This window comes from Acipenser ruthenus, chromosome 9 (assembly GCF_902713425.1).
Source record: "Acipenser ruthenus chromosome 9, fAciRut3.2 maternal haplotype, whole genome shotgun sequence".
Taxonomy (NCBI): domain Eukaryota; kingdom Metazoa; phylum Chordata; class Actinopteri; order Acipenseriformes; family Acipenseridae; genus Acipenser; species Acipenser ruthenus.
The window spans coordinates 14490623-14730494 of NC_081197.1; the positions used below are offsets into that span (position 1 = coordinate 14490623).

The following is a 239872-nucleotide window of genomic DNA, read 5'->3' on the forward strand; positions in this document are numbered from 1 at the left end:
AAAAGATACCACATTGGCAAGAACCCTTACCTTGCACTTTAAGGTCGGTCAACCTTCCATCAAACAATTTGATGGTCATGTCTGCAACACCGCATGTAGTTGCTGAAGCCAGGGTGATTGGCTCTCCTGTGCTATGGGGAGGAGGATTTTCTGGGGTAATAGGTAGCTTAAATACACCATAGAGCCCTACAGAGGCATCATAGATACTGCTTGGCAACCCGTGACCTTCAGAGAGATCAGGAGAGTTGCTTGCACTGGCAATTTTAAAAGCGCTTTCTCCAGCTCTATGCAACTCCAGATTTATATCAGTAAGTACAGAGCGGTCAAAAGAAGAAACATGCATTCCATTAAGGTCACCAGTAACTAGGTCCTTACGATGATAGGCATGTACATCAAGATGCAAAGCATCAGTGCCTTCCTTTTCAAGATCTGAAAAGGTAGCAGAATCATAGCCTAGGGTTTCAGAATAGGTACCAGATTTATAGTTGTCAGAAGAATCAAACTCTTTGCCAAGTTCACCTATACCCACTTCTGCTGCAAGATTAATAACCGAATCATTGAGGGTAGCAGTATTAGATACATTTTCTTTATCTGAAGTAGCTAAATCAGCATATTTAAAGACTTGAGGGAAGTCAGCATCATTACTCCAATCAGTAAAGAGTGCATGTTCCACATCGCCTTCAGATTCTGAAGCCATAAGGTACTCATCAGCAACAAAAGGGACAGGTTTCTTGGTCAAATCGGAATTGAAGTCATCACTATCCAAATTGGAAGAGACAGGCTGTTCAAGTGCATCCTCATCATACCTATAATGCTGGCTGAAATCAAAAAGCCCATCGTTTGTAGCATCAGACTCAGAAAACACATGAGCAAGAGACTGCCTCTGTTGATCTGCAGAATAACCAGAAACCTCAAAAAGTTCACCTTTTCCATTTGGTGAAAAGCTATCTGTTTTAGAAAAAACATCTGCAGCATAAGGAATGGCTAAATCAGTAGCTAAGCTCAAGGTCCCTCCACGATCCAAGTTTCCTGTCCCCGACATGGAATTTGCAGCTGCTTCGTCCTGCAGGGGATCATGAGCTGAAGCAAGAGCTTGTGTAAGCCTCAAGACCCAGGTCAATAAGAAGAAAGGCAGCATAGCCTGCCCTCTCCGAAACATCGTTATTGTAAATAAATTGCAACCAAAAAATAACACAAAAAAAAGCAGTCAATATGTCTGTGTTCTACGGGTGCGGGTATTTAAACTGTGAGGCTTCACGTGTTTTAATTGAATTTGTAATTGGCAAGCCAATTGCTGCCGTTGAATTATCAGCATTCTTAGATCATTATTAAATCACTGCTAGGCTATTTCTGCACGAGAGAAAATCACCTGATTTAATTTTCAAAAAACGTCAGTATGTGTATACTGAGAAACGTGTGTAAACGTGCCCTATACTTAAAAGATGAAAATAGCATTACATTAGATATAGGGATGAATGTAATGAAAGAAACAATAAAAATGAAGAAGCAATGGATCTTGTAAACGATAATCACCAGTGCTTAATGTGTAAACAAAGAGGTGCCGGGGCGCAAGCAATGACAATAATATCGATCGACCGCACATTCAAAATCATAACAAGTTTATTTGAAAGAACCTTAACAAGTATTAGATTTTATAATCGCATATTCTACATCATATACAAAGTAGTAGTATATGCAGAAAAATAAATTAATGGGACGGGGGACAGTGGGGGGCGCCAACTATGTATTTTGCCCGTCCACTTTTTTTGTTCTGTTATTGTGTTTGTTATGGTTTGGTATTTTAACGGTTTAAAATGAAATAAAAATTGGAAAGGCATTCAAGTGACTCCAGAAGGCAGACACTGATTAAAAAAAAAAAGATACACCGCACCCTACTGGTTTGACCCACGGTCCGCGCTGTCAGGTATGCAGGAAAGCGTTTAATTTCAACATCCTTAAGTAACATGTTCCTGTTATTAAGCAGTAATAATCGGAAGCAGTGGTATTTAATTCCTTTCGATTATGAGGTAATCGCCAGCGCTGAACCTCACTCAAGCAAACAAGCAAAGCAGACACATAACTTTGTATGCTTTTGTAATATATATAAAATCTTAAAGGCAAGGGCAGAATGAATGGCTGCAAGGGCAGTCGTTCACTGCGATGTACAGACAATTGTGCGGGAGAATTGATTGCAAACATTTAAAATACGCGCCAGAAACTCGGAGTGTACCATCAAAGCTGGTATGTAGGGAATCGGACACTGATTTTTTTTTTCCTAGTGCGTATTCAATGGAAAGAGTAATTCCCGACGGAAAATAGACCGCTTCAGGCACTGTATAAGCATTTTCATAACAAATCTGTAAATGTTCTTAAATTAATTCTTAAGCCAAGGTTCTGCCTATAGAAAACAGTACTGGAACAGCGTTCTGGTACACCTCTGGTGAAAACATGGTAAAGCGCAGGTAATAATTATAAAGAATAGTGATTTATGTATGGCAGGGCAGCTGTCCTGGAGGTGCTGGAGGTGCATCCCTTGTGCCTTTTTCTTTAGTAAATGTGTGCTTTGTGCTTTAGACTGCAGCTTATGTCTCTGAGTGTCCTATTCCTGCCGGTTACAGCTTGGGCTGTGAGCTATTCTGTCACAGTATGGTAAAGCAAAAAGATAAACATGACATAGTATGGTAAATGCATCGTATAACCATGGAAAAAGCATGGGAAAACTGCAACAATACTGTGGTAACCTTTATAAGGGAATGTAGCGTTTACTGTGCCACCGCCCCAGCTTGGCAACCTGGCACGACCATGGCCCATATTTGAATGTTCAAATGCAGATCCTACATACAAATGGATAGACGCGAGAATGATTAATCAGGATCAAAATTTGTGCATGCCACAATCTTGTGTGTATGCACAAATAAAGTCAGTAATATATGCACAATTGATAAATATGATTTATGGACTTCAACCAGCCAGATTTTATGAGATTTTAGCAAATATGATGATTTCTTACCTGGACAATTTATGTCATAAAGTAGTGTTGTCTGTTTTGTTACATTTGATCTAAGAATCAATTTAGTTAATGCGTTTGACCAGAACTATTTACTACAGTTGGAGGATGAGGTCATGTGAAGATCCTAGTGGCATATTTAGAAGAATAGGTTGTAATGTTTTTCATTATTATATTTTACGTCCTTCTCTGGAATTCAACTTCTGACCCTCAGCTCTAAAGGCAGACACAGTTTCGCTAAAGAGGAATCCCCCCTAGTGGTAGTTTGTATTCACTGTCTTTATGCACACATACAATGTGCCTATTCGGCCAGTAGGGGTCATTCATTACAAGGTGAAAACCCTGAGAGGTAAATATTCCAATCAATACCTATGGCAATTCTCCAATAACAAGTCTCCATTCATTCCCTTTCCTGTTCCAAGATTAACACTGTAAATGAGAACCTGCTCTGGGTTATTCTGACCTGGTAAATAAAGAAGGTGTACAATTGTTAAAGTGACTCCTGAGCCTCAGATAGAGAGACATGCTGCTCCCACCTGCCCGGTTAATCCTACACACTCTGGAGGTTATTTTGGTGTGCGGATTTTGAGTACATTTTTAATTGACAAAACTTTTACATTATTTGCAGGTTGTTTGGTTTCTTTCTGTTTGATGAATTAAATACAGTTTGTTTAGTGTTCATAAAACTACTCTAAACGTTATTCAATTTATCAAAACAGACATTTAGATAACTTGTGACGTAATGCTGTACGGCCAGAGCCCAATACGTGCGGATATAATAGTTATAGAACTTGGACATACGTATCAAAAAGCGACTGCTTCTTAGGTGCTAATGTGAGTGGATTTATTTGTAGCACAGGTGTAATACAACACTTAAACATAAACATGCAATATTGCTCACTAAAAATGAACATTAATACAATGCAAACTTTGAAAAGGTAAGTTACTTATGTACATCTTACAGCACTATCTGGTACCCACTTCGGATGGGCGTGTACAGAAGCAGTAGGCAGACTTACAGTTTCGGATAGAGACCTTTCCTGCAATCAGCTTCATTTGCTTCGTTGCTAGGGGTGGGACTTGACTCCATCAGGCTTGGTGGAAGAAGCAAGCAGTGTGTCAAAAAGAACGAAGTGATGATCGTTCATTCAGCAAGTGCAAATTTAAACAGATAGAAAGAAATCAATTGAAGACGAGATGGATGCATAAAACGCAACCCAGTGAAAACAAACGGTAAAATGCACACTTTATTTTGGGGAGGGATGGATGGATGGAGGGTGGCGGGGCGGATTTCGCCTGTTTTGTATTAATGATATTGTGTTATCAATCTGTAAAATGGTTCTCAATAAAATATTCATGAAGAAATGAACAAAAACCATGAATGCCCACTTTGAACAGTAAAGGTGATTTAAATGCATTTGTGTCGGTGCATTCCACGGACTTGTGTTTTTTGTGACAGTATTAGATGAAAATACCTTACAGACAATTACTAGTAGTGCATGCTTTAATTCCTGGTACTGCATTCAACGAAACAAAAACGACGAGTGATAATGCTTCATTTGACTATGTCGGCTGGCCACAGCTTACTCATTCAATGAAAAACATAACACTAATTTTAGCTTTATATTTCAATCTACAGTTTGCAAAAACGAACAGAAAATCGTAAACGTGTCAGGTAATTTTTGCCTGTGGCTCTATTGTGCGCTGGTAACCCAGTGGCACAAAACAGTCATGCAGTGGAGGGCACACACACCCATAGCAGCAGTAACGCGGACTGGTGAATGTGAGACAACCTGGGTTTGACTGAGTTCATCTGAGTAATTATGTTCTTCACTCAATGCTTTCTGAGGGCTAGCGATTTAACTTTGAAGCAAGAAACAATCGGAACAACTTGATATTCATATGAAGGCAACTAAATTATGTGTTTTAGTACTGTCAAAAATACTATATCATAATATATATATATATATATATATATATATATATATATATATATATATATATAGTATACTGTATTTATTGTTCTGCGTCTTTGACAGTTTAAATGAGTCTAGATAAAAATGAAATAAGAACCCTTATCATTCAGTAGTCACTATCGATGCTCTAAGTATGGCTTGCTCTTATCCTACACAACACAAACTAATTGACCACCACCAGTGTACCTATGGGAGGAATGGGCATATAACAAAAAAAGTAAATTGTTTTGCGTAAAAGAAAAAAAGACAACAGCCTCATATTTACAGCTCTGGCTAGTGTTGAAAGTGAAAGCTATCTTTAGAGATGATGATTCTTCAGTATACTTTGTCGAATTGTGTGAAATAATTGAGTCACGCAAAACAGACAGGTGAACTGTAAACTGTTTGTGTACACTTTCAAACTTTCTACAATTTTGGTACTAACTCGATTTGACAGAGTTGCAAGGTGTTTAAATTCTTTTGAAGATAGATGTGACAAGTCCTCAGTGATTACCAGCTAATCCCTGTATTATTATTATTATTATTATTATTATTATTATTATTATTATTTATTTCTTAGCAGACGCCCTTATCCAGGGCGACTTACAATCGTAAGCAAATACATTTCAAGTGTTACAATACAAGTAATACAATGAGAACAAGAAATACAATAACTTTTGTTCAAGTGTGACAAACCACAATTCAATAATACAGCAGATAATAGTGATAGTTACATCAGGATATGATTAAATATTGATAGTTACATCAGGATGTGATTAAATACAAAATACTACAGGTTAAACACTTGGCAGATTACAGTTTTCTGAAGTACAGGATTAAATGCAGTAAAATAGGGGGCAGATAAGAGCAAAATAAAGCACATTTACATGAAGGGTGATAGTGTCCCAGGATACAAACAGAGGAGTTCTACAGGTGCTGTTTGAAGAGGTGAGTCTTAAGGAGGCGCCGGAATGTGGTCAGGGACTGGGCAGTCCTGACATCTGTAGGAAGGTCATTCCACCACTGCGGAGCAAGGGTGGAGAAGGAGCGGGCTCTGGAGGCAGGGGAGCGTAGCGGAGGTAGAGCTAGTCTTCTAGTGCAGGCGGAGCGGAGAGGTCGAGTGGGGGTGTAGGGAGAGATGAGGGTCTGGAGGTAGCTGGGTGCAGTCTGGTCAAGGCATCTGTAGGCTAGTACAAGAGTCTTGAACTGGATGCGAGCGGTGATCGGGAGCCAGTGGAGCGAGCGGAGTAGTGGAGTAGCGTGGGCGAAGCGAGGCAGAGAGAACACCAGGCGGGCAGCAGAGTTCTGGATGAGCTGGAGCGGACGGGTGGCGGACGCAGGGAGGCCAGCCAGGAGGGAGTTGCAGTAGTCTAGGCAGTGAGGGGTTGAAATCTGAGGCAAGTCCACTTCCTGAAGGACCAACAGCCAGTGATCTCTAACATGTATTAAATGTGGAATTCGACCCTGCATTTGGTCTTCATCAGTACTAAAATCTGTATTTTAAGTATTTATAAGTATTGTATTGTTTTTTAATAATACAAACTTGTTATAGTGCTCCTTAGAGAAAGTTGGTGAAAGCATTACAAAATGTAATAATGCAGAGTGAAAGCATGTTAAAGCAAGTAAGCATTGTAAATGGTATATGCTAAAGCATCTTCAAAAACAAAACAAAAAAAAGGGGTTAACTATGGTGAATGCATAGATAACCGAGGGAAAAGCATGGGAAAACAGCAAAATACAGTGCAAATTTACTCTGGTAAACTTTTACAAGGGACAGTAAATATAAAGTTGATCAATTTCCTCGATAAGCAGTACTATACAGAGTGATCATTTCAATGTAGTTTCTGGAAGCATCAGCTTGTCTCTCTTGTGTCATCAGCAATTTATGAGGGTCAGACTTAAATATTTTATGATACGGAGCTACAGTATATCTGGTAACATGACTGTTTTCAACTGCAGAGTAAAAGGTATTTGCAGTGGGTATAGCTGGTTTGATTGGTTTTTTTGTTCTATTTTTTTCACAAAAGTTACAATTTTACAACATAGTAAGAGACCCTTCAGATCAAAAACACTGAAATTGTCTCACACATAAAGCTCTTCCGCTTGCAGGCTGCAGGATTGTGGAAATGGTGCATAGTAATTTGCTTTAATTTGTCTCAGTATGCTATATTTAAGTAAATATCAAAGCTTGCATATTAACAGAAAGAATCAGCATGGTGATATTGTAGGCTTCCCTTCCATCTCCTGTAATTAATTTTTCTTTGGTCCCTGTTATGGTGACAAGCCCCTTAAAAGTATTACTAACCCTATAAAGCATGGTAATATTCACTTACAGCACATTTTGGTTACACTGAATTGTCTTTTTAAAAACAAAAAGTACTTTGACATTTTGGCCATCATACAGTAATTAATATATTATTATTATTATTATTATTATTATTATTATTATTATTATTATTATTATTATTATAATAATATAACTCTTCTGAAATGCAGTGTGCGTTAGGAAACAAAGAAACTGCAAATACTGCACCTTTAGAGTCCTGATATTTCAAGCTCAGTACTCTGGGAAAGGTATCTTCAAAGCAGATATACAGTAAAGTATTGTTCTGTTAAACAGTATGTGTCAGTGGATCTTTGACTTTTGGTACCACTTTGTATTGAGAGAAATGTGCTGTTTCAGTACAGCACTGTAGATGTACTGTAGGGAACTTATGGCTTGTTATTATTATCAACTGACTTTGGCCCTGGACTGTCAGAAAAACAGTGTTAATGATATGGGTGTGATTTATGTATTGTTAACAAGCCATGTCACTTTATCTCGAAATCTGTGTGTTGTTTTGGTAATTTTATTCCACAATGTTTCAGGACACTTTGATTCACAAATGACTATACAGTACTGTAACCTACATGATTACATTCACGAAAACTGTAACCTGCACGTTATGTTTTGATGCTGCAAAGAATCATTGTATTGAAGAAATGACACCCCTCTGAATCCAGCTTTTTGTGTCCTGAGTAAGGTCACATCACTGGCCGACTGAACAGATGGCTCAGCGGGAAAGCTGAAGTGTACAGTCCATATGGTAACTTTCTTCTTGCAGCTCAGCTGTTCAGCAGCTGGTCATTTTGTAAACTGGTAAAAATGAACGTATGTCTACAGTGAACCGTAAAGAGTGGTGTTTACCGCTGTTTTGCACGATCCAAGTATAATACATTAACAATGCAAAATTATTATGAGTGGTGAGTTAGAATAATCGAATATGCATGTACTGTGCTTGAAATAAAGTCCTTATTCAAATTAATAGGTTTTTTTTTGTTCTTATTAGTTTAGTTTTCCCTCAGGTTCAGGTCTTACTGAACTATGGTCATGCTTTTGAGAATCAGCTTTTATACAGTGAAAACCACAAGTATTTATACAGCTTTTATACAGTGAAAACCACAAGTACTTATACAGCTTTTTGATGATGTTTTTCTACGGAATTATTTAAAACCTCAATTTCTTGAAGAATCAGGCTACTAACTGAAAATTGGTGGCGTCTCTTGATTTGTTACAAAAAGGCTCTTTTCATAAAACTACTTCAGTAAAGTTTTTTGTAAGATGTGTAAAAATAACAACAGATTCTATAGAAACTGATATGACAGTTGGAGTTTATGAAAATCTATTTTTTTTATCCCACAAAACAGGAAAACAGAAACTGTATTTAAATCATACAAGAACACATGGAGAACAAGAGAGCCTCTTACATTCTTCTTCTTCTTCTTCTTCTTCTTCTTCTTCTTCTTCTTCTTCTTCTTCTTCTTCTTCTTCTTCTTATTATTATTATTTTGCTTCCTCTTGAGATTTAGTCTTTTCTGTAGTATCAGTAGGTCAGGAGTCAAGAATCTAGTTGTTTATGTTTTCTTCTCCATTGCAAATCAAGTGAATGAACTTCACCATGGCAACAGCTGTGTGAATTATTTCGGAAATACTGTAGCAGTGGTCCTAAACTAGGGGTTGTCCAATCACAGTCCGGAAGGGCCACTGCAGGTTTAACAGGTACAATGCTGTAATGAAGTACTTCAGGGCCGGGATGGAGTTTTAATTGGCTAAATTAAACAATTTAGAGCAGGTTTGGAACAAAGACCAGGAGTGGAAGGGCCAACTTTGACCACTCCTGTCCTAAACAGTGTTTTGTTAAATTTCCTGTGGGTCTCTTGACCCATTAGATCCCTTGAACGTCTGCCAGAAACTGTACAGTATTATATTTTTATGATAGAAATGTCTTTAATAACCTTTAAATTGCGGTATTCTAAACAGGAGTTCACAGACACTGGTTAAACAGTGATAAAATAGAATCCCAGCGCTGGAAAACTCACACTAGCATAGGTTTCAGTTAAGTAGGTTATATTATTTAAATTAGGTACTAATTAAATATACATCGTGTTAATTACTGTAATTACAAAAAAACACGATTTAATCAAAAACAATCTGAAAATGTGATTTAGTACATAAACTGAAGTGATCAAACTAACTAAAATCACTCATATTGTATCTGGGATTATTTACTGACCTTTTATCCTTTTGATATAAAATCATTTTGATATTAGTTTGCTTGTTTCCTTAGAAATGTGTCATCTCTGCAGTGAATTGTTGGTATGTCATATGACTATACAGCTGATCTTATTAAAAGATAGCACCAAACAAACTTTGTTGGACTTTTTAAAGAGTTAAGAGTTTAAATGTGTTTTCACTGACTTTTTGTAATTTTCTTTTGGTGGGAAAAATCTGATAGTCCTATACAAAAGACGGAATGAAAATATTTTTGGTTCTCCCCAAGCAAAACTTCAAAAGAGCAGTGAAAGGGTAAACATATTGCTTCAATGACCATATTGTTTTTTCAGATTACACCAGTATTTTTATATTTTAATTCGAATAACAGTTAATATTTCATTAAAAACTAAATGTAGAATGAGCTGCTTTGATGTTGTGCAATTCTTATTGATTCGCCCTTTCCTGAGGAAGTTCATTTAAATATTGTGTTCAGGTTTGTTTTTAAACAGTAGAACTACTTTATTATTATTTTTTTATTTAGCAGACGCCTTTATCCAAGGCGACTTACAGAGACTAGGGTGTGTGAACTATGCATCTGCTGCAGAGTCACTTACAACAACGGCTCACCCGAAAGACAGAGCACAAGGAGGTTAAGTGACTTGCTCAGGATCACACAATGAGTCACTGGCTGAGGTGGGATTTGAACTGGGGACCTCCTGGTTATAAGCCCTTTTCTTTAATCACTGGACCACACAGCCTCTCTACTTTTCTCACATGCAATCCCAGTAACATTTTCTGTTTACTTAAGCATTTCCTTTTTGGATGTAAGAATTAACAAATACAACTATTATAAATCACACTGTCTAGAAATAATAAGAAAAAAAAACTTGTAGATAAAGCTAGCATTAGCAAACATGAAAAAAAAAAAACATCTGTTATATTTATTGTGATATTTATTTGTATCTTCAAAATAAATCGTTTTAGGAATGTAAGGAAACAATGTAAAAGCAAAGAATTACACTTCTGAAAGTGCTGTATTATTTACTTGAAGGACAGAGCATACTGTTAGAAAAAAGTAATGAAAATGTAAATTACCATAAAAACCGGTTTATAAGTCCCACCGATGTACAAGTGCCCCCCCCCCCCTTTTTTTTTAAACAACATTTTCAGGAAAAAAAGCCTATAGGTGTATAAGTTGCTCCCCGTTTTTAGGACCCCCTAAAAATACCTAGAAAATAGACTTATACAAAGGTTTTTACAGTAGGTGGCTGAGGCGTTCACAAGGTCAGATAGAAAAGTCACTGCAAGCAAAGAGGATATTATAAATATTCTATTGCAAAAAAAGTGCAGGACATCCCCTGCCATGGATGTACATTCTAAATAATCATATCAGTATGAGGGAATACTGTAGCTGATGACCAATACATATCAACAGTGTACAAAAGAATACAGCTCTACATATCAACAGTGTACAAAAGAATACAGCTCTACATATCAACAGTGTACAAAAGAATACAGTAGAATGAATGTTGTTTTGTCATCTAGTGTACTACCTCATAAGGGTAGGGTGGCAAGGTCCTACGTTTGGAGCAGAACAGTCTTTAGTACTGTAATTGTCCATATTGATTCTATTTTATAATGGCTAAAAGTAGAAGGAGCCTGACTAAACATCCCTTTGATGGATACAATCTGTAAATATTGATCTGCTCATATCAGATAGCATTTCCTGAGATCTGTGTATGCTGTAAAGTCTACAGTGCTGCTGACTATGAGCGCTCAAGACAGTCTTTTCTTAGCAACATTCAGGGCTGCTTCAGGTCAATGGCAGGTTACTTGTCATTCACGGACTCAAGCACAGATCAGACTTTTTTTGGTCTGATTGCTGGGTGCCACATATGATTCCTGGGGAAAAATATATATATATTTATAGGCTTACTTGCTGCTGTATACCACAAAGTACAGCATTTTGTTGTGTTGAGTTTTTTTTATTTTTTCTAGTTTTAACCTTTACCAGGAATAGAACCTTTGAAAACAATGGATCCTACATAGGTAAAGCATTGTGCACAGAAGCCTGTGCCACACTAATATGATTCTATATCTCTCATCTCCTCATTCATCCCATTAAACACACTAGGGCTGATGTAAGGATAAGTGCAAAGTGATTTGCGGCTGCAAAACACCCCTATTGCGTCCGAAATCAATGTTTTAGCGTCCATAAAAAATGCAGTGCATGTAAAGAATGGTTTGCACCTGCCGTTCTGCACCCGCTATCAAATTAGCACTTTGCCATCATTAATCCATTTAAAAGATATTGAAATTTATTCAATGAAGAAAAGAGTATGGAATTGGCCAGGGATCTGGAATACTAGTGGGTGCAAACATTATAATGAGATGTAAGGATTTTGCCTTGTACTTGGGTAATTGCTGACCCTCCAAAAACTCTTGACAAGGTGTTAACCATAATAGAAGCGAGTAATTACGAGCTGTATAAAACCACACACCTTCAGAGACCTGTCGTTGGCCTCAGGATGGCTGCTGTGGTTCACTTCCTGATGCGGTGACGTTGGGCTCTTGTTGAGGACAGACAGGAAAAACTTCGGAGGAGAAGGGCAAGACGGAGAAGATCCTGCATATTCAAACCCAGGGTCACTTTGTCTGGGATGGGTTGTCATCTCCGCTTGCCTCTCCAGGGGTGTGAGCTGTGATGTGGATGACAGCCCTCCTGCTCCTGCTGCAGGCCTGTGCTGCGTTGTGAGTTTCACTTTTCCTTGCTGCCACAGGTCCTGCCACCTTTTCATCCTGGTTGTCCTCTATGTCCTCTTTGGTAGCATAACTGATGTTGGCTGAGGCCTTTCCAAATAACTACATTTCATGCTGAGTGACCTGAGCTGTAAGGACTCTCAGCTCCTCCTTTCCGTACGCCAAGATGACTTTGCTGCCCTTCCTCCAACATATTTTTTAGTTTGGTTTAATTTTTGTGCTCCCCAAATCTCATCTAGCGCCTACTGGTGTCTGTACTCCCAACTCACCTCACCTCTGAGCTGTAAGTATAGCTGCTAAATACCCCGGTGCACAGGCAGAGCTCACTGCGACCCTCATTATCATGATTGCAGCTCATTATTTGTGCGTGTTGAGTAATTTGCATTGCTCTTAAGCTTACATACACCACAGTGCAAAATAATTGCCAATTTGGATTTTGCAGCTGCAATTGTTTGTACTACGCCTATCCTTACATCAGCCCCTTAATGTATTAAAATGGTTCTATATGCTATGGCATCAGCAAAAGCAATATCCACATAGTGTAGCAGGGTTTGAAAACAGATTGAATTTGCATGAATGGTTTTCAATTGCGTTTATTTTCCTGTGTCATGCCTGGGCCACTGCTGTTGTACAAGGTCATTACAAATACAGTAGACAGGGCACTTCCTTATAATTATGCATTAGCACTGATTTCATGTTAGATCTATCACTGTATATTCCTTCCTTGAAATTCAATATTGAGGGTTTAATGAGGGGCATCTTTCTCAAAGAACCATTCTGGATCCTGTAATACCTTAGCAACTGTTGCTAGGAGTTCATCCAGTATTTATCCCTGCTAGTGTATTTTTTTTTTCCAAAAGGTACAGGATGTGCAGAGTCTTAATATTCATAATATGCTATTCATTAAAAACAAGAAAAAAACAAAGCAAGGACAAAAAGACAGCTGAGTTTTTATCGTTATTGTTTTATTTAAATGTCATCTTCATTTGTGTCTTCATTGATATGATGGTACAGTATGATTGTTTGGTTATTACTCACACCCATAACCAGGGGTCATTGTAATTCAAGTTGTATGTACCGTACTGTATGTACAGTAGGTGAACACAATGTGTTTTTATTTGAGCTTCCATAGGGTAATTTCCTCATTAGGACCACTAGAGGGAGCAAATGTGCTGTGAACTCAACTGCAACGTATCTTCTAGCATATTTTCTGAACACTATACAAATGTGATTTATATAGAGATGTTCCATTATCAAACACAGTTACAAGGTGCAGAAATTATAGATGTACACTCCTAGTGATCTTTTCAGCTTTTAGAAGTGGTCAGAAAAGGATATTGGAGCTGGAATAGGTATTATGCATGCGTTGATGTAAGCAGAAACAAGACTTGTGAGTAAATTAGAACACACATAACAGAATGCAGGTTCTAAATTAAATATTATGAAAAAAACTAGATACTGTAGGTGTATACCTTTAAACTACTGCAGCAAATTATAGTATGAAACATGAAACACAATTCAGATTTTATCATCTACAGTAAGCGTCTTAACAATAGAGGATGAAGTGGCTTTTTTGATATCGGTGTAAGTGTTATAGTTTGTGTAGTGAAGCTTGTTGTTCAACGGAATAGGCAAAGCATCTGTGCCTAAGACTGTGCCAGCTGAAGGCACTGTGACTGGGCTCCCCTTTGACTGATTAAAGCTGCCATCCTCCTCAGGGCCAGAGCAAGTGGAATAATACAGAACGGCTCTGATTGGCTGTTGCTTTAAAGAGCTCCTGGAGACAAATTTGAAGCCGTGAATCAAGTAGAAGGTAGGTGGATTGTTTATCTAGGTCCTTAACAAAAGCATGCATTCAAGTTTGAGTGTGACATATAAGGGAATGTATTCAGACAACTAATGTGTGAATCGCTATTTTCGTATTCAATTGACACATCACTTCAGATGCAACAGTCCAATGCCTTACAATAAGTATCGCATCAATAAATGCAACTGGTGTGACGACTTAAATATCTTGGCACCCCATAATAGATAAATTGCCTTTTTTTAAAAAGAAATATGTTGTTGTTCCTTGATTTATAATCACCCAATATTCAAATAATGTAAATTTAAAAGATTTTAATGTGCCATTTGTTCACGAGTGCAGTGGTTCACAAAATGTGAATAGTTTGCAATGTATGCACAAGTATTCAATGTTAAGTCCAGTTATTGTATGACATTTTTATTTTCTGGGTGATTTTTTTTTTTAACATGAATTTTTTTTTTAACAGATAAAAAAACATCAGATATTTTTTTTTTCGTCGACCAGCTTTGTCCCTGATTACATAACGCCTATTTTTTTTTAAAAAAAGAAAGCATACTGTAAGAGGGTAATGGAATAACAAGAGATATATTTAAATACGCATCTGTCACCTGATTGTTTTCTGCCTGGGTGAGTCTGGGTAGCAGATGGGAAGCTTCCCTAACCAATATGAAGAGAAACACTGTAGTGTGTGTGTGCTGTATATCTGTATCGGAGAATGACAAATGTAGATACTTCCTAGTATTTCATTTCTTACCTGTTTAGTAACCAGTTGATGTCCTCTGCCATTCACGATAGCTGTTTCTGCTTAGATCATTAGTTAGCAGGCTGATTAACTACAGTGATGTCATTTTTCAACCACTGAAAAAACTGCATTTCTGAAGTGAGGTGGTTTTAAAAATAACCATCGGGTGTGCAACTGCAATTGTGGCAACTGTGAGTTAAAGGGAAGATCTCTGCCATTTCAGAGGAGAAAGAAATAATAGCTTGTGGCTATTGCAAAGTGGTTAACAGTGTGCAGGTGCAGGTGATCAATGAACAGACAGAGAATTATAATCCAGGTGAAATGCTGTTTTATGTTTTTTTAAATCCAATGGCCTGATGGCAAAACAACAGTAAATAATAACAATGGTAATGAAGCAATACAGCGGCGTGTATTGCTTATTTGTAATCTGCAGGTTGGCCCCCGAAATAATAACAGTCCTGATTCAGTTCACCCACACGTAACACATACACAAACACAAACACTCGTCCACAGTGCATGCTCTAGTACTCGTGGTGAATACAGTCCTTAATGTTAAACAAAAGTGCAGTGTTGTTGATCCGGGTTTAGTGCTGGCCTTTGGCGACAGCTCCAGATCATGTTAGCCGTCCAAATAATTACAAACAGTATTATTAACGACAAACAAAAACAAACAAAACACTCACGTTTTACAATACAGGTTCTCCTTCTGGTCCTTTAATATAACCATTCACAAAGGAACAGATCACATCACGACGTCCCCTTGTTATAACATCACCCATGACCCCTTGGTCAACGAGCGCATCCGCTCCTCCAATCCGCGGATGCCACGTCGTTTCCCGTCCGGGTCATTGATTTTGTGTACCGTAGCTTTGCCCCCTTTCTAGATGGCCAACTTCCACCTAACCCTGGGAATAAACTGTCGTGCCATTTAGTCTGGGGTATTCTGTTCCCTTTATGCAGCTGCCTCGCAGGTCAGGAGGGAGATCTAACACCAAGAATCATTCGATCTCTGTCACATAGCTGCACACCCCTAGTGGTCCTATTTCAGAAGTCCATCTTTTTCAGTGGTTGAAAATGGACATTAAGAATAAATTGGTAGTACAGTAAACCTTTTAAACATTCCTAATAAAACGTAAAATAATGCATTATTTTAAGTTATAATTATACTTAAAATAATGGTTAACCCATTTATTAAAAGTAATTTGTTTGCTCTTTTTGTTTTTGTTATTCGCAGCTTTCAGTTGAATTGTACAATTTGCAGCTATTTAAAAAAAGCCATGACAGGTCTGGCATTTTATTTATCAAAACCACATGCCCCGAAATGTCGAATACATTTTTATTAATATGCACTCAGTTACATATTTAAATAACTCAATTTAATACATTTTAATACTTTTAATACAATTTTCCCATAAATCACATTCACACAGAACATGTCATTTTTCAGTAATAAACATAGTTCCTGATAATCTATAACAAGACAAAGTCCTGAGAACAGAACCACTCCCCCCTGCAATGACACGTTGCTAGATTCTTAGATCTGAACTACATTTTTTTGTAGAAACTGGTAAAACAGTTGAGTTGTAGGATACATTGTTTTCAAAGGTTCTATTCCTGGGAAAGTAAAGGTTAAAACTAAAAAACAAAACAAAAAAAAACTCTACCTAATGCAAACACTGGTTTCTAGGTTAAGGCTGACTCATACCTCAATTGCATGACTGTCACTCGGGTGGATTTCTAGTCTCTCTAGTCACTTGACTGTCTCGCAATCCAGCGGAGAAGGATGTTGTGCTGAGGCAGGTCTAGTGGACACCATCTGGATAATGATTCTGTTTACTTTACAAATGAAAACCATCATGGTTGTTATACTCCTCTCCAGATGACTGGTTGGCTTATTGGCTTGGCGCTGGGATATAAGGCCTTTTGCTTTTATGTCCTGGACTGAAGTTATTTCTTTTGAGTAACACCTTAAATCTAACCAATGGTCTGGGGCTTGTAGATTTGAGTGTAACTTTCTGCAACACAGTAATACCTTTATAAAGTAGAAAGGTTAAGTATTTAGTGTCTTGACTTCAGGCACTGGAATGTGTTCAATAGGTCAGATAACAAAAGACATTTTTTGGTCAAACTTCAAAATTACTGGCTGCTTGTGACACATTATAGACAGTGTATGATTTAGTTTTGGTATCGTGGATGTAGCAGGATATCATATCAATATTTTCAGAACTCTATCAGTAGTTAAAATATTTAAATATTTAAATCATGTTTTAAAGATAATAGAAATCAGATACAACCCCAAATTAATTTGGTAATGTGACAGGATAGCCGAGTAGTGATGATGAAGTTCCCAGACCAGACAGCTGACAGAGACACACAAGTCGGTACTACGGGTGAAAAGCGCTTGTGTGGTTTTTATTCAAAAATAAATAAAATAGTTGTACACAGAAACACTGCTCACAGAGCAAAATAAAAGGTTTAAACAAAAACAAATCACCAACACAAACTGATTCCATAAAGTACCATGCTGATGCTTCCCAGCACGAGTAGCAATTGTTTTCTTTTTACTTTCGTTGTAGATTCTCACTCGCTCACGTTCCTCCTTCCAAACACCCACCCAACCAGCAAAAGCTACACAAGTTTTGGTTTGCGTGGCTGACAGTCAATAATCACCGACTGCTGACCATGCATTCGCACGATCTGTCTGGCAGTGATGAGCTGCTAACACCGCCTCTGCCAGACCACATTCAAACCGAAAATAACAAAGAAAAACATTGTATTTTAAATCAACACAAAATAAATAAAAAAATCATACAACACACAAAACAATACATTCAATCACGCGTTCTTAAACCCCAAAACAATACAGTATTTACAATACATTCACCCGTGCTGAATAAACACACTACATTTATTTACATGCAGGGCTTTGCCCTGCCCCCTCTCATTATGTGCAGGACTTTCCTTCTGCCCTGCCACAGGTAACTATTCTGAAACATCGTCTTTTCCAAGAAGATCAGTATGAATATTTTAAATCCCGGTTAAGATATCTTGTTTACACAAATAATTACAGTATAATTATAGGTGCTATTATACAAATAACCTAATTGAGATTTTTTTTTTTCAAGCATTAGCAGTTTTAAATAAAAACAAGAGACATCCTGACAATATCTTAATTCATATGTGTGGTGAATAAACTAAATATAACAGTATGCATTAAACTAATATTGGTTGAAAGAGAATTCAAGCCACTTAAGGGTGTTAACCTTGCCACAGGGCAGCAGTGTGGAGTAGTGGTTAGGGCTCTGGACTCTTGACCAGAGGGTCATGGGTTCAATCCCCGGTGGGGACACTGCTGCTGTACCCTTGAGCAAGGTACTTTACCTAGATTGCTCCAGTAAAAACCCAACTGTATAAATGGGTAATTGTATGTAAAAATAATGTGATGTCTTATAACAATTGTAAGTCGCCCTGGATAAGGGCATCAGCTAAGAAATAAATAATAAAAATAATAACTTAAGCTACATCCACTCTTGACGCGAGCGAATCATTTAGAAGTCACTGCAGTCAAATGGGAGTATCCACACCAGCAGCGAGCAACGTTGCTTTGAGAAAACTTTGCGTCGATAAAATAGAACCTGTTTCTATTTTCTTTTTTTCAGAAGCAAGGTTAACACCCTTAACACACATCAAACGCAAGCCTCAGAACTCGTCATGCCTCAAAACAAGTTAATCATGGACTTTGCAGACAAAAAATCCACACAGTATGGTAATAGATGGTAACAGTATGGTAGTAGATTGACTATTTTTAGCCTATTGAATGGAATTGGAACTGCATGGACAGACCCTATTTCAAGAGTTGCTGCCAACAAACCTTTACACAACATCTGTTGTGTAAAGGTTTTTTATAAAAGGGACTTTTTCATAGTCATTAAGGAAGAAAGAGGACAAAGCAGCTTTCTGTAAATGTGTATTTTTGTGATCAGTTGAGCAACCAGATGGAACACATAATCTCTGTGTTGAAAGGTGTTAATAGGTGCAAGGAATGGAAATTGGTTTCTTCGAATGTAATAGATTTATAAGTAAATAGAGGAAAGGCAAGGTAGGCAGCAGAAAATAAGGATTTTAGAGAAAGAAACATAGTAAATATTAATACTAATATTAATTATTTCAGGTGTAAGTGGCTAATAAACATATTGTAGGTAATACAGTAGTCTCTGGCTAAGAAAACATGCCTCAGGAAGCAAGCAAAGTGTTCTTTAAGACAGCGTTGACCACTGGACATAATATGCCAAGGCCGATCATGATATGAATCAATAAATACTAATGTATTTATTACTTATGTCGTGACACACGTGCATCAACATATGAAATGAACAGAATAAGAGAAAAGCAATAGGCAAGCGCATGTTAATAAACTATAATAACAAACTAACGTTAATTAAAAAAAAATGCAGCAGCAGCTCTAGATTACTCTGGCAATGACAAGTCAGTTTTGAAAAGACTGAATAAACCACTTCAGTTTTATGATGAGTTATCAGGTTATAAAACAATACTGTATCGATGTCGGTGCCAAAAAAAAGTGTTCTTTTAAGCGAAGTTCCTGTTCCTTTACAATGGAATAATTCTGTTTCACCACAAGGTTGTTGCCTAAGCCGAAGTGTTCTCTTAGGAGGTGTTCCTATACGCGGAGACGACTGCAGTATTTAAAAAACGAAGATATCTGTATAAGTAGCCCCTTTTCAAGGAACAATACTTATTTGTTTCTGATACAAGCTTTGTATAAGCTCTGAATCTGTGACCCATTTCAAACAACAAATAACAATGTCAGCATACAAGAAAAACAACACACTTGCTGTTTGTTTGTTGCAACCAATAACAATGGTAACTGCCAGCTAATGCAGTACAGTGCGTTCCTTTGATAGCAATCAGTAGCACACTTTAGAACATCAACGCATTTCCATTGCTGTCTGCTGTAGCTAAGTCTGTGTGTTAGCTTGTGGTATAAGGGTATGTTTAATGGGGTGTCATTTGTGTAACCCATGCATTTTTAATCTGCTTTTTTTCCTATTTTTTGCCACTGTAATATTCCCTTGAGCAACATGGTGTGAATATCAAGATTTTTGGTTCATGGTTCACTCTCCAGCTCTGCAGTTGAGAATTGCAGGTTTGATTTGAGGAGGGTGTTGAAAAGAAGACAGTCTTCAAGTGTTGAGCATTTGAAACTGATCCTTTTAGAAAGTTGGCAAAAGGTACCATAAAAAATACATGCTTGGACAAGACACCTAGAAGTTGTGATGAATCTACAGTGGCATTTATACAGCGCCATGACTGTAAATTCAGTATTAGATCCAGTAGCATGAAAGCGTGGATGATCTTCGGAGACAGCTGTCTTCATGCAATCCCTGCTTCGATGCTCAGTAACTTATTGATAAAGTATGTCCAGCCAGTGTTACAGTATATAGGAACCTGTTCACATTTTCCTGTTTTATTACTGTAGTGTAAGTTTGCAGAGAAAGAAACAGTTACAGTAGTAAACATAAAATAAACAATTTCAAGAAATACTTAAGAGTTGATAGACAGTTACAACACTGTTCCTGCCAAGTTGAGCTAGAGCTGGGCTTATTCTAAGCATATCTGTACACAGTGGAACTATGCTTTGGGAAATGCATTGCACGCATGTTTCAAGCTTTAAGACAGTGCTACTCAATTACATTCTCTGGCGGGCCAGATAAGGCAATGTCCAAACCTTGGGGGCCACAGGGCGATCAAGATGTGCGTAGTGGTGCGGGGGTGTTTAAATGGTCATGAAAATCTGACTATCCAAATCACACTTTACATACAGTAACAGAATATTGCAACACTGCACTTGCACCAATCAACGAATACATCTCAGAAATAACTACTTAATATGATACAATGTTTGATCACCATATATAAAAAAACATTAAGCAAATATTTCCTGACCAGTATTCAAATGACAAATAAGTATACAAATCTCACTGTAATGCTGTTAAAACAGCATGTTATTAATTTTAATTTTTATTAAAACTAGAAAATGTTCTGACAATTACTGCGCAGCCAGCATTCAAGTTAACTAACAAAAGCACTTATGTTGTATAAGCATCTTATTAAGTGTCTGATTAAAAGTGTAGCATGGTGTCTAAATATGCATGTTCTAGCTCCAGTGTGTTTAAATGTACATTAAATGTTTCTAAATTAAATACATGGCATGACAGTAAACAGAGGGGACAATAAACTCAAGTGCATATCCACTGTGCCATCTTTGAGAGGTGTGCCGCAGGTGCATTTCTTACTGTTGCCAAACAGGTTTTTTTAAGCCCAAATAAAAGATCTTTGACAGGCTCGGTTTCTTCGGCCAATTTCCTGTGACTGAACACTTACTGGTGGCCGCATTGCTAATTTTCCTAACAACACTTAGTTTATCATATGAAAAATAACCGAAATATAGACATATGCTCTTAAGTTTTTTCTTAACCTAGCAGAAGTGAAATCAGCTTTTGCCTGCACCCCTAATGCTATTATTTATTTTGCAGTTAGGCTCATTGTATTAAACTTTTTTCATCGTTTCTTGTTTGCTGTTACAAGACTAAAGCATGAAAATAAAAAAATAAACATTTATGGGGAGATGACAACCTTTTACCCACTTAAAATTGCCTGAGGTCAGTGCTTGACAAAATGTATCCTTTGGCTGCAATAGAGGCTCTGGAAAGCAGAATACTCCACCCCCTCTTCTAACTGGAGACTCCCTTACAGTACATATTTTTAGTCTGTCTACATCAGAAAACAGTTACGGAAATTCACAAAGCTTTTTTATTTTATAGAAAGCATGCTGAATACATTTTGAAGTGTGAATATCTGCCATGCAGTAGCTTTCAGTTCGGTAGCATAAATGAGTGTGAGGTTAGGCTTGAAAACTGAATTATATTCTCTCTCTCTCTCTCTCTCTCTCTCTCTCTCTCTCTCTCTCTCTCTCTCTCTCTCTCTATCTATAAAAAAAAACATTATTCTTTAGGTGATGTCCTGACTAAAAATAACAAGAATGGGTATTATTATTACTTAATGGGGTACCTTTATATGGGACTGAACATTTTGAAGCTCAGTGAGACTTATGACAGATTCATACTGTATCTGGAAATGTTTTAGATTTTTTTAAATGTTTTTTTTTAATTTTACCAAAGACTAATTAATAAGAGCAACAAAAAAAAGAACATTATGTGAGTATTACATTACCTGGATACCTTCTGTAGTATATTGGGTTTTTTTCTTTAGCTACTGGGTAAACCATAATATTTTGTCATTTTTTTTGGGCCCCTCCCGTTTTTTAATTATTCAGTTTGCTGGAAAGAGGATGGGCCGCTGAGTAACCCTACACCTGCTCAATGCACGTCTATTAACTTGCAGAACTGCCCTGACAAGTGCGGGGGTTAAACACACAAACACCAGCCTTGGGAAGTTGGATTGCTAATCCTGCAAGTGTCTTGAGAACGTTTGCTGAAGAAATGCTGTCAATGTTGTAACACAATTAGGTTTAAGTTTAATAACTTATTGGCACTTAAAATGTCATTCGATGAGGCATGTGTAAAATGTTCTGGGGCTGAAGGTGATCCAAATGGAATACAGGATGATATCTCCTTGGTGCGGGCATGCAGCCTACCTGTGGACATCCTCACAGGGAATGAGAACAATATTAAAGGAAGAGTTCTCAGGCGTCCTAAGAAAAGGCCTTCCATTTTTGACGGTAGGAAATGTTGCTGTTGTTTACCGAGACATAAGTCACTTTATTTCTTGAATTTAGTGAAACCAGAAAAAAGCTTGCTATATAAGTATGTATCAGCCATATGAAACATGTGACCACTTTAATGAAGTTCTAGCACTTTAGGTATTAATATAGCTTCAATTTTAGCAACATCAATTATTTTGACAATTGTTTCAGAAAAAAAAGTTAACTTCAAAAGCTCTAAGAAAATGCAAACTACATACCATCTGTCATAATAAAACACTAACATACAAAAAACGATATTACCTTCTTAATGAATTGGTGTCTCTGACTTAGGTTTAAATGCTCAGAGAATGTCTAAATGATTAGTAGGGAAAACAAACCCGTTAACAGTGTAATCCTACAGTACAGATAGTTGGTTCAGAAAGAGTTGCTTTATCTGCTTCTGTACTTGTACTTGTCTGCAATATTTTCGCTGATTTATGTGAAGCCACCCAGCAGCTTACTAAGTATTTGCAACCTTAGCTTAATCAGTGCCAAGGCCAGGTGCTGTATATCAGAAGGCACCACAAGCTGGTTTTACCAATGCATCCAAGAGTTTTAAAGTTGTCATTTTGTATCTTTATGGCTGATCCGCAGACTACAGACTGAGAGACTCAGGGTTCATAAATGTATTTTGCAGTATCATAGAATACCTGAGGCATGCTTTGAATGTTTTTAAAAAGCAGAATGTAACCATTAAAATCTGCAAGCACTCCTGTCCATTTTTAGTATTGTGCACGGTTTGCTCACCTGTCAGTATTTGTTGCATTATGTAAAGAGGTCCTCTGCTGGGAGTGCAGGTTTCTGGTATTGCTGTGTGTTATATAGTACAGGGATGTTATTCCAGTGTTTGTTATACCAATATTATTGGGCTATATATTGTTTACTGTAGCACACAGACTGACAGTGGCAATCAGATTTCAAAGGGAGGCCCCTGTTGCTAAGCTTCCCTTTGGGGAATATAAACAAACAGCACTTGTCAACAATTTCTGTGAAACAAGGTATTTTTTAAATTTCATTTTTTGTTCCTAAACTGATCATGACATGGGATCAGGCAGATCTTTAAGGGTGACTTTTACTGCATGGTAACATAAACAAATAACATGATGACAAGAGGAATGCTCAGCAGATCACCTGAACAATTTTAAAACAATAAAGTGGTCCTCAGTCCAGGTATTTTTTGTTATTGCTAAACACAGTGGTATGAGTAATGTCATTGTGTTGGTTCAAAAGCAGGGTATACTAATATTGTGTAGCATAGTTAGTGATACACATTAATAGGCTATCTTCTATTAAAATGTATCAATAGAATCCCTATGATGTACAATAATAGTGAGAGTGTAACTGAAATACACCCTCTGGAACTGTTCCCCTTACAGGGAAGTCTGGAAAATAATAAGTATTCCCCATGAGGTAGCACCAGGTATGGTACCGTGCTACTGAAATAATGAATGTGTTTACATTTTATTACCACTGCAGTACCATTCTGCCAGCTTGTACTATTAAACCTGGTCTTGTGCTACTGTACCATTGCATGATCAGTTCTGTTGACATTGAGGCACCTCCTGCATTGCAATTGAAGATCATTTGGTAAAGGATTACAGTGCAAAAATACTGTTTTGCAATCAAGGGTAAAATGTTCAATGTGTTTTCACTTTCTATTTCTTCTCACTGACCACATCAGATCAGCAAACTTGTTTGTAATTTGTACTGTCCTTTCAACCAGCTTTTAACAGCTGGCATCTACACTCCTTTAACAGAATGTGTGGAATTCTAGAAGGCTCTCGTAAAGATTATTCATGCATAGCTGGTGAGAATAGGAATAGACATTTAAGATAGACTGATAGTTAGTGTCAGGTTATTTTTACCATTGAGATTCTTCTTGACACTTTCTAATAGTAAAATCCATAACTCAAATAGGTAGGCCATTTTTAGTTATTCACTGACATTTTAAATTCCATTTTTTCAGACTCAAGCTGGTCACTAAAAAGCAGTTTAAATAGTTATCCGTAAAAGATAAAACTGTAGCAGATGGGAGGATTGGAATAGCATAGTAATCAAATGTAAGTGATCTGCCCTTTTTTTTCTTAAATGAATATTGTGGTGATTACTTTGCACATGTATTTTGCTTTCGGGACATTTAGACCTATGGAAACAAATCAAACTCATCTCAGTGGGCTTTACCATGTTATTTTTTAAATATTGGTAAAGAATATTCAATAGTGTAAGATTGGAGATTACCACAAATTAAAAATCATATTAACTAATATTATTTAAATAAATAATCTATGTGTAGTTTTAAAAAACAAATGCTAGAGTTACACTGTATGAATACTAATAAAAAAAGTAAATATTCACAAACCTTTAACTCGGTGTGCTATTGGCTGTACACATTAAGAACTATTAAATTAGGCATCATTGCATTGTAAATGTTTGCATGCTATTTTTCTGTGTTCTTCTAGCAGGTTTCATTGATTTATGTGTACGAACAAACTGCTGATTCAAACTTGGTGCTGTAGATATATATATATATATATATATATATATATATATATATATATATATATATATATATATATATATTTGGTTAAAAGAGAAATAATATTAAATAGAGCTGGAACAATATTCCTATAGTCTGATCTCCAGTTAAAAATGGGTTCTTTTTTTTCAACACTGTACAGAAAAATGTTACATTGTTTTTTTCACACTTGAAATGATGCCACGTGATATGGGCTCTCATTAGCACAAGTTCTTGAAGGTGTCAGGGCATGGTGAACTGTTTTCTGGTTTTTGACTGGTGGGGCTGTTGAAAGCTATATCCCCATACTCACCTCATTATTTGATGAACATGGTACTGTATCTGCCTTCAATTTTTAAGAATATTCACCAAACATTTATCATAGACTGTCACAAAGACGGCCGGAGTGGGTGGCGTCAGACCAGAAGCAGGGAGTAAACAGACGACAGAGAGATGGGGTTTTGGTGAGGCTGAACGCGTGATCGCGTTCAGCATTTAATAAACAGAACAGAAAATAAAAGGTTGGAACAGACAAAAACACTGGACACGGCACTACACGCCAAAATAAATAGACATACAAAACGACTAAACGCTAAACAGACGGTGCAGGACAGACAGACGAACAAACACGGTGAGTGAAAACACGTTAACTATTACTTTTACTATTACTATTATTATTATTTTACTTCACCTCCGTCTCCAATCCCGTTCTCCACTCACCGAACACCAACATTTACACACGCAACATACAACACATAACACAAATGCACACAGGGGCGGGGCGCTTTGCCACATATACCCCCCCTTGTGCGCAGCACACATGGCCTCAACGGCCACCTCCCCCCTTAGTCCAGGACAAAGTCTCGGGCTGGGAAGGGAGGCTTCAGTGGGCCCATGGCTGGCCATGCTGTCAGCACCCCTGCCGGTAGTGGCACGGCTGACAGCCTGTTGGTCCCGTCCTGCAGCGAAAAAGCTGCGGGGGCAGGTGGTCCCCCGACCTCCCCCTTCTTCGTAGCCGGCAGCTCCCTCCTGTGGGGCTCCGGCCACAAGAACTCCTGCAGCGAAACTGCTGCTGGGGAAAGTGGTCTCCAGACCTCGTCCCCCTTCTTTGTAGCCGGTAGCTCCCTTTGGTGGGGCTCCGACCACAGTACTGCCGGCAGCGAAGAAGCTGCAGTGGGAGCAGGTCTCCAGACCTCCCCCACGATCTCCGGCAGCGAAACTGCTGCAGTGGGAGCAGGTCTCCAGACCTCCCCCACGATCTCCGGCAGCGAAACTGCTGCAGTGGGAGCAGGTCTCCTGACCTCCCCCACGATCTCCGGCAGCGAAACTGCTGCTGGGGTTGGTGGTCTCCAGACCTCCTCCCCCTTCTTTGTGGCCGACAGCTCCCCTTTCTGGGGCTCCGGCCACCGTACTCCCTGCGGAGGTACGGGCAGCAGAGGCAGCTCCTGCTCCTCTGCTCCGGGCGGTGGCGGAGGCAGAGGCAGCTCCAGCTCCTCTGCTCCTGGTGGTGGTGGAGACAGAGGTAGCTCCAGCCCCTCTGCTCCTGGCGGTGGTGGAGGCAGAGGCAGCTCCAGCTCCTCTGCTCCTGGCGGTGGTGGAGGCAGAGGCAGCTCCAGCTCCTCTGCTCCTGGTGGTGGTGGAGGCAGAGGCAGCTCCAGCTCCTCTGCTCCTGGCGGTGGTGGAACCAGCAGGTATTCACCCTCTGCTGGTGGAGGTGGGAGGGGCCAGCAGTCCTCCCACTGCGGTGAAGGTGGAACCAGCAGGTATTCACCCTCTGCTGGTGGAGGTGGGAGGGGCAAGCAGTCCTCCCACTGCGGTGGAGGTGGAACCAGCAGGCATTCACCCTCTGCTGGTGGAGGTGGGACCAGCAGGTATTCACCCTCTGCTGGCAGCTTGGGTCCTAGGGCTGTGGAAGCCCCGACTTCCCTCTCTTCGGGCTGTGGACGCACCGACTCCTCCCTTTTGGGCTGTGGACGTTCGGGCTCCCCCCACTCAGGCGTAGGACGTTCGGGCTCCCCCCACTCAGGCGTAGGACGTTCGGGCTCCTCCCACTCAGGCGTAGGACGTTCGGGCTCCTCCCACTCAGGCGTAGGACGTTCGGGCTCCTCCCACTCAGGCATAGGACGTTCGGGCTCCTCCCGCTTGGGCTGTGGACGCTCGGGCTCCTCCCGCTTGGGCTGTGGAGGCAAAACCAGCAGGCATTCTTCCTCTGCTGGTGGAGACGGGGACAGCAGGCATTCTTCCTCTGCTGGTGGACCTGCTACCTGGGCTGCTGTTCCACTTATAATTGCCTCCAGGTAGCTGAGGACCAACCCCACACCTTCCTCCCAGGTGCTTACAGTCTGTTCCCTTGCATATGCCTCCCATCGCTCTCTGTCCATAAACTCCAGGAACTGGACGACTACTGGGATAGACTGGGCCTCCAGCCCAGCATTTTCCAGCATCCAGTCCCGCACTTTGATGGCGTCTTCTGCCATTTTTTTTTTATTTTATTTTTTTTTTAAATCCAAAACTGCGGTTCCTGCTCTGGCCTGAGTCCTGGAGGCGCTGTCGATCCCACGCAGGACACCACGTGTCACAAAGACGGCCGGAGTGGGTGGCGTCAGACCAGAAGCAGGGAGTAAACAGACGACAGAGAGATGGGGTTTTGGTGAGGCTGAACGCGTGATCGCGTTCAGCATTTAATAAACAGAACAGAAAATAAAAGGTTGGAACAGACAAAAACACTGGACACGGCACTACACGCCAAAATAAATAGACATACAAAACGACTAAACGCTAAACAGACGGTGCAGGACAGACAGACGAACAAACACGGTGAGTGAAAACACGTTAACTATTACTTTTACTATTACTATTATTATTATTTTACTTCACCTCCGTCTCCAATCCCGTTCTCCACTCACCGAACACCAACATTTACACACGCAACATACAACACATAACACAAATGCACACAGGGGCGGGGCGCTTTGCCACATAGACCTAGACCTTTCACATTGCATTTGGGTGTAATTTGATGTACTTATTTGATGCATTTAACCCTACAGTGCATTTCTTTACAAATGCTTATGTAGATTGATGTAGAAATGATCTGTGTGTGTACTGGTTTTGATATGCTGTTTTACTTGAGATATACAGTAAGTCATAGAGACCTACTTTCTCAGATGGTGGCACAAATGTGAAAAATTCTACATGGTTAAGATTTCAGTGATACTTTGTAATCCTAGTGGGACCAGGGCAGCAATTAGTGTAGTGTGTAAACTCCGGGCCCTTACCAATCTCAGCCCTAGTCGTACCCCATTTTGGAATGTTTTGTTGACTTCCAAAGATTGTGAAAACATTTGAAATGCAGTTTGTTGCAGCTGCACTTCACTTTGGAAACAGATGTACAGTTTCACACAGAACTGTTGACAAGCCAAGGCAGCTGTATTATTTCTTAACTCTTAAGCCGAGCAGACACTAGTCTACATGTTGCTAGAAGAATGTAGAAAGGTTGTACTTTTATTGTAGAAAGTGATGTGCAAGCTACAGGTTTCAGGCAACTTTGTTGCAAGCAACTGTATCAAAGGACTTTTGATTTTGTATAAGCAACATTACTTCATTGACTAAATCAGCCAATGAAAGTGTTGTAAAATGTGGTATAGGCAAGTAAGTAAGTGTTAATCAGTCCATTCCTGGTAGTTAATGATCAATTTGTCAGTTAATGCCACGAGATATAGTGGAGTTGCATTAAAGTCGACAAAATTATTATTATATTCCTTGAAAAAAATGATTTACTATTATGAACCGTTTAAAACATAGTGTTGTGTTGGCATTATAGTCTAATATTAGAAATTACAAAGTAAAAAAAAAAAAAAAAGCTGGTTTGGTGCCGATGCTGAAGCATTAGAGGGTTCCTGTTAAACTGCAGCGGTGTGTTAGCAGTGTGTTAACGGTGTGTTACACTTAAGTTCCCAAGTTGTGTTTTCAATGGTCATTTTGTTCTCAAATAAAGGCTTTTACTTGTTACAACTTAATAATAATGGATAAAGTGAGTTCTGCTTTTTGTTTAAAGCCGTTTGAACATTGCAGTTCAGCAGACGCAACTTGCAAATATTGTTACACAGTTACTGATATCTGATTTGTAAAAGAAAACAATCCTCACCTGGCATAATTAGGACTTCTGTTCAAAATAATACAATAAAAAAACTATAACAATAATCACATTTCAACTTCCCTCTATTTACAATTAGTTTTATTTATACGTTTATTTACACAAATAAAACAGAATAACATTCAAGCCAAAAATAACACTGTGGCAGGGCAGAAAAGCCATGCTTGTGATAATACAGTCCTATATATACATATTTAAGAATAAAGTTTATTTTATTGTATTAAAAAAAATGCTGGTAAATTATTTGAACACTAAAAAACACCAATACACTTTTTGATAGGAAATATCTATGTATTGTCTTCTGTGTGTTGTCCATCAACATTCTATCTACAATTTCTACATACTGTAGAATAATCTCCCCTGAAATTTGAAGCAACAATGTAGAAGCAACAGATTTAATTCTACATTTTCTAGCAACATGTTGACTAGTGTCCCCTTGGCTTTACATGTTTTCTGGAGATCTAATATCTGTATTCATGCAAGCAGAGTCATACTGCATAAATAGATTTGCTACCCTACTAATTTTAGTTTTTCAGTATAATGTCATAGTTAGGTAGCATGTTTCCATCTACACCAACAAAACAGTTTGTTAAACTCAATCTCAACTCATTCCAATATCACACTTTATTGAAATTTCAAAATAAAATATCAAAACAATATTAAAGTTTTAATAACCAAGACTTTCAAAATACAGTTTCTTATATCACAACATTAAAGGGGCCAAAAATGATCAGTAGATCAGTTTCATGAATATTCAATCATGTTTATTCATAATAACGACTTGAGTTAAAGCGCTGTGAAATGATCCCGCCATAGCACTATACATTTGATAGAAGTACTTGGTTTTCTTTCCTCCATTCACTTTCTACAGCATGTTACAATTAATATCCCACTTACAGTTTCCTTCGTGCAGCATAGAAGGTGAGTGTGAGAATAATATGGGGTCCAATTTCCTGTAACACAGGAAATGAACTAATAGTGTTGTAGCAGGAAAAAGTGTCTTCACTGAAAGTCTGGGTCCGTGTAACAGTAAAGGCTTCTGCATCAGAAATGCATTGTAGAGAATAGCAGGTGACATTTAAACCACTGTCAGTGTTTATTCAGCAAGTTAGCAAAAGTAGAACAGTTTTTCAGTAAGCAAATCCAGACTGTCTAACAGGGGTCTTGCAAAATAAAATGCCCTGTAGTCTGGATAAAATGTAGCTCCAGAGGGCCGGGAGATCGAGTCGGGATTCGATACGAGTCACCTGTCAGAATCGGATCATTTGCTGTGCCACATTCTGTCTGCACATGGAATGCTTCGAAACCAACTAGCAGCAAAGACATTCCCATTAAACAGATACAAAAAAACAAAACAGAGACCTGCTTGCTTTGTAACAATGGAAAGCAAAAAGAACAACAACAAAATAATAATGCATTTCATTTCTTATGTATATTACAAAGCGAAAAGACTTCTGTAACAGTGGTAGATGTACATTAGGTGATATTCACAAAGAATGTACACTAGCGCTGTTTTATTGTAAGAGGAAAAATGAACTTAAAGTTACGCATTGTTATGGACAATGTTTTGTAAATATGGCCTATTATCATGTTTCAAAGAGAAACCTGCAGTACAGTAACACTGCAAATTCTATACCAAAGCGTACCATGGTACAAATTACCTCATTTCTGAATGACATGAGTTAATTTGTTTCCAATGATATTTTCAGTTTTCTGGAGAATGATGAATGAAAAGCTTTAGATAAATCTATTTTTGTGTTATTCATAAAGTATTATGTTTCGGGCTATCATACAGCACCATTAGGGCAGACTGTTTACATTCATTACAGCATAGCTTGGCTTTTTATATACAATAGAAGGTGGTTTTCATTTACGGTATGGTATGAGATCATTCCCTTTGCTTAAGGCTTTTCAGGTAGATGGATGTCTTTTTTTGTTCATTTAAATCTGCACAAATAATCCCTATAAATCAGTGTTCCTTAGTGCTGTACCAGTGGGTAACGTTGTGCCCTCAAAGGTAACTGATAATATGTAATAATGCAAAACTGATTTTGAGGCATTCGAGTCATTACAATCTACTCCTCTGTGCTCTCAGCCTCGGCTCCTGTGCCATTTTATAAATCAACATTATGAAGGCCCTTCCAGACAATCAAACCGCATGATTTACAGACATTGCAAAACATTTTATTTTGCAATAGAAAGGGTGAGAGGAACATTCTTATAAAATAATATCTAGGTTATATTCTTATTTTAAAGCTTATGTGAAGACAGTCATATATTAGTAGAAACATAGACTGCACAGATTACATTGTAACTAAAACCATGATCACATACATTGCTGCAAAAGCTGTAATGTTAAATGGTTGGGGGGGAAAGGTTATAGTAATTATACCCTGTGTCCCAAACAGTTTTGTAGTTACTAAAGTGGCCATCCACAAATTACTAGTGAGGACCCCTGCTTCATTATTCATCTATTTGCATCTGGGTTGGGAGGTCAGGAATATATAAACTGCCTTCACTCAGTGGTGCTGCTCTGCTGTTACCCAGCTGAGGAGTGTCAGCGTGGTGGAATGCACAGTGCCCCCTGCAGAGTCTGGAATTCCAGTACTTTGTCACATTGGAGGCTCCTCACCTTCCTGACCCACTGGGCTGCCCATGTGTGTCTCAGATATAGTCATGCCTCTAATGTCTAGCTGTGATGCGGATGGAACTCTGCCACTGTTCCCTAAAAAAGCAATAAAAAAAATCACACTGGAGGTCAAGCGCCGCTGAAACTGGGTATCTTACCAGTTGTTATTTTAATAAGCAGAATGTCTTGATAGTGAAATAAAATGCAGCCTATTTTTATCTAGTCACAAACACTAGATGGAATTATTTTCCTGTAAATCACTGAAGCCCATCTATTTTATATATATATATATATATATATATATATATATATATATATATATACACACACACACACACAGTGCCTTACATAAGTATTCACCCCCCTTGGACTTTTCCAAATTTTGTAGTGTTACAATGTGGAATTAAAATGGATTTAATTGGGATTTTTACTTCTGGCAATTGGTTGCACCAGAGCTTATTTAGGGGTGACACAGCAAAGGAGGTGAATACTTATGCAATCAAGACTTTTCAGTTTTTTATTTGTAAATAATTTTCCTCACTTGGACATTATGGACTCTTTTGTGTAGATCAGTGACAAAACATCCTAATTAAATCCATTTTAATTCCAGGTTGAAACACTACAAAATGTGGAAAAGTCCAAGGGGGGTGAATACTTATGCAAGGCACTGTGTATATATATATATATATATATATATATATATATATATATATATATATATATAGTGCCTCCACATGGCCTTAGCCTTGCCACACAAACCAACACATTTATTTCTGTAAAAGGTCTATGGTGACAATTTGCCCCACTAATGTGCTTTAGCACTGTGGGTAACAAAGTCTGGTATTAAAGTTTAGCTTTGTGCCCCTTCCATACACCACTTAACAGCAGTAGCCATCAAGAATGGCATCTGTGACATTTCCACCAATTACCGGGTCAAGACCACAAGATAAAGTACTGATCCATAGGACTGAGAGATGGGTGTAAGGATTCCACAGGTGCTGAACTTCAGAGGTATGAGATTCCATTATGAACGAATGAAACAAGCAAAGACTTTTAAAATACTGAACATGTTTAAATATAAAAATGTGCTTTATACTTGGAGGGATGGTTATTTCAAGTGTAGAGGGCTTGACTGCACATGTTTAAAATAGGGATAATCTGGAAAAGAAGGCAAGTTATTTTTAGTCAGTTCTGTAAGCTGGCAAGTGACCTGTAATGTTTCTGTAAGCAATAAGTGAAAAAAAGTCCTAATTGCCTGTGAGTAGTGAGACCACTCCCAAGACATTATACAATGAACAATCATGGGTACTTTGCTCATGTCCCAGAAAAAACAAACAAAAAAATGCTCCTGGTAGACTAGATGCAGTCAGATACAACATGCCAGCTATTCTCATGAAGGGTCAGAAAGTTACATTCATTCAAATAAATGTTTCACCTAAAATAGCTCCATTTTCCTGAAAACAAAACAACTGTGGATTATTTCAACAGTGTTTTCTATGTTTAAGGTTAGCATCCTGGATTTAGCAAGGTGTCTTAATTCAGCATTTCCACAACTCCTGGCTCTTCAGATATTTGTAGCTGGGACACATTGTCACGTGTCATTGTAGTTATTCAGACTTCAAAGGAAATATTTTTGCTATGCTACCAATGTGCCTTCCATCTGCCCCACCCACCCCAAAAAATGAAGTTTTTGGGTATTTCATTTACGCCATCCACGCTATAGATAGTTTTCAGACTGTTCAAGTGTTGCCAAAGGTGTATTGTGGGCAGTATACAAATATGGTTCTAGTAGTGATATATGCGATGCACAGAAACTTGAATAAGTTGATTTTTTTAAATCCAAGATATTAAACATAAAAAGTAAGCACAGCGTAACAATGTAACTTCTTATTTACTAGTTATAAATGCCCTTTAATTAGTAATAATAATGAGAAAAATGTATTACATGTGAAGGATCTATTCTTTTTATTATGTGCCATTCTAATAATTGAAAAGGAAATGAATACATGTGGTACTTGAAGATATCTAGGAGATTGCCCCATACATTTCTGTGTTCTTTCAATTAACTGCACGATAGAATATCATCAGTTCAAATGACCCTATTTGATGTGAAAATTGAATAGAATAAAATGAAATATGTTGATTTGTAGTTATTTTTGTCAATGTAATCTTTGTATTCTTAGTGAACAGTTTGCTAACAATTTGCATGCCAGCAAATATGAATTATAACATAATTTAGAAGGTCACTCTTACTCATATTCTTATATTCATTCTTATAAGGCAGCAGTGTGGAGTAGAGGTTAGAGCTCTGGATTCTTGATTGGAGGGTCGTGGGTTCAATCCCAGGTGGGGGGGACACTGCTGCTGTACCCTTGAGCAAGGTACTTTACCTATATTGCTCCAGTATAAACCCAACTGTATAAAATCTTGTAACAATTGTAAGTCGCCCTGGATAAGGGCGTCTGCTAATAAATAAATAATAATAATAATATGCATTGACTAATTTTCTTAGAACGTTTTAAAAACAAAGCATTCGTTGCACTGCACAATACAACAAACATCCCCCAGCTATAATCTGAACCCTTTATATGACACTATAAAAAATGCCATGCTGTACTATGCTGTGATGTAAAGAAGATATTGTTGCATTGACCAGAGATCAGGATAGGGAATACAGTCTCTGCAAACACTGCTTAGTAATGAGCAGTCGGTGGTGCAATGCTTTACACTTCTGTGTGCTGCTACGAGGATCAGGCTGTTGCGTTGTGTTTTCCTTGTGAGCTGAACGCAGAAGAGGCCGAGCTGCTGTCTGAGTGCAATAGAGACATATGTATTGTTTGTATCACAGATGGCCAAAGCAAGGTTTAGCAAACTGTCTCCCAGTCACCCTCGTCACACATTATAAAAGATTGTTCTATTGAATGTAACTGTTACAGAGATATCTTTGAAACAATAGACGCAGTCTACTGTAAAATATACAGAAGTGTTTCTCCTTACGTTTTGAAAACATTCAACACCCGAAGGAACGCCATTGCCTGATGTTGCTGTCATCTTGCTGATTAATAGTGTCATACCTATCTTTGCGTGGATGAACATGAAGCGAAATGACTTTGCCACCTTGTTAGGAACTGTAGCACTGCTGCAGGTCTATAAATCAGCTACTATGTTGCCGTGAAATAAAAAATGTAATTACTGTGTTCTCATCAGAAACATACAGTATCCATTATAATGTTTCTTAATACCCCTTTAATACTATAGTGTGGTAATCCCAATACAGTATGTATCATTTATCCAAGCATCCGAGTCAACAAAGCAGATAGGAAAAGGTTGTCAACAAGGTGCTATCATCAGCTACCCTTACAGCACTGGCTTTATGCAGCTTGCCTTTGAATTTCATGCTTGACTACATTGGATTTTTATTGAGACTGTGATATTTACAATACCACCAGAATAACAGAGCTTAATAGCTTGTTGTTGCTGTTATGCAAGTGCTCTCTCTCTCTCTCTCTCTCTCTCTCTCTCTCTCTCTCTCTCTCTCTCTCTCTCTCTCTCTCTCTCTCTCTCTCTCTCTCTCTCTCTCTCTCACTGCCTCTCCCGAGACTGGGCTGACTGATGGTTTTTTTAACGTCACTGCAACCAGATCTATGGGTGCAGCTTTGCTTTACTGCAGCATGATGCGATTGTGTATAATTCAGAGTGTTGTGCTTGGAGACAGGCGGAAGGGAAGGAGCAGACCACAGTGCACACGCTGGGTATTCATTTGAGGTTGTTTTTTTATCCATGCAGTACAGGAACACAGAACCTGTGAAATTCCTGTAGCTGTGGGAAAAAATAAAACACTCACCGCCCTTCTTCAGTGTGGCTCCAAGTCAGTGCTCTGCCTCAGCATTTGATAGAGAAGGTTCATTAAATCACCCCCATCAGCTCAGCTGCTTCTATTTTTTTTTTTTCTGGACTGTCTACATGAAGTGAACATCCTCTTCAAGGAGCAATTCTAGCACTGTTTATTCAGCAGTTGCCTGAGTAAATTAATGAAAGAAAGCATGTTTAAAGATGGAAGACCACCAGACCATCTCAGGCCACAGACAAATAGCAGTTATTATTGACAGCCTGCAGTAAGAGGATTGGACTCTGTCAGAGTCGGGCGCGTGTTATTTAAGGGGAGCCTATTACAGCTGCATCAGGCTTTTATTTTTAAAGAAGACTGTCTGCCAAGGACAGAAGTGGCTTGCAGAGACTGCATTTCCCATCCTGACCTCTGGTATGCATCAGTAAGTGGGGACACACTCGCAGATACGTACTGTACACACAAAAACTACCTGCCTCTTCTGCTGCTTGGGATTACAGAAGTCTCTTTGTATGCTGCAGACATGGCCAGCCAGCAAGATTCAGGCTTCTTTGAAATCAGCATCAAATCCCTGCTAAAATCCTGGAGCAACAGTGAGTAACAAGCAATGGGTCCTGTGCTATTCAGTAGCTTAACAATAGCGAATATAATAACATTTGGGTGTGTGTTTGTGTTGCATGTTATCGTTGAGCTGTTTGATTTTTTGCTCCCAGCTGCTTCTCTCTGATCAGAATGTCATAGATTTAAATAGCTCTCGCTACGTGCAAGGGCTCAAGTAATGGGATTTGGCTTGATTAAATGCCCCTATCCAGTGGTTCTCTGGTCCCGACTGTAATAGCCTGTTTCACATCTGCGTTTCCTGCCTACATGTTTATTTGATCTGTTCTAATCTAATACGCGCTGGCAGCTATATAACAGAGATGTTTAATGGCTTCATGGAGAATGTTTACTAATTGTATCCTGTATTTTTATTTTTTTATGTGTTTAGTTTTTCAGTGTTAATACCAAGTGACCATCATTAAACTTGTTGTATTGGTATTAAAATGGGTGAGATTTTCATAATTACTGCCATCAAACTTCAAAGGTATAAAAATCATATAATTAGACTATGGCTGTTTTAAATGTCTTGTTTATTCGGTTACTTAAGTATGCCATTCACTCGAACTTGAGCCTAACACCTGCCGGAAGTCATGAGTTTTGCAAAATTAAAAATAATTAGTTTAATTAAAATGCAGAATAATTGTATTCATGAGAGAAACAGGTACAGGTATCAATGTTAAAACTGGCTGCTTAAAAAGACAAGTAGCTGTGGTTGGTTAATAATACTGGGATATGTTAGTGTGGTTGGTATTTCAAGCGTACAGTAATTTCACATTGCGTTTATGTGGTTTGTTAAACTCTGGTCCTCTTGTGAAGGATTGAATGCATCTGTTATTTACATTCTGAGGGATTTTTTAATGCTGCTTTAATATTGACCTTGAAATAAAATAGAAATAAAATGCCTATGTGAGGCAGTTACAAGTTACAGAACATACACATACACTATTTCCAGTGCAGGTATTTGTAATGTGTTTTTCTTTATTTCTTATCTGCTGAATTGGTTGGCTGGAATACAAGTTCATTATTGAGATACATTAGAAAGTGATTGCAGAATTATTGTGTAACAAGCAAATAGACTGCTTAACAATTACAAATAAAGGTTGTGGATAACATCACTTCAGGTTGTGGCTAACATCACTTTAAGATAATACTATTTACCTTTCTTATGGTCATTTTTACATAGTACTAGGAGACAGTCAAGTATTCTAGTTTGCTCTTTTTGTTTTCGAAAGGATTTTCTCCTGAAGGCAAAGTCGAATCTGCATTTTCTGCACTTTCACTCTGTTTGCACACATATTAGCTCTGAAGAAACAGTACCAGGGTTCTTGCACAGTCACCTCTGGTTGTTAATCTGGTAAGGTCCCTTTCAGAACATTTTCCTTGCTTAGAATGCACTGATGGATCATTGTATTCCAAGTAACCTTGCTGAGGTGAACCTGACACCTGGTCAGCATCATCAGCAGCGTGCAATTCAGAACTAAAACTAGATCTCTCAGCACTCTCCTTCTTCTTTATCCCCAATAGTCCTTTTATCTCTACTTGTATTTTATCATCATTTCTAATCTCCATTTTCTGGTCCCCAGCAACTTTTTTACTGCCTGTGCTTCTTACGACTGAAAACCACAGTTTAGGTCTGGTCTGTTGAAGGTGTTAATGATTTTGTAAGTAATGGAAACTGGGCAAGCTAAGTTCAGTCTTCCGTACACTTTATCAAACACGTTACAGTGCTAACATCATCGGGTGATATGCAGTGGTTATAATTAAACCCTTTTTTATTAGGCAGTCTTGTAAATATGTGGCTGAAACTGAACAGCCAGAAATGAGATAAAACAATTTGAATTGCACTCTGTAATCCAATTATTGAGTCTTTGCTCTGTAACCAGAAACGTTTTTCACAGAGAAATATCTTGGTTGGTCAAGGGATATTTTTTGTTAATCTGCATTTCCTAATATTTATTATCTTTCCTGTTTAATATCCTATGGCTAGGTCTTTTTTGTGCCTATGCTTCATATTTATTCCAGCACAAAGACTCCTCAAGTCGATTTGTGGAAGTTTGAGCTCATAGGTGAGGCATTGTGCAGTGAAGCCTGTGCAACACTAATGTGCTTCCCCACAATCAGTCTTCAGTCTTTTATGAAACATATTTGTGATGTAATAGCCATACAGCATGGCTATATATATATATATATATATATATATATATATATATATATATATATATATATATATATATATATATATATATAATGTTACCAGAAACAACAATATGGAATCACACAGAAAATATATCTTTAAGCAGTAGATGTTTGCTAATAAATAAATAATAATAATAATGTTAACTTTATTTTAGTTCTGCTGTTACTGGTTCTTATAAAGGTTGGAATGGACCTGTACAAATAAATAAATAAATAGATGAGACAGGAATTCAGTACCCCAGCTGTCACACATCCCAATAAAGAGAGCCTCCTTGAGTGTGTATTACAGTGTGTGCTCATCTAAACCCTAACAAGAAAAGGAGACAGTGTCAATAATACATTGTGCAAGAGGGCATGCAAGCCCATGCTGGATACAGACCCGTCTCTTCCATAATCAGCCTGTTCCATATACCCAGACAGAGGAAGGCAATGCACTTGCAGTTTTCATCTGTGACCCCCACAGCGATGTCAACCCTGCCTCAGTCATGATCACACTTAGGGATACCATGGCAGGAAACTAAGCAACCACATTCAAGTTTCAGCTGATCCCCAAGGACTGATTTCCCCAAGGACTGGCTCATTAGTGTGTGTGTATAGGGTATTATTTGTACTGTGTTCTCCTTTCGGTAGCTGCACTGAATCTAGGCTTTCATCAGGCTGATGATGTCATGTTTATGTTGCCTGAGCAAACATCTTGTTTACTTGAGTCACATGTGGCATTTCAGTTTCATCCAGTGCCTGTCGCTTCTGGCAAAACTTGCTACCACTGCCAGTATTTTGTTAGCTAACACCAGGATCTACATCTAACTCACCCTTTTCACTGTGGTTAGTGGCTCGGGATATTTCAGAGCAAAAGTATGATTGCAGGTCCTAATTCAGCTGGTTGTCTCTGGGATTTTCAGTTTAATATGCACATGTGAACGTGTAGTTGGTAGTACACAGGTGTAGTTGGTGCAGTGCAATAATAACACACATAGACAGTTATAGTTCAATAAAACAGCTCCTTTATTCGGCTGGGTTGCATGTCAGCAACACTTTAAGCACGGGCGCTACACAGCCATGTGTATCGCTCTCTGTGCAAAACCAGAGTTTACAGTCCCGAAAACAATAAGACACTTTAATTAACACACAACACAGACACGGTCAATTCTCCCGACAGTGAGTGCTCTTGTGCAGGTGTGGTGAAAGACACACAGTTCGTGAATAAGCGACAGCTCCCGATTAGTGCTTAGCTGTCTGACAACACAAATGACAAACAGTTAGCAGAACAAACAAATACAATACGAAACACTTGCGACACTAATAGATTGTTTCATTTTTCAGTCCTAGCGGTAACCACATCAAAAGGAACACTGGGGCCACTTCCCCTAAATACCCTCCGTCGCGCCCTCTTTTGGTGGCGTGGCCAATCACGTCTCTTCCAATCCGTGACTGACATATCGCCTATCGCATTAAGGCGCTGATTTCTGGTATCGTGGCCCCGCCCCCTTCCTGGATGTCCGGCTTCCGACTGACCCTGGAATGAAATGCTAAACCATCCATTACGGGGCACTCTGCTCCAGTTATACAGTGTCCCCACAGGTCGGGAGGGAGATTGAATGAATCCTAGTCAACATTCTCTGTCACAGCATATCAGTCTCCCTCGTCTCCAGAAACGGGGAGTAGCAGGCTATACTAGAGATCTTAACTCTCATTTCGGCCTTAGGGAAGACAATCATGTTGATATGGAGGGCTGTGAAATGTTTGATCAGCCTCAACAAGAGGATTACATAATTAGTTTCAGCTCCATTTAGTAAGTTGTCCTTTTTCTGAAACATACATGTTATGCAATTCTAAAAACACAGGAATAGTAAAGAAGTTCCATCCTGTGTTATGATTTTATATTCTGTGATATTTTTCTTGCTGCTCAGGGTACAACATTGTGATTTGGTAATGGGTCCAATGTCAAATTGCATTATGTACTCAGTTTGACTGAAGTAAACAAATGATTTTCTGTGTGTCATAGTTGAATTGCAAATTATTCAAAGTATTACATTTGCATAGCTGACCATTCTTAGATGTTAGAATGTGAAATTAACTTTATATTTCAAAGTACACAGACTGGGATGGAGGTCAAAGTTTACAATGGAGAATTTATTTAATGATCTAAAAGTATTTTCAAACTACGCTTGACCTAATATGGCTACAATATTGTGGTCGTGACTTTTTGGTTTCAAGATGAAAAAGACCAAAGGCATTGAGATATCCACTTCATATTCAGTAAATACATTATGCATTCTATGGCGAGGTTCCTATGCTGTTTAGAAACTCCAAATGTTCTCTCCATTGTTGTGAGAATGTGAGCATGCACATTCCTCACGCTACAGGACGTGTGCAACTAAAACATGGTAAGACTTAAAATGCTGGGTAAATCACCTTCTCACGCTAAAAGGCTGTGCAAATTGACCAAAAGTTAGTTTTTTCTTTTTTTCTTTTTTGCATGGAAACATGTCCGAAAGCCACACCCGTTCACGAGGCTTCACAGTGAAGAACCCGTTTGTGACGTAACCTCACACAACTTTCTACTATAACTAATGGCCCTTTGCAAAGCACAGAAAGATATTTTTTGTATCCTTTACACTTTTGTTATCGTAGTGTCTGGTCATCGGATAGCTGATTGCTTTAAGTCTAGACTTTTCTGTCCCTTAGCAATAAGATGAAATTCATTGTACACTAGCCTAAAGTAGCATCTATCATGGGTACCTACCAAGAACAAAAAAGTATGACATTTATTAAATTAGCATAGCACCAGGATTGAGCGACCACCTGTAGCGTGGAAGTAAAATCTCTTAAGCCTAATTCATTGAGCATCTTTTAAAAGAATGAAAACATGAAAAAGAAAAGGACCAATACAGGGCTTAACTTCAGCTTGCTGCAAGAACAAAGTTACAAAAAGTTACAAAAATGGCAGAGAAAAATGTTGCACTCATATGGACTACCGGTATACTGGATCCCCAAGATAGATATGACAACATTCTACTGGCGAAAGCCTTGCACTGATCAAGGGGAATTCAGTCAGGTATTTATTATTATTATTATTATCATTATTATTATTATTATACAAATATTATGTAGTGTGACATGTGGGTGAGTATGGTACCTATTGTATATTTTGAAACACTACCAGTATTTTAAAAATGTACTGAGAGTACTAAACATTTTGTGTGTATGTCTAGTGTGCATTATATTGTATCTTATGGTTTAGTGGTTTGGCTGGAGATCAGGGCAGCACACTGTACCAATCTAAAGCATAAATCTTAGTAACTGAATATTAATCCTGTTTCAACTTGGCTGTTTTAATCCAAATTAAACACTGCACGTCAGGGTACCCTGGGCACCTGGGACGTGTGCCAGCAAATTTAAAATGAAGACGCCTTTTCAACGAAGAGATAAAATAGACTAGTTAAGCTTAGTAAATACTGAGATGCTGTATACTGAGCTAGAAGGCCATTTTAAGTGTATCCTAATGCATTGGGACACATGCATCATGTGGTATTTATTAGATGAGCCCATCAGCAACTGTCTCATTGTATTTGATTTACAAAAATACAGTACATTACAAAATATCACTAGTTAGACTCATTAGAATGAGTGAAATGAGGATTATGTAACACTGCTGGTATGGATAGATCATATTTTCTCCTTGTCACTTAGCGTAGGTCATATAGAAATGTAATTGCTGTTGCACATCCTAGGCTCAGTCATTGTGTTTACTGTGTTTGCCCCACATGTCGACCCAAAATGGAAAATTACCTCTATGGTAACAGTATCCTGGGAGACAGTCAGCATGGTTTTAGGAAAAGGGAGATTGTGTCAAACTAACCTGCTTGATTTTTTGAGGATGCAACATCGACAATGGATAATTGCAAACCATATGACATGGTTTATTTAGATTTCCAGAAAGCTTTTGACAAAGTCCTGCATAAAAGATTAATCCTCAAACTGAACACAGTAGGGATTCAAGGAAATTCATGCACATGGATTAGGGAGTGGTTAACATGTAGAAAACAGAAAGTACTGATTAGAGGAGAAACCTCAAAATGGAGGGAGGTAACCAGTGGTGTACCACAAGGATTAGTATTAGGTCCTCTGCTATTCCTAATCTACATTAATGATTTAGATTCTGGTATAGTAAGCAAACTTGTTAAATTTGCAGATGACACAAAAATAGGAGGAGTGGCAAACGCTGTTGCAGCAGCAGAGGTCATTCAAAATAATCTAGATAGCATTCAGAACTGGGCAGACACATGGAAAATGACATTTAATAGAGAAAAGTGTAAGGTACTGCACGCAGGCAATAAAAATGTGCATTATAAATATCATATGGGAGATACTGAAATTGAAGAAGGAATCTATGAAAAAGACCTAGGAGTTTATGTTGACTCAGAAATGCCTTCATCTAGACAATGTGGGGAAGCTATAAAAAAGGCCAACAAGATGCTTGGATATATTTTGAAAAGTGTTGAATTTAAATCAAGGGAAGTAATGTTAAAACTTTACAATGCATTAGTAAGACCTCATCTAGAATATTGTGTTCAGTTCTAGTCACCTTGTTACAAAAAGGATATTGCTGCTCTAGAAAGAGTGCAAAGAAGAGCTACCAGAATTATCCCGGGTTTAAAAGGCATGTCGTATGCAGACAGGCTAAAATAATGTAATCTATTCAGTCTTGAACAAAGAAGACTACGCGGTGATCAGATTCAAGCATTCAAAATTCTAAAAGGTATTGACAATGTCGACCCAGGGGACTTTTTCAACCTGAAAAAAGAAACAAGGACCAGGGGTCACAAATGGAGATTAGAATTTTTTAGGAAATTGGAATTTTCTGCCTTGTCCAGAAGTTAGACAGTATGTATACATCCCCAACATATTCAGGATATTTCTGTATTCCCAATACAAGTATTCCAAATAAGTATTCTGGATAATCTGTTTACAAGCAGGTTTAATATTCCACTACTAGTCCTTGTTTACATTTTCTCAATCGTAGTGTAATAATAAAATACAACGTAGTTAATTGTGCAGCAAAATACATTTCAATGAGGAAAAAATGCATATAATAATTCTAAAAATAACAATATAATGCATCTAAATTGAAAGTGTTACATGGATAGAATCATTCTATAAATTACAGGATCTAGTAGGAATTATGCTAGGTATTACTATAATTTGACTGTCTGTCACACACTACATTGTGAACATGATAACTGCCTTCATTTTGTATCAATCTGCAAACTTGTTTTTATTTATTTATGGTAATTTATCCAATTAATGATTAGGTACAATACAGCAGAGGCAAACTACAATGTTCATGTGATTATTATGGGTCAGGTTATGATACCATAACACATGGAAGTTAAAATAATAACATTTTTCCTTTACGTCAGTCAAGTAAAGTTGTAAAACACAAACCCTCTAAATAGTTTTTCTGCACATGTTGTTTTACATATTTGTAGAGAGTTTATATAACAAGAAACTTCACCAAACTTGTATTTTATTATTCAACCCTAGCCTCCTGTATAGGGTTAGGGTTACATTTCACTATAATCTTTCACTTGCTATGCACTTATCACACGATTTTGAGGATCCTCTGTATGTGCCTGCACTGGTTTTCATATATATTAAGGGCTGCAAATACTGGAATACATTATTCTAGTTTCATCTAGTTCCCTTATAAAAATGTACTGCAGCATACAGGTACCATGGTAAAATAAAATGTAAAGACAGCAATCATAAATCCCAGATATGAATGGCTAAGCATAGTTAGCTCCATGCAGGCATGGAAGAATCATGGGGTACTGAAAAACCACCACCTCGATGACTCCCAAAAGTTGATAGCTAGTAACATTAAGTGTAACTTATTTAAAGGAATTTTTATTTTATTTTTTTATTTCGTGTCTGTTTAACGTCACATTATTGTGTTTATGGTCATTCCCTTTCTGTTTGTCACTTAATTTGGAAATGACAGTCTGCCTGTTTTGTTCATTTGAGACAGCACAGACTGCAGCAGCTGTTTGAATTGGTGGTGAGACAGGACAGGGACAGGTGTGTATATTAATCCCCCCACTCCCACCCCTCTGCTACTTGAAGTTGTACAGAGAAGTGCTTATATACAGCCAAAAATCCCACTTTAATGGAACCAGTTATTTCTAAAAGCAAATATTCAAAAACATGCCAAGACTGTGCTGTGACAATTATCTAAACATGGCAAGAAATCAACGCTGGCTTGCAGAACATTCACATTTGGAGTCAAGAACATTTGTACAGTAGATGTAGGGTAACTGTATATGTTCACACATTTCAGGAAGTGTCATATTCAGAAATATGTTGTTGCTAAGGTTTTTATAAACTGTCCTTATATACAACATATAATAGACCCTTTTTTCATTAAAAAAAGGCACATTTTCAGAGAGGAATTAGCAAGAAACTATTAACTGGTCCTTTCTGCAGCTGCTGTATGCTGTTCTGCCCTTAGTTCTTCCCCCCTAGTTTTATTGGTTAATTGTTTTATCACTCTCATAAAATATACATGTTGTGTCTTTACAACCCAGAGTGTTAAATTGATCCCATGTACTGTGTAATGCAAATTCTTATTTGATTTGGTAAAGAAGGCTTATTTTATCTTTTCTATGCAAGTAATTCACAAAGATTTAGTAGTTTAGGATAAGCATAATCATCAAAATTAATTATGAAGACATTATGGGTGTTGCCATGAAAGAGGAAATATCTAGTGAAGTCATGTCCTGAATAAAAGCCACTTTCTCATTAAGCTATAAATAAATGCAGTGTTTCCTTAATTTTCCTATTAGTAATACATAAAGACAAAAGGAAAAACCATGGGAGATCCCTTTTAATCTTAAGACACTAAGTCAAAACATTATTTATTTCTCTTTTGATTGTACTGAAACATACATTTGTTCCAAACCGGTAAAATGTTTATAAATGCATTTAAAGTGTTTCTGGTTCAGGGTGTAAGTATAGTTAAAATAACACATTAATTTGTAATACTATAAAGGGCATTTATATTTCAGTCTCTATATTCTAGCAAGACAGTTAACCTGGAACTAGAGCAATTTGGCATTTATTTGCAAACCAGGAGAATGTTGTCATAGAAGTTAAAATATTTAAGGAATGGTGGATAGTTTTAATAATAGTTTACTGTTGTTATTGTGTCAGCTTACAACACGATACACTACAGCACAACATACATGTCAATAGAAGTCAAGCATTTCATTGCAATCTGGGTTCATTCATTTTTATGTTTTTGGACAGCTAGTTATGGTAGTTTCTACCAAATGACTGCAGGTTACTTCCTGTGAAACACCTACCTTAATTACAGTCTTCGCACAGAGACAGGAATGCTATTTGGGTATTGCTCATCTTTTGAATTGCTCTAGTTTTAACAAGGTACTGTATGCTTTTGGCGGGACAGCAGAGTTTTGTCTATGGACGGGCAACTGTATACTTTAAACAGAACAGTAGATTACCTGCAGACACTCCACAGGATGATTTCGTTTTCCCCCATTTGAATGTACTGCGTTACTTGAGCATCAGTTGATTTATAAATTGCCACTAAAATCAAATACCTTTGAGAATTTAACTAAGTCAATGCATCTGATTGATTTTCTTGTTTGAGTTGCAAACACAGTAGTACTGTATTTGAATGCAATATAAACAACATGTTTTAATATTTGAAATGCTCTCCAGGTGCACTGGTACCCCAAAATGTATTGGTTTTCTGGGAATGATGAACATGGTTTTCTGGGAATGATGGGGGTGGGCATTTTATTACCCATTTAACCCCAACCAAAGCACTCAGTATATTATTATCTCTGGTGAGAGGATCACAAAATATTTTGGTAATCAAGAGGTCACAGAAGGATATTGGTAATAAAAGATGCATTTACTACCAATGGGAGTTCAATTAGCTTTTGCAATGTCACTGGTGTGACATTTAAGTCAGTACCAGAGCTGAAATATTTTTATTCAGCGATACCAAAATCCAGCCCCCAGCACCACAAACTACCATTTTGTTTATTGTGATTCCTGCTTTCTGCCATTATTGCATGCTGACAGACTGTCTGTTCAACTTCCATGCATCGTGCTCATGCAAATCTGTTGCAATTTGCATGGATGTTTACACTGAAGTGGCATGCCTCATGCTTGGGGTGCTTCAAGTAGTTGAACTAATCTGTCAGTATACTGTGTGCATGTGGATAAATATAGGACCGTAACTATGCCACTGTGCATGTTGTACCTCGTCACACTGTGGTGCCTCAGCTAAAAATGATTTGCTGACCTTGACTCTTGGAAAGCTCAGAAGGTTCAGAAGGCACAGGAACTACTATAGTACTACTGGGCTGTAATATCACAGAGGTTTACACCAGCTATCTTGATACTACCTTAGCTGTCAGCTCACCATGGATACAACACTACAGAAGCAAAGGATTATGAGTAATAATCTCATGGAATTCTAGTACTTGGAACTCATTGGATAGATACAGTACCCTAATCCAATGGAGGTTACTGCAGCCTGTTGGAGTAGAGCCAGTGTGATCGGCTTCATAAAGGGGCTAGGTATGTACTGAGTTAAAGATTGCTTGTTTGCACATGCTGGAGATCTAGTTAAGGACAGATCCTGGTGTACAACGTACTGATCACAAACAGTGCAGTAAGCAAAGCATGTTTATGTACTCTGTCTTAAAGGGACCATGCTTCAGTTTGGCTGTATTCAGTACACTGGATAAGTCGATTTTTTATTTTTTTTTAAGTGTATTGTATTTTGTTTTCATAACTTAAGTTTACTCACACAATTGCAAAGTCACCTTTGACCTTTTAAATAAAAGAATACGACTTAAACATGTTATTAATGTCACTGGATTGATTTAAGAACTTATAATACAGTAAAGAGCTTTCAGACCTTTCAAACAAACTAAATCACACGCACTAAAATAAACCACTGCAGAATTCTGTTGAGAAATCTAAAGTGCAGTAATTCCAAACCAGGGTGTTTTCGTCCTTTTTTAACTATTATAATTTGATTAGCTTTATGTAGAGTCAATCACAGAGTATTCAGCCACCCCTGGTTGGCAGTGTTTGGGGGTGGGACAATTCGTGCCTGTGTTGCCCCACTCAGAACGCTTCCTTAACAAATATAGTGCTATACCTGAATAGGTAATCATACCCGTTGTAGTTTACCCCACTGAGACCTCTTACTATAAATATCAGTATCCCTGACTTACGCCATCTTCAAAACTTTAATAAGCAGGATGTGCAGAAGCACCCCAAATGATATCCATTTACCAACCAATGCAGAATGACTATAATTATATAATATATTATAGACTATAATTATATAATATATTATAGAATGCAATAATTATTTCATTTTACCCCAAAAATGGGTTTCTGCAGTGGTGACTGCCTAGACAGGTATCACATTTTCAGGCAGGTTTTAACAGTGTGCTAGAATAAGAAAGCTCGAACTGTGAGTTGTATTATTAAAGTAAATGATACAAGATCCTTGAACTGGGTGAAATAGTATCATCCACAGTGTTTTGCAGAAGTATTCACCCCCTGCAATGTTTTCACATTTTGTTGAATTACAAATAATGTATGCACAGCTTTTCAAACAAACTTTTTTTATGCAAAGCTGTAGTGGTTAAACTGAACACTGTTATATGAGGAGGAGGTTAAATGTCAGCAAAACATGCAAAGAAAATATTCAAAATGAAATTTACTGGTTGCATAAGTATTCAGCCCCTTAAGTCAGTACTTGGTAGAAGCACCTTTTGCAGCAATTAATGCTATGAGTTTTTCTGGATAAGTCTCTATTGCCCATTCTTCACGGGAGAATTGCTCCAGTTCTGATAAGTTTGTTGGGAATCGTCGATGGACTGCAATATTCAAGCCATAGATTTTCGATTGGATTCAAGTCAGGACTTTGACTGTGCCACACAAGAACATGAATTCTCTTCTTGTTCAACCACTCCAGTGTGGCTTTGGCTTTGTGCTTCGGGTCATTTTCCTGCTGAAATGTGAATTTCCTCCTCAGTTTTGGCTGACTCAAACAGGTTTTCCTCAAGGATTCGCCTGTACTTTACACCATCCACTCTCCCCTCTATCCTGACAAGCTTCCCAGTCCCTGCTGAGGAGAAGCATCCCCATAACATGATGCTGCTACCACCATGCTTGACAGTTGGGATGGTGCTGACTGGGTGATGTGCAGTGTTGGGCTTGCGCCAGACGTAACACTTGGAATTTAGACCGAAAAGGTCAATTTCTGTCTTGTCTGACCACAAACCCTTTTTCCACATGTCTGCAGTATCATCTACATGCTTTTTCGCAAACTCCATACGTGATTTAAGATGAGGCTTTTTGAGTAATGGCTTCTTTCTAGCCACCCGTCCATACAGGCCAGCTTTGTGTAGGGACAGGCTTATTGTAAATGTGTGAATACTGACTCCCATCTCAGACACAGAACTTTGCAGGTCATTGCTGGCTTCAGAGTGGCATCCCAAACCAGTTTCCTGCTTGCCCGGCTGCTCAGTTTGGGAGGGCAACCTGATCTGGGTAGTGTCTTAGTGGTATGATGCATCTTCCACTTCTTAATGATGGACTTCACTGTGCTGAGAGGGATAATCAGCATCTTTGAAATGGTCTTGTACCCTTCTCCTGCTCTGTGCCTCTCTACCACTTTATCCCTGACTTGTTTCGAAAGCTCCTTGGTCTTCATGGTTGCTTTGTTGGATCACTATGTGAGTTGCAGCTAGACAGTCTTTACCTGAGGGCAATTATCTACAAGTTAAACCACTTTGAGTACACACAGGCTGAAACCATTTCACTAATTTTGTAACCTTTCAAACAAATTATTTGCACCTGAGCAGATTTAGGGCTGCAGTAGCAATGGGGTTGAATACTTATGCAACTGAGATTAATCTGTTTTTCTCTGTAAATCTTACTTATTTATATTCTATATGCATTTTTTAACTTTATCAATGTGGAGTAGTTTGTGTAGATTCTACATGTCAAGTCTAATTTGAAAGCGTCGTGGAGTCCGCTCAGGTGCCAACAAAATGTAAAAACTTTGCAGGGGGGGTGAATACTTCTGCAAACCACTGTATATCCAGTTACTCAATAAGAATACAATTTATTCTGTTATTCAAACATTTCCAAAGGGTTGTGCTTTCATTGATTTGTAAGCATCGCCAGGCATTTTTAAAAAGACTACTTTCAATTCTAGAGGTTATATTTTCATTAAAAGAAAGAAGACAAAGCTTTTGTTTTTAATTGTAATTGGACGAATAATGATCCATAATTATTTCTGCAGAAAGTAAACAAGTGGACAAACCAAATTTATCATTTATTTGTTATATCAACTACCGTGTTTGTCAAATCAGAGACTAAATGTGTTTTACTTTTACCCCATTAGCATCCCCGGTAGGTAACGGATATATCAAGCCCCCGACTCTTCCAGACTCCAGCACACAGGGTGAGAAGGGACCTCCAGCCATGATGCCCATCAACATTGACCCGGACAGCAAGCCGGGGGAGTACGTCCTCAAGAGTCTGTTTGCAAACTTCACTACGCTGTCAGAAAGGAAGATCCGTATCATCATGGCTGAGCCTCTGGTGAGTTTAAAAAACACATTGAAACAAAACAGATTGGAGGTTGAGTTTTACTAGATTTGGTTGTATTTGATGCTTTATATCATCACACATTTTTTAACATTTCTTACCAGTTTCTTATCCTATTATATGTGTACTGCATGGTTATCTATTGTGATTTTTGTGAAGGTCATTATGTGCTATGCTTACTGACTATTAAAAGCCTCTGAAAAGTCAAGACTGATAGTTTGGAAATGAGGTAGGGAAGCATGAGGTAGGGAAATGAGGTAGGGAAATGAGGTAACGTCACTGTGCACTGAAGCCTAGTCTTTACAGAAGCAATGGCATATTTAGTAAGCATGGCAAATAATGATCCTAGCAGAAAGCAAAATAGAGAATGTTAGAGAACTCACATAGTAGGACACTAACAGGTAAGAATAAAAAAATTCAGAAAACAGTATACAATTGACTAGTCATGTTGTGCCTCAGTATTTGTTTGAGTCTGATCAGAGAGCTCCTAATCCCCCTAACATTCACAATGTATTCAAAGGACACCAAGGAATTATATTTTGGTATCAAGTAAAGTTGCCTTTTGTTACAGAGTGAATATATAACATATGCTATACAAGGCAGTCACTAAAGTCTTAGGCCTCCAAGGGGTGTATGCTTGTGATGGCCAACATTGTCACCACTACTAAATGAGCCCTTGTTGTGTTCTTTATTAATACAGAACTCTTTTTAATGTTCTGTCTTGTGCCCAACCACTATGGGAAATGAAAATGGGTTAGTACAGTGGTTTGAGTAATTTGAAGCAGCAGTTTGGCTTTAAAGTTGCGTGGTTGAAAAAGTAAACAAATGTTTGTTTGTCAAAAGGCTGTTTCTTCTTGTTCATTGAGGCTGTTGCGCTTAAAATAACAATTACAGTGAAGCTTGAGCATTATGTAATTGAACATGAAAAAACATGAAATAAGCCCAATTTGGATGGACTACAAGCATACAACTGATCAGAGAGTCGGCTACAACATTTAAGGATACTGTTAACAAGGAGTGTTTGCAGGCTGTTGTTACATAAACAGAGATAGTTAATACCATTAAGAGGGATTTTAGCTTTGAGTGATTTGCAAAGAACATTGACTGCCTTTAACTTAATTAGTTCAAGCCAACGTCTTCATTGGTTAAACAGTTATTACTTTTAGTGTGTTTAATGTTCTACATCGTTTGTTTACTTGCACTAGTTTAATTAAATTAAATTAGTAATTTAAATCTATGTTAAGTAAAATATTGCTATTTTGACACTATATTTAACCTCTATATCCCAGAAACCCTTACATGATGCCTCCACACATGTTTTGCCTAACAGGACCCCCTTGTAAATGAGGTTTCAGTCTCATTGGTACTCTCCAGTTTAAATACCAAGCAAAATACTGACTATCTTTGATGGCTGAGGCATTTTAGTATATTACCGGGGCGACTCACAGCCTTGGAAAAAGGAGACATTGGGGTTGTTAATCTTTGCTGTCCAGAGAGATAGATGATTTCATTAATATTTCAGTTATCTGGGAGTTAATTAGCTAAGTGACTGGATCTTGCAATATCTATTCACCATAACCTAGATTTTACTGGGTTATACAGACTGCAGTGTAAGCCATGTATTTTACCGGTTAACTTTCTATCTTACAAATAAAATGTGGTTTGCTTTCAGCATTTAAGGGTTGATTTGACCAACATATACCCATCAAAGGAATCAACCTGGATTGCATCGACCACTTTAGGGGTAATCCACGGATAACTATGGATAGGGGATTCATGTTTTTCAGGCTTTGATATACTACTAGTGCACTATTATAAATGTACAGTGCATTGTTTCTTGTTTAATAATTAACCAGTGTTGCTTTAAAGTTAAGAGTTAATAATACCTGTCCTGTCATGGAAAATACATTTTCTAGTCTCCTAGTAATATCAGGCATTAAGCTAAACATTTCCTAATTAGTATACCAAAGGCTAAAAGTGACAGCAAAACCAATACATTAGCGTTTTAACCTGAATTACCTAAACAACAGATATATTACCCTAGCTGAACTTTGTTAACATAAATACTAAAGTTGCTTTTTAAAATGTTTTTGAATATCAAATTGTGGACTGTACTGTACAGCAACTACCTTTGGGTGATTTCATGTGGAATGGCTCGAACAGGATAGGATAGACCTTTTAATTTGTTTTAGTCAGACTTTTTCAACAATTTAGGCCAAGTAGCTATATGAAGATATAGTGGACTGTTCAGTAACAAACTTTTTGCCTGTCGGAATGACCCACGTACAGTAAGTGCCCTTGTTGTTTTTTTTAAAGCTTGTTTAGTGTTCCATGCTGCTCAGACTGCCTGGGGCTTTTCAAACAAGTTCCACCCTGGTACAGTGCCTTTACTCTGTGGAAAACAGGAATATTAGGTTTTATTTCACTGTATTAATGTAGGAAAGCATTCATCAATTGCAGCTTTAAGATTAGATGGGAGAGTGCAATCTATTGGTGGTATCATTTTACAAAGGAGGAGACAAAATGTGGTCTGTTACCCAGAAGCGTTAGTGTTTATTTTGTGTTTTTCATTCCGGTCTGTTGCAAGTCACAGTACTGAGCTGGTTAAAGCTAGCTTGACTTAGGTGCAAATATCTGCCAGCTGAATCGATTTATTTTATTTTTAAGTTCTGAGTTGCTGCCCTGCAGGTTTTAAAAACATCTTGATGAAATTCTGTTTTTGTTTTTTTTTTGTTTTTTTATCAGATTTAAAACATATCATAAAAAACAATAGCAAGGAATGGCAGTTTTATGATTTCAGAGTCACGCGGTCTGCACAAGACTGACCTTGAACATGCTGTCTGTGGTAGCATATCATATATCATATCGGAACTTGAGTGACTCTGCAAATTCGGTATATGATTTTTTTAAACTTGTGATTGTCGCATTAAAAAGAAAGCTTTCATCAAATATCGATCAACTGAATTGAGGGCATTTGTTTCCCAGTATTTTTTGTTACATCACATTTTAGGGAGTCAGGGGGCAACCTTAGCACTGTGCTTGTGTTTTGTAAATGCAGGTGGAGGGACAGCTACTGTAGCTGAATTTTTATTTCTGAGTGTAATGTGTAAAATGTCCACAATTCTAAGTTGTTATGCTGGCACCCCTAATGAAAAACACTGTCCGGGAGCTGCATCTCTGAAATGTCTATTGTGTACGTATCCCGGGAGGGAACATGAGAGAAATCTAGATCTCATGCACACGTCTTACTATCTCGTGTCCACGAGGTCATCTCTCGTGCGCACGACGTAGACATCTTGTGGCCATGAGATAGTAAGTTGTGCACATGCAATATTATCTCGTGGCCACGAGATAGTAACTCATGTGCACAAGATATATATTTTTTCTCCATAGTTGTGTCCAATGGAGTAAATTTTAAAAAGAGTGCAGAGGGAATAACCAAGATTCGTCAGATGTAACCATGCATGTAGTCGGCTGCCAAAGGTACTTTATACATTAAAAAGGTGACAAGCTAAGGTAAAATATGGCTCAACGGCATAGAAAATTATAGTAGGTGATGAATTAATACGTGTATACTGCATCAGACCAAATTGTTAATCTGTTTTGTACATGCTCTCATTTGAATGATAATCTCTGCTGCCTGCATTCATATAGTAAAGTGTTATGGCTATAATCATGGCCATATCGATGATACAGACCATAAATAATGTAGATGATCAAGGGATTTTCACCTGATGTATTGTGTAGGTGATCAGCTTCGTTTTATCCAAATATTATTGAAGATACTTTTTCAGTACATTTTATCAAAGCAATAAAACATTTATTTATTTCTTGTTAATGTTAATATGGGTTTTGCAGGCTACAAAGGATAATGACGGTCAGCTTTGGGCAGGCAAAGCTCAGTAGTTTTTGCGCCTTGCTGGTTTGAGGGTGTGGGTCAGTGGGACAGAATATCAGCTTACCAGACTGCTTACATCCCCATTAGTCGGGGTACTTGTCATTGTACTGTAGTTCACTTTGAATTAACTGTAGTAGCATTACATGTTAACTTTTTCATTTAATGTCAACCCCTCCAAAGAAGTGATATATCTGTTTTTGTGAAAACAACAAAATATGCCCTTGACAGTGGCTCTAAATGTCACTGCCCTTAGAATCTTAACCCTCCAACACAGGTCTAATACCACTCTATTTTTATCAAATTTAGGAAAGGTAATAAGGCTGGCAATACAGTAACTCCTGAGAAGAAAAGTGGGATAACACAAAAAAAAAAAAACTTGAGGGCTTTTGTTGCACCATTGTTTTTCGTTTAATTGTTTTCTTACAAATGCAATTTGTGATAAACTCAAACAGCCCTATATATATATATATATATATATATATATATATATATATATATATATATATATATATATATAAAGAACGAAATCTCACCTTCATGCTTACAGTATGAATAGGAGCAATGTAAGGTGTGCAATGTTAGCTGTTTTCTTTGGAACAAAAGCATTTGAAATGTCCAAACAAAATGAAGAAAGACAGTTTACATATAAAAAATAGCAATTCGTTGTACAAAGACAAGTCACAATTTGAAAGTGGTGAACAGTGCAGTAGGGTTGCATAATGTGCTCACCTCATGATAGACTTAATTTAATTATGAATGAAGTGTTTGGGAAACAGAAAGCGAATAACTGAGTGAGAATATGGTGGTGAGGGGGAGACACATTTCATTTTGAGGTAGTTTTCATAAGCACGGTTCATCTTCACCACAAAGGAGAGCAAAAAAATGACAGTGATTAAAACAGTAAACTACTTCACCAAAAGTAGACAGTTTCTTCATCTACAGTGCTATGTTGTAATTATAAATACAAACTCTTTCCAGTTTTGCCAAATGAAATGTTCAAGGAGAGTGGACAAGCAAAGGATATTCCACTGAGAGTGAGGTGTACCATTTGAAATAGATTAAGACATTTCTCCTAGGGCCAGCTCAACTGTTTCTTTTGTTCATTAGCTAATGTACCTGGATGCAGTACAATACTGTGTATTATTTATCTGTCATGAATAATTTAAAACATAAATGAAACACCCTTCTAAGCAGAAAGAATGCCAAAGGCTGTAAGCAGTCTTGTGCAGTGTGGTTTTCAAAGGATGAGTGTCAGTAAGGTCTTTTTCTTGGCCCACGACTGGATTCTCCAATTTAGGAACAAAAAAAAAAAACAGAATGAAATGATTACTGTTTTGAAATGAAACCCTAGAGTACCGAATGCCCACGTAGTAAAATAGTAAAAGACAGCTAATATGTATTTCTCCAAGATGATTTTGTCAGTTTGTCCTGTTCATAGAGCTTCTGTGATTCCATGGAGGGTGTCTTCAAATCTCAGTTCAGATGTATACAGTTTCAGGTTGCCTTGACACATTTCAAGGGAACAGGAAATGAGAATCATTTTTTTAAGAAGGGCATTTTGTCAACTAAAAAATTTGATTTTTAATTTTTACACTTATTGACACTTATTATGTACTGTTATCAGAACTGGCTACACCCATCCAATTGTGCCTGCTGTGGGGTGACAACACTTGCTTATTCCTGAGGGAGAAATGATCAATGCTCTGTAGGCATAGATTGTGGGTCACCTTTGCAGATTTTGTAGTAGTCGTTGTTTAGATGTAATGCAATAAAAAATCTGAATAATCTGAAGTGTATGGCTGCCAGTGATCCAATAAGGCTTTGAATATGAAGAATAATGTTGGTAAACTTTGAGGCAATACCATTGTACTGCATGAGAAATTACTAAAAGCCTGAGGTCTCTCATTTACTTTCAAATGCATCCAGCACCTGCCAACATGTGAGACTCAAAAAAGAATGTGGTACAGTACTGTAGTTAAATAAATAGTGCAGAAACAGTGGCAAATGACCCTATATCTTGGGCAGGGAGTGACCAATAATTCCAGTCAATCACAATGCATTAACCAAGACTTGGTCAGATGCATTACTTGTTGGCTCCTCAGAGCTGAATTACTGTATGTTGTCAAGTAATACCCACAGAGGTGGATAGTTTTTTTGCTGGGCAACCTATTTCAATAAGAACTTTACTGAAAGTGCCAGAACCTAAATCATGAAAGCAACAAACACAGCTGTCTGATATGCTGTACACTAACTGGTCTGTCATAAAGGTACACTACAATCTTATACAACGTAATAATGACACTTAAAATGTGTAAAACGTTGGTAAATATTAAAGGTTTGAAGGGCTCTCTTTGGCTTCATACCAAATGGTTTGGGTCACTTTGCTTCAAGTTGTTTGTAATCAATCTTTCAATTGTATTTTCGCAGGAAAAACCATTATCCAAATCTCTACAGAGGGGAGAAGATTTACAGTTCGATCAGGTAAGTGACCTCAGTTCACAACATTGTTTCATAAAGCTGGTAGATATGGCAGTTACTCATTAAACAAGTGCACACATGCATCATTTGATATATATTACATATATAAGCAAAGTTATCACTGGACGTTGATGTGATTCAAATATTTCAAATACAGCTCTATAGATTAAAGATGGCTGTTAAACCTGTCCATGGATTGATTAGGTACTAGCATCAGATTCATTTTTTAATCTGTTTAAAAATCTGTCTTGCCCAAATAAAGTAAAAAAGTAAAAAAAAAAAAAGACATTTAAAGGAAGATCTTATGCTAATTGAATAGAAGGCAAAGAAGCCTTGGTTATAACACAATTAAAGCACAGGTAAAAAGTTATTGCATGAAGGCCACTTTATTGAAAATGTATATTTACAGGGTGACATGCTTGTTAAATAACTGAAGACACGTCACTGTCTCCCAAATGTTATAATGCTGACTGAGCCCTTTGGTCTGTATCTTTTACTTTGATGTTAAACAGGATGTTTATGTTTACTCGTATCCGCATGGTTTAGCTGCAAACATGTTTAATGACGCCCTGCTGCTGAGCAGACACACGTATGATCTATTATTTTTGTTTCAAACATTCTTTTCGATTTTTGTCAAGGAGACACATCTTGTAACTCACAGAGCTTTGCTTTACTGACAGGTTCGATAAGAACCTTTTGGTGAATTATCTTTTGATCTTGCGTTTGACATACCGGTACAGTAATGATCCCTATCTGTATTCCTTAACCTTATGATTCATGCAGTATCCCTGTACGGTACACATGTCACATTTATCCAGAGAACTACGCATCTTATTAAAAGTAGATAGGTCTTATTTATATAATACATGTGCATATATTATATAGATGTAGAGGAACCTCTCCATTTGACTATCTGTCCATACATATCTTTAGTACTGAGGAGCTTCTTAATCAAAATGTAGTGATGAAAAACCCAAAACAAAATACCTGCTCAGGTTTATAATCTCTGGCAGTTTATGTATGTCATTTCTGCAACATAAATAACGGCATTCACAAAGTTCTTGTGTTGACACAGCAGGGTAAAAATAATATACATCCATTAAGAATTATAAAAATAAATAAATACATGCGATTCCAAAGCCAATATGAAGGCCTTATTCACATAGAAAAGACCTTTTGAGACAAGGTCAGAACAACCAGATATTTGCTTATTGAGATCCGATATGCTCTAGGTGTATGGAGCTCATTTATGACGGAAGAAAACGGTCATTCAGGGCAACAAGAACGTATTTGTGCATCGGCCTACTACCATTCAGCAGCAGAACAGAGCCAAGATTCATCACTACCCTGCTGCTGCCTGTACAAAATGAAGGGGCTTCTGTATAAACCACAGGCTGGCTAGACTTCACTCCCATCCTGTTCGGAGAGTTAGACCTTTTTTAAACCCACCCTTCCTTCCTGACTTAAAGAGTACTGAATGGATCCATCATTTCGTATCCATACATTGATCACTTCTGTTAGACTTACTGTATGGGACGTAAATATGAATGCAAAATATCTTCATATCTAAATACATACTAGATACAGTATAGAAAATAGGCATGGAATTAAATTTGACTGTGTAAAATATTCACAAAATATAAATTCATGCCTTATTTAAAGAATGTTTTTTTTTTATTATTTTCAGAGTCTGTGTTTATGAATGGTGAGACACACAGTTTTACTATAGGGCCATACTCATGAGTTTAAAAATGTATGTGTGTCTGTTTTCAGGAGCTAAATCTGGGTTGGTATACATGAAACAGTTCTACACGTTTTGAACAGCATAGAACAGTTTTGTGAATGTGAAATTGTATTTAATTAATAAGAGCGTTATTTAATAACCTCATGAGCTAAAGCCCTTTGAATAGAGCCTACAAGAGTTTCATTAATATGTTTGTTTTATTTTAAGTTGCATTATAATATTTATAATATTTCTGTGTTCTTTTTAGCTAATCAGCTCAATGAGCTCCCTTGCAGAATACTGCCTGCCTTCTATTCTGCGCACCCTATTCGACTGGTATAAAAGACAAAATGGAATAGAAGATGAATCCCATGAGTACAGACCAAGAGCCAACACCAAGTCAAAAAAGTGAGCTGTTTAATGTCCCTGTGCTAGCTGGATCTGATGCAGGGGGTTTAAAAGCTTTAGGGTTAGCTTTGCAAAGCTCTTTAGTCCAAATCGTCACCAAATCAGAAATAAACATGTCAGATGTCTGGTACAGGTTTTTTTCATTTTATGTTTTTTTGTCCTTCACAATTTAGAGTAAAAATGTTATCTACGATTGAATTTGGAGGTGAAAGTACTGTATACATTATCAGAATGGTTTATATATTTTGTATTTACAACTATGGCAGGCAGGCAATTTATGTTACTAACATATTTGTTGTATTATTTCTCACTCATAGATCTGTTTAGTTCCCACAGAGCTGATGTTGTATACTTGCTCATTATATGGAAAATTTTACAATCCAAGCTCATACCAAATCTTAGGTCTTAGCACAACTTTTGCCTAAAGGGGTGTAAAGTCCCTTTTCATTGTGGAAAATGAGTACAGTATATTCATTGTGAGAGGTTTTCAGTTCCTTGTTACTGTAGTATCATCTAAGTACGGTGTATTTGTTTCTGAATCGAGTTACATGAGAATGAAATGACATTCTTTTCTACTTTCTTTTTGCAGTGATGAACAGCAAAAGGATTACCTGCTCGAAAGAAGGGATCTGGCAATCGATTTTATTTTTTCTTTGGTACTAATAGAAGTTTTAAAGCAGGTAGGTTTAGTAATGTAGGTTTGCCATGTTAAGAGATCTTGAAACATTGTGCCATGTTCACAAAACTTATAAGAACATATTTTAAAGAGCATTTTGTTTTGTTAAATACCATTTAGATTCATAAAAAACAAACAGCTTAAAAAAATATAGGGCCCACTTGAGAATAAAAAGGTGATTTTGAGGTGAAATGAAGGTAAAACAAAAAAAAGATGGCTAAAAAGCTCATGTAAGCTTATATAAGGGACAATACTACGCAACACTTTGTAAAAAAGCAGCACAACTAATACAATTTTAAAAAATGCCTGTTGTATTCTCTTGTCTTTTTTGCAGATTCCTCTTCATCCGGTCCCAGACAGTTTGATCCATGAAGTTATAAACTTGTCATTTAGGCACTTTAAATACAAGGAAGGGTAATTTACCATTTAATTGAGTTCAAGGCTTCATTTCAGTTAGGCCTGTCACAGATTGGTTTGAACTTATAATGAATTCTCTCTTTCCCTAGGTACCTTGGTCCTAACACTGGAAATATGCACATTGTAGCCGATCTGTATGCTGAAGTAGTTGGTGTTTTAGCACAGTCCAAGTAAGTCCAAAAGTTATAAAAACTAATAATAATAATTTTAATTAACATTTGTGAAGCTCTCCTGCACCATACATAATAAACACCCGATAATGTTACCAACTCTGTAGGCAGCTGGTAAAGGATTTTAGGAGTCAAAAAGAACTTGTTAACTTTTTTTTTTTTTTTTACAAGAGATTCCTGTCAAATTACAACTTTTAAAATGAATGTGGAACTGATCAGGTATGGGTTGGATAACATCAAATGCAAACTGGAACATCTTGTGTAATTCATTAAAAGGCAGTGTGTCTCCTTAATTTGCCTGATATTAGGGAGACAAAATAGAATTAATCAATTCTTAAGCAATACCATGATGGACTTGAGACGCTGTTGGAAACTGATTTTGAACTTAATTTGGGTCTGAAAAGGTACAATCTTAGAATACTCTTTGGAATTGAACTGTAGTTCTTAGTGAAGTACATTCTGAGAAGTGTGTTTTGGACAAGAGTCTTAGACGTGTCTTTTTCCTCCCATAATAGGAATGGAAATTGGTTTCTGTTTATGTGAAGTTGATAAATTCCCCAACATGGTGTAAGTCCTTAAGATAGTACCCTGGTTGGTTAGGCAAATACGTCTCTGGCATACCTATGTTCTTAGCCATTTGTGTTTTCCTTAGCAAATAATGTCCCAGCATCACATGTCATTATTTTGAAGCAGCAAAGACAAGCCAGTTTACAAACAGAAGCTGCGACAGATGGTTAACCACATAGTCTTAGATAGACACACAGCTTTAACTCCTTATAGCCCCCAGTAATGAAAAATGTAACAGTTGTTTATAATCCCTTTAATCTATAGGAATTCTGCAGTGGCATGTATCAGAAGCTGATTTGTAGGTTATATTGACTTGAATGAGATTTCATTCCTACTTAAACTTTTATTTTCCACATGCGTATTCTAAAAAAAAAAAAAAAACTGGCTTGATATAAAGAAAGATATGCAGAACTATGCAGAAAATAAAAGCAAATCTGTCCACGCGTGTGAAAAATCCAAAACAATGAGCCACCCTTGACCTTCTTTCCAATGCTCTTCAAAAAAATGCAACATTCAAAATATCAAATAGTATGAGAAAAATCCTAATAAAGATATCATACACAGCCGAACCTCCCACCGCCCCCTCTTCTGCCTGACCCTAAACGCCACTCAACCCCCCTCATGCGTGAGACTGGTAAAGTTACCAAGAAAAGTCTTTCTATAGCCTGGGTACACAAATAGAACAAACAACCAGCAATAAATAGGCAGCGTTCTATCTGTAATCCCAGATAGAACAAAATCTAAATATAAACCGCTATCCTTGCAAGGATCCCTGACGCAGCATTCCGTATAGAGCATTTCAATAAGCCCCAGCCTTATTGATAAGCCAAATAAACCCTTTGTAATAATCACAAACCGAGCCATCAGATTCAAACCTTAACCTTGGCTGTGAAAGCTGTGAAATTTGCCTGTATCTCTTCCTCACAATTACGCACCATTGGGGTTTCTTAGAAGTAATTTTTTTTCTTCTTTATAGATAAATGTAGCTATTAAAATTGTATCCTTTGTAACGCAGTAGTCAGGAGTATTAGAAAAATACCCTGTTCTGTGTGTTCTACGTGAGAACATTGTTTTCAGGTCAAATGCTTATGCGAAAAATAAGTGCCAGAACAATAAAGAACTGTGCTAAAATGGGGTAGGGTGTCATTCAGGTTTGTGGATGAGCAATATTTTGTGAAAACTCACACAATTACCAGCTCTCATGAGCTTAATACTGTAGCTTGAGTTTCTTACACGGGATAGGTAGCAAACAGTATTACTTAGAAAGGAGGAGATTCTAAATACGTATGAAACAGTTACTTGTAACTATTTGGAGCCCATAAAAATACAACTTCAGTCTGTGCAATTTTATTGTTTTTCAGTATGATTCATGTCCCGATTTCTGTCTAAATCAGGAGCATACAGTTGGTGTTTAAAGGAAAAAGTTCCCTCCATGAGAAGCTCATGGAAACCCATGGAAACATATATTTAAACATCTATCACAATGCCAGCTAAATAAAGAAAAATGAAAACCGATAATTCTTTCTTATAATTACAAAGAATATGTTTGGATTTTTGCAGAGTGTTCGCAGAGGGTACACTTACTGCTGTTTAAATCTGATAACAGCCTATTGTTCACTAATTGTGCTTTGTGATTTTCCTTAGGTTCCCTGCTGTGAAGAAGAAATTCACAGCTGAGTTGAAAGAGCTCCGTCATAAAGAACAGAGTCCTTATGTAGTTCAAAGCAGTATTAGTCTCATAATGGGCTTCAAATTGTTCCGCATTAAGATGTACCCTGTTGAGGACTTTGAAGCTTCATTTCAGTTTATGCAGGTAATGCCCACTGAGAGGGCTTGTTTATAGCACAAGTCTTTAGCTTCAGAATCACATGGGAGGTATTGGGCAATTTCAAGTTTTATGTGTGTAATCATTGTAAAACTTTATTCTAATTATGTCAAAGATCAGGCTTTGCACTTTTAGTGCATATTGAGATACAGAAAAGCAAAGTTTCTTTTTTTATCCCCTGTTAAAAAAAAATGAAGTACTTAGATAATATAATAACATATTTTACAGAACTTACAACATTTGATGGGATGGGAATGATTTCCTGTTGTTGTCTGCATTTATCTGTTGTCCAGCCAGGTTCAATCAAATGCCTTTTAGGCTTAAGGAAATAAAGTCCTGAAATGAAGATATTTCTTTTCTGTTCACTACCTGATAAAGTTGTGATCATGGATAATAAAATGGTTGTTTTTACAGGAATGTGCTCAGTATTTCCTTGAAGTAAAAGACAAGGATATTAAGCATGCACTAGCTGGACTATTTGTGGAAATTCTTGTTCCAGTAGCTGCGGTAAGCTGTTGGTTTTTAACACTGTGCTTTTGGTGCACACATACCACTGAAATAGGCAGAAATCAAAAGATATATTTACCAAGACCACTGTTTACATTTTTTAAGCTGTAGTTTTAAACACTAAGGTATTTAAACAAAAATAAAAAAATACAAAAAGACAGAAAATTAAAAATATATATACTTATATTGTTCTTCATTTTAGGCTGTTAAAAATGAAGTAAATGTTCCTTGCCTTCGCAACTTTGTTGAGAGCCTGTATGATACAACACTGGAGCTGTCTTCAAGAAAGAAACATTCTCTGGTGAGTAATCTGCACAAGCTGCGGTTGTTGTATATAAAAATGAACAAAAAGAACCAAACCAACATGCACTAAACAAAATAATCAATTTCAGGGGAAAAGAGTTAACTGGGTAAACTCACTAGAAAGATTCTGCTTATGCAAGTGGAAAGGGTGAGGATTAACTTGCACTCATCAAGGACACACACTGAGTGCTAAAATGCCACGCCACTGTGTTATATGTGTACACTTGAAGACTACACATTACCTAATGACAAATTATTATTATTCCAGATATCTCTGAAACATTTATGAAGTCCTTACGTTGCCTTACACTCCTTCACATGTCAAAATGTAATAGCTTTGTTGTGAAGCGTGTTAGAAAAATGCCAACACTTCAGTTAACATCTTGAATCTGTGATCTGTATCCTGTTGCTCTGTTCTATGCAGGTCTTTAATCATTTAAAATGTTTGCTGAGACATTATGCTTAAAAAGGGCCTGGCTGGAATGCTACAAACCAGTGAGCTCCAGATCTACTGACGAACTTGAACTCTGTTATTTCTTCTTTTGACTGCAGGCTCTGTACCCTTTGGTTACATGTCTTCTGTGTGTCAGCCAGAAGCAGTTCTTCCTAAACAGATGGCACATCTTTCTTAACAACTGCCTGTCTAATCTCAAAGTAAGTATTGAGCAACTACAAATTCCAATTCCTTTGAAATGCGTTGAAAGGAAAGTCTGGCACCAGATACCCCATAAAGATTGAATGTTCCCATCTGATTCTCAGTTCATCGAATTTTAAGCCAGGTTTGTTAGCTCTGTGGCACTTACATTTTGCTTGTTGCTCAGTTGATGTAACTTGACCCTACTTTAAAACTGTAAATATAAGTTCAGTGTACATTAGCACCTTAATCTATGCTCATTTAGCACTAAATAGGGTGAAATACTTCAGACTGCTTACTGCCAATACCCTAAAGCCCTTAATTGTCAGGTGAAATACTTAGTTTAGAATTCTATTTGTTGTTTCAGCAGGTTGGCATTCATTTCTTAGGCAGTAACAGTAGAACAAATCCAGTCCAACCAGAGTGTCTAACCTCTGTCAACTTTAATATTGTTGCATACCATTTACTGGCAAAATACGGTGCACATCAATAAATATCAAACTGTTAAAATGGGCGGTAGGCTTTGAGTTCATTTCAGATGTTTATTGGCTGCACAGTGATTTACCCTAGCCTTAGGATATAACCGACTCCTTTATCAAAATATAAGTGGTGGGGCAGGTCCTTTCAGTGCCTTTTTAGCTACATTTACATTCCCCCTGCTTGTTCCCTGTGTGTATTATTAGCACTGTTTATCATGTACAGTATGCTGTCTACTTTCACAGCATTCCTCTGAATACATGTGCAATCTACACTACACACACACGTGTTTATTTGTATATAGCTGTATTTTTGTTGATTTAATTAAGCTGTGACTGTCATCATTCTCCCAAGAAAACTTAAGAAAATAATTGTTTAGACTTCTGTGGCTGTAGCAGCTATCAGACCAGTTCTTAAGGGTTCTATTGACTTTACTGTGAGTTTGGGGCATCTTGTGAGACAGTCAGCATTGCACATGCTTATTATGTATTCTATTTTATCATCCCAATATATTCTGAATTGACATCTTCTGCGTTACTTAAGGTCTGAATTTAATCTAAAGTATATAGTAGTTTTATAGTCCATTAAAATACATGTCTCTTTAGTTACAGTATATGATGCCAATATAGACTTGCTGTTAGACTTGTGGTAAAAGGGGGAAAAAAGGTCTTTTAAGATTTAGTGATCTCAATGTGTTCAGTGCTTGTTAAGTAACTATTGATTATGTTTTATTTTATTTACAGAATAAAGATCCCAAAATGGCCCGTGTTGCACTGGAATCACTGTATAGGCTGCTTTGGGTTTACATGCTAAGAATTAAATGTGAAAGCAATACTGCAACCCAGAGGTATTATCACGTATATATAAAACATATTTGCACGTCATATTTCAATTGGAACATTCTCCTTGTGTGTTGAAAAGCAGCTACTTTTCTTTGGTTGGTTTCTGTTTGATTGCCACACTGTCATGTCTATAACGAAAACCATACTTCTGTATAATCATTTCAGTCAAGCTCCCAGTTTTCACTTCTCTGCTAAGCTTGTTTACATGTGCCCCTCATGAAAGAAAGCATTTATAGTTTAAAAACTCTCGCCCCTAGTAACATTCCAATCCCAGTTGATGCTTCATTAATTTGAAGTTGTCATAATGACATTCCTTAGTTCCTAATTAGTTAAAGTCACTAGATTTGAAAATACTATACATGGATTGTTCTAGAAATAAGCTTCTCTTCTCTCCATTTCTAATTGCTGATAATTTAATGGGAAAATCACAAGAAAATTACTTAGCCAACAGCACCGTGTACCCCCACGAGGAAAACATATTTCAGAGGCAAAGTGTTCTCCCTGGAAATAAAAGAACAATTACTGTATTGCGTGGTGAAATAGTGGGAATGTTGATCTTTGGTCACAATCTCAAGTTAAACCCTTAATTCAGATTTACGTCATCACATTTTCCCCAAGGAACCCTCATTATTTCTAAATGGTTAATGGTCTTAAAGAGTTAGTAGCAGGATTCTGAACACTGTAGCGTTCCATGTCCACAGGTGTTGCTACAACTGTTTAAATAACACATTTCTTTTCATATTTAACATCCTGACAACTTTTTACACTTATAACTTTAAAGTCTCTTTTCAAAATGTCTGCTCTAGTGCACTGACAGTGTAAGGATTATTGCCCACATTGTCAAACAGGTAACACAGCAATAACGATCCATGATGTGGTATGGAAATGAAAAGCCAGAGAACTTGTTATTATGTGTTTGTTTTTGTTTTTTTTTAATCGCTCTTCCTGCAGTGATTTAGAGGACAGATCTCAAACCCCAGTGCACTAGAGCGGACATTTTGAAAAGAGACTTTAACGTTTTAAGTGTAAAAAGTTGTCAGGATGTTAAATATGAAAAGAAAAATTACGGGTACGCTATTTAAATAGTTGTAGCAACATTTGAGGGCACATAATGCTATATTTTTTTGAACCCTGCTACTTACTCTTTAAATCAATGCGCTACAAATGGGAAATGGTTGCACAGAGGCAACTTCAGTGTACAATGAAATGAGCCATATCTAGAATGGTAACATTTTCATATTTTGACACACCAGTTGTGTCGCAATAATATTAATCAAAATACATTGGTAATTCATTTCAGCACTAGTACTAGTGTGCCACTGTGAAGCAAACTTTCCAAGGTTTTCATTGCTGGTAATGATGTGGTCTTTTAAGGTTCGTTTGAAGCACTAATTGACTGCCTCCCGACTACAGTATGTAGTATGGAGGTTGAAAACTCTGTTTGTCATTATTTACTACCTGCTGTTTTCTCTAAGGAATAGGGAACCCTGTTGATGTTTTGTTTTTTCATTCCAGCCGGCTCACTACTATCATCACCACGCTTTTCCCCAAAGGATCCCGCAGTGTGGTGCCCAGAGATATGCCTCTAAATATCTTTGTAAAAATAATACAGTTCATCGCACAGGTACAAAGCTACCATTGTATGTGGTGTTCTTTTTTAAGGCAAAAGTGACAAAACCTGTTAAATTTGGCTATGTTATCTCTCTCAGGCAGTATTTTCCTTATATATATATATTGCCAATAGCATCAAAATATTGTACACCATATTGTACAAAAACCTGCTATGATTAAGTGTCCTGTACAGTAGTGGTGATGTAAAGGATGGTAAAACTACCACGTTGTTATAAATACTTTGTAAATATTTACATGTTTTTCTCTACAGGAAAGACTTGATTTTGCTATGAAAGAAATCATCTTTGACCTTTTATGCGTGGGGAAAGCAGCAAAAGCTTTTAGTCTTAACCCTGAGGTATTTATTCCACACGTGTTATTTTACAAATGCTTTTCTTTATTTTTGTCTTTTAAATAGAGAAGATTATTTGTTTTGTTTTTTTATTACGTTTATTTGTGGAACTACCAGAGAACAAACATGAATAAATATATAAATACATCAATTGCCATGATAAAAGTGGGTTAATGATTTTAATTACTTTAATATTTATATTTATTGATTGTTTTCCCTCAACCTCTAACTTACACTTGGGTTCTGCTGTCCGTTTTGCAGAGAATGAATATAGGCCTGAGGGCTTTCCTTGTGATAGCTGATAACCTGCAACAGAAGGATGGTGAGCCACCCATGCCCAACACTGGAGCTGTTCTTCCCTCAGGAAACACCCTCAGAGTCAAGAAAACTTACCTGAGCAAAACGCTGACAGAGGAGGAAGCTAAACTCATCGGTAAGTCTGAAATACTTTCAGTTTAGTTGCAGTGTACAGATCACATTTCTGCATAAGAGTTCCATTCTTTTTTTCATCGTGTCATTTTTCATCCGTAAGAACACTGAATAAACTATATTTTATGTTTTCAGGTATGGCCTTGTATTATTCGCAAGTACGAAAAGCCATTGACCACATCCTCAGGCACCTAGATAAAGAAGTTGGCCGATGCATGATGATGACAAATGTGCAGATGCTGAACAAAGAACCTGAAGATATGATAACGTATGTGTGAGATCCCATGTTAATAAAGCCCACAGCAAATCAAACCTATGGCAGATACCACTGATGTTGATCTCAGTGAAAATTGCATTTTAAAGTGGCCAAATCTATGGCAGGGGTCCTGGTTCACAGAACAAATTTAAAACAACTGACAGGTTGGATTTTTTATACAGTATCATCAACAACGTTTTAGAACATGACAGAGAGTGGCTTTTGTACCACTTTGTTAGCTAATTAAAAAAGAGAATCTGATAGAGGACGGATAGCTGAACTATCCCCATGTGTCAAATGATTTCAAAGGTTTGATGCAGTGGAGTAAGGAACTAGAGAGGATAAAGATGGTGCCCATACTGAATCTCAAAGAACTAATAGAAAGGTGTAAATGAAAAACACTCTTATGGTAGGAAAAGCTGATGAGGTTAAAATGGTTACTTTCCTTCTTGTTCCAGCTCCAGTATTATGTAAGACAAAGGTAAACCATTGAAAAACAATTCCAAAAGAAAATCATCTGACAAAACAGTAAATATTGTGTAAAAACATTTACCGGAGCAACAGGCAACAATGTATGATTTACAAGGTGACCCACGTCTTTGGATATATGTAAACAGCTGGTGCTTCCAACAAATTGGTTGTGCTTTTCTATGATATGCAAGAAAGGTCAGATCAAAATCTAAATAGGTTTTATTAAAAATGTACAGTTCATATTTCTTTTAAATATTTTAAAGTGTTAACACATTGACTTTGAAAACAGAACCTTTGAGAGAACCATTTAAAAAAAAAAAACATAAAAAGCATTTTAAGACATTTAATATTTTAAGAAATATTAAAATGGAATGGGCTTTCTAATCCTGTTATTGAGGCAGAATCACTTGGGCCCTTAAAGACCCAACTTGACAAAGTTCTGCAAGCATTCAGCCACTATGAAACGAACAAGATTAGATGGGCCGAATGGCCTCCTCTTATCCGTACATTTGAGAGAGAAATCATGAAATACACCAAATAATCTTTAAGAAATGTATCACTCTTGTTCCAGGGGTGAAAGAAAGCCAAAGATTGACCTCTTCAGGACCTGTGTAGCAGCTATTCCTCGAGTACTGCCTGATGGGATGTCAAAGCTGGAGCTGATTGACTTACTGGCACGGTATGTTTCAGTGGGCAATCGAAGCTGAAGAAGCCACATTACCTCAGGTTCCTTGAGAAACCTATAGCCTGATATGTTCCGAACTTTACGGTCTATTGAGTGCAACCTGACCAGGGGAAATCACATGGGTTAGATGTAAACTATGGGCCCTATGTACTAATATTACTTCTGTGTTTGTAAATACTGCAAAATTGTAGCCTCTGTCCTTTGTAGAATTTTTGTGTGTAATGTACTAAACAACCGTTTACACAAGTACCGTAATATCACCGCAAGTTTACGAACAGCATAAATTACTGCACATTATACAGAAGAGAATTTGCATATCATTATAAATAGATTCGCAACGCCGAAAGTTAAAATTTAGAACTTCCGTCTGGCAAAGATAAATGAGTGGTACAGTGAACAGAAAGTAATAAGGAGATATAATAGGATCGAGTTCTGGCTTCTGCAGACTCCGACCTTGATGCAACTATGACACCGGCCAAAAAGAGAAGGAAAACAAATTTCCACAAAGATGAAATTGACCTGATAGTGAAATGGAAAAAAAACAAGAACTATTATTTAACACTGCGTAGGGCCAGAAAACATTAAGAAAAGAAACATGGAAAGAAATAACTAACAAAATAAATTCACTGGGACACTGTAAGTGACAGACACTTGACATTAAAAAATGGTGCTTTATTTTGAAGTAACTAAAAACCTGTAAACATTTAAACAGGAAGTTTCACATACGAACAGCTAGTTGAATCTACACCAGTGAGAGGCATGTGTAAAATAACAGGCACAAACTGAAGTGAAAAAGCGAAACTTCGATTTTATAGTGAGATTCATACATTTTCATACGAAAGTAGTTTGAAACGAACATTCGTAACTAAACTACCGCAGCAGGGATGAAATGAAGTTACTGGAGTGAAAATTACTTTAATACATCGCCAGTAGGTCTACGAAGTCACAAAAACCTAATAAAAGTCAAGATACGAAAGAAAAATCAATGATACATTGATACATCTGCTTGTGAAGAGAGGTTTTTTTTTTTTTGTAAATTAACATAGCTTCCAGAAAACCCTGGTTGTAAATGTGTGGCATAACTGTGATTTGAAGGCACAGCATGTTTGGCTAAGACAGTAAGAAAGACTATCACATTGGGTGTTATTTTGATTATAATTTAAGTGTTTTTTGGAATTCATTTTTAAAGAGGATGGTGGAAAAGCCCACTAACAGATCGCTTAAATGATTAGAACCAAGTTGGAACAATGTCCTTGATTGGAATGGAATGGTAAATTAACACTGTGTTAATAAAAGGAAACTTGTTCAGTACCATACTGCACATGTAAACCACAAGTATCCTTGGCTGGAGCATAATATACATATATGTGCATCCACCTGTACGTCCATCCGATGACATGCTTCAGAATTCAGAGTTTATGTACTGTATCTGGAGACCTGCTTATCAAATTGTGCTGAAACTTAATGAATACATTCTTTACAGCAGTAATAGTGAGTCCAGGCACTCCATCTGTCATTACGTATATATAGAGAACATATGATATACAGTATTCACAGAACTGCAGCCATGGAGGTCTACATTTTCATAATACAGATATGTCATTTTTAACAGATCGTTTTGTAATTTTGTGTTTTACATGAATCATTTCTCTTCATCTTAATCCAGGCTTACAATCCATATGGATGATGAACTTCGACTCATTGCTCAGAACTCTCTGCAGAGTCTATTGGTGGATTTTGCTGACTGGAGGGAGGACGTGCTGTTTGGTTTCACTAACTTCCTCTTGCGTGAAGTGCACGACACCCACCAGGGTCTTCTGGATATCTCTTTGAAGCTGCTGCTTCAGCTGCTAACTCAATGGAAGCTTGCAATACAAACTCAAGGGAGAGGCCATGACCAAACTAAAATAAGGACCTCGGAGGTATGGAATCAGCATATTAAATACACACAGCTGCTTAGAACAACTCCCCAAATTGCTGATGTTGCCAGCCATGTTGTCCCCTTTATATACAGGTGAATGATATCACTTGGACGTTCTTTAGAGTTTCTGTAATACCATCCAGTGTTGGGCTACTTCACAGTTTGAATCAGGCATTCACCATGTCCTAGGCTACTGTTTGGTATCGCTGTCTAAATCACTCAGTTCAAGCCTAATGTTCCCTTTTCGTACTACATTATTTCCTATCATCCTTACAAATAATTTTATATATTTGCTTTCATCATTTCCTGACTTTAAAACAATAGTAAAGAACCAAGAATAGTAAAGAATGAAATGTCACTGGAGTAACAACGTCTGACTATATTAAAATGTTTGTTATTCAATGGTGGAGTAGTGGTTAGGGCTCTGGCCTGGAGGGTTGTGGGTTCAATCCCAGGTGGGGGACACTGCTGCTGTACCCTTGAGCAAGGTACTTTACCTAGATTGCTCCAGTAAAAACCCAACTGTGTAAATGGGTAATTGTATGTAAAAATAATGTGATATCTTGTAACAATTGTAAGTCACCCTGGATAAGGGTGTTTGCTAAGAAATAAATAAATAATAATAATAATAATAATAATAATAATAATAATAATAATGGTCACACATTATTAATTGGATTTCAGTGAAATCGTGTAGGAATGCCGTCTGCTCTGTTGGTTTGAGTCCATGATTTAAAGTTCTATCAGTGTTTCAGCTTGATGATTCCTCTTTTGCAGTTAATACAGAATGGATCCAACCACAGACTGCAGCCCGAGAGGAGCCCACATTCCAATGTGCTGCACGCTGTGGAAGGATTCGCACTGGTGCTTCTCTGTAGCTGCCAGGTGGCCACGCGCAAGCTGGCGGTTTCAATCCTGAAGGAGATCCGTGCCTTGTTTACTTCCATAGGACAAACTGAGGTACGAAACACAAACCAAATACTTGGTTCAGTTAATGCTATATCACAAATCAGCACTTTATAAGCATTCTTAGAACAGAATGAAATGCGACACTAATAATCTCTGATGTACTATGTACTTACTGTAGTATGTGATAAGGTGAGTGGTCGCTTGTCCCATGTTAGGATGCCACTGGCATGCAGTGGTGGTGGCAAATCTACTGTGGGGCTGCACTGGTTGTGTGTGGCATGTTGACAAATAGGCATTAGTTACAGCAGCTATTCAAGCTCTGCTACAAGAGGGCTGACAAAAAAGGCTGTGTGTTAAAATGAGATATCGGTTATGCAGGTAGAGAGCTTGTATCTGTGTCTGCATGAGGGAAAGCTGCTCTCCTTTGAAGAGCCTGGAAACCGCTTCTGTTTGTTTTCGGTCAGCAAACAATAAAAAAAAAAAAAACACTTGAATTTGACTCCCTTCCCTTTTCACATGCTGTAATAAATCCTTTTATGACCGCATACGAGAAACCACAACACATGACTGTAGTTACACTGTAATTATCAGAACAATAATTTGTGATGATATGATATTCTGCATGGTGCAGTGTGGGTTTTCTAACCCCGTGGGGGACATGTATCTTAGCTGCTTATGTCAGTGAAAGTACGCTGAGGCACAAAACAGTTTAAATACAATAGTCTTATGAATAAATGAAATAATAAAACATTTGTTGACCTAAACTTTAGTATAACTTTAGTGATTGAATCGTTATGGATGATACAGCTATTGCGATACCTTGTTTGAATTGCTTTGATATCAAAATGTCATTTTAGTTTAGACATAATACAAGGAGCCTAAAGATCAAATCTTGTTTGGAAGATATTACAAAATAATCTGAACAATTGTTTTAATGGCACCATTAATTGCTTTGTATATTTCAGCGTGTCTGCATTACACGCATTGAGCATTGAATGTGGTGCTTGATGTTTTCACTTAAAATAAGGCTTGTCGTTCTTACAGGATGATGATAAGCCAATGATTGAAGTCATGGATCAATTAAGTTCAGCCGTCCTAGAAAGCTTCCTCCATGTAGCTGTTTCTGATTCAGTAAGTATGATAGGAATATATACTGTCTGTGGTTTTGTTAATCAGTTACTCTTACTTAATAAATGTATGTTTCTTATCAATATAAGGACATTCAGATGGCAGCTTACTGTTGATAGTATAAAACACAATGAAAACTATTGTATGAATGAACAATAATCTCCTCAAGTGGATAGATTGCTTTAAAATTGAACACAATGTATTTCATACTGGAGTATTCAAAGAACCTAGCAATGTCAGAATGCCATTCTCTATTTAATATTGGAGTATTCTAAGAACCTAGCAATGTCAGTGTGGCATTCTCTATTTAATATTGGAGTATTCTAAGAACCTAGCAATGTCAGTGTGGCATTCTCTATTTAATATTGGAGTATTCTAAGAACCTAGCAATGTCAGTGTGGCATTCTCTATTTAATATTGGAGTATTCTAAGAACCTAGCAATGTCAGTGTGGCATTCTCTATTAATATGGTTCTAGCATTTTAAAGGGTTTTTGTTTTGTTTTGTCATTTGGTAATTTTCTTTCCCTCTTTATCGAACACCAGTTTACAAAAGTGTTCACTTTAATGCTTTGTATTCATTAGTGATTCTAATACTTAGATAAAGTGATAATTACATTTAAAAGGATCTCAAACCCAATTGGTAGTGTACCTTTAAATTGTGCTTCTAAGTGCGTCTAAGTGAGTCCCTTGAAAAAATCAGAAAGGAGTGTGTTGCTAAAGGAATGGTTGAGCCTTTTATGCTAAGATTAATGATGTAATGAAGTGGTCGTGATTGCTGTATATCATTTTGTTCCCGATACCAGCTGCAAACTACGGCACTCAGTAAAAATAACCTTTAATTAGATAGTGTAACAGTAGTGTCTTATATCAATATGCAGGTTGCAAATTGACCCTGTGGTCCATCAGTGATTACTTCAGCTATCTGTACTGAATTCTCATCAGTGCCAATTTACAGCACATTTTTAAAAGCAGAAAAATAAGCATGGTAATGAATAGATGCTTCTTTCTGGAGTGATGCATTTTACTTTATCAATGTCCCTGCAAATAACAAGCCAACTACAGAAACGCTACGCTTAGAAAAAAACACATCTAAAATTCTTTGTTCCAGTGCAGTGGGGGGAAAAAATGTAGCTCAATGTAGCAGATATATTAATAATTTTACCTTTTTTAATTATTATTACTTCAAGAAAAGTAGTGAAAAAAGCTGCCGATGGAGCAGAAGCTTACAAAACATGTCCCTTTTTTTAAATCTACGTATTCAATATAATTGATACTATGACATTTAAATACATGTCAATGTATTTCAACAGGCTACCTTACCTTTTGCACACCACGTGGACCTGCAGTGGCTGGTAGAGTGGAACGCGGTCCTTGTTAACAGCCATTATGATGTGAGGAGCCCCTCTCACGTTTGGATATTTGCACAGTCGGTGAAAGACCCCTGGGTACTTTGCCTGTACAGTTTCCTAAGACAGGAGAATCTGCCCAAGCACTGTCCCACTGCTTTGAGCTATGCCTGGCCTTACGCATTCACCAGACTTCAGCTGCTGATGCCCTTGGTGGATCCTAAGTAAGTGTTATTGAAGCTCTTTTATATGGCTGTTATAAGACTAAATACAGATGAAGGCACTAGCCAAAATGTTTGTTTATTCAAGTGGACTTTGTAATACATTTAATTTTGCTCCAAGAAGAATGTACACTATCTTCTACAGTTAATATACAGTTTTCCCCTCGTTATGTTTATTTTTAAAACATGAATATCGTAAAATAATATTGACAGTAAATTAGTGACGGACCTTGTAAGTATCATGTGTATATGTTGTTAATATTTATCATTTTACAGCAGCCCTATTTACGCCAAGAAGATGAGCACATCTGGCAGTGGAGACAACCATGTCACTCTCTGGAGAAACTATCTCATTCTGTGCTTTGGAGTAGCAAAACCCAGCATCATGAGCCCTGGGCACTTACGAGCATCCACTCCTGAAATTATGGCAACTACTCCTGATGGCAGCATCAGCTACGACAACAAGGTGAAATTCTGGAACACAGTTTGTATCAATTCATTTGAGTATTTAATGGCTTACTTTGCAATTTAGATCTTGCAGGATTTTTAAAATGATGAGGATATAAAGCCATGAAAAAGAGGCGTAAATTAAACCTGTAAAAAACGCAAACTGAATTTGCTAATTAAGTGTATCTAGCTATTTGTGCCTTTCTACCAAAACCATTGTATTTCTACACTGAAATGGAAAGAATTTTTTTTTTCCAACACGTATTTATAGTATGTGGGGTTTCTTTTGAAAAAAGAAAACGACGCAGCTGTTGTTACTTATCCCTGTTGAAATGGTTTTGATTGTCAGGTGATCGGAACTCCGTCTGTGGCTGTGCTTCTGAAGCAGCTGGTTCCACTGATGAGGGTGGAGAGCATCGAAATAACTGAGTCTCTTGTTCTGGGGTTTGGGAGGACAAACTCTCTGGTGTTCAGGTACAGCACAGTCGTTATTTCACACCACTGCATTCAAAAAAATAAAATACAATTGAAATGGTAGTGAATGAGATATAACAAGGCTTAACTCAGTATGTTTGCTGTATGTGTAACTTAAATACATAAGCAGAGGGGACATTCGCAATGGAAAGGTAGAGTAGAGACAAGAGGTCTATTTTATCTAAACTGTGGCAGATCTAAATGTTGTGCCTCTAAACATATATATATATATATATATATATATATATATATATATATATATATATATATATATATATATATATATATATATAATATTAATCTGTTGGTGTTTCCTCCTGGGAGTGATTCATTAACCCACTTAATTACATGAATACATACAGTGTGTACAGTAGATCATTAAAATAGACCCCAATGTAAGTGACAAAAGCAATGTCCCTTACAAAAAGTATTTTTGCATGGTACTTTTTCCCATGGTTATACTATGCATTTATTATTATTATTTATTTCTTAGCAGACGCCCTTATCCAGGGCAACTTACAATTGTTACAAGATATCACATTATTTTTACATACAATTACATTATTTTTTACACATTATTTTTACATACAATTACCCATTTATACAGTTGGGTTTTTACTGGAGCAATCTAGGTAAAGTACCTTGCTCAAGGGTACAGCAACAGTGTCCCCCACCTGGGATTGAACCCATGACCCTCCGCTCAAGAGTCCAGAGCCCTAACCACTACTCCACACTGCTGCCCTGGTTTGCCATGTTTATTAATATTCTTTACCATACCTTGCTGGTCTTTACAGTGCTAACCAAGGCTTTACCACACATCCGCTATGTTTTATTACACTTTACCATGGGAAACTTTTATAAGGGGTCTCTTAATCATTAATCTATTTCCCCCTAAGCTTGAAAAGTGGCATCTAAGATAAAGCAGGAATTGAACTAAAGTAATCTGTGTGAGAGAGTTGTTTTTGCCAGAAGAAAGATAAAGTAAATGGCAGGCTCCTCTCGAAGAGATGCCAGTTTGCCTTCCATTTCTACTTTGACGTGAGGGAGTCATTTTTTTCTACTGGGTCCAAAACCTACATTTCTTGCAATGGTAGTTCAGAAAGGAGACATCTACTTAGATTTGAAATGAACAATTCTTTATTGCATTTGACAAATGCCCGTAATGAAATGTAATATAATTTGGCCCATGGCATTGTCCATTGGAGCTCGATAGCCGCCCCTATATGCTGGCCGAACTATGATGTAATGTATATTGATTGAACTAATGTGCGGGCAGGACAAGTGGCACCCTGGGCCACCTTCCCTCTAGACAAGGCGCGCTGCAAGGTGGAGGCAGAGGAGGAGGGGGACCAAACAAAGAAACGACAAGGAGGCGTAGACTAGAGGGCTATTCAAAGAAACAGTTTGATTACATATGTGATTAGTGGGTGGATTCCCCTTTCAGAAACACAGCATAGTTTCCAATAAATGGCATGCAGTTAAAATACCACAGGGTGTTTTTGTGACATTTGTAATGTTGTTTTAACACAGCATTGTATTTCAATGTTCCATCTGTCATGAACTTGGTGGTAGTGGTTGCTGATGGAGCTTCATCATTATGAAGGTTAATAATAAATGGCTGGCTCACAGTGCAAGCAGTAAAATACCTCCTTCATTGTACTGAACAGCTGCAGGTGTGTTCTCCAGTCCACTACAATAGAGGCAAACAATCACAATCACCAACACAAATAAAGCAAAAATCAGAGCAAGGGAAGTTGGCTTCTGTGTGTTTTTGCACATCCCTGCAACACTGATATATACATAAAAGTAGAAATATGCTTTGTTTTTAAATGATGAAATTATACATCTGAATTCACTATTGTATACCTCAGAACTTTTTTGTACAGCATTTATCAAATGGCCAATTCCAGGTCTATTGTCACAGACAGGCACTCAATTCCATTTAAACTATCAAGATAAGGGTTCCAATAGCAAAGCCTATACTTTAGACACTTATTAACAGCTGTTTTTGTCTTCGTCCATATCGATATGTAATTGGTCGTGGCATATTTGACCTCAGGCTCCATTGACATCAGTGCAGCTGTCCTTTAGTCTGCCTATTGTAAATAATTCCTTTATAAAAATATTATTATTATTATTCCTTTATTTCTTTGTAAAAAATATTGTATTTCTCCTGCACCCCTGTAAAGGAAATGACTGTTATACCTTATTAAACGTCACATATTCTGTTCCTAAAGGGAACTGGTGGAAGAGCTTCATCCCTTAATGAAAGAAGCTTTGGAAAGGAGACCAGAGGTAAGTGTTTTTTTATTTCTTTTTTTAAGTTGACTCACTCGTTGTAAGGTGGCCCTTTACCACGGAAAAATATATTCTATGTTTAAAAATATTTGATGATAATCTTATGAAGTGTTTGTCTATCTTGTAAATCTTCTTCTCTTCCTTAAACAGAACAAGAAACGACGTGAGCGAAGAGATTTGCTTAGACTACAGCTGCTGAGGATTTTTGAACTACTTGCTGATGCTGGAGTTATAAGTGACAAGTAGGCTGATTGACTTTTTTTACATTAAACTTCCATTTGACGAAAAGTAGATAGCATGAAGGTAATTCATGTGTTTCTTTTTGTTTTTTCGTTGCTTTTAGTACCAATGGGGCTCTGGAGCGTGATACCCTTGCCCTGGGCGCTCTGTTTCTGGAGTATGTGGACCTCACTCGGATGCTGCTCGAAGCAGAAAATGACAAAGATGTTGAAATTCTGAAGGATATCCGGGCACATTTTAGTGCTATGGTGGCCAATCTGATACAGTGTGTTCCAGGTAGAAAAAAATCACAATTACTTCAAGCATCGTACCTTTGTACACAATACAGAAATCAAATTGATAACTATTTGCAGATATTTTGGTTTGCTGTGAGGTACTACAGCTGCAGGATACTGAACTGGTCCAGGCTGATATGGTATGATTCAGTTTGCAATAAGGACCGTATAAATAATTTAGTTCTTTCTCAGTTTAATGAGTGGGTTGGTATACGCTGACAATCATATATACTGTACATTGAGACAGTGACATTAGAGAGAGACTGTATTCAAAATTAAATAGGGTGAAAATGAAATCCAATACATGATTCATGACAAAGGCTTATAGCATATCTATTTTCAGACATCCTGTACCTGGTGATGAATGTGTAATGATTCATGGAGTTGACTGATTAATTCCCCTCATAAAACATGTTCCTTGCTGATCACAGTACAGTGTTTCCCCTCAAGCTATTTTTCTTGGCTGTTGGATCTTTCTTCTCATTAGTAAGACAGTGACTGATACCTCACTGTCTTTCTCTCCGCAGTCCATCATCGGAGGTTCCTTTTCCCGCAACAGAGCCTCAGGCACCACCTGTTCATCTTATTCAGCCAGTGGGCCGGCCCATTCAGTGTTATGTTTACACCTCTGGATCGTTACAGTGACAGAAACCATCAGATCACCAGATACCAGTACTGTGCCCTAAAGGTAAATCATTATTCCCCTGCACTTCGCCTGCCTGTGGCTGCATCACCCCGAGTTATGAAGTTTTGCAAGTGTATACAAATGACACATTTTTCTTTGTTTTACCTCTAAACAGGAAAGACCACTTTTTACATCCAAGAGGGGAACTCAGTATCTTATTTTCAAGATGTGGCTTAGTGCAATAAAATAACAATGAATAACTGTCTGGTACTTATCTGGCACAGGTGTTTTTAGAGGAAGTAAGCTACTAAAGAACACTGTGGAAAATGACTGTTATTATTATCATCCCCTGTTCCCCTGTGTCCAGTCAGCCATCAAATATTGGCAAATCCCATTAATGTGTATTGAAGAGCAGTCACACACAATATAACTTAAGGCTGTATTTTTTTTGACGGTTATCACGTATTTCATGCTTTCCGTGAAATGTCCCCATTGCTGTCTAATATATAGTTTCCATTTCTGAAAGAAGTGTAAGTATACATATTTTGTATCACTTAAAAATAAATACAGCAAACGCTTGCTTTATTGACACACTACCTGTTTACACTGGCACCTGGCAGCCGGTTAACGTTGCAGTTCCAGGAAATGATTGAACACACTGCTTAAAGAAAGATGCACAATGACTTTAAAATGTCTTCAACGAAAAACACACCATCTGCATCGGAAATATTGCTGCTAAAGATCGCTCTGTCCAGAATAAAAATGTATTACATGTGTTTATGTTTTTATTTTGTTTGATAATTTACTGATGGTGAAAATAGAATGTCTTTAAAAGGTGGACATAAAAAAACGAAATATTCTGCAATTTAGCATTTACTGTTTTTCAAGTAAGCATTTAAATATTTAGGAACATTTGTTGTATAATAACTCTAGAGAAAATAATCAATTTGGAATGTGACAAAGCTTTTTTTCTGATTTTAATAAATGTTTGTTTGTGAAATATCTTAAGATACTTATTTTTAGACTGTGAAATAAGCAATTAAAAAAAAAAAACAGTCCTAAATATAACTGGTAACCTGTATCATTCTTACAGCAACACTGGATTCGCACATAATTATGACAAGGCTGATAAAAAAAGAAATGTGTGGTGCTGTTCTCCTTTATTGAACTGATTCCAGTTTTGGCCGTTGCACACATGTCATCTATGTCACTTTTCCATGAACACTAGATGCATGCTGACAGTAGTTTGAGGCTGTGCTTATTTTAATACTTGAAGCATCTGTTACTGTCTTTAAAGTTAACAGTATTGAAATGTATATGTATATAAAAACAGGAACAGTGCAGTCATTGTTTCTGTCTTTTGTCTTTTAGTTTTATGGCACATAAAGTATTGACTTTACTTATTTATTTGATTGATATTTATTTAACTGAGTTGTCATTGAATTGTCATTGAAGCATTTTTCCTTTTATTTTCTCTTGTTTAGCTTTTTGCAGTTCATAGTTTCTGTTTATTTCCAGGCCATGTCGGCAGTTCTGTGCTGTGGACCTGTGTTTGACAACGTTGGCCTCTCCCCGGATGGCTATCTGTACAAGTGGCTGGATAATATTTTAGCATGTCAGGATTTACGGGTATGCATGATTTATTACTAGATATAAATTACCAAATATTTGTTCTGTATTATTATTTTTTTGTTATACACAACTTTGGTTTAACAACTTTTACCAATGGCAAAAATATATTTGTTTTACCAAATGTTTACCTATTTATTTAGTATATCACTGTAGTTAATGTAAAGGCTTGTTCACATGTACCACAACTCAGCAAGACAAGCTATCCTTAATAATAACAACTGTCTCTGCACTCCTAGCTATGCTGGGCTCAAGGCCATAAATAATCAATAATTACATGAATTACCTCACTGAACTAATTTGACAAGTCTTAATTCTAGCTGCAGTGTCATGTATCAGCTCTGTAGTCTATTTAGTGAAATATCTGAAAGGCCTACAAACAATGAGTTTCACTAATCATGTGAGCAGAAGCATGAATCAGTGTTTCAACATCGTGACAGCATTGGCTTCAAAAGGACACTTTAGAACCTCTCATTCCAATATCAGGTAAACTCTTGGTAAACATTCTTTTAACTAGTTTTGATTTCTAGTGCTTGTTTTTTATTCCTCAGGGAAAGTGTAATTGTGAGTGACTGTGTTTGGGGTTGGGTTTGTTACTGAAAAAAACAAAACTTAATTAATTTTCCATACTATGTGAACTATAGATGTAGTGACACCAGTAGGTAGGTATTGTTTGAGTATCATGCACTGACAAAGGTGATTATTTTCCATTTTTTTCTGCATATTTAAATGTTCCTATCTAGGTTCATCAGCTCGGATGTGAAGTAGTCATCCTCCTGTTAGAGTTAAACCCGGATCAGGTGAACCTTTTCAATTGGGCTGTGGATCGGTGCTTCACTGGGTCCTACCAACTAGCGTCTGGCTGTTTCAAAGCTATCGCCACAGTCTGTGGAAGCAGGTAATGACTTGAACAGTCTAGATCAGGGGTGGCCAAACTTCCGGACCCTACGAGCCGCATACCAAAATTTCCATATGGTCGAGAGCAAGACATTTTAAATACTAACATTGTTGTGCAGTATAGTAGTTGTTATGGCAGCAAAATACACAAGAACAAGGGATAGAACATTGCAGAGCCTACAGTTTCTGTGTAATTTGTATTGTACTTTAAATCTACAGTGTATTAAACTTTAAATGTAACACTATGGTGTTTTTCCATTTCTCTTTATACTGTATGTGTTACACACATTAAATAAAGTATATGACAAGCTCTACCCTTGAAGATCAAAATGCTAGGTTTAAATATATATATATATATATATATTTATTTTTTGTTTTTGACTGCTGCGTGTATTAAATACTTTTGAGAGCTTTGTGGATGACAAATGCACTGTATTTATTTTGAAAGGGATTACAGTATGCTCATGACGAGGCTTAAGAAATGTAAATATAATAATTTTAGACCTGCAATATAACATTTAAACATGCATTCTCTTATCTAGTAACAACACTCCAATTTTATAAAAAGATTCATTCATTCTGAATAAGGGCATTTGGCACGAGCGATATTCCATGCCATACAAAACTCGCTTGAGTCGTTACATCAGCTGCTTTACTGAACTCCGAAAGGAGCATCTGCCTGATCCAGAAGGATATTCAGATTAAAATGTTTGTGATTTGTTTCATAATGACGTTTGAGGTTGCTCGTCTTGTACAGACTAGAGTGTGTACGATTTGTTGCAGATGAGACACAGGTTTACCACAGTTTTCAGTGAAAGCAAACTCTTTCTCCCAGTCTGGTTTAAAGCCTCATACATTCATTTATTACTCATGGATGGTTTGCTCAATGCCATTGTCTCCGCGAAATGAACGAGCATTTAATTCAAAAATATGAAAATAACTTTCAACTGCACATCCGGCTTTCACTCGGTGATCGAAATACGCATGCGCCAGCAAGTGGTGTCGCAAGTCAACGTGACGAATGTCCTTGGGGTGAACATGCAGGCTCAAAGAAACGAGAGAGAACGAGAGAGAAGAAAGAATAATTAACACAAATTTTTGTTTATTATTCTTTCTTCAGTTCATTTGAGCTTTAAAGTGTGTGTCACCCAGCATTTCACCAGGAGCCGCACTTGAACTGCCCGGGAGACGCATGCGGCTCGCGAGCTGCGGTTTGGCCACCTCTGGTCTAGGTGTTGCCTGTGGTACTGGGAACATTTCTGCACTCTCATCTCTGGTGCCTGTCATATTTTCAGCTTCTGTCATTTCTCAGAATTTCTGAACATTTACTTCAATAATGGTGCATGCACTACCCATTATAACTTGAATGTTACTCAAACACAGTTTGCACATTTATACCTTAAATATATAAAACCTTTCTTGGAAAAAAAAGCTGTGGGGCAGAATTTAATTACAATACTGGATATTATTCACTGAACTGTTTTGGACAGTTGGCTACATTTATATAATATCAAACTAATTTACTCATTTACTTAAAATATGTCCCATTATATTGAATACAGGTGAATAGCTATTTTAAAATGTGAATAGACTTTAATGCTTACTGTTGTCATGTGCCACAAAAAAACAAAAGCATATATTATAAAATATTATGCAAATAAGAAAACTGTCTTCAAACCAGTATTTAAATTAACTGGAACATATTTTCAAAGAGTTTATTCCAGTGTTTAATGAATGCCTTTTTTTGAAAGAGTTAAAATACCTGTTCATTTTACAAAATTAAAACCAAACAACTTAGTTATATAATTAAAGTTCTCTTAAGCACTCACAAGTGTTTGCATTTAATTTTGTAACTTAAAAAATGTGTTTTTCCTCTTTCCAAAAATAGGAATTAACTAAATAATGGAGGAAATGATTTGAAAATAAGGCCCACTATCTTTTAATTGATTTGGATTTTTGTTGTTCATATCTGAAGACTGTTACAAAGACTTCAGAGCATTTTTCCTACATTAATCAGCTTATAGTGACAAGAAGGAATGGGTTATTCTTTAGAGTCTATATTTGAAATCATTGCTCATACTTGTTCACTGATATACACAAGTTTCTCTTCAACTATAGTCATTGGTATACAGCCAATACTTAAAAATATATATTACTCTAATCCCCCAAAGCTTTGAAAAATACTGTGTATCTTGGTCATAAAAATAGCTGCCTGATTTAAAAATGGATAGTTGTCTATTTTAATAATGAGAATTGTGTTTTGTTTTGTTTTCTTTGTCTTTTTTTCAGGAACTATCCATGTGATATAGTTACCTTGCTAAACTTAGTGCTGTTCAAATCATCTGACACCAACAGAGAAATTTATGAAATTGCAATGCAGCTTATGCAGGTATGTTAAAGTGAATTACTTCCCCCACAATACCTTGATACCTTGACAAAATATAATTCTCTGCCTACCGTTTAGACCACTTATATTTAGTCAGGATTAATGCACTGATTGCTAATATGATAGTATTTAAATCAACCTTCAATAATAACCATTGACAACTTTCTAAAGAAGGTGCAAATGCTATCGTGATATCTGATTTTGCTTATATAACACAGTTGTCATTTTAACATATTGAATTAATTGACTATTTAATTTTCCATCTAATAAAGAGTAGTACATGTTCACAAATACATGCTGTCCCTTTTTGTTTTATTTCAATAGATTCTTGAAGCAAAGCTCTTTGTATATTCTAAGAAGCTTGCGGAGCAGAAGCCTGGCAGTATACTGTATGGCACTCATGGCCCACTGCCACCTTTGTACAATGTGTCCCTGTCACAGCTTTCGAATGAGCTCGCCAGGATGTATCCTGAGCTCACCCTGCCACTCTTCTCAGGTACATATTTATACCACACTGAAGTGGATTAGCCAGCCTCATTCACAAAACCTCAGACAGTTAAGCCATCATTAATGAAAATGAATATCCCCTTGCATTCATCCCTGCAGCAATGCTTGCCAGTCTCTATTAATCATGCATGTATGTTCTCAATGCACAAACACACCTCCCACTAGAATGAGAAGGCTTGTTTCATTTATTCATTAATGGAGAACTGAAGAAAAATAAAACACCTTGCAAGAAACCTCCAAATCACCTACTGCCATTTTAGTACAACAACCTTTATCCTCTGCATTGAGGGGAATGTACAACATAAGAATCTGTTCATACACTTCTATACACATACATGTGTTCTGGTGTTGAGCATATAAACAGCCTTTTATTTACAAGCATAACAATTTGCATGAGAAATTGTGATCTAAGATTTTGATATTTATAATTTGAAACCCCTTCCTGTTTACCGTATCTGTCACTTGCACTGATTTGTCAAATCCGCTCTTTTTCTGTGAATTTGACAAATCAGTCAACTGGCCTCCCTCTCTGAGTCTGTAACATATACCTGTATAACTTGTACTGTAATCCTGTGTGCTTTCTCCCTATGTATACAAGCAGCCAATTGCTCACTGGGAGCTCAATGCAGCTCACCAGCTCTGCTGCTTGTTACCATGGTAATATCAAGGTCTAAATCAAGCCCCCAATTTCAGTATTTTATTGTGTTATATGTTCTCATGTGTTGCTACAACTGTTTATGTAAGGTGTGTGTATTGTTTTATTTTTTACATTTTGACCACTTTTTTAAACTTTTAAATTGCATTCCCTGCCTCAAGATGGCTTCCCATATACCTGCATGGACCTCTCAGAACTACATTTCCCATCATTCTCTTGCTCACTGGTAAATCCTCACTGGTACATTTTTTTTTGCTAAGAAATAAAAAAAAATCCATCTCAGTTACATATGTGAGTAGGAGGATGCAACACATGGGAACATGTAACACAATAAAATAAAAAAGGTCCTTATGTACCCTTTAAACATCAATGTCTGACACAGCGGCCATTACCTGCTAGATAATTGACCACTGCCAGTCAAAGGTGAGAGCACTTAATGAAACATCAAGGTAATGACTGCTGCGAAAGGTATTTTAGCTATTTATTGTGTAATATTTTTTTTAAATGGGCCCTTGGGTTATGTTTTGGACTGGCTCCTTGTTACATCAAGCACCACTGTAAACTCTTGTAAGCTTATTAACTTCTCATTATGTTTGTTTAAATTCAGAGGTCAGCCAGAGATTTCCCACCACCCACCCAAATGGGCGTCAGGTCATGCTCACCTACCTGTTACCATGGCTACACAACATTGAGCTGGTAGACAACGGCCTGCTCCCTCCTGTCTCCAGTCCCAGCACCCCTGAGGATGAAGCAAGAGATAAATGGGATAGCCTGGGCTGCACTCACCGGCTGAAGGGGAGTGGCTGGGGGTCACTGCAGGCCACATCGCTGGTCCTCAACAACCTCATGTTTATGACTGCCAAGGTACTTGATGGATTGTTTCAGACAAAGTACATTTTGTTATTGTAAATGTGGCTATTGTTATTTACACACTGCTTAAGGTCATTTCAGGCAACCAGAGCATGAAATGCCAGTGACTTATCACACTAAACCGCTGTGGATCATTTACCAACCTTGTAAATATTAAACTACAAAACAGTAAATGCGCAAAATAATTATACTGATAGACCTGTAATTATATCCATGTACAGTATATATGTTTTCAGCAAACAGAAGACAGTTCATCCAAATGTAAACAAAGGAATCACAGAAAGCAGCTTCTTGTTGTCTCACTCTTTTAGGCAAAATTATCCCCATGGCAACCAAGCAATAAATCCATGCAGCAGTGCAGTTTGTGAAAGTTCAGATATTTCAAATATTCACAACTGGTTGCTTCTTTGAAATATGATAAGGGACTTTGGACCCATACTTTCAAAGATTTATCTCCAGTCTTAAATTAACTCCTATTTCTTTGAAAGGATAAAAATCATGTAAATGTTACAAAATGAGAAACAAACAATGTGAGAGAGCTTAAAATAACATGGATTATATTACTTATTTGTTTGATTCTAGTTTAAAAAAAAAGCAGACATTTGACCTCTTTCAAAAAATATGAGTTAAATAAAGACCTATAGGCTTAGAAAATATGTCCCTTTGTCAGTTAATGTCTGTCTTTTTATATTGTTGTTAATCACAAAGTGTATTCTAAAATGTAAAATGTAAACTAAACGAAATGATTGAAGCACTCTGTAGGTGTCATTTGGTGTTGTTTTGTTGAGTTACAGTAAGTGTGCATATATTTCAGCACGGAGATGAGATGCCCGGGCCAGAGATGGAGAATGCTTGGAATGCCCTTGTAAGCAATGACAAGTGGAGCAACAACCTAAGAACTACACTGCAGTTCCTCATCAGTCTGTGCGGAGTGAGCAGTGACACCACCCTTCTGCCATATGTAAGTACTGGAAGAAAATCTTTATGCTCAGTGGCACACCAAAATACCATTACAGAAGAAGCATTCTCTGATAAAAACCCTTATACATGTTTACTGCAATATTATGTGGTAAAAGTGTAGAACATCAGGGTAAAAGCATTGTGATACAAAGCATGGTAAATCACAGATATGCTTTGTAAATTATTATACACACCATGGTTACTCATGGTTAACCATAGTAAATGCAAAGTATAAGCATGGGGAAAAGTTTGGAATATTACAGTGCAAATTTAAAGTGCATGAAACGTTCCTTTTGATTTGAACATGCAAGGTGCATTTAATTATTATTATTATTTTTTTTTTTTTAAACTGGCATCACATTTTTTTTGAACTGGCATCACTGATATTCTAATAGGACTGACAAAATCCATAAACTATAGAGAACTGGCACAGTCTACTGTTTATCTAAATAATTTTTACCCCCTCCTTCACAGATTGGGTTACGATAGGCCCAATTTGAAACCAAACACAAACCAATTTTTTAATTGAAAACAAAATCAATATAAAACTAGCAACAAACAAACTTTGCACCTGCTTGAAAATCAGTGTTTTCTGTGAATGTTCTGAACACTAACACAGTTTTTTTAGCATGTTAGTTCTACACCAAAAACACCAGTGATTTGATAGGAATAGTCCCATTTGTATTAGCCCTCTTTGAGTTGTTGTTGTTTTGACTTTTTTCCTTTCCAGTACCCAACCAACCTAGAATTGTTTTGATTTCAGATTAAAAAGGTTGTGATCTACCTGTGCCGTAATAACACCATTCAAACAATGGAGGAGCTGCTGTTTGAGCTGCAGCAGACAGACCCTGTGAACCCTGTGGTCCTGCACTGCGATAATCCACCTTTCTACAGATTTGCTGCAAGCAACAAGGCTTCAGCAGCTGCCTCTGGTAGGACAACTGCTCTCTGTTTATAGAATAATTGTATTTAGTCAACCAGGACTGTGAGACTACTGGCTTTGTGTAAAGGGAATATGGGCAAGACAACACAAATAGCATAAAGCGAACTACGATATCTGGGCATTATACATTATGTAAAATTGTATTTAAATCAGGTAAAGAAAAACACCTTAAAGAACCCGGTATTCAAGCCTGCAGATTTGATCTGGAGACACAGAGAGCTGGGAGTCAGATTTTTCTTTTTTTTTGTACAGGGACAACGTCCAGCAGTAACACTGTAGTAGCTGGCCAAGAAAGTTTCCCAGACACGGATGAAAGCAGATTAATGAGAGATTCTGATGAAAGGTTTGTATTATCTGTGAAGATAACCCCTTGATAGTCATTTTCAAAATCAGGATAGAAGCTTAAGATGTTTTCAAAGCACAGTGAACAAACTGGGTATCAAATAGACACTGGTCTAAAGAGTCGTTCGTGTCTTTAATGTAGCAGTGCGAGGAGCGTTACTACAGTATCCTCGAAAAACATTATATATCTCACACACTTCTTTCATCTATCTACAATGACATTTGTTTAAATTTACACTTTAAAAATACCCTGCTAGTTGACAGTTTCTGGCTGACAGTGTAGGACACTTGAACCAAATTATATTAGGTGAATAACTACTCGCATAGCATAGATGATTCCAGTCTCTTACAGTAATGTACATACAATATTTATCTGACTATTTCCGCCATCACCAGCATCTGTGATTTGCATGTCGTAGGGTATTTGCACTGATGTCACTGATTAGATATTGTGTAGAATTGCCTGGAATCGGCGGCCCTTCACTTGGAACACCTGCTCTCCCGTTTCCTATCTTGGAGCTTGTGCTTGCCCTGCTCAGGCTGATTGTAAGAGGTTCAATACATCACTGTTTGTTTATTTGTGTAATGTTAGGATCAGCAATGTGATCAGAGCGCACACCAGACTAGACTCAAGATACAGCAACAGCTCCGGTGGGTCTTACGACGATGACAAAAGTAAGATTTAAGTTTGGATGGTAAATATTTGATGTTTTACTTGTTCTTTTTGGACCTCAGTAGTGTCTATATACTTTTGCAGTATTTGTACAGCTAAGGAAGGGGAAATCAAACTCTTGTTTTGCAGTAGCAGCCACGCTCAAAGGTTAGCAATGCAAGGAATGTAACTAGCATAATGTTACATCTAGGTGGTGCCTTGACTGTTTGATAAAGCTTTCTGTTCTTGGCTATCGATGAATGAATGTGACTTATTTTAGGTATGTATGAGGTTATTAAGGTATTCAAGCTTTTTACTTTCTTAGATTGAACATTAAAGCTTGACACATCATTGAATAACCCACTTTTTACTGGTCCACATGCATCCTTTTATATTAATCAAATCTACATTGCAAGCTTATACTTAACTAAAAAGCCTGTCTCAGATTACATTCTGCAAACCTACATTTTTAACTGTGTAGGAAGAATCCACTAACTATTAGATACAGGTCTTTGTACATGGAGCTGTTTTCTTTCAAACATGCTTCATACCAATGGTATTCATTCTGGGACGGCTTGAATATTTCTTTTCAGACAAAATATGAATGTTGTTCAAAAATAGACAGCTGGCGATTTAAAAGGAGATGAAATATGGAGGTGCCTTCATTCAAGGAATGTTTCAAGCCTTAAACGGTTGATTAAACTTGTGCAATGATGTGCCTCACCTCCAGATGACCCTGCGCCTCCCTATAGTGGCTGGCTGATGAATGTTATGGAGACCAATCAGCCGCAGCCCCTGCCAATGCCTGTGAACGGAGGATGCTGGGCACCCCTAGTAGACTACCTCCCTGAGACCATCACTCCAAGGGGACCACTGCACAGGTTAGAGGAAATCCCAACATCTTACTGTATGTCTTGAAGTTTGTAAACTATTGAAACTTTACACCTGCACCCAACACCATGTTATTTTTCTGACTTGTTGCCAGCTTTGAATTGGGTAAAATGTGGACACCACTTTTCATTTCTGGTTTCATTTGGTGAATTCTGAGCTACTTTTGCATTGAAATAGTGGTCCCTATTTACAAAGCTCATGAGTTAAAGTTGCTAATTTTAACAACAAAGTTAAATGAATGTCAAACGTTTGTATGCATAAAAGCAGACTTTGAATAAGGCCCATTGTGTAAAATTAGATAAGCTAAACATATTAAAGAAAAGATGTGTTCCTCAGCCAACCAGATACAGTGAAATAGCCACTTTATCCATACTGGATACAGTGAAAGACAAAAAGCTGAATTCCATGACTGTCCAGTAAAAACCTTGACAGGTGGCAACCAGAGCGTATTCCAATACATCCAAAACCATTAAGCAAATTGTGCAAACAATCAGACCTTTTCAGTCACGTGAGTGCCAGGTAATATTTGAATGGTTTCTTATTTCTGACGAATAGGCATTAATAAAGACTCCTTTGTCTCATCCACCAAAATTGGAATACATTCCTTATTGTGCTGATTTTTTCTTAATTATTTGTAAAACATTTCTGTATGTTTACGTATTTATAGATTCCCATTTACAGCTCTAAAATATTTGCAATGCTTCTTGGATCCACATCATATCCTGACCATACCCGATCTCGCATATCTTTCTCCAAGTGCCTGAGGGTAAACTCCCTGGTAAACTGAATTAATCTAAAAAAGTTTATCTGACATTCCTGAGCTCTCTAGTTGAATAGTGTATATGTTTTTCTTTCAAAAGCCTGATTTTGCAAAGACAACTATGCAAGCATGATAATTTACAAAGGAATATGTCAAAGCATTGTCAATTTCATTTGTAAACACAGCATTACAATTAAAATTGTTCAAATTTAACATGGTAAACTTTTATAAGGACAACTTATCCTTCACAGTAGACCACATATCAAAAAAATAAGATGCTATTTAATAAAATACACTATATTATTGTCAGTCTCTGGTAGGGGTGGTTATTCAGGTCAGGGTTATTATGGTGTATTGATGGAGCTTTACTGGGGCATAGTTACATTTATATTTGCTAAACATGTTCATTTTATATAGACAGGATCCTGCATGTCTCTAAACAGAATTAAACTAAATCAAGCTTGTCTTTTCCAGGTGTAATATAGCCGTCATCTTCATGACCGAGTTGGTCGTTGATCACAGTGTCCGAGAAGACTGGGCTTTGCATCTGCCTTTGTTACTCCAAGCTCTGTTTTTGGGTATGTTCTGGTGCGTTTATTCATAAAACTGAGATAGTCCGAAAGACAAATCTGTAAAGGAATGATTAATTATTCTGGTAAGCATGCAATGTGTCCACTAACTCAGTACTGACTCCATCACAGGACATTTTTCAACTCAGTCTGCTTCTACATTAGATTGTGTTTCATTTTCCTTTTTTAAATCCCTTTTTCCCATAGGTCTTGATCATTACCGTCCAGAAGTGTTTGAGCACAGTAAACGACTGCTTCTTCATCTATTGATTGCGCTGTGCTGCAACAACAACTTCCAGGTCATAGCATCAGTGCTTCTTCTTACCAGAGAGATGAGTGAAAGCAAGACTCTGACAGTGAAGTCCAGCTACCAGCCAGAATACCTCTACACAGGTAACACTCTCTCTGCCACGCAACCCAGGGATTGACCATTAGGAAAGATGAATAAATGTGCATTGACTGATGCTCTTACATATATTGCCCATTGTACCCCATCCCTTGCATATTAAATAGCTTGGTATCCCTGAAAACAATTGTCTTGATGAACATTCAAAATAAAGTGTGGTGGTGCCAAAAATAGAATTAATTTACGAAGAAAGATATTCTTCATTTGGTTTTGGTAAAGGGGGCTGCCAAGACAGAATGACATTCAATTAGGGCTGCAGTGAAGGGTACATTTTGACCTTCGAAGGTTCGGAACACATTACCGAAGGAAGGTTTGAACCTTCAATGGTACTCATTTGCATAATTTATTGGTGACGTCATCATAGCTACTTCTTTATATTTCATTGAAAATCCTATTATTTTACAGGTAATCCATATAAATGGAATAAAACATTCACATGTAGTTTAAAAATACGTTATATAGAACAGTAATCATGTTTTTATAATTTAAATAAAAATTAAAATACATGTTGTTTATTTACACGTAATTGATGCTGCTTGCGATATATACAGTAAACTTGGATTGCAGCAGCACCAACTGCAGTGGACAAAGCTTTATTTAACTGTCACCGTTCCAAGCAGCTTATCAGTCACATTTTATTACTATTAAAAATATTAATAATATTGTCAAGTGACCCCAGAGATTGGTTATGCCGCCATGATACGAGTCACTTGCACAGTTTGCATTCAACTTTTTTTGGCCGTCTGGGCATTTAACAAAAAAATCCCAAACAGCAGAGGGGTTTCGAGACATTTCTGTCAATACAGATTACGCTATACAGTGCTTTGCTGTCGAGATGGCGAATGAAGAAATTTGCTTCTGGTTAACACGAGCTGGAGGGGCTTTTTCAAAATTAAAATTATTAGTGTTAGCGTATATTTTGTATTTTGTACTTTTGTTTACGTAATATGCATTATACACATCAAAAGATCGAATTCTGCATGTGAGTGACATTTAATGTGTTATTTATAGTATTCACACATTGTCAAACAGTTTCTGTTAACAGGAAGAAGAAGAAAAAAAACATACAGTGCGTGAATCCGTCTGACGAACCTTTGAAGGTTTAAAATAATCTTTGAATCCCTGGCTAGGGAACGAACTTTCGAACCTTCGGACACAGCCCTACATTCAATGTTATATCATTAAAGAAATTGACAAAAACCTCTTGTGAAATCATTACTTTGTTTTTATAACTTCACAATAGTGCAGGTGCTACTGAATATGTTAGACTATGTGTTTAGATCGTTATCTATTTCTCACATGTTGTTTTTTTTGTTTTGTTTTTTAGCTTGCTTGACTATGGTTTATCATTATTCTTTAATGCTTTTAGTGCATTCTGGTATTTGTCAGCTGTCAAATTGACGTTTAGGAGTAATTATAGAGAAAGACATTAGAATTAAGTATTAGCTTAACCTGTGCTGACAGAATGACTTTGTATGTGTGGAAAATAAATGAGCGCAGTTCACTGTATCTTCCTCCGCACTGCCAGGTGGTTTTGACTTCTTAAGGGAGTATCAGACGTCTCCAGTGCCAGACTCGGGATTAAGCTCCAGCTCCACCTCCTCCAACATCAGCCTGGGAGGCAGCAGCGGGAACCTGCCTCAGATCTCCCAGGAGATGGAGGACATGGAAACATCCACCGAGTCTGATGAGAAAGCTAACAAGCTAATAGAGTTTCTAACCACCAGGTGAAAAGACTGTCATCTACATAGCTATATACAGTCCCAATCAGAGACATATAGGTTCCAAAATATAACAGATATATATACTTTTTTGTATACATAGGGTAATAATATGAAAAATTATGTACAGGTACTAAGAACTTGACAAAGGCACAGTTTGGAATGATTTACAACCATACAAAACTGGCACAGTGTGAAATGTTCTCCTTTAGTGCAATATAATTCCCAGTTCATTTCAAGTCTGGTCTCTGTTTCTGCTGTTACTTCTATCCTCAGCACCATCTAGTATTTAAAATCATCTTCCTTTTTATTTTTAGGGCGTTTGGACCCCTTTGGTGCCACGAGGACATCACTCCCAAAAACCAGAATTCCAAGAGTGCCGATCAACTGGCTAACTTCCTTCGCCACGTGGTGTCTGTTTTCAAAGAGTCAAAGTCAGGTAGGCTGGTCACACTTCGGCTGTTATTGAATGAACTGGAGCGGCATTTGCATCAGCCACACAATCAATCTCCTACTGGTAGATAAAAAATAGTGCCACTTAATCCAGACAGCGTAAAGACCTTATTAAATTAAAACAAAAAAATCAATTTTTGAATAATTTTCTTCCAGCTCACTTTGTGGTCATTTATTTTCCTGTAGATTTATTTATAAGGTCATTGGTTTATATGCAGTTTCCGCAAAACATTAAATGTGTGTTCTCCACGGACTGCAGATTTCCATTTGGAGCAGCAGCTGAGTGATGTGGCGTTACAAACCGGGCTGTCAAGCTCCTCCCGGCACTATGCGGGCCGCTCTTTCCAAATCTTCAGAGCCTTGAAACAGCCTCTGTCTGCCCACGCAGTGTCCGACCTGATCTCTCGTCTGGTGGAAGTCATAGGAGAACATGGAGATGAAGTTCAGGTACTTTCGTTTCACTGCTTTTCACTATTCTGTCAGGTTTCACACCTCAGGGACGCATCACCATTGAAATGAAATCCTGATTACAATTCACTTGGCTGTGAATAAGCAGGTGCAAGTAGAGCAAAGTGTTGTGAAGCATAGTGAAAGCAAGACAAAGCATGGTAAAGCATAGAAATGTAAACTATGATTCATGTGTAGTATAAGCATGATATGCTGTAAGCAATTTGAAAAGATATAAGTGAAGCCATTGGTGCATTTTTTTTATAGAACTAACTGAACATGTTGAAGCCTAAACAACATACCCACGTATTTTTAAAACGCGGTCAAATTTTAGTGTGCTGAAACCCTGTACCAGGTCATGTGTGATTGGAGTATTATTGTATCCACAGCAATATGCTTCTCCATACCTCGTGCATTACAGGTAGATTTCTGTGTCTTTCACATCTTTGCTTAATTCAGGGCTATGTGATGGAAGCCCTGCTTACTTTGGAATCAGTTGTGGATAATTTGGCCGACTGTTTGAAGAATGCAGATTTAATGGCTATTTTGTCAAGGTAAGTCAGTGTTTTTTTTCAAGCACAAGTATGTTAGTTTTTTTTTCTTTTTTTGTACTGCATCTGTTTTTAGTCTCGTTGCTGTTGTGCACAGCATGGTACTGCATTGCAATCGCATTACATTACCCTGCTCAACAGCCATTCAGAATCAAGCTTATCCTTAAAGGGATCACTGTGCAGAATCCTGACAATGCTATGCTTTCATAAACATAACATAACATATGATTCAATTATATAAATAAAGGCATACCCATGTATGTACAGTGTATTGTTGAACTTCTAAGTAGGGACAAGCATACTGGTTCTATCTTCCTATCAAGTGACTGGTTTTTGTGAAGTTTTTGAAACACAATTTACTGCACATTGCTGTTTTGTAAGCTTGTTTATAACAAAATAGACATATCAAATGCAAATGTGTCTTGTGCAGATAGCAATGAAAGTTGAGTTGTATTAGCCATCCATAACACTTTTTCCTAAAACAGAACAATCGCTTGTTTTCAAAGCTGAATCTACACAAACTGTATAACTAAATAGACAAACAGAGCTGGTTTCACAGACCCTGATTAGTCTTGGACTACCTTACCTAAATTAACATTGGGTAGTCCAAGAGTGACACTAATCTGGGTCTGTGAAACCAACCATTAAGGTGGCAACACTTGGTTGGTGAACACAGGGAGGGAATAATAATAATAATAATAATAATAATAATAATAATAATAATAATAATAATAATCATCATCATCATCATGGGCTAGATTTTCTAAGGTTTTTATTCAAAATTATTATGACCACAGTTTTTTCAAAAAGTTACCAAACCCAAAATAATCAAATCAGGCATTTAAGTTGATGGCTTGTAAGAAGTCTTAAGTTGTTTGTGATAGATTTTAGAATTGTAATTTCTGCTACGATAATAATGATTTAGTAAAAAAGAGAGTGTCTTCTACAGTACAACCCCTAGTTTGCTTCTACTTTCTTCCTGAAAAAAAGTTATATTACTTGGATGTTAATTGTATTTTCTTTTTGGGGGGGTGGTGGTAAAATTAGGTCATCGTCCCCTGATTTCCTGACCAACGCCAAGCTGGCGTCCAGCAGTAAGAGCACCGGCCAGTTGAATCTGAGCGCAGGGGTCGGAGCCAGTGGCATGGGCACAGCCGAGCGCAGCAGGCACCAAAGGAGCTTCTCCGTGCCCAAGAAGTTTGGTGTGGTTGATCAGTGCTTAGACCCTCCCAGGAGTGCTACACTGGACAAAATCCAGGCCTGCACACAGCAGGGCATTTTATCCAAGACCCGGAGCTCATCCTCTTCAAAAGACAACATCACAGACCCAGCAAACGTGAACAATCCCACAAACCTCCTGGCTACCATCTTCTGGGTGGCTGTCTCGCTGATGGAGTCAGACTTTGAGTTTGAGTACCAGATGTCACTGAGGCTGCTTCACAAGTTGCTGGTGCAGATCCCCCTAGATAAAGCAGAAAACAGGGAGAAGCTGGAGAAACTCCAAGGGCAGCTGAAGTGGGCCAACTTTTCAGGGTTACAGCAGCTGTTGCTAAAAGGGTTTACCTCCCTCTCGACCACTGACCTGACCCTCCAGCTCTTCAGCCAGCTGACTCCTGTTTCTCGGGTGTCAGTGGTGGACTCCTCTCAAGCCATAGGTAATTAAAGTCAATTCACATTCAGTTCCATACAATGTTCATAGCTGCATGGTACAGCCTGATAAAGCCTCACTTGTTTTATTTGCTGCAGCATTGCCTTGTGAGTTGTGACCCATTATTGCACAAGATGAGTAATACATGAGTTTGCTACATGGATCAAGCCTATAACATTAAATACATGTGTTGTTGAAGTCTTGTAGAGTCTTATACCAGAAATGAAAAAAGGTCAACCTCTCTAATTCTTCGTGTAAGTCTGTTTGCAGTTAAATGGGTATTTTTAATAACCTGCTTCTGCATCCATGGTTCACGCTGAACAGATGAGGTGTAGTGACTTTTTTTTTTAAATACATAAAATAATAATTGCACATGCATTCCAACTCTGTAACTAATAAGATTCCAAAACTGCTATGATCGGCCTGTATTGTTTTACTATGAAGTAACACACACACACCACACAGACACACACATATATATATATATGTGTGTGTGTGTATACTTGTCAGGAGCTACTTTTAAACCACGGGGCAAGCTACCAGTAGCTCGAGATCAACGTGTTGACGACAATGTTTTACACTTTAGTAATACAATATGCTGGGTGGAAATCATTTATGAAGTATTACTAACTTAAGCCTTTATACATGTTTTTCTTTAAAGTTTTAAGTTGTCTGTTTGTGGTTTTTTTTTTTTTTTTTTTTTAACATTTATGTTGGCAAAATAATTTTGCACTAACCATGAACTGTTCTTAGTAAGATCTGAAAGTTTCCACCAGACATGCAGTATTTCATTCTAAATGTGTGAGCAACATGACTACAGTGTACAAACTATGATAAGATGAACACTCACAGTATTATTAACAAGTTGGATTCCTCATTAACAAATGTCAACCTCCTAATCTCGGGTCGTGTAAGTTATAAATGGAACATTTGCACTTTTAATGCTTGTAATATCTCCCGTTTATGTCAAAAATCTACTTTTCATCATTCCTCTGTTTTAGGTTTCCCATTGAATGTATCGTGTCTGCTTCCCCATCTAATTCAGCACTTTGACAGCCCAACTCCTTTCTGTAAGGATATTGCTGAAAGGATAGCCCAGGTTTGTAGTAGTGCTCATTCTTAAACCTCAATTATAATATAATAAAATAGTCTTTAAGGATATAAATATGATATGATATTTTCAGATTCCTAGATTGTTTTCTATAGTTGTTGTTTTGTGGTTCCCATTTTCTAGGTGTGCATAGAAGAGAAGAATACCAAGCTCTCAAACCTTGCTCATGTCATGACGCTGTACAAGACCCACGCGTACACAAGGGACTGTGCCACCTGGGTTAATGTTGTTTGCCGATACCTTCATGAAGCATTTGCTGATATCACATTGAATATAGTTACTTATATGACAGAGGTTTGTGTTATGATTCCCATGCTTTCAAGGGGTGATGATGGTGTTGTTATGCAGTTGTAGTGAAACGTGATTAGCACCACAGTTTCATTTCTGTTTCGCTGCTTGAGTTTTAGTAGAACTAGAAGATGTTGCATGTAACATCCTACTGCTGCAAGTTTATTTGTGATAAAACTTTGTCAGGACATTCTTGAGCACAAGGGGAATATATGTTGCTAATAACTTAGTTTAGACATGTTTATTTTAAGTGACTGTAATAATGTAGTGTTAAACGTATTTTTAAAGCTCTTCACGAATATGCAATTAACATTTCACTTTCAATGCAGCTGTTAGAAAAGGGCCTTCCCAGCATGCAACAGTCTCTTCTTCAGATCATCTACAGTCTCCTCAGTCACATGGATCTCACTGGCATTCCTGTCAAACAGTTCAACATGGAGGTGCTGAAGACCATTGAAAAATTTGTCCAGGTAAAACACAAAGATTTTAATGACCTTAATTGGAATGAATGTAGCTTTTGTAACCCTCACTAAAGTCAGGTCAATGAATCTTTAAGTGATAATAAAAGCATGTACTGTAGATTCCAGTTGAATGCACAAAATTATACAAGAATAAAACTCCCAAAGGCACCCCAAAAATAGTAATTATAAATTAGATATTTTAGAATCAAATTGCACCAGATAAGTACAGTCACAATGGGAGAAATCAGTATATTAATATTCTGCAAATTGTATTTCAAAAGATGATTAATTTGAATTCCGCAGAGGAAAAACTATAGGAAGACCTCCTTTGCAGTCTGCCCTGCTTGATGATAAATGTATAAGAAAAGGGAGCCTGGAGAGGTAACCTTCCTGATGAGTGGTCATGTAATGTTTTGTGGCGGTTAGTGTAAGAGGCTGTGTTAACATAAGCACTGTAACAGGTACATTATATCAGGTTAATAAAGCTTTATTTAAAATTCAAAGTACTTTGTTGGAGACTGGAAAACTAATTGCATCATGCTGACAGTAAATTGGCCAAGTTCATTTCTTAAATAGAGGAATTAAGGAGAAAATTGATTAAAAAAAACTAACCAATACCAGTATTTTATATAAGAAATGTAACCCAGAACATCACCTTATTGTTCACATTGTACTTGAAGACTACTGCATCGTTCTGCTGTACAATATGCCTAACTATATTGGAACAAATTTAAGTACAATAACATAGCAAGAAAAAAATCACATTATCCTTGTCTAATTATCAGCTAAATAAGTACCAGCAACAATGGAGTTCATTTTAATGAACTAAACAGCAGCAGAAAAAGGTTACTAACATTTAAAAACCTTCTTTTTCATGTACTGAGTAATGTAGTACTGGGTATTGTAGCTCTGTTTAGGCTATTAAAATAGACCTCTTGTATGTAAAGCTATAAACCGGACAACGCTACTCAGCACTGTTTGATAAGGGACAAATATATCCAGGACACACCCAGCACAGAGGCAGCTACTTTGGCGCATTGCCTTACGCTAAAGTGCTTTCGAATGTTAACATTAGAAATATAAAGGATGTTGTGTGTATATTATACCACAAAATGCATTCCATACTGTTTATCAGTGTAGAATTGGTGTGCATTGTCCAGTTTAGGTATAAAATGAAAAGCGATTCCTGCCCTTTCTTTCAGAGTGTTCACTGGAAGGAAGCCCTGAACATTCTCAAGTTGGTGGTCTCTCGTTCTGCCAGCCTAGTGTTGCCCTCGTACCCGCACAGTGACCTGACGCACGTACACATGAGCCGGGTGTGGGACAGCTCTTCAAAGGAGCTGCCAGGGAAGACTTTGGATTTTCACTTTGATATTTCTGAGGTACAAACCATCTCCCGGTTTCACTCTCAGTGAATTCTGTTGTACATTATTAATAAGTCTCAAGTGGTTCAGTTTTAACCGTTTTTCTATTAATAAAATCAAGTGAGAGAGGAGGAGAGCAAATCTGTACACATGTTGTAGGCTTGTATTGTTAAGAGCTTTAAACAAAAAAAAAAAAAAAAAAAAGATATTGGTAAAAGTAAATAACATTGCATTTTTTATATAGTTTTTAAGCTTACTGAATTAAAACCAACCTTTAGTTAGTGGGAATAAAATTACATTAATGATTTAAAAATGTAAAAAATTGTTTGTCTGTATGAAACAGTACGTCTTTTCCCAAATGCGGACAAAATGAACAACCACAATTTTTGTTAAGGCTAAGAAAAACAAAACCTCTATCTTAGTAACGGATCTATCTGATCAGAACTTACTAATGTGTGGGAACTCAGATTAAGCAAAAGGGCTATTTATGTGGTTTTTTGAATTGCAGGAAATGATGTCAGTCTTTCAACAACCCATTGTATCAGACATAGCTAGAGTCTGGAAAATGTTAAACATTACTGGAGGACAAACTAGCAGAACAGCAGTTACGGTGTTTAACTGATGTTTTTTACATAAATATATTTATAACCTTTTAGCTTGTTTTGTTAAAAACAAAACGAAATACTGTACAGTGTAATTAGTTTTACTGCAGATGCTGCCAAGTAAATGAGTAAGTACCATACATTACCATAAAGTAAAGCTTTTGGGGATTTGAAGTTGTCTTTATTGCTGTCGATGAGCTAATCTGGTAACTACTGAAACAACTGGAATGCTTTAATTGGCTCGTGTTCTATTGCTATTTGTCATGAGAACAGTTATGTGTATTTTAGTGAAGTGTTGCAACCACCCAGAGCAGTCAATAAGATACTGGTGAGAACTAAAGCAAGTATTAAAAATGAATGAACCGCTCAGTAATTAGCTCTACAAGCAACATTCGCTAGCGAAAGCTCTTTGAAGGAAATGTTAAAGAATTTAAAAATCTAAACGGACTTAGAGTGTCACACCAAATAGTCATGTTATCGTCGTGATTTCATCTTGTGTTGCTATATGTTGCTAAGTCATTGGTGTACAGTAGGGATTTTGGAAAGTGAAGCCGTTCTCCCTGTCTGTAGACTCCAGTCATTGGGAGGAGATATGATGACCTGCAGGGGCCAGCAGGGCGAGATGGTAAAAGCAGAGCTATAGCTGTCACCCGGAGCACCTCCTCAACATCATCAGGCTCAAACTCCAATGTCCTGGTGCCTGTGAGCTGGAAAAGACCACAGTCCTCACAGGTAAGAGGAAAGGGGCAAATATGATATGGCTGTGCTGCACTAAACAATATAATACCGGTTCAAAAACGTATATATGAATATAATTCGGAAGTTTGAATGTTGGTAAATTAATGTTAAACTGGTCTTACTCCTTAAGAAGCACTTTACAGCGGAATTTGTCATACAATTTTTATTTCCATTTTACAGAAACGAACCAGGGAAAAGCTGGTTAATGTGCTCTCTCTATGTGGGCAAGAAGTGGGGCTAACCAAAAACCCTTCAGTAAGTCTTCGGTACCCTTTCCAGTGTTCATTTTAGCATTAAAGCAAAATCCCTTCCTAAATCTCATTTTTGAAGTGTACTAAACAGTGTACCGTGAATTGAATAGAATGAAGTATTTTGTTTTTTTACAGAGCTGTATTATTACTATCAATTGTTTTGCATTACATAGAAACAGAGAAGCAGAGTTTCAGAACTGGTGTGTAAAAGTATTACTAATATAAAGAAGGAGGGTTTGAATATCTGTATTAGAACTGACAGTGGAAGAGTTAATGCTCTGCCTATTGTTATATTAGCAGGCCGCAATTTGATATCTGTGCTCTATATTAAAAATAGAACAGCGGTATAAAAATAGCCAGTGCATGATGTGATGGCAGTTCATGCATTTTTGTTTTACTAACACCAAAGGGAGCCGGTCAGTGTTAAAGAGGAGAGTTTGTTGCAGGTGATTTTCTCCTCCTGTGGGGATCTTGATCTGATTGAGCACCAGGCTAGCTTGGTGTCCTCGGAGGACGGTGCGAGGGAGCAGGAGAACATGGACGACACCACCAGCGAGCAGCAGTTCAGAGTCTTCAGAGACTTCGACTTCCTGGACGTGGAGTTGGAGGATGGAGAGGTATGTTAACCTGGCAGCTACAGATATTTACTACTGAGTAAGGATTCTTTTTTTATCTATGACTTTAAATTTAAGATCAAGCTGACAAACGTTTCGGCCCATGCTTTTATCGGTGGAAAGAAAGTTTTGTCATATTTTTTAAGTGTCATTTGCACAAATTTTTGAAACAGAAAACAAACTATTAGCAAGCAAATCAGAAGGTTATTTGTATATACTTATCATGCTGGTGAGCACATGCATTCACTGTACTTGGATCATATAAGACCTCTGTTGCTAAGTCATTATATTTGCATTATTTTAAATGCCATTGTTTTTTAAGTTAGTCATGAAAAGGAGGTATTAGGGATGCTAGTGTTATTGTTATTGTTTTAACAACCAATGTTAACTATTCCATAGTTTGCAAATCAATGCTGAGATTTCCAAAACAGATTATACTTGATTAAACTGGATAGCTTGTCTTGATTATGTGTAATTTCATTTCTTTTTTTGTTTTTGTCTGTGCGACCCAGGAGCTTCAGGTAAGAATCAGTTATGTGTCAAATGAAGATGGTTTTCTGAAGTGGCGAAATGTTGAAATGTTTACAGTACTTTTTGTATCTCATCGTCACTTTTGATCAGTTTGCTATTTTTGCACAGTGCCTATATCTGTGTCATTATCTCATACATGTAATTATTCTGTGCATGCTTAAATCAGGAATGCTTTCAGCAAATGCCTTGCTATTTTGATTTGGCTATTACGGGATAAACATTGATGTTATAAAGACCAAGCTAATTGTCACATGCAAGAGTGCATGTCAACACAAGGCCTGTTTATAACATGTAATTCTACAGTTGCCATTCAGTAGCTCTAGGCTGGAGTGCATGCTTTATTTCAATGAAGAGCTATGGGTGGACTGTCTGGCAAATTGGTGGTATACACAAAATGTGACCCCTAAGATCCACTCAATCTTAAATAGGTCCATTCTGCTGTACCTTTGTAAAAAGATCTGCCTGGTGGCAAGCATGCATCATTTATGTTGCTTGTTTACATTGACCTTCGCTTTTTCTAGATTAAAGCAGTTTTTACAGAACATTGTGTACATTATTCTGTATAGTCATTCTACTGTCAATTCATGATTTAAAGGCAAATGAAGGAAAGTAAAAATGGGAATATTACCAAAATAGCGAGAAATAACCAAGTTTCATTAAGGAATAATGCCTCATTGTTTATAACTAGCTCGGTACCATTACTGATGTGTTTTCACATAAATGGTGCAAATAGCACCAGAAATAAAAAAAATTAAAAAAAAACATTGATGTGTTGTTGATCCTGAAAAAAAGGTTCAATATAAATGCGGGCCTGTGTTCTGACATACTTTAAGTTTACTATAAGTTTTTACTTGGATATTCAGGAAACAAACTTTTACAAGCCATGTCCTTGTAATAGGTCATCACCTGTGTCAGAACAACAGGCTGTACAGCAGATGGACTCTTGGGATTAAGGAATATAAATATTTAATTAGCAAGACGTGCCCTTAATGGAACAGCGATAAACAGCAAGCTAACATCAGCCTTTTGGCTTCTTTTTTTTTATGTGGTTCTTTACCTGCATTAGCTCATTTTGAAAATCTCTTTTCTTTTGCACAGTACATTCAGCAAGATGCTGGAGTGGAGTGTGTGATTTGAAGTTTTATTAATTTCTTATCCAAGCCTGCAAATACAAGCTCTGCTGTTTCCCAGCGCTATGTAATTGAAGGGTTTGGTCTCTTGCAGGGCGAGAGCATGGATAACTTTAACTGGGGAGTTCGCCGCCGTTCTCTAGACAGCCTGGACAAGAGTGACATGCAGCTGCTTGAAGAGAGCCAGCTCTCAGGAAGCACACCCAGCCTGAGCAAAATCAACCATGAGGATTCCGATGAGTCATCAGAGGAGGAGGCCCTCACAGCCAGTCAAATACTGGCACATTCCCACCACCTGGTAAGTGTTTTTTTTTTTTTTAAATCTTCATTTCATTTGTGAAATGTACAGAATCTGGAATTTATAGATGTATGGTGGAAATTCAGGTTTGACTTTCCATTCTTTAACATTGCTATGCAACATTGAGTTACTTGGTGGCGCTGTGCCTTTGTTGTTAAATTAAAGAAGGTATTGAAATATAAAGTTAAAGGGAAAGTAGTTTTTTAACATCCCTGTGTGTAAGTAACACCCTTGCTGGTATAAATGAAGACTATTATTGGTTTGCACTTAACTGGAACTTTATACATTTTTGTTTCTGGAATTGTATTTTATTTTTTTCAATTTTAGTACAGAGGCAAAAACAACCTACAAAGCAGAGACAGGATGTTTACAATCTGATAACAGATTGGGCCACTTTTAATGCTGTATTTGTTTTATTTGTTTTGCTATAGCGTTTGCTAGCTTCTCTGGAGTAATTTAGTTGCATTTATTGTACTGGAGTCTGACTGTACTGCTTTTTTCAATTGTTTTTACTTCAGATCTTAGAATTGAAACATCCACTCATCCTTATTTCACAGGCTTACTTGCAGAGTTTGTAATAATTGTACTGTAGCTAACAAAATAGTTCCATAAAGTATCTTCGCCATAAAACATGATATCTGATACTGCTCTAGTTTGCAAGCCATGCTTTTAGATTGTCTTGCCTTCCTGGGTCATTTCACCTGGAGAGTGGAATTGTCCCCACCCCTTCAGCAGCTGTCAATAACCAATCAGCTGCTTCCCCTATTGACTGACATGCTTTCAGCCAATAACATGCTTTGACCCAGAAGACACTGCTGAGGTAAAATGTAAATACAGGTACACTAAAATATGTGTTTCTTTCAAAACTACACATTTGAGACCTATGTAGCTAATGGAAGTGTAATCTGGTTTCTCTCATTGGTGATTTACAAAAAAAGACTAAATCAACTAAGCACAATGCCTTTATCAAGGTAAAACTGAACAGCTTAGATTGCACTCCTTCCAAACAGCTCTATCATCTAACGGTCGGTCAATTTGTTTTATTTCAGATTATAAATCTCTCCCCTTCTGAGGAGACGAATCACACGGATTCCCTCTCCACCTCTGCAGACCCACACTCCTTAAACACAAGGACTCCTAGTTTCGAAGTCTCTCTTCCTGATGACACTAATCAGCGGGTGAATAAGGGGTTAAATGCGACAGAGCTGTGGGAGCATGCTAATCCTTATCCATATCACTCCCCTATACTGGCATACCTTGCTAATGCTAGAAGAAAATTTTGGGAATAGGGAGCTCTGTGGTGGGAAAAGGGAGGTGGGGTGGGGTGGGGTGGGGTGGGGTGTAGACATCTTATCTTGTGGACAGGCCACATACCATTCCTTTCTAGGGTATGGGATAACTGCATGCATGTACAGTGGAAATAATGCTTTAGCACTTGCAAAACGTTTTGCACTTTCTCAGTTTTGGCTTTTTGATTCCTTTTTTCTATTTCTTTAGCTACTCTCTGGTTTATGAGGTTGTTGCTGATTGTGGTGTTAGGGTCCTACTAACTCTTTTAATAGGCAATGTGCACAACTATGCTGTGGGCAGCTGAGTATAAAATATGCTATGGGGATGTGAGAAAACACAAAGGAGTTGTACACATTGCCCTTAACCCACGCCTTTGGGTACATGACCAGAATATTAAGCTCTGGTTTTAAAGTTTGCTGAATTGGCATCATTTAAGCACAGCTGGGTGCATCAAAAAACTACCACACGGATTGTTTCTGTCCTTTGGAAAAGGTCAGTGAAACCATTATTATTTCAGTTATATATATATTTTTTAACTAGAAAACAATAGTGTTTTATTATCACGTAGATCTATGGAAGTCTTGATTGTATAGCATTGTTTACCGTTTCTTTAAACTTTGTTCATTTAGTTCTTTTTGAAAGGTTCAGATCTAAAAGATTCACTTTAGAACAACCATTTCAATTATTTACATTACCTGCCTCAGTATATCTGTCGAGATTGCTGATTGCTGCCGTCAGGTTAGTTAGATAGCCGTTGTTTTTGCTGAATCGTTTGAGGTTGTGCTTCTTTATACCTTACTCAGTGGTTTTTTTTTCATGCAGGCTGAAGTTTCAGCTGAAGAGGAGGACACAAATGTTCATGAGGATGACCTTTCATTGTCTGTCAGTGAACTACCTGCAGCTTTTGAGTGCAGCGACAGCTTCACTTTAGAAATGGCAGAAACTGAAGACCACGCAGGACTGCCAAGGTAGGAATTTACCCTTCCCATAATAAAAAAAATAGCAGTTGTGGTCTCTTTAGTGTTGTTTTAATTTAGATTTGCCACATTTTAGCTTAGTTACCAAGGATAATCATGTTCACCCTATGTGTGAAATCAAATAAGAACAATAGAGGTCAGTGGGAATGCTCATAAATTACAAATTAACTGCTTCAAAGTAACTGCTCTCATAGTTTGTTATGGAAGCTTTATACCTACATAACAGTGTGGGTGAAAAGATTCATGATCAAGGTTAATAACCAAAAGAAACCTACTAGAAGTGGTCCTAAAATGACAATTAAACATGATTTTTTTTATATATATTTTTTTATATATATATACTATAAATACAGTACCACAAAATACAGGTTTTTCTCTTTCATTTTTTTTTATGGTTGAGAGTTTATGGCTTTATTTTCATATATTTTATCGTGACTTCTGTGTGTAACATATTGTAAATTGTGGTTCTCTGTCGCTTGTATGTTCAGCTTTGGAGAAGAAGAGAGGGCTGGGTTGCAGGAGGCCCGTGCTTCCCCCCCTCCATCCCCATTCTTCTCTGCCATCCTGGCTGCCTTTCAGCCCGCAGTCTGTGATGACGCAGAAGAAGCCTGGCACAACCACATCAATCAGCTGGTGTCAGACTCCGACGGCTCCTGCGCAGTCTATACCTTTCACGTGTTCTCTTCCCTGTTTCAGGTAAATGCTTTTACATGAATGTGGTACTGTTCATGAATCCTTTGCAAAATAAGTATTTGCTGCAATTCTTTGCAATCTCAGCCTTTTGCATTTAATTAATTCTGAAATGCCTGTAAGATGTAAAAGTTATTGTTGTTTAGTATCTGGAAAAATGCTCATTTATTTATTAAGTACTCAGAGCCGCAGAGTATTAGAGCTAAATTAATATACAGTCAACTCTCATTAATACTAATTTCAAAGGACCAGCAAAAAAAAAAAGGTTTTATCAGTAATTCATAGTATCAGGAGTCTAAGCCAAATGCATACTGTCAGTTTTTATTGAAGTTACAGTAACACTGAAATCAAATTTTAACTAGAGTGAAAAGCATCAAATGTAAAGTACTGTGCATTTTGTTAAAAACACGGTTTTAAGTGAAATTATACATTGCTAATGAACTGCACTTTAAACCAGCATGTCCCATTCTGATCACAGGCCTTTTTAAAACTCAAAAGCAAAACCTCTGGTAGCAAGTTAATACATTTCCCAATATCCTTTACACTCAGCTGTTTGGACGAGGGCAATTATTTTTTATTTAAATGTTTCTTCGCTGGAGGGGCTCTAAAATAATTCACACAAACAGGAAGTCATTTACAATAAGTATCTGTTCAATTTGGCTGGGACTGTAGAAAATGAGAATGAGAATTTACTGTAATTTGTACCTCTACAAATATACCTTGAAATCAAAAAATTGTTCAAATATTTTGCATCATAGAACATTCAAAACAAATTCTGCTCCTTAACCTGTGATGCTGCTGGTTACCTTGGAGATGGCCTTCGAGGAATAGGAAGCAAGTTTGTCCGGTCCTCACAGATGCTGACATCATGTTCGGAGTGCCCGACTCTGTTTGTAGACGCTGAAACAGTAAGTATAAAGTTTGCTACTAAAAGATATTTTCTTTCAGTATATATTTCAGTTAGTTTATTGACCAAATACCTTTAATTCTACGACCAGGTGATTCAAATATAAATGTAATCTACAAGAAAACAGTACCCAATACTTGTAACATACATTAAATAATAATATACAATTGCTTAAATGTTATATAGAGTATTAACTATAGGTAAGTGTGTTTAATAAGCCTGTTTAGGACTTCGAGGGGTTATGGGACATCATGGCCACGAGACCGTATGTCAAGTCCCTAACCCAGAACCCGAGAAGCCCTTAACAGGCTTGATCTTACAGTAGTTATGGATAATATTACAAATTATGTGCTATAAATTAATGTGGATAACTAAGTTAGTTTTCTAAAAACAGTTACAATAGAAAAGCCATAATGAACAATATGGAATTTGATTTAATTATGTATTATGCTTATGTTGCAATATTATTCTTTCAGCTCATCTCTTATGGGCTTTTGGAGAAAATGAAGTTTAGTGTTCTGGAACTTCAAGAATATTTGGATACCTACAACAACAGGAAAGTGGCTGCCATTTCAGTGAGTACATGCTCTTGATTAAAGGGTTGTATTCGGTATTTGGAAATGCATTGCATTGGAATTCATTATTGAGAATATTATTACAATAATGAATACTTTTTCTGGATTCGGATTGTTTTTTATTCCACAGTAACATACAGTACTTTCTGGTGGTATTGGACCCTGTAATGTTGTATGTATATCTTTTATATAGAATAATTGCGTAACTGTATGTTACACATATAACTAGTTTGATACAGTACATGTTCTCAGGTGAAATTCACAAACTTCTCCCAGTTATCATCTGATCATGTAATGCTTGAATCACTTGTATCATACCTTTACAAGTTGTTCAGAAGTTTTCACTGCTTCTGGTGTGGCAGGTCCACCAATCGCACACCATCACAACTCGCTCTAGTATAGTCACATTCATTTCTAGCCCATACTTCTCCATGAGTAACCCATGTGACTGTGACGGGGATACACAGTTTATTGGGACTGTTCTGGAACCCTCCTGTGTTTCAGATGAAAACAAGCCAATAAATCTATGCCAAAGCAAAATGGTTTATGAGGCAGGTGTAGACGTGAACCAACAGTGGCACAGCACTTGAATGAGGCCTTGCTTTCAAGCCCTAGAGCATTGTTTCAGGGGATTCGTTCTGCCAGGACCTTGTCGGCTTAAATACAGCTGCGTGAAGTAGCTGTGACCTTCAGTTATAATATTCTTTTCTTTCTTGTGAAACAGTGGCTTACAAACTGTAAGGCGACATTTCCAAGAGGTCCCAGAGACGGAGTGATTACCTGTCAGCCGGGGGACTTGGAGGAGAAGGTAAGCAGTAAATGACCCTGTCATGAGAACAAAACAAACAAACAAAAAAAACACTTAGAAGTGAAAACTGCACACTTTAAAAAATGCAGCTCACTCTGAAAGTATTACAGTGCTTTAGCTAAGAGGAATCATTTGTTGGCTTTTTATTGAAAAATGTGATTCAATACACTTAAAAGAAGTGTGTCTGTATACGATTCATTGTATAGAGTGGATTATGAAATGATGGGCCCTGTCAACAACATTTTTAATCATTACTTATTGAAATGCCTGGTATGTTTTAATGGAATAAATAAACTAGGAAACATCTTTAGAAAAAGCTATTTCATGAAAATCCAATTTTATTTAATCCTTTAAACCAGACTTTAAATAACTGAGAGTTAAAGCTTTGCCAAGATGATTTATAAACAAGCAGTGGTATAAATCACAGAACCAATCTGAGACAGAATCTTAAATATTGCATGATTACTGTGGAAGATGATCATACTGAATTCATTTCATATACTGTTGTCATAATTAATAACCTCTTTAATATTTCTGCATCCAGAAAATGCTGTTCCTCATTTCATTATCATTTACATCACAGGGGTCAGCTGGCTATAATGCAGAAATAGTACAAATGTTTCCCTACAGTGTTTCTTTTACTTCATTGCAAATCATTGAAATGTGTAGACATGTAACTAAATTAAACATTAAAAAATAAAACCACAGCAACAATTTTAAACAGACACAAATCTATATTAAGGAAGTTCATTGCACCATCTTATTTAAAATCCTATTTGTGGTGTTTTTAGTATGTATTTAGTGAATTTGATTGACTTCACCATGCCAGGAAGCCAAAGCGCAAGGGAATGGAAGACAGAAGCTGACCCCTGCCCACGACAAAGGGACCACAGATTGCTTAATTACAAAACCCTTTTATAAATATTAGATTAATTGGATATAACAAAATAAGTTTCATTCATTAGCACAATCTGAAGCATTCTTCATAATATCGCTTTTGTAATCCCCATGCTCTGGAAAGTCCTTGGAATTCTTAAGCATTTATCATTCAAATTCTAAAGACTAACTTGAAGTGCTTAATTCTTAAAAAAGCTGAAGGCATGAATGGCTACATAGTGGGTGAATGCACTAGCCTTTCATCTCTGGGTTCAGTCTGGGCTCAATGGCTTACAAAGTGAATTGTTTGCTAGTTTGGTGGGCTTAACTTTTTAATCTAGTTCAGGGTGATTTGGCACAATTATTAGCTTTTTTTATTTCCAAGCGGTCACAACTAAGTAACAGGGTTTAATGGACATTTACACAGCACCAGACAGCACTGTACTTCTCTGCAAACAGTGATATTAGTCCATCCATTTCTTGAATACTTAATTCACACAATACATCTTAAGTAATAGAAATTCTGCAGAAGTCAAAACTCTTGAAAGTATTGCCTTCATATATCATTCACAACTCTGAATAGCTTTTTGCTCCAATACATGCATGTAACCTTCATTAGTTCAGTGGCATATTTTCTTTTTATATTCTGTGCTACTTTTTTTTTTGGGTGGACGGTGGACAGTGATGCAGGATGAGAGCTTTCCCTCACAGCTCTGTGAGCGCACCTCAGTTGTGACCTGAACATCCCCTGCATTGTCAAGCCATGGTTGTGCCAAGATTGTGTGCTGGTTTTATAATGTGGACTCTAATGTCTGCTGCCTTTGGGCTTGGTTGATACCGCCAAACTTATTCCACTTGTGACAAGAGCAGGATTAAAACCAGGGCACCCCGAGAAGAAAGGCGAGAGAAGTTAGCAAATTAGTCTTCTGTGACACCTAATCCCCCCATTCCACTTTTTTAAAGGGTAATTCTGGTTTGTCAAACCAAACCGTACTGGTTATATATTTGTTAAGGAAAATTCCTTTTAAGATTCTCAAAGTATTCCTTGAAGAGCTCATCCACTAGGAACCCCCAACATATTTTCTCATTTGTGTCCACCCAGAAAAGAAAAATACAAACTTTTCTTTTCTGCAATGTGTCTCAAAGCTGGGGCTTTGTTGCTTTCTGGTTTTGCTACAGAAGGGCCTGTGTGAGGGTTACTGTCCTTGCACACCTGTTTTACACAGCTGTATGACAAAGCCTGTTATACAGCAGCCTGTCTTTCTTTGCATGCTCTATAAAATGAAAGCATTTTATGACAACCACACTGTTTTTGCTCTGAATGGGACTGTGCTATAAAGTGCATGCTTTTCATTGATCTTCTATATTTTCTTCCTTTCACTTTTTTATCCTGTGACATGCTTGCTGTGTAGCAAATGGAATCGCTGGCAGTAAGTTAAAAAGTTTTTCAATATTTCCTGTCGATTGGCAGATGGAAAAAATAAAGTTTGAAATGTAACTTTTCCCTTTATTGCAGAGCACAGTGTTACAGTTAAAAAAGGTTGTACAGTTTTGTTAACTGTATTTGCTCTAGCGCAAAATGTGTACGCTTTAGGAAGTGCTACCACGTGGTGTACATTTTGAATTAGAGCAAAATATGTGTTGAGAATCAACCTGATAACATATTGTACTAACAGAAGCTTTAAATAGTTTCTGTCCCCCTAATTAACAAACAAATTAAACGATTATGGAGGCTTAGGGGCGCAAGCGGGGTCCAATGTCGTCCTTATGCTTTTGTATCTAATCCTGCTACCCTTTGCTGGGAGTTGAAATTAAAATATTAGGTTTGAACGGCAAACGCAATGTTCCAAGAATGTTTTTGAGATTGAAACAATTACAGAATATTCATCTTATTAAAAAGTCCATCAGATCCTACAACATTTTCTACTGTCTGATCTGGCAACACAGTGCCTACAAACTCACTGTTTCCTTTGTATTGGTGTTCTAATAACTTGGTTGTTAGATTGGGTTGTGGTCAAAATTTGCTAGTCAACCACTCCACAGAGAAGAGACAGCTTGTTTCAGGTGTCTGCCTGTCATTTCTGATTCCTTGTCTTTCAGATCTCAGTGCCCTCATTCAACACTGTCTGCTGTGGGACCCTTATTGAATAGATGGGGGTTCAATAGTATCATATCTACTATTGCTCTCTCATCTGTTCAACAGAGAACCCTTTCTGTTGATGTATGGTTATACATTCACCCTCCACCAGGGTCCCCCAGGGTTCAGTTTTGTGCCCACTGTTATTAAATATATGCTTTCTGTGTTGTCTTCTTCACCAGCATGGAATGGGTTTCCATTTCTACATTGACAATACTCAAAATACCCAGATCATGCTTCTTGACAAGGATTACTACCTCCTTTTGGCATGGTTCTTGAACCCATAATTAAAACTATGCGGGGATCCACTAAAAGTCTTATTTAATGCCCTGCTCTCTTGTCTCTGTCTTAAAAAAAAACACATATACGTAGCCTTTAAAAAAACAGTATGTTACATCCTGTTGATTAAATCTGAGCCCATTCTGTCTTGTGTATTTCCTTCAGCTCAGACAGATTGGATACACAATGCTTGGATTGAGATCTGGTAATTGGGAAGGCGAAAAGAACGACCCAAATCAAACTCTGGAATTCTTGAAGAAAACGAAGATAAAAATCTCAATCCAATAGAAATGCTTTGGACTGATCTGAAAAAACTGTAGCCAGTCATTGTGTATCCAGCTTGAAGGAAATATGCAAGGCAGAATGGGCTCAGATTTCACCAAAAGATGTAATGTACTGGTTAAGAATAATCATAAATGTCTGAAAGCTGTAATAAAATCTAAAGGAGGACACACTAAACACAAGTAAAGAGGTTTCACATATATAATAATACACAGCTTAAGTAACCAGTGAAATGCAGAGTATGTTCCCTGTTTCGCAGAATTTTGTAAAATATTTTTTTTTGTTTTAAATTATTTTGTTAAAAAAACAAAAGTATAGATATAATAATATTTCTGCTTCCAATTGTTCCGTGCAATTTTTAGGATATACATTTACCTCAGGTATCTAGACTTTATGCATGTAGTTTATTTTGAAATGGCAGATGTTAAGGTTGAATAGGGTGTAATCAGTTCTATACAATGTAACTTGGGACTTCAACATACATACATTTTATAATTGTATCTTTCATACATTGAATTTAGTACCAGTTTGTAAATCATTTTCCTTTTACACTTAAATTTAATCTCTTTATTTTTGTTTTTTGTTCGATTAGCAACTGGAGCTGTGTCAGCGGTTGTACAAACTCCACTTTCAGTTGCTGCTGCTTTTTCAGTCCTACTGCAAACTCATAGGACAGGTACATGCAATAAGCTCTGTGCCAGAGGTATGTATTTTTAGCTATTTACCTTTTCAAACATTTGCTTCCTGATGTCTACAGTAGGTTCCACAGAGAGATCAAGCGTACAGTGTTGGGTCCAGTGTTTGTTCATCAATTCTGACTGAAGCAGGGTCAGTTTTTATTTTTTTTATAACAGCTCAAAAGTTAAGAATCCAAATAATGAGATGTTATAATATGACTTTAATAATGAAAGCCTGGGACTTTTTTGTTATTGCTTTTCAATATAAAAAGACTATATATGTAAATATGCTGTTTCATTGACAGCCAAGTGACAAATAGACTCCCCCACCCCACCCATATCAGCCTAAAAATGTAACATACTTGCCAACATTTGCAAACTGTTCAGCGGGACAGTCGTCCCTGGGGGGTGGGGGGCCTTACGCATCATACACATGGGAGGAGTCATACGCAAAAAACACTCATTATCATATAATAGACGTACCCCCCCAACTCAACATGACATGACCATCATCACAGTAATAATAAACATAATGAAGCGTTCTTACCTTTGTATAAGTTAGTGATCAGCAGATGTGTCAGCCGCACGAAGAGCACAGCATGTGGTTTTCACTAACTCTACTGTGCAGAATAAATGAATTTTTTTCTATGGGTAAATATCGGGACTTTCTTCCTATGCATCGGGACGTGGGGCATTTACTAGGAAATCAGGGCTGTCCCGACCATATAGGGACTGTTGGCATGTATGTATGTAATCTGGTGTATAGTAATAGTTATCTGGCTTACCTCACTTTTTCTCCTGAAAATTAGCTCCTGAACATGTCCAGGGAACTGAGTGATTTGAAGAGCAGCCTGAAGGCTGCATCTGTTTCTGTCGCGAATGAACAGCCCAGTTCCTCCACAGAGCCTGCATTCAGCTCCTCCGAGGCGGCCGTTCAGTCTGTGCTCGAATGCCTTCGTAACAAACAGTTCTCAACAGCTATACGCCACATCCGGGATTGCAGGTAAGGGAGAACAAATGTTCACTTAAATACAGAAAATATTTTGGCTTCTACATTTATTCGTTCAAAGGGAGTTGTGTTGGTACCAACTGCACGATTGTCAATAGCTTTTGAACAAAATTAAACAATTAAATACTCACCCTGGAATGTAGTAACCCAAACCTGATTAATAAAAAAAAAGAATTCCTTTAAAACTGTAATGCAGGTAACCTACAAAGAAATAGCAGAACAGTCCAAATTTTAGATGAACTGAGGTTTGCATTAACCAGCTTCGTATATCGCTGATATTTTTTAAATTGTATGTTTCTGTAATGCTGGTTACTGAATGTTATGTCTTTTAAACACTTCAGAAGTGTGTGGCCCAATGACATCTTTGGAAGCAGCGCCGAGGACGAGGTCCAGACTCTGCTGAACATGTACTTTAGACACCAAACCCTGGGGCAGACGGGTACCTTTGCACTGGTGGGCTCCAAACAGGACCTGTCTGAGATCTGCATGAAGCTGATGGAGCTGAATGGAGAGATTCGGGATATGATCCGCAGAGCTCAGGGTTACCGGGTGCTCACAACCTTCCTCCCAGACTCCAGCGTTTCCGGCATTAGTCTCTGACAGGAGGAGTTGCCTGTCTGTCTTTTGTTCCTGCCTGCAAGTGCTGCAATGCTGGAGTGAAGTCCTTCAATGTCTTCTCATTTCTAGGAAAGCTCGGACAAGCTGTTTTCACTCTTGCTACCTTTGAGAGTTTCATTACGTTTTCAGGTCTTCAGATGTGCAGCAACACTGTTAGAGCAAAAGCAACCTGAAGCAACCGACATAAAGTAACTCTGATTTTATTGCACTAATACTAATTTACGACTACCACTGGCTACTGAGTTAATGACTTCCACACCTGACAAAGATATACCAAAGTTATATTAACTTATTATTCTTCAGATATTTACTATTGTAATTGTTAGGGGGGAAAAGTGCAATGGTTCTTTCAATTTAAAAAAAATACTATTTTAGAATCGAAGATTTTGAATTTCTGGAACTTTTGGCTACTTGATATTGATGAACTGAGTACAGGCAGAATGAAGCTGAATTTTAAGATATGACTTGATGGTTTGGTTAAAGCTGAGGGCCTGTTACCATACCATAACCTGACTACCATTTATTATACTGTACACACTAACATGCTAATAGTATCTTCTCACACTAAGCACACTTACAATGTTACTAGGCTACTGTTTCAGAAACAACATAACCACATTGTGTGGGTATCTTATTCTGAATTAAATATAATTGGTCCTCAGCATTTTAAATGTGTTGGCTGCTTTCTACTTGATAGTTGCTCTTCTGGTTTTTTATTTGTATTACAAAAGAAAGCAAGCGTAACTTAAGTTGTTTTTTTTTAGGATGTGAATTAAATGTCCTGTCTATTAAAACTGCCAAGCATGCATATTTTATATACTATGAACTGGGTTATAGAATAGCATTGAAAAAGATGATTCATATTTTAACTCACAAGATGCGTCTGTATATAATACGAGGGGAGCTTTGCTCATGCTGGTAAGATTTTATTTTTTAATCTGTGTTGTCAAAAAGTACAAAAATGTGTGCATGTAAAAAAAAAAAAAAGATGCACATTTTTCAACTTCCATTAGGAAGAGTATCTATGTAAGTTTTTCAGCTTGTAAATACTTTTACAGCTTTTGTGAAGTAACTTGGGTTGGTGTTCTGTACACTCATGTAACAAAAAATGAAATATATATGTACACACTATTACAAAATAAAGTTGAATGAATTAAAATAAATATATCTTAATTCAAGTTGCAATACTCAACTGACCTCTTTTGTCAAGAAACTATTTATTTGGAGCAAAACTTAAACCAGTAGAATACAGCAAGTATTATTTAACTCGATACAAATGTTAAATGGGAATTGTGCTGTTTAAATTCTCTGTGAGTGAATTGTTAGAATATAGCTGTAACGTTCAAATACTGATGTGATACAGAGTTTATAAATAAGACTCAACCCTCACAGTCTATTACAGCATCAAAATACAGGCTGTGTTTGCTCCCTCAGACAACAGTTCATGGGTGATGGTGCTCTCACACGCAATGTCACCCAGTGGAATGAGGAGGGAGGTCAGTCCATTCCCATGAAAACAAAACAACTGGTATTTGACAGATACAGATCTCAGACAGCAATGTCCCAAGCTTTGAACTGTTGCTGAACTTCAGACAGTTTTAGAAGATTACACATAGCTACTGTAAAGTCACATGCTCTTAAAGTAATTATACGCTGGAAGGAATTACACTTGCCACCTTTTGTAGAGATTAGACTGGGGGACTTTAGTTTTTATTAATAAAAAATAATAAATGATGTGGTTCTCAAGTGCAGTTCCTTGTGGCCAGTTCAGGTTTCTAATAAACAATAAGGACTGCTGTATTTACATTGATCTGATTCGAGTTTAGCAGCAGGCAGAAAAATCTTAGAATACAGAATAAAGACACTACAAAGTGTGTAGCCTTTATCACTGAAACACCACATATTTATATATTTTTAAAAAATTCAGTGGCAACACATATTTGAGCGACTGGTTTCTTTGTCCATGTTTAGCACCAATCTTAGACTATTTTAGGGCTAATCCAGGGCTGTGAATCCAACTAAAAAAAAAATGTACAGTCCCTACAAAGCAGAAACTTTACCTCAAAATAGCAGCCATCAGAACACATTTGACATGCAGGGTTTTTATATTCCTGAAAATAGGAAATCACCATCTCAAATGGTTCGAGACAAGGTTTTTGACACTGCTGTAGTCATAGGTCAAAGGGTGCAGTTAGATTTACTGTAAGAGTTTCCACAAGACATCTAAAAGTTATTCATACCAGAACAGCATTGGCAGTAGCAGCAGTAAATTACCAAACTCAAGCAAATGCTCCAAGGCTACGCTTTGAATGTCTCCCTATTCACACACTTCAGCTCAATAAAGAGGGCTTTAAATGAAATACACAATTTTAGAAAACAACCATATTTAAATACAGTAGTTTGCAACAATTTAGGGTCTGGCCAGTTTAGCAAAGCAGGCCAGTTTACTCATACCATTGATCTGGCAATGACTTTGAAATGAGGCTTGGGTCACACGCTGCTTGTACTATGGCATTGGTCCATAAGACAAACATGCAGCACTTCTCCCAAAGGAAGTAGAAAATGATTCTCAGAACACAAGTCATACCACTTGCACAAAATGTATCTTTGTCATTCACTAGATGGCAGCAAACCAGTACTTTGGCCACAGAGGTTTCAGGTTTTTGTTTGTCACAGTAAAATGAAACCACAAAATATTTGCATCAATAATTTATTTATTTAACATTTACAAAACTTTATTTCAATATACAAATAGTGCAAAAAACTTTTAGCCATTATCCAGTCAGTCAAAAAAACCGAAAGCATTCTAGGAAAAAAAACTGTACATAGTGCATCAGCGCCCCGCTGGGCTCAAACGATGTATTTGAAGCTATAGGTGCTTTCACAGGAGAGTCTCTTGCCCTTGCAGCGTCCACACAGCTCTTGACGGTGGGGTCTCTTAATGTCAATGTGCCGCTTCTTCATGGGACAATTGCAGCGGCTCTTAGAACAAGTCTGAAGGAGGAAGGGACCTTGCATTAAAAGCAACTACGGATACGCATTAATCTGGGGGAGAAACGGTTCATCACTTAGCATTGCTATTGGCTGTCTATTACATGAGCTACACTAGTGCAAGTAGAGGGAAGACAAGTGTCCAAGTAATATTCCAAGTGTCTGAATGATGTGTTAAACCATAACTTGGAATTATAAAAATTAATTATAAAAATACAAGCAGCAGAGGTCAATATACAGAAATGGAGAAAGATGTGCTATACACCCCTACAATTGTATTACTCCTTGCACCAATTAACATCTTTCCAGTATACTGGATCACTTGGGCTGTACACCCTACACCAAAACAAGCCTCAGTTTGTCACAGAATTCAATATGCTGGCAAAGCTTACCTGGCACTGGATTGACTCCACCTTGTATGGATTGTATCCCTCCTGGCATTTGCGACAAAGTTGCTTGAAGTACACCTACAGAAGAGGTGGCCATTTCCAGAAATGTGTTAGAAAAAAAAAAAATATCTATCTATGCAATCCTTCATAGCCACTGTAGCATACTGCCACATTCGCTTGAACATTGAAGATCTATCCTACCGACAGCGACCTCACAGGTATCCGGTAATACATCAGATAGCCCTGCTGTAACTGCTTGGCTCACCGGACTCCCCACTCCCACCCTGGTCTAGTTTGAAAGCCAGAATCAAGCACGGAGGAAAGAAGCTAAACTAATGCTGTACCAACTAATAGTACAGAAAGCCAACGGAGCGCACTGCAAAACTACTGTAGCGGCTACAGGGTAGTCTATAGAATCTGAATGTAATACTTAAGTCAAACCCACCTTATTAGTTCCTGAAATGCACCACACATAAGCACTTTCCCATCGGATATTGCAATCACTGCAATGGAAAAAGCCATACTTCTGTTCCAGAAACTGAAACAGACAATCATAATGTCAACAGATTCAATTATAGTGCAGATATATAGATGTGAATAGTGTTGCAAGTATTGTTATACCCAGTTAGGCAAACTAAACTCGATCAACTTAAGCGACTGTAAACGAATACGGTACACGGATTAATTTTAACGGGTAGAATATATTGCACCTGGAATCTGAATTTCTTCTCCTGTGCGCTTTCATGTTCCCCCATTGCTGTCTTTCCGTCGCGCTTTATTTCCACGTCGCTTTTAATATCCTCAACATTTTTTTGCTCCCCTTTGCTTAACGTTTCTTCCTCAGAGTCTGAATAGTTATCTTTTTCAGTGGGTTTCGCCTTATCGGTAAGGGTTAAAAACCTACGATCAAACATCGGGGAATAGACTGCAATGGGTCGAGAAAACCGAGTATTGTTGACCGGAATACTTGGCATAAATGTGTTTTTAAACGAGCAAAGGCTCTTAATAGGGGGTCTGAGGGCCAGCCCCTTTGTCTGGCGGTAAACTAGGGTTCTCGGCCCCAGAGAACACTGAACGACGGCATCTACCTTAGGGTTGACCTGGACCCCGATTTCCCTAGTGTTCGCTTTTCTGAGCCGAGGCGTGAGATTTGGATTTACTTGTGAGAGTATTGCCTTCAGCTGAGCTCTTTTGCAGAGATCAAAATAATCCACTGACTCGGGCGCAACATAGGGGCTGATGCCTTTTTTGATCCAGTTCGGTTGCTTTGGTTTTTGGTTCGGGTTACCATAGGGCCCATAGCCGGAATAAAAGTTGTACGGTGAAAATATAAACCCCTCCATCGCAATCAGATAATTAAGTTATCCGTGGTCCCATTTATATATGTCATTCAATTAGCAAATCATCCAAGTGCTAATTAGAAGTAATTAACTGTCCAAATTCGCAAAACGTCTAGTTATTAACCCGTTAGCTACCCGAATAATTATACAGCACTATTGTTTAAAAATGAGTGTTTTTAATAAAACAAGTTTTATAAACGAATAACATTGTACTTGCTTTTTACCATGTGTCCCAGAAGAACCGCTTGATTACAATCCCTAGAGGACAATTCATTTCTCGTCTCTTTTACTTCTGTCAGTATTTCATTGCTCCGAGTTAATGTTTTGAAGATCTATGTGGCTCTTTTTTTAAACTAAATTTAAAAACATGTATATTATTTTTTAACATATCTCTGGTTTGTTCTGTAAAATATTATCAATGTAACAAAAACATACATACATGGAAATAAAAAAGACAATTTATTTTTGCTTTTCTACCTTGCATCTAAATTAACTTTTTTCACCTTTAACTGCTGTGTGTAAGTGGTAGCAGTAGCGTGCATATATTATTACATTGGAATAATACAATTATCATAAGAACATAAGAACAAGAACGTTTACATTCGGCCCATCTTGCTTGTTTGGTTGTTAGTAGCTTATTGATCCCAGAATCTCATCAAGCAGCTTCTTGAAGGATCCCAGGGTGTCAGCCTCAACAACATTACTGGGGAGTTGGTTCCAGACCCTCACAATTCTATGTGTGAAAAAGTGCCTCCTATTTTCTGTTCTGAATGCCCCTTTATCTAATCTCCATTTGTGACCCCTGGTCCTTGTTTCTTTTTTCGTGTTGAAAAAGTCCCCTGGGTCGACATTGTCAATACCTTTTAGAATTTTGAATGTTGAATCAGATCACCACGTAGTATTCTTTCTTCAAGACTGAACAGATTCAATTATTGTAGCCTGTCATACGACATGCCTTTTAAACCCGGGATAATTCTGATTCCTTTTCTTTGCACTCTTTCTAGAGCAGCAATATCCCTTTTGTAACCAGAACTGAACACAATATTCTAGATTAGGTCTTACTAATGCATTGTAAAGTTTTAACATTATTTCCCTTGATTTAAATTCAACACTTTTCACAATATATCCGAGCATCTTGTTGGCCTTTTTTATAGCTTCTCCACATTGTCTAGATGAAGACATTTCCGAGTCAACATAAACTCCTAGGTCTTTTACATAGATTCCTTGTTCAATGTCAGTATCTCCCATATGATTTATAATGTACATTTTTATTGTTTGCGTGCAATGTGTCTGCCTCCCTTAAAATATCCACTAAAAACTACATCTCCCAGAATACCATGTCGTTAAATTCATCGGCGTTTTGCATCGCTGAGTCGGAAGTGACATCACTTGGTGCTCATCGGTGGGGAAATTTAAGAATAGTTTGGTGAATCAACATGTATACATGCCAACAGTCCCTATATGGTCGGGACAGTCCCGATTTCCTAGCAAATGTCCCGCGTCCCGATGCAGAGGGAGAAAGACCCCATATTTACACATAGAAAATAAAGCATTTATTCTGCACATTAGAGTTAGTGAAAACCGGTTAGGGTTATAAAAAAAATATATAAAAAAAACAACTCCGCCCCCCCAAGGCCATCTGTCTTGCCAACCCTTCGTCTCCCCTCTTCCAGAATCCTGGAGTCGCCACTGGTGTAATGTAAACAAACGTGACAGTAAATAAATGCTGCTAAGTGTACAGAAGGCTACACTTATACCATTTGTCATGTTAACACGCTGATCCTGGGATCTATCCTAATGATCTAGGTAAAATTAAGATCTTCCACCGTTAACTTTAGGTCACTGAAATAGACCAATCAGTTTTACTCGGAACATTTTCCTCTTTCGCCCTGTCAGTCACTGGGAATGCGCGGCGCACACTACACTACAGAGTCACACGCATAGCTTTGGTACTGGCAGCAGGACAGCTCCTGATTGGCTCGTCAACAGACCTTCCGCCTGTAACGTTGCACGACTGGCGCGAGAGGTTGAATGTTTTGTAGGTTACGAAAGGCCTCCAGGATCAGAAAACAAATAATTTATTTGGAAACTTACAGATGAAAGTATTTACGAAATGTCGAGGTACCGGTATGTTACACTCTTCATCTATTGTTCACATTCTCCAAAAAAAAAAAAAAGCTAATTTATTAGTTATTCTGTATAGTTTTGTTTTGTAAAAGCTTTTTTTGTTTACACTCCATTTCTATAAGCACATAGTATGTTTATTTATTTATTTTTAAGCGTAACTTATAATCAGACGTAATATTATTTGCTGAGTCTGTCGGGAACCCATCTAGTGTGTGATTAGTTGATTGCATACGCGTTAGTACTGTAAATATACATTTTGTAAACAAAATAATGACAGCACTGTTGCCTGTGTATGTACTACAGTGCCATTGTTTTAGTTTTAAAACATCGTGTACATTGCTCATTTTCACGAAGTTAATGCAAAATAAAAACAGCCCAAACCCTCAGATCAAAAGTAGTGTTAGAATAATACATCAAGTAAAAGTAATGGCACTTATGACAATGAATACAGCATATACTGTGAGATAGGTACCATGCGCCCACACTTTATAGTTTTATAGGTCTAAGAACCTCTAATACAAATAATTACATTTTGATTACATTTTCAGTTACAACGTTGCTTAGTAAGAGCCTGTTTAGCACAAATTGTATTTACAGCTGGTGGCATGTAATTTTAAAATAATAACAATAATGTATTTGCTGAATTACAATGTGTCCTCTGTACTGTAATGTTTTTCTTTCGACTTTTTTTTATGGTAAATCAGAGCCTGATGGATATCATAAATACGTTCTTAATGCTTAAATGGCTGGAAATCCTGCAAGAAGAGGCCTATTTGAATGTTTCAATGCTCCTAGTAGTTTAGGTAATGTCAATTTAGGGTTCTTTCTGAAATTCATCTTAAATGCTTAAGCAACACAAAATCTGTGGTAAGATACAGAATGTGTAAGGGTGTATGTTTGTGTAGTGTTCAAAAGTTTGGAAACAACAAGTGCTTTGAAGACTTGGGATGGGGATTGTATTTGAGTTTTCCTCACTCAGACCCTTTACTTACTAAATATCTTGGTATCCCTGAATGGGTAATTGTCTCCTCTTTAATTGTATGCCAAGGATTTTAATGAGCAATCTGTCTCACAAATCCAGTGGTGCCCTAAATATGATCAATTTACTAACAATGCTGAATGACTGGCTGGGGCATTTGTTCTCTATTTTATTCAAAAAATGATTTTACTGAGCGGTTACTGCCAAGACTGGTGCACTATTCAATGCAGTGTTATCCTTGACAGTCTGGAGCCAGAAACCAATTTTTTAGGGTAAATTGAAAAGAAAATGTCTTACCGTCATTCTGCATTGCTAGTAAGTAGATCAAATTTGGGGTACCAAGGCACTTGTGGGACAATCTGTTCATTAAAATCTCTTGTGTATTTTTGAAGAAGAGACCATTTTCTATTCAGCGATACCAAGATGTTTAGTGAGAAGATGTCCGGGAACAAACCCCCCACCCCCAGTTGTACTGCTTTCCTAGAAAAAGGAGAACATTTTGGGGTACCTTTCTACTTCTGAGATGTCTTGCTCATTACAATATTGTGCATGTTTTTAAAGAGATGATTATTTAGAGATACCATGGTATTTACTGTAGTAAGTAAGAGGTCTGAGTAAGGAAAATGGGCAATGCAATCCCCACCCCTTGTCTTTCTGTAAATTATATGTTGTTCGCAAGCTTTTGATCATGACTGTATAAGTCACATCTACCAATTCTGAAGTATTACTATATTATCACCTTGTTTTTTAAAGATATGATGAGCATAATGGGATTTTAAAATACATTTGAGCACAAAAGCATTGAACATGTAATGTTGTTAATTGGAAGTATGTCAATTGAACCTATGAGTTTCAAGGACAGGCAAGGGCAAAATGTTAAGTTCCTCCTCTTGTATGTCTACAGTGATTGTGCAAGGCATAGTCGGTACTATATTTCAGTATTTGGTATGAACAGCTCAATAAGAGTCCGTACTAGTTTACTGTATGGGAGGATGAAGTTGGCAGAGAAATAAATGTGTGTTAAATTTAAGACTTTAAAAAATTTAAAAGGTTAGTTACTTAGTTAATACTCAAAGTGTGCTTTTGTTCTTTCTCTTGAAAGATTTGGGACCACTTGGTTCAAACTGGTTTGAAAAACTGACAGCGGAGGCTTCTGCACGTTGTGAACAGGAAAGCGACGCAGACCCTAAAAACTATAAAGCCCATTGTGACAAAGGAGATTATTTCAGTACACCATGCCAGAAACCGACTTTAGACAGCCAGATGGCATCTACACCAAAAATATTCAAAGGACAAGGCATTTTGTCACCTGAAACCTTTACTTCAGAACAAGAGCTGGTCACATTGGAAAGAGGTAAACCAAAGAATGTTCAGTATACTGTGTGGTACTGAGTTACACTGTACTGTATGAAATTACCATTATATTTATTTTGTTTTACACCAAGTAGACGTTTCAAGCTTTTGATAGCCATCCATTTTCAATGTGTTTGTAACTACTGTAAATACTACCAGTACTTATTCATGCAGAGTATATTTTGTTGAAATATGTTGTTGTCTTGCAGGAGCTCTTACAAAATCACGTAGAAAACAGTTTAATGATGACACAAGCCCTTGTTTAAATGCATCGTCAAAAGAAAGGTAATTTAATTATATTCTATTAGGTCTGTGTACAATTTTTTTTTTCTTGGTAAGGCATATATTATATATGATTGAAAGTGAAATTGAAAACTTTTTTTTTTTTTCGAAATGAGTAAGGTAAATTATCCATGCAAAAGAAAAGACAAGACAACGATCTCCTTCAAGTTGTTTTACCTGTCCCACAACTCTTTCTGTGCTAAATAATAAAATAATTTTTATTCTCCTCCCTTTTCCATCACTCATCTGTATTTTGTGGTCTCATTTATAAAAGGATTAGCCATGTCAAGTCTCAGATTTATTGTACTTTACAATACATAGCAAATCTCATTTTCTTTTTTATCTGCAGCCCGGCATTTTTAAGAGATATTTGTAAAACGCCTCGTCGTGCTAATAACTATGGTAAGTGGTGCTTTTTTACCAGACAGTAAACTACCTGATCACAGTATTTCATTATTTCCATACAATAATAGAACAGTGTAATAGGATCTGAATCTGCACAGTATAGTAGCATCGTAATAATTAAATTCTTGCAGAATATATCATACATCCACTTCCAATGGGATTCCATGTCCTGCAATAACATGGCATAGTTTTTGTATTTTAAACTGGTTTGGCTGTCGTGGGGAATGTGTGATAATTGTGCCAGGGCCTTTTTGGAAACAATACCTGGTTCTTGCACAACCTGGAGCTAATTCCAGTAAATCTTACTTGGCATGTAACAGTTGTGTATTTTAATGGCATTTTTTCATAGCAATTATTGCCTAATTAAATTAAATCATCTTTTCAGATGCTGTTGGATGCCTATTGGACACACCAAAAATCTTTTTGGTAAGTACCATTGTCATCCCTACAAATCGTTAAGACAAGGAATCATTTTAAATACATATTAAATACATATTACACTTTATTCCAAACACTTCTTTGACAGTTGTCTAAAATACAATGCAGTTATGCTAGCTAGTTTATTGAAATCTAGTGATTTCAGATTTAGGCTCTGCATGTTGCAAAACATACAAGCATGTACGCACTGATAATCCATGAACGCTGTACTGAAAATGAAATATTTTTCATTGATAAGAAGGTCACTGTTGAGCATGTGATGTTGTTTCAGGTTGATGATGCAAAACGGATTTCTGAAAGTCTAGGAGTAACTGTGGATCCAGACGTGTCATGGAGTAGTTCCTTAAACACACCTACGACTGGGACACCTACACTTATACAGTGTAAGATTACACACTATAACTGTTTATCTTGTATTTATAACAATATTGAAAAGAAGTGTTCCTTAAATAGAGAAAGACAAATATTTCTTCTTTTTTTCAGCTAAGGCAAAAGAGGATGTTTGTCAAAAAAGGATTTCTGAGGAGGAATCTAGTATTGTAAGTAATTTTTGGGGGATATTGTTTAATTATTTTATGACTGAAATGGATTTTCATGATAAAGGCATTGATTTTGACCCTGAAACATCTCTCAACTGAGACTTCTGGTACTGACCAAATAAAAAAAAATGTTAAGGTCTAGACTTGTGAAAAAAAAAATTAAGAATACTGTACACCTGGGTTAGGTGGTATTTGCCATTAATCTCCTAGATTAAGATTTTCCATTAACAAACAGATCTTCCAAAATTGCAAGTTTTTTTTTTCAACTTGAGTCCAGGTGCTTACTTTTTTCTATGTAAATTGTTTAATTTTAAAAGTTATTCGGGAAAATGAGTTGAAAAATATTACAGTTGCATTTGGAAAGAAAAATGCCCACATTTTCAGAAGGCTCCAGCTTAAACTCCTCGGTCTGAAGAACAGCTTGTGCATACTGTAGGTGCCAAAGTTCTGCTTTTCATTGTTTTCTTATAAATGTATTTCAGTTTGTGCGCAAACTCTTCCCCTGCCAAGCCAGTACAGCTGATTCTGGGTCCAATGTAATCCCTGTCGCATGTGAAGATGAACAAAAAATCAGCACTTTTGTCAAAAGCTATGGTGAGTCACTATTGTTTTGATGTTTGTTTAATGATAATTAAAAAAGTAAGCTGTGAATAATGTTCTTTAAAACCAGTTATTTGCTATCTGTGTTTGGGAAGGAGAATGAATGTGCAGCAGTGTGGAGTAGTGGTTAGAGCTCTGGACTCTTGACCGGAGGGTCGTGGGTTCAATCCCGGGGGGGGGACGGGACACTGCTGCTGTACCCTTGAGCAAGGTACTTTACCTAGATTGCTCCAGTAAAAACCCAACTGTATAAATGGGTAATTGTATATAAAAATAATGTGTACAAAATAATGTAACAATTGTAAGTCGTCCTGGGTAAGGGCGTCTGCTAAGAAATAAATAATAATAATAATAATAATAATAATGAATGCTGAGTCTGAGGTCATATTTTGCATAAAAAGATGATTCTATATTCAGCAATGCAAATATATGTTGTTCGCAAGAGGTTCGAGTGGAGAAAACGAGCAACAAATGAATAATTCAATGTCATTCTGTATTTATTCATCTGACAAAATACTTGTTGGAGGACAGTGCATAGAGTAGAATATTAATACACAGGCAAATAAAATCCTTTTCATTCTCTGTCTTGGTAGACTTGAATGAGGAATCGGACTGTTTGAAGAACACAAGTGGAAACTTTGAAGGTAAAGGACAAGGCGCTGCAAGTACACCTTGGAAACAGACACTACCGGATGCCCTGCAGGATGGGGAAGTACGCAAGACTGTTGCTAGTGTTCTTCACGGAGCCGAGGATGTTTTGTCAATATTTTTTAGAAACAGTACTAATTCAGGACTAAGGCGGGTGACATCCAAAAATAGCAGGAAGAGGGAATCGGACTGTTCACCTAAAAATGCTCAGTTGAAATTGCCTTCAACTGCAGTGACACAATCCTGGGAAGAGGCTGGCTTGTCTGGAGCACTTCAGAAAGAAGGACCACATTTAACAAAAGTGACAGATTGCTCTGATTTTGTTAAACAAAGTTGGTCTGAAGTCAGAATCTCTGAAAACATAGAATGGTCGCAGCTAAGCATTTCAGAATTAAATGTTACTCATCTTGAGAAAACATGCTACAATGTACCTTGCTCATCAAAAACTGTTGCATCATCAGAAACTAATGAACCCAGTGAAAAAGAAGTAAACACAAACTCCCCTACAAGATCTATAGAAAATGACTGTAGGCCCGTACAAATTGAAGTTTTATCTAAAAATGAAACAATTTTGAACAGCTCAGATGTAATCTGTGGTAAATACATTAAGACAAATGAAACCGATATTGTGTTTCATAATGAAGCGAACACTTCAGATTGTACAATCGCAGTGCTGTTAAAGCAACTCCCTGAATACTCCCCAACAGATCTGCTACTGTTAAATATCCAGATGCCTGAAGAACAAACTGAAAAGAAAAATGAAGATGTGGAAACAAAAGAACATGATTTGCAGCAAAATGTTCAAAAGTTTACAGATGTTCCTTCAGATAATGTTGATCCTTTAAAACAAGAACAGCTGCTGTTGTGTAATAATTCAGCAATGTCAACAACAAAGAAACCCCCGAGGAAATTTCTTTACTCCCTTCAGGACCCTCTCAACTCTGAAGAGCCCAAACTTACTGCAGGCCAGAGCGATTCATGCAAATTGTCAGCTGCTGCAGGTATGTTATTGTAGTTTTGAATGTTAATTGCTTGAAATGGTAAGTTTCTAGGAATATATATTTTTTTGTGTACGTTAATTTCTGTGTGGATAAATCACACAGAAACAGGGTGGGGTTAAAATTTGGCTAAAATGTGATGATTCCTCAACACTGATGACTTATGTGCTTAACGAGTCATCCATTGTTCTTACACGTACACAAAGATAAGCACAACAAAAGTCAACTTTTTATACCTATCAATATTCCCTTTAAAGCATATTCATGATGACATATTTCAATGCTCTTGGATCACATACAGAAAAACTCATGTAACTTATTCCGTACATCTTCAGCTGATTTTGAATCTCTTTAGCTTTTCTGCTGCTTTTGCGCTGTGATGGAAAAATCCAACAATGGCACTACATTTCTGCAGAAGGGAATCCAAGCTAGGGTCAGCCTTTAGTGAGTCTTTAACTAAGTTCAATGTCTGCGCAAAACATGGACTATGTTTCCATCCTGCTTTGCGAACTGCAGCCACCATGTTTGCCCCATTAGCTGTAATCACAGCTTGGACTTTGTAGTAAGTGTCCCATTCTACTGTGATTCTTATCCGATTCTCAGCAATGTTATCTCCAGTGTGCTGTCCAGGGATGTGTGATGTTTTCAAAATGTAGGACTGTATGTGCTTGTTCATATATCTATGTAATGATATGAGACAGTTAGTTAGATATGCCCCTGTTGCCCTTGATGTCCACGTATCTGAAATTAGAACGTCACTTGCAGCTTCCAGTGATCTCTTCACTTCCATCTTAACTTTATTATATAGTTGAGGGAGTTCAGTGCGCATCAGAGATCTCCTATTCGGAATCTTATACCGAGGTTCAAGCACCTTTACAAAGGGGTGTAATCGATACTTTTGATACCAAAAAAATTGATACCAGATATTAAAAAGTGGTATTGAAAGTATAGATTACTTTGGTATCAATCCGCCCACCCCAATTCTGAGGCTGAATGTGTTTACTTTGCAAGAGCAGGGTGATATATTATCGTTTTAATGTTCATACTGCTTCCAAAAAGCATTGCAATGCTTCAGAGTAAGGGTAAACTATTAGTCCTATAAATATTCCATTTAATTCTGGATTTTTCAACTGTAAATGTAACAAAATTATGATAACGGAAATTGTAGTTTACACATAAAATAGGCTGGGGAAATTCGTTTTAGGGCCATAATTATAAATGTTAATGTGTTTTAACATTTATTTTGTAACTGAGAATGTCTAACAAAAAGATCTGCTATATTTTAATAGTAAATAAAATAGATATGATTTTCATATATATATATATAATTGTACCTGTCTTTAATTAATACTTTGTAACTACACACATTTCTTAACTCTTTTTTTTCTCCAGATTCTTCCTCTAAAGAAACACCTGCAGTTATTGTACCCATTTCGGCTGAAACCAAAAGCAAAGCCAAAATCAATGGGTGTCTTAATAACCAAGCAAACCCAGAAGTTTCCGCTGATGAAGTTACTGCAATAGTTCCGCTAACAGCTAAATACTGTGAGGTTTCTCACCCTTCAGTTAATGTACAACGTAAAGTGTCAGCGACTGCATGCCGTTCAGCAGCTGAATGTTTAAGGAATAAATCTGTGACCAATCAGTTGCAGGGTTCAAAATCTGATCAAGAAAGTGGAATGATAAAAACTAATTTTAAACATGATCATCCTGTGGTGCTGCCATCTGATATTTCTGGGAATGACCTCATTGATGATATCCATAACAGTGTGAAAGGCTCTCAATCAGCTGAACTGAACCAGTGTGGGACTAAATCTAATACAGTGAAAAGGACAGCAAGAGAAAAGCAGGAAGGAACTACATTTACTAATTTATCAGCTAGTGTTCAGAGTTGTGAGTTATCAAACGTCACACATAGTTCCAGTAAAAAAGATGAGAGTTTTGTACACATGGGTTTTAATACCGCTAGCAATAAAATAATGGTGGAGTCTAACAGAGCAATTGAAAATGTTAAACTGGATGAGTTTTCTGCAGATACTGTAATGGATATGTCCAAACCTAAAGAATCAACATCTTTCAAAACACAACACCAAGCTCCACGTAAGAACTCTTTCAGTGAATGCATTGATTTGTCAGGAAATGACATTGTGAGAAACACAAGGACAGATCCTTTGTCAGTATCTTTGGATAGATCCAGTGATCTTTCTTCAATAAGCCATGGCTCTTCCAGTTTCTCAGGTTTTAAAACAGCCTCTAACAGCACTATACACGTGTCTTCAACAAACCTTGAGAAAGTCAAGTTATTGTTTAAGGAAATTGATGATATATGCCTTACAGATGATTCTTCAGATAATAGGAGCTTCGAGAAGAAAGAAGTGAAATATCTTTGCAGTAAAGCTGAAGTAACAATAACATCAGAATTCCCAATGCAAACTGATCAGATCAGAAGCCCTTGTGAGCAACTTGCAAATAAACAAAAAATACCTGAAGCAAGTGCTATTTTAACAGCTAGTCAAAAAGCAGAAGTTGTGGAACTATGCCGTTTTTTGGAAGACGCCGATAGCCAGATTGAGTTTACACAGTTTAGGAAAGCAAAAAAGGCTGCACATGATACTGGTGAAGACCCAGAGCTTGCTTGTTCTCATGCAGATATTTCTGATATATTAAAAGGTGTTGATTTTGACGATAGTTTTAACACAGACTATGAAGAACATTTTATTCTAAATCCAGTGTTGGACAAAAAGACAACAAACAATTATTTCCCTGAGGAAGTCTCTGTTTCAACCTTTTCCTCAGATGGACATTTTGACTTGCCACATTTTGAAGGATTTTCCACAGCTAATGGAATGAAGATAAATACCTCAAAGGAGTTTCTTAAAAGAGGAGAAAGTTTCTTTGATGATATTGATGTTGGCTGTGTGCCGTTGAAGAACCCTGCACTTGATTCTGATACGAAAGTTACAGACCTTTCAGGTGGTTTACCTGTCAATAAGATGGTGGATGATGATAGTACTTCCAAAGTAATACAGCAAACTGTTTCAAAATATCACCATAGTGAACAATTGGAAGTTGAGACTATAAATAAAGAAGGTCTATTAGAAGGTTTTCACACTGCTAGTGGTAGGAAGTTCAGCCTTTCAAAAAAAGCTATGGATAAAGCAAATGCTTATTTTGAAGAATGTTTTACTGAAAATGGAAATAAATATGGTCCCGAAATGCTAGAAAAGAAACATACCAAAGAATATTATGGTACAGGAGTTGCCACAGGATCAAACCAAACTACCCAGGGAGTATCACCTGATTCTCCTTATAATAATGTAATTTTAAGAGATGATTTGCAGAACGTGAAAGGCAAAATACACATTACTTGTACCAGTGAACAAAGTTTAGCTTTTGTAAATCAGGACTTGATAGGGGCACAAATGAGTGATGGTGGAATTGATGGCTTTACAACTCTTAGTGGTAAGAGAGTTCTAGTCCAACAAGATTCTGAGGCCAAAGCTGTAGCTTTGTTTTCTGATGAATACCTACTTATCAAGCCTGATCATGGAAACTGTTTCAATAACCCTCAAGGATCTATAACTGAGGATGCTATGATCACTCCCAAGAGCACTAGATCAATGATTGCCAGTACTTGTAAAAGACCAGGCTGTCACACTGTCAAAGACAAAAGAGATGGTGTCACATATTCTGAGGCAAAGAAAACTGATCAGGGAAGTGAATTGGTTTCAAAAGTGAATACAGTCACTTCAAGCTATATGCATTCATGTGGATTTCAAACTGCTGGAGGAAAATTTGTCTCGGTTACTACAGAAGCAACAAATGCTAAAGATATGTTTAAAGATAATGACCTGGACAGTAAACTAACCAAAATCATTGCAGAATCAGCAGCAATTTCAGATGTTCTTAATGGGTCTGAATTTAAAACACTGCAATTATATAGGCCAGATTCTAAATTGCAAGATGATCTCAATTCTAAAATTGATTTTTCAAGAAAGGTGAAGCCTATGTTGTCTGAACAAAACAGAACTATGCATATAGAAGAAAGAAACAGTCCAGGCTATAACTCCCCTCCTAATCAGCCTACACATTCTTCTGACAACTCGCTGGTCTCTTCCATCAATATAAGACCTTCAAATACAGACCAACAAGAACATTGCCTGTTTAACACAAGTATGGCTTTAAGCAGTTGTCAAGATGCCTCCTTTGAAAACACTACTGGCCATAAAGATTCAACTTTGGAAGCAGGGACAATTAAACGCTCACACAGAGATCTTGATGCTGGTGGCATTTTAACAAGTCAACCCTGTGGATTTTCAACTGCCAGTGGAAAAGTTGCAGTTAGTTTGCAGGCTCTAAAAAATGCAAGAGAAAATGTGTCTGACTTAGAGTTGGGGAGTGAAGAATTAATGGCACTTGTGGGCATAGGAGATGTGAATTCATGCAATGAACAGAAATGTTTACTTGAACTGAAGCATCCAAATTATAAGCTTCCCACACTACCTACTGCAACTTTTAAAACTGCACGGGGGCATGCTCTAAATATTTCAGAAGAGTCATTAAATAAAGCAAGGGGTATGTTTTCTAAATTAGAAGAGGATTATGGAAGTGAAATTGGGAAAGTTCAGAGGAGCAGCATATGTAGAAAACATAATGATGCTTTGCTGACTGGGGACAAAACCAGTGAAACCCAAAAGTTTACAAAAAGTTCAGAAACTCTGCAAACAACCAATATTTCTGTTCAAAATCAAACCAAAAAAAATTGTGCTGAGTTCAGTACCGCTAGTGGGAAGAAGGTGTCTGTTTCTGAAAAGGCACTTCAGGATGCCAAAACAGTGCTAAAAGACTGTGATGAAACTGCAACGAGTAATCTCAGTACCAACTTAAAGGAAGAAACTCCAAAAGCAACAAGTTCTGGTCAAAACACAAAAATCTGTTCTAGGTTTAGTATAGCTAGTGGAAAGGGGGTTTCTCTTTCCGAAAACGCATTTAGGGACGCTACACCCATGTTAGGAGAATTTGATGAATCTTTTACCAGTAATCTCGGTACCAACTTCCTAGAAGAAACTGCAAAAGCAACAAGTTCTGGAAAAAACACAAAAGGCTGTTCTGTGTTCAGTACTGCTAGTGGGAAGAGGGTGTCCGTCTCTGAAAAGGCACTTCAGGATGCCAAAACAGTGCTAAAAGACTGTGATGGAACTGCAACGAGTAATCTCAGTACCAACTTAAAGGAAGAAACTCCAAAAGCAACAAGTTCTGGACAAAACACAAAAGGCTGTTCTGGGTTCAGTACAGCAAGAGGGAAGAAGGTGTTTGTTTCTGAAAAGGCACTTTGGGAAGCTAAAACAATGCTAAAAGACTGTGATGAAACTGTAACTAATGATCTCAGTATCAACTTCACAGAACAAACTGTAAAAGCAACAAGATCTGGACAAAACGCAAAAGACTGTTATGGGTTTAGTACAGCTGGTGGAAAGATTGTGTCTGTTTCTATAAAAGCATTTCAGGAAGCTAAAGCCATGCTAGAAGAATTTGATGGAAACGTTACCAGTGATTCAAGTACCAGCTTCAAAGAAGAAATTGCGCTAGCAACCAGCCATTCTTCTGGGTTCAGTACAGCTAGCGGAAAGAGGGTGTCTGTTTCTGAAAAAGCATTTCAAGAAGCCAAAACTGTGTTAAAAGAATTTGAAGAAAGTAGTAGTGACTCTAAATCACATGGTTCAGAACAGCTTATCAGTAATATAAGTAAGACACCGGGGGAACTAGATGCTGAAAGCAAGCACCTGAACACTAAGTATAAGGAACTTCAAAACAGCCAACAAACACCAAAAGGATTTGGCTATTTAAGGTCATCAAAACAAGCAAATAAAACATTATCTGATGCTAAGGTTCTGTCATCAGTACTGCAATTGAACAAAGAAAAAAAAAATAATATGGTGACAACAGCAACGGGTGTTAAAAGTAAGAGTATGGAAGCTGCTGTTTCAGACCATCAATCCAGCCTCACCAAAGATGGGTCATCATCACTGCTTAATTTACACACTGATTGTCTTAATGAATGTACTGAAACCCAGCAGAGATACTTAGAGCAGGAAGCCATGGAGTGCACCAAGGCTTTGATGGATGATGTGGACCTAACTGATGAAAAACTTCTTCGCAGCCAAAGGAATCAAACTGACAGAACCGCTGGTGTCAGTAATACAAGCTGCCTGTCATCTTTGGTGAAAAGTTTTAGAAATGGAAAGAGAATCAGATCTGTAGGACAAGATTTAAAAGGTTAGTCCTATGTTAAAGTATATCTCTCCATTCCATTGGTCTCTAAACATAATTCCTGTAAAGTGACAGTGAATTGAGAGAAATATTGTTGTTGAGAAGGTGTAATCTGAAGAATATTTGTTTCTTAGGTTATGGAATAGGTTATGGTTAGTAATTAATACTTCTAGAACATCATGATCATAATCTTTGTCATTACAGTGTGTGTATATATATATATATATATATATATATATATATATATATATTACCATGTTATGTAGTTTATTATATAAATGACGATTTACACAGAGAACCTTAGTATTGTTTATAACAAAGACAGACAAAGAACACTTTCACATCATTTCTGTGAACAATTTTAATGTTATTTTGGGTTTTTATATTTGTCTTACTCCAGAAGAACCACCACTTAAAAGACAACTGTTGGCAGAATTTAATAGTAGCATTGAACAAGGAAAACATTCTATGAAAAAAGCATTTGTAAGCAGTCCAGGTAAGAAAGACCCTATAAAAGAAAAGTGATGATTTGGAACCCCTTTAAAAACACAATTTAAAATATAAAATAAATCCAGGATTATAAAGACTTTATGTCCTTTGGTAATGGTTTATGTGCCCAATTCTATACATTATCCATTATCACTACAATTAATTTGACTGAAATCAAACAAACAATATTTCTATTCAAAATCAAAACAAAAAAGACCATCCTGGGTTCAGTACTGCTAGTGGGAAGAGGGTGTCTTTTCCTGGAAAGACACTTCAGGATGCCAAAACAATGCTAAAAGACGAAGCTGTTATCAACGATCTGGTTATTAACTTCAAAATGACCATTTGTTGATTTGTTTAAACTTCCCAAATGAAGTCTGCTTTGAAACAAATACATTTACTAATATCAGTACAAAGTTGATGAATATTGCATGGAAAGCATAGCATAGTTACTATTTTTCAGCTCTTCACACAATTTTTTTTAGGTGCACTAAATGACCGAAGAACATTCACATATAATGTCCCTCTCAAGCCAATAGTCACCCATCCCTTCAGGTAAGTTTTATATTTTATTATTGTATAATTTATGTTTTTGGCTTTAAATGACAGGACGTTTCTAACATTTTTACACGTTGGCTTAGTATATGCTGAGCTAGAGGACATCCATCTCTAGCATTATTGAACATATGGAAAATAAACTGCCTTAAATATAGTTTATCATTAGGATAATCTGAAATTGTCAGCAGATCCTATTCCTAAACCAAAAACCTATATCTTGTTGTCCTTGTCAAAAGTGTCAATGGGTTGTAATTAAATTATCATTGTACTGCCATAACCTTTAATATCATTGCCCCTGTTTTTTCATGTATCTTGATTAGAATTTGTTACTGAGAAAAAAATCTAATATTAATTAACTTTGCAAAGCTTACGAGGCATTGTGTTAAAGAGCATGTTTATACATTTATTTTTACCGTAGTTATGGAGAAAGCACTGGACATAATGGACAGAAGTCAAAGATGTTTGAACCACAGAGTGTTGTTCCTGATAAGCCGTTCCACGAAGCAAAAACTGTCAGAACTGCTGTGTTTGTACCTCCATTTCGCACACATTCAAATTCCGAAATTCCCAGGAGCAGCACTTCACAGGAAGCCAATGGAGCGACAAGCACTTTTGTCCCTCCCTTTAAAACAAAACAAGCTTCACAGGTGTTGAAACAGAGTTCTCTGCACATTAACCAAGCCAATGATAATGAGCACAGAAACACTACCTTCCAGGAAGCTGATGAAGTGCCCAGGACATTTGTCCCCCCCTTTAAAACAAGACAAGGCTCTTTAAAAGATTGTGAACATACTGCAAATACATTTCTTGACATACCTCAGACAACTAATGAGCAGGAGACTGTCACGGACAAGACAAATGCACTTGATAAAACGGAAAATGGTATGCCTGTGAGCATCCACTCTAAACAACCGTCAACCTCAGAAGAACCTGAAACAGGTAATATCAGGTTTAATTTGTTTCTCTAAACTTTTTGTCTGTCAAGTTTTCTGTAACCAAAATGTATACAGTACAGAACACGACAATACCCAATGTTTTTATATCGCTCTCGATTCTAATGTTGATGTTTTGTTGACAGATGACGAACAAATGGTTCAGAATCTTCACTGTGCAAGGGATATGCAAGAAATGAGGTTGAGGAAGAAAAAGCGGCAAAACATTAGGCCGTGGCCAGGAAGCCTTTTCATGGCAAAAACTTCTGGAGTTGCAAGGATATCCCTGCATACAGCTGTAGATGCCAAACCCCCTGCTTCTTATTCAGCTGAACAGGTATAGGATGCACCATCACTGCAGTACACTTTCATCTAACATTAGCAGTTGGTAAGCTAAAAACTGCACAACTAATCTTTGTTTTTCTTTTTAGAAAGGAATTGTTACCTTTTTTCATTTTTAGTATGTTTACCAACAGGCTGTCTTTTTAACCAATCAGTTGCTAAGATGTATTTTGGATTCTCTGTTGCTTGGGGAGGGGGGGATATCTATCCAGTTTGGAAGGATGCTTCCAGCTTTTACTATACAAAGATTTCCTGGGTGGTGAATGATTTTTCAACAGTTGATTAGTAAAGAGGCTTTGTAATCACTCTGTTGGGTTGGTGTGGCAACATTTCATTTTCATAGCCCCATTACAGAAATGCACATTGTCAGAATTATTTTTTGTTTTTGTTTTTATATATACAGTTGTACAGATTTGGAGTTAGTCGACATATGTTACAAATATGTAGTGAGAATGCAGAATCCTTCAGATTTGACTTGAGAGATTACTTTAGCAGAGATCTCATTAAAGCTGGTGATGGAGTGCAACTTGCCGATGGAGGACGGCTAATACCTGATGACAAAGGAACAGCAGGCAAAGAAGAATTCTACAGGTATTACTACATAACTATACATTGTGTTTAATAGGGCAGATAAGCAATGTTTAATTTATACTCCTGTAGTGTATATTCATAGTTATATATCACCCGGTAAAGGCATGACAGGGCGTTGCACAGAGTGAGTCCTACAGCCAGGGGAGAACTGGCTGTGCGGTTGGCAGTAATTACCTGGAATTCCATGGGGAGCAATGCATTGGCCTCAATTTGATAACATTTGATAATGATAGAAAGTTTAATCAAACTCAAGCCCTATACATTTCTAACACAATTAGCTTTTTTTTTTCAGGGCCTTGTGTGATACTCCTACAGTTGATTCAAAGCTTATTAGTGAAAGTTGGGGCTATAACCACTTCAGATGGATTGTGTGGAAACTGGCAGCCATGGAAAAAGCCTTCCCCAAGGTGTTTGGAAGCAAGTGCCTGACACCTGAACGACTACTTCTTCAGCTTAAGTACAGGTATGTTACAAGTTTCAGATTGAATTCTATTTAAATTCAGTCAATGTATTATAAGTTCAGTAATCAAGTGAGTATTTATTTTATTAATTTTATTTTATTTTCCTGAGCTTGCAGGTATGATGTGGAAATTGATAAGAGCCAGAGATCTGCAATAAAAAAGATAACTGAAAGGGATGATACAGCTGCAAAGACACTGGTGCTCTGTGTTAGTAAAATACTATCAACAGGCTCAAAACCCATTCCACATACGAACAGAAAGTCTGATAACGGTGCCACCCCGAACAAAGACCTCAAGAAGGAAGTGCCGGTTGGTATAATAGAAGTGACAGATGGATGGTATGGCATTAATGTTCTTTTAGATCCTCCACTCGTAGCGCTGTTGCAGAAAGGAAAGCTGGCTGTTGGTAATAAGATTGTGACACATGGAGCCGAGTTGGTTGGTTCTCAGGATGCCTGCACACCCCTAGAAGCTCCTGAATCTCTTATGCTTAAGGTGAGCATTAAAGTAATAATAACCCGACCTATAGATTTTGTAATATTGTTACATTTATATTTTATTACTAATAGTAGTACCTTTCTTGTATTTCTTGTGTTTAGTGTGGTCTTGAATGGAAAGTACAATATTATATTGGAAAACTGGAAAAGCACTCAGGGTACAAAGGATATTGGACCTTTTAAGTACTTCTATATATTCAAGCATAGCAATATATCATTTTTTTAACTTGAAAAATAAGTAGAGTATGTTTGCAATTGTTGATGTTGTTTTTTTGTTTTTTCTTCTATTTATTTAAGTTTGCTTGGCCTTTGTTCAGAAGCTGTTCTTCATTTCTAGCTGCCAGCCATAGGTATTCGTTCTTATTGAAATTATTAAAATACTGAGTTTTAAGGGCTTAAAAGTGAGTTAAGATGCTGTAAAATATCTTCAGGTTAGTAAACGCCAACACCATCTAATAAATAGTGTATCAAGTTTCTTTTTGTATTGCTGGCTTAAAGACATGATTGCAAACAGTATTAAATGGCAAAAATAAAATATGACTTGACACTACTTTCTGACTTCAGATTTCAGCAAACAGTACTCGGCCTGCTCGCTGGTATGCCAAGCTTGGCTTTCACCGTGACCCTCGGCCTTTCCGGCTACCATTATCATCGCTTTACAGTGATGGTGGGACGGTTGGATGTGTTGATGTAATCATCCTTAGAAGTTATCCTATACAGGTACATTGTTTCAAATGATCACAATGCATGGTATGTGCCTCTACCCCTATTAAAATCTTGTAGAGCAGTATATTCTAATATCAGCACTGTATTTATGTAGTGCACCTTCCCAAGGTTGAAGCATTTATTCCGTAATACCTATTTTGTGTTTACAGTGGATGGAAAAGAAGCCGAATGGAGTATATTTGTTCCGCAATGACCGAGCAGAAGAAAGAGAGGCACAACGACAAGCTGAAAGTCAACAGAACAAAATGGAAGCCCTTTTTACAAAACTACAAGCTGAATTTGAAAATGAACATGAAGGTATATAAAAAATGTTGTGTGTAGGTTTAAAGTGTTTACTTTGACAGACTCATAGTTTTAATGTGACAGCTAATTAATGTTGACTTCTGAATTTCTGACTCATAACCCATGTAACAAATGTACTATTTTCATTGAATAGCCCTATAGCTTCTCTGATCAGATGTTCCTGTTAATTTTATCTAGCTAGATTCTTTTTTTTTTATTTAAAGGTCTAAGAATATTGTTTTAAACCTTGAAAAGAATGTCTATATATTTAGACTAGATTATGCATATTTTTTTCTTTTTTTTTCTTAAAACAGCAAAATGCAAAAGCAAAGACAAGAAAAGGCAGAGGTTTAGCAGGCAGCAAATCCAGTCTTTACAAGATGGTGCAGAACTGTATGAGGCAATCGAGAGCTCAAGCGATCCTGGCTACCTTGAGGTAAAGAATAAGGCAGTAAAAATGACATCTTGTAAACAGCTTTGCAACAACCCCTTCCAATTTTGTATGTTTTTTTTAAGGCCTGCTTAACTGACCAGCAGCTCAAAGCTTTGAGCAATCATAGACAAGTAATAAATGAACAAAAACAAGCCAAACTTCAGGAAGAGTTCAGGAAAGCTTTAGAATCTGCAAAGGAGGATGAAAACGGTTGCTCCAAAAGAGATGTTACTCCTGTTTGGAAATTACAGGTTGTGGATTGCAGAGATCATCAAAGTGACACAGGTAACCACCTGGATTTATACTAGTTACTGGTGTTAAAATGACCCCTTTTATTTCTAGCTGGACTGGAATGAGTTACCAATGCTTCAGACTTAAACCCCTAATTGTCATGCATTGGTGTTTGGTAGTTTGTTCGGTAACCTTCCTTACAGAGTCAACTCAGTTAGGCCCTGTAATCAGAGTTTTATTGCTGTGATTCGATACTGTAATTCTTTAGTGCAATGTATGTCCCAATTGATGTATTGTTGTATACTGAGTTTTTATATAATTTTGATAAAATTCTGTGTAACCTTCCTCTGCAGCCTACATGTTAAATATCTGGCGCCCAATGCTGGAGCTACGTTCTTTAATAAAAGAAGGCTGTAGATATAGAATTTACCAGCTTTCAACATCACAGTCCAAGGGACTATCTGGCAGCGGTGTTGTACAGTTAACAGCCACCAAGAAAACACAGTTTCAGCAGCTGCAGGTAAAATTCTTATTTATTAGATTACTTCTATTGAAATGCATAGTGATATCCTGTCCCCATTTTTAGTGGAGAGGGGTTTGTAAGATTGGATTCTGAGCAATAAAATGTTACTATGCATTTTGGTAGGGAATTGGACATAGCATGGGATGTTTAATGGCCACCTAATAGATCACACAACAGGGCATTGGCTTAGTTCAGGTTGAGCAGCCTCTTTCCTTCAATCTCCCAATGTCTGCCTTCATCTACTGATGTAGCTCTACTTGACTTTTAACATTTTAATAAGATTTGATTCCAATGTACAATGGATGGGTATGATTTCCCCTATTAAATTGTAATATGTGTTTTGATTGTTTCCTTAGGCATCACCAGAAAGCCTGTCCCAGCTCTACCATCCTAGGCAGGCTGTGAACTTCAGGTTGCTTTCAGACCCGTTGTTCCAACCACCCTGTGCAGAGGTGGACTTGGTGGGTTATGTGATCTCTATTGAAGAAAAACAAGGTATGTGGATTAGTTACCTGAACATGCAGTTATCCAATGGGCAACAAGCATTTAGCTAAGCATACCTGAAAATCTTTATCACACATTTTTACCTTTATCTTGATAGAATCCCATCTGATTGCCATGTTTTTTTGTTTTTTTTTAAATAATGTATCTTTAGCATAAGTTATCAGGGTATCTAGGGTTTATTGAGTTTTTTACACTACGAACACCTGGTTAACTGGCTGTATGAAAGGCTATATCTATGAACTATCTGACACTTTCCATGTATATTGGAAAGGTTGTATTACTATGAATGTAGGTTGTCATGATGATGATTTTGGTTGCAGTGACACCTGATTGGTTGCATCATTGCAGGCTATATCTTAGAAAAAGCTTCTCAGAATTTTAAATAAGACATTTTAAAATAGTTTTGAAAAATATCTTCACATCTTTATATTGTTTTGTACTGCTGTCCTAACTACATAATAACCAACATGTGACTTTTCATCTAAGCTTGTGTATTTCACTGAAGGTTAGATTGCTAGTCGACTACATTAGGCACTGCAAGTTTGCTAGTGGTCTTAAAAGCCAAGTTGGCTCTATGAGATCACACAGTGAAATGTACTCTGTTGTGACACAAATTTCTACTACATTTTTTAAAAATAGATCCAACATCTTTGCATAACTTGATATTTAATTACCAGGCATACCAACTAAATCTCTTTTTGAACCACCTGCATTTTTTAAGGTGGTGTGAAAAATGACTAGGTAAGCAGAAGGTTGTGTAGCTGTAATTTCTGCCCTCACTGAAACTGTGATTTTGTATAGTAGGGATTTTCCATTTACTAACAAGTGGGCAGAATCACCTTTATGGTTATTTCTAAAATAACCTCATTTTAGTTTTGTGATTAAAAGGAGAGTAGCCAGTAAAACTGAAAAATAATGATCACAGCAGAAAAGGATAGAGAACACACATTATATTAACCAGGTAGAAAAGAAAAACATATATACATTTAAACATCCATTGAACTAGTTTCATTCTGTGCAGGTGGTGCCCAAGTGATATATTTAGCTGATGAAAATCAGAATCTTGTGGCACTGAAGACATGGACAAGTCTTAAGCAACTAGCAGCTGAGGATATTGTGAAGCCATTGACCTTACTGGCGGCAAGCAATCTACAGTGGAGACACAGTAGAGCAGCAGATATTCCGACAGTATATGCCGGAGATCTTTCTGTTTTTTCTGCAAGTCCTAAAGAAGTTCATCTACAAGATGCTTGCTTACGACTGAAGAACACTGTGCAGGTAAACTATATCAACCCATTCTGTGTTTTGAAGATTTTTTACAGCTCCCTTTGGATTTATCAAAGCTCTAAAATGACGCGTTATTGCATTTGTTAATCTACTGTATGTGTTCAAGTCGGGGGATTTTCTTGGCCGATCACTTTCAACTGCTCAACACTTTTATCCGCCCAACACTTTTGTCCGCCACAGCCGTGCTGGGGAGATATATATGTGTAATACAATAACTACTGCTTTTTTCAGGATATTCAGCATTTCTGTAAAGAATGTGAGGAGGAACTCAAAAGCATAAAAACAGATGGTGCAAGTTCATTGCATTCCCCAGGGGAATTTTGCACCAATCCAAAAAGGCCTAATTGGAAATCAGAGAACAGAAATCTGGTAAGTGATTGCGCCGCATGATATTTAATAAAAAAATAATATTATTTATATGTATTAAAACCTCATCATATAGAACATCTATTTTAATGATCTGCGCCAGTGCTACAAAATAGCCATGCCAACATTCTGGTTGAGACATTCTGATGGTAGAGGCAATATTGAAAAATGCACTCTAATTCTGCCATGTTTCCACTACCTTTCACCAGGTGTAGCTCATTAATAAGACTCCTTACAACTGTGTAAAGACCAAAATTTAAAACATCCACAAATGTTTGTTCAACTTCATCCATCTTCGCTTGTTTGCTTATATTCAATCAATCCCACAATCCAATGTAACCTTTTACTACCGCACTATGACCATTACTGTGGCACTACTACTTCCTGGGTCAGCTATACGCAGACAGCCATCTTTATCTACACCTCGCCCAGACCGTGCATCAATACCTGGGAAAGGGCAGGGAAACGAAGCATTACATTAGTTTTTACTTTTATTACGGCATGTACCAATCTGGATTAGGCATAGCCACTGTTTGCCACCTTTGCGCACAGGCATTTGCGGGATTTTTCTTTTTATCTCTGATCTAAACAGCAGCAGAATCTTAACCCTACGAGTTTATTGTTAACAGAATTTACAAACAAACCATGGTCTTGTGGTTCGAAATATAACGTGTTAGTTTTGTTTAAGTTTAAAAAAAAAAAAAAAGCCTAACACTGTGAATGTCCATATTAATGAGATGTGTTACTTTTTAAGCTTCTTAATTACCCTAAAACAAGTAACATCTTACCTTTTCAGAAAACCTACTCTCATGTTATGTACTACTGACACCATCAGTGTAGATGCTATTAGTTTTGCTGTGCATGGCATTAAACAAATATTTTTTCTCATAGGTGCCGCCTTGTTTGGACAACAAGACTCCGCAGCCATCCATTTACGTGTTTAATTCACCAGCCTGCATGAAATCAACACAGTGTGTTGGAGTTGCTGAAAATCAGGACCCTAAAAGCCTAAAGAGGAGAAGAGGATTGGACGTTCTGTCTTGCATCCCATTACCCCCTCCAGTCACCCCTGTGAGGAATTTTGTCTCTCCAGCCATTAATAAAGCTTTTCGGCCTCCAAGGAGATGTGAAACACCAGTGACTACTACAAATCCAGGAGTTACTCTTAACAACAGTGAAACTACACCTTGTAAGACACTGGCTATTCCCAACCCGTTTGCAGAGGATCAGTGGGTGGATGATGAGGAACTTGCAATGATTAATACACAGGCACTGCTGAATGGTTCAGGGGAGGACATCAAAGGGGAAAGTAATTTCAAAGCGGCTACGACTTCAAGAAGCACTTTGATACAAAGTGTCTGTTCTCAGAACAACTTCTCAGTAGACAAACCAGCCCCAGAAAGAGGGCTTGAAAGTAGACAAAGTGTACTTGGCGCTCAAGAAAATGGTAACCAAGATGAAGCACTGCAAAACGGTGAACAAAATAAAAGTGTTGACCCTTTGCTCTGTCAGCAAAAACTCCAAACAAGAAGAAAAAGAAAACGTTGACACTTTTTTTTGTACAAATAGACAATCTGCAGTTATACATTTTGTGTCTTTTTGTATATACATTTCACTGTAAATATACATTTTTTATAGACGATTCTGTATTTGTTTGTATTTCAAGTATATATGTAATTGTTGTAAATATGGTTGTTACTTAACTGTTATTTATGAACAGAAAATGCTTCATACATAGAAAATATAGTCTGGGATACAGCACTACAAGCTTGTAATGCACATCGTGAACTTTCTCCAAGATCCAGGCTTTCTATAGCCAATACTGTCCTTTTGGTCCTCTCCAGCAAGTACTGGGATACAGCATGGCTTGTATTTAAGCAGTGACAAGGTGCTATGAGGGCTCTTGCACATATGCATTTTGTCATTTTGAAATAAGTATTTGTTATAAAGTGCTATTTACAATTATACGTTTGTTTATGGTATTTTTTTATTGTTATTTGAGATTTAAGATTAGTAGTTGTAGTGGTATTGTTTGAAACCTTAAGCATCAGTAAACAAAGCCATTTAACTACACTAGCATATACTAAAGAGCTGCAGTAAATCCTTTTCCCCTGGTGGCTATACTGGGGAATAATAAATATTTAAATTAAAATAAATACTATACTCTTGACTTGTGTTTTTTTAAGTATATTAATTTACTACTCAAATCCATATATGCATGCACAATTTCACCAAAATCCAAAAACAAATAAATGTTTTGATTATGAAAGATCAGCATGTGTTCCCAATTTGCATATAATATGATAGGTCTGTACACAATATATATATCAATTGGTTCTGTGTGTAGTACCTCAATAGAATTTTCTGCATCAGATAATTCTAACTACACAAGGTCCCTGGTTCCTTTACGATCCTATTAATATACCACAATACAATAGTAGAACACCATGCCATGACCCACTATCACGTGTAGACACCCTGACATACGTATGGATGAACTGACATATTTCTGTACTGTTTATCCCCATATTCCGAGATTCTCATTAACTTATGGTAAAGAATGTTGAAACTAAGTTTGATTAAGGATAATAATATACATATAATTTAAGTTGAGGATTTTGTTACTCGTAAAACCTTTTGAAAAATGATGTTACATCCCAATTGGATAAATAATTAACTTTTAACGTACATGTGTCAAAAAGGAATACTCCTATTTTATATGTCATATGCTGTTTAGAATGTACGTCATTGTAATCACGTGATAAGGAAAAACACATAATTATATACCCTATAAGACAAAAAACGATGCTGAACAAAAAAAAAGCACCTAAGTGACAGTAAAGAAAAGTTGCTGACAATGAAACCTGCTATTGAAACGTCACCTTTAACATAGAAAACTACAACACCCAGACTCCCTGTAATAGCTAGGACATACGCTAGGACGTTTCCGGGATGTTTTTGTTATGGAAGATGGCTGCAGAGTAAACTGGGACTGAATTATAAATCATGTGCAAGGGTGTCCGCCTTTCTTCGTGAAAAATAAGGTAGGTATTGAATGCTGTCGATGGCGTCATTTATGAAAATATATCACATGCAAACAGTACATATCGACAGACCCGAAATAGTAAAAGCGAAAGTTAGGCCAGGATTCAGTGGTAACTTACACTGGAACGAGTACGTCGTAATGCTTTACAAACGTACTACATATGACATATAAAATGGTTTTATTTTAACCCGCTTGTAATTTGTATTTGGGTGATGCTGTAATTTAGAAGACAAATTGTGTGTGGCCTAGTCATTTTTGTAATAATAGGTTCGTGTGAATATCGTTATAAATACGTCACAATATTTGTGTCGGCACTTCTGAAAGCTGCCTTGACTGGTGTGCTAATCTAGAAATTGCTGGAACGCGCTGTATTGGATTGGATACTTTTGAAATGTAGAGTTATTCTGTGTGATCTTGTGATCTATCGAATCTATAAACGACATAATATTGATTATATTACTACTAGAAATAGACTACATTGTGTGGTTAATTTTACAGTAATTTGTCCTTTTTAACTGAATTTTTGAATAATAATAAAAAAACGTGTAGTTTGTAACAGCTGTGGGGAAATGACAGAATATGTTTACTTTAATATTGTATTTTTTTAATGGTCATTTAAACAAATTGTAAACAATATGCCTGTTCTACAGTGAAACTCAAAGTATGCACTCTATTGCATTAGTTGCAACAGTGATCATTACTAACATTTCTTTTCGATATACAGCCTAATACACTGCTGCCAGCGTCGTAACCAGAGCTGACATTCGACCTAGGTCAAACATAGGTTTCAAGCTCGGTGTCCTCATAGCTATAACACATATATATATACACATACACACACACACACATACATACATATATGCACATTACAATGTTCTGTATGCTTTACTGTACTTTATATGTCGAACATTTAAATTATGTAAAAACAACTTGCATGTATACCTTCAAATCATGCTTTTTAAATATTGTGCAGAGAGGAAATCAAAAAGACTGATAAATGTGCTATAAACCCAGGATGTGACAATAACAAAAATGGAATTATCAGTGGCCAAATCCCATTGTATTCTTACCCGGACATTTAAATGTGAAAATAAGCTGTGAATGACATTAAAAGAGTCATTGCGTGATACTAAATAACTTGACTACTTAAATTAATAAAAAATTAAAAAAGAAAGGCCTTGAGTTGCATAATATGGTCCATCTTAGACACGGTATTGAAAGTACCAGTCTATGGGTACTACTGTTCTGATGTTTTAACTTTTTTTGTTTTTCTGCTAAACAGATGCCTAATTCTGACAGCAAGACAGTCCCTTCAGATGAAGATGTGAACATAATAGAACCATGCTTTAAAAAACTGAAATCCACAGAAGAGACTGCTGGTGAACTGATCTGCAGGCCTTTTGAGGGGAAAAGTGACAGCTTGCCTACATCAGAACCCTTCAAAGAGAAATGTGATTCAGTGGACTCATTACCCATTGTAGATGAGTGTGTTGAAAAGCCAGAAGAGACCTCTAATACAAATACTTGCAATGAAATACATGAACGTGTTGAAACAGATATCAAATGTGACGCATCTGAAAAGAAACAGAACAATGGTAACTTAATTGATCCAGTATCTGAGGTTTGCGTGACACGTGAATCTACACAGACAGCAATGAGTAGCGATGAACCAGAATCTGTCAAACACGATTCTGTCAGCAGCATCTCATTGGGTGAATGGGCGATCAAAAGCACCTCCTTTATAGGACCTAGCTGCAAACCTGCCTGTGAAGGTGAAGAGAAAGAGATTGAAGACAAGTTGAGCCAGTTTTACAAAGAACTTGAACAGATTGAGCCCAGTGACACTGGAGAGTCAGGAGGGGAAAGTTCACAGACCAGGCCAACGAAGACAAATGGCCGAAATAACACACAGGGGAGGGTAGAAGGCAGGCCTAACTCTTACAGCAGAAATACACCAAAAGCGTACTATGGTGCTGAACCACACCAGAATAAAAGGACAAATAGATGGCATAACGGGAGGCGTAGACCAAATTATAATGATCATGTAGAGTATCCAAATTGGAACAATTCCGAGCCCTTTTATGGGCATCAGTGGCAGCCACACCAATCTTTCATTGTGCCTCGGGGTCCCCCATACCCAAGATTTAACACCCCACCTTTTAATGCACCACCACAGGATCATTTTTATCCTCAAGATGGCCAGCCGTTCTTTAACAACAACTATGATTGTAATTGGGACGGATCACAGATGTATGATAATTCTTATTACTCCCATTATGACGGTCAAGGTGCGTGTTATGGAGTCATGCAGGGTTGCAGCGATGGTGCCTATTCACCTGATGGCTATGAAGATCACCACAACAGAAATGACAGTGACTTCTGTGACTATGGAGAAGGACCTTGGCCCCAACCCTTTGAACCCAGAGATGGTAATGGTTTCCCATATGAACAACACCAGCAAAGGCTACCATATGAGGAAGAGCAGGTGAACTCCCAACCAGTTCTAATACTTCTGAGGGGAGTGCCAGGATCGGGAAAGTCCACACTAGCGAAGTGAGTAGACTACTGTTTATTAGTGTTGCTGTCAAAAGTGAAAACCGGTCGAAATATTTAGTGATTGAAGGTGGTGCTCATGAAAGGTTCTGGAATGGCTTTGAGGTGTTGTTTGTAGAAGGTAATGCATCTCTTATTGTATGAGTTGTCATTTCGTGCAGTTTGGACTGCACAATACACAAAATGTATTTACTTTACAAAAAAGTAAGAGTGTACTCAGGAACTACTATTAAACATACAACAACAAAATAATAACTTTAGAATAGGTGACATCTATACACAAAACAATTTTGTCACATTATGAACAGTGATTGGTTGATATCTCATTTGTGATTGATAACATTTTTTCACAGAGCAGGAATTGCAAATGTTGTGAGCTACCCCCAGAGGTGGTCTTTTGTAGAGGGTTAACTGTACTAAAAAGTGTCTGGTACTTTACTGTATTTGTACAGCAGACCCTCAACTAGCCAATCATTGCTTTTATATTAACAACGGTTCTTTTGTTGTATCTACAGAGAACTTCTTTCCTCTAGTCCAGATGCTGTTGTGTTAAGCACTGATGATTATTTCAGCCAAGAAGAGGGATACTCCTATGACCCTTCCCTGCTTGGAGATGCTCATGAATGGAATAAAAAGAAAGGTAAGTTAAACAAACTGCTTTGTTGATGTACTACTTCATCTGCTGTATTTAAAGGTGCAAATCATTTAAGAAGGTTGTCAACTTACAAGCAACTTAAAAATATTGACATGATAGGAGTTTCTTGTAAAATGAATACTCTTACCAAATCTAGGTTTAGTTTTCACAAAAATGTTGCTAGAGGAATTCAGGGCAGGTGTATAATATTGTGCTTTCCGCAAACTGAACTTGCTTTTGCAGTCATCTTGTATAGAATGTTTAATGGTTGGTTTTAGCAAGATTGACCAGCTACATATGAGTATTTAACTATTTTATTAAAATAAGAAAATTCATACTGTCACATTTTCAGGCATGTTTATAAAACTGGTACAAAGTTGTTGCATCATCTGGAATTTTGCTTTCTCATTGCAGCTGGAGAAGCTATGGATCAAGGCAAGTCTCCTGTAATAATTGACAACACTAACACACAGGCTTGGGAAATGAAACCATATGTGGAATTGGTGAGCTTCAACAAAAACGACCTTGGTTCACAGACAGGATGGCAATAGCCAGAACGTTTGTTTGTTTCACTTCTTTCTGACGATCAATTGAGGTTTCTGGCAATTCCAAACAGTCATTAGACATAATATAATGTAATATATATACATATATACATATACATATATATAATGTATTTAAGTGTTATTGCAGGGCTAGAAACTAACACATTTGTGGTACTAGTCCAAGTAGTACTAGTACCTTTTGGAACTTGCTAGTCCTTATGTGGTCACGCTTTACTTTAAAGGGCCGTTTTTTTAGTTTATTAACTTTTAACAAACATTGTTAATTTTTAGCTAAATGTTAGGGTTAGGGTTAATAAAAACCTGGTTTAATTTGCTAAACATTACTACAGTAACAATTTGAACCGATTTCAAGCATATGATTGACTAGGTATTGATCATCCATAGGGCTCTGGTGTTAATAGTTTTACCTGGCCTATTATATATTATTAACTAATAGTTAACAGAAAATAAATAATGTATATTAACATGTTTATTAGCTGTTTGTTAACAGTTAATAAACAAAAAAACGGCCCTTAAAATAAAGTGTTACCCCTTATGTAAACTTACTAGTCCTCATGTGAAGTTCCTCAGTTGGAATCAACAACAGCTGTTGGGGACCCTGAAATATTAGGCTTACATTCTATTTTCCTAAAAAAATTAACACTTATAAATTGAGATTGTTTTTTATTGTATTTAAAAAAAAAAAAAGATACAATAAACATTAACGCTCATTCCCAGATACATTGATTGGGTTTCTGCATCTGCCTTCCCCATATTCCAAACCCCAATAAAGTCTGTGTGGACAACACCGTTGACAGCACAGTTCACGTAGCATATCACTGCTTCAGTAATGGAACTATCTGTAGAACCGTCCGAGATAACCCACAAATATTTCGCCGTTGCCATTCTGGTTAAATGGGCTGAACGCTGGGTCCTCGCAATAGCATGTAAACACTCCTGTGCCGGTTTAGAATTGCTATAGGTTTACCCTACATTTAATCCTTTTGCCTCATCCAAGTCGTGCATGCTTCGCAAGGGCGTGAGCTGTTCTAAAAAGCACTTTTAGCTTTGAAATCATTGAAGTGTTTATCGTGTGTAGTAATTGTTACACTTGTGATGTGCCTTGTTTGGCAGTCTTTGCCTTTATCAGTTTTGCACAGTTATGATTACTTGATTTTTCTTGTGCTTTCAAATTCACTCCTGCCTCTGGCAGTACATCTTATTTTCTGAAGGTGTAGACTTAGTGCAGCCAGTCAAATTGTGAAAGCCAAAAAGTGCGCTGCCTCTTTTCTCTCGTGTTCCTTGTAGTGTTTGCGAATCATTGTCTTATTTTTTCTTTTGGGGGGGGGGGGGGGTCGCAACCCGGTATACATCTCCACATTTTTGTAAAATTACTTTACACTTACTTCAGAGATGCAATACGCTATTAATGTTTTCATCGCTCTGGTTTAAATGTAAACTTATATATTATATTATAAACTAAATCTGCTTTTTAGACAGTATCAAAACACTTGTTTTAAATCTCCATGAACCAATGCAACAATAACCGTTCCTTTTTAAATACATCGGTCTTCATTAAACCAACACAAACCCTTACTTTTTACATGAATAAACACAATCCATTATACACGTATTAACAAGCAGGGCATTGCCCTGCCCCACTAATTGTGTGCAGGGCTCTGTTCTACCCTGCCAGAAGCGTAATCACACAGACAAAATCCTCAAAGTAATGCAAAGTTCGGCATGACAAGGCGAGATGAAGGGAGGTTTCAGTTTTAACTAACTGTTTTGTAATCATTGCTACACCCCGTTAGAAAATTGACATTTCCTGCATTTTTAAAATGCAAGCCTGTGAACGTGACTGTATATCTCTACAGTGGTCAGTGTTTTAAATTGAAATTATTAGTGTTAGCGTATATTTTGCATGTTTCAAACATATTCTACCATAGCACTTCTCTTACACTGTCTTGTACACTAGGTATTCAGTACATATTTTACTGAAGCACTACGACCGCTATAGGTACCCCCTCAGTGCTTTGGATACTATACTCTGCTCCATACACGGCAGCGGCGCCATATAGAGTTGCTATGTATAACGATTTGGTAGTGGATTTTAATACAACAACTTTTTTTAAGTAAATATGCATTATACAAATCAAAAGATCGCATTTTAGATGTGAGTGACGTTTAATTATTATTATTATTATTATTATTATTATTATTATTATTATTATTATTTATTTCTTAGCAGACACCCTTATCCAGGGCGACTTACAATTGTTACAAGATATCACATTATTTTTACATACAATTACCCATTTATACAGTTGGGTTTTTACTGGAGCAATCTAGGTAAAGTACCTTGCTCAAGGGTACAGCAGCAGTGTCCCCCACCTGGGATTGAACCCACAACACTCCGGTCAAGAGTCCAGAGCCCTAACCACTCCTCCACACTGCTACCCTTGACTGATAGTATTCACACATTTTCAAACGATTTCTGTTAAGAGGGGTGAAAAAAACAAAAAAAACAACATAGTGCGTGAATGGTGCCTGACGTACCTTCGAAGGTTTAAAACAGTCTTCGAATTCCTGGCTAGCAAACGAACCTTCGAACCTTCGAACACAGCCCTACTTACTATAGGACCTCGGTTTTACGTCTCATCCGAAGGATGGATCACAATGTTAAGTGACTTGCTCAGAGTCACACACAGTGAATCAGTGGCTGAGCCAGGGTTTCTTTAACCACCGGACCACCAAGCCTGATTAATAAGTGATTAATGTCATAGAAGAGGAATACATTATGTGTTTGATCACCACATCGGTATAGGTTAAATCACCATGTTGATGCCACAGTTGTAAAAGTGAAACTACAATAATGTATTAACTGCTGTGGTTGTTTCCAAGCTGTTTTTATATAGAGGTGTATGTTCTGTTATGTAGGCATTGGAAAGAGGTTACAGAGTTGAGTTCCATGAACCTGATACCAGCTGGAAGTTTGATCCTGTGGAGCTGGAGAAGTAAGAATCTTAAGGACTGATAATTTTATATTAAATAACAACAGAGTTTTGTGTAATTTAATTGCAGCCGTAATATTGTGTGTGTATGTGTGTATAAATAGATGGGCTTCAGTGAGTTACAGGAAAATAATTTAATCCAGGGTTTCTGTGACGTCATAAATTATGAGACGAGTAATTTATAAATTGTCACAGAAACTCGAGATGGAATTGTTTTCCTGTGACTCACTGAAGAGGCCTGTCTATTATTTTTTTATAATACATGGATACCCTTGTGATGCTAATATTAAAGAAGACGAGGTTCAGCAGTACAGTTCAGGTTTTATTTATTTATTTATTTATCAATAGTGTTTTTCAATGCTGTACAGATGTTCTATGTCGTTATCCGTTTAGTTTCTCTGAGAAACGAATGTACCAGCTTTACATCCTTTTTTTTTTTAAACGTATTCTCATTTTGTTGATCATTGATGAACTTTTCTATACTGTGGGTTTTGTCGAGTGATTGAAAACGAGACATTTTGTGTAGAAAGTGATGGTCTCGGAGTTGAATGTTCAAAATCCAGGTATATTCTCTAGAGGAATTATTACTTTGACGTTACTACTGTGGTATTATGCCTTTTTTATTTTTAGAATGGCTCAGGTTGTAAATATAGCCTTAATCCATGTGTGTGTGTGTGTGTGTGTGTATATATATATATATATATATATATATATATATATATATATATATATATATAATGAAAGAAAGTTTTTTAAAAGATGTACACAAAAAGTTTAAATATTTTTTTCTTTTTAAACAGCTGAAGGGCTTTTGCCTGAAACGTCCTGAAAATAAAATATTTTAAATTTTTACGTACATCTTTTAAAAAACTTTCTTTCATATGCCTTCAATTTTGTATACTGCAGTTTTATTTATATATATATATATATATATATATATATATATATATATATATATATATATATATATATATATATATATAATAAATGACATTACATAAACTTTTGAAGTAATAGTAAAGGTGCACAAGTACAACATAAATACAGAAGTATTTGGGACTCTATACACACACACCCCTTACACACACACACCTTTCTAAACAATATTTACAAATTCTGTGTCAAAACAGTAATGAAGACATTAGGTGTCATGCTGTTGTACTTTTTATTTTTTCAGGAGGAACAAGCATGGAGTCCCACAGGAGAAGATCGCTCAGATGTTGGAGCGATTTGAACACCCGATGTCTATAGATATTGTTTTGAATTCACAGGAACCCTCCTTTAAAAATTCGCCAAGGCCCCCATCACGACACAAACAGAGGTGGGGTGGAAAAGCAGACACTGAGAAATCTTAAAAAAGCTATTTTAACCCTTTTCCATCCATGCAATAAATCACAGATCCGTTATCTATCTATTTAGGATATTGTCCATCAGAATATTGATGATAAAGGGTTAAAGCATAGTTAGTTACTTGCTGTTTTGTTTTTGTTTTTTTATGTTTTATATGTAGTTAGTGTCGTGATTACAAACTGGTTAAACAGCATTGTATACATATAAAACCACAGTAGTCCAAGGCTACAACCAAGTTGTTTTTTTATGACCTTTGTTTCTTATGTAATTAATATGCCAGTTTTTATGCAGTACTAATCAAATTGTGAGAGGTGAACATTTATTACTTTGGTGGAAAAAGTTATGTTTTGTAACGTTGTATTGATTTTAAAATTAGTATTTGTGCAGGTAAGAGCGTCCCGTGTGTATTTGTATAAATACACATTTTATAAAGATCTTTTTTTTTTAATTTATTTATATATAGTATTTTTTTTTTTTTTTTAAATATAGTTTTATAGTGTTGATATAACTTGGTGCCTAACTGGCCAGCTATTTTAAATTGAATATTTATAACTGCAATAGTCCTGGTGACTTTATTATTTATGTACTTTAAGGATGTTTTTTTCTTACCTCAAAACAGCTATTTACCTATCTGTATGTTTTTAGGCTTTCAATGATCTTACTGTTGGAAGATATTCCAAACTGCTGAAAGTGAACAGTACATAAACATAAAGCCTTCAGGTTCAATTATCGTTGATTTTGTCCAGGTTCCTGCTTTCTGCTTATATCATTAGGCTCATTGATTCAGTTGTAGCCAAACTAAAATGTAATTATGCATTTATTACCTTTTTGCATGAAATAATTTAGTACACAATATTTGCTCCTAGTATTTTATTCTTTGCTTTGTTTTTTAACATGCTAGATGTGTGAACATTTTGTCTTGATCCACTTTTTATTCTCTGCATGATTTTAAAAGAGAATAAGGGTTTGATTTGATCAACCTATGCCCTTTCGGGATAAGCCACAGCTAGGAAACAGATAGGTGGTTGATGCAATCCAGGGAATTCCCTCGTGCTGTGAAACAAAACAGTCCAGCTTGGTATAAGATGATCAAACCAACACCTAAGTTTAATATCGTAAATCTTTCTTCATAACTTTGATCATTTCTGACATCCTGCTGTGCTCTACTCCCGGGGCATATTCAGACTGAAGGTATGCATGTTCACCCTGACCTACACTTGTATTCCATATGTTTAAGTACCATGATCACAGCTCCCCTTTTTCATATCCAGGTGAACTTTTCCTTTTTTGAAAACAGCTACCATAACACTAAAAACACACTTTCAGACTGTGTTCTAGTGTTTAAATATCTGTCACCTAAATTAGAAATGTATGAAGGACTAAAAAATACTTTAAAACACAAAAGTTCACCTGATCAGGGGAACAGTGATGGTGGTATTGAAGCTACTGAGACGTAGGAAATTGATTTAAAAGATACTTTTAGGCAGACCACATGGAATAAAATAACCAAATATTCTAGGCTGAGAAACAGATGGTGGTATGATGTAAAATACATGCTGGAGACTGCACACATTCAGATTTAATGTAGAAACTAATTTTACACATAACATTTATTAATTTTGTATATAATTACATTATTTTTAGGAAATGTTGAATTTTAAACTTTTTTTTTGTAATGCAAACTAAATTAAATCAGTTTCAATTTTAAGTTGTAATGTGTATTATGGTTTTATTATTTTTATTTTTTATATAATGTATTTTTGAACAATTTGGACTACATGCATTCATCACTAGACATTGCCCACAGCAAGCTACAGTAACTACACTGTTTAAACTCTGAAGATGTATTAAAGATAACTTCTGGGATCAGTGGGTCAAGACAATTGGCGGTCCTATGATATATTTTGTGTAAGATAAAGATTGTGACATGTTTGTTTCCTGCATGCGCCTATGTGTTATGCACACTTGCACAGAAAAAAAAGACTAAATCTGGCATCCTTCCACAAATACAAATTCATGTGTTTCAACAGGCAAGTTTGGCCTCACTCCAATGCAGTGGTTATAACTTAACCAATGAAATGATTGTCTTTAACTGCCCAGTTTTTTAATTTCCAATTGGAATAACTGTAAATATTATTTATTTATTTTTTACATTGCCATTATTTCAGTGTAACCTGTATCCATTTGTTCAGTGCATAAAGACACAAGATGTAGAAAACCTATTGATGCAGGGGTGGCACTAAGACTCCCATTGCATAGCAGTTTAATCCAGTCCTCATTTTACAATGAGTTTAATAAGATACACCAGAGCTTGTTGCCTATACACTGGTTAATCAAGATCATAGTTAAACCTGGAGTGGGTGAAACTGCTGTGCAATAATAATCTTTTTCCCATCTTCCAAAATTGCATATTTTGGGATATACTTTTCCTTTCTTCAGGAGGTAAGAGTCACTGTTTTAAGCAAACTTACTTTGTTTGTGGTGATTTTTTTTTTTTAAATTCAGTATCATTTATGTATTTTTATTGTTTATGGAGCTGCGTATGAAATGCCTTGCTGAAGACACCCTATGCTAACTGACGCTGATCATCTTACCCAGAAGTAACATGATTTTAGCTTTTTGTTTCTTTAAAGAGCCTCTAGTTTTTATTTAATTATATGTTTTATTATGTGATTAAATGAACAACCCAATGGCTGCTTAGGCCTCAAGAAAAACAAACCTAAATGCATGCCAGCCCAAGATTCTGAATTGTACTCGGATACTTGCCTTGGTGATGTCCCTGCCTAAGTATTAGTATTTTAAAGGTTTGTATTTTTATTTTATTTTTCATGACATTATTAAACATCTGCATCAGGGGAGCTTGTATGAGTTTGTAATCCCGCCGTTAACGCATTTTATCTCAGAAACCATATGAGACGTGGCTTCATATTTTCATGGTATAAACTCTTCATTCTAAATGTATTGCTGACCAAAAAATTCACCTCTGACCTATTAAGGCTGCCATATTGAGGTGTGTGACTTTTGAAGTTACAACTGCTTAGAGACTGTACACCGAGTTATCTTAATGTTTGGTACATGGATGCATTTTCTTATTTTCATACTTAAGTTCCATTACCAGTAAAAAGAAACCTTTCACTGCCGCATTGATTTAATGATGCAGACCACGTGCTTTGGCATAAGATCTTTATAGTTGGTACACAGGTGGTGTCCAGTGAATGTAAACTGCTGTAGTATTTTTAACCTCTGGATAACAATAAGACTATTTTCCACATTTCCATTTTACTTCATCGTTTCAAACCATTTGATCTGATATGACATACAGTACCCCTTAGATTTTGCATCTGGGGATACTTAGTTTTTCACAAAAACTCAAATTTCTAGTTATAGTTTGGTGTTGGAGATGGATTGAAGGATAGAAAAGCTGTGGTTTCCACAAAGTTCAGGCTTCCAACAGTTTACCGTGGATAGTTGAGACAAAATGGTGGCAGTCTATTCATTAAACACAAGGGGGAGGGGTAATTTGTGCTGTACATAAAGCTGAGGGGACACTCAGCCACTTTGTGGCTTGGAGCCAGATTTCAGGCCACTGTTACTGAAAAAGTGACTTTGTGTTCCTTCAGCTTAAGTGAATTCCAAACTTTTATTCAGATTTTAATACAGTATTCATCTTGGCTGCTGCAACAGGATATGCTATAATTCACTAAACTAGTGAACGTTAGATTTTCCTGTCGTGTCAATGCTACTATTAAATTATTAGATGTTTTGTTTTCTAAGAGTGGCATTGACAATGTGAAGTGTGGTACAATTTCTTGTTCTTGGTAGATCACATTGTGAATTAATTTCTAAACATGTTGTACCAGGTCAGTGAAGAAAAGTTTTGTGAATAGGGCCGACCATCTTGTATATTATTATTCCCTGTTGGGGGTGTAGTAGAGGTCCTAGTAGATATATACTGTGTCATTTTTAATTCTAATGAAACACATATCTAATTGGGATACAACTTTTAACAGCATTCTTTAAGAATGGATCTGGCACATACAGTATGGGTGAACCAGTCAGAGTGTCATCGTTATATGGAGTGGATGTAGGACATGGTGATCATTTTTGTTATGTACTATATTCAAAAATATTTTCTTATATTTGTGATTAACTGAGGTATGTATCTGAGGAAGCAAAACATTACTTGTTATTTTTCTAGAATGAAAATGCCTGAAAAGGGGCTAATATTTTATTTCTAGTTTGTGCCATGTGATCATATTACTGTCATCCCCACTCACAGGACTAAACTCAACAGGTAATGTTGAAATGTGGGTCACTTCAAATGTTATTTGTAAATGTACATAGCAAAGTCAATGTAAAAAAAAAAAAACCTGGTACTGAGTGTTGAAAAAGTGGTCATTCTTTGTTGCAGAGTGTTGTTCCACATACTTGTGTACATAGTTAGTGGTCTGGAGGACCGCTTATCCAGTTGTGATGAAACTTGCTAATTTAAGTATTTTATATTATTCAAATCTTGGTGCCCTGTCTGTCAATCCGTAAATGTCGCACTTATATTTTTTCATATATTTAGGGAATATCTTAAAGACAGTTAGGCCATTCTTTAGTATAATTTAATAAGGGGTATATGAAGGTGTCTGTCTGTATGTTACACTTACATTTTTACATGTAGTGGATATAAGTTGTGGTGATTTACTTTAGGAAACAGATGGCTCTAATTGTATGTTTAGAACCAGGGCAGGGGATATATGTAGACTTGCTCCTTTTCAACATATTTTTCAGGGGCTCACAAAATACTACTCAGCATTTAGAGTGAAAATTATTTTTGAGCCATCTCAAGTTATTTATTGAAACACCATAAAACCTGTTAATTGTGCAACAGGTTACAGGGGCTTTGCTACTTAATACAATCATTTTTAATGTATTCTTTGCTTCTGACCAGTAGCTGACCAAATGCAGAGATTTCCAAGCTAAGGAAAATCACAGTAAATCAAATGTGTGTCAGCCATGCTGTAGCTGAGGTGTTCCTATTGTTGACATTGGATACTAGTATCTCTACGCCGTGTTGTAAACTCCGCTGGACAGAATTGACTCGTATATGTAAACTGTCAGTGATTTAATTCAGTCCTTTGTTCTTACTTTTAGAGATGAATTGAAGCAGAAATCCAAGAGCAAAGGGAGGCACAATAGAAAACGCAAAAGAAACCGGAGATCCAAACCAAGCCTGAATAAAGAATCTGAGATGATAACAGAAAAGACCCAAAGTCCTTCAGAATCTGAGGTTGAAAATTCTGAAGAAGAGAGTTTGAACAATGGTAAAGAAGGTACACCAACTGGGGGTCCTATATGCAAAGACGTAGGTTCTAAAGACAGCTCTGGAAGTGACAACAAACGGGAAAACTGTAACAATGCAGAAGTTTTGTACTTTTCAAAAGACACACTCATTGGTTCTTTGTCTAAAGTAGAGACCAAAGAAAGTACTGTAGACAGTATTTTTACAAGAAATGGTGGCCAAATCTTTGAAAAATTGGATAACTACATTGAGAAGACTGTAACCCAAAGTTCAGGAAAATTAAAACCAAAGAATCTTGTTTGCATTTGCAAGAAAACAGTCGATCACAGTCAAAATAGTTTGGGGAGCCAATGTAGCATCTCTAAATTCACACAAACAGAAGTCCTTGCAGGGTCAACAGGTGGTAACTTGACTGTTAGCAGTGGGCTAGGTCAGATTTGGGTTGATAAGGAATTGTCTGGTGCAGCATATGGATTTCTACAATATGATGCAATGAAAGAAGCTTGCATTACAAAACAGAAAATAACTATTGCCTCAAAAGAGGTTTCTTCTAAAGCAAATGTCAGAGGGTGCTACAGCCATGTGAAGCCAAAGGAAAAGGACATCTTAAAAAAAACAAAAACAGAAGAGCAGGACATTGGAGGTGTGTTTCATGCACTGGCTACTTGGAAGCCCAATGAATTAAGGACCAAAGACCCTGCTAAGAAACCAATGCCATGTAAATCTAAAATAGAAGATGTTATAGAGTGTCCAATATCATTACATGTAGAAGAACAAAGTCCTGCAGAAATGCAGAATCATGAACCACGCCTGTCGCATTCAGATCATGTAGATACAGAAACATCGTGCAGCATTGCCTATTCATATGAGAAGCATATGATCCGAGCACTAACTCCAAAGAGATTGAAACGGCTTTGCAGTCTAGCACCTACGTTTCAACTTCCACGAGAGATGGAAGCATGTGGCGAGAGTGGTAAACAAATAAAAGAAGAAACTGAAGAGGAAGTACTAAACAAATCCCAAGTATCTGAAGACATTCCCTCAAGTCTGCTTCAAGACATGCTTGAATGGAGTTCTATTACCTTTGAATATGGAGCGCAGGGAACAGCCATGACTGGTGAGACCCAAGACACTGGGAATCTAATAGACTTGGGGGAGGACCACACATGGTGGTCAACTGAAGAACAATTACTTCATCAGTCCATTAGAGAAAATGTGACTGCAGCTTCTGAATGGGCACAAGGTGACATGCGTCTTTGGTTTTATGAGTTCAGTGACATTTTGAAAACTGATGAGAGTAAGGCGGACAAGGAGACTTTATCCTGTCAGCCAGATATTGTGTCCTCTGTTACAGATGCGTCTGTTAAAACCTTTTTGGAGTTTAAGGATAATGATGATCAGCTTAATACAGTAACAGAAGGGAAACAGGAGAGATGTGGTTCAGACCAAGATCAGAGTGAAGATCAGGAAGCCTACATCCCTCCTGGGAGATTCCCTTTCCTTCATTTGAGGTTGTCCAAGGAGCTGGCTTTACAACTTGTGGAATTGTTTGGACCCCCAGCCCCTGGTGTTGGTAAGCTGTACTGCAGAAACTAAGAATCTGCACTAGAAACCTATCTATGAAGATCACTTTAAGATAATGCCTTGAGTGACCGTTTTCACCAGGTTTGACTGTAGCATTAGCTGTTAAAAAGTCGCTAAAAAGTTAACTGCAGTATTCAGTGTTTACATAATATATGTTACCCATACTCAAATTATTACTTATTGTACAATAAACCTTCGTAATGACACAACTTAACATGCTAATAGTGAATAGTAAAGTCAGGTTTATTGTTATTAAACATAATCTCAAGTTATTGCAGCAGTAAGTTGGCTAAAAAGCAAAAACAAATACATACAACTAAAACTCCACACTTGTAGTAGCAATACATCAGCTTAATATACAGATTATATATAGAAGCAGCATAAATAGGTTCGAATAACCAAGTTCTAGCAAGTGTTAAGCATATGTTAGGATTTATAGCAGCAAAGCAGTCTAGTTTAGACCACTCTTTACATTCGGTAATAGATACATCCTGAAACTCTTCAGAACTGCAACCATTTTTTTTAGCCAAATAATATTTTATAGCTTGAATCTGAATGTTGCTAGATACTTTATGAATGTCTTACATTATGTTTTCATAGATTCATTTTTACCAGAAGATTATGACGTTTCCTTGGACTGGGAATTATCCGAAGCAATCCATTCGCAATGGAAGAAGTCATTGGAGGTATTTCTGCCTTTAAGAAATATATAGGTGATTTATAAAGACAGCAGGCAACTTTGTGCTGTTGCTGTAGAAAAGCCCAACTGAATTGGTAAAATCCATTGGAGGTATGGTGACAATGGTACATTCACTGGTTGTACTGTGGTCTCAAGGTTAAAACCCTACCGTAGGCAGATAATGCAGTAACACCTGTAGGCATCAATACCTTCTATACAGCTTACAGTATACACTATCTCAAGACCTAATATGTGGTACCACTAAAAGAAATAAAGAGAGTTCATGAGTGGAACAAAACATGCAGGTCCTTAAAGTGCATAAGATGTCAACCTAAACCTAGTAAACCTAAGCTGTATTACCACCACTTTGTAGTGGTAATACAGAGAGTTATAATCCAGTTTGAAACAGTTTTTGATTGTATCCAGGTCTGGTGACCAAATAATAATCTCCAGCAATACACAACAATATGTAGTGCACGGAGTAAATAACAACAGGGTTACAGTCCCAAATAATAAACACAAATATCCATCCCACAATATACTAACATGGTCACCAGTCCTGGGTGCGTGCAGTAGTGCTCGTGGTGGGTGATGCATTTTATTTCGTGACGGGTGAAGTGCTGTTCTGGCTTTGTGCTGGCCCAAGGCGACAGCTCCGGAATCTAGTTAGCTGTCTGGTGATTCACAAACAAGACAATTTCTAACAGACAGAACAAACAAACAAAAAACACTCACGATACTGGTCACAATCCTTTTGGGGTCTCTCACCGTCCTTCTAGGTTTAAAAACCACAAACCAAGCAAAGGAACCGATTACGATTCTCCGTCCCCTTTATATGCTGTCACGCATGACCCCTTGGTAAACGAATGCAGCTGCCTTTACAATCTGCGGCTGCTACATAGTTTTCCTTCTGGGTCAATACATTCTTGCAACAGAGTCTCGCCTTCTTCCAGACTGACCGACTTCCCGACCTGGGGAAAGAACTGTCAGGCCAGCCCGTCCAAAGAACTCTACCCTCGCTGCTTAGCGCCCTCACAGGTCTGGAGGGAGATTTACAACCAAGATTCATTATATTCCTGTCACAGTCTCGTATTTCTAAAAGGTGCTCACATTTATGGATTTGTAGTTAGCAATTAGTGAAAACAAAAATGTACCAAGCACTTCTTTCGCATATTTGCAATGGCTTCTGAGAGCTTATGTAAAACGATACAGAAAGTACAGAATAATGGACTTTTCTTAAGGGGCCATTTATTTTCTTTAATGAATCCAGAATCAATTTATAGCTCCTACAGGATTTGGCTTTGCTTAGTAATCTCTGCTTTTCCTATGATTTGCTTATTGTAAGGTTTGTCATCTTTACAATCAAATAGTCTGGCAAAGATTGTCACAATTAACAAAGTCTTTATTGTGGAAACAGCAGAGAACAAAATAGTTTGAATACAAACACGAAGAGCATCTTCCTCAGGTCTCATTTGGTGTTAATCTGAGCTGCAACTGGCTTCGGCAGATGTTGTCTGAGCCCCGAATCACAATTGCACTATATATATATATATATATATATATATATATATATATATATATATGAGCATTGCCTGACTACCCTCTCCATGTCTCCTGCCCCAATCAAAAATGCAGATAAGAGCCCCCTTCTACATCCTTTAGTTTACAGGCTGAGTCTCACATAAAAAGCCATCCACCCCCCTCCAGCATTGAATACCAGATAGTTACAGCCAAGACCAGATTCTGTTTCAGAGGACAGGCAGAAATAAGGGTGTGTTGCTAATATAGTAGCACAAACAGTTTCAATGATCTATCATTTCTTACCATTTAAAGGGCACATTTAAATGTCAAAAATGTATATAAAACCTTACATAATGTCAAAAATGTATATAAAACCTTACATTATTTTCAATCTCCAGTTCCTTTATGAAGAGTAGAAATGTAGGAACAAGCAAGTCTTTAGGAAGTGTAGAAATGTGTCATTTAATATACATTTACCATAATATGTTGGTTTTTCATACAGAAAAATAGGAAACCTAAGAAATGATGGTAATTTCTTGTAGGCAAGATTTACCAGTATTTCTTTGACAGCTCTGTCCTTTAAGTGAATAGTTGCTATCAAGGTCCACTTGTTAGTAATGAATTATGTGCAGCATTCTTTATTAAGTTAATGCAAATACCATTACGGAATACTGTTGTTTTGTAAATTGATTTTATTTGTTTAATTAGAAATTCCCTTATTGTGTCATTCTTGAATGTTCATCGTTTCCAAACTTTTATTTTAGACTCCAAGCCTCCTCTGTACCTTTCTGATTGCATTTGAGTATAATTCGATAAACTGTTTTTTTTTTTTTAGGAAAGACAGAACCATTCTGCTACAACAACTGAAAACTACCTAGAAGGTATGTTGTGTTTTATTTTTTTTTTCTTTAGTATCCACATTCTTACCGTGTGTAATGTCTCCTTTGAAAACCTTGTCAATAATTGGAGGTAATAAGGAAAGTTTTTTTTTTTGTTTGTTTGTTTTCTTGTTGCTGTGATTTAGCAAAATGTTAGCTACACATTAGTACATGTATCTGTTTGTGGAAGGGTGTGGGAAAACACAAGGCAGACACAAAGTTCAAATATGAAACACAGACACCCAGGTTTATTATTCCTCGCTCAGTTGGCAGGTGCTTCTGTGACAGTTCGGTGGCACTCTACCAGCAATGCTATCGTGCCCCATCTTCATAAATCACACACGCAGGTGTGTAAACCAAAAGGAAAAGGCAAAAGGAAAAAGGAAAACAAAACACTTTAAGGAAAAACTACAAAACAAAGTGTGCAGGTTTTTAGCCGCGGCTCGTTGCTCCCTCTAGCGGTGGAAGCTCTGAGAAACAGGCACTGCTCAATATCCTCTTATACACTGTGGGACGGCTCAGTCCCGCTAAGCTAACTATCTGAGATAGTGAAAAGAAAATAACCGGTGCGTGGCTTGCTTGCACCACCGTGTACACGCTGGAGTTCCCGCACTGTCTCTCCCCAACTCGCTGCTCCAGAGTTTCCAGTTTCCCTTCAGAGTATCAGGATTCTGCTGTGAAGTCACACTCCACTATACTTCCTGTATGAGCCAGAGAGGATACAAAACAGTGCCTTTTTATTTAGCCATTCACCCCGTATAGTCCCACCCCAATGACAGAGCGTCAACCGATTCCTTCACAGCCGACTCCTGTAAATAAGACATTGCCTGAAAGTGTGGGAATACACTGGGTGTCTGAACCCCCGACAAGCTCACGCATGCGCCTGATGGCCAGTCCAGATCCCTCCCCTCTCACACTGTTGTTATATTGAAACGTGTGTGTCCTTATAGATTTTGTGAATTACAATCTTACACTTCTTTCTTTCTTCATGTATGTCCAAACTTGAGTTTAGAGAGGGTTTTAAAAGTGCTGGAATAATAAATAGCTCATTACGAAATCATATTTCTCTGTAATGTATTTGCAGTACACAAGGCAGGATTAACCTATATGCAAATTACGCTATAGCGTAGGGCCCCCAGCAGAATTGGGGCCCACGCGAGGTCAACGTTTGTTTGGGACTGTGACAGGGCAGGGCCCTGTCTGTAAATAATAAAATTGTGTGGTGATTTGGTGGTGGTTGGATGGGATGGGGTTAATTTCCTATCCCTGCCAAAATACTTGTGAGAATGTGGCTGGAGCTATTTGAATAATTGATAATTAGGCTCCAGCCACATGCTATAAAAAAAGGGAAATTCCTTTGTTTGGTGAAGGTGTTTTGGGGTGAGTGAACAGTGTGTTACTACATTTGTTTGGTGTGACAAAGTTCAGTGAACGCTCTGCCCAGCCTGAACAGTTTTGTTTAAACTTTTGTTTTGGCCCTTGTGCCAGTTATTTTGTAAGTGTTTATTGTGTGTGAGATTTGTTTTTGTTTGACCTTTTATTTTTGCTCTGTGAGCAGAGTTTTGTTCCAGTTTTTGATTTACTTTTGTTTATTAAACTGCGCAGAAGCGCTTAAACTACAGTTTCCTTGCCTCTGAGTCTCTTTGCCTGCCAATAACATCTGGGCCCACGACACTACCCTGTCACAGGGTCATTTTACAAAAACTGCATGTGGGCGGCCGGGCCCACACACACAGGAAGAGAGGCGCACAGAAACTTGCTTTCGGTTCATTTTTTTCTTTTATGACGGTTAGGCATTCATTCTCGATTACAGCATACCTGGTCTCTGAGTCTCTCACTCAAGCAGCTCTGTGTTAATGAATGTACAATACCAAATGCTCCACGCCCTCTAGAGATCCGTCCCTAGTACTATGTCAGAGGCATCAGTCTACGGGATAAAATGTATGATTCAGGCTCAATTTACGCATTCATTTATTTCAGTTTTAGAGCCAATTTAAAAACCTGTCCTGTCTCAAATGTGCACAGTATGCCTCTTTACATTTTAGAAACATTCCTTTTTAATTAGGGGGTTGAAATTGTCACTTGCATGTGATTTCTGTCTTATGGTATAAAGCAATAAAGGCATAAATAATTTAACAAGCTCACCTTGAGTACCCTGGTTGTTGCGGAAGAGTGAGTGTGTAGTTGGCCCCCAAAATATCGCTTGTTATAGGTCCCCAACGCAGGGCCCGATTAACCAATATGCCAGTAACACCATTCGCCATAATATGCATAGGGCCCCCACATCCTTTAATCCAGCCCTGGCAGTACAGTTTAAATAAAGTCTCATTATACTATTTTAGCTTTTTGGGCTTTCCAGTGTTTTTTTTTTTTTTTTTTTTAGTTTCATTTTCATAAACCATACGTAACAAGTTGCATTCTTCTTGTAATACGTGTTCTTGTTTGTTGTTGCCACTCCTTTCACTTGAATGATAACAGATGGAATAGCCTGGGTCTGGATGACTGTGGAGCTCTACATTATGTTGTCAGTCTCCTGATGAGTGTTGATCTTGACAACCTTATTTAATTGATTCAATCAGAGAAGTCTCTTGTGATATGGAATTTTAGCAACAGTTGTGAAAGAATGTGCCAATTGCTTTTATTTCTAGCTTCTCCTTTGATTGTTTTTGTATCAGTATATTTTTGTAAAATAGTGCCCATTTATATTTTGTCATTTTAGCATCTTAAATGTTATGTGATTGGATGGAACTCTGTTGCTGCGCCCAATAAGAGAGCTGCATAATATTTTTTTTTTTTTTCAGGGAGTGCTGTATCAGAGCAGAGAGTTGAAGTTGAAGAGAAGGAAACTTCCCATGTAGGTTTTGAGAAGAGTGGAGGAATGGATACTGACAAACTGTGAAAAGAAGGGACCTGAAGGCATTCATGCAACCTTGATTCACCTGTTTTGTACTCCGTGATGACTTGAAGGTCTCTACATTTAACACACTTTTTGCAGACTTTCAAGGGCACAAAAGTTGTTACTTATTAATTTTGTAACTAAAATTAGTTTAAAAAAACTGTAGGTGCCAACATCTTTAAATATTGAGCTGCAACATTGAGTGTTCATGTGTTCACAGTACAGCATTGTTAATTTAGGGAGCCTGGTTATTGAATAAATATGTGTGGTTTCAAAAGGAGTACAGTGTCATTCAGTGATTTCCTTATTGAAACATACATTCCAGGACAGTCTTGTTTTCAAGTGGGTCCTTGAGGGAAGCATCTTGCATACAAATAAATTAAGCTTTATATACTGCGGCAGTAGTCATCAAGATACAAAATAAAAGGTGTGGATAGGTGGTCATATATATTGGTCTTAAACTCCTGTTAATTGTGATCATTCCTGGAATGTGTGCATGGTTACTAGGAAAGGAAAAGACTTCTAACCTACTGCATACATGTTCTGCTGTGTACTAAGGAAACTGAGCAGGATCGGGTGGTGTGGTCCTGTAACAAAGGAAGCGAATGGGGAGAGTGCTTCCATAAACCTTGCAATGCTCAGGCAAGCAAATGGGCTTCAACTGAGTCAAAGTGAAACCAAAGCACAACAGCAAAAGACCAAGGCACATGTGAGAGTGGTATACTTATGAGATAAGGAAGTTGAGTGATTACACCATTTACTGTCATACTAAATGAATGTTAATAAAATCATTATTCGTTTGGAACAATTAGCAGCCTATTCATTCACATAACGACTGAAATCATGATCAACTATATATAACTTCTTAGAACAACACGTTTGTAAAGTTGGTTGGACAACCGTTTATTCTTTTTAAATGCCACAGCACAAAATGTACAATTCATTTACTTTGTAACAGGGTCAAGAATGCCCTGTTCAAATTTTATTTTACACTGACAATAAGTATTGGGATGATGGTTTGCCGGTGTGGAATAATGAGTGCGAACGGCCCGAGCGCTGCTGCAGAGATAGTAGTTGCTCCAAATGAGGCGCTACCGTTAGAAGGCTAAATGCGTATACCTTGGCTTCCAGCAGAAGAGGGGCAGCCCTCAACTCGCAACAATTGCATAAAAAAAAATCCCGGTACTTTACCACTTCAATGCATGTACAACCACAAGGATCGGGTGGCTGGTTTCTCTCTCGCTCTCTCTCTCTCTGTGTGTTCCCTCCCCTGCACAGACATTGTGTGTGTGTGTGTGTGGTGTGATTTGTACTTTTATACCGTGGTATTGTTTTTATTATGACAATTTTACTGTGTCTTTGAATGTGTATCTCCACTTTATTGCTGCATAGCAGCGTTGTTGCATTTGCAGTTTAATACATGATCTAATTAATGTGAACCTTGTTTAACTGCTTGAAATCTTGCTACCTGTTAATAGGTGAATGGAATTGTTTTATTATATCATTACCGTTTGAAACTAGGCGTTGCTATTGGAAGTTTACAATAAACAAACGCTTGTTAAAATGTATCTGATTTTCTTGGTGACCTTGTTCCTACATTTTTAGATCTGTTATCTGAGTAAAAAGAATCTAAAGGATCTTCTGTAATTTTTTCGGTGTCTTATCGCACTGAACTGGCGTAGTCAGGCTACCTTAGTATTTTTACAATCAACACTTGCTACATCCTGCGATATTTTGGAATTAAAGGCAGGTTTGTGGTGCGTTTGTACGCTTCCGTGTCCTTGCAGGTGTTACAACTTAACAAACCCAAATGTACCTGAGCTTGAAAGGAGCATGTGTAGTGGGTGCCCTGTGTCTCCAGCTGAGACTGGCACATGCATTATCAGTGTTATGTGTCTTTAAGTAACGGTACACTTCCTTGAAGACTTGGGTTCCGTTGTTCTAGATTGGCATGTTCAGGATCGTGACATTTGAAAGGATTCAATAATTAACCTAGGTTTGACTGGATCGGCCATTTAGACATGTAGATGATTCGGTTTTGCAGGGTTATGTGCATGACCTAATCCACATTGACCAAATATGGCTACCACATTGACTTTTTTGACAAAGTGTGCTGACTGTGTGTTCATACTGGGTCCACACTCAGGATCGGTACGTTTGGTGTGAAGTGTGAACAGAAAAGTCCGCTTGGGAAACGAGCCGTACAGATGAAGAGGTGGTCTCGGTCCGTTTCGCAAACGCACGAGTCTGGTTCGCTTGATAAAGGTCACTGTGAACAACTGCTGCCCTCGGTCCACACACAGGGGGAGGGCAGGCACAAACCTGGGACCTCTCGCACCAAAGCATAGCGCCGATACCGCTGTACAAATACCATAGAAACTAACTTAAACTGCATTGTGAACACAAACTGGCTTAGTATTGAACAGAAAAAAAAAAAAAAAACTTTAATTCGCATCCAAACGAACTCGGTCCTTTTCCTTGGAGATATGTGTGAACAACAAGCATATTGGTACATTGTTTCAAACGGAGCGAACAAGACCGAATCCCTTTCAAACGGACCTAGTGTGAATGTTAAAGATGAAAAAGCCCACGCATTGTACGTTTTGATGTAATTGATGATCATTTTGGAAAACCCCTAACTGAAGAACAAAAAACACTGTTTTTCTCGTCATTTTCTTGAAGTGAAATTGAAAGTTAGAGAGGTGTATATATATACTAAACAATCAGTGTTATTGTTTTCACAAACAGAGCTACCACCTATCCGGGCAACAACCCTATTCCACATCAAAAATACTAACAGCCTAAAAGCAACAACATAAAGCAATGGGGGACGATTTTGTTGAAGCATTTTCAAATATGAATTTGCAACAGAATCGCAGACGCAGACGCAGACACGGTCGCCGGCGAGAAAGACCCAATAAGCTCTTTATTCTAAGAGGTCTTCCCGGATCTGGAAAATCCCATTTAGCAAGGTAAAAGGGTTTTTAAATCTCTATTTTTATTAATTGAGTGTAACTATTTTTGCACATTCATTTATGTTCTTTGGTGCAACAGTTTTTCTTGCTTTAAAAAAACTTGGCTTTCAATCTGGTTTAGCATTGAAAAAAATATTATACAGTCGTTAGTGTCTTACTGTACTGTGACAATGCTGGACATTAAGGAAACAACAGGTGGTTCAAATAGTGATGCATCTAATTAATCAGTAACTATTAATGAATCTATGAACTGCTGGATTATGTCTCGAAGTAATTTAATTATGCTAATGTTTTATTGGGAGGTGCTAAACCCTTTCCCATTATTATCTCTGACCCAGATATATATTAACTGCTCAAGTGCCCAGCCAGTGAATATTGAACAATGTAATTTAGACCCTACATTGAGGAAGATTAACATATAAAGTATATAAAATAAGAGGCAGATTGCTCTTGGTTGGAACTAAGACCTGTCGTGTAATTCAAGCAAGTGAGGAAACTAACCGGCTTTACTGACCTCAGGTTTGTTCTACATAAGTTTACAAAAGATTCCACGTCTCATCTTCTGTGTGTCTTTAAGGAATCTTGAGATTATATATATATATATATATATATATATATATATATATATATATATATATATATATATATATATAATAATTTATATTTCACCCTGAATGTCTTCTGTCTCAATAAATTTGTTATTTTGAATCTGTTTTAGGGAAATAAAAAATCAGTTTGGCTCTGCAGAAATATTAAGTACAGATGACTATTTCATAAATGAAGATGGAGAGTATATATTCCAAGGATATTTACTGAAACAAGCACATGCATGGAACATAAACAGAGGTAATACTGTGGTTGTCACAACAATGTCCTAATAACCTAATAAAGTTGTGTTGTAATACAAAACATTGAGGCCATTTTGATGTAAATCTGTATTTACAGCAAGAAGTGCAATGGAAGAAGGACTGTCTCCGGTTATCATTGACAATACCAACATCCACGCGTGGGAAATGAAACCATACGTATCCATGGTAAGGTAAACTAAGAGGTCATTGCATAGCTAAATGGAATGGGTAATTCTTCCTGTTTATTTCATTAACGTTTTAAATCTGAAGCAGACTTGTCCTGCTGCAGTGCTACAAATTTGATGGGAATATTCTCCTCATTCACTTCCATCTATATTGTTATTATTATTTATTTCTTAGCAGACACCCTTATCCAGGGCGACTTACAGTTGTTACAAAACATCACATTGCAGATAAGAGCAGCTATGAAATACAATAAGTCAGTGGTAAATAGGAGCACATTGAACTAAGAAGAAAAATACAGTAAATAATTACGTTAGGAGTGATTTCGACTAAGAGCAGTTAAACTTACAGTAAACATGGTTTCTTACAAGAGTAAATGGATAAGAACAATTTCAATTAAGAGCAATTACAAAAAATGTGACTACGACTACCTTTAAGAGTAAAAATGGCTGCTTGTTTGGCATGTACTTAGAAAAGGGCGAGTCACTTATTGAGGCATAATACTGTATCTGACACTAGTTAACAGATATACAATCAGAATTTACTGAGCACATGTTGAATGTTTCTATATAATTAAAACATACTAAATGTATGTATGTTAACCACTTGTATATATAAAATAAGTGGTTATGGATTATGTTGCAACTTACTTATCATTTACATAATTTCCCTTGTCATATATTTAATATTTTGAAGACATTCACAACCAATAAGAAATATTTCTGAATACAGCTGTGAGAAATCTTGCAGACTGGATCAATTACTGTAGGCACACGCTGTTCTAAAGCAGGCTTGCAGGATGTCTATTCTGTTTTTATGAAAGCTGTTGCTATGAATACATACCTTTTCAAGGCTGCAGTGCAAATTGTCACATGATGGTGTTTTAACGAATCAAGAGATTAAAAAAAAAACAAAAAACAAAAAAAACACTTAGTCAACACAAATCAACTTGCCACAGGCCTAGCGATTGTTAAGTAAGGGTAAGATTCATCAATTAACCTATAATGTTTCTGTCTGACAGGCTCTTGAATATGACTATCAAGTTATTTTCAGAGAACCAGAAACAAGCTGGAAATGGAATGTTCATAAATTGCACAGGTACCTGTTTTATTGAAAGAATTTCTAGTGTTCCTTCACCTTGTGTAGTACAGAGCAGAGTAAACATGGATAGTTATGCTGAAAGCCAAGGTCAATACAGGCAAAGCACAATAAATACACAGTGTAAACACAGTGCTAGTACACTGCAAGTTTACTTTTATAAGGGTCTTGCCAACATGTAAGCCAATGCTGACATACAGTGGATTGCAGAGTATGTAGAACTAAGGGCCAGCTTTATCAAGGACTGATCCAAAGTGCAGTTTGGTCTACTGTTTGTAACAAACAACACCGTGGGTTCATTTAAGGACTAAGTACTGTGATGTAGTTTAATATTATTGGCCTAGTGTTATGGAAGTTGCTTTAAAAAAAAAAAAATCTTGTAATTTTGGTGAGTGGTTTAGATATGATGCAATTTAATGTCTCTGGAAAGTCCAGTGATAAATTGTAAAGGGTAATTCCTGATCTTTTCCTACTTCAAATGTAAAACATACTTTATATGTAGTATAAGTACTGGCTCTTTAGATATTGTTGTAGACACAGTAGTGTTGCAGATTACTGCATTGGGTGTGTAGAAATGGGTAAAGGAAATTACTTAATTTGGGGAATTTTCAAATATTAAGAATTTTATTTATATTTTTTTAAACAGAAAAACTGGAAATGGGGTCCCGAAAGTTACAATCCAGAGAATGCTGGATGATTTTAAAGATGTGTCAAATATACACGACGTGTTAAATTCCGAAATGCCTCGGAGATATTACCCAGGAGAAGACTACTGGGGGTAGAATCGCAGAAGTGGATATCGACCAATCAAGCTTTTATAATCGATGATAATAGAAACAATTTTTCCTGTATGTGGGTTTTTTTCTAAAATGTTATTTTTTATGAAACGTTTTTAAAAGGGTTTTTTAAGAACTTGAAACTCCAGTTCCAAATAATTCCAACTGAACACAATAAATGAATTCAATAAACTTGCAAGAAAACTCAGACATTAAAAAGGAACTCTATTAAACTGGATTGCTATAGAAGAAAGAAAAGTTAACAATGAATTGTAACATCTAACTAATTAGAATTCACTGAATTTATATTCCAATATTTACTGACTGGTATTTACTCAGACAGCTGTCCTGCTTGCCTATTCATATTGTTTGCTTGCTGATTTAAGAGCATTATTGTTTCTATAGAAAGAAATTATTGCACAATTGATGAATGCATTTTTTCCCATTCAATCGATATTTACACTGAAGCTGAGATATTATCTAAATATTATTGATTGCTGAAAGTAGTGTACTGATTTATGCTATGTTGATGCTAATCTTCTTTTCTACTTTTGTATCCTGTCTATTTTCAAATATTCTGATAAAATTAAAACATATTGCAATGTTGTGTGATTTATTGTTCAATTGTATAATTGAGTGTGCTAATTAAATTAAACTATTACACATATCAATTAATTGTATTGTCACGGGTGACACAGAACCAGTTATTATGTGTAGTAAGACATTGGATCCCTTTGCATGGAGGATTTCAGTGGCTCATCGATTTCATTCAGATTCAGTTATATTAAGTTTGTCCACTGATGATGTAGAGCAAAATAGATGTTAGGTGCCCGCTGATATGAAAAACAGTGAGTTTTGGCCTCCTACTGTGTTCTGGATGGATGGCATACCTCGTAAAGTGTCTCTATGTGAACAGCAGGAAATGCATGAAAGAAACATGTACAGATCCAGAATGATTGTGAGAGGTACAGAGTTAACCCTGATTCACGAAATGAGAAATAATCCTCTTGTCATGTGTGAATGTGACAAGTGCAGAGGTGAATCACCCCTGACTGGGCCCAAGCCATGTCCAGCCTGCAGTCATTTAGTAAGACACTGTCGGATCTTGCTTGAATGTGATGATTCTGAGGGACTCTCTTTCTCTCATTTGAATGTAAATCCAAGGGATGTAAAAAGAGTTGAATGCATGGATTGTGAAGGAAGAGGTCACCTAGTGAAATGGGCACATCTGGGCAAATTGGAATGTGAGGAAGGTGTCCCTGTTAAGCGTGTACAAGTGTCTTGTAGGTATGAAGTTAAGGCCATGGCGACACACACCTGTGATGCGAAACGCTGGATTAAAGGGCCTGTGGTCGTATTTGCTGAACCAACTCGAGATGAACCAAGAACAGAAGTGGAGTCCTGCTGGGAACGAGCTGAACCATTGGACATGGACTGGATGATTACAATATATGAAATATATTAATGAAAACAACACTCTTTTCTTTGTAATGCACATATAAAAAGTAGTAAGGTAGCAAGGATCTTGTGAACTCTGCTTCTCCTAACTTTTCAGATAAAGGAGGGGGTCGTGGTCAAGTGTTTTGGTGGGCTATTTGCCAAAAAAGAACTGTCTAAAGCAAATTAATGATTGGATTTGATTAAGTCTTCCCATGTATTCCAATGGAGAGAGAATTCTATAAAAACCTAGATCTCTCATAATGTGGTACCACAATCAAGACTCAGCTTGGCAGAATGACGTGGTCCATCATTTGCAGATCTCAACACATAGCTGATCGAACTCAGAATTATCTACTATTTGAAGACAGTTCTGTTCTTTTGTTCACGCTCCTTTTCCTTGTAATAGGAGGTTAGCATATTATTAAAATCATTGTATCTTATATTATAGTTTGGAGAAAATGCTACGCTTTGATGTAAAAAAAAATTGTAATCAGTTTTACAGCTGGTGTTGACAAATTTGCCAAGATGAAGAGGAGATGCTATCCTTTGTTATGTGAGTTTATTCGTGATTATCCGCGTAAACGTGTAATTTAAAACTTTACTACATATTTCTACTTTCGACAGTCATGTGGTGTTTATTTAGCAGTTTGTGTTCATGCGTTTATATTTGATACAAAGTGTAATTCTTTGTGGAAAGCAGGTGAAATGTATCAAACTTAACTCGAGGTTGTAAGCATGTACCAAATCTGGTGAGATGTGTTCGGATGGACGCTCTAAAATAAATAGTTAAACTGTATTCTTACCCCTGGCTCTTTTTCTAAAGCCCATGGACATTTTCTTTTCTTTTTTTTTTTATCTGAAATAAAAGTATTTTAATGTGCCTAGCTGCTACTGCAAAATTATTTTATTTAAAACTGATAATGTACCGCTATTTGTTTAATGTATTACTTGTATTGTAACACTTGAAGTGTATTTGCTTACGATTGTAAGTCGCCCTGGATAAGGGCGTCTGCCAAGAAATAAATAATAATAATAATATGTAACTGTGAAATATTTACTTAACTGGGATATGGCAACTGAGCAATTGAAAGCTTGCAGTAGAGCAATTCGATTAGCGTTAAAATCTTTACACACTTTTAAAACAGAAATGTTTCAGTGGAAACGACGACATACAAACTTTATTACTATAAAATACGACTTAGTGGAACGACATTTTCGAGTTTGTTCTAAACCAGTGCTTTAAAAATACTGGACATTTTTTTTACAATTTATTTTAAGAATAAGAACAATGTCGATAAAGCGCAGCACGCTATCTCGTTGGAAACTGGCCCAGTTACTGCCTTTTCTTTTTCTCATTCATGATGGTATTTGGGACAGAGAATGTTCAATGTTGACGTAACATGCCCCCCACCAGATTCTTTTCTGAAATGACGCCCCTGCCACAAGCCAAATTACAGATGAAAAAGAAGAGCACGTTGTGTACGCTAGATGTAATAGATGATTATTTTGGACAATCCCTAACTGGAGACGAGAAAACACAGTTGTGCCCGTCACTTCCTTAAACGAAATCGAAAGTTAAAGGAGTATATATTAAACGATCAATGTTATTGTATTCACAAACAGAGCTACTACCTATGCGGGCAACAACCATATTCCTCATCAAAATACTAACAGCCTAAAAAAGCAACAACATAAAGCAATGGGGGACGATTTTGTTGAAGCATTTTCAAATATGAATTTGCAACAGAATCGCAGACGCAGACGCGGTCGCCGGCGAGAAAGACCCAATAAGCTCTTTATTCTAAGAGGTCTTCCCGGATCAGGAAAATCCCATTTAGCAAGGTAAAAGGTTTTTAAATCTCTGTGTTTAGTAATTGAGTGTAACTATTTCTGCAAATTAATTTATGTTCTTTGGTGCAACTGTTAACAATATAACAACAACTGTTCTTGCTCTAAAAAACTGGGCTTGCAATCTGGTTTAGCATTGAAAAAAAATATTATACAGTCGTTAGTGTCTTACTGTACTGTGACAATGCTGGACAGTAAGGAAACAACAGGTGGTTCAAATAGTGATCCATCTAATTAATCAGTAACTATTAATTAATCTATAAACTGCTGGATTATGTCTCGAAGTAATTTCATTATGCTAATGTTTTATTGGGAGGTGCTAAACCCTTTCCCATTATTATCTCTGAGACAAATATTAACTGCTCGAGTGCCCAGCCAGTGAATGTTGAACAATGTAATTTAGACCCTACATTGAGGAAGATTAACATGTACAGTATATGAAATAAGTAGCAGATTGCTCTTGGCTGGAACTGAGACCTGTCGTGTAGTTCAAGCAAGTGAGGAAACTAACCAGGCTTTACTGACCTCAGTTTTGTTCTACATAAGTTTACCAATCAGCAATATTGTTTAAAACATCTTAGCATCACTGCACAGTATAACATAACATGAAACAAATACAAGAATACAACAATCAGATTAACAAACTTGTGACTGGCTTCAAAGCTATCCTTAATAACATGGTTTAGATCGCATGACCTGAAGCTGGAAGTAATACTCAAACGCAGCAAAAGGAGAACACACACACACACACACACACACACACACACACACACACACACACAAAGTCGTTTTTTCAGGAGTTACTATCTTTGTGGGGACATTTTCTCAAATTTTGTCCCCACTTTGACAGTAATACCTGCCCTGCCCTCCCCCATGGCATTAAAAATGACAACTGAAATACATCAATAATAGCAGCAGTTATTGCGCTTATCAAGATCCAGTAGGGATATTGGAGGCACCAGTGTCATTTTTGCATGGACAGTAAGGTCATGAGCAGTGATAAACTTTTTCTAATAATGGTAGCCATAACTTTGTATTTACAGCTGTGGCAGGACATATGTTTTACTTGTGAAGTCAAGGACTTCGATTTTCTTACTCGCTTTGCAACATTGCTGGTGTTTGTTGCTTAAACAGAAAAATGCGAAATTAATTGAATGAATAAAGATAGATGGGATGATTCTACTGACTGGGATATCTAACTTTTTGGTTACAGCAGATTCCACGTCTCATCTTCTATGTGTCCTTAAGGAATCTTGAGTTATATATATTCACCCTGAATGCTTGTGCACTTCTGTCTTAATACAATGTTACTTTGAATCTGTTTTAGGGAAATAAAAAATCAGTTTGGCTCTGCAGAAATATTAAGTACAGATGACTATTTCCGAAATGAAGATGGAGATTATATATTCCAAGGATATTTACTGAAACAAGCACATGAATGGAACAGAGACAGAGGTAATACTGTAGTTATCACAACAATGTCCTAATAACCTAATAAAGTTGTGTTGTAATACAAAACATTGAGGCCATTTTGATGTAAATCTGTATTTACAGCAAGAAGTGCAATGGAAGAAGGACTGTCTCCGGTTATCATTGACAATACCAACATCCACGCGTGGGAAATGAAACCATACGTATCCATGGTAAGGTAAACTAAGAGGTCATTGCATAGCTAAATGGAATGGGTAATTCTTCCTGTTTATTTCATTAACGTTTTAAATCTGAAGCAGACTTGTCCTGCTGCAGTGCTACAAATTTGATGGGAATATTCTCCTCATTCACTTCCATCTATATTGTTATTATTATTTATTTCTTAGCAGACACCCTTATCCAGGGCGACTTACAGTTGTTACAAAACATCACATTGCAGATAAGAGCAGCTATGAAATACAATAAGTCAGTGGTAAATAGGAGCACATTGAACTAAGAAGAAAAATACAGTAAATAATTACGTTAGGAGTGATTTCGACTAAGAGCAGTTAAACTTACAGTAAACATGGTTTCTTACAAGAGTAAATGGATAAGAACAATTTCAATTAAGAGCAATTACAAAAAATGTGACTCTGACTACCTTTAAGAGTAAAAATGACTGCTTGTTTGGCATGTACTTAGAAAAGGGCGAGTCACTTATTGAGGCATAATACTGTATCTGACACTAGTTAACAGATCTACAATCAGAATTTACTGAGCACATGTTGAATGTTTCTATATAATTAAAACATACTAAATGTATGTATGTTAACCACTTGTATATATAAAATAAGTGGTTATGGATTATGTTGCAACTTACTTATCATTTACATAATTTCCCTAGTCATAGATTTAATATTTTGAAGGCATTCACAACCAATAAGAAATATTTCTGAATACAGCTGTGAGAAATCTTGCAGACTTTTATTACTGTAGGCACACGCTGTTCTAAAGCAGGCTTGCAGGATGTCTATTCTGTTTTTATGAAAGCCGTTGCTATGAATACATACCGTTGTCAAGGCTGCAGTGCAAATTGTCACATGATGGTGTTTTAACGAATCAAGAGATTAAAAAACAAACAAAAAAAAAAACACTTAGTCAACACAAATCAACTTGCCACAGGCCTAGTGATAGTTAAGTAAGGGTAAGATTCATCAATTAACCTATAATGTTTCTGTCTGACAGGCTCTTGAATATGACTATCAAGTTATTTTCAGAGAACCAGAAACAAGCTGGAAATGGAATGTTCATAAATTGCACAGGTACCTGTTTTTTTGAAAGAATTACAGAGCAGAGTAAACATGGATAGTCATGCTGAAAGCCAAGGTCAATACAGGCAAAGCACAATAAATACACAGTGTAAACATAGTGCTAGTACACTGCAAGTTTACTTTTATAAGGGTCTTGCCAACATGTAAGCCAATGCTGACACACAGTGGATTGCGGAGTATGTAGAACTAAGGGCCAGCTTTATCAAGGACTTTGATCCAAAGTGCAGTTTGGTCTACTGTTTGTAACAAACAACACTGTGGGTTCATTTAAGGACTAATAAGTGTGTTTCCACGAACTGTATTGTAAATGTAGGTCTTAGTACTGTGATGTGTTTTAATATTATTGGCCTGGGGTTATAGAATTTAGCCTGTTACAAGTTTTTAGCATTATTTATTTATTTATTTATTTATTTATTTATTTATTTATGTATGTATTTTTTAAACAATCTTGTAGTTTTAGTGAGTGGTTTAGATATGATGCAATTTAACGTCTCTGGAAAGTCCAGTGATAAATTGTAAAGGGTAATTCCTGATCTTTTCCTACTTCAAATGTAAAACATACATATATGTAGTATAAGTACTGGCTCTTTAGATATTGTTGTAGACACAGTAGTGTTGCAGATTACTGCTTTGGGTGTGTGGAAATGGGTAAAGGAAATTACTTAATTTGGGGAATTTTCAAATATTGAGAATTATATTTATATTTTGAATTATATTTATATTTTTTTAACAGAAAAACAAAAAATGGGGTCCCTTATAAGACAATCGAAAGAATGCTGGATGATTTTGAAGAGGTGTCAAATATACACGACGTGATAAATTCATGAATGCCTCGGAGATATTACCCAGGAGAAGACTACTGTGGAATCGCAGAAGTGGATATCGACCAATCAATATTTAGGAACTGGGTGAGCTACAAGCTACAAAACTTAGACCATGCAGAAATGGCAGCTTTTATAATCAATGATAATAGAAATTTTCAGGTATGTGGGTTTTTTTCCTAAAATGTTTATTTTTTATGAAAAGTTTTTAAAAAGGTTTTTTAAGAACTTGAAACTCCAGCTCCAAATAATTCCAACTGAACACAACAAATTAATTCAATAAACTTGCAAGAAAACTCAGATATTGTTTAAAGGACTTTAAAAAAGGAACTCTTAAACTGGATCGCTATAGAAGAAAGTTAACAATGAATTGTAACATCTTACTAATTAGAATTCACTGAATTTATATTCTAATATTTACTGACTGGTATTTACTCAGACAGCTGTCCTGCTTGCCTATTCATATTGTTTGCTTGCTGATTTAAGAGCATTACTGTTTCTATATAAATATATTATTGCACAATTGATGAATGCATTATTTTCCATTCAATCAATATTTACACTGAAGCTGAGATATTATCTGAATATTATTGATTGCTGAAAGTAGTGTACTGATTTATGCTATTTTGACACTAATCTGCTTTTCTACTTTTGTACCCTGTATATTTTCAAATATTCTGATAAAATTCTTAAAACATATAGCAGTGTTGTGTGATTTATTGTTCAATTGTATAATTGAGTGTGCTAATTAAATTAAACCATTACACATATGAATTAATTGTATAAAATTGGTATTTTAAATAGCAGTTTTCCCTACAACATATAGCAGCAAATAACAACTTGGTAGTTAAAGTTTTTTTCTTATGTTTGTGTTAGTAATGTGTACCAGATTCTTTTTTTGTCATAAAAGTCATAAATGCATGTACATGCAAAATAATACATAGTTTGATCTATTTTAAGAATTTGAGGCACATTTGAGAATTTTGTCACATTATTCATTCCACAGACACCCTCTTAAACATTCCACAGAAACCCTGAAAGTATGTGAGGCAGAAATGAAGTGCTTTAAATCTTAAAAACCATGAGTTTCTTATCTTTAAAAATATGACAAATGTAGTATTTCCATGCAATTCTTTTTGTAAGTAAAGATTTCTTATTTCCCTTTGTTACAGTGAATATACATTCTTATTTCTTGATATAATAGAATCGTTAGAATATTAGAGTACACAAAGAAACATTACAGAAAGAGAGAGCTAAACAAACATTGATAATTTAAATACCGACAACCTACGAGAATACAAAAATCAAGCAAAAAAGATTGCCATAGTAATGATGTACTAGGTTCTTACCAAATACTCCTAAATTAATTTTGACACATTTAAGCATTTTTTTACAATTCAGAAACATTAAAGAAAGTATTTCCAACAGCTCCCATAGCTTTTAAGAGACATGTAAACTGAATGTCTTGCATGCACTCTGATACATACAGTAAAAGCTGCATTTTGATAGTCAGGCTTCCAAAGGCTCCACAAATATTGTTTCAGGAGCAGTGTTTAGGAGCAACACATTGCATGCAATCCATTCCTGTAATCTGATTTCTTTTGTAACTGTAATGGTTCGTTTTTCAGACAGGTAGTGAAGTGTGGGAACACATTACATTTTATGTGAAAAAAGAACATAGTTATGTTTAGTTGCATTTAAAAAAGGACTGTCTTATACATAACATGGAAATCAGAAACCGTTTCAACAGTGCAAGTCAAACCTTACATGTGACATGAACACACTTTTTATATGATCTTGCTAGAAAATAGTGTCAGATGAGGGAACCAGTGGGATCTATAACTGGATCTTCAAAGAATATTTTTATTATTTGTTTATTTAGCAGACACCTTTATCCAAGGTGACTTACAGAGACTAGGGTGTGTGAAATACGCATCAGCTGCAGAGTCACTTACAATTACGTCTCAACCAAAAGAGAGAGCACAAGGAGATTAAGTGACTTGCTCAGGGTCACACAATGAGTCAGTGGCTGAGGTGGGATTTGAACCGGGGCCTCCTGGTTACAAGCCATTTTCTTTAACCACTGGACCACACAGCCTCCTTTTGAGCTAGTCTGACCAAATTGGAAAAAAAAAACATATCTAAAATGTACCTGAGAAGTAACTATTTGTAATTGTAACTAATTATTATATATATTTTTTTAAGTAATGTTACTTGTAACTTGTTGCAATTATGTTCAAGTAACTTGTAACTGCATCTGATTACTTTATAGACGTAACTTCCCCAACACTGTTTACAAGCAACAGCATACACAGTGATGACTCTTACTTTAGACAATGGGGAAGAAATGTGCACATTAAGCAGTATAGCTGGGCGGTCACCTCTGTGGCATAGTTGAAATCTGGCACATACAGTAATCAGAATTCAAAGAAGTTTGGTGGTCTCAGCTTGTTGTAGACAACATTTCATTACAGATACAGGACTGGATGAGAAACCTGCTCTCTCACTGAGGGTGGTTCCTCCAGAGCAGACCTGAGGCAAACTGCAGGGTCCGGCTGAAACATCTCAACAGGAGTAGGAGAGAACCCAAATAAAGGCATTGTCCAACACGTCTGTCCACTTCTCTCTTATAATTTTAACTCAGATCATATGATTGTGTTTGAAGATATGGATTTATGCAACCTGTTCTATTGTATTTTATGTGTAATATCTTGCTAGAAAATATTCTTATTTTTAATCACAAATGTATGCCACATATTTGTACAACTGTATATTTTATTAAAACAGGATTGCATGTCACTTGATGCAATACTTCACTGGGATCATATAACAGGTTTATTTTTTATTTTTGGTACATTTAGAAAATATTTGCTGGTCATTTTCGCGCTGACTTCAATTAAACTACTACTGTATTTACAGTTAACCGGAAGTTTCTCTGGAACCACAACACTGCCGCATGCGCAGTGCCTTTTGTTTATGTTGTCATGCAGAAAAGGTCTTGCTCCCCCTTTGACCGGCCACACTCCTCCCCGTGATTAGTACGCGACACGCTCTCTCCAATCGCCGTGCGCATCACAGTTTGTCACCATGGAGTTGTTTATGGTCCTACAGCAACGCCCTTAACCCAAGATGGCCACTTTCCGGTTCTGTCCTACCATCGTACCACCAACCTTAGCGCCCTTCATGGTCGGTGGGTAGATTTGTAGCTCACAGTAATGTTTACCAGATTTATTCGGTTGTATTTTATATATAATAACTTGCTACAAAACCTATCGCACTGTTTGTGAGTTGAAAAAAATATATATTCTCGATATTAAAAAAAAAGCCATTATTCTTATTTTAAATCACAGACACATATTTGTAAAATCGTATATTTTATTAAAACAGGACTGCATGTCACTTGATGCAATACCAATGGGATCGACATTTCACTACTAAAAGTATGCATTAAAAATAATAAATGATAATTATATAATTTATATTTATATTCGCACTAAGTACTGTGTTTGTTGACAGTTTCCTAGATGCTAACAAGCAGCAATGTGACATTTTCCCGTAGGGGGCGCCAACGCCCTACCTGTGATTTGACATTAATGCAGGGTCCCGCTAGCCCTCTAGATGGCACTGTGGCTCCGTTCCTAGATGCTCGCGGCGGTTCGATTGGCGCAGCCGAAGACAAATTGGCGCCATTTTGAAGCTAAGAGGAGGATCAGAGCTGCAGAAGAGGTGACGATTGGCTGTTATTCATCAATAAAGGTAGGATTAATTAACATCAAAGGTTACCAATGTACAATTAAAAAGTGTATGATAATGGCTTTTAGTCAACATTCTGTACCTGTGTTAAAATACTCGATAAAAACCCGATAGAAGGAAGTGTATTTTCCTCACTGGAGCTGCAACGCTTTTTCTGCCTGAGACTCAGGCTGAGTATTGGCGCTGCAGCGGGGGGAGAGACAGACAGAGAGAGCGGGTTCAGTTTTTCTTTTGCAAAAATAATTGCAATATCTAATTTTCAATCTGTTTTTATTTTTCTCCGGTTAACACAGTCTACATACATACTTCCTTTACGAGGTATCGAATCTATTTTTTCATTGGTATTCTGCGTGCAGTGTTTTCTTTGCATGTCAATGTGGCCTTGCATGCATACTATATACACTGTCCGCACAACAACACTGTGATGATAACTGCATGTGTTACTGGTTTTATATTGTTTTCAAAATATGTGTTTTAAACTTTGTTATATTTTGTGGAATAGTGTCGAGAGATATTTGTTGATACAGTTGGTCTTTTGTTTTGTGGAATAAGTCTGTATTTAACTTTCTTTCGCTAAACATTCAAGCTTTGTTTAAACCAACATCGAATGTAGTTTTTTTTTCTAGATATTAAATAATCCTAAAGCCGTTAAGTAATTTTGCTCATTTATTCTGATCTTAATAATAGTCTTTGTCGTATTTCAAGGTTGAAATATACAATGCGGTATATACAAAGGCATTCACAGTATTTGTGTCTGTAAAACTGAAAGATAGGATCAGCTTGCCTCGTTAAATTCAATTAACATTTGTAAAGCTGATATAATTTAAACAAATACTGACTGTTTAAAGATGTCTACATTATTTTTTTTAATATATGTGACGGAAATGAAGACTTGTCGGTGTCTGTCTTTGGCTTTGGATACATTGAGCGGGTTTTCTTTCTTTTGAGGACGCCTTATACCTCTTTTGTTAACTGCACAATATTTTACACTACGATACATGGATAGAGCAGTTACGTAGCTTAACACTACATTGATATGCATTTCATACTGTACAGGATTGCAAACGTGACTTTGAGATCACATCTTCAATTCGTGTTATCTCAACACCTGCTATTTTAATTGAAGATGAAGGGTATGGAATTCTGTTTATGTATGTAGGAAGTGTATAGACTAGCAGTTTGGAACGACTCTGTGGACACGATCTGCAAGCATGTAAGAATATAGACCTTTATTCTTTCAATAAGATACAGCGTAGTAATTTATTTTAAAATCTTTTTCGTCAACAGTTCATACCAAGTAAGTCCCTATGGGCTCAGCAGGGCTAAGTTGATAGGTTAAAGTTAAAATTGACCTTGGAGTTGACCAGGGACCAGGAATAACTTCAACAGTCTCTTGACCAGATACCTACAGTACACTGTGTGAGTGTGTGTGTGAAGAGGCTGAAAATATAAGCCTGTGTGTCATTTTTATTAAATTTATATATATATATATATATATATATATATATATATATATATATATATATATATATATATATAAACTAGATAAGATATCGATAATTGCCATATTGGGGGGATTAAGAAAATAAAAAAAATCATGTAGTCTTGCAGAGACATGCTTTTTATTGCTAGTACTGCTAAAAATACAAACACAGTATAATCCCGTTTATTTTTTATTAAGATACAACAAACCCTCTTTATACCAATCACTGTCAGTCTCATAGGTAAACACCACAAGTATTATTTAACCATTTTATTCCATTGATTGGCGTTTAGGTACTGTTGGCATTATTTTGAGATATGTACATGCATCAGCGGTTCATTACTTACGCTATTTTTAAAATGTGAACTTTTGTTATTATAAATGAGATGTACTTTTAAAACATCAAAGTAATGCAAAATTCAGCATGACACCATGCTTAATACTTTTAGAGGTGTCCTAGAGTCAACATTCACAGCAGTTGAAGAGTCAATTACTTCTGGATTGGCTGGAAAATGAACAGCGGTGAAGTCTGCGCAGTGAAGTATAGAAATATTTAGGTTTTGAGGTGGCTGATGATGGAATAGTAAAACAATATAACAAGACCTTGTTTTTCTCCATGGATATTGTGAAGCAAAGCACCTCTTAAGCCCCTTTCACACTGGCATGCACTACCTGTGTCAGAACCTCCCTGGGTCAGGACCCGGGGTCATGTTGGTCGGGTATGCGATTTCACACTGCTTTTGTTAAAGCAGGGTTGACCTGGGTGACAGACACAAGTACACAATACGTGTAACAATGCCCTGGAAGCAGCTTGTTACTGACGCATCCATCCAAGCTTCTCTGGATCGAACTGTCAGCCCAAATGTTGATTAGAGCAAATGTTTAAACGTCCTTGCTGCGATCTGGCTTGTGCTGTGTCTCGGTCAACAAAAATATGGCTACAGAAATGTTCTTTGCGGAAATGAAACCTTTCATGCAGGTGTGGCTGTTTTGTTATTGTGTCGGCTTGTGAATGGCCATCAAGCATTTTGTCCCACTCAACCCAGGTCAAAGCGTGTCAACCCACATCCTGAGGTGGGTCGCTGGGACCCGGGTTAACCTGGGTATGACCCAGGCATGTTGTTTCACACTGCACGGGATTGTGACCCAGGTAGCCAGAACCTGGGTCTGGACCTGGGTAGAAGTGCCAATGTGAAAGGGGCTTAAGTTAAAGTAATTTTATTGCTTTTCATATGTAAATATCTATTGACGTCTATATGTTTCTTATTATATTATTTTTCTGTGTTTTGGAACACTTCGATATTATCTGTGCACGATATCGTACTACAATTTTTATATCATTGCCCACTCCTAAAATATAATATGCACAATTGTTTTAAATGTTTTATTGCATTATATGGTTAGATTTAATACTGCTAGTGAGGAGGAATTAGAGATGGCGCTGCATATACCTTGCTATTCGAGTACTTGTGTAGTTTGGAATAACACCTGGCATCTGAGTCCTGCATTTGAAAATGCTGGTTCTTTTAATGGTGTATTTCCATTTCACCTTAATCAATGTTTATTTATATAGTGCACTTCAAATCAATAAAGGCGTCTCAGAGTGCTTCACATAGGATGTATGTGTGTGTATATATATATATATATATATATATATATATATATATATATATATATATAAAGAAAATACATTCATGTTTAAATGAAATATAAGACATTTGGTCTAAAGTATAAACAAAATAATGTACCCTAGGCGATCTCTAATTTAAAATTTATAAAAATGTGTATTATAATAATTAAGACCACTACTAAAATCAAGAAATGGCACTGTAAAAACAGATACCCAGTTCACCTCATAAAGCTGAAAACTATTTTTCAACTACACTAAATAGATGGGTTTTTAGGCGTATGGTTTTCAGTGCCTTGACTGAACAGATAGCTTGTGACCAAGGGTACCACTTGCTGCATATAACCAACTGGGATTTAATACTCAACCCTAGGGGGGTCATGCCTGTGGCAGTGCTTGTTATGCTTCATGGTCCAAAATGTTTTTTGGGTTGTAAGATTTTCAACTGTAGATGTAAAAATGAAACCCCTTCCCAGGTACCATATTTTGAAAATAATAATGTTTTCAAACCTGTAATTGCTATAAAATGTTAACATGGTGAATATAAAACACAAATAAATGACAAACTGTGTTTTTCATTAACCCTTATGCTCCTGTGTACTACATATTTAATATAGAGATAAAAAACACTTTTTTTTTGGAACAATAAAAACAAAAACGCTGCTAATAACACTAATAACAATAATAATGAGTAAACAGTAATTATCAAATAAAAATCAAATATCAAAACATGTGCCATTATCGACTTGCTCTGTGCCATTTATTGAAATGTTCAATACAACAGAACCCGGGGTTGCCTTCCCAACCACTGCACATTTTTCTTGTGTCTTTTCTTTTGTTTTCATTTTCGTAGCAGACCCTGTCTCTGCTTCCCTTGTGTCAGAGGGATAGTCACAAATGCGTGTACACAGCTATTTTGCACAGGCATTGTGATGGATCTGGCTGACGCATTGCCTGTACCCAGTGCTGTGTTTTGATAGTATTTCGTCACAGCACTATAATTTCAAACCAAACAGCTTCCAGTTTGCAGCTGGCTTACCTGTAAAGTAGCTGCATGCCCTTTTGTTTGTGCTGTTTGTATTGTACTTGGCTCTATATCATCATCATCATCATCATCATCATCATCATTATCGCTGAGTGATAGATAAGTGCATCACTGTGACTGGTATCGAAGTCCTCTGAACCAACTTCACTCCCGTTGCTCATTATAGAAAGACCACATACGTTGCAATGTTTAGCTTTCGCTAAAAACAATGTAATCTACAAGTAAAACTAGTAATAAAACAAAAAATATATATTTGTCTTCTAAACACCCACAGGTAGATTAGAATCGCTACATGACACGCAATTGGATACAAATGTCACCTGACCCTCCCCCTACTTTCATTGCACATTCCACAGTACTAGCACTGCCTTAGAGAATGAAACCTGAAATGCTAGACTGAGAAACCGATCATAGAATAGAATGGGAAACTTGACGTGAGGTATGGCATGGTACTGAAAGTGGGTTTTCATTTGACGTATGTGCGTACTTCATGGTGTTGAAGTGGTTAAGGTAAGGCAAGTTTATTTTTCCGTTAAAAGTGCTACCGGTTATAATGTTCTGCTGCCCGGCTGTACAGAATTCCTGTGGAGAACCCTGGGTACGCTGGTGTCTTATATAACCAGAACTGAGTCTGCATTTTTTTTTGTATTGGTCCGCATACATACCTGCGTACCAGTTATGTCAACCACTTATTATGGATTAAAAGGATACAAGGCGTTGGAAAGCCATATTCTCTGCAGAAAACATAATAAATACTCGTCGCAGTAACTACAGCCTGTCGTCTGCTTTTTCTTTGTGACCTGATGTTGGAGACAAACATGGTGATCCAGCAAATTCTAAAATACACCCCATGTTAAACAAGCATCTTTTGAAAAACAAGAAGTTTCATAGAAGACAGTGAAAAGTCAAGGTCATTTTAAACTTTTTATTAACAAAACGTTAAGATTTTTCTCACAGACCCTTTTTAAGTTTAAACATTTTTTTATTACTTGCATGACATAAACAATTTGTGTTTGTTTTGTTTTTATTAGCACTGTATGTTACATGTTTTCCTTGGTAACATAAAATGAAGCAGAACATGTCGACTTTGTGCTTAAAATGAAACAGTTACAATATTCAATGCTTAGTATTGCAAAGAGGCCCAAATTAGTGGATGCTAAGCTCAAGTTCAAGAGCTCTTGCCTTGTGTGCTGCACTGAAAGTATTTTGTGTGGCTTCTTTTGTAGGTTCAGCGTTTAGGTATTATTATTATTATTATTATTATTATTATTATTATTATTATTTTTAAAGCTCAAAAACGGAGGAAAGGAAGGTGACACAAAAATAGAAATTAACAAGAAAAATTGAAAGTGTACATAGTTCATTTTTGACCTTTAACAATTAAAAGGTAGTGACTTTCTGGTATAAACAAGTTGCATTTGAGACCCAAAGGAACAAGAACATTAAAATAAGACCTGCTGTACAACATTTTTCAGCCCTTGTGCACAGGTAAGAAAAAATAGATTTCACTTGAAACTAAATATATGTTTTACTTCCACTTTATTTCACTGGATACTTGCATCAAGTTTCACAGACTCTATTTTACCATCCTGACATGTATTTAAAAAAAAAAAAAAAAAAAAAAAAAAAAAAAAAATTCTGCTTGGCGCTGGTGCTGTTTTGTTCACTCAAGTATTGGCATCTCTGGGTTTGTGAAACCAGCAGTTAAAGTTCACTTATTTGGGATACATTCTAATTTCAGGTATAATCTGAATCTTCCTTCAATTTGGGTTCCTGAGCAACAAATCCAACATGGCAGTGGATCCCAGATTCCTGCTAGTTTTCAGCTTTTTTTTTTTTTTTTACTTCTCATTTCATCTCTGCATGTTATTTGTCCCATCCAATAATTTATTTTATTAGTACCGAGTCAAAACAAAGAAAACATGCCTATTCGGGTCTAGAATTATAACTGTTTAAAAAGTAAGCAGCAGGTTGTTTGAAGCGAGGTGACTGTACTAGATCGTACCTGTAGTACTGATTTAACTTGGCTACAGCCAACAAGATTACTTTTTTGTCTGTGCTGACTTTCCAGTTTGATTTCTGAAAGCCGTTTATTTTCAGTTCTGTTCAGCCTTTATAGTAGCCTTTCGTTTAATGTGTGATTCTGAAGCTAAGTAGCGATCGATCGTATTTTCTCCAAAGACACATTAAAAGATGTGGAATAAATTACCTCCATCTCCATCTCCATCTTTTGGGAAATATCTTGACACGATCATCAGCCAAAATATACTTTGCTTTTTTTGCTTTGTCGCCCATTTCTGTTATTTTACCTCCAATGCTAAAAACTAGATTTTAGCACTGACTTTGTCCCACCTCGTACTGTACAGTACAGGTCACAGAACAGACGCATAAATAGACTGATTTAAAACATCATTGTCATTTGAACAGCAAACAAGAATGTTAACCGCTTTGGAGTATTTTTTTGTAAATGTTATTTGTCTACGGAGGTGTGTTTTTTTTTTTTTTGCACTCAAGACAGCGAAAGAAAAAAAGCTTATCTACAGTAGTAAGATATGTAGTTTGCGTTGCTTCCATTGTGCAGTAGTCTCCGTACTTGTCCGCTATGCATTGGCCCCTAAAAGAGGTGAGCGCCTTCTCTGTTCACAACATCGCATTTCATTTTGAATATACCGATTTTTTTTTTTTTCTTTTGATAAAAACAAATCCACGCCTGGGTTAGTAGACGTCCTCTACTTTGAGCTAACTCTGAGGACACTTGCTTTTTAGTTGTGTGCGAATCATGCGGTTCATGGGGTGAAGGTTTTTCCACCTGCCAGCGAGTCCTTATCTGCTAGAAAAGAATGCTTAATATCCATCCCCCAATACCCACTGACATTATATTACAAAACATTTGAATAAATGCAATTATAAGATTTGAATAAATACCAAATTTAAATAAATTGAATACTGACTAAATCAATATTAATGTATATTTTTAATTTTGGCACAGTTTGAGGTATTGTTTGAGTGCTTACATTCCTTATTGGCTTCTATATCCAATACCATGGAGAAATCTATTTTGCATATTATTTTAAAGCTGTAAAAAAGCCTGTATGACAAGATGAAAATGTGTTGAAATATTCTATGAGAATCAAATAATTATCTGAGCTAATGATCAAAACTGGCAATAAATGTACCGTCGCCTCAAAACAGCACAGATTTGAATCTTTTGCTCGGTTGGTTTATTTCTTATGCTTAATTTTGCATCCTACTGCTACTATGTATCGTATAGAGTAAGAAACCATTATTATTATTATTCTTATTATTATTATTATTATTATTATTTATTTTTTAGCAGACGCCCTTATCCAGGGCGACTTACAATCGCAAGCAAATACAAATACATTCAAGTGTTACAATACAAGTCATACATGCACACCTAATTGAAAATAAATGCATTTGATTGTTTGCTGTCTATCAAGTTATTAGACTGCGAGAAGTTTGAGCTCTCAATTCTGCTAATAACATGAAGACTGAACTGCCAATAGTGGTAGTATTTTGCTTTTGTTTCATTTAGTTTGAGATGTAGTTACATACAGTAAATGTATTGCATGGATAGAAATTCCCTGTTTCCTCACATTTTCCACATAAAACTGTGGTCGAACACCAGACCTGCAATTTGTAAAGTGTCCCACTGGTCTAATTTCCCAGGAAGCCTTCTGTAATTGTAGCCCTGAAAAAGTGTTGCATGTTGGTTATTCCCCTGGCTTAAAACCAGCCAGGGCTCTGCAGGTTGAGGCCCCAACTTGTCTGTCGGACAGTCTTTGGTTGGAAGGAGAGATTTGTCCTACTTGTCCTCTTGGGTTGTTTGCAGTGAATCCAATGGCTGGTTTCCCGTAGCAACTAAAACCCTGTCAGCAAACATCTCTCATTACGTTTTTAATCCACTGCCGTGCTGTAAGTGTTGGTACATGTGCCACAGTAGCGTAGGTTTCTCTGTATGAAGTTGGAAACCTTGGTTTCAGCTGAACAGGAAACCAACAGAACTAATGTAGCATGTTGTTGCTGACAGTTGATTGGCAAAAGTGCAGAGATTAAGGAGCTGTCCAGAAGTGTCACAAATGTTATTTGCTTTCTTTAACATGAACCAGTGCTGGAAGTGCTCTGTAATGTATAACCAAGGATAGCAGAATGTCCAGAATGTCTTCTGGAAATTAAAAAATGGGGGGGGGGGGGGTTGTCCTAAATATTGTCATCAATGTAGTTAAAATGTGCAAGCTTAATACTACCAATTTTAATTTGAATACCCCTACATGCAAAAGGCTGGTATTGCAGCTGCTGTTTCACAAAACATGCAAAATAACCCAGTACCACAAAAAAATCATATCTGTGTAATTGATCCTTTCACTGACGCAATCCAGTACACTTTAAAAAAATATATTAAAACAATGCAGCTCTGTCCTCAATCTCCTCATGTTGGTCGTGCCCATTTCCAAAATACTCGTTCTGCTGTAGTTTGTATTGCTAATTATTGCAAAGAGCAAAAATACTAAAAATAAGAACAATTCTTCGTGGTGTTGTACAGAGACAGAGTACCGTCAGACTAACTGAACAACCTACTACGACTAGCAGGGTGGTCAAACGTATTTTTAGTTTCAAACTTTAAAAAATCTTAATGGATTTTATTAATCCGCTTTAACGTAACAAAGATAGCTGAAACAAAAACTTAAAAATAAATAAATAAAAAATGTAAACCATGAAAGTATTTTAACGCACAAAAATCTGCTCATTATTTAACCGAAAGTCCGTCTTGGATTTACTGTTGATGCTGAACTAAGTCCATACTGCAATAACGCGTACAGTACAGTATGTAGAGGAGGAGAGTGGCGTTTGATTCAAGTACTTGGAAATTGTAATGCTCAAGTACTCGCCTCGAGCAGTAGATCTCAAAAATCCCACTCCTACTATGAAAGACCTCAAACTTTTAATATCAGTCACAGTGCTCTTTACAATTTCAAAATATTGTGCTATTTTATCCCTGGTAATTACTTTTTCCAGAAGTGAAAGTATTTCCAACTTTTTTTCAATTGTAAGCACAATTTGCTTTCCTGTAGCCATTTTGCATTAGCGCTGTACAGTGGGTGATGTTCGTCTCGTCCTTTTTTTTTATTTATTGATTTATTTATTTATTATTTTTTTTAAACCATATGATTTTGGGCAAAGTTACTGGAATAGGTTCCTGTTTTCCTGTTAAATGAACCTTTTAAGAAACACACTATTCTAAAACCATTGTAGTAATTAAAACCATAAATATAAACATTTCAATATATACTTTGTACGTGTGTTTTTTTTTTTACTTTGTAGTTAAGTGTTTGCGATTTTGTTAAAACGTTATTTGCTTAGAAAATACTAACACAGGGCTATCGGTATCATAATGTAATATAAAGAGTGTGTGTATGTAGATATGTTTTAAATGTTCATAAAAATGTACCAAAAGCACATCTATTTAATATTTCAATGCCAATCTAATCTGGCATGTGTTTTTATTTGTGTGGTTGCTTTATTATATTTCTGCTAAAATATACACAATATGATAAATTGTTGCAAGGGATGTTGTAAATTTTCAACACAATGTTGGTGGGTCTTTGTTGGTAATGTAAGGCTTTTGTGATGATTTTGGATTTCCCTTCTGTAACACAAAATATGAGGCTGGAGTTCTACTATAGAGATGAAACCAACTTCAACTAACCTTCCCTCCTGGTATGATTAAATCTGGTATTGCAGTCTTTAACATAAGTTAAGTAAGGAGATACATGCCTCACCTTGATGTTCATATGTGACATGGTGGATGTAGGTGATGGTGTTGTACGTTGTCATGATCCTGAAGGTTCCAGTTGTGTAGTGTTTCGAGGGATGTACTGTGTATTGCAAACTTACTACTTATTACTACTTATTTTCCAGATTTCTCGTCTTCTTGTTGGAGTGTACAGGCTTAGTTTCCATAGCAACTCTTAGGTAGCCCTACTATTTTGTTTACTGTATAACCAGGGTTATTATTTCACTGACATGTATGTCATGCCCTGAATAATAAAGAGAAAATACTGAACATTGATAGCTACAGTCCAAGAATAACAAGTTACTCTGATGGACATTATCTTTCCAAGAAAAAAAAAAAAATGGTCCTCATTTTCTATTGTGCCACTAGTTATCCTGCAGCCTAATGTATTGGTAAACAGCCTTGAGGTTTAACATTGTTGTTTAGCATGTACCTACCAGCAGCAGTACTTCGGGGTTGCAGCAGAAATATTGGGTTTCAAATCAATAGGCCATTTCCAGTGATCAGCATTGTGACAAACCGCAGGAGTTTAAGACACGGAGAGGCTTTAAGTCATGGTGATATTATGAACGGTGAGCGGAATTTTGTCACCACGCCACTCGCATTCTCTGCACCATTTACAGACAATGGGCAGTTCAATTTTATATAGATATTTGTGGTATATACTTGTAGAATTAGCAAAACAGTACTGAGTAGCAGCATTCTGCATTTAAAAATGTAAAACCGCTGTTTCTGAAAATAGGGCTGTAGTTTGTATGTAAAAGTTCCTTGCACCTACAGAGCTTGAATTTCAGCGCAGGATCGCGAGAATCGCGCATTTTCCAAGTTGCTCTTGTATATCTGCAACTTTCAGTGCGGGAAAATCCTGCAGAGATATTTTAAGACACCAACCTACTGTATTTTTCAACCAGTTTAGAATCCCTGAAACGCTACAACAATCTCTAAGGAAGTGGGTGTCAGTGATGAAAGCACGAAGCCTCATTCTGAGTAGTTCTGGTTAAATAAATAAATAAGTGGTTCTGGATATTTTAAGTGCCGCGAGACTTTATTCTCTTGTACGTGATTCTCGGCCGCTATCTTTAAGGATTATAGAAACTCAGTACACTGCAGTAAGTAAACAGTTTTGAAAAAAAGATGATATTAAGTCTATCTAGATGTTTTGCAAACGGTGACTCGTTTTAACTCTTAAAACTCAGCCCCATTCAGTTTGGGGTGCCAGTGCACCGAATGTTAAACACATATTACTCGGGCACCATAAAAGCCACCTACCATGGCTTGTTTAAAAGTACAGACTCAGCAGCACTGCACAGGACCGAGATACTTCAGTATTCAGTTTTGCAAGAATATTATATTCTCTTGTATGATTTATTTTGTACTGTTGGTACTATTTTTTTTTTAAAGTATGTCACCTGTTTTAATAGCAAGGAATGGCTATTTGAAAAAAATATATAAATAAATATAATGTATACTGATACATAGGACGTGATGTGGTTGAAGGCAAAATAATTGAAAAATTCCTTGAATTGAAGAAAAATCTGATGGCTGATTTCATGTTCACGTCACATAAATGTTCTCAAATCACGTATGATTGTTGTTCTTAACTGTTCTTGCTCTTGGCCAGTGACCACGTCGTCGTCTTCACCTACTTGGTGAAATCCTCATCTAACCTATATTGCTTGGGGATTTGGCTCGATGCATACATATGTACAAGATGCAGCAGAAATGTGAAATTGATGTTTGCTATCCCATTTCATTATAAAATGTAAAGAGGGGAGAAATACTGCTCATTTTTCATTTCTTTAACCGGGTACTGTGATTTAAGGTTGGAAAATGAATTGCCTCCTGCGTTCTGGGTATAGAGTCACAGTTTTATGCCCTTGATCTTCTGGTGTAGCATCCAGGTGCCTAGAATGATACATCTGCAAAGTAGGAAAGAAATGCAGCAATGTTAGGATTTATGTTTATGCATGCATTCAGTAAAGCTATAGTATCTGTAATGACCATGGACAACTAATACACATGGTGTTGATCCAAAAGTGCTTTGACATTACATAAAAGTTAATGCAAAACAGTTATGCTAATAGTAGCTCACTTGAGTTGGAAAAATAGATTTATGCATGGTTTCTTTTATACATTTATGAATAGTCATGGGTTTCGACTTGTGACGTGTGCAGGTTTGGGTCTCTGATATATGCACTTGTCCAGTAATAATCTATGTCCTCCTTGCAGGCATGTTGTGGCAAGCAAACATATTGTACTGTAAACTTCAGAGATCTCCCAGCTTGCCTGTTATGCCCCAAAAGACTACAGTATGCTAATTGGAGTCGAGATACTTGAAATTCGCAACTGGAGTGAAGTTGTGTGTGTGTTTTTTCTTTTTTTGTGAGACCCTGTGGAAGGGTGATGGGCAATTCACTGACACACGGGAGACAGTTTTATTTGAAAACACTGCACTGGTGCCCAGTTTTATTATTTTAGATATATCTTTTAGCCCGCTGAGGGCGCTGTTGTCCGTGGCCTGAGTACTGGCGACGGTAAACTGGACCACAAAAATACCAATACTGGTAACAGTTAAAAGCTGGCACACTCACAGGTGCTCTGAAATAATAAATAACAAAAGTCGAAAGAAAAGGGAAAATAAAACACAGTAATAAAACTACACAATAAAGGTGCTGCTTATGCAGTGCCCCCACTGCTGCTAAGCCGGTCAGCTCGGGTCTCTGTCCTACGCTGTTATGCACTATACTCTGGGGTGGCCAAGGTTCCCCTTCAGTTCAGACATGTTCCCTTGGATACGTAACAATTTATTTTCTATATTTTCTTTCTCTAGGCTGGCTGTCTTCCTCAGCCGTGCTTTCCTATTTTGGTCGCTCGCTCCAACCACTGGTGTTCCTGCCTGGTCTCTGTTTACACTGGCCTTCTCTGCCAGCGTCTCTGGGTATTCCCAATCACGGCCACCCGAATGCTTAATCAAGCGCAGCACTTATGGGCCGAGCAATCCCCCAAGGCCCACCTCTCGGCCACTCAGAGAGAGGGAAAGCCCACACACCCTCTTCCCCACCTTTCCGTGTCACTGCCATGACTGACAGGCGGATCTACGAGGCTGCTGCCCCCTTCCTGCAGTCCCACGCATGCGCCAGATAGTCGGCACAGATCCCCCCCCCCCCCCCCTCCCCCTTTACAGACCCCTTTAACATCTGTTTCCAGGTTATGTAATTCCTAGTTATCTGCACCTAAAATATTAGGTTGGTAAATAAACTAAAGACATATCTTGCAAATCTAATCCATGTAGCTGATGTGTTTGATAGCCATGCTGTCCCATTAATAACCATGCTGCAGTTAATCAGATGACTTGTTTAACTGGAAGTCTGTCTGTTTGGCTTGTATTTCTTGGAATGTTGAAGAATAATCTGTCAGAGTAAAGTTTTTAGTGTGCGTTCTAGGTTCATTTTTTTGCTTGTAATAAAAAAAAAAAAAATGAATAATAAAAAAAAAAAAACATGAACTATTACTAACAGTATTATGATTTGAGTGTTTTCAGATGAGGATTAGGGCTGTGCATTGGCAGTGTCTTCATGGTAGGTACCCAGGCTCAAAATGCATCTCTTTTTGATAGTGCAAGTGTTTGGAACAAAACAGGTTTCAGTCAAGCAAGAATCTGCTTTACTTTTACCATTAAACAAATATTTAAAACAATTTCAAATAACAATAATAACAATAATAACAATACATCTCTACAATTGCATTTTAAACCAGATACTGTAGGTGAATGCTACTCTTGCATGACCTCTTTACATTACATTATTACATTTCTTAGCAGATGCCCTTATCCAGGGCGACTTACGATTATTACAAGATATCACATTTATACAGCTGGGTTTTTACTGGAGCAATCTAGGTAAAGTACCTTGCTCAAGGGTACAACAGCAGTGTAGGCTATACATAGTGTAGTAGATGTTCTCATACCTGCAGTGGCTGACATATCTGACGTTGCCTTCCTTAACTGTGTGGTGATGATGAAGATGATCCTAAACTAAGTAGGCTCTACTTTTAGATTTGTAACTACTGAGGTAGTATTTATACTGGCCCGGATATAATTTTATCTGGACATATATATATAATGTGTGTGTGTGTGTGTATATATATATATATATATATATATATGTGTGTGTGTGTGTATATATATGTATATATGTATGTGTATATATATATCTATATATATATCTATATATATATATATATCTATCTATATATATAATTTTTTATTTATTTGTCTAAGTGAAACAAAACATTTAATTAACGGTTAAATTCTCCTGAATTGTAAATACAAGTGTTCGCGCTAGGCCGCACCATTGTGCCAATGCCCCCTTGAAATAAAACATGTCCTGCTGAATTTCTCTTTTTTTTCTGTTTTCATTTTATTATGACTGTCTTAGATTGGGTACGCGGTGGACTACATTTTTTGGAAAGGGGTACACAGCTTAAAAAGATTGAAAACCCCTGTTCTAATGTGATTTGGTACAATACATATCCTCTACTCAGTGATACACCAGCATCACTGTGACACATTTCCCAATATTTTCCCCAAAAGTTACAGTGAGTATTGTAGAGACACCTTGGTTGTATCTACAGCTTTACAGTTTTATTTTTTGTTCTTCAGAAACAAAAGGTCAGTAAACTCTGGCATATTTAAAACAAACAAAAATAAGAAATGGTGTTTGGTTCTGAATCAAACATATTGACCCCCCTCACTGAAGAAAATGTCCCCGTAAAATTGAGAGGGGACCACATTGACCCTCGGTCTGTAAGTCCTGGAGCAAACACTGAAATACTATTATAGTATTCTACTTTTAGTGCTTTGCAGTAGTGTGTGTGTTTGCTTTCCAATTGTTTATATAAAGTTACTGAAGGGTCTTGTATTCAAGAAGCATTATTGACAAACCAGGAAGTGAGTCGAGTTAAAACTGTAAGATTGTAATCCTGTCTGCATCCAACTCAATTATTGATCTAGGAGTTATTTCTTCACCACAGGTGATACGCAGGCGGTAATGCGGCGTAAAATTTAATCTGTTACTTTTCACAATTCTCAGATTCAAAATGCAGTTCTGCATTATCTGAATCTTAAAAAGGTGGACATCCTCGCTTCAACACAACATAAAAACTGAAAACTGATGCGTTTTGAGTAGGGTTTATAATAAATCATATGCCCCCTCCCCCCCCGAATTAAACAAAAAATTCAAGCCCTAGTTATATAGTACTGTTCCACTGATATGGCTTAGTTGCCTTTCAAGCAATTACTCCAGGTAAAGCTGTAAATCAGATGTTGTGCAAATAAAATGTGATCTGCAATTCAAAAACCTTCTTAATCTCTGGTGCCCATCTGCTCCACACACCTTTTCTGACACGGTTTTTGCTCTTTCATTTGCCATTTTACTTTGGCCCTTAACTCCACAAGGAACACTTGTTCACAATCACAGATTAAACTGTGGGCTGTGTTGTAGTTTACTTCAATATTTTATTTATTTATTTATTTATTTATTTATTCATTTGTTTGTTTGTTTTTTTAGGGAGATTACAAGTGAGTGGTGACCATGGCTCACTCCAAGGCACGAGCCAACGATGGAAAGATTACCTACCCTCCGGGAGTCAAGGAGATCTCAGACAAAATATCGAAAGAGGAGATGGTTCGGAGGTTAAAGGTCAGTTAATCCATGTGCTGCGTCCTTTTAATGTTGGTGACTGACACTGAAATCCACAACTGAGAGGCCCTTACTGCTTAAGTTTATTTTTTCCCTCCATATACAATACAAATTGCAGTTCACCGTGAGGGGAACTTGTAATTGTCATTCCATCACCACCTCTGCAACTTCAACTGCTAATATCTCATGAACTTTGAGATGTCAACGTCATGTTTTCACTCCTCTGGACAATGTAATCGCAACCTTCACTTTCACCTGTGACTTGAGATGGTTGGCATGTTGTGGTTATGTAGACTTTTTGGTTTCCAAAGACGTAATACTTTGAGGTGGCTTAATACTCCTTTGCACAACTGTATATTATGAGTATCTAAGTCAAGTGCAGTCATGGGTATAGCACAGGTATTGGGGAGAGGTGTGGGTGTAACAACATTACATATTTGGTTAGTCTTCATAGAAATTTCATAGAAATGTTTGGTTAAGAGCACAAACAAAAAGCTTAGTAAGTAATGATTTGTAACAGACTTTTGTAAATAGAAGTGGAGATGAGTTTTAACTTCTGCAGTGCTTTATAATCTACTCCATGCATTGGCTCACCTAGGTTAATTGGTATAATGCCACTCATGGCACAAAAATCATGTCCTCACTTTTATCATGTACATCTTGGGCACATGTCCTGTTGAAATCTGAAGTGCACCGAGCTGTGGCTCCTGAGAACAGGAGAACAGAACGTTAACAGATGGGACCTTATTTTTCAGATGGTTGTGAAAACCTTTATGGATATGGACCAGGATTCGGAGGAGGAGAAGGAACTGTACCTCAACCTGGCCCTGCATCTTGCTTCAGACTTTTTCCTCAAACACCATGATAAAGATGTCCGACTGCTTGTTGCCTGCTGTTTGGCTGATATTTTTAGAATCTATGCCCCAGAGGCTCCTTACACATCACCAGACAAATTGAAGGTACCTTTTTTTATTGGTCTCTAGGTATAGCAAAAAGGGTCACATTTAGCACAGACCAGATTGTCTGAGGAATTTTCAGGGAGCCACTTGCTGGTAAATGCTGGCATGAGCTATAGTTTTTTTTATTTTTTATAATGGTTTCTTACTTTTCTAAGTTACATCTTCTACTGCTACCTATATTGCTTAATTATTACATACATACAAGCATGCATGTGTGATGTGTGGTTGTGGTTTTGATTTGTCTTGCTGTCGTTTGTAGGATATATTTATGTTCATAACAAGGCAGCTAAAGGGATTAGAAGACACAAAAAGTCCACAGTTCAACAGATACTTCTATTTACTTGAGGTAAGTATGTTTTGTATTCTGCGAACTAAGAACATTTCCATCTTCTGATAAATGTATGATTTTAAATGTTGGACATTTGAGAGACACTTTGAAAATATTGGCTTTCATCCTTAAATTATCCATCACATTATGCAGCTGGATAATTTGAAAGGAAATGTTATTTGTTTCAGAGGAAATTGAATTAACTAACTAAAATGTCCCTGCCGGTATTTTTTAAAACAAAAAAAATGTTGAAGCCAAATTATTTGTGTTGTAATAAATCCTTCAGGTTTAAACTTCAGGAAACTTGAATGCCTATGGAGCTTTAAAATGCACTTTTAATTTTGTATTTCAAAAAAATGTACTTCTAGTGGAAGGTATCCTATACTTGAGAGACATAATGCAATACACCATTGAATTATCATGATATAACGTCTTAAAAATTACTTCCTGTAATTCACCCTGGATTTGGGGTTGTTCTAAGAAGTGACATTCATTTTAAATGTGTATTAATTATCATAGAATATTGCCTGGGTGAAGTCTTACAACATCTGCTTTGAGTTGGAAGACTGCAATGAGATCTTCACACAGCTGTATCGAACACTCTTTCAAGTGATAAAGTAAGTACATTAAAACAACATATTGAATTGTTAACAGTTTCTATTGCATATGATTTTGTAAAACAAACACTCACAATTATATGTATAGTAAGTGATACACCCATATGTCCCTTCTTACTATAAACCATCTCAGCCGGTTGGGTTCCAGTAGATGTCCTCTAAACAGTACTTTTAGCTTTTGAATTGAATGATTTGTATTGCATGCGTATGACATCAATTTCAACTGGAATTTTTCACTTAGCCCAAAATACAATATAAAAATATACCCTAGGGTGCTGAATACAAGCTGTTGAAGACCAAGCTCCTTGAAAGTCACTCTGCTCTCTGGTGATTGTCTCGCATGTGTTGTACAGCACCCTATTTTAACTCCTGTAAGTAATGCCAATCTTTACTGCCTTTCCTAGTAATGGCCATAACCAGAAGGTTCACATGCATATGGTGGATCTGATGGGCTCTATCATTTGTGAAGGTGACACAGTCTCCCAAGAGCTTCTAGATACAGTTCTAGTGAACCTAGTACCTGCACATAAGGTAACTTCCCCTTCTCATTTTTTTTTTTTAAGTATAAATGTCAATGCTGTTGTCTTTTATGTTGTATGTTAGGATGATATCTGATTTTTACCCTGTAGCCACCAGCAGTTACTGCCTGTTTTTGGAAGGTTGATTACATTATGGTGAGCTCACATTTTAAAATGTGTTCTAAAACAGGTCTTTATGAAATGGGCATATTTTCAGTTTTCATGACCTGAGTTTGAACCTGGCTCGGGTCACAAATGAAATGAGTTTGATGATCTCAACCTAGACCATGTCACAAAACCCAAAGCCTCTATTTCTTAATATACAAATGCACAAAATCTGGTTAAACCTGCGAGTGCGATATTAATACACAGTATATATATATTTTATTTTCAGAATTTAAACAAACAGGCTTATGACTTGGCAAAAGCTCTGCTGAAGAGGACAGCCCAGGCTATTGAACCATACATTACTAATGTAAGTAATCCTAGCTATGACCAACTTTCAATTCTTCTGGGCTTATTATACTCTAAGATGGGATGGGTAAACAACTCTATAAGCTTCTCAGCACATAATACAGCCAGTGACAATCGGCTCAAAAGCATCAGTCACGTACAGTAATCTGAAGCATTCTTTGGATATATGGTTTTATTTACTCCAATAAAAATGGTATGTTCAAGTTATAATATGTTAGTATTGCACACAATTCTAAACAACTTGGCAAACCATTTTCATTGTGTTTAAGCTCTTTGTGGAAATTAATGGATGAATTCCTTTTATTGCTGTTCAGTTATTTTGACCTGAAATGTTTCAAAATTACCAAAATAACTGCTTGCAAGTGGAGCATAGCATGCTTTGTTTATTTAAAATAATATATATATATATATATATATATATATATATATATATATATAAATGTATTTATTTATTTTTTCTTAATGTACTGTAGAAACTGCCTTGCCAACACATCACTTATAATAATGGTGGAGGTACGGTTTGGTAACTGATCTGTGCTTTGTCTGCCTTGTGTGATTTTATTTATTTATTTATTTTATATATATATATATATATAAATATATATATATATATATATATATATATATATATATATATATATATATATATATATATATATTTATATTTTAAGCCTGTTAAAATAATAGTGATTTTCAGCATCTAAACCAGGTTAGGTTGGAAGTAGTCTTTCATGGTGATAATGTGGATTGCCCCCTAGTGGCACAAAGATTGCACTTGGAGGTACCCTGAATTGTTTTAGAAGTTAAGGGGCTGAAATTAACGTTTGAGGAAAAATCTGGGACTTGCCATTGTAATGTTCTTGAAGTTGTGTACCACTGATTAAGTTATGCTAGATATTAGTATTGAGCTGTAGAAATAATTAAGAACAAGTTAAATACAATTTAATAGATTGTTTCCCCAAGACTTTTTTTTTAAAGTTGTATTTAAATTAAATAAGTATTAATTAACTAAATATTAGAATTAAACAGACCAGAAATGACAAGGCACCCCTGCTTATTCTTTATACATTTTAAAATCCATTATATTGCATCTGATGACCTGTTCTGTGCTAGGAATTGATGCATCAGTACTTTAAGGAGACTTTAATATTGACCTCCTAGACATTGTGTTTTGACTGAAATTCCCCATGGTTCTAATTTAAATGTCCATTTTGGAAGATTCTTTATTTTGCAAATATTTCCCAGCTTGTGTCATAATTGCATATCATGTTAATTAAAAAAAAAATGTACATAGAGCTGTTGGAATAAATCCAGAAAATATTACGTAATGTTAATTGCTGTGATTTTATAGTTATCACATTTTCCTGTAGAAAAGATACATATCTTTTGTGTAAACCATTTTATTTTTTTCAAAGCTATTAACAAACAAAATGTACTGATTGCTCCTTGAAGATATTTCATTGTTACACTCCACTTCAGTAGGCTGTATAAAGAAACGCAGAGATGTTGAAAACACACGAGCCGTAGAAAAAGTTGTGATTGGCTAGTGGAGAGCCAGAACATGACACTGCTTTTCCAGTAACTCCCATGTTTTCAATGACCATGTAATCGTTATTACATCTTCAAGTGCAATGCAGGGACACTACAGAAGTGCAGAAATGCAGATATCTTAAGATTTGTATAATAACTTTTCTGTTAATGTAATAGCCAAAAAATGCCCCAAAAAATCTAATACAGTTTGCATTTAACATCAAGGAAGATTAGAGATCTGTGAAGTGATGGAAATAGAAATTTATTAGAATTATTTTGCTGGTTCTGTGTAGTTTCAGGACAATAATCCAAATCTGTTTCTGTCTTCAGGTGTTTGTGTTACATACTGAATGGCTGTAGTTTGATAATTACAAGGATCACATGAATGCATATTTGTTATTCAAGGTTCAATACTTGGACTACATAGAATAGGGTGCTTCTGTATTATACGAGAGCAACAGAGGAGATCTAAAGGACACAGTACCAACCATAAACTGCAGGTTGAGTGCAAGAACATCATCATAACTAAAAAATTCATCCAATCAGCTGATTTGTTTTGATATTAAAACTTGAAATCCTCAAACTATAGATTTTGTACAATGTTTTTGCAAGATGGACTTTCTAACTGCATTGTCCAAGTGGTTCTTGTTCTTCTGTCTTACAGTTCTTTAACCTGGTGCTGATGCTTGGAAAGACCTCTGTCAGTGATCTATCAGAGCACGTCTTTGACTTGATTCTAGAGCTGTACAATATTGATTGCCACCTGCTGCTTTCTGTGTTACCGCAGCTAGAATTTAAACTAAAGGTATTTTATTTGTGTTTTCACTACCCTACCTTGCTAATTTTGTATTGGTTTAAACAGTTTCACCACATTTGTCCTGGTAATCTTCATTCAGTTATATAATATATATTTTATTTACAGAGCAACGATAATGATGAACGTTTGCAAGTTGTTAAGCTGCTGGCTAAAATGTTTGGAGCAAAGGATTCTGAATTGGCAGCTCAAAACAAGCCCCTCTGGCAGTGTTACCTTGGAAGGTAGGAATTGTTTTTAAGCATCCATACGAGAAGAGGTGTGAAGTTTTTTAAACCAACCCACCGCAACTGCTAATATTTTTTTAGATGCCAACTTCATCTTTTCAGTTCTCAGTTTCTCAAGAAAATTTCTTAACAGTACCATTTACTTTTGAACTGTGAAACAGCTGAAATATTTGTAACATGATGAAGACCTAATTCTTTGAGATATTGCCTTCTTACTTCGCTAGCTCAAGTTTGATCAAGAGTATGCCCCTTTAGAGTAAGATTAGTAGTATAGAATAAGCTGAGGTAAATTCTCCTGATCACCCTTCTCCACCCCTAGACTAAGTAATTGGTCTAATGAATAGAAACAAAATAGATTTTGAACCTCTGTCCCCTTTATTGGAACAGCATTTTTAAACTTGTATTTGAATGTTCGATCTGCTCTGTAATCTTTGTGTGTCACTTGCACTCCCTTTCTACAGGTTCAATGATATACACGTCCCGATCCGTCTTGAATGTGTGAAGTTTGCAAGTCACTGCCTTATGAATCACCCGGATTTAGCCAAAGATCTAACAGGTATGTAGATAAACTTTTTATTTATTTATTTATTTATTTATTTATTTATTTATTTTTATTTAATTAAAAACCAGCATGAATTGGCTTCAGGTAAGTGTTAACTTGAATGCATATGGGTTGCCGTTCAGGTGGTGCCCCATCTGTACTAATTGTATATATCTTACTAGTTGTATGCTTAAAAACAACACTGTTTTACTTCATCCATATCAATGAATATTCCTTCCTAAAAATGTATTATAATTTTACAGTTTATCCAAGATCTTTGAGAAGGGGGTGTCTACCTACCCTCCTGGACCTGAAGGATTGTAAAATGCTTAATATAGTCCATCTCAAGTTTGTAATGTGCAACACAGAGTACTTTTATTTATTGAACCAGCTGATTTTTAAATGTATACCCTTTCACTGAACAGATACATTACCTGTGTGTGTTTTAATACAAATATGATACTGTCTTACAGAGTTCTTAAAAGTGAGGTCCCATGATCCTGAGGAAGCCATTAGACACGATGTCATTGTGTCTATTGTTACTGCTGCTAAAAAGGATCTCTCGCTTGTCAATGATCAGTTGCTTAATTTTGTAAGAGAGAGAACATTAGACAAGAGGGTAAGATTTGTTTTAAAGATCTTGTAATACATACACAACACTACATTTTAAACAATATGTTTTTTACAAGTGTTTTCCTGTTGTGTTTTTCAATTGTTTCCAGTTTTATGAAATTGCTTTTTGTAGACCCTATTTTGTCTACTTTAGCTGTTTTTTGCTAGTTTTATGTATGATTTTGTATTATTATTGTTGTTATTATTTTTATAAATGTATTTATTTATTTTACTAGTGGAGGGTTCGAAAAGAGGCAATGATGGGACTGGCCCAGATCTACAAAAAGTACTCTTTGCAAGGAGAAGCAGGAAAAGAAGCTACAAAACAGATTTCCTGGATAAAAGACAAGCTCCTGCATATATACTATCAGAACAGTATCGATGACAGGTGGGAGTAGCTGCCAGTGTGTGGGACATGAAGAACAAGCACCTGTGTTATTGGTGTTTTGATAGTGTTCCACATGTAAACATTGTTTGCAGATCAAAAGACAACTTAACAAACAACAATGAATTGTCAGTTTAAGATTACTGGGCTCAGGGACCAGTAGACTGCCAACTCATTTAAATCCTTGCATCTGGCAGATTAGAAGAATAATCAATTGAACGGGAGTTTACATACATCAACTGCAGAAGATCTTTATGAGAAAATGTTTAACAGATTTCTGAACTTGGGAATAGACTTTTTTATTGGAAAGTCTTACAGCAGCAAAACATGATGATGATTTTTTTTAATTGTTTGGAATTATTATTGCTCCACTGAAGCTAAGGGGAATTAATTAAGGCAGCATATGTTTCATTGAGGGAGGCTACATTGTATAAAATAATACAAGAACAGCAGCTTCTACATTATTGTGGTTCTCCATGGAATAGACTTGTTGGAAAATGTAGCTCATTAAAAGAAATTCTGCCAAGTGGCGTCTAAAGAATGTCACGCCTACAGTATTTCCACAGCAATGAAGGAAATTTTTTCTATGAAATTCTAATTTGCACAAATGTCATTGTGGTAGGTAACTGTGGTGGTTATAGTCTGTTTCAACTGAGCCTCACACGTTTTCCTCCAGGTTGCTTGTGGAACGTATCTTTGCCCAGTACATGGTTCCCCATAATCTGGAGACAACAGAGAGGATGAAGTGTTTGTATTATCTTTATGCAACACTGGACTTCAATGCCGTGAAGTATGTTTCTTCTAAGTGCATGTGCATTTAAATAGGCTGTTTTGTGTGTGTATTTTAATTATTTATTGCACAGTATTCATTAAAAATGTATCAATGATCTCTGGGCGGTGGGGTAGTCATTTAGCTAAGGTGTCTCATTTTGAAGTTCCATTTTGAAGAGTAGTGTTTTCTTGTTGCTGTTGCAGAATATGTAGTGGCATTGCATATCTGTGTGCTATAAGGGAAATTCCACTCATGAATTCAGAATAAGGGAACCATCATCCAGAGTTGCTCTTAAATGACTTGCAGGGAATTTTATAAGAGAAAAGCATGATGGGGTTTATATTTTGAAACCAAGCAATCCTCCAAAAGTAGTGCTTTTATTGTGTTCTGTTTCACACAAGTAAATGTAATCCCATCTCTCTTTCTCTCAGAGCTCTAAATGAAATGTGGAAATGCCAAAACATGTTGAGGAATCAAGTTAAGGATTTGCTTGACTTAATCAAACAACCAAAAGTAAGTTGGGTGTCTTATTTAGTGCAGATCTGTGGCTACATGTGCAGTTCATTGTAGGAAGAAGGGCCTGTGTATAAAGTTTTTACTCCAATTTTTTTTTCGTTTTTTCTGGGGTATGTAAAATTTCATTAACTTTGAAAGGACTTAAATAGTCAACATCTGGAGTGTGCATTGGAAGTTCAGATCTGTCCAATATGTCAACCCCAAATTTGCGTTTTGCAGATTATTGTTAATTTTTTTCCTTGACAACGCGCTGCATAACAACCTTGAAATTCCACTGTGGCCTGATGTGGTCTAGCTGGTTAGACAAAAACAGTTGGTGTCTGTGTAATTTTTATATAATCCTTCTGCAGACAGCAGCACAACCCTTCTGAAATGTTTGGTTTTGAGATTTATTGTCTAATTTTTGTTTTATACATTTCAGTCTGATGCCTCTAGCAAAGCAGTGTTTTCCAAAGTGATGGTCATTACAAGTAAGTTTTTTGCATAAGCTTCACCTTTTGCTATGGACCGCATCAATCTATTTAAATAAAGTAAGTGCTTCAGAAAGTAAAATTGAAAGTGTATACGCTTATTTAATAGGAAATCTGCCAGACCCAGGGAAGGCCCAAGACTTCATGAAGAAATTTGCCCAGGTTTTAGAAGAGGACGAAAGAATTCAGAACCACCTGGAGACACTTGTCAGCCCTGAATGTTCGTGCAAGCAAGCTGAGGGCTGTGTTGTAAGTTTGAAGTAGCTTTAGGCATGTTGTAAACCCTTAATAAATACTGTATTGGTTGCAGTACTATTGGTATGCACTGATGTTTGTTTTGTTTCTAAAGCTTCACGGGGCACACATTTCTAACACATGTACTGCTATATTGGAATAACTTGTATTTACTATATGTTTTTGTACTACCACCTTTTGCAACAACAGCATGTCGGCACCCAGTAAACCATTTAGAGTAATAATGAGGTTTACTTTACAGTGGGTCAATCTGTAGGTCTGGAAAGGTGCTTTTTTCAAAACGTATATGGATCTGTGGTCAATATGTTCAATACTTTGAGCAGGTATACATGTTTGAGTTGCATCCTGTGTTTTTTTTTTTTTTTTTTTCTTCTGCAGCGTGAAATCACGAAAAAACTTGGAAGTCCCAAACAGCCAAGCAACCCGTTTCTAGAAATGGTGAAATTCCTCCTGGAGAGGATTGCTCCGGTGCACATAGACACTGGATCCATTAGGTACGTTTTACTGTGTTTATACCTTTCCTTCATGTTCACTTATCGCAGTACATAGAAGACTGCTAATGCCATGTTTCTGTGTTCCCCTCAGTGCCCTTGTCAAGCAAGTCAACAAATCAATAGATGGCACAGCTGATGATGAGGATGAGGGAGTACCGACAGAGCAGGCAATCAGGGCAGGCCTTGAATTGTTGAAGGTAAACTTTTAGGAGTGCAATTCCTTGGGTGATTCTGTCGATATTTAGCTCAATCTTCTGACCACCTTATTTTTTAAACTATTTTGAATAAAAAAAAATAAAAAATAGAACATGGGTGTTTGTCATGAGAACTCAGTTGGTGCACATTCTTTCATTACAGGTGCTCTCATTTACTCACCCTGTCTCTTTCCATTCTGCGGAAACTTTTGAGTCCCTACTTGGTTGCCTGAAAATGGACGATGAAAAGGTGGCAGAAGCTGCACTGCAGATTTTTAAGAACACGGGTGGCAAAATGGAAGAGAGCTTTCCTCACATAAAATCGTGAGTATTTTAAAAGATGAGACTTTTTATCAAGGATAGCTCCAAACCATTCACGCGTGACCAATACGTATCCCCAATATTGGCTATAAGCAACATGCTGCTATTTATATATTTTAAAAACCGTATTATAGTTTTTATGTACATTTTTCTAAATTGCTACAAGTACAGTGCCATAATTAAAATGTAATTATTGTGTAAGAGTGAAAAGCCCTAGCCTCTAATTAACAAAAAAAAAAAAAAAGCTTTTCACAAGGAAGCACTGCTAGCAGTTGATATAGAAATAATGCTCTGATGACTAGAAATATTGTAAATATACTGTCAGAGAATAATTGCTGATATTAAAAAGAGGAAGAGCAAAAGTTATTTTGAGATGAGGGTTTTGCATGAAGTGATCTGTTTAGAATTCTTAACCCTATGCGTTCCTATGTCGGACCAGGTCAAGCACAGGTCTCTAGTCGTTTTTTCTTCGGAAAAAGCAGAGAATAGCTTTCAGTGGCCGAGTGAGACTGATGGAAGCTGAGGGAAGCTGAACAAAAAAAAAAAAAGAGGAGGCGGATCTGAGCAATATGCATACATAGTTCCTGCACCATGGACACGGACACTAACAAAAAGATAGCTGCTTCTGCATCCAGCGCTCAAAGAATATCACAGACATTTGCCATGCTTTTTGAGATGTTATAGTAATAAAATAATGACTTGGATTGCATTATTGAGGGGTTTGGTGATAAAACGAGTGATCAGGAGATGATTTATCAGTATGCACTACTATGAAGATAGATGTGATAAATACAGCAAACAAGGGGTGGGGCAGGGCTGGAGATGCAGTACTGAGTGTCCTGTTGATATGCAGCGCCTTTTTAAACCTGTTTTACTATGAATAAAATTACTTTTAAACCGTGCACGTGAAGTTAACTGCGTGTGAAAATAAATTGGACCTGACAAACCTGACAGGCACTAAATAAATGGACCGCAAAGGGTTAATAAGTTTACCAGTCAATAGAGAAATCTAACTTTTTTTGTTTGTTTTGCCTTTTGTTCCCAGGGTTTTGCTTCCAGTTTTACAACAGAAGGCTAAAAAGGGCCCACCTCGTCAGGCTAAATATGCTATTTACTGTATACATGCAATATTCTCCTCAAGAGACACACAGTTTGCACAGATATTTGAGGTAAGCCTTATTGAAATTTAACTTGGTTATCATAGTAGTAGTAGTAGTAGTAGTAGTAGTATTATCTGCTTGTTTAAATAGTGTGTAAATACATTTCATTCTGACAAATGTAAATCAGTGTACATCATTTTATTTGACTGCAAATGTCTTTGTTCAACTTCAGCACTGTAGATGTTACCAGTTTAAGTGCACGTATTTCATTGGTGGTTCTTTTTTGTGTTATCTTTTTTAGCCACTGCATAAAAGCCTGGATCCTGCAAATCTTGATCAGCTCATTACACCTTTAACAACTATAGGTCACTTAGCTATGCTGGCACCAGAACAGTTTTCAGGTCCCCTGAAGTCCTTGGTAGCAAATTTCATAGTAAAGGATTTGTTAATGAATGACAGGGTAAGTAACCAGATTAGCAGCTGAACAAGTCTGCCCTAACCCTGAACCGATGTGTTTCATATTGAAAGCAGAAACCAAGAATATTCCAGCCTAAAAGGTATATGGCAACCTAACACCTAAAGCTTACTTAAGTGTTTTCTGTTTGTTATACTGTATTTGTGGTAATAAGCTTTTAATGTGTTAAAAAGAGATCCTAGTTAACAGTGACTGTGTTCAGAAAAGTAATGGTTTGAGGTAGCTGTGTGTCATACTGTATTTGTTTTATTTATTTATTTTTTAAATGTATGTTTAATAGCTTCCTTGCAAAAAGACAACAAAGCTTTGGGTTCCTGATGATGAGGTCTCCTCAGAAACGCTGGTAAAGGTAAGTATTTTCATTTAGCATTGTGAGTTTTGATGAATCACTCATTTAAAAAAAAAAAAAATCCCATACAATACAGTAATCACTCTATGTACTGCATAATTAGAAATTGCAGCGATTTGGTCATTGTTAAATACAGCAAATAGATATAGTTGAGCCATCCAAACTCAACTCTTTAAAAGTCTTTAAGTGGTTGTAGATGTCTGGTTCTTTTGGTGTCTGATTAATTCGGGTTCCACTTTATTTTACCCTCCTGAATTTTGTCATTTTTTTATTTTTATTTTAGTTTTAGTTTTGTAATGTCTCAATACAGCATTTATTTCTGTGTTCGTGAATACTGTATTTGCCATTTTTAGTGAATTCGGCAGCATGTTTTGCTTTTTTGCCAATCTCTGGGCAAGCCTGAATGACCAAGGTGGAAATGTATTTCCTCCTGTAACAGTGAGTTTGTTAAAGTAATACGATGTTTGGCTCACTGCACAAAGGAGGTGGTAGATACAAGCAGGTTTGGGATTTTCATTCTTTAATTTATTTACCGTCTTTTGCAAAAAGCTAACCTCCCAAAGCACACGTCCCTTACTCCGTCTCAATGACAATTTGGCCAGAATCCCAGCCTGGCCATTGGAGTAGCAACCAAGCTGAAGCATAATAAACTATTTAGCATTGAAATATGTCTGTTTTCAACATGTATTATATTACATAATGTCTATGAATTTAATATAATTGTATTCTTAACTATTTTCAAATTTAAAAAAATCTGTTTTAAACCGACTAGATCCAAGGTATTAAGCTGATGGTCCGATGGCTGTTGGGAATGAAAAACAACCTGAGCAAGTCTGGAAACTCCACACTGAGGATGCTAACTGCAATATTAAACAGTGATGGCGACTTGACCGAGCAAGGGAAAATGAGGTACGTGTAGTAAGTGGATGTGGAAGAATAATGATGAAGCGATGTACTACTGCTAGGCTTTATAATAGCCTACTGGGGTGAAATGATACCAAATCTGTTCTCCATAAGAATAGTTAACAAAACTCCAAGATGGTATGACTGCAAAACATTATCTCCCCCTCCAGGAATGATAATTTAAACCCACTGGTGGTGATAAAGTGAACATCCAGTTTAATGTCGAAATTGTATTAAGCTTGAATTGGATTTGATCAGATTACCCACTGTTCCAGTCAGGTTGCAAGCTGCACTCTCCTGACGCACACAAGCGCCTGTTAAACCATAAGGCAGTGCAGCACAATGGTGCAGCTATTTCCTTTAAATTTAACCATCTGTCTCTTTGCACACTGTCTTACAGCAAACCCGATATGTCACGTCTGAGGCTGGCGGCTGGATGTGCTGTCCTGAAGTTAGCACAAGAACCCTGTTATCATGAAATTGTTACCCTGGAGCAGTACCAGTTGTGTGCTTTAGTCATTAATGTAAGGGAGCAACTGATTTGCTTTTTCCCTTTTATAAGGGGGGTGGGGGGGGTACGACGACACACAATATGAGCGTTGTAACCAGAGACTGTTATAAATGGGGGAGGGGGAGGGGGTGGGGGGAGCCGCGGGACACAACACACATCTGACTAAAATACAAAATAAAATAACTCCCTCTCTATAATGCACATATGGTGAAGCAAAAATGTAACTTTCCGTGAATTAACCATGCGTAATGCATCATGTTATCAACGCTATATTTTTTACAAGGAAAAAAAAGGGAACATTCCCACTCGTGGATCATTTTAATTGGCAGTTTTCAAACTATAAGTAGCCAGGCTAAGCAGCGGTCGGGAATTCAGTTCCAAGCGATAGACAAACGGGTCGGGAGAGGGGAAGAGGGAATGGGCTCGCTCCAGGTTCGGCTGCCGGAGCGGGGCTGAAGCATCTCGTCTCCCAGAGAAAGCTGCAAAAAGTAAATTAATTAGGAAAGATTGCCACATAATAGGTCTAATTTAGTTATAAAACAAATGCTGAATAAGATGTCTGTGTTATAAAGTGAAATATTGCATGAATCCCTAGTATAGGGAATTGGGGGACATGCTGTAGGAGCGTTATATCCGAGGCACGTTATAACCAAGAGCCTTATAGTGAGGGAGGACTGTATACTTAATAATGAGTTTATATGCTAGTAATTAGCGCTCCAGATAAGCTGTGTACTGGGTGCTTTACATATAGCCTGTCTGGGAATTGCCAGAATCACGTGACCAATAGGTTTGGGTTTTCATTTAAAAACATACAGTTGAATCCACTCGCTTGCAATGCGTTTCTTTGTTTGCATTAGTGCAGTATCGGAAAACAGTAGTTCAAAGTAACATTACTGTTAAAATGTAAGGCAAACGCCATAGAGCAAGTACAGTATTTATTGAAAGCACTCATGACTTCAAGTTAATGTTGCATTTTACTCGCATTGTCTAAATTGGAGAGTAAATTACCCAATGACTCTCAACCGTATCTGGAGCACTACTAGTAATTGTGGTTCAGGCCAGGTAATTACAGTATAATGTCACGCCTTTGTAACATTTATAGGCACTATATGCATTTCCAATTGTTCATCCTTTGATTCTGTGTATGTTTAATTTATCACACTTCATAGGCAATAATCAGGCTATATTAAACACATTTCTGTGATATACCTTCACATTTTAATACAGTATTAATAATGTAGCACTTTGCAATGTGCATGATCACTTTGGGGGATAAATTTTTGTCAGGATTAAACTTTACCTTCATTAGTTATGGATTAAAATACAAATACAATTTAGCATTATATATATATATATATATATATATATATATATATATATATATATGTGTGTGTGTTGATGTTTGTGTAAATTACATGGGGTTAAGAGTTCTTGGTCTGGATAAACCATAGGACTAAGATATCCAGTGAGCATTTATATTTAATTTTAGTTGAGTAACTTTTGTCTATATTGTAGGATGAATGTTACCAAGTGAGACAAGCGTTTGCACAGAAGCTTCACAAAGGCCTTTGTAGGTTACGGCTACCACTGGAATACTTGGCCATCTTCGCTCTTTGTGCAAAAGATCCAGTGAAGGAGAGAAGGGCACATGCCAGGCAGTGCCTAGTGAAAAACATAAATGTCCGAAGGGAGTACCTGAAGCAACATGCAGCAATCAGTGGTAAGGACAAAAATCATTTAAGTACAAATCATTCTTTAGTTGTTGGACAATATTATTATTATTATTATTATTGTAATAACTTGTGCCAGGAATGAGCAACTCTGGCCCTTTCATGCCAGGTCTTTGTTACAACCATGTTCTTAGTAGTTTTAGTTTAACCAATTCAACCTCTATTGAGATCCTGGTGCAGTAATTGGGGTTCATTATTATACAGTTCCTGTTAATCACGAAGTTGAATTGGCCCTCAAGGGTCGGAGTTTCCTGTTCCTGGCCTAAACTATGATAGGACAATCCTCGACTGGGAGGGAGAATTGAATATGCCGCAGCTCTATCCAGCCGTCCCTCCCTGTCCAGTTTTTGCTTGCGGATAAACTTTGTCTTAAGCATGATTCATGCGGGTCTGAAAGCCTGTTGTCATCCGAGTCGGTCAAAAGCTGAGGATGTCTAGTATTACGATATCAATTCTAACAACACTGACATGGTCGATTTGCACGGGAGTAAAAAGACACAGGATGCCTGAGTTTTTACATTTTACAGACGGTCCCGATGTCCTGTAAAATAATCAGAGTACCAACTGAGAGAATTATCTGGGATAAAAAGTGAAAATTTTGAAAACTACTTGTTTGTGTTGTGATTTTTAGTCCTGTGTGAATCAGGCTTTAGCTGCTGCCAACATTTAGTAATTGGCGTTTTCATATAAGATGGCCTTAAAACTTGGACAGAAGGGGGCAATGGAGGTTCTTGCATTGGCTTTTCATCTCTTAAAGCTTGATTTGAATCCGGCAGAGATCACAAGTGAAACTGAATCCTGTGTGAATAGCCGTCTGTAGATTTATTGCTGACAGTCCGCCTAGCAGTGATGGTTTCAGATGTGAAAGTGAAGGATTCTGTGGGAAAGTATGCATTGTGACCTTCCTTGCCTAACTGTAGCCTGTGGTATTAGTTATTTAGACTTTATAAACAGACCACCAGGCACACTTTTTGGAAAAGTTGGATTTGCTAAAAAAGGCTATGCATTTGTTATTAAGTGCCGTAAAATGTTTAAAAATGTTTTCCTCCTCATTCTTCTAGATAAGTTGTTTTCACTCCTGCCAGAATATGTCGTCCCATACACAATCCACCTGCTTGTACATGATCCAGATTATGTAAAGGTTCAAGATATTGAGCAACTTAAAGATGTCAAAGAGTGAGTTTTAAAATTGATATTCCTAGTAACAAATCACAATAGTAGATCTGATACCTTTTGTAAAGAGGTTCATCTTTGTTCAGCAGCATTTACTTCACATTGTAACCGCAACCTGTGAATATCAGTAATTCATAACATTATGCCATTTATGCACAGTAGTACTAAATAACAATCAACTTTATCCCATTATCTTTTTCTTTTATCCCCAGGTGTTTGTGGTTTGTTTTAGAAATATTGATGTCAAAAAACGAAAACAACAGTCATGCTTTCATTAGAAAAATGGTGGAAAACATTAAACAGACAAAAGATGCCCAAGGGCCAGATGATCCAAAATTAAACGAGGTATGTGCTATGTCTTGCCATTTGAAGTAAAGATTTTTCAATTAGTTCCCCTATAATGCAGCAATACAACATTTACCCAATGCTTTATACTGACAATGAAGAAAACTCCTTGCATTGAATTTGACTAATTTTGCATTAAATTACCTAGAAACTGTACACTGTGTGTGATGTGGCCATGAACATCATCATGGTCAAGAGTACAACGTACAGCCTGGAATCTCCCAAGGACCCCGTTCTACCAGCCAGATACTTCACTCAGTCTGACAAGGTGTGTCTTTCAAGTAAGCTCCATTCAATGTGTGTCTTACAGAAAGTCTTTTAGGAACTTCTGTATCGTCACAGCTTGCGGTGTCCGCTCCTGTAAGTGTGTCAGAAACACTAGGGGATTCACACTTAACATTGGATTTCTGAACCCAGTTGTATGCAATTCTTATATAATATTTTAGCTGCTGTTACACAAACCATGTGTGTTTTTTAAATTGTATTTAGTAAATTGTAAATTATTTTAATTACAGAATTTCAGCAATACAAAGAATTATCTGCCTTCAGAAATGAAATCTTTTTTCACTCCTGGAAAGGTAAGATGAATCTCAAAAAGTATTACATTTGGTGTGTGTGTGTAACCTGAGGTTTTCTAAGTTAGCAAATAGGAGTATATTTTTTTTAATCAGGGAATGCATTATTTCTGTGGTTGTATGCTTTATCTTGCTGTATTTCTGGAATTATGAAAATGTTTCAATTTAGGAATCTGAATTATTTTGAATAGCCTATGTGTGTTGATTGCAGTTACAAATCGGATGCATGAAGAATGTAATATGCAATACAAAGTAATCTCTTCTTGTATATAAACTAATGCAAAGTGCAATATTAAATACCATTTACATGTTATTAAAAACAATTGCATCCACTCCATACCTACTGGAGATAGGCATGGGAGAATTCAAATATGTGTTTTCTTTAGTTCTCCTTCATGGTAACCCATTTTTATTTGATTCTCCTTTTTTAACTTCACATCCTAGCCAAAGGCAGCCAATGTTCTTGGTGCAGTTAACAAGCCCCTCTTAACTGCAGGCAAGCAGTCGCAGACCAAGTCTTCCCGGATGGAGACAATCAGCAATGCCAGCAGCAATTCCAATCCCAGCTCTCCTGGAAGAAATAAAGGAAGGTAGTGGAACCGCGGTCAATATATTGTTTGAAGATAGCAGTCTTGTTTTGTACTTGTGCTTGGTTGTTGTTCTTCATAGAATAATTAAAAACCCGGAAAATCTGTGCTTAATCCAGGATTGTGCTTCCTAGTATGTGTAGGAGATTACAAGATCATTATATACTATAACAAATATTTTCTCTGGCTGATACGAACCACCAAGCTGTAATGAGCTAACAGGGCTATTGAGTGTTTTATGAATGCTTAAACTTTTAGGATGGCTGAATACTTAGTATTGATATTGAGCTTGTACAAAACATTAATATCTGGCCTTTTCTCCTGAACCTTGAATTGCTGATTGGACTTGGTTTATTACTTTTAAGTATTCATGCTTCTCTAAACACAATGTAACTAGATATGTTTTTCTTGCTTGCTTGAAGACTTGACAGCACTGAAATGGATCACACTGAAAATGAAGACATCACAATAATGAGAAATTCTCCTCTGCCGGGGAAGAAGAATGACAAGAGGGACGACTCTGATGTTCTAAGGGTATGATTTGTATGCTACAATTGACTAACCTATTGGGTATTATTTTATATACTGTGAACACATTTGACATTCATTTATTTATTTATTTATTTATTTATTTATTTATTTATTTTAGAGCAGCTTTATTATAGGCATGGTGTGTGTGTGTTTTTTTTTTTTTATATAAATTCAATTTGATTTTGCTCTTAACTGAAATGTCCTGGCATGAAGTACAAGGGGTAAGGTTAATCAACTCTATTATGGAGTGAAATAACTGAAAAATGTGTGTGAACAGTAACATGTCAGCCTGCTCAATGTACCAATTCCAATGCAATGTTCACAATAGTGACGTTTATTTAGCAGGTGTTTTATTTGTTTTGTTTTCCTTCGTAACAAATATTCAAGTAAAATGTGTTGCATGTACAGAGGCAATTGAAAACAATGGATACATGTATTTCGGACAATTATTTCACTCCATATATAATCCACGATGCACTATTCTTTTTTTTTTTTTTTAAACTGGGAAGCTAAACAGTTTTCCACAAGACATGCTTCATCCCTTCAAATCAAAGTCCAGTAATACTCTCCAGTGACCTCTAGTGATGAAAAAGTTCTTGCAAAATCTGAGTTTGCAAATGTCTTCTGTTCTAGCATGAACCAGTTCTCCTTTTTGTTTAAATGTAAAAAAAACCCCCAAAAAACACATTTATAATAGTGCTGTTTCAAAATGTAGGTGGTAAAGATACATTTTTATAATCGTAATAAAGTGTGTAATTTTTTTTTTCTTCTCATTATTAGTTAGGTACACATTTAAAAAAGGGTTCAATGGTTAGTTTTATGGGTTTTTATTACATTTCTGTCATCTAGGATAAAATGGCATGTAGTCTTGTAAACCAAGGTAAACCTAACAGCAATCAACACTTGTAGTAGCATAACTATAGGTGGACTATGAATCTAACACTTACTTATTTTTTATTTTTTTTATAACTTTTAACAAGCTCAGAGGAAAAATCTCCGCTAATTCGTGGATTTCCGCTTTTACTCAGTTCCCCGTGGCTACTGATGTGATCAATGCAGAGCCGGGGGGGGGGGGGGGATTCCCTGTGTGGGGTTGTTGTGTGTGTTGTTTTTGTTTTTTTGTTTGTTTTTTTTAATGCTTTTTTTTTTTTTTTTTTAAGCTATTAACACTTTTGACAGTTGGTGTAAAGTGTTTTTGCAGTGCAACACCGCTAAATTATTATATAAATCGATCTCGGCAAAGTAACAGAAAAAAAACAAAAAAATAAGGCAGTTTTTACATTACATACCCTAGAGTCCTCCCCGGTTCTGTTTTTTTTTTTTTTTTCCCCGACCAGCAACCCGCTGCAGCACTGTCTTCTTATTCGCGACCCGACCCGACCCGACTTGCATTTTAATAAGATCTGCAACCTGACCCGAACCGCTAATTTTTGTCCTTTACCTACTGCCTGCGTCAACTGACTCTCTCACGCTCTCACATTCACACACATGTCTCTGCCATTCTCCACAGATTGAGTTTATACAGTAGGCCAGGGGTTTTCAACCGTTTTTTTTTAAAAAGGTACCCCTTCTGTCGGGAGGTTTCAGCTAAAGTACCCTTTACAATGTTCGCTCACTGACTGGTACCACAGTTGCAATAAAAGGCAGAATAATCTGGTTAACACATTTCTTTTTTCTCTCGTTTATTTAATATATAATTTTACACAACAATCTGGGACTGACAAATTGCTGAGACAGAAAACCAAACAGTAGGCTTCATTCTTAAAACTTGGATGCTATCTTTCATTTCACCTCGTTCACAAATATTTTTAATATCACCAAGCAGACGTGATAAAAAGGATCTTGCCACATATCAAACAAGCGAGAACACTGCTTAGTCAGCTGACTCCTCCCTAATCGCCTCCTGCTTTAGACAGTGCAGGAAATACCGGTACATTTACCTTCTAATAAGTTATTTGGGAAAGGTTACATACGAATGTGCTGAAAGGACAGAAAACATTTTAGGTGATTCAAATTCAGACCTGAACATTTTAATTTTAGTTTGTTTATTTATTTATTTATTTATTTATTACCCGAACCGCAAAGAAGTTCACATTCCAATACGTATGTATTTCTTTTCTGTTTCACTTGTGGAGCGAGCGGTGTGGGCAGAGTTGATCAAGGACATTGTTGACAAGGCCTGTAAACCCCCACAATCCTGGAATAATCCATAAATTAGGCTTATATAGATCACCTTCAAACCATCAACACTGTCTCTGCCTTTTATTATAAATGCTTTTCTGTTAATATACTGACAGTACGCTTGCGTCTTGTACAACAATAAGTTAGCATTTTTTTTTTTATTGGTCCGCATGCGTACCAGTTATGTGAACCCCTGATTCATGATTTTTTTTTTTTTAAGTTGTACACAGACTCTTTTAAACTTTTTTTTTTTTAATTAAATTCACATGACATAAGCAATTAGTGTTTTATTAGCACTATATTTATCATTTTTATCCCATGATATGAAGCAGAAAATGTCAACTTTGTGCTTAAAATAAACATTACAATATTCAATGCTTAGTATTGCAGAGGCCCAAAACGAGTGGGTGATTAGCTCAGGTTCAAGAGCTCTTGCCTTGTGTGCTGCACTGGAAGTATTTTGTGTGGCTTCTTTTGTAGGTTCAACATTTAGGCTTATTGTTATTGCTGTTATTATTAAAGCTCAAACTGGGGGGAAAGAAAGGTGCCACAAAAATAGAAATTAACAAGAACAATTGAAAGTGTACATAGTTCATTTTTGCCCTTTAACAATTAAAAGGGAGTGACCTTCTGATGTAAACAAGTTGCATTTGAGATCCAAACGAACATTAAAAGAAGAGACATGCTGTACAGCATTTAAGAAAAAATAGATTTCACTTGAATAAATATATATTTTACCTCAACTTTTATTTGACTGAATACTTGCATCTAGTTTCACAGAACCTATTTTACCTATTTTAAACCTTTACCTAATTTTGCTTGACCGGTTTTGTTCACTCTCAAGTATTGGCATCTCTGCAGTTAAAGTTCACTTATTATTTGGTATACATTCTAATTTCAGGTGTAATCTGAATCTTAACTTCCTTCCATTTTTTACTTTTTTTTTACTTTTCACTTTTATCTCTGCAAGCTGAAAAAAAAAAAAAAGCAGGCTATCAAGGTTGAACTGTGAGACCATATGACTCCATGCATGCAAGTGCATCTAGTTTATTGCTCTTGACAGCACTTAATGACATTTACAATGTTGATTTTTATTATTATTATTTTTTTTGTCATTAAGATTGTCATCTGTCGTCTTTTAACCTTGTATTATGGGGGGGGGGGGGGGGGGGATATATAAATGCTGTATGAAAATCCTGCCACGTGGGTTTTGGGTTTTGGGTTTTGTTTTTCCAAATCCTATAGCAAGTCAAAAACGATGTATTTACAAAGTTTAGAAATTTACTGTAAATACTATGTCGTGTAATTGGTACCAGTCTGCACACATGAGTCTGTTTTAAACAGTCTAGAAATTACTGTTCCACCCTAAACCACAGGGAACATGAACCAAACACTCCATTAGAGTTTTTATTTTTCCTCTTGCAACAGGAAAGTGATAAACCCAGAGGTCGGAAAAAGGCACTAGCTGTGGATCAGGAGGAGAGGTCATTGATGGAAGACACTGGTCTGGAGCAGAAACCCAAGCGAGGTCGTAAGAGGGCAGCTAACACCAGCACCGCCGAAGCAGACGAGCAACAGTGGCCCGATGAGAAGACGATAAAGGACAATGCACTGGAAACGGAGGACGAGCAGAACAGTCCACCAAAGAAAGGGAGGAGGGGGCGGCCGTCCAAAGCAGCCGGCAGCACCACCCCCAAGGAGGAGACGCCAGTCAAGGGGAGGAGAGGTAGGAAGAAGGCGGCTCCTCCTGTTTCAGAAGAGGTGGAGGAGGATGAAGAGGAGGAGGGGTACAGTGAAAATGTCGAACAGAAACAAAAAGGAGGAAAGCAGGCCCGAGCACCAAGGAGGTCACAACAGAGGTTTGTACAGAGAGACCTGACTTTTTTAGTCTGCAAAAGAAAGACCATTTCCAACTTTTGGTCCAATATATCATTTTCTAACCAGATGGCACCACAGAGTCAGAGTTACTGAATTTATATCAAACTCTCAGTGCATTGCATTGTATGGTATGGTATCTTGACTCTGGGGATGCCATGTGCAAATATCGAAAATGCATTTATGATGTTTCCTAATACTGTATTATTCAACACTAAGTCATTGTTGCAGAGAAAGTAATTTCCATGGTGCTTCCCATATGCCTTTCATCTTTCCTTTGTGTTCAACACAGGGTGGAAGCGGCTGAGGCTACAGATGAGTCTGTAGAGTCCACGCCACAGAAGAGACGCGGAAGACCACCAAAAACGCAACAGTCCCTGCCAAGGAAAAATGTGTAAGTAAATTCCTATACTTTTCAGTGGTAATGTTCACCCAAGTAGGCCAAAAACCTGACCTTTACACCTGAATATACAAATGAATTGGTTACCAAGGGAAAAGGCATTGATGTCTGTCCTTAATAATCACCACGTTAATAATCAGAATCACGTTGTGTTTTTTTTTTTTTTTTTATTGTTGCCAAAAAGAAACTAAAGCTAATTTGAGATAGAATTTAAATATTATAATTGTAATTGTTGCCTTTGGTGTGAATGAGAGCCTATACTTCGCCAACTACAAGTTGTGAATTTCAGTTTTTCTTTGGTTGTTTTTTTCATTTTAATTGCGGCTTAAACTTTTTGCAGTTATTGGTTAAAATTGAAGTGGGTCCTTCTGCGAATCACTGGGCCTGGGTAAATTAACCATGCATTACTGAATGATTAACCCCCCCTGGCAAATGTCTGTTACTGTAAAGTGGCAGGTATTTACCAGAACCCAACAAAGGGAATGGTATTAGGCAAGCATCCTGCATAAATTTGTCTACGTAAACGAGACCCCTTGATCAAAAGATCCTTAGATTTCAGTATTTAACTAAAGGGACACAGCCACTAAATAATTGCAAGCATATTAAAAAAAGAGCACTCTTATGTACTGGAGAAGACCTAAGTCTGTGTGTGTTAAAATTGACTGGGAAAGTGAAACTATTCTGCCTGGGCTGGATGTCTGAACCTGTTTTTGTGTTAGACGCGGGACAAAAGCAGCTTCCAGCCAGGAGAACACTTCAGCCGATGAGATGGACGTGTCTCAGGAGAGCATCGAAGACACTCGACTGGAGGAGGAGCAGGAGGAGCCAGCAGAGGAGGAGGAGGAGGAGGAGGAGGAGGAGGAAACCAACTCACTTAAAGCAAGTACCTAGAGCCCAAAGGGGATCAGATGAAAAATCTTAAAACCTGCAGCATGTCCATGGAGGATCAGTTGTAATCATAGCTATAAACAGTTTAGATTAAAGAGAAAGTAGCTTCAAATTAATCTTCTTTTTCTTGTCTGTGCTGCATATGTTTATAGTGAAAGACAGTCTGACAGCTAGAGCTGGAGTGCTCCTAAATTCAGGTACAAGTACCGTTATACATAGCAGGGGTGTGCAATTTTTGAAAAAAACCTCATCCAAGGGACAAAAAGCTAGACAAATCTACTTGTCCTTCTTAAAAATCCAATTGTCGCCTTCCCGTCACGCAAAACACGCAAAAAAGTAGAATATAACTTGTAGGATTTTGACCCATAGTCCGAACTGCACTGTTCTTTACAGCTGACGTTAGCAGCAGCGTGTCTGTAACAGAAGGTGCTGGCCAGTTTGGAGACTACAAAAAATCGTTAAATAATATAGGCTAGGTAGTTAGTTTTTAGTTTCGTTTTTGTTCTGTATTAACCAGAGGAGTGTGGTGGTGGTTGAGGTTGTTTTTTTTTTTTTTTAATAAGGATGTTAGTAGGTTCATGTGGCTGTGGGGGCCATGAATGGGTTTAAGTTCAACAACTAAATAAAATGTTGTTAAGCACTAGTAATAATCTGAAGCACTGGTATTTCAAAACAGAAGCCTGTTTTTACTTTAGTGAAGTAGGCTAGGCTATGTGTTTTTTTGTTTTTGTTTTTAGGTTTGTTTTTTTATAAACTTGTCATTGTTCTTGAATTTATTGAAATTCATTTCAGCTTTCATAGTAAGCTTTTTGTGTTCATTCAATCAAACCAAGTAGAAATTTGCTTTTTCAAGTAAGCTTATTTGTTTATGAAAATAGACGCAGTCCTTATTTGCAGCTAGTGCCGCCTTACTTTAAAAGGCACCTGAAATTGTAAGGTAATTAAAATAGTTTTGCATATACAGTATTACTCACAGTTGTTCTGCGCACTGTCAGATATAAATAATGTACCCGATCCGAAGCAAGTGCAAAACTTGCCCCAAAATTTAAAGTAAAAAATATAAATTTTAAAACTAGCAAGAGATGACTACAGTTACATAACTGTTTAAGTTATTGGCATGCTCCCTTTTCTATGACTGTACAACTCACTGGAACAAAACTTCTCCCTTAATTAAAATTATTATTTTTGCAACATTCAAACTTGATAACCATGTACAGCCAGGCTTGGCTAAATCTTATTTATTCAGGGGCGTTCAAGGCTTAGGAATTCAGGAGAGCCGTCTTCCCCCAAAACGTATCGGTTGTTACCGTGGTGACCAGGCCATTTCTTTATTTATAACCTCAAATTGTCATGGCGACCCAGGGGACTATTTCTCTCCAAACCTATAATGTTACGGCTTTCTCAACTCCCTTCATTTCCAGGTGCTTGACCCCCCCCCCCCCCCCCAAAAAAAAAAGACTACGTGTCTTCCTCTTGTACCCCGTTTTTAAATCAAAGTAAATGCACCATAGACGTTAAGCTTTTATTACATGTTACCTACACGTTAACCAGCTAATTTTACAGAAGGAGCTTTGAATGACCGTCTCTGTAGCTGGCCAATGAAAGTGCACAGTCGGTGCAAGTCTTGATGATTGATTGGCAGTCATTTTAAATGATTGAGATCATTCTAGCGCTGGTTCAGACAATGAGATCTGTTGAACCAGGGTGAAATGACTAACAGTAAAACTACAGTAATAAAGGTTCACTCAGATGACTGTCAGCGACAGACAGTAATTGTAAAAACAAACTAGAGATCATTTCAAAATTTATTTTTTGTAATCGTAATTGTCTGATTTGGATGGATGGATACATACAGCTTTTTCCTTTTACTAATCATGCACTTTCTCTCAGGTTCGGCGTAGGCCCGCAAGAAGGGACAGAAGATGAGCAGTCAGAGAGCGATGTGAAAGCTTGATGAGATGCCATCAGTGCTGAAGGCTTCAGGAGATCCTGAAACGGATATAGAGGAGAAGGAGAATGGAGAGGAGCCTTGCATCTGCTGATGCTGTTCTTTTGCGGTCCCTAATATCACAGGCTTTAGCCACACACATTAATATCATTAATCGTGGTTTGTTGTGCATTGTGATGTGTGCTGGCTATGTAGAGATCTGAACTAAAGAAAAACTGTAAATAGTCTTTTAAACTTCTTTTTTTTTTGTTGGGGGGAGGGGGGTTTGTATAGCTTTTATCTTGCAGCTTTAAATCATCACCCAGTTATATCTGTAAAAAAAACATTAAGAATGGACCTTAAGCAATATGTGTCTGTTTTGTATATGTAATCTCTTTTACTGTGAATCAGAGTCTAATGAACAAGTATTTTAGCATTTTCCTTTGTTTGGCAATGTGTTAAGTATTTCTTTTTTTTGTGGCCCCTTGTATGTGTGGGTGTGAAGGTGCTCTTGTTAATGCACACAGGTTTGAAGATGTAAGAAATACAAACCCATTCTAAAGTATTTGCAGTTACATTTTACACGTCAGTATTGATAACAGAGGTCTTGGAAACCGGGGGGAAAAAGAGATGTGTGGTTTAATATTTCAATACCGACCGTGCATTTAGATTTAAGGCACTTTTAAATAATTTGCTTATTTACTCCCCCAGTCAGTTTTTATCATTCTGCTGTACCAATAAAATTCTATATCTAAACTTGATGTTATGGTCAAATGTTGTATCGCTAACACAGTGGTCCTCAAAGATGTGCCTGAGAGACCAGGGTGTTGTACCTGCGATGGTAGCTGACATACAGTATTTTGCACTGCAATACTGATTGTAACTAAATTCATTACACTCTACTGCTCTCTGCTCCCAGACTCTACTGTTCTGCCATTTGATCGATCCTTATTTTTATGTTAATTTATTTTATATTTTGGAATTGGTGAAATATCAAGAGTGAAAAAATGACCATGCACTCAACCTATTGAGAAATACACAGATGCCTGTGGCCAGACCATTGAGGAACACGCCCAGCATGCTGTGCTTCTTTTATATAGCCCATCCAAACCTTACAATCCAATCTATAGTATCAGATTAGTCCAGAAATCTGAATGTTGTACCAGCCTTGACTGTCACTTTTGCAGAAATTGAGAATATTTATATATTTTTAGTCCTGCTGCATTTTCTGTTGATATTTATTTCTCTCGTACTCATTTTATAATATGCTCCCTTATATCAAAATCAACACTACTATTTTGAGCCTTCCCAGGGGAATTGGGTAAACTTTTGCAGGGAAGTTTGTGAATACTTAAATACACATTTAAAATATACATACAATGGTATATAATATGTATGGAACTAGATGCAGTTATGTATTTAAACAACTAATACATTAAGATATGTTTGGTAAGTCAGGAAATATTATATGCCATAGTTTTACAAATACATGTGTAATATATTTTCTAATCAGTTTCAAAATTTAATGCAGAGCATTGTATACAGTGTATACCCTAGGTTAGGTATTTAAATTGTGATTACGTTTTAGATACAGTAAAAGCTTTTCAGTTGTGGATGAAACCAAGTAAGCCACCCAGTAAGCACAGCATTGTAGCTGCTAGCGTTTAAGGTTTGTTACGTTTTTAGACATTTATAAGAAATACAAATAAAATTGACAGAACATTCTAATACTAGCCGATTTAGTTGTTGGCAATAATAGAGTGTTTTATTTTCGGCGAGCTCAAATACTGGTCATGGCTGCATGAGCACACAAAATGTTTCTGTAAACTTCAGAATTCATTCCGCTGCTGCCATAATTAGTTACATCATCAATAAAGAGGAGTGAGCCAGTTCCAGAGTTGGCCATGCATGCCCAGGCCATGACATTACCTCCACCATGCTTCACAGATGAGGTGGTGTTCTTTGGAGCATCTGCAGTTCCTTTCTTTCTCCACACTTTAACCTTTCCATCACTTTGGTAAAGGTTTATCTTGGTCTCATCTGTCCATAAAACTTTGTTCCAAAACTCCTGGCTCATCTTTGTACTTCCAAGCAAATTCTAATCTGGCTTTTCTGTTCTTGGTGCTGAGGAGAGGTTTACATCTTGCGGTGTTGCCTTTGTACTTCTGCTGTCAGTCTTCTGCGAACTGTGGATTTTGATACCTTCATCCCTGCACTCTGGAGGTTGTTGGTGATTTCACTGACAGTTGTTTCAGGGTTTTCCTTGACAGCTCTGATCATTTTTCTGTCATCAACTGCAGATGTTGTTCTTGGCCGACCTGGTCTTGGCTGATTGGTAATTATACCTATGGTTTCTTTCTTCTTCAGTATATTCCAAATTGTTGATTTTTGGTATGGTTCTGATTTGAGATTTTCTTTTCTTTCAGCTTCAAAATTGCCTGCTTTTCTTTAATAGAAAGTTCTTTGGTTTTCATATTGATTTTTGACTACAGACTCCAAACACTGATATCAAAGCGAGACAGGTTGATAGGATGTTCACAGCTCTTTTATGAGTGCCTAATTACCCAACAACAAACACCTGACCAACAGGAGACACCTGTCAGCCAATTGTTCCAAAATTTTGCTCCTTCAAAATGGAGGTTCAACACTATAAATTTGTTTAATTGACCCAAGAGGGGAAGAACTGAATTGACTTTATTAAAAATAAAACACTTAGGAGTTGTACTTATCAGTCATGGTTGTTTTTTTTTTTTTCTCTCCCAGGAGAAATGATTATTATTAGAGTTCATAGTGAAAATCCCACTTTAGACTTCACTGTCCCAATACTTTTGGAAGGCACTGTGTGTAAGCACTTCCTGCCTACTAAATTGTGTCCTGTGTTGTATGAATTCGATTGCAAGTCAATATATGCCAACCAAGTCTGAAACCTAATTTTATCCTTCCTCTGATGTGATCCAGTACTGGCCTTAAGCATTCCTTTCAGGGCTATATTCTTCCATCTCCAGTGATCCAGCAGTGTTGGAGAGAAGTTTTAATAGATTACAGATATAACGAAAAGCAAAACTGGAATCGAGGAACTAATTATTTAATTTACCTGTGTAAGCTTCATGACGTTCAAAGTATTTTTCCCCCAGATATTGAAATTCACTTTCAAATTCAACAGGTAATATTTCATGAACCATTAGATGCAATTTCAGTGTTGTAGAAATTGCACTTCAATGTAAAATAGTTTTAATATTTTTTTTTTCTTTAAATCACCCAACCTGTCATTACGTGTTTATGTATTCAATGTATTTAACCATAAACTGTTTTCCTATAAGCAGTAATGAAAAACGATCCAGAGACATTCTGGGGGGTGGGGGATTAATTTATGGTTTTGTATTTTATTTTTATTTTAGAAAACTTTGCACTGGTGCAAAAACTTTGTAAATCAAATATTTCACTGCTATAATAATAAATAAATAAGTATTTCTCAATATACTGCATAACAGTTCCAACTACTTTAAAAAATAAAAATAAAAATCATAGACAATAAATAACTTCTAAAATGGCATGTTAGCAACCAAGGGATTTCCATGCCAATGTACAGTTAAAAGGGTTTGCTTTGTAAGATTTAATTGCAACTTGAGCATGGGATCACCTTAGACATGTAGATACGGGTCCCTACAAACAATGAAATTACAGCGGGACATTCCAATCAGCTGACCTGTGTGTACAGTGCAGACAGCTTGTGATTGCAGTTTAAATACAACAGCTATTAAGAGCAAAGCTTAACCACTGTAACTGGTTTTCGTTCTAGTTTAATGAACAAAGTTCTTCAGGCCTCCCCAAGCTGTAAATGGAAAATAACAGCCTCATGGTGGGATACTGCAGACATTACTCAGGCCCTGTTCAATTCAGTAAAAGAAGAAGAAATGAATTTAATGGAAAATGTAAATCCAAGCAAACAAAAAAAAAAGTTTTATTTTGATGCCTTAACGACGATGTTTTAATTGAATCAAAATAAAATAAATCCTCCACATTCTGTATGTTTATTTTATAAATTTATATTTTCTTAAAACACTTTCCACAGCCAAAAGTGAATTGAATTTGTCCAATTGTTTTTTGGTTGAGAGAGATATCCAGTTAATTATAGAGTAGAAAGTACAAAGGAACAATGGCCACATTTATCTATTTGACAGTTTCTTATCAGCTTTACCCAAAATGCATATTACATAGCAGTAAGGCCATATTATCACTGTTGTCCAATTTATTTAGTTATTTATTAACCGTACTGAATTAAATTCAAAGAAAATGTATTACTAGAGGTACAGTAATGCTGGAATGTCCAACAACTGCTGTTTTAGTGAAGAATTACAATTAAAGCTATAGTGGTTTCTTGCTGTTTACCCAGCTGGTTTATAGTCAAATATAGTAATTGTTTTTTTTATGCTAATTAATTCTGAATACGGTAACTAATTATGCTTTAATATATCTGTCACTGGGATGTCAGATAATTGGTCGAGGTGTAAAAGGAAAGAGCCTCTAATGGAAGACAGCATCAAATATCTGTCATGTAATTCCTGCTGCGGAGTGTATGAAAGCTATTGCTGTATAAAAAATGTTTTTCTGTAAAAACGCAATTTTAGGGTTTTTCACACACATAAGGCGGCTTAAACTTAACTCACTGTTACAGTTTAAAAATGAAAGTTATGTTAAGAGGGCATCAACTGTACTGCAACCTGATTGGATGAGACCACCCATGTGGTTTATCATTGCATTTCAGTCACTTGTCTTATAGTCTCCTCGTGCTTTCTCCTAGTCACCTACAGTAGCTGCTGGTGAGCAGTGAGCCAGCTATGAAGAATGGTTCAGGTTTTTCTTTATCCCCAAGGACATCCACCAGCTTTCATAAACACCTTACTTCAAGGTTACCTTTAGTTTCAGTCATGAGTGGGGATGCTATAAAGCAAGCTTGTGATCTCTGAATAGGGAAAAACATCACGCACCATTTAACCACACTTATACAGTCACACACTAGCAACTGGGGCATGCCATGTCAAACTGTCAAGGTGACTGTCAGCAAACTGTCTTAGATTTTCGCTAAACCTGGATTATTTCAAAAGCATGGAGAATTGGGATTTGTCCCCAAAATCACATCTTTGCGTTCCCAGTAACTATAATTTGTGAGGTGCATGAGATCCTCTGCACCTGTATTCAGGGCTGTATATCTCAGTAGCCAAACACTGTAGAGAGCCTCATTTATAGAACTTCCCCTTGATAAAATAACTGCTTCACGTAAATAGATATATTCATAATTGTTTAAATTGACTGAAAAATAAATATATCAGAAAAAAGTTTGAGTCTGAAACAGTTGAAAGACTTACATTTCTTTTTTGATAGTATTTTAGGTGATCTTTCTTTCTATATACCCATGAACAGAGACATAGAAATACATAGTTGCCATGGCAAAATGTTCCCCCCAATTTAGAATCCAAAGTTTTATTATCAAAAACCAATTCATCATAAGCTACTGTACTTTGAAAATCAGGCCCATTGAGTATGTGCTAAAAGTAAAACCCCAAATCCAAGTTTAAAGGTTCTCTCTCTTTATAAACACTGTTAAACATGGTAAATACAATAATCTAGCACAAAACCGTAAGGTGAATGTGACTCTGGAAGGTTCTGAGCTCTTGTTTAATGCACAAAAGATTTAAATATAATTTCAAGCCCATTCTATTTCATCCAGCGGCTGAAGCTATGAATACTGATTTACTTCCACATTAAAAAAAATAAAACCTGCCCCACAAGACAGGCTGCAGCATAATCATTTCATATTAGGTTAAGATCTGATCTGAACATCGCAACTCTGCTGCTTTTTGTGCAACATTAATACAACCTTACTGTTCATTACAAAAGCCACATCAACATCCTGTCCTTCCATGTAAGTCAGAGTTAAGGGAATTGTCCTGAATAAAAATATATATTGTCTCAGCCCAAATTAAATAATGTCTATCATATCAATATTCATTTGGGAAGAGCATCATTTTATAATATTGCACCATACACATTTCAGCATTTAACATTGTTTAGCATTGTGTGCAACCAAAAGAGATTTGTTGTAGTGTAGGTCAATTCTCCTATCATTCTGTAGTGGTGCTGCTCCCTGTATGACCCTCTACACTCAATGTTTTCAATTATAATTGCAATTAATTGCTATTTATACACAATAGAGATGTACTGGAACATTGACCTCACCAGTGACTGCTGATTTCTCATAAGCGATTTATAATCATTTTAAAAAGCTGATGTAATGAACGAGAATAAATACGACCTTTTTCTGTTGACATGGTTTAGTTAAAGTCAAAGTGGGGCAGGTACTCCAGAAGATAATAAATTAATTCTAGCTTTTTATTTTATCCTTGTGAAAGGGCGTTAAAATCAGCTGATTGAACATTATTTCTTGACCTTCCTAAATGTCACTAAGGAATAGGAAAAAAATAGTGACAAAGCCTTTACAACGAGACGCCACATCATAACTGCATCTTTTGAATTCAGTGGATGCGCTTCTTGATTTTGTCTTAAGAAAGCAAATGCCTCTGTTTTGAGCATTTCAGAAGTATTGTTTATTTCAATAGCTTTGCTGTCTTCTCAAACAAACACAGCACTACTAATCATTAAATAGATGATTTTAAATAGCTTTTTAGTCATTCATTATATTTCAGCTTACTAGGATGTTATCTGAGATCTTAAAAGACATTTTAATATGTCCACATAACATAAATAAGCTAAAAGGCATTGTCCCTGAAATGCATGAAACACCTGATGTTTTTCCCTGCTGTCTTCAGCTGCATCAATTCACACAATTTGTTGCATGTAAACAGACACATATCCCTTAGGTGAACTTATATTGAATAGAATGATGTTCTCAGGAACATTGTGTTACCAGAGTTTACTTACTGTATTGTACTGTTGTGGTTTTATTGGCATAGATTGTAAGGAGTGTTTTGAGTACACTGATTAAAATAGACAATACAAAACAGCCAGGTCACACATGTAAACTGCACTTATACACTAGTTTATTTAGTTCACTTTATTCACTTTGTGCCCACAGGGCCAGCACAGGTACAAAGAGAGACTATGTAGACCATACTCAATATTAAACAATACAATTATACAACAAATAAAAACACACATATACACATACATACAATGAAATACACACATGTATTAAAATGTATTTATATTTAAATTACACTACAACTAAAACAAGTTCACCTCAATCGCAGATTACACTGAACAGCAGTTGTAAACCCAGAGAGGCTTGATAATGACTCAGTGGAATCCGGAAAGGCATTTCATAACCCCAAGGCTGTGCCAAAGAAAGAATAACGACACAACTGAAGGAGAAAAGGACTGGTGGTCAGAGCAGCTCTGTGGAGACTGTCAGCCCAGGTCTTTTACCAGCACAGACTCACACAGAGGTAGAACACAGTGAATGCTGAACCTTATTGAAATGAACAAGAGTAAAATAGGACCTTCTGCCACTTAATGGGTTGAGAGAAGAGCTAGTAAGAAGGTTATCATAAGTAGACTGAATTCAAGTCATTCAATACAACCCTTCAAGCACATTTTTGCACAGACTCAAACTTCTTAGTATTGTATTTGTGAAATGGGTTCCAGACAAAACAGTTGTACTCTAAAATATCTTACCAAACTCTTGTAAAGATGTAAAACAAGGCTATGCTTAGCAGTGAAAGAAGATTATAGGTTCACATAACTAAATCAAATCCTTACTCTTTTTTTTTTTTTTTTAATTAAGCCTTTTAAAGTTCAATGGCAGCGTTAGAAAAGTAAAGCAAGGCAGACAAACAGGTAACGTTTTGTAAACCAGTACGAAACTGCCAGGTCACACAACACTGTGTACCAAACCCTCCAACGGCTGTTTTATATTTTAAACGTGAAATGGTTAAATGTAATTATTTGTTAAATATTTTCATTAGGATTCAATTATAGCACAACAGTGATTTGTTAATGTGCTGTGCTACAGTTGTGCCATTCGGCTACCACTACTAATTCCGTTGAAGTTTTTTTTTTTTTTTTTTTTTTTTAATATGCTCTATTGATATGTGTTTTGTACAGTTATGCTTTAAAGTATGCCTGGTAAAAGATAAATTATTCTTAATGCCAAATCATTTCATTGTTCAAAGAGAGCTGATAACTACTATATTTATAATGAGTAGTGACTGAGGAAGAGGAAGATGGGCTCCGGTGCAGAACCTTATTGTGGGCCCCCCTCCCCAAACGTTAATTTAACCCTTACTTATAAACATCAAACATACCAAATCAAGTGTTCAATATTGAACTATATTTAATTGTCAGAATGTTAGCATGTATGAAACAGTGCGTAATAAGAACGTTTTCTACTCGCCTTCTTTCATTTTATTCTGCGTACATCTTTACATCCAAAACAACACTATTTTTTAATCATAAACGAGCAGGTTTAATCACCAATCCTACCAGGATTCCCCAATTATTACAGAATTCGCAATTCTGTACAGACATTTGCAGAAATGGTCTCGTATAGGAAACCGGTATTATTATTATTATTATTATTATTATTATTATTATTATTATTATTATTATTATTATTTTTAAATCAGAAATGCAGGCATGTTGGTTTGCTGTAGTTTATTTTGTGCTTCCGTCTAAACTACAGAATGAATCGCGCACACAGAATATAACTGCAAATGTCTGTGCTGAATAGTACCCCAAAACCTTCCATGAAGACGTGCCTCGTACCAGCCTCCGGGGGAGAAAAGTTAGCTTAATTAAGACAATACCTATTGAAATGAGGGAGGATGCAATCTGAATTACTGGCAACGCACACCGGCAGCTACAGTGATACAAATGTGTAACATGTGTAAAATTTGCAAATATAAACGCGAAGGATATTACCAATAGTTAAAAAAATAAAAATAAAAGAAGAAAGAAAGAAAAATCACTTTCTTTCAAACCCCTCAGGCGTCCTCTGAGTGCGTGGGCCCGAGCGCAGTTGCACCTGCTGCACCTGCTATTGCTCCACCACTGATAATGAGAGAATTATTTTTGCATTAAAAGCTGTTCTACAGCGGGATTTACTGCAATGATCTTTCGTCCCATATGTTTTGCTTTAAAATATGTCTGGTAAAAGATAAATTATTCTTAACTCCAAATCATTTAATTTTTCAAAGAGAGCTGATAATTATATTATAATGAACAGTGGTCTCACTCACAAGTTGTGTGATCGGTATTTCTTAACATGAGATTAGAGAGGATAAGGACGTGTATTTCTGTCTCAGTAAGATGATGATTCTTCAGTTTGTCCCTTAAATTTGAAACATTTTGACTCCTGGAACAATGTTAATCGTACCAAGCTGGCACTGGCCTTCCCCCACTGGGTGTTCCAAGCTTAGAATGAGCTTTTCCTAAATCTAGAAAACTAAAGTATGATAACACCAAAATACTAGAAAAAAGAACATTCCATTCTGGGTGCCAGAACATAGCCATTAATCGCCAAGGTTTAGAAAAAAAAAAAAATTCTTAGGACAGTTTGTTTAGTATCATTGGCTAGGCCCAGAGGGATAGGCTGGCTGGACCTTCCTTTCCTTCACTCCCTGATGCTGCCAGCAAACTGAATTCTTATTCTCCTCACTGTGTTACCAGATGAGCTCGACAATTTCACAATAACATGCTGCCATCTGGGCAGCGCCTATCATGCATACTCAATTTGTGTGTAAATGTGTTATTTTTTATTATTGTTCACATTTGTTATATAAGATAAAGTCCTTCAAATCCACATTAGGTCAGAGCTGAAATGAGTTTGGTGACCACAGCATAATGAACCTAATTTAGCATTTATAAAGCATTGTGCTAGCATATATTTTTTCTGATATTCTGAATGAGTGTCAAAAAGGATTATATTGCAGGAAACATTTTTACAATACGCTAGAGGTATACATCTGTTTCTATTATGTCTCTCTTAGGGGAGTTTCGGCCAGCTGACACCAATGACTTAATTAATGGCCTTTCAAGATATCACATTATCGTACATCTCTCATCGTTAACTGATGTATTGATTAAGTTACTGGAAGTATACAATGAGTGCTATATTGACAGCATTAGACAACAAAAACTGAAGACTTCTAAATTACCCTTATACAAGTTTACTGTGGTGTACCATTGTAGAAACTGTGGTAAAAACATAAGCAAGAAAGGTAAAACAGAGTATGGTAAATCATGACATGTATACTGCATAAACATGAGAAAAGCACAGGAAACTTATAATGGGAAGATAGTTAAATCTAGGCCCTCCAGTCCAGATTGCATCATTTTCATTGACGCAATTAAAAGGCTAAACATATCGATTTACAACAGTCTTTGTTTTCCTTCTATTTGTAAATGGGGCTTCTTAGCAACACTGACTGCAGCGTTACTAGGCACTCCAGGTGCGGGAGGATTGAAACAGCATAATCGCCATGTAATGTTGCTTCTAACCAAGAACCTGTCTCCTGAGAAATGAACAGATTGCTGAACAATATTCATCTGAAAATGATATCAAAGCACTTAACCTTTGGACCCCTGACCTTTTATTAGCTTTGCTTGTTATAAAGACATTTTGTTGGTTGTAATTTAAAATAAATTTGACCTTTCATTAGCTTTGCTTGTTATAAAGTCATCAGCATGCTTTAATAAAAACATGTTTACAGCTAAGTCAATATGATCTACAATGGACTAAAAAAAAAAGAAAAAGTTAATACTATTTAGAATACTCATTCAAAATTACTTGGCTAGGGAAACATTTTCATTTATTACTTAATTTATATTAATGTTGTGTTTCAACAGGCAAATAATAATAATAAAACAGTAATAAACATCTCATAAGACTGACTGAAAGGTTTTGAGCTTCCAAAATAATTCAAGTAAATCTTATCTGCCATGTATTCCATCAAGACTCATAGATTATGTTTTTTTTGTTTGTTTAATGGACGTTTTTTTCGCATCAAGTAGTGAAGAAAATTGTAATCAAGTGTTCCCGGAATGTATTTCAAAGCTTCAATTCCAGGTCCCTGCATTCTATTTCAAGAGATCACATGGAACGTCGAGACATTGAAAAAGTGCAGGTCATAGAAAAAGAAGGAAAAGGTCTGGCTGGTGTTGCAATGGTTCTGGGAGTTATAGTTCTTGTAAAAGGAAATACAATCCTTATCTGCTGGCAGAGAACAGCCTTTGTCATTCTATTCCAGTTTTGAGACCTGTGTAGAAGGGATCAGAATTGAATGGTCACATTGTCACATGGTTAGAATGAAATGAGAAAGGCTGTTCAGTTGTTCAAAGCCAGCTAAAGGCAGAATCATGATAATAACTCAATATTGGAAAGAAAGAACCCAGTGATTTCTAACATCTTTAAATAGTTCAAGAGTAAATCATTTATAAAACAGGGGTAGATCCCTTTTTTGGGGAGTATGTATATATACATAATTAGAGCAACATTTCTATATAAGCCACTAGCTGCCCCTGCAAATAAACAAAGTGACGTCAACGTAGTTGTGCAATGACTTTAGGACATCATCGGCTGATGATGCTCTTTTAGGGGTGCACAAACCTTAATTCAAACAAAAAGTGGGGTTTCAGTACAAAACTGCTGAGTTAAAGCTTAGTTAATAGGGCACACAGTCCTATTGGAACAAAAGGCAACTGATTACTTCCAAAAGCTGGACATCTCTTCAGTGTCTTCATCTATCCTCCTTTGTTTCCCGTACAGATACCTTTCGCTTCTGCCAAAACTCAATGACCCAGAGCACTGCCTATTTATCGTATTGTCTGCTTTTGTCTTTTCTGCAAAGATCACCAGGACTTCCTAATGTGGAATTAAAGATTAAGCCATTGAGCTTCTAATTAAAAATGCATTTGAATGATGTTAATAGATTTGTCATGTATTTATATGGTTTGCTTTGCAAAACCTTTTAACCATAGTTTTTTTTCTATGCGACAAGTCTTAATACATTTATTTTTAAAATGAATTCATTACCCACGATAGCATGTGAACTGAGATTAAGTCAATTCACACAGCCAGTTCACACACTAAATTTAGCAACAGTAGCCAATAGGAAGAAATGGGAAAAATTGACTCATGCACATAAAAATCACATCAAATATCACTTCAATCAAACAGATTTGTCATGGCAGTATGTTGCTATGAGATAGCACTTCCCCTCACATAATAGTTACAATAGTTAGGATCCCATTATAAATCCTAGATGAACCATTACCAAGGATGACATGGATTTGGAATGATCATATGGTAATGGCACCATACTGCAATGTGACTACAATGTTCATTGTGATACCATTGGTAGGTAAAAATCTCAAAATCACTGGGGATTGCACAGGGAGTGTGGTGTTGGCTCTGGCACTCCCACTGGTAACAAAGGTAGAGTCAGCAGGAATGAGGCAGTTCACCATGGTTCACCAGCCACTACTGGCCAGATGCCCATTGAGCTCAAGTGGACGGTAGCTCACCAATATATGCTGTTGAGCACCTGTGTGTAAAGAGGAGATTGGCTTGGTGGTGGGATTGGAAGAAGCCCTCTGACTTTCGATTCTCCTGAGATGTTGTGGGGAGTTGCTACAGCGAGGGAACGTAATTGGACATTTTAAATGGAATAGAAAAAACAGAAGATGATTTAAGTGCTCTTCTCTACATTTAGATAAACCATTCATTTCAATATCTACTATTGAAGCCCCTTTCAGTAATGTGATTAACAATCCTGCTCTGTAATGCAGTTTGCAGGGTTAGGGGTCTGTTCAAACACAGGTGTAGGTGACACAAGGGCTGACTTGACTTGCATGCTAAATGTTTTGATCATTGTAGCTACTGATAACTGTGTTCACGTTTATTTTATTATTATCATTACCATTTTTATGGACTTCCTAAAGACAAGTTGTGGAGCAGAGCAGGGAGATTCTGACCCCGCCGACATGGCTCCCCTTAACCGCACCGTGAGGGCTCAGTTGTACAGTGGAAATGAGGCATTATTGAGTGACTCTGACAACATCTCCCTGTACCTCCTTGAACTTCAATCCATTCATTGAGAAATCAGAGATAAGTAGGGCCTTCAAGTAAACACACAGTTCGTCTCATTTGGCCTATCCTGCGTCAGGCTTTTATCAGATCCAGATAAAAGAAAATGCAAAGCAAGAACCTCCAAAGTGTGTGTCTATTCCTTAAGTTCCATTACTGGTAGTATTCTAATCTGTTTTTTAAACAGCTCAGAACACACATCAGTTCATTTTTTATTTAACATTTTCACTTTATTGGGATCAGCTTTTTTTCTTTAATTTCATGTCTCTCATTTCACGTATTTGTTTGCTGTGAGGTTACCAGAAGACTTTTGTTTGGTATCCTAGGGGATATGTGAAAAAAAAAACAATAAATAACTGGTCTTGTGTGCTTGATAAGTGCAAGTTATAAATATAGTGGACATATTTAATTGTGTGGGCACTATTGTGCATTTGAACTATTTCAATATCATTTTTGTTTAATACGTGTAATATTCTGGAGACCCCAGCCCAAAAATGTAATATTAAATATGAAACAACAGTAGTACTGCTTATTTAACAGTGAACATTAGAGTCTAAAACGTCTCTGTATCTGGGGTCTATTTTAAGATTTAAACAGTGGCTGATCTTATTGCCACACAAATACATATAATCCAGATCTCTCCTCATTTAAGCTCATTGGTTTAAATGTAAATGGTAATGTTAATAGGTGGGTATTTAAATCAACCCCAAACCACTTTTGAGTTGAGCTGGATATGTTTTATAAGTGTCCAACATGTATGACTTATTTTAAATAACCAATTACTATAATTGCAAACACACTCATAATATGAATAAACAACCATTTCAATGTTGATTGCAGAAAGCATAACTGTCAGTTTTATCTTTTGTAGGTGTGTCTTTTTTGCGTTATTGTAAGTATATACGGATGTTATAATGATGCAGTTTATGACGCATGTGCCACAGAGAATTAGCTCCCCAGTAAAACAAGTTTTGCATTCTTATCTCAGTCATCAGGCAAGCAACTAATGCCTGGCTCAGCTGGTGTTGCTTAAAATAATGCTAACGCTGACTAATCTTAAACAAATCATTCCAATTCACTGGGGTCCCTCTGGATCTGGGGAAAGCAGCAGTTTAAACTCCCCTAAGTCCTGCTCCTATGCAATGTCACACATTGTATGCACAAATTGCCTCTCCAGCAAAATCCCCTGCTAAATGAACAAATGTAAATAAACACAGGATGGTGTATTGTAATGATTTTGTTTATGTGAATCTACCCCCATATCTACAATGAGTGGCATTGCATCAGCAATAGGATATACAAGCAAAAACTGTATTGTGACCACTAATAGGAATTTAAAAAATAGCAAGTATGGGCAAATGGTGAAGGTACGTAAACTGGGCGGGGCTGGGTGGGAGATGGAGGGGATTGTTGCTGGGACACCAGCATCACTGAAGAGCCTTTCTGGGGTATTGTGGGTTAGTTGACAAAACACAGACAACCCCTGAGAAGTGCCCATTCCAGACTGTTGATAATAATAATATCTTTATATAGTGCCTTTCATAGTGTACCACCATCACAAAGTGCTTTGCAGAGGTAGGCTCTGAACTGTCCATTATATGCAGAGTCACTTGCAATAGGACATTGATTTAACATCTCATCTGCAGGATGGAGCACTTGGAGGTTAAGTGACTTGCTCAGGGTCACACAGCGAGTCAGTCAGTGGCAAAGGTGGAACCTCTGACCTTGAGGTTACAAGCCCTGGACTTTAACCACTGGACCACACTGCCTCCTATAATGAGGCTGCAAATAGGCTGATCTCTGGAGGCAGCGTTACATTTCAGCAGTCAACTCTAGGCCAATAGGAAATCCACATTACCCAGCGGAGGAAAAGCACTGAAGGCTTTTCTACTGTCTCATTGTATCTTGGCAAAAGCAGAGTCCAATATTAGCATGAAGTAAATGACAGCTACACTCATATAATAAAAATCAAATTAAAAGGACCCAGATGACCAAAAATAGGTGCCAATGGATTGGCAGAGTCACTGGTTACGCTGCAGGCAATTTTTATGCACCACCCACAATGTGAAGAAATCATGGGAAAGCATTATGGGCCCAGTGGGGGATGCATCAAGTTGAGATATTGGAAATGGAAGTACCAATAGGGCGCATCTGGTGGCACTGGCTTCCATCTTGAATTGTGATGTAAAACCTCCCCACAACCTCCCCAGCAACACACTGTCTTGTGTCAGAAAGAGGTTCTACTTTGCTGAGATTCTATGCATCACTACAATGTTGGCCTTCGTGTTGGGAAGAAAGCAACTAACTCTGCTTTAGGACAACCTCAGGTAAAGACAATAAGGGTGAGTTGAAAGTGAGTCTGGTGCTTGTTTGGGTCCAAGCACTACTGTAATGACTTTGGGTAAGTGATAAAGAAATGGTGTTCATCACTGAAACAGTAGCGCTGGCTACAGCTAACATGCTAGAGTTATTCCAGCAATGCCGCCTACCCCCTATTTCAACGCAGACAGCTTTAATTACATTTGATGAGGTGGAATCAGCATTGTTACTGAATTAGCTGTTGCAGAAATGTCTAAGAACCTTAAGAACGATGCCCCTAATTGCAAACGGGGCTGAGTCTCTGGTTGGGGACATGTAGATATGAAGGGGATCTATTTTAGCACAATATCTAGTAATTCAACACATTCTATTTTAATGTTCGATGCAGTGGCTTATCTAAATACTGTCGCTCTTTAACTCCCCCTATGGGTGATTTATAAATCAGGGCTATAACGATCCACCACTTGTTTACACTGTATGCTAATTCGAACATGTTGTTATGTTCTACAAAAGCCAATACAAATCAATTACATTTT

At 36.9% G+C, this 239872-nt stretch overlaps 8 protein-coding genes across 18 annotated transcripts in view; 6 read left to right on the forward strand and 2 right to left on the reverse strand.

Moving 5' to 3' along the window:
• Window positions 1-1215, reverse strand: part of LOC131737976 (uncharacterized) — a 67030-nt gene extending 65815 nt beyond the window's left edge. The window contains exon 1 of the mRNA XM_059030467.1: window positions 31-1215. Within this exon, the coding sequence (XP_058886450.1) occupies window positions 31-1159 (1129 nt within the window). The 5' untranslated portion in view covers window positions 1160-1215. The remainder of the gene's footprint in view (window positions 1-30) is intronic.
• A 2892-nt stretch (window positions 1216-4107) lies between these two features.
• Window positions 4108-115800, forward strand: LOC117405949 (protein furry homolog). Of its 8 annotated transcripts, none has more exons than XM_059030474.1 (62): window positions 4108-4240; window positions 49996-50195; window positions 56527-56580; window positions 58569-58708; window positions 59298-59388; window positions 59719-59798; window positions 59891-59971; window positions 62183-62351; window positions 62778-62870; window positions 63073-63171; window positions 63726-63827; window positions 65028-65131; window positions 66642-66750; window positions 67009-67095; window positions 67351-67522; window positions 67654-67786; window positions 68817-68924; window positions 70597-70852; window positions 71629-71811; window positions 72805-72891; window positions 74200-74459; window positions 74733-74922; window positions 75253-75377; window positions 77615-77672; window positions 77826-77917; window positions 78019-78191; window positions 78718-78878; window positions 80334-80444; window positions 81188-81342; window positions 83631-83730; window positions 84052-84223; window positions 85497-85753; window positions 86574-86720; window positions 87483-87651; window positions 87915-88005; window positions 88597-88679; window positions 89387-89537; window positions 90782-90885; window positions 91084-91269; window positions 92811-93009; window positions 93321-93442; window positions 93716-93903; window positions 94363-94457; window positions 95502-96109; window positions 97104-97201; window positions 97337-97507; window positions 97831-97971; window positions 99165-99344; window positions 100499-100660; window positions 100847-100921; window positions 101364-101534; window positions 103287-103490; window positions 104540-104668; window positions 105603-105748; window positions 106246-106453; window positions 107206-107355; window positions 107831-107929; window positions 108654-108737; window positions 111026-111043; window positions 112904-113014; window positions 113798-113991; window positions 114339-115800. In XM_059030474.1, the coding sequence occupies exons 2-62, from the start codon at window positions 50076-50078 to the stop codon at window positions 114595-114597; spliced, it is 8865 nt and encodes a 2954-aa protein (XP_058886457.1). In that variant the 5' UTR covers window positions 4108-4240; window positions 49996-50075; the 3' UTR covers window positions 114598-115800. The 8 variants fall into 8 exon arrangements, with proteins under 8 accessions (XP_058886457.1, XP_058886458.1, XP_058886452.1 ...); XM_059030475.1 differs by lacking the exon at window positions 4108-4240 and adding an exon at window positions 14054-14069; XM_059030469.1 differs by lacking the exon at window positions 4108-4240 and adding an exon at window positions 22243-22561.
• Window positions 115801-117311: 1511 nt separating this feature from the next.
• Window positions 117312-119338, reverse strand: LOC117406578 (zygote arrest protein 2.S-like). The gene is made up of 4 exons (XM_034010697.3): window positions 118706-119338; window positions 118441-118533; window positions 117999-118073; window positions 117312-117609 (listed from the first exon to the last, which is right to left on the reverse strand). Exons 1-4 carry the CDS (start codon window positions 119336-119338, stop codon window positions 117466-117468), a joined length of 945 nt encoding a protein of 314 aa, XP_033866588.3. The 3' UTR covers window positions 117312-117465.
• A 1889-nt stretch (window positions 119339-121227) lies between these two features.
• LOC117407181 (breast cancer type 2 susceptibility protein-like) lies at window positions 121228-144163 on the forward strand. 2 transcript variants are annotated; one of them, XM_059030477.1, is made up of 27 exons: window positions 121228-121462; window positions 122167-122265; window positions 123544-123795; window positions 124004-124079; window positions 124426-124478; window positions 124867-124907; window positions 125191-125302; window positions 125403-125458; window positions 125941-126052; window positions 126652-127707; window positions 129097-133980; window positions 134375-134470; window positions 134949-135018; window positions 135440-135960; window positions 136100-136290; window positions 136699-136886; window positions 137179-137349; window positions 137464-137842; window positions 138409-138564; window positions 138720-138867; window positions 139167-139288; window positions 139369-139570; window positions 139870-140036; window positions 140396-140534; window positions 141565-141821; window positions 142062-142199; window positions 143088-144163. In XM_059030477.1, the coding sequence occupies exons 2-27, from the start codon at window positions 122205-122207 to the stop codon at window positions 143742-143744; spliced, it is 10305 nt and encodes a 3434-aa protein (XP_058886460.1). In that variant the 5' UTR covers window positions 121228-121462; window positions 122167-122204; the 3' UTR covers window positions 143745-144163. The 2 variants fall into 2 exon arrangements, with proteins under 2 accessions (XP_058886460.1, XP_058886461.1); XM_059030478.1 differs by having other exon boundaries at window positions 121228-121456.
• An 805-nt stretch (window positions 144164-144968) lies between these two features.
• Window positions 144969-167749, forward strand: LOC117405992 (NEDD4-binding protein 2-like 2). 2 transcript variants are annotated; one of them, XM_059030479.1, is made up of 10 exons: window positions 144969-145240; window positions 146525-147795; window positions 148311-148435; window positions 148844-148932; window positions 151915-151991; window positions 153166-153309; window positions 158481-160201; window positions 160813-160898; window positions 163248-163293; window positions 166092-167749. In XM_059030479.1, exons 2-10 carry the CDS (start codon window positions 146525-146527, stop codon window positions 166187-166189), a joined length of 3657 nt encoding a protein of 1218 aa, XP_058886462.1. In that variant the 5' UTR covers window positions 144969-145240; the 3' UTR covers window positions 166190-167749. The 2 variants fall into 2 exon arrangements, with proteins under 2 accessions (XP_058886462.1, XP_058886463.1); XM_059030480.1 differs by having other exon boundaries at window positions 144983-145240; window positions 158481-158650; window positions 166092-167739.
• Window positions 167750-168776: 1027 nt separating this feature from the next.
• LOC131737978 (NEDD4-binding protein 2-like 1) lies at window positions 168777-172687 on the forward strand. Its single transcript, XM_059030481.1, has 5 exons — window positions 168777-169158; window positions 169880-170007; window positions 170107-170195; window positions 171214-171290; window positions 171937-172687. Exons 1-5 carry the CDS (start codon window positions 169010-169012, stop codon window positions 172070-172072), a joined length of 579 nt encoding a protein of 192 aa, XP_058886464.1. The 5' UTR covers window positions 168777-169009; the 3' UTR covers window positions 172073-172687.
• A 2292-nt stretch (window positions 172688-174979) lies between these two features.
• Window positions 174980-179611, forward strand: LOC117405385 (NEDD4-binding protein 2-like 1). Its single transcript, XM_059030482.1, has 5 exons — window positions 174980-175348; window positions 176682-176809; window positions 176909-176997; window positions 178010-178086; window positions 178829-179611. The coding sequence occupies exons 1-5, from the start codon at window positions 175206-175208 to the stop codon at window positions 178920-178922; spliced, it is 531 nt and encodes a 176-aa protein (XP_058886465.1). The 5' UTR covers window positions 174980-175205; the 3' UTR covers window positions 178923-179611.
• Window positions 179612-182535: 2924 nt separating this feature from the next.
• LOC117405970 (sister chromatid cohesion protein PDS5 homolog B-like) lies at window positions 182536-224671 on the forward strand. 2 transcript variants are annotated; one of them, XM_034923854.2, is made up of 35 exons: window positions 182536-182672; window positions 198207-198338; window positions 199094-199297; window positions 199557-199643; window positions 200145-200242; window positions 200647-200773; window positions 201155-201235; window positions 203429-203569; window positions 203687-203802; window positions 204267-204361; window positions 204820-204965; window positions 205195-205346; window positions 206020-206133; window positions 206547-206628; window positions 207053-207101; window positions 207211-207350; window positions 207735-207850; window positions 207942-208047; window positions 208208-208368; window positions 209411-209534; window positions 209767-209925; window positions 210221-210289; window positions 211062-211198; window positions 211593-211716; window positions 213219-213423; window positions 214495-214609; window positions 214819-214951; window positions 215100-215219; window positions 215467-215529; window positions 215971-216116; window positions 216536-216647; window positions 220254-220684; window positions 220993-221094; window positions 221820-221979; window positions 223879-224671. In XM_034923854.2, the coding sequence occupies exons 2-35, from the start codon at window positions 198231-198233 to the stop codon at window positions 223912-223914; spliced, it is 4359 nt and encodes a 1452-aa protein (XP_034779745.2). In that variant the 5' UTR covers window positions 182536-182672; window positions 198207-198230; the 3' UTR covers window positions 223915-224671. The 2 variants fall into 2 exon arrangements, with proteins under 2 accessions (XP_034779745.2, XP_058886466.1); XM_059030483.1 differs by lacking the exon at window positions 182536-182672 and adding an exon at window positions 182781-182987.
• Window positions 224672-239872: the final 15201 nt, after the last annotated feature.

Excerpts from the sequence above, each read along its gene's own strand:
- LOC117405949 (XM_059030469.1), top strand. The coding sequence starts at position 22,381 with ATGTCATTCGATGAGGCATGTGTAAAATGTTCTGGGGCTGAAGGTGAT. Across the intron at positions 87,652-87,914 it reads GGCTTCAGCAGCTGCCTCTG|GGACAACGTCCAGCAGTAAC; the intron begins GTAGGACAACTG and ends TTTTTTGTACAG. Across the intron at positions 88,680-89,386 it reads GTCTTACGACGATGACAAAA|ATGACCCTGCGCCTCCCTAT; the intron begins GTAAGATTTAAG and ends CCTCACCTCCAG.
- LOC117406578 (XM_034010697.3), bottom strand. The coding sequence starts at position 119,338 with ATGGAGGGGTTTATATTTTCACCGTACAACTTTTATTCCGGCTATGGG. Across the intron at positions 118,534-118,705 it reads AGAAGAAATTCAGATTCCAG|TTTCTGGAACAGAAGTATGG; the intron begins GTGCAATATATT and ends TGTCTGTTTCAG. Across the intron at positions 118,074-118,440 it reads GCATTTCAGGAACTAATAAG|GTGTACTTCAAGCAACTTTG; the intron begins GTGGGTTTGACT and ends CCTCTTCTGTAG.
- LOC117407181 (XM_059030477.1), top strand. The coding sequence starts at position 122,205 with ATGGCTGGAAATCCTGCAAGAAGAGGCCTATTTGAATGTTTCAATGCT. Across the intron at positions 139,289-139,368 it reads GCGATCCTGGCTACCTTGAG|GCCTGCTTAACTGACCAGCA; the intron begins GTAAAGAATAAG and ends GTTTTTTTTAAG. Across the intron at positions 140,037-140,395 it reads CACAGTTTCAGCAGCTGCAG|GCATCACCAGAAAGCCTGTC; the intron begins GTAAAATTCTTA and ends TTGTTTCCTTAG.
- LOC117405992 (XM_059030479.1), top strand. The coding sequence starts at position 146,525 with ATGCCTAATTCTGACAGCAAGACAGTCCCTTCAGATGAAGATGTGAAC. Across the intron at positions 148,436-148,843 it reads TGAATGGAATAAAAAGAAAG|CTGGAGAAGCTATGGATCAA; the intron begins GTAAGTTAAACA and ends TTCTCATTGCAG. Across the intron at positions 153,310-158,480 it reads CCATCACGACACAAACAGAG|AGATGAATTGAAGCAGAAAT; the intron begins GTGGGGTGGAAA and ends TCTTACTTTTAG.
- LOC131737978 (XM_059030481.1), top strand. The coding sequence starts at position 169,010 with ATGGGGGACGATTTTGTTGAAGCATTTTCAAATATGAATTTGCAACAG. Across the intron at positions 170,008-170,106 it reads TGCATGGAACATAAACAGAG|CAAGAAGTGCAATGGAAGAA; the intron begins GTAATACTGTGG and ends CTGTATTTACAG. Across the intron at positions 170,196-171,213 it reads TGAAACCATACGTATCCATG|GCTCTTGAATATGACTATCA; the intron begins GTAAGGTAAACT and ends TCTGTCTGACAG.
- LOC117405385 (XM_059030482.1), top strand. The coding sequence starts at position 175,206 with ATGGGGGACGATTTTGTTGAAGCATTTTCAAATATGAATTTGCAACAG. Across the intron at positions 175,349-176,681 it reads GGAAAATCCCATTTAGCAAG|GGAAATAAAAAATCAGTTTG; the intron begins GTAAAAGGTTTT and ends AATCTGTTTTAG. Across the intron at positions 176,998-178,009 it reads TGAAACCATACGTATCCATG|GCTCTTGAATATGACTATCA; the intron begins GTAAGGTAAACT and ends TCTGTCTGACAG.
- LOC117405970 (XM_034923854.2), top strand. The coding sequence starts at position 198,231 with ATGGCTCACTCCAAGGCACGAGCCAACGATGGAAAGATTACCTACCCT. Across the intron at positions 199,298-199,556 it reads CATCACCAGACAAATTGAAG|GATATATTTATGTTCATAAC; the intron begins GTACCTTTTTTT and ends TGTCGTTTGTAG. Across the intron at positions 207,351-207,734 it reads AGCAAGCTGAGGGCTGTGTT|CGTGAAATCACGAAAAAACT; the intron begins GTAAGTTTGAAG and ends TTTCTTCTGCAG.